Source organism: Excalfactoria chinensis, chromosome Z (genome assembly GCF_039878825.1).
Source record: "Excalfactoria chinensis isolate bCotChi1 chromosome Z, bCotChi1.hap2, whole genome shotgun sequence".
Classification (NCBI taxonomy): domain Eukaryota; kingdom Metazoa; phylum Chordata; class Aves; order Galliformes; family Phasianidae; genus Excalfactoria; species Excalfactoria chinensis.
The window spans coordinates 61,919,075-62,196,575 of record NC_092857.1 but is presented as its reverse complement, the minus strand read 5'-3'; the positions used below and the strand labels follow the sequence as shown (position 1 = coordinate 62,196,575).

General features: G+C 38.7%; 2 protein-coding genes across 4 annotated transcripts; both read right to left on the bottom strand.

Annotated features, from left to right (window-relative positions):
* Positions 1 to 34,050: 34,050 nt before the first annotated feature.
* Positions 34,051 to 36,831, bottom strand: LOC140264572 (uncharacterized). Its single transcript, XM_072360427.1, has 3 exons — positions 36,793 to 36,831; positions 35,594 to 36,601; positions 34,051 to 35,256 (listed from the first exon to the last, which is right to left on the bottom strand). The coding sequence occupies exons 1-3, from the start codon at positions 36,829 to 36,831 to the stop codon at positions 34,729 to 34,731; spliced, it is 1,575 nt and encodes a 524-aa protein (XP_072216528.1). The 3' UTR covers positions 34,051 to 34,728.
* A 52,493-nt stretch (positions 36,832 to 89,324) lies between these two features.
* PRR16 (proline rich 16) lies at positions 89,325 to 251,841 on the bottom strand. Of its 3 annotated transcripts, XM_072359554.1 has the most exons (4): positions 251,522 to 251,813; positions 150,503 to 151,839; positions 108,945 to 109,856; positions 89,325 to 89,408 (listed from the first exon to the last, which is right to left on the bottom strand). In XM_072359554.1, exons 1-2 carry the CDS (start codon positions 251,681 to 251,683, stop codon positions 151,096 to 151,098), a joined length of 906 nt encoding a protein of 301 aa, XP_072215655.1. In that variant the 5' UTR covers positions 251,684 to 251,813; the 3' UTR covers positions 89,325 to 89,408; positions 108,945 to 109,856; positions 150,503 to 151,095. The 3 variants fall into 3 exon arrangements, with proteins under 3 accessions (XP_072215655.1, XP_072215656.1, XP_072215654.1); XM_072359555.1 differs by lacking the exon at positions 89,325 to 89,408 and having other exon boundaries at positions 108,019 to 109,856; positions 150,957 to 151,839; positions 251,522 to 251,841; XM_072359553.1 differs by lacking the exon at positions 89,325 to 89,408 and having other exon boundaries at positions 108,019 to 109,856.
* Positions 251,842 to 277,501: the final 25,660 nt, after the last annotated feature.

Sequence of the window (277,501 nt, the reverse complement as noted above, 5' to 3'; positions counted from 1 at the left end):
GGGAGACTTTTTCTAAGGGCATGCAGTGAAAGGACGAGGGGCAATGGCTTTAAACTGGAAGAGGGTGGATTCAGAATAGATATATAGATATATAGAATAGGTAATAGCAGCTCCCTCGCTTAAAATAACTCCTAGTTTGAGGAAGACTTTCAAAGAATTGGTACACGTTGTAACCAATTCCTTTGTAGTAGGTAATTGTTATATAACAAAAAAATAATGTACCGTTACTGACAGAAGCGATAGATGCGATGTACCTCATTGCTCTGTGCACAGTTTTAATGGTTCTTGCCCTTGTCTTGTCTCCATATAGCACATTCAAAAGACGTTGATCCTACACTGAAGCTGTTGGCCATATTCATCACTATGCGTTATTCATTTTCTAAAAGTAAAGGTCAGAACTGCAAAGTGTTGGCTTGTATTAAGGGAGATTTCAGAAGTGGTTGCAGTTAATTACTTCTTATGTCCGTGTCCTCCTGGGCATCTTCACATGGATGTATTCCACATGTGAGAGAAATATTTGCCAGGGCAATTTTTATTAATAGCAATTGGCAGAACTTTCCTCATTAAATCTCAATAGTTGAATTGCCTTGAGCCTCAGCTAATTCATGCTTCTGAATCACAGCATTGTATACAACATAATTTAGCATCTATTGCCTCTGGTCATGCTTCTTTAGATCGTAGTTTTTTAATCAAATGTGAAACCTTCCATGAATGTCATCCCTGTCTTGGAGTAACCTTGACCTTACTGTTTCTTTATAGCAAAATGGAGTATTCCACTGCCACTTGTAGGGACAACACTGAGGAGGCATCTGCCCTGACAGTTTACACAACAGCGTTTCCCTCTGACACTTGAAATGATAGAAGCTGGAAAATCATTTGGCTGTGCCCTCTGGTCTAATTTAGCTCAGTTCCATGAATGTCAACTAAACTAGGCTGAATGAGAGTTAGCAGAAAAGCTTTCTTAATAAAATCAGCATCTTTCTAAATGAAACAAAAAGACTTAATGAAAGCCTTGTCACGTGCATGATGTACTCCTCCTTCTCACCTGTGTTTGTGCTCTGACCTTCTGTCAGTGCCTGGTTACTTCCATTGCTAATGAAAGGAAGCCTCACAGGGAGCACTGAAAAGTGACAGACATCAGCAAGATTAAACTTTGATTTATTCCCGTCTCTGTACGTATCCTTCAGTGTTAGCGACTCTTCCAGGTGCTCAGTCAGAGATATGTGCAAATATTTCCTACTGACCTAATCTGTACTTATCCAACTGCGGAACTTCACCTGATACCGTCTTTTCATCAAACATTTTAAACACAGCGGGGGGAGGATTTACTACGTCTTATTATGAAATAATAATAACTCACAGCTGGAAAATGGAAAGGTACCATAGTCTCAGGGGGATCACTGTCTCCGAGGATTCAGCATATTTAATATAGTATGAAAATGAATGAAATGAAAGCTTTGTGTAAAGCTACTGCTGAGGTCTCACACTTTCATGCTGGAGCAGCAGTTTGCAGGTCTGTTATTCAGTACAACCAACAGCCCTGGAGAATATATATATATATATAAAAAGTTAATTAAATGTTAAAGGAAATTAAGAGCTTTCTCTGTAAAATTTAGAGACCTTTTTTTTTTTTTTTTTCAGCTCCTTCAGAAACCCATTTGTTCTCCATTAGTTTGCTTAATATCATGCTTCTATCACTTCTTTTTCTGTTTTTGCTTGTAGTTAATATGACTCTAAAAGTGCAGTAGGAGGGTCATTAAAGTGTCTTAACAGTCTTGAAAACATCTTAAAAGCAAGGCTTCTTCTGCTGAGGTAAAGTCACACTAATGACAGGATACAAAGGTAAGTAACAACCTGCAACTGCCCACATCCTCCTCCTTCCCAAAATTATGTTGTTACTTATTTATGTGAAATTATAATGATGAAGAGAATAAGAGTAATAAGAGGTAAAATGTGTGTTGCAGCTCAGCTTTCTGGTATGTGCTGTGCTGCAAAGTGAGGGAGGTTTGGAGCCTCAAAACCTGCTGAGCAAATGCAACTTCTGCAGAGACTGCATTTGCCTTAAATGTTTTCCTTTGGATGATTCTTGAGTAAAAAAAAAACATACTCTGCCCTGGACCTTCTCATGAAGCTGTAACCCTTCTTTCTAAGAGCAGCCATTTCCCTTTAAAGCACATCATCTCTCTCAATGCTCTGTTGTACAGTAACTAACGTAGAATTTGTTGGGGGAAAGAAACTGCCATAGTAGGCAAAAATGGTGCAAATTCAACCTTCAAATCTTCCAGGCTTCTGGAAGGCATCAAAGATAACTTTGTGAGCCAAGTCGTAGACAGCCCCACTGGAGAGGATGCAATACAGGACCTGTTGCTCACTACAGCAAGTGATCTGAGTGGTGACATCAGGGTTGGAAGCTGCCTGGGCTGAAGTGACATCTGCACTGCCTGTAATACCGGAGTTCCATCTTGAGAGATATGGGACAGACAGAGAGTAAAATCGGGACACTAAACCTTTGGAAAGCCAACTTCCAGCTCCTTGGGGAGTTTGTCAACAAAACCACCTGGGAAACTGCCCTCACAGACAAGGGAGGAGAGCAGGGCTGGCAGATCTTTATGGAAGCTTTCCTTAGTGCATGAGGGCTCTCCACCTGCTGGTGCAGGAAGTCAGGAAAGGGAGGGCAGAAAAAGGCATGGCTGAACTGGGACCTGCTGATCTAAATAGAGAGCAAGGAGGAAATGCACAGGTAGTGGAAGCAGGGTCATCTGTCCTGGAGGTAGCAAAGGGATGCTGCCAGGCTGTGTAGGAATGTGGTCAGGCAAGTCAAGGTCCAGCTAGAGCTGGACTTGGCAAGGGGTGCAAAGAAGAACAAGAAGGGCTTCTACAGGTGTATCAATCAGAAAGCAATGATAACTCTGGTTAAATGCTCCACGGTTTTTGTTTCTTCCTAAAATTGTAAGTGCATCCTAAGAGAAGTAATTAGCAGTAATTTATACTTAAATATTAGTTTAATTCTTCATATGCATATAAATTCTATTTTACTTTCAAATGCGTTGTTCTTCATAAGCGTATCTGGAGCCAAGTCCTGATGGTCATGAAATGAAGAGACTCCAAGCATCATATGAACAGGATGCAATTGCAGCTGGGCACTGTGCTGGGTGTAACAGCAGTACTCCCAGTTAGAGCAGTTATCCACAAGATGGTGTGCTAACATTGACTACCAACTTCCATCTTTCAGGCAGGCAGAAGCAGGGAAAAATGAGAGAAAACGAAGTATGTATTACATTCAAATTTACACCAGTATCTTCTGGACAATGCAGGGCAGATGTCTTGCACAGTGTGTTGCTGTGTCATCCTTAACATCTGTTTATGTGGCCGGTTGTTGACTTCTGATAGAGAATCTATAATAGCTATTGCAAAATATATATTTTAAATCCTGGAGCACCCACTGACCAGGTGCCACAGATAAACCTTATTTTATCACTGATACCAAGAGAGCCTTAGGCAGCTGACAGGTGATAACCAGGTTGTTTGTAATTCTTCTGCCTGGATACCTGTGTAGGATTTGGCAGCGTGCAGAAATGACCAACCCTGTCATATTCCTGGTCTTTTAATGATCCATTAGTGTTCACTGCAGCACTGTGTGGCCGTTACAGAAGCTCACTTTTCTACCGTTTCATCAGAGCTTGTTCAGACTGTAGGACTGTGTGCAAGATTTCTTAACTCCTGCAAATAAAATTACCATACTAGTTATAATTGTTCTTGAGGACATCTTCAGAAGTCTGGGTTTTAAGATCAGTGGAAGTGTTGGAGGTGTCAGGTGTTAGATAAGCCCCTGGTTGTAAGTCTTGCTTGCTTGACAGAACAAAAAGGATACGGACTTTGTCAAACAGGATGCAAAGATAGCTCTAATTGGGAAAAAACAACTCTGAATTTAGATTACAGGGTAATTCTGTTTCCAGGAAATGTTAGGGGTCAAGAACATAAGCTCTGCCTTGATTTCTTTGTGCTTCAAAGAGAAGCACTAGGCAATAGGATGGGGATAAGATATTGGGATATTTTAAACAAAAAGCTAGATATTATTGCATTTAATGACTGAGAGAGCAACGAGCACTTGACCACTGTGTTTTCTTTCCTTGCATGGTGAAATACATCTCTCAAGAAATGAATATTTCTGTTCTAAAACCTACTAAGTCAGTGAGGCTGCTCTCACCCAACCATCTTGGTTGTTGTTTTTTATTCAAGAATCGCAAAGTTTCAATTAGAAGACATTGGTCAATCAAAGAAAGAACAGAAACATGATGTTGTGATCTGGGCATGTGCAGCATGTATAATGCATTTATGGGTGTTTTGCTTGTTGGTGACCCACAAACTACTGTGAATTGAAATAATTGTGGAAATTTATGATAAGCTTTCTTCTGTTCATTTGATTGATGTAAATCCTGGAAGCTCAGAGCAAATAACTCATTAAGTGGAAGAGAAATTCTGAAGTTCTTCAGCTTTCCTCTGTGTTGTCACTCAGTAATTACAGTAAATTACAATATTTGGGTGATGATAGGTTTTATAATGAACACTTACAAAAGCAAACAAACTCTAATCCCTCAACAGATACTTCCACGCTTTTGAAATATACTAGCCTTAACTCATACTAGGGTGAATAGCATGGCCATACAAATAACACAGAATAGATGCTTGTGACGTCTTCTGTTGTTTATTAGGCAGCATAGCCTAGGGTAGCATTGGAATATTAACTTGGAATATCTTGATTGCTGAGGTTAGCTCCTTTGGAGCCATCCTGGTCACAACCACAGCGACTGATTGCACGGTCCAGGGGGGTTCAGTCAGTTCTATCCTGGGAACCCAGAGCTAACACAGCAGCCCAGCAGCTCTCATGAGCTCACACACAGCATACAGCAGCAGCAGTGCGGTAGTTTGTGTGGCCTGCTGCTACTTGGGGAAGTGAGGATTGAGCATGTAGGAGATCTGCACTAGAGGGGAAGGCACCAGGGAGATACCCCCCAGAAAGTGATGGATTCCATGTCCTGTCACTGTTGGTTGGAGAGGGAGGACCTGAGAAATGGGGAGAGTTGGAAGACAGACCCAGTTTGGCATCATGGGCTCAGGTGTCCCCAAGTAAGAGATTTGAGGCACTGTAAATTGAAGGGAAGTGAGTAAGGATGCGTGAGGGAAGCTTTGCCTAAGATGTTGCCAAGAGTGAGGTGGTCAACTCTGTGTCTTCAGACTGCCTCTGCTAAGTCAGACAGAAAGGTTATTGTTGTAGGTGATTCCCTCCTCATGGGAATGGAGGACCCCATATGCAGGCCGGACCGAACTCATACAGAGGTGTGCTGTCTCCCTGGGGTCTGGGTCAAGGACATAACTAGAAAACTCACAGATGTGGTTCATCCCTATGATTACTGCCAATTGCTGATAGATCAGGCAGGAAGCAATGAAATAGCTCAGAGAAGCCTGCAAACTACCAAAAAAGACTTAAGGTGGTTGGTGGAGGGAGTGGGCACATGCTTGAGATGTTGATATTGTCAATTATTTTCACTCGTATTTTCAGTTGGAACACCAACAAAATAAGCCTTCATTATGGACAGCATCCAGAGAAAGTAACGTACTCAATTTCAGTGTTTTCTAGTTGTAGTAGGTTTAGATGGAGTAACCAGGGCACCAAGTTACCAATTGCTGTTTATAGACATTTTGTTACGTGCTTTGGGACTACAAACAAGGGAGTGAGTCATTTCCTCAGAAAACTGTTCCTATCTCATTTCCTCGTTTCATTTCACTAGGGTAACACAACTGTTATTTGAACAATGAAATATATCTTTGTTTTAAGAAAGTTTCTGGCAGTGGTCATATTAAACTGCTTAAAGGACTCTGATCCCGCGGCAGCAAAGAATTGTGGCAGAGCAGGTAAAATAATGTATTTCTTTGCCAGTCACAGGAGTCCACGAGGATTGCTGCGCACATGTGTGTGTGATTTACACGCAGCTGAGAGCCTGGCTCAGCTCCAGAGGAGTCCAGCTATATGAGGACTGAGCGGGGATTATGCCATTTGCCATGTTTGGTATCCAGCTGCGTTTGCAAAAGAGTAAATCATCACTGACTGCAGGAGTCAGAATCTGTAAGGTAAATCAGCGCAGAACAAGGTCTCCTAGAGCACTGCTGCTTAAATGCTGCTTCAAAAGCTCTTATGCATCACTTTCCTCACTCTCGAATACACACTTAAGTCTCCAAACCTACCCATCCTGGTCAAGGACTTCCATTTTCTTCATGGAAATATTTGATACTGATAAAGGACTGCTCACAATACAACCCAAGCAATTTTGCTTATAACTTACAGGGAAGAAGACCACAGTATTAACTGCTGACTCTTTTTATGTAGAAATTAGCCATAAACCATTTGTTGGCAATAAGTGCTTGTAGAGTTGGCTTTAATAGTCATTTAAATAATAATAAAGTACCATTAACATGAGATACACTAATGAAAACTGTAGTGTTTTTACATTAAGACATATATTTTTGTTCATCTTTCTGAGTAAGGGACTTCTGTGGTATTCCTATGCCTTTTAATATATCACTCTTTCCCAATTCCAGGCTTTTTAATACTCAGCTTGCAAATTGTGCATTATTTAGGGAAATTAGTTGAGTTTCTTGCCCTCTGAGGCTCTCTTTTGTTCCTGATCTGCTTATTGGCTCTCTAAGCAGAAACTGGAAATGTTCAGTGCTATGCAGAGCTATTTTATGGGAATTTAAAGGCTTTTAGCAGATTGTGTTCAAATTACATGCAGTAATTATCAAATACCAATTAGAGAGAAAAAAGTCATTAGTTTTGTTCTGTAGGTAATTTGAAATTAACAGACAAATCTCACTTAAGAAGTGTCCTTGTTTCAGCTGAAGCAGTAGTAGCACACTGCTGTTTTGTTGTTGCTGACACAGGAAGAACCCCTGCCTTTGTGGTGTGGCAACAGTGGCTACATATATATATATATATATGCAGCTATCATTGCATCTTTGCTTCCATTCTTCTCTCTTAGCTAATAGCTTTTATCACATATCTCATATTTGCAAGAATAAGTATGTAGAGATTTTCATGGGCACAAGAATCTTAGTATTAAGGTGTTCCATTTCCAGTGCTCCACAGGGACTGGTGCTTACAGACTGCACATTTTACAGTGACACCAAGTATAAGCAAGGTGTAATATTGATTGGCTGGTTAAATGGGCTAATATCTGTAGTAACACTGGCTCAGAAAGTGCTCTAGCAAGTTACTCTGTAAAATGGATTTGCCTGTTTTTGTTGCTACCTGAAGGGCTGGTGACATGTCCTTATCTCCAGGTATAAGCTGGAACACCTAGGGGTAAAGAAGCTGGGATCTGATGAATTCAGTGAATGGGATAATGTACATGGAAAATTTTCTAGACTATCAACTCCCAGAGGGCTGTAACAGCCTTGCACACAGATGAGGTGTCTTATGAAGATTGCTCTTTACAAGACTGCACCAGAAGCGCCGCCAATCTGGGACAATATTCCTTAACTCCACAATAATATGAATTATGACAAACAATGATCTCAGTTGTCTAAAAAATGCCTCAGAACTTCTGCTGAAGGCTTTGTATGCTTTGCGTATAGAAAAGACTTGAAGATGTTCGAGTCAATAGGTAAAGCGTCTAGATGTTTTTGTGATGAAAGGCCTGAAATAGATGATGATTCCATGATTCTTCTATGATTCATTCTATTCCATGATTCTGTGAAACAAAATCATGCTCTCTTTTCACTTGGATGTATGAGAGTTGAGTTAGTAGAAGGAAAGAATGGGCTAAACAATGATTCGTCTTATTTTGGGATAACAAATAATTAACACCAATTTTCATCAAGAAATTAGAATCTTGTTTAGTTAATGTAAGAATTAATCACTAGGTATCCAGCTAGATTCCAGTTTTCTCAGTATGCCATAATCCAACCAGTCCCCTTTTCTAGAAGTTGTGCTTTGTCCCATTTTTACTATGTACGTCTCGCTATGTGCAGTGGATAATATTGTCTGTGTATTGCAGGAGATTCACAGCAGTTCCTTCAGACCACACAGCTCTGTGCATGATAGAGTGCAACAGCAGCTGGGTGAGACGTTGGTATAAACAAGAGGGGGAAGTGTAAAACTTGACCAAGGATATTGACATCCACAGTAACTGCAGTGGGAACAGTCAGCATGGACCTGCTGGATACGCATTTTTGCCAGGTGCGGTTTTGTACAAGTGTTCCCAGATCTCGTCAGCTTTTCTTTAATCTCACATTTACCTTCTATCACAAGGCAAATACCGGGCTGTGTCGGAGCTCTCTTCGTATTTCTCAGTTCTTGTCAGCAATAGTTCACCTCTGAAAAACCACCTATTAAGCCTCTGGGTACACGGATCATCCAAGAAAGCACAACCTCTCTGGACAACCTGTTCCAGTGAATCACCACTCTCACAGAAAAGAATTTCTTCCTAATATTGAGTCTAAATCTACCCTCTTCCAGTGTAAAACCATTTCCCCTTATCCTGTAGCTACATGCCCTTATAAAACATCCCCCCCCCAGCTTTCTGGTAGGCCTCTTCACTGGGTGGTGAGGTTCATTTAGAGATCAGCTTTGGTTCACAGTCTATTGCTCAGGCCTTAGTACCTCAGTTGGTCCTTTGACCTATAGATGAATCGCAATTTTCATAATATCTCATCTGATAATACAACATTAGATTTAGGTATTAGGCATAAAGGCATCACCTTTGGTTCTTCAGTTACCTTCTCCTCATCAGGAATTTGCATTCCTCTTAAAACACGTCTTATTAGTTGCACAAAACAGGGGATTAGGCATGGAAGAAAATTAAAATGGTGGCTTGTACAAAGGAGAAAATAAAGCTCCTGCTTGAGCGTTTGGCAGCCGGGAAAATAAATCCAGTTCCCAACCATCTCATGTTCAGGTACATGAGCTAACTTTCTCATCTCTTTTGTTACTGGTTTTACCACTTTCCCATTGCCATCAATTAGTAAACATCAACTAGATGCATTCAGTTTTCCTGCTGGGGAATGAGGTCAACCAGGGGACAGGCCTGAGTAAAGAACTGCTAAGGTAAGAACAGCCGAAGCAGCTGAAGCAGAACCATGGAATGGGGATATGAAGGAGCTCTTTGCCAGATGTCCCAATAATGGGAGTAGGAAGGGTCGTGTGTGTGTGTGGTTGCATAGTGGGTGTATGGGATGTGCATGCGTGGAAGCCATGCTGATATGTATGTGGTGTGACACAGCAGTAAACTGTGGGAAGAGTCCATGGCATCCATGGCTGTCTCTCTCCCCCCTGGATTATTGAGGTCATTTTTTTTTTTTAATCACCATATAATTTAATTCCCAACTTATTTTTCTGTATTTGTGGTAACAAGAAGAACACTGTGCTAATATACCCGACATAACATATCCCTGACTATTTTGGGGATAACCTTTGGTAGGTATGTTGTCCACATATCTAGTGATGGCTTTTTAGGACTTATGTGTTATTAGAAAAAGGACCTTCTCCTATTGTTTGAGGTTGGTTCTTCATAATATAACTTATTTCTGGGTCCCATGGGTCTGCGTACTGCTCCCAAATGACAATTAAGGCAATAAGCATAACTCCAGGTTCCTACATCCTACAGCAGGGGGTTGGACCGAGGTGATCTCTACGGTTTCTTCCAACCCAAACCATTCTGTGATTCTACAGTGTTATGAGTCTATGAATCCAAACTTGACACTAAAAACATTTTAAGAATCCCCAGGGATCAGACTGACCCGATACTCCCCGACGGTGCAAATACACCATCCAGGAAAGCAGAAGTTGCTTTGGTCTTTGCTTAAACAGCTCAGTTATATCATTTACTTCATGCTGAGTATAATCCTCTATCACATCACTTCTCACTGTCTGTCCATTAGCATCTAATTCCATTTTTCACCTCAATGCTCGCTTCACATCTACAGTTCATCTGGGGACCCAACCTCATCAGAATCCATAGAATCCCAAACATCTCCATCCCAGTTACTGGGACTGCACTATACACTTGCTTCTGCAATTACTAAATGCACTTTCCTATGACCCAGGGGTCCCCTCCTTTTCTTATACTTGCTCAGCCTGTGCTGCAGCTTTTTCAGCTACAGTCTGATAAATGTCCAACTTTCTGGCAAGCAATAGATTTTGACCCTGTAACATTACAGTTTGGTTCCACAGATCACACAGGCATAGGACTTCAGTATAAACGTAACATGCACAGATATTTACCTGTGTATACGTATTTATAGAAACCTGCACACATATGTTACTTAACACCTTTATCTAACTAAATAATTCAGGCAGAAATCCCTTGTCAAACAATTAGTCTTCAAAGACTAGAAGATCTGTGTGCTGACAATATCACTCAGCAAATCATCAGCTCAGAGGTGTTTATGCAGTTTTATGTTACGAAAGACCTTCTGAAGTTTATGCAGTTAGTTTATTTCAGTTAATATCATATCACAAGCAGAAAAGTCCATTTTTCAGCACCTGTAATATAGAGAATTGTGATCACGAGGCCCAATCTTGCCAAGATTTAGGAATGTTTTATATGAATAACAAAAGATCTTTCAAACATGTAAGCGCCCCAAATCATTAGTACGATTTCTTTAGAAATATGAAGTTATCTCCATTTTAGATATTTATGGCATAAATAACTCTCTTTGAGTCAGTGAGAACTGTTTATCAGTGTCCAATTTGCCAGTCTTGTTACCGTGTTTTAAAGAAACAATCCACTCAAAAAGGATCTTTTATTTACCTTGATTTTACTGAATTTTTCCCTTGAAGTCCATAACAGTAATCGGTAAGTGATCTCCCTGTCCTTATATTATAAGGGCTTTTTCCCTCATAATTTCTCCTCCCTGACCTGATGAGAAGGGGGAGTGAAAGACTAGTGTGGAGTTTATGTGCCCTCCTGTATAGATCTACCATAATTACCCTTTCCCTGCAGCTCAGCCCTCTGCTTTTTTCTCAAGCAGCCCAAGCTGAGATGCTGATGCAGCAGCTACTAAAACTTGAAGGATCAGAAAGCAAGCCTCTTCTGCCCAGGGCTCTGTGACAGGCTGATGGAGAGATAGGCTGACTGGTTTTAGACCTGATAAGTGGAAGAAGGGCCTCTGGGGTTGTAATATCCCTTGCTGCCCCGGTGTTTGCGTACTTCTGCTTATGATGCAGAAAGTGTTGACTGGTCCTGCTGAGGTTTGGAACTGCAGGCACCTGAACTTCAGCTGTGTGTTCCTTTAGTCAGTGGATGCTGTTTTTGCAGAGAACTAAAAAATTGCTTATGTATGTGCCAGTTCTCAGATGATGTCTTATCATCTGACTTGCAACTCTTGTTGCAAGGAGGTTCTAATGGCAAATAGGTGTAAACTCACATGTACAGCTTTTATAATTTTACATGCAAAGTCACTCCTTCAGGAGGAAGCAGTCTCCTGGGTATTTAAAACTGTGACTAAAATAAAGAGATAAACTATTTATTTGAATCAAGTGTTTACATTCGGTGCATGACTAAGAAAAACACAAATGAGCAAAAATCCTCCAAACAAACACCAGAACACTATTTAATAGATGAGGTAGTGGCTTAGCTTCTAAGGAGGCTGTCAGTCTATACTCCTAATCTGGCTTCACAGTGAAAGCTGGTCTGCTGTCTTCTGCTCAAGTTTGTCAGCTGCTGCACTGATGCTGCTGGGCATGGGCTTATACCAGTGTGCCTGCTGGCAGAAGATAAATTAGGGAGGATGACAGCTGAGGATTGTGACAGTCTCTGCCTGTAAAGGGATATTTTAAATTGTCATTTGATTGTAACTCAATTCTGAATTAAGAGCAAGAACTTGCCTCAGGCTGCTGGTGCACTTCCTGGGCCGTGTACTGACCAACCATGTCTTATTACAGAATAAAGCAGGAGAATCTCCTCTTACCTCTATGTTTAGATTAGATCTGGTTTTATGGCATGCTTTGCATTGATATGCTGCGGTCTTTTCTCCTGGACATGAAAGTGACTGGTCTCTAATCATTTGTTTCAGTTCATCCTGTTTGTTTCTATGAAGTACGTAAATATACCAAGTCCACAAACTGTTATGTGTGTTTTTAACTTGGGATTGATTGAGAGCTTTCACAAAATGTTTTTGAGAGTGTTTTGGGGAAAAATCATGTGACAAAGGTAACTTGGCAGATTTATAAACCAGTAATTGGAAACCAATGGACTGTAAGCTGTGGGCTGAAAATGTAATAAACGACCTAGTCTAGAGGGCTAAAGGATTATTTGCTAGTAGTATAAAAAATCAGTGCTGCAGTAATTAAATTAAACCTGCAAAGCATTCTAAGCAATATTTCTGAATTGTAGAATTGCAGGTAGAAGTAAGAGGTCTTGACAATTATATATTACATTATTGAATCAACCATAGGTTATGTCCTATAGAAATAACAGAATCACAGACTCAAAGAGTCATAGGGGTTGGAAGGGACTGCTAGGGATTGTTTAGTGCAGATCCCTGCTGAAGCATCCTGGTGGATTTTGAATATCTCTACAGAAGGAGACCTCACTGGGCAGCCTGTTCTAGTGCTGCTGTACCCTCAAAGTAAAGAAGTTTTTCCTCTTCTTCATGTAGAATATGCTGTATTACACTTTATGACTCTTGTTCTCTTGCTGGGTACTACTGAGAAAATCCATTTGATTCCTGCTCTTCAGATATTTCAATGCACTGATAAGGTCTCCTCTCACTTGTCTCCAGGAAGAAGAGTCACAGGTTTCTCAGCCTTCCCTCGTAAGGGTTCCAGGTTTCTGTTCATCTTTCTAACCCTCTGCAGGACTCTCTCTAGAAGATCCCTGTCCTTGAACTGAGGAGCTCAGCACTGGACACACAGTCTTCCAGATCTGGATTGACGAGGAAAGAGTAGTTAGTTGTGGGAGGATAACCTCCCTGGGCCTGCTGGCCATGTTCTTTTAATGCACTTTGGGATACCATTGGTGTTCTTGGTCACAAGGACATACTGCCTGCTTGTGGCTGACCTGTTATCCACCAGAGCACCCAGGTGCTTTTGCTCACAGCTCCTTTCCAACAGGTCAGCCTGTAACCTGTACTAATGGTTATCCCTCCTTGTGGGTAGGACTCAACACCTGCCCTTGTTCATCCTCACTAAGATCCTTTCTGTCCAACTCTCCAGCCTGTCCAGCTCTCACTGAATGGCAGTACAGCCTTCTGGTGTGTCAGTCAGTCCTCTGAACTTCCCATCATCATCAGTCTTCCTGACTTTGTATTCCATTCCTTCATCCAAGTCATAGATGAAGATACTGAACAAAAACAAACCCAGCACATGTCCTTGGGGAACACAGCTAGCTACAGGCCTCCAACTCAACTCTCCACTGCTGTTCACACCCTCTGAGCTCTGACAGTTAGGAAATTCTCAGTCCATCTCTTGGTACACTCATCTGTACCATACTTCACAAGCATGCCTATGAGGATGTTATGTGAGCCAGTGTCAAAAGCTTTGCTAAAGTCAAGGTAGGCAAACATACACTGCTCTCTCCTCATCTGCTCAGCCAGTCATGCTATCATACTAGTCTGGTCAAACATGATTTCCCTTTGGTGAATCCATGTTGACTATTCTTGATAACTTTCTCTTCCACTTGCTTTGAGATAACATCCAGACTGGTATGTTCTTTTTAGGGATGGAAGTGAGACTGACTGGCCTGAAGTTTCTTGAGTCCTCCTCCTTCCCATTTTAGAAGGCTGGAGTGATGATGGCCTTCCTCCAGTCCTCAGGCACCTCTCCAGTTCTCCATGATTCAAAGATTCTAGTGGTTCAGCAGTCACTTCTGTCAGCTCCCTCAGAACTGACATCCCATCAGGGATCCGTGGATTTGCATGCATTGAGTTTGCCTAGACAATCTTTGACCAGATCCTCTTTGACGAAGATCTCCAGACTGCCTCTTACCTCCAGGATCTATGATTCCAGAGGAGCAGTCTAAGCAGTGAAAACTCAATCAAAGAAGTCATTCATTAGCTCCACCTTCTCCACACTTACCAAAGCACCTGCCTCATATAGTGTGCTCTAGTCTTCATTTTCCTCGGTCTTCCTTTTGCTGCTGATACACTTACAGAAGCCTTTCTTCTTGTACTTGACATCCCTTTCCAGATCTCATTCCAGTGTGGGCCTTTGCTTTTCTTGTTGCATCCCTGCAGACCTTGACAATGTTCCTGTATTCCTCCAAAGTGGCCAGACCCCCTTTTTCTCATTCCATAGACTTTCTTCATCCATTTGAGTTTTTCAGTCGGCTCCTTACTCACACATGCAGGTCTCCTGCCACCTTTGCCTAATTACTTACTCTTAGGGATGCACTGATCCTGAACTTGGAAGAAATGGTGCTTGAATGTCAACCAGTTCTTTTGGTCACCCTTACATTCCAGCGCTGTAATTTGCAGGTGTCCAAAAAATCTGCCAAAATCCAAACCTCTTCTTGTCATGCAAATGTCATGCCGACTCCAAAGTGAATGTGTGCTATGTTGCCTTAAAGTTTAGCTGGACTCAATCATTTTGTCACTTGGTAGCACCGAAGCTGAAAACACACATACACACAAACACTGCTATTTAAAAGTCAAATTTACATAACTAAAATAGTCTAAAAAAATCATAAATTGTATCTGGCTGCTGATTTTCTGTAGCAATATGCAGCTAATAGTAAATAAATACTCTCCACTGTCTATGGGTTGTGAGGGAGGAGTTGCTCTAATGAACAGTGTCAATTGAAGATGCACTCAGTCCATACAGGCAAAGGGAGTGCTGGAGCAAACTCCACTTTCTCCAGTCTTTGTTCCTGATTTTATAGATCTTGTTTAAAATAGTAGGCCCATGGTCCCTCTGGCCCCTGACAAATGGGAGCGGAAAAAGGAAAAGGGGTGGGGAGATGGGAGCTGGGCTCAGGGAAACAAACAGAGAAGCAGCAACGATCTAAGGAGGAAAACTTATTTTACTAATTACAATCTAATCAAAATTGAGGCTAATATATCAAGTAAAATAAAAGAGAACGAGAGAGAGAGGTTTCTGAACACCAAGAAGCCTACTTTGAAACTGAAGGCGCCATGGCTTGGAAGCACACCCACACCCGCTGCCAGGCAGTGAGAGAGGGAGCCTGTGTCACTTCCATGTCATGTTTCCCTCTCCAACCATGAGGTCTTCTGGGGCACATAATTCTTCTCTGTGCTCCACATGATGTTATGATGTGGAACACCAATAGAAAAATTACAAAACCATGACATAAAGCCTCAGGAACAATTTATGTTTTAAGTCCAAAACGTGTTTGATTCAACTCTACAGTCAAATAACTATTTTAAATTCATCTGTGTAGACTGAGAGACTTGACACCCTCCACCTTCTTGAGGTGAGGCTGTGCACTATCTTCGTAGCAATCTTCTCAGGAAGTTCAGATGACGTGAAATTTACTCTTCAGTCTTCCATCATACAGTAGCTGAGTTCACAGTAGAGCTGTTATCATCTGTGGACTTTCTGAGTAATTCTAGATATACTCAATTCAAGTCAGGTGGACGACGTTACACTTAGGCAGAGCTAAAACGGAAAATAGGTATATTTTCATCCTGGTTCATGATGAAAGGATTCTAATTAGTTAAAGTGTAGCTGGAATATCTGAAATGCTGGAATATTCAAATCTTAAGTTTGCATCCAAATTAGGAAAAGCATCTGACAGTAAATGTTCGTCAGGTGGTGCTGGCTTTTTGAAAACTTGTTTCCTGTACTGCATGAGGACAGTTAGCTGCCTCAAATAATGTGTGATACCACCCAATCCAGTTGCTTCACATCAAATGTTATAAAATCTGACAGGAAAGCTTTCCCTCAAGAAAACGCAAGCTCAGATAGGTGTCTTGTTATCCAGTGCTCACTCAACATTTCTTCTCTTGAAATAAGCCAAAAGGCACCTTAATTTATGGCACCTGAGACTTAAGTATTTTCTCTAACCCAAAATTATTTAGCTGTTTCCATTTCCCTGCATGTAGCACTGATTGTTGGCAAGCAAATCCATTTATCAGCAGACATTCAGACGGAACTGAAGGAAGGTTTTTCAATTACCTTCCTTTTTACTGATGTGGCAGCCATCCAACAAAAATTACTTTAAATTTATGCTTGCAGCATAGCATTTCAACATCCTCTGCTTGTGAATGTGATCAGCACTGAGTGGGGAATGGAAGAGTGAAGCAGAAAAAGTCTAGACTTCTGGCAATACCTCAGCTCTTATGAAGCACGCTTGCATTCATTTCAAGCTATGGGAAAATTTATGGCCCATGAAGGTCATCATATTCATGGCTTGTGGAGGAAGCCAGGCTATTAGTGAAATACAGTTCTCTGGATAACTTACCTAAGCTATTCCTTTACTGATGGAAATTCACTGAAGTACATATGATTTGAAGATCTCCAAAGGGTTAGAGATGGGGGAGCAGCAGAGACAAAACAGCTCTACCTTTACAGGGAATAAGATGAAGCTAGCATGCAAGGTTTTCAATATTTTCTAGTGCTAGCAATTTCCTTTCCATTCATTTCATATTTCTAGAATATATTGATTTTCTACATTCAGTAATGACATTGACACGAACACCAGCAACTGGTAAAGGTGAGTTTTGAGATTAGTGCTATGCAGTCTCTCTATCATGCTTGAGCAGCCACTGCAAGGAATTGCTTTCTAAAGCGAGTCCTTCTGCCCACAGAGAACAAATGAATGGAGCAGCAGAGAGTTCAATGAGACTGCAAATTTTTCTCTGGTTGGTCAATAGGAAGTTAATTATCATAGCTTAACTCAGTTCAATGAACTTAACTTTTATTGGAGATGAGATCTTTAGATTTAGAATTATGAAGTGTTTAGTGCCAATAAATCTTTATTGTGCAGGCCACAACTATGCTTCTTGTATGAGGTTAGTATACCGATTAGCTGAGCATACATAGTCAAGTAATAACTGTTAGAGATGTTTGCAATCTCAGTGTATGTTAATCAAATTTAATTGGCCCTTGTTATATCACATGAACTGAACTGGCTTTACAAATTGCTACTGACTGTCTTACCAAACAGGTCTGATTTGCACGCAGTAGCTCAATTTTCTTCTGAAACAGTGCTTGTTTCCTTGCCTATTTTCTGTACATTTTTAAAGCCTGTAATTCCTGGATTCCTTTTTGTACCTCAAAGTATTCAAAGACAGTCCAAATAAGTGAATCATTAATTAATTTCTTTGTTCTTCTTATCGCTTTTCCCATTGCACAAAGCATTAAAAGCAATGAAGTGTTGAGCAACTTACTTTTTAAAAGATCGTTTAATTCACTAAACATAAAATTCTGTGATTAGATGGTCAAATTCACTGTTACGTGATTTAGTTATTGAATAATTCAGTTCAGCTTTGACAACAGCAAAGGTCCTTCCAACAGTAATAAAATACAGAGTTAATATGAAATAGGCAAGATGAAGAGGGTAATTAATTAAAAAATATATGTTTTGATTCTTGGAAATCTGGAGCTGGACGCCAGGGAAATACTGGTACTCATCAACACAGCTGGTGGAACTGAGCCCATGGCTGTCAAACACGGGCACTGAGCACAGCCCCTGGCCTGGAGAATGAGACTTCCCAGTATAGCAGCTGTAAATTTCTTACAGTGTGTGGGGATGAGAGAAGAGTACATTAGGTGCTGTGATATAAGAACTTTTGACAGGGAAAATGATTTTTTGGTGTCCCAAAATGCTTAAATTTCTGTGTGTAACTGTCACAGGCATTCTTGGGATTTTACTGGATTGCTCTTTTCTTTATGGTACAAGATACTGGTATCAAACTCAATTTAGTTCAATCTAACTCAGATTAGCTTTTGGCTTCAATTAGTAAATGATGTAAATAGGAACTATTTACTAAATGGGTATAGCTGTCTGATCCTTCCAGTCAGGAGAAATGCCTTTCAGATTTGATGTGTATAATATCCTGAACAGATGTTGCTGGTTTGGGCACTGTTCTCCAAAGTGCCACATACACATGTGTGACCTGATATCAAGTGTATTGTGTACGTTGTTTTTTTCTAAGTCATTGGTGTATATAGGCAGTGAGGTAAAACTTTTCTTCCCTGGTTGAAAAGCATAATATATAGTAAGTTTGTTAGAAGATGTGATAACTTTATAAACTAACTATGGAACATGATAGATATTTTAGTCTAGTTTTTATTTATTTATTTATTTATTTATTGTAGTTCTATATGACATTTTCAAGAAACTTGAATATTCGGGTAATGAAATCAGAACTTGTGATGCACACTTAAGCAGTTATATCTATAAACTTCTGTTATATCCTACATTTCTTTATTGAACTTTCATATTAAACACTAGATTTATGAAGTGTTAAAATGGAGTTTTAACCACTGGACAAATATTTCCCTTCGAAATTCAACTGCAAACCTCAAGCCTTAGGAGATGTTATATCTTTAATTTGTTTAACACTTAGAAAACCTTATACTAAGTGGTACCTATATCTATTTATGTAGCTGGCACAGTAGTATTGTGGAATATATTGAAAAACTTCAGTGAGTTTAAGAAAATACAAAATCCCTATTAGAGTTGTGACTGAGGAAAGAAAATAGCACAGAATTCCTGTGCTACACATGATAAATCTTTTAAAGCTTTCCAAAATGCAGCAAAGCGTACCTTTTCAACAGGACAAATTAATTGAAGAAAGCTCAGCCAAAAATGAAGTACGTGGAAGAAAAAACAAGAAAACACTGTGTTTTCTACTCAGAAATATTATGTCACATTCTGTTTCCATTCAGTATGCTTCCTATGGCAAACACATTTCCAGTGATTTCTGAAGCAGCTCTCCCCATATATATTATACACCAGCTTAACTGCATGCTAAACATCAGGATTTTACAGAAGACTCCTTCAAAGTGTTTTGTTTGCTTGAATTTACAATTGTGCATAATCAGATGTTCATCTCTCTGTAAAGAAAAAGCAGGAGGTGTGTCTCAGCGGGAACCTCTAACAATAAACATGGAACAATTAATGAGATGGTATAGCTCATTCCAAACAAATGAAAGTAGTGACAGATGAAAAAGCAATGCGTTTTCTTTCTTTTTTATTCTTTTTATGGATGCATTTGAAATATGTTCCCTCTTTAGAAGACTGTGAGTACCTTGCTGAAAGGCACGCTCGAGGAAAGCATGGTCTAGCTACAAGAATCTGTCTAAGATTAAAATTATTAGAATGTTCTCTGAAGGCCATTAGATTTTATTACTGGGTGGTAAGTGAAATTAACTTGATGGAAGTGGAAGATTTTGTTATTAATGTTTTTACTTATTTATTTATTTATTTATTTATTTTTTTAATATCTTTTTGAGAATTCTTCTCGCATTTTAATAAGAAGATTAATTGACAAGCTCCATAAAGCCATAGCAGAGACAGGCCAATTTTGATACAGTGAAAACCCAAGCTGTTATAGATTTTACATGTTAGAACCAACATACACAAAACAACTTTTTTTCCCAGAGCTCTGGGAAATAATAACCTTCCTCTATGAAACACCATTTAATGATTGAGCAGCTGGCAAAATTTTCTATAGTGCCTTCAGCTTTGCTGTCTTTAACTGGAACTTCAGACAGAGCAGAGTTCAGTGCTGTGGTGGTATTTGGTATAGTTTCTAATGCAAATTATGCAGTGAGAACAATTTCTTTGGTTTATTCTGCCTCTTTTTCGTAACTAAATTCTGTCTGGTCCCAGACAGTTCACTCTACTTTTCTTAAAGAGTGTGAAACATTCTGGGTCTCGAAAGAATTTCTTATTTCAGTTAATACTCTGTAATGCTAAGAACTCACATTCAAACTCTGCTCTGTTCTCAGACGATACTAGCAATGTATTTATTAGTTTGCAAAACCATTAAACTGTATAAGAATGGTTGCTGTTCCTCCTCAGCCTTCTTTGTGACACACTTCGCCTAATGAAACCTACTTTAAAAACCGACTTTAGAATTCCATCACAGAGATTAAAATACCTTGAAAGAAGACCCTGGGGTAATGTTCTCCAAGTATGGAATGTGATGTCGGGACATCACAGAGAACATAAAGATCACCAAAGGTGTCAGTTAAAGTAGAGGAACAAGGCACTCAGCTCTTCTCCAGAGTATACTCTGTTTTATATTTTAATGCATTTAGCTATTAAGCAAATGAAGAAAAGCTTGAAAGGAGGTGCAATTATATAATTACTGTCCGTTTGAATTTTTATGGAGGTTGAAAACTCGCTTCAAAGTGGTGCTGTGAAGATTACTTTTTTATGGCTAAGGTGAACAACCTGGATAAAGTTCTGAAATAGCCTGATGTCTACGAACACGATGTCTTAAATTTTCATGTGAATTTCACTTTAATAACCTTTATTTTAATAACCCTCTGGAGATAATTTGCACTTTGGAAAAACGTTATTCTGACTGGTGAACAATTTTCACACAGGAAAGCTAAGGTTACACAAATACACCGTTTCATGATTCACACACTTCACTGGAATGTTAGTATTCATACAACATTAGCTCACTGCCAAAATATGGTTCAGGAAACTATATAGTGAGGTGTTAAGCATCTTCTTCATTTCAGCAGGTAATAACTTACACATCAGCAGGTTGCATTTCTGACTTATTATAAACAAGCTTATCAAAGCATACAAGAAGGAAGATGCCATAACATTAAAGTCTGTCTTCTGAAAAATGAATGCAACCTATGCCTTGCACTTTAATAACTTGCAGAGTAGTTTAAGGGAATCTTGTGAATCATCTCCTCTGAAGTGTAGATTCTGCTACTCTTCTTAATAAAGCATAGTATTTAGAATCGTAGAATGGTAGAATCGCTAAGGTTGGATAAGACCTCCAAGATCATCCAGTCCAACTTTCCACCTATCACCAATACTTCCCCACTAAGCCATGTTCCTCCACTTCCACAATGTACAGTATGAAGTGTATTGTGAACAAATTACTTCTGAAGGCAACATCAATTACACTTTTTGTTGCATTATTCCAAGCTTAAATTACTACTCACAAACTACCAGAAACTGCCCATGCAGTATCAACTTCTGCTCTAAAATAATGTGACTGAATACGTAGATCACGCATGAAGCAATGAGAGTGCACTTAAAGCTCTTGTCATTCCAAAGACTTCCTGACAAATCTTTGATTTTTAGTGTTTATCTGCAAATCCTGTGATAAAAAACCATTGTGTTCTCCCATTGTTACTGTACTAACAATGCACTTATTAATAAAAATAGATAACAGCCCTTCAAATATGATGCTAGTTTTCGCACAAAACTATTTTAGGAGGGTGGCAAGTTAGGCAGGGTAGGCTTGCCATGCTCCTAAAGCAAGTATGCTGATGCAGCCATGTCCTAATTGTAACTAATCACATGACTTGGGCTAAAACTTTAATTGAAATTCACCCAAGACAATTTCTCTGGAAAAAAAATCACTATCAAAGCTGAAGTACTCATGTGGCTACGTAGTGAACCATGTAGATTGAGTAACAAGTTGTGCTGAAATCTGTAGTGATGGTAGTGATGGTAAGTCTTCAAAAACAGATGTTGGAAAAAGGACTCTGTTGAGAGAGCAAGACTGCTCGATTAGGAGCTCAAATAATGACTGAGATCAGAAGATGCTTTTCATGGATACAAAAAGCCAAAAACCAAGTCTAGTCCCCCTTTTCCTACCTTCCCTTCCTTCACCTCCTCCTACTCCTCCAAAAAAAGGTAACATTAAGTGCCAGATTATGCTAATTTTTTTTCTATGTATTTAAATCTCCATGTATTTAAACCTGAAAGACTGAATAGTTTCATCTATGGTCAGGTCAATCTCCAATTAAATCTTATGCCCAACATAATTTGGCTTGAAAACTGATGTCAGCTTAAATTTATATCACATCAGTGCACTCTGCATAATTCAGTTCTAATAGATACAGTGATATCTTCCAAAATTTAAATGTGCATCACTTTAGACATAAGGAAAAACTTTTTTTAGACTTAAGGAAATCTTTTTTCTCCCAGAGAGTGGTCAGGCACTGGAATGGCTGCCCAGGGAGGTGGTGCAGTCGCCATCCCTGAAGTGTTCAAGAGGCGTCTGGATGAGGAACTACGAGATCTGGTTTAGTGGCTGGTGGTAGCAACAGTGATGGTAAGATGGTTGGACTGGATGATCTTGTAGATACTTTCCAACCTGTGATTCTATGACTCTTCCAGAACAAGCAGAAGAAAAGCCAGGAAATGCTAAAAGCTGAGTCTTGCAGATGGAAAAAGAGGAGGAAATGGTAGCATCTGGAAATAAATCTCACTGATCTCTCTGAAGTATGGAGGGTGATAGAAGAACAGATTTTCATCCTTTTTCTTAATGCAATGTTTAGATGCCACCAGAGTGAACGCTTCTCTGCTACTGCTCTGTGGAGCTACTGCTCCATTGTTGTTTGCTTGTTCAGTGAGCAGACTGCCTCATTTTCCACAGCTGAGATTGTGCAGAAAACAACCAGCTCAGTGGGACTGAAATGGTAATTGGAGTGCTACCAAGCTCTGAATGCTTAATTTCAAACAGTGAAATCCCATTCACCTTGATTTTTCTAGTGCAATATCTTAATTGACAAGACCACAGAAAATCTACTGTGTGCTATTTACTAGAAGATCAGGTATTCTGGTCACATTTCCTGTGCATAAACAGCTTTAATTCTTTGGTGCAGCCAATATTTATCAGGGTTGATCTTCTTTTAAATGCCCACTTCCTGACAGCAGTTCATACTGGAGAGTCTGTAAATGCGTTACTTGGAGAATAATAATGACTCAGCCTGCCTACCCCAGACCAGGGTCCCATCTGGCTGTTGCTTCTCCACACTGAAAGTCACACTGGCAGGATTTAGCTTGGTGCATTTGCAAAGAAAGCTCCTTCAAGCTGCAGACCCTTCATTCCGGATTAAGCATTCAGATGGAAGTTAACAGAGGAGTATTTGCTACGCTTTAATGTAGCAACCTCTAATTTCAGATTCTCTCTCCTCCGGCCACACTCATAAACCAGCCACGCAAAAATCTCGCTCTGAAGTCTGCCCTCTCAACCTGAACGTAATGCTAACACAATGAAAGGAGATGCTGAAGGCTGTTTGCTTTCCGTTTTGTATTCTGTTTTGTTTTTCGTATGAAACTAGTATAGGAATTGCCTAATTTCAGCAACTACTCCATGTGTATTTGATCATTAAAGCACTTAGGATCATAGATATGATATATATATATCATGATACTGATATGAGAACTGAACTTGGCCACTAAGGTAAAGGACAACAGTAGGTATTCCTATAAATACACCAAAAGCAAGAGGAGGGCTAGTGAGAATCTTTGTCCCTTGGAGGATGCTGAGGGCAACGTGGTGACCAAGGAACAGGATAAGGCTGAGGAACAGGTCCTGGACCTGGAAAGGACCTTTGAAGGTCACCCAGTCCACCTCCCCTGCAATGAACAGGGACAGCCACAGCTCCATCAGGTGCTCTGAGCCCTGTCCAGCCTGACCCTGAGTGTCTCCAGGGATGAGGCTTCCACCACCTTTCTGGCAACCTGTGCCAATGTCTAACCGCCCTTCTCATAAAAAACTGCAGTCTAAATCTCTCTTCATGTCTGAAACCATCTCCCCTTGTCCTGTCACAAGAGACTCTCTGTCTTGAGAGTCTGCTCAAGAGTCTGCCTCCTTCTTTCTTATATTCCCTACCCCTCAGGCACTGAAAGGCTGCTGTCACGTCTCTGCAGAGACAGAACTTCCCATGTTTCAGTTTGTGCCCAGTGACTCTTGTCCTCATTTGGGCAATCAGACACACATTTGGACAATTCAGAAGAGAGCTTGTCAGTTTCCTTTGCACCATCCCCCCAAGCAGCTCATACGTACATGATTATTACTGAATTATTTCTCAAATTCCAAATGTTGACATGCTTATTATTGTAAAGCAAAGCAAATCAGACCAAACCTAAGACTCCACAGCTCTTCCTTCCTACTGGCAGCTGAAGGAGAACAGATTCAAAGCTCTGTATTTAAAACTCTGTTCGACAAAGCTGCAGATTATTCTAAACATGACTGCTCCACCTGCACAGGTACATCATGTCACGTCATGCATATCTTTCAGTGCCCAAGTGGTTGGGAGCAGTGTGAAATACAAGCCACGTTCCAGACAGCCATGCACAGCTGTCACACCACAAAACGAAGAGAGTCCCGATCAGTTCATCCACACGATGAACTCCATCCAGAGTAGAAAAATGTTTTGGTTTTTTTTCCATAGCTGAGAATTTGCTCTCTCAAATAGTATTATTGTGCTCTTTGTATCTCTTGCTCTTTCCATGGAAATAAATATAAATACAAAATGCACTGTTGCTTGAAACTGGTGATCATTTCGTTCTAGCAGAGCTGCAGGAGATGAGCAGTACTAAGACTGAAATTATAAGCGTGACCTTGACTGATTGCATCCATTTTCCATGCTTTGCTATGATCCAGCAACATCAGACAAATTGTTTCTAGCCAGGTGTGAGAGTCCTTCTTTGTTTTCTGTCTCAAAGCTTGCTTCCTGAGGTGCTTCTTGTGATAAGACTCTCACTGATTTATGGAGGAGGCAAGTGATGGGTGCTACTGTGTGACAATCAGCATCACCTTGTGGCCATTTGAGATCACCCTCCTTCAGAGCTGTTCACCTCCAGAAAAGAGTGCTCAGGAGTGTTTACTGGTGGAAGATCTGGCCTGGGACTAAATAGCTCCGGCTTGGTATGGGAAAACTGGGGAATGACAACATCATGTCCTGTGGAAAACAGGATGCAGGTGGGCATCCCTGCTCCCTCTTTTCTTCTGGCAAGGCCTGGAAGATGGGAACAAAGGAGTTTCTGCTGAGACGCCAGAGCCAGAAGTTTCCACTCCAAGGAGAGCTGACTCAACTACTTTGGATTCAAGCTGTAACTCCAAAGAGAGCTGACTCGACCACTTTGGACTTACAAATAAGTTGGTACTACCATTGGAAATTATTGTTGTGGTCACCGTCATCCTCAAGGGAACAACGCCTGATGACCCACCACTACTGAAGGTCAGTGACTGAACTACAAACCTCGCTGAATCCATGGTGGTGACTATCTCCCTCTTGCTTCCTATAAAGACTCCTTGCTTCTATTTCCTATCTTTATTATCGCCTGCCTTCCCTCCCCCATCACCCTACACCATAATAGCGTCCGTCCTCCCCTTCTCCAAGAACCCATAGAACCAAGAACCCTTCTGCAAGAACCCCATATCAAAGCAGCTCATCTGTAATCAGTTTTTGATCTGTATAGCAGATCACACACACTTTTGGAAATTGCATGAATATTCACATGTTGAATGTGTATAACGTGCTCATATGTGTGCATGCTAGGAGCAGCGATCCCCCAAGCACCCAGTACTGCAATAAAGAAATGTTGGCTTTCTAACACGGCATTTGGAGTAGCAAGTTTAATTCATGGATTTTGGTGACAAAATGAACATTCATAAGACCAGATGGCTAAGGAATGCAACGCGCTTATTTCAAGCAATGCCATTTCGTCAGTTCAGATGCACTAATAAAGAATTCCCAGACATGAGGCAATACTTCTGTTAAACAGTTATTTCCTTGGTATTTCTACTCAACACCACAATACGGTGAGCTGCAAGACATGCAGATATATGAGGGGCGATACAATAGTAAAGCTGATGAGTGCAGGGAGCCTTTTTGTCATTACTGCTTCCTGCCTTAATTACACCATTGAATAGTGGTATAATTCAAGTGAATGATGATATTATATTTACACTTCAGTTGTTATGAAGAACTTGAAAACTCTTATGAGGATAATGCAACCTGGATTAAACTCATTATCTGCCGTATTAACCCAGTGACCTTAGGTTTGGTATTAAATGCATACAGTGGAAGGTTGCTTTGCTCTTTCATTGTAGATCAGTGTAGGTATTTTGTGGTTTTTGTTTTGTGGTATTTATTCTGTGTTTTTGTTGTTGTTGTTGTTGTTTGTTTGTTTGTTTATTAGTAGGACTTATTTGTATACCAGCAGGTCTTGGTAGTGTTTTAGATGCAAATCTAAAAACAGTTGTTAATATGCTAGCTTCCCCCACAGAACTGTAATTTGTGGAAAGCAGAAGAATGCACTGTCTGAAAGCTGCTTAGCAATTGGGGATCAGGATGATCACTGAATATATTACCACCAGAACTCTCATGGTAAGGTGCGCACTCAGCCTTGGCATAGGGCAGAATACTTACACACTGTGGAATACTTAGATGCCAGAGGTTTTTGGAAAATTGGCCTCATTTTGGGCAAATGTTTACACACAGCCAAAAATGCTAAACACCTTCAGAGACATGCATATATCTTAGAAGCTATTTAAGTGGATGTGATTTTAATAATTGTATGTCATTATAGGTCAGTGAGACTCACCTCTGTGCCTGGGAAGATCATGGAGCAGATTTTCCTAGAAGCTATGTTAAGGCAAACACAAGACAAAGAGGTGATTCAAGACAGCCAGCATGCCCTAACCAAGGGCAGATCTTTCCTGACCAATCTGGTGGCCATCTGTGGTGGAGTGATGGCTTTGGTGGATGGGGGAAAGGTGATGAATTTCATCTACCTGGACTTCTGCAAAGCCTCTGACATGGTCCCTCACCACATCCTTCTCTCTAAACTGTAGAGGTATGAATTTGAAGGATGGACTGTTCAGTGGATTAGGAGTTGGCTGGCTGGACACAACCAAAGGGTTTGTGATCAATGGTTCTGTGTCAGGGTGGAGGCTGGTCACAAGCAGTGTCCCCCAGGGCTTGGTCTTGGGACCAGTGCTCTTCAACATCTTCGTCAATGACAGATGATGGCATCGAGCACACCCTCAGCAAGTTTGTGGATCACACCAAGCTGGGCCCGGCAGGCATTCAAGGCCAGGCTGGACGTGGCTCTGGGCAGCCTGGTCTTGTGGTTGGTGACCCTGCACATAGCAGGGGTATGAAACTAGATGAGCATTGTTGGTCCTTTTCAATCCAGGTCATTCTGTGATTCTGTGGTGATTTAAAGGAAATCTTTTGAAAAGGGACCTATACTTTTAATCTGTGCATCTTTCACTTTCAAGAATACAGTTGATGTTGATTATTAAAACTGAAAATTACTTTTTTTTTTTTTCTTTTCCTTGTTTTCCCTTGAACTAAAAATAGATGTGTTCATTTCACGTTGCTATTTGTTGGGCTGCAAAGACGTCATACTGTCTGTTCAGGTTAATTAGTCATGTGACCATTCCTGTTAGAAGAACTATTCATAGTGATGTGTAGGAGTAAGTTACAGTTGGAAAATGTCATGCACATGTTAGAACTTGCAGCATTTATCTTAAAATATGCCTATATTGCAAAGAATTCTATAAAACATATGTTATAAATACTGTGGATCAGATTACACTGCATCAAAATCTAAGTAATAATAATACTTACTGTATGTTGTGAGAAATAGGTTGCTTTTAAATTTACGTTATGTGTTTTCTTCTAACTCCTTGATAAAATTCCTCACTGCCTTCAATTTTTAGCCAAAGTAGTGTTTGAGCTTGTGATGTATTCCTGAATGGCACGGCTTCCTTTAATATTTTTATTTTTAGATATTAAAGGAGAATTTGGTCATTATTTCATAATAAGATAATCTTGATTTGACACCAGATGTCTCAAAATGCAAACGTAAGAATGTAAGAATTCAAGATACAAATCTTGTTTGTAAGCATGTGTTTTTATTTCTCACTATTTAAACATCTCCAGGCGCAAATAATTGAGAGCTCGTTCATGGTATGAAATAATAGATATCTCCATTCAAGGTTAGGGATCATCCTCTTTGCCACGTGTACATTTTAAAAGAGGAGCTGCATCTGTAAGCAATTGTAGCTACACACGATGAGCTTTTCTTAAAGACAGGCAGAAAATTTGGTATGCACTGGAAAAAAATGCAGTCCCTTTTTGGCTACTGTACTTTTCCCTGAGATAAACAAATATTGCATCATTCTGTAGGATGAACCAGATAGACAGAATTTGGCACTGGCTCCCCAGGGCAGTGGTTGGGGTTCTGAGCTGACGAAATTCAAAGAGCATTTGGACAGTGCACTTAGACACAGGGTTTGACTTACAGGAGGTCCTGCATGGAATCAGGGGGTGGACTCCATGATCCTTGTGGTCCTTTCCAAACTGAGATATTCTATGATTCTATAATACCTACATTCCCAAGTTCTGTGCACAGTGCTCAGATGCTTAACTGAAAGTTTAGATTCCACGAATCAGTGAAGTATTTATGTTACTTTGTCACTGCAGCTCTGACTTACTCAGTTTGCCAGATGGATCTTTTATCCAATGACTTTAAAAAAAAAATCAAACGATTTACTTGAGTCTTCCATTCTGATACAGCTTTCTGGAGCAAATAAGCAGTTGCAAAACAACATCCCCACAATCCTCTCCCTCCCCCCACCCCCTCCAGGTATTTTTTTCTTTGTACTATGATTACATGCCATTATATTGTCATTCTCATTCTATCATTATCTAGACAGTTGACTGCCACTAAATTTTGTGTGGTGAGCTGGGGAACATCAGAGCTTTACTGATTTCTACATATTTTTATGGAGAAATGTCGAGAGATTACAGGGACATAATAATGTGTTTCCAAATGAATAACAAAACACTGATGTTTTTCAGAAGACCAGCAACTGTAGAGGGCTAAGTGGCCTAGCTAACAAAAGAGTGCATTGAATAATTGCCTAGATTGAATGAACTGCAGTGTACTTGCTGTGTTTATTCTGGATAATTGCAGGATTTGCTGACTGATTTTTGGCATCCTATGAGAAGAAATTACAGCATTTACATTCTGATTAAATCTACTCTTTTTTTTTTTTTTTTCTTTATTTTTTCCCCTCTCTGGTAACATTCCAGCAATTCTCTCTTCTGGAGAACCTAGATGTGGGGAAAATACATACAAATGCATATAAAAAAATTAATGAAAATTTACTTGCGTTCCTCTTTTTAGTAATTAGTATAAAATTCTTCCCAGCCTCACATTTTTGCTATGATACCAAGGTATCAAAGATTCGGAACGACTTGATAGCTCTGTTTTTTTAATAAAATAGAGTGAAAAATCTGTAATTAGGGATCAGAAGATCAGAAGTCGAGGTCTTCTCCACCATTAATCTTTATCCAGGATTTTGGAGTAACCCTTGTGATCATTCATCCACAGAAGACACATGACTATGTAGCCTTCAAATTGTACGGACAGAGAAAGTGCACATTACAACCTAGTAGAAGGGCTGCGTGTTTTTAGGTTTGATCTGGGGACAGGCAAAAAGAAGTATCTGCTTACATGCAATCCCATCAGATTTCTAGCATCGCAAACTGATTACTGGATGAGGCTAATTAAAGAGGTCTATTTTTCCATAACATTTAGTTATGATCTGGGGGAAAGGGACTACTTTTTTTTCTGATATCTATGGCACACTCAAGTATGCAAACATCTAGACAGTAAATCATCTCTTAAAGCTGTTTCTTTCCCATGTAATTTCAGGCGCAATAGCAGTGAATCTCTGCCTTCTGGTTAAGATCTTTATAATCCTGTTTCCACGGCTGACAGAAGATCAGGTTTTATCAGCAGATGATACAAGATTAACCTGATAATGTTCTCAGCTCTCTGAAGATGTGTGTGAGATGAGAAGGATTCTTGGATACAATTTTGTTGGCATCCCCTCAGTCTAATAGTTTATCTTTGCTTTCATGTTAATCACAGCAGGACTAGAAATATCCGTAATGAAATAGATCAAAACATGAAACCGAAAGTAAGATTTCTGGAAGTAAATACAATGAATGAGATGTCCATTTCACTGGCAAATATAATAAATAGTACTGGTCTCGATACCAGCAGCTGAGGAGCACCACTTGTCACTTGTCTCCACCTGGAAATTGATTTATTTACCTCAACTCTTTGCTTGTGGCCACCTAACCAATACCTTACCCACTGATTGATCTGTCTAGTCGCAGAAACGTAAAATTAAACTGCTTAGAAGAGGAGACTGATAAAGGAGGCAGGATAATCCTTCCTCTCAGTTCACTGTTGGCTGTGACGATATTCATATTGCCTAGATGCTCTCAGCCACATTTGCTGACTATCCACACTGCTGGCTTGACACAGATCCAGAGAGCCTTCAGTGTGAGTATATGGAAGATTTCACTTCCTGGACTAGAATGCAAACTTATATCTCCTTCTGGCTATCTGTGGAGCTTTTCTTGCAGAGAAGACTACTGAAAAGATAAATCAGTAATTCAGTGCTTGAGAAACTGTCTGTGAACTCTTTGCTGGTGGAGAACGTCGGCTTCTAAATCACAAACGTTGTGCAGTAATAGAGCGTGAAGTAGTGGGAGCATGTCTTTCAGGATATACATATTGACCGTGTAATTTTCTAGCAAGAATTCTGCTCAAAATGAAAAACACTTCCCTGCTTGTGTAGCCTTACCTATTTTCAGTAACACTGGCTGTTTTATTTAAGAGTTAGCGAATGGAATCAAAGGGAAAATGGACACGTTTTTGAGAAATGTAATGGCTAATCTTCTTGGCAGCACTTATTAAGACTAAAAGGTGTTTAAGCTTGGAGGCATCTAAACACCACTCAGCTGTTCACTCACTCCCTCTTCCCAAGGGGGATGAGGGAGAGAACTGAAAACAAAATAGAACTTGTGTGTTGAGGTGTTTACTAAGACAAAAGAGGAAAGAGTCTCCCCTGGGGCTTTCTGCCAGAGGCTCCAAGTGGGGCCATTTACCCTAACTGCAATGTGGAACACGTTTTTTTTTCATCTTGTCCTGTCCAGGCTGTCCCAAGGGCTACTGTATGAAATATCCTGTTTAGTTTGTTCAACAGCTGTTGTTGCTCAGAACTCCGTGTGAAATCTTTCTTCTTCCAGGTCACTTGATAGAGAAGGTTCACAATCAGACTAAGAAAGCTTATGTTTCCCTTTTGTTAGTTGGTGGAGAGGTGGCAGTTATTTTCTTGATCCACTGGAATCTGACGGCATACATCTTGTCATTTAATTCTTAAGAGCTTGATGTCCTGTCCAAGTTCCTCGATCCTACTTTACTTCCTGGCAAAACTAGCTTTTAGAGAGATCTGAATCACCTTCTTCCCTTTCTCAAAACCTTCTGCTGCTGTGTTGCCCACACGGTGATGCTGTCAACGTACTGCAGGTGTTCAGGAGCTTCCCACTGTTGCAGCACACTCTGGATCAGCCCATGACAAATCACAGTGCTGTGTTTCCACCCCTGGGGCAGTCAATTCCAGGTGTACTGGATGCCTCTCCAAGTAAAAAGCAAACCGTGTCCTGCTCTCTGTTATGAGAGGGACAGAGGAAAATGCGATGCCAGTAGTGGCGTATCACTTGGCCACATTTCATTCAAGTTTGTACTGGAGTTTCAGCACAGCAGTGCTTAGCAGTGGTGTGACTTTATTCAGGCCACGACAGTCCACATTGACTGGACTTTCACACTGCCATACAGGACTTTCTGAAGGGTGGGCAAGTCTTGCTCGTTACTCCTTGTCTCCCCAGGTGAATGATCAGCATACAGATGGGAATCAGGGAGTTGTGGTTGGAGTGATATTGCTGGCGGTGCACTGTTGTGGTAGCGATTGCCGCCTGCTGTTCTGCTCTTAACAAACCCACAGCAGAAGGAACCTCTAAGAGACCAGGCAAGATAGACAGCTGCTTTTTGTCTTCCATTTCCAAGGCAGCTGCAGCAAAAGCCCATCTGTACCATTTTGGTTCCTTAAAGTACCCTCTTCGGAGATCATCTATGACAGTGATGCACAGAACATCCGGGCCAGTCACAGTGGGGTGGTTTTGCCACTTACAACTATCCAGTCCTGGGGCAAATCCCTGGGGGACAGTCATAAATAGTTCTTTAAATAAAACCTGAAACACCTTCAGTAGGCGTAGCAATAGGAACACATTGGTTTGTATGCTTTTGTTTGTCTCCCTCTTAGCCTGGCTCCCCAAGGAGAGAAAGTAAGAAGTGAAAATATCAATAGTTGCCATGATTTCCAAAGTATGAAGATGACTGTAACATCAAATACAAATACCAGATCAGTTTCCTAACAAATGTTATACCATACAGGAAAACGATAACCTTAATCCAGCTCATGGAAATGAAGAACAGTGCAATAGAGATCATGTGTAGCAAGTAAAAAAAAAAAAACAAGAAAAAAATCTTAAAAAATCTAAAAGACCTCCAAAAATAGAAAAAATAACGTTGTGACCAGAAACAACTGAATTTCTATAACACTTATAACAGGTTTGTATTAACTTACTTTGGTCAGATCTGTTGTTATCTCAAAGGTTTTGGACCTCATGTTGGCACCAAAAACACTGTCCTGATTTAACCTGGTAGTGCCATAAAGGCAGTGGTGCTTCCCCAATGAGTGGCCCAGGAGGCACAGACCTGGTTGTTTTCCCATTGCTTAGCAAACCACTGACATGTTAATGCTATTTCGCTCAAATCAAGACAAACTTACTTATTTATGAGGCTGGTAGGGGCAGGCTGGGGTCTTTATTTTTGGGGCCTGGTACATTTTTGATCCTAGCATAAGAACCTTAAGAATGAGTACGGTTTTATGTTAAAAAAATCAGTTCTGGTGTCCTAGGAATCCTTAACACTAACAATTTATATTCTGTATAATGCAGGTACTAGCATACTAGTAGCAGTGAACTAATCAGACACCCCGTTTTACTAACTGTGATGTGTGTCCCATCTGCACACGTCAGTCATACAAAACCATACTGTAATTCAGCCCTGTGATTATACTGCCAGGCACTTCAGTCAGTTCATAGTTCTTTTCTTCTCTTTGCAAGTGTCCATCAAAATAAACGGTCACAGATAAACTTATTTTGTAATTTGGTTGGTGTCACTATTCCACATCAGAACATCATGTGGGATAATGGGAGTCAAGGAGATACGTTTTTTCCTTTTTTTTTCCTTTTCTGTGGACTGCCTTCAATGGGCATGTGGGGAGGGGGCGGCACCGGAGGGGAGGTCAGGAAGGCGACGGGGTTTCGCCCGGTTCCCTGCAAGGGGACAGCGTGGTGGGAACTTCCCGTGTCCCGCAGCCCGTCGGTGAGATTGGGACTTGGTTTTCTCCTTGTTGAAACTCTCTCGTTGTTGTTTATTGTCATTGGGTTCATTAAACTGCCGTTCGTTCTCAGATCGTTCCTTTTTTTCCATTTTTCCCTCCTAGACCCATTCACAATCTCCCTTCCCCGCTCTCAGATCGCACATGGCCCAGCCGAGGTTTTTTTGTTTGTTTGTTTTTGGTTTTTTCTTGGATTATTAAATATAAGCTAAGAAAACAATTAGGAATGCAGAAATTCTTGTACCTGCCAGGTTACTCTGGCAAGCAGTTTAATAAAACTGGAGCTAAGAGTTCAACAGTATTGACTGATTAAAAATTGTAAGTCTGGCTTTAACACAAACTGGGAAAAACAATGTTGTACCACCCAAATAGGAATCGGCAGCAATACTCAGATTCAATCCTTTGAAATCCAGTGATGAGGATAAGCCACGTGTTGCTGTTACAAAAATGCCGACGCTTTTGGAAAAGGCAAAAAGTTGATCACATGAGACGGAACAATTAAATTTAGTAATAATTTTATTGTATTTTGGAAACAGAAATCAGAGGAACAGAGGAAGCAAAGTGTATTATCTGTGCTGTAGAGAATACAAACTGCTTCTTCAATTCCTGATTCAAAAGCCGGATTTAGCCAAATTAGGAATCCCTGAACTGAATGGTCATCTGAATGCTAGGTGAGGAGCAATTTGTACACACACAGGAAAGCCAAGCTTCTCCTCAAGCACAGATCCCTTTCTTCTTATCTCACTAAACACAAAGGTGATGAAATGATGCAGTGATGAAGAAGGAAGAGCTGCTTGGCAGAAGTGGTACCTGAGATGATAAACAGATGTGTAGAACAGGAGATCTGCATGGGTGTTGGATCATGAGAAATGCTTTTCTGCATCATGAGAACGGCCTCTCGCATGACTTGATAGAAGCTGAAGGACGGAGGCTTGAGTGGATGTAAGCTCAAGAACAGAGAGCAGAGGAGGCCGTGGAGCTGCTTGCCTCCAGCATCAGAGTGACGAGGGTGTTTCATTTGCAGCCCTGAGAGAGACTGAAGGGACATGCAGGGCTGGCCCACTGGTTGGCAGAGGCTGTCTCAACCTGTCAGACTTCACCCAACTGAGCACAGTCCAGTCTCTGTCTTGTTTTTTTTGTGCCTGGTGCAAAATGCTTGTGCCTTGCTCACCTCACGCTGAGGGCACACCGCCACGCCAGAAGCTGAAGGCTTGTCTTCTGCTTCCCCATAGGGGGCTCCAGACACAGTCATTGCAACGTTGGCTACTTCGGCATATTCCTTTGCTCAGGGGCATCTTCCCACCAGTCCCGCAGAACAAAGCCTTCAGTGTCCCAAGACAGAGCATCCTCTGGCGACAAGGAGGGGCTAGGATCAAAGTGCCCCTCACGCCTGGCACCTGCAGACACAGCAGAAGCTGGAATCCAGGACTGTGCCTCCCCGGATGGTGTGCTTACCGGGCCTTTAGCAGCCTCTGCCACAGGGCTGTCTTCCCCCTACTCGTCCTCGTCCATCAGGCTATTGCAGGTGGAGCAGCAAAGACAGTAGGACATCGTGTCCCCTGTCATGCCAGACAATGTCCCTTCTTCGTCATCCTTGTTATCCAGCATGTCCTGAGGAGTGCCAGCTGCTCTGGCACCATCTTCTGCTGCCTGCTCTGCCTCCAGGGAATGTGATGCAGGGGCGCTGACAGCATCTCCGGTGCCCTCCTGAGCACTGGGAGCTGGTGGTGTCTGATCTGTGGGGCTGCTCCCCGCCTGGGGGGTCAGCACCTGGGCTGCTTGTGCTGCTGTTTCCTCAGTGCTGGTGGCTGCACGTTGCCTTGTACTTGTTGGTTTCTGGCAAGGTCCGGTGGCTATGGGATGCCTTCTGTGTGCCAAGTTGTAGAACTTGCGTGTGGCATGTGCAGGCTTGAGAGGGGGTTCAGGGACATACATGGATGGTCCACAAGTTGGCTGAGGCTGACTCCCCTCCCCTGAAACGTCACTGTGGGTGAATGTGTCCTCGAGCTCCAGCCCATCCACCTGAGAGAGAAGCAGAGCAGAAACTGAGTTAGTAGCCGCCTTTCCCTGCTCAACCCACTTGTCCCTGCTGACAGGGCAAGGCCCTGCACGGAGCCTGAAGGGAGCACTCGGTTCAATGATTGCTGCAGCCCTGTTCCCTCGTGCCAAGCTGCCAGAGAGCTGCTCACTGTGATGCGCCCTCATGCCCCAGTTGTCGCCTGCAACAGCCCCTGACACACTCCGGCAGCTGCCTGGCCATGGTAGGGATCAACCTGCCACACTTCCCTGCAGTGAGCATGATCCTGACCCTGCCCCCACTTACTTCACACCTGCTGCCCACCACCTGCATCTTGCTCACCTCGTGCTGAAGGTTTTCAGGCTCTGGAGATGCTGGAGGCAGGGCCTCTGCCCCAGGAAATGATGTGCTCACAGGCTCCTTGCCTGCCACTGCCACATGGTCTCTCTCAGCGGTGTCTTTCCCTTCTTCCTGCTCATCTGTCTCAACAGCACTGCAGGTGGAACAGCAAAGACAGTAGGGCAGGAACCTGCCCCCTCTCCTGGCGGAGCAGGCCCTCTCTTTGCTGTCCTCGGCATCCAGTATGGCCTCAGAAGTGCCAGCACCTTCGGCACCGTCATCTGCTGCCTGCTCTGCTGCCAGGTAGCGTGATGTAGAGACCCTGTCAGCCTGAGAATCAACAGCACCTTCGGCACCGTCATCTGCTGCCTTCTCTGCTGCCAGGGAGTGTGATGTAGAGACCCTGTCAGCCTGAGAAGTGCCAGCACCTTCGGCACCATCGTCTGCTGCCTGCTCTGCTGCCAGGGAGCGTGATGTAGAGACCCTGTCAGCATCTCCGGTGCCCTCCTGAGCGCTGGCAGCAGGTTGCTTCTCATCCTCGGGGTCTTTCTCAGCCTCAGGGACCAGCACCTGGGTTGTTGCTAACGGTGTTCTCACAGTGCTGGTGGATGCACGTTGCCCAGGCCCTGCTGGTTTCATCCAGGGCCCTGGTCGTGAGGCTCCCAGACGCATCCAGTAGGTCAAATCGAGGCACTTGCGTGTCCTCTCTGCAGGCTTGAGGGGGAGTGCAGGGACAGACAGATCTGCCTGCCAGCCCTCAAGGCCTGGGACAGCCACTCTGCTGGTGGCAGCTCCCACAGCACCTGCTCTGCCTCTCGGAAAACTCCCGGAGGCTACTGGTGGCAGTGTGGGCAACCTGGGAACTTGTCCCCCAGCGGTGGCTGCGTTCCGGGGCGCAGCCGTCAGTGGCACCGCCCGCAGTGGGAGAGGCGGCAAAGCTGACAGAGTCCGTCTCCCTTCTCCAGAGCCATTGCCGCGGGGCAGTCCCTGCCCGAGCTCCGGTCTGTCCGCCTGTAAGAGAAGCCGGGGGGAAACCCGAAGTTAGCGGGCTCCTTTCCTCTCACGCCGCACCGGTCCCTGTCGGAACGGCCCCGCTGCAGCCGGCTCATCCTGCTGGGAGCGGTCCCCGCCAGCAGCTGCCACCTGCTGGTTGGCCGCTCCCCGCACTCGGAAGACCTTCCCGTTTCCCTTGGGCTCCCTACCTGTGCACGGCGGCTCCCAGAGCCTCGTGCTCTCGCCATGTGGGGCAGTGTTGGCAGAAGGATCCCACGGACGACCGAATCCTGGCTCCGGCTGCCTGGCAGCACAGCTTGCTGCGGCCTGCGGCCCACCTGTGTAGGGAGAAGAAGGCCTGGGATGCAGGTGGCCGCATTACCACCAGCGTCCCTGGCGAAGCCCCCGTGCGGAGGCCGCTCCTGGACACGGACGGCCTCGGTGCTTCGGGTGCCGTGGCATCCCTCTCCCTCCCAGCACATCCCGCACCTGGCGCTGTTCCCGCACGCTCGGCAGGCCTTTCTCGGCCTGGGAGCGGGCCTTCTGGTCCTGCTCCTTCGCCATCTCTGTATCCGCTCCCGGAGACAAAGCTACAGGCACCCAGGGAAGCTGCTACCTCCTCACGGAGCTGCTCGCCTGAGAGTGAGCAGCACGGGGACTCCGGCCCCTGAAGGCACCGACACGCCGCCATGTCACAATGGCCTTTGGGTGTGGCTGCCCGTGCATCACAAAGTCCCGGCAGTTGCCATGGAGACCCCACACGCCTCCTGGCAGCCCCCACATGGTCAGCATCTCCACGCATCCCTTCTCACACCGTCACAGAATCTCTGGGGTGTAAGTATGGTGCAGAGTAAAGAGACTCTTCTGCAGAGTGCTGGGATTATAGGGTTTGGAAGGGACTCTGGAGGTCCAATGGTCCTGCTAAAGCAAATAGGTTACACGGGAAAGCTGGGTTTTGAATAACTGCAGGGAGAGAGACTCCACACTCTGGGCAGCCTGCCCCTTTATGTACCTTCTGTGTTTGACAAGGAAAGGAATTCTTTATGTTGCCATGTAATGTGATCAAGAAGAATAACTCCTCTTTCACTCAGTAGAGCAAGCAGGTGTTTTTTGTATAATTCCCGGAGTCTTGCCATCTTTTTTAGGTGAGCCATTACTGACTTGCCAAGGGAAACGAAAAGCCTGCATAAAAGGTGCCTAAAAAGATTTGTTTGGTAAGAAAAAATACAAAATACTTCTTTAGTAAAGTAAATGCAGACCGCAGGTGTGTGTTAACCTATAGCCCTGCTGATCTTAATTGACAGTGCAAATCAAGGGAAGACTTTTAAGTCAGTGAGATTCCCTGTTAGCTTTCAGACCAGAAAAACACATAAGCAAGTCTATGTTATATGATTTTACTACTTACCTGAAGTAAACTTTGGCAGGTATAAGGCTAAAATATATTTTATATTTCAGATTTTTTATTTTATTTTATTTTTAAATTATATTTATTTATTTATTTATTTTTTAGGCTGTATAGAAAAGTTTATGGTTAGGAGCGAAAAGTACCCCAAGGTAGAAAAAAGAAGTACAACTTTGGTACTTCTGCTTTCATGGTTCAGGTAGACTAAAAGTAAATAGAACACAATACTTTACATGCTTTAAGTTCTCTATTGCTAGCATAAATACTTACATTTGAAAGTCTAATTTTAGCGCTCTTTCACAAACCAATAGCTCATTCAAACACATCTTTGATTAACCACATGGGTAGGATTAGCAGAAAGGGTTTGTTTTCAATTAATTGGCTGATCATAAAGGGGTATGGCTGGCCAAAGTTCATTTTGGGAAATGATAGGAATTGTTGATCTGACATGCTTGATTTATTTTAAATCTAAATATTACTGAAGATTTGTGACAAAGAATCTGTCTCATCAGAACTCTGCAATTAACAGAGCAAAAAGAACAAAAGTTATGAAGTTTTTATTCTCCATTTCATGTATTACAAATATTACCCTTATTACAGTACATAATAAAACTTGTGATTACTCTGTGAATCTCTCTTTTTAGTGTTTTTACCTTATGTAATGTACAATAAAAGGCAGCTTGCACATCACTGTAATATTTCCTTTCAAATAAAAATGATCATATGTATCACTTATACCAGAAATCAATCCATCAACTAATCAGATCCCCCAAACCAAAAACTCTGTGTTTGATTCTGTCATTGTTCAGATTTTCCTTTGGACTGCCTTGGAACATAAGGGAAAACTTATCAGAAAGCAGAATTTGTAATTTAATTCCCACCAAATTAACTCTGAAGGCAGTTTTCAGAGCTAACAAAGAAAGATTTATTTGAAAGGAAATTAGACAGGAAATTGAAAACAAAGCCATAAATGAATTTATTGTTGTTAGAATAGTCACATTAGACTGGTCTGAGGTTTGATAACATCAAATCAGGGATGTCACACTTAGAAAATCTGACCTACTACATATGGAGGTGTTCTAATACTAATTAGAAGATGTTATCTGAAAGCATACCAATATTATCATCCATAAGGATAATGTAATATCATGATATTCATTATTGCCTTATTTTTTTTAGGAATAGACCTTTAACATTAAAAAGATGTGTAAAATATACATATTTTTTCCCTAGGAAATCATACTGCGCTTACACCCCATAGTTGCTATCTTTTTTACTTTTAACTGTTAAAGAAAAACTAAAGTGTTCTGAATACTCAGAACATTTTCCTTTTCATGAATAGAAATGGGAGAGCAATTTGAAATCTTGGGTGTAAGACAAATGATTAAATATGCATTGTATTATTATTAAAAACTTTGTAGCTTATTATTTTTTATATTTAGTGCTGCCACTTGCCAGAGGCAGCCTTCTTTCATTTAGATATATTTGAAATATATCTAAGTATATCTATAAGCTTGCATATACGATTTTCAGATATGAGATGATATGAGATTTCTGTACAACATATTCCCCTTTTAGCTGTGTTTCTGAACTTGTCTTTTGTCCTGTTGTAATATCTGAGCAATTAATGCAAACCTTTTTCCGTATTTTGCGTGATGACAAATTTCTTGCAATTTTCTGAACTGTTTTTCACTGTACAGAATGCAAATCATTTAGTTTAAAACTGCCAAGAACACTTCACATTTAAGTGATGTCATGTGTAACAGTTCTGCTCAGGCCCAACTGCTACTGTTCTTCTCAATTTCTTTCTTTCATTACAACCCCTCTTTCTATATACTTTCTGAGCTCTGTCAATTAATTTGTCCAGGTCCCTTACTTTAATTCCTTTAATGTGTATATTATTGGGAGAAAATAAAGACATTCTTGCTTGGACTGGCAAGACCTTCAGAGGTAATGGAGGTACATGGAGGGAGTTCAGCAGACAAGGAGGGAGAAAACAGAAATATTGTAACTGTTCATGCCAGACAGACCCTCTTGACATGATCCTGAGATGTCTAGCTTGTACACCTGGCATGGGTGTGAGCAGATGCCATGAAGACCATTGGCAAGTCCCACCTAATCTGAGGTGATTTGAAGATCATGGCAAGGAACCATGGGTTCCTGCGTGACCAAGGAGCAAATAGTGAACACGGAGGAGTAGATGGTGGATTGTCAAATCATGGAACCTATCAAATGTGTCAACTCGCATAACCTACGTGTATATGCTTTTCCCATGTTGCATGTTTTTAAGCTCAACTTTCTTGGAACTTTTCTGAATTTTTTTTTTTTTTAATTTTTTATTTTTTTATTTTTTCAACTTTTCAGAAAGCATACAAATCCCACAGCACCTTTAAACCCAAGATAGATCACTGGGTCATATTACCACATGACCATAGCCACAAAACTAAACCTTAATTTAAAAAATATTGTGTATCAGTTTTGATATCTTAATATAGAAATGGTCAGTCCATGGAGCAGGAGTGAGTATTAACTCTTAATTCCTCATGTTTTAAATGATGTTATGGTGTGGAATAGTGATAACAAAATTATAAAACTACGACAGTTCTGCGTGGAGCCAGAGGTTGAGCTTGATGATACTGTGGGTCCTTCAGTTTGGGATATTTTATGAGGCTATTTTACTATAAAAAATAAACAGTTTGTTTTAGGTCATCACAAGCACAGATCTGTTTAAAAAGAATTCAGTATGAGATTGTTATAAAATTTCTCTTTGGGGAGGTCACCACTTATAATTTATACTTCTTTACTGATACTCCCTTTTGGATTCCAGTTTACACTATGCACATGTAACATTAAAACAATTTATACTGGCAAGGAAACCTTAGACAACAATCTCAATGAAATGTTATTATTTAGTGTTGTTCGTATTCTGCTACACTCTAGTAAACTATTGCAAAGATATTCAATGTAGTTATCATAACCGTGAAAGTAGAGGAACTGATCACTCCAGGTCCTCTTTGAGGATGTCATCTTGCTTCAGCTTCATTTTACAGTAGAACATACGATGTTTTAAGGGAAACATTCTGCTTAGGACTCTTTATTTAGAACTATGTTTGTAAGACAACAGCAGGCTAATAATGAGTACCATATACAGTTGCTTACTTGCTCATAAATTTGAGGCTGCTGTATGTCCCAGATTTCTATTCATTTGGTCTGTTTCCTGTGTGAGGATTTCTGTGAGTGCAGAGAGGTAGGGAAATCGGAGGTTTATTTTCAGAGCTTGGATCTGAGTAGGATACTGAACATCTTCTAATTCTGATTGCATGAGAAGTGCTTTAGTATGGCCCATCTATTCTGCATGATGATGTTGATCTGTGCAGGAGCAAGGAGCCTTGTAGAGGCCAGATCAGGCTAAATTACTAAGCATGTGGTATAGCAGTTCATCCAGCCTTCCTGAAGAAAAAGGTAAGATCCTCATGTGAGTTCAAGTATGGTTAGGATTTTAAGTCAGAAGTCTAGTAGTTGGCTAACGCCTTGACAAAAAAGTAAATAGAACAAATCAAGGCCACTTTGGAACAATACCTGCAGAAGAGTTGTTGCAAAGAATTTGTGTGATGTTTGTGGAGCTACTAAACAGATGAGTGGTATATAGATTGTTCCAATCAGCTTGAAAAGAAGCAACACAATTAAGACAAGATCAGTGTGTACCTGTAATAGTGAACATTTGTGTAATGATTCACTTATTACTATATATTGAAAAGCATGAAAAACATGCAAGTATCATATTTACTAAAGCAGCATGACACAAATAAGTGCCTTTGAAAGCATTTAGTGCATAAAAGAAAAAGAACTATTTTTCACCTTTAAATTTCTACTTTTCTGTTCGAAGTTAATTACTTGTAAGAATAAAGTGTGAGCAAATTGTTAGGTTTAAGTTCTGTTTTATCCAAAACATCTCTTGGACATGGGAAATGAGAAAATAGATAGGTTTGTTGATTTTGGTTTCATTTTGCAAGCCCAGTTTTCAGTTAAAACAACTCATGAATCCATGAATGTCTTATCTCTATAGACATTCAGAACCTACCTGGATACTTCATTGGGCAACCTGCTTTAGTATGGAGTTCATCTGGATGATTCCCAGAGGTCCTTTCCAACCCCATCAATTCTGTGAATTCCTATCTTATCATTTTTCTTCTCTTTTCTATATTTAGATAGAATAAACTCACAAGACAAAAAGTTTCATTTCAGGAAAAGTTGCAATTTGTATAGATATCTAACATTCCTCAGTGCTGTAGGAAAGTGGGGCAGCAGCTGTGCAAGCAGACTGCAAGAGAGGGCACAGCTCTCCCAGCAAGGGGCAGTGCCTCAGTTCTGGACAGGCAGGCGGTGGCAGTGGACAGATCTTTGGTGTGGGAGACCTTGATTAGCAGGAACAGTTAATAAAATAAACAACCTTTCTCTAGCATCCCATGCAGGGACAGCTGGAATCATTCATTACTCAGAGGTCAGTTTGCTGCTAATTACTATATTAATACAGACCTTGGTTTGTGTTAGAAACAGCAAGCTTTGCTTCCTGCTGGTAACACTGGCGCTGTATTTGTTGGCGGATTAGTCCATGTAACAGCTGAACCAAATGCTTGCAAATTCTAATCACTTTAAATGTTTCCCCAAGACATTCCAGTGTCTGAGGTGATAGGCTTTTCTTTGTTTGCTTTTCTGTTTTGTTTGTTTGTTTGTATGTTTGTTTGTTTGTTTTTCCTCCAAACTCTGTAATTCAAGAATAAATCCCAACTTTTGGCCTCTTGGTACCATTATAAAGCAGTTAATTACCCACTTATGGAAAACAATCAATTTTTCTCACTTTGCATTCAGAAGGTGTTTTTGTTTTTGTTTTTGTTTTTTCTCTCCAGTTTCTAAACCTGTTGAATTTTTCTGCACTTCTTTGACATCATACATATTTCTTGTCAAAATATTAGCTGAGAAACTGTTGGCTTTCTTCTGCTCAAATCATAAGAAATTTACATTAAACGTGAGTAGCAATAATTTAAAGCATCTCCTATTGCAATTAGATCTCATTACATTCTGTCTTCATTAAGAGCTGCTTAAATGAAGAGCCTACAAAGTTGTTTTATTTAAAACAGAATAAATTTTTCATCTTCCCACTGAAATATTATCATTGAGTGGGGGAAAACAAACACTATTATTAGCATTCTAGAATGAACAGTAAATTCACGTTGGCTCAAGTACACTTCTTTCAGAGGAGCTTTTAAGTAGAATCTTTGCTTCTGCTCTGAGTCTTTAGAGAGTCAAACTGTTATATTCCACCTGTGATGACAAAACCAGGAAATGCCTAACATTACATTGTCCTTCTTGCCCTTTTTCAAGGTTGGTGTGACATTGGCTGTCCTTCTGTCTTCAGGGACCTCTCCCATTTCCCAAGACCGTTTGAAGATGATACAGAATGGTTCAGCAAACACTTCTGCTAGCTCTCTCAGCACATGTAGATGCACCTCTCTGGGGCTCTGAGATTCGCATGAGTTGATTTTGGCAAGATTATCTCTGATCAGATCCACCTGGACCAAGAGGAGGTCTTCCATTGCCCAAACTCTCTCTCTTACTTCCAGGGTTTGTGATCCTCAAGGAACAGTCTAAATAGTAGAGACTGAAGCAAAGAAGTCATTCAGTATCTCTGCTTTTTTCTGTGCCCCCTCCTACCAGGACGCCCACCACATTCAGTATGTGACTATGTTTTCCCTAGTCCTCCTTTTACTACTCATGTACATAATAAAAGCCTTTCTTGTTATCCCTAACCTCCTCTGCCAAATTTAGTTCCAAGTGGGCCTTAGCCTTCCTTATTGCATCTGTACAGGTCCTGACCATGTTTCTATATTCTTCCCAGGTGGACAGGCCCATTTTCCACATTTCATGGACCTTTCCCATTATATATATCTATGAGCTCCTTGTTCATCCATGCTGGTCTTCCACCTTTCCCTGTTTTCATACTCTTAGGGATGTACCGATTTTGAACTTGTAAGAAAAGATGTTTAAGTGTTGACCAGCTCTCTTGGTACCCTTTGCCTTTCAATGCTCAAGCCCATAGGATATGGATAAGTATCTCCTTAAAGAAGTCAAAGTTACCTCTTCTGAAGCCCAGGGAAGCAATTGTACTTATTGCTTTGCTTCTTCCACAAAAGGTTCTGAATTCCACCATCTCATGATTGCTGCATCCCAAGCTGCTCTGAGCCTTCACAGCCCCAACCAGGACTTCCTGGTTAGTCCAAGCAGCACACCTCTCCTTGTTGGCACCTCCATCACCTGCGTCAGAAAGTTAACTTCCATGCATTGCAGGAACCTCCTAGACCTTGTGTTCCTGGCTCTGTTGTCTACCCAACAAATATACAGCTGTTCCTAGCAGTATTCTGTCTCCTAGCTATTAAAATGTTATTTCTGCCAAGATATATAACTCTGTTTAATGAAAAAGTTCTGGAACAGTTTCTCAGGAAGCAATGAATGGAGAAACAAAATGAAGGTGGACAAATTTTGTTCAGGAAACTTTCCCCCATCTATTATTGCAAAGAGAGTAGCATGTGTATTTGGAACAATCTAGTTCTAGTCTCTATATGTAGGGTGCTCCAAAGGTAATGCCACCTAATTATTTCCATGAAAAATAAAACAGACAAAAAGACTGCAACAATGCTGTTTGATAGAGAAAATTTCCAGCTACAAGGCAATATCTTTCAACATAGTCAGCACCATTAGTTATACATTTTCACCAGCAATGACCAAGAGCCTTTATATTGCGCTTGTAAAAATCTGCACCAGTGTAGGTGACTATTTCAGATTGCTACGATGACATTGCTGCAAGGAAAATGTTGCCCATGCAGTACATCTTTCATCATCCCAAACAGATGGAGGTCAGAATCCTGACTGTATGGTGGGTGTGGAAGGACAGTCCATCCAACATTGGCAATGTGCTGACTCATTGCTGACTCTGTACATTTTGGCCGTCACCTTAGTCAGCATCATGATGTAGGGATCAGAGTTGATGCTTAGTCCAGGTGTCAGGAAACCCAGAAGGATCGTTCCTTTCCTGTTCCAAAACAGGTGCACATCTGATGGCTGCATCTTGAACCTCATATTAGTTCAATTGAGTCTCATGTTGATGCTGTATAATATGGGGAATTTGTTTTGCTATCTATTTCTAATAAAGCCAAATATGTCTTCCTGCAGAAACACCAGTGCAGGTATCAGGCTGTATATGAAAACAGAATTATCCTCTTTAAAAATAAATATTTTAACAAGCAAGCCCATTTAAAAAACCATTTACTAGTAGGAGTTCTTCCACAAATGGCTTGCCTTTAAACAGTAAACAGAAACATAAATAGGCCACAATGAAGTGCATATAAAACATTGTCTACACTAGTCATAAGATGCAGAGGAGAAAGGCAGAGAAAGTCAGACACACGGTGCTTAAAACCGGCTTGACATTGGAATAAGATGCTCCAGCTATACTTCTATTCAGCAGAATAACATGCCTCAAGAATCTGGCTTTAATTGTCTTCTGTGTGCTAATTTGTAACAAGTACAGGAGAAAAAAATTTGGATAATGCTCTACTGGGTCTTTGATGTAAATTATGTCTCTTGATGACTGAATTTTGTCCAACTATTAATTTATGATTAAATTATGAATGAGATGTAACTCAGTTGCTGTTTCCCTCTTGCTCTTGGTACAGCAGTAAATTACATCACATCTTTTACATCCAGCTCCACATTCACTGCTAGGTCATTTGTACTTGTTCTTTTGCAGAGCGTGTGTTGACTGGATCTACCCTTATTAACAAAGGAACAGTGTTTTTACAGTAATAGAAATAACTTTTACAATGTCAATAATAGAAATAACTCCGTGTTGAATCCTCACATAGCAGTCTGTATAGCAAATATATTAAATTACCATTCACTGCATAGCTGGAATAATTTTTCCATATTGGTAAATACAATTACCGTTTAAATAGAATTTAAGTAATCTTACATTCTCATTTCTCATCTCATTTACTTTCAAACTGTCTTTCACTAATGTCTAATAGAGAGCACCAGAGTTCGGAAGTACATTATTCAGTTTCATTTTAACATAGTAAGAATACACTACTTATGTCCATTCACTATCGAATAAAATGAAATATTTGCATTCCTTTTGTAAATGTACTGTGCACTGTAAGATAAGCTAACCTCTAAATCACTTCTGGTATCCCAGGAGTATGAATATTCAGAAGTGTTTATAAATCTTATACAAGGTATTAACCTACCAGGGGACTAATTCTGCTAAAAATAATGGTGCTGATCGCACTGCTGTTTTATTTTATTATTCAGTTAATGCAGTCCAGCTATTTCATGGATTTCTGAGTGTCAAAGGGCAACTATATTCCAGAGAATGTGGAGAGCTTGTGTTCTTACGCTGCTGTGCTCAAAAGGAGAAACTATAGCGAGATGCTATATGAAATATTTATTGTTTTCTGGCCATCAGATGTTAAATATAAAGCCATCTTGACTCTGATATACATTCACAGGCCTGATGAAAAGACCTGGCCTATCTTTGAAGGTATTAAACATTTTTATGTTTTTATTTTATTTTCTCCCCCTACCCTTTAGAAGATGTCAGATGAGGGAATGGCATCTTGGAGTATAACCATACGTACACATACCAATGTAAAACCTCCACAGCTTCTTCACAAAGTGACAGATTTGTGATCTCAGACAGAGGCTTCACATTCTCTTTTGCATGCTGTATTCTTCTGCATGAACCCTCATGCCATTATGCTCTGTGGAACACGGTGACATAGTAGTTTATTGCATCTAGCATTGGAAAGCATGTGTACTTCATGCAACCTGAGAAATGAAGCAGAAATTCCTTTGCAACAATTAAGATTATGAATTTCATTATTGAACTGTGTGGCCATTATCATAAATTCTCCTAATAAAGCAATTATTTGATTTTTGGTACCTCACTTCATGAAAGTTTGCAATAACACTTCAGGCTAGAGAATTTTTGCTTCATTTTCTCAGCTCAGGATTTGAGTTACAAAGGGAGTAAATTATTTAAGCTCTACTAGTCATTACATCACTCCTGTTAGACTTTCTGTCACTAAGATAGGCAGGTATCTGTAATACTCTTACCATGGAACAGTGAATTAAACAATCCACATCTTTCTTGTTTGCTAGGAAAATGCTAAAAATCCTTAAAGCAAATGGAAATCATTACCCTTCATGTGATTTTACTTATGGCTTCAATATAAGACACACTTTAACAAAACAGACACAGAGATTTTGGTAAGGAGAAAGAAAGGAAGGAAATTTAAATTTTGTCCTCAAGGCAGTTTTTCTGCTTTTACATTTATTCTTGCTTTACTGACTGGCTGAGACAAAATGGAGTTGCATCTCTTAAATATTTGAGGCTCTGCTCTCCCCTTATCAATGATAAATTTGAACTGAGAAACATTTATTTTATGTCAGAAAGTCACTGGGAATAGGATAAAGGATGCACTGTGCTTTTCACATTCAATCATGGGAGGGCACTGCAGCTGCAGCTGTGGAATATGCTCAGCATTGTTTTCTGTATACATTACAACAGCGTTTGTAAATTAATTCAAGTAAGTGATTTGGCAAGTAAAACAAGGGATGTGCCAGCAGTTTTATGCTATGCTATTTTGGTTTTAAAATATTTTTGTGGAAGAAACATAGTACATTTTGATCCAGAGTTTGTCATGGCTAATGTATATAAAAAAACCACAACAACCTGCTATCTTTGAATTTATTTAAAATAGACCTGTCAAATCCTGCTTGTGAGAGGAGGGGAGAGCTGACCAGATTCTCAAACACCCCTGGTTAGATTAAGGTAAGACAGTGCACAGAGGACTGCATGTAATTTTCAGTTTTAATGAGAATCTGCATACTACTGTTATTCCCCATGTATTAATACTCAAACACTTGAAATCTGTCGTAAACTCTGCAGCTGAACTATACAACTTTCAGAGACCAAAACCTGTCTTGCAATTACTTAAGAACTTTACAAGAAAAATAGACCAAAACGAGAAAAGGAGAGAAAGGGACAAAGAATGAGAAAGGCAGAGAGATGAAAAGAAAGAAAAAAAAAAAAAGAAGAAGATTGATCACTGCTCTGCTTCAATGAGATAAGTTCTAGCCCAGGACCCATGAGAGCTGTAGAATAAATAGGGATGGGGGGTGTGAGTGTTCATCTAGAGGTTGTAGTATAGGACCAGCAAACAGCATTCCTATTACTGGGGGCTGGAACTTGATAATCTGGGGCTTGGAACTTGATGATCCTTGGGGTTCCTTCTAACCCAAGTCATTCTATGATTCTGTTATGTTTCCAGGCTGGACAGAGGCATCATCCCAAGGTCATAAGCCAGTGAGCCTGCAATAACAAGTTTGCCAGAAATATCTTTATAATGAAAAACTTATTGTGGGCAATATAGGCCAGTTTGTTAGTAAAGCAAGACTATGTTTTCACAGACTCTTGTACCTCACTGATAACGACCTCTGCATTTGCTATGGAGCGGTGGGGGGTGCTTATATTACAAGTGTCTGAGGCATAGCAGGCACACCCTAGAAAGTCAGAAAATGTAATTTGCTGGTTCTTTACAAGACCATCCTCACTAAAAGCTTAAAATAGAATGCTTCATCAGCAGGAAACATTAGAATCACCTCCTACTCTGGTAGAACCCATATTCTTCTAAATTTTTCAATACACAGTTTGGAATTCTGCTACTTTGGATACGCAGTACTTTGCTTCTATTTTCTGCCTGTATTTTTCATCTAGAGGATTCATATTTTTTATTTCCAGCACTGGGGAATAGTTTTCATTCTAACTGACAGTAACTGCAAAAAAATTGGTTTATATGTCATACATCCATTAACAGATTAACACTATCACCTGTTTTTACATATCATAGAATTTGGTAAAAGAAATTTGTCTCATTAAGTCTTTTAATTGTTTTGGTTATTTCTGTTGTTTCTAGGCAAATTTTCCACACTACTCTGAAACAAAGCAAAACCAACAGTAATTAAAAAAGCCCTCTATTAAGGGCTATATTAAGATGTTAGAAAGCTGTGTTGGTATTACTCTGATGATGATGGAAGAAGCTTTTCAAAGGGAAGGTTTCATGGCTCCTATTATAGTTCAGCACTTGCACAACAGATTTAGAGAGCTGGAGATGACTTTTTTTTCTCTTAAAGAGCTTTCATCACTTTAGTTCTTAAAATGTTCATAAAGTTTCGTGAGTCACTGTTTAAAATTTGGTCTTTGGTATAAATAAGATTTGATGGAGCTTGAAGAAGTAACTGATTTAAAGTTTGTGTCTGAGGTTTCAAGCTGTTATTTGAATGTGACTGAGCCAAGAAGAGCTGTCAAGCATACTGCTCTCTGGAAGCCTATGTCAGGGGCAAGGCAGGCAGACACTGGATTGATTAGAGCATAGAGATGACTTGTTCAAGAGTAACTGCGTGTTTGTCAAGAAAACAGGAAGCTAATTTCCTAATTAAATTAAAATTAATTAAAAAAAATGTAAATACTGAAGCGATGTAGCCATTTTTATCTGAGAAAACTACTGACTGAAAGCTAGCCAACATACTTGCTTACAAAAAACTCAGACCTAGGAAAATACAGACTTGTCATTTCAAGCTAAATCCCTGGAACTGTTAAGGAGAAGATTGACATTTAAGGAAGAAAGGTATTATGAGCCATAGTTAGCATCAGTTCATGAAGGGAAAGTCCTGTCTTAGTGATCTGATCTCCTTCTGTAGTAAGTTCACTCGGTGGATGAAATGATGGCAGCAGATGTGATTATTCTGGTTTTGATACCATTCCTAGCAATATTCTTCTGAATCAACTGGCCATCTGTGAGACAAATAGGTTCATGCTACAGCAGGTGATGGACCTGCTGAACAGCCAAGCTCAAATGGTTGCAGGGAATGCAGACACATCTGGCTGGTCAGTAGCATGTTCTCTGGGGTTCAGTTCTGTTCAATATTTCTATCAATGATCTGGAGGCAGGATTGGAATGCATTCTAGACAGGTATTGTGTTACATTTTGTTGCCATATGACAGGTGGCAGCAGAGGGCCAAAGTGGCATCTGACGTGGAAGCGAATGTGAAGCAAAAGTTTGTCATTGAATCCTTCCATGTAGAAAAAATTGAACCCACTGATATTCCTTGACATTTGTCGAACTTTTATGGACTTTCAGCAGTGGCAACTATGACATGTAGGTCAAGCCATATTCTGGATGGCCATGCAAATGTTTGAGTGCAGAATGCAGGCTCTTTTTCATTGCTGGTGAAAATGCATAGCTAGTGCTTGTGACTGTGTTGAAAAAAATGCGTTTCATAGTGGAGAATTTTCTTGGTTAAAATGGCACTATTGTGTTCTTTGTATCTGTTGTAGTTCCCATGGAAATATGAGGCATTACTTTCGGATCACCCTATCAGATTGATGGAAAAAAGTCCTTTATAATCAAGTTAATTTTCTTGACAATTAAGATGAATTACTATAAATTGAATTATGTAAGTATTTAATAGGAATAATAAAATATATGAAATAATAGGTTACCCAAGAACCATGGCAACATATGAAGTGCAAGGCAGTATATCTTAAATATATGTATTTAATTTACTGGACTAGATTATATAGCATCGTACATTTAAATACTAATATATTTATAAGCATGCAGCTGTGTTAATAAAAACCTGTCTTACAATTTAAATCCACTGAATATCATTTATTTATTTATTTATTTAAATTAGGTACTTACTCATAAGAGGAATAAAATGGTAAAATACTTATTGAATTTCTCTCCATACTTCCAGTCAACTTCACTTGCAGGATGTGCTAATAAGAATACAACTAACCTGAAGCAGGATTTTTCCACATGTTTCTCTTGCTGATAAGATATTCTGTGGCTTAAGGTTAATTTACAAACTAATTTTTATAAATATCCTGGAAATCAGTAGATAACTGTCTGAGAGAAATAAAACTGGGATACAAAAGAATCACAAAACCTTTAGAAACATGTATCCATTCAAAGTTAGCTCTAAAAACACTAATTCATGCCCATTATTCTGGCACTAACAGATAAAGCATTACTTCCCATTTCTTTTGCCTTCACTATTCAAAACCAAAACAAAAGAAAAAAAAAAAAACAAAAACCAAACAAGAACAACCAACTCAAACCAGAACAGATTGCAGAAGGCATGCAGATCATTAAATGAAGACAGGAGTAGGTGTGGTTCCCTGTGTCCCTGTGTGGAACTATGGCCTCTTACCAATGAAAGGAACCTTTACATCAATCCCCTTGGCAGACATCTGTGTTCAATGTGGGCAGCTTTTACAGAAGCCAAGGAACATGTCTTTGTGGAACATCAGCCAAGGAGTAACTGCTTTTCCTTAGCTATTTCCGCACCGTGACCAATGAAGTGGGTACAGATATGTGGCTGCAACAGTATGTACCAATACCTGTATATCTTCTGAGCCTGTGTAACCAGATTATTAGCTCAAATCAATTGGTTTTATTTAGAGTTAGGGAAACACACAAGGAGAAAAAAATCTCAGTATCCTAAAAGTCCTGAATGTGTTGCTTACTACCACAATGCCCCTTCTTTAACATACCTTGCTCCTCATTACATTCATCTTGACATTCGAAACAGTAGCCTTCTCTTCCAACAGAGGAAATGGGTAAACTGATGATTGTTATCCTTAGGGGCAGCACATACATGGTCACTGGGCTGATCAGCCTACTGACTGTAGCAGCCAGGTCTATGTGAGAGGAATCCATCCTTGTATCTTCAAGAGATGAGAGAGAAAAAAAAAAAAAAAAAAAAAAGAAAAAGAAAAAAAAGAATAGTGTTTATTTTATGAAGCCATAGGGTAAATTATTGGTAGCTGTAAGCTTTGGGAGGTGACCTTCCTGAGAAGTGACCAGGAGCTGCTCTCGTATCAGATACAACCAGTTCCAGCTGGCTCCAGAACACGCAGTTGGCCAAAGATTTGCCAATGAGCAGTTCTGCTGACTGGTGAGCAGCTGTAAGGAGTGAGAAAAGCAGTTCTGCAGCCACCAAGGTTAGTCCAGAAGGAGGGCAGGAGGTGCTCCAGGCACTGTATCAGAGGTTCCTTTGCAGCCAATGGAGAGTACAGCAGTAAAGCAGGCTGTCTCTCCAAAGCCCATGCTGTACGTCAGAGAAGATTCACACACTACAGACCATGGAGGACCCCAAAGCACAAGGGGTGGATATGCTCTGAAGGAACATGCAGCTTGTGAATGGCATTCATCAAAGCATGTTGTCTGATGGGAAATGGGGCTGTTGGGAAATCCAAGTTTGTTCTTTAAGAACTGCAGCCCTTAGGAAGAATACCATGCTGGAAAACGGCAAAAGAGTGTGGAAGGGCAGCAGAGAGGTACTGACTGGTACCCTCTGTTGTCCATCTCTAGTAAGTCTCAGTAGCTGGGATGGGGATTCAAGATAGAAGAGCTGGGAATGAAGGAGTAAAACTGATCCTGGGAAGCAGTGGCTAGGGAGTCAGAGGTGGTAGGAGAGATGAATATTTCTAAATTTTGGCTATTTTTTCCTTGCTGTCTTTGTGTCATTTATTTATTTATTTTAACTGACAGTGAATTAATCTTCCACCAGTAAAATCCGTTCTAGCTATGGCTGTGGAAGGTGAGTAGTCTTCCTGTTTTTATCTTGACCTATGAGTATTTTTTTCTACTTCTTCTGCTTAGGAGTGGGAGTGAAAGACCACTGTGTTTCAGTTACCTGAATGTGGGTGAAAGAAGGAGGATAGGTGAGAGAAAGAGCTTATCTCACACTGAGACTTTATCTGGGAAGGCACACACACTATTCTGAAGTAACCATCATCTTCTGAGACTGCAGCAATTGAACTTCCAGGATAACAGAGTATGACAGCTCCCCAAAGTCCTATTTTTTCCCATAGAAGAGCAGAGAAGTTACAGGTCGGATATGGGATTGCTCAGTGGTCTCCAAAACTTCTGTTAGCACAGGCATACAGAGAGGGTATTTTATAAGCATCCCCTCTGTTCACTTTACCTGCACTCAACACAAAGCTGCAGTAGTATTTACCCTCCTAAGGCACACGAAGATCAAGTGCTACAGATCTGAACACCCTTGTTGCCTGTAATGTGAGTTTATCTGAACCCTCAATAAAAGAAATAAATGCCATTTATTTTATTCCTCATCCAAAAAATGAATTCTCTAAAGCACTTCATATATAAATCTTTGAGTATGTTTCTTTGAAGAAATATATATTAAGAAATATCAAAAACATCTTTGAAGACTGAGTTGTACTGAAATTAAGCACCATTATTCTTGTCTCAATGACTTTGTCTCCATGCATTGTTTCAGTACGTTACTGAAGAAAGACAGCTGTAGTTTTAAAGGCGCTTTTATTGATTTCACATTCATTTATTGATATATATATATATTATTATTTTAACCTCAAATTTCATTACATTCTGTGAAGTTTATAATCTCATAAAGCTAACTTTCTGGGGTGAATCCTATGCTAACAAAGCTTTCTGGGCAGATTGATAAAGATAGATTGTGACATCTGTACTGGCTTTTCCATCTATGGCATCTTGTTGGAAGAATGGTCAGACTCAATGATCTTAGTGGTGTTTTCCAACATGAATGATTCTATGATTCTAAGGTTCAGAAAAGGGTTTCTATTAGCTTCGACAAAATAAATTTCAAGTTCTTTTCATAAAAACAATGATGCATTATATATGACAGTTTTGGAAGGAGCAGATACAAAGGAAAAAAATCCTTTTTGCAACAAAAAGGCAATATTTGAAAAGTAAACGAAATGAAGCTTGCCAACAGTGAGAAAATATGAGGGCTGCTCAGAAAGTAATACCTCCTAGTTGGAAACCCTGCCCATTGCAGAAGGGCTGTAACTAGAAGATTGTTCAAGTCCCCTTCCAATCCAAGCCATTCTATGATTCTGCTTTTTTCTGTTGGCCCACAGTGTCAGAGGAGGATGTTGGTGGCATGGCAGTAGTGGTTGACTGTTCCTGACAGTATTCTATTATGTTTTGCCTGCATGCACAGTCTGACAAAATGGCTTTTGACATGAAAGTCAGCATGAAGCAAAGGTGTGAAACTGAATCCCTCCATGTTCAGCCGAAGATAGAAGGGAATGTGTGGCCGCTAGAGTAACTAAGAGGGACAAAATGAGCAGTTCTTCCTCCTTTCCTCAGGTTATCCTCAAAACATAAATTGATTTCCTATTCTTATTCTTGTGTTGCTTATGAAATTTTTGGGTCCTCAGGTGTCTGGTAAAGCTCTAGTTTCAGTGTTAAGATTACAGGTCACAGCTACAGAAACATTAAAAAAAAAAAAAAAAGAAAAAAAGAAAAAAAAAGAAAGAAAAGAGAGAGATAGAAACCTCTAACAGTGAACATATTTTAATGAAACCTACTAAGTAAATCTCATAAAAGACAAGCTCTGTTCAGACTGTGGGTTGGAATTGTTAGAAGCTCTGAAAATTAATTACTGTTATGTTTTGTGACTTTCCCTGAGAGATGAGCCTCCTGTTTTTCTCCTGTTGTCCTTGTATAGAATCCAGTTGGCATGCGACAGAAGAGTGCATTAGCAATAAAAGTTAAAAATGAGAACTGCAGTGCTTACCCTAAGGGTTGGTATAGCAAGTTTAGCTTCTTACACCTTCCTCCCTTCTCAGATTTCAGATGCTTTTTTCTTTTGCTCTGTTCCATTAAGTCCTCACTCCTGTTCATAGTAATTGACTCTGGCCAAATTCGTTTTCCGTGCAACTCCCACCTGGCAGAGTTGATGAGGCAGTTTCTTATACTGATGGGAACTCTTTCGCCATGCCTAGTACACACAAGAAAAGGGAAGTAATCTCTGCAGTTCAGCACCACAGGATGCGTGAGCAATGATGTGACATCAACCATGTTGTGATATTCTGAGATTTTACTCAGCAGCAAAACTAGAATAGGATGTTAAGACAGGAGAAAGGAGTATAACTAGGTTTTATATCAATTACATATATAACTGACAACTCATATTGTAGTCATATGCTAAGCAGCTCTAAAGAAAAAGAGCTCACAAAATTGCACTTGACACATTAAAAGATTATTTTTATAGTGTCAGTACATTTGAAAGTTTAATACTGCGGTTCAGCATCACCCCTGGTCAAGCGAGGATGTGTACATTTTTGCCAGTGGTAAAATGAAATTTAATAAGTATTTTATTTAAAAACCTGTCAAAAATATAGCAGTTGCCAAACAAATGCTATCCAAATTTAAGGGCATTTCAGAGATGAATGAAATCTTACCCTAACTATTTCTTCACGTACCAGACCTAAGATCCTGGCACTGAAGTCTGCAGTAGAAGTCAAAACTCAGTGAACGCTGTAAACACAATGAAAAGTTGATTCTCTTGGTCATCAGGAGAGGAAACAAATAGACCATTTTATCCTTATGTTCTCTTTAGGATGATTTTCATATGGTTAACATTATGTCGAACATCAGTTGTTTAAATGAATGATTTTTACAATTATTTGTAAGGAGACTTTGGCCAGTAAACACAAGCACTTATGTAGTAGCAATGTATTTTGTGAATAGATCATAAATAGCAAGGAAAGCTCCATTTTGTAAAGTAATTGCCCTCCCTAAATTGGGGTAGATCCAGTCACAAGTCCTGGCAGCTATTCTCTACTATCAGAATGAAAAACCTAACATTCTCAATCTGGACATAAATGATGGCTGACTTTGGGACTGTAGTTATAGAATTGGATTTTCATTCACATATGTGGAATGTATTTCAGTAATGTTTAAAAGCTGAACAGTGTATAAATCAAACCATCTTTAAATGACTACAAAAATTTGTTATTAAGCAAATGCGTAAAGTCCCAATAACTAATCATTGATTTCCTTATCTGAAGCCAAAACAGTGTTCTAAATCTACATTCTCAGTATTTGTATTTGCACTACACATTGTTATGTACTATCATTTTGCAATATAAAGTGAAAAGTAAATTACACTTTGATCTTTTCTTTATCCATCATTGTCAGCATGATACTAGCTAATGTACTAAATGTAGGAGATAGACTAGAGAAATAATTATGCACTTAATATGAATGAAGAGCTGTTGGGGAATCTATAATAGTAACACTCAAGAAGTAGGCGTTTAAAAAGCTAATTAAGATAGATGATCTTTATTTAGTAATAGAAGAGATGATTATAACAATTTCCCATTCTGAATGGAAAACACCTCATCTCAAAATCTACTAATATCATCTTTACTTCACACACGTCATCAGATTGGATAGAATTTTCATCATCATTCTAGCATAGCTAAATGTTAGAGTTAAAAGGTTAGAGTAGGCATGCATTTTCTCAAAGTATTAACTAAGTCTAAACATATGGCTTTTCATTGTGTGTTTGAGATTATTGCTTATAACTGATATGCCCAGTTAGGAAGAAATTCTGGATTGATTGTATGCCCTCAAGGTAAGACTGTCATATTCCAGGGCTTACTGCTTTTGACATCAGGATGCACTAGACAAGAAGAAGGTGGTGGTATCCTTTTAAAAGACATTTGGAACTACACTGACATTACAAAACATGTAGTTTGCTTTGTATCAGCAACTTTGTTGCGAAAAAAAGAGTGCTTCACTCACAGACACTGATCTGGATAAATAAAACTCCATGGTATAGTACTCCTTGGCTGTCAAATAATACAAAATAATTATGTCCTCAAAGCAATAAAAGATAGTAAAGCACTTCATTTATTAAAACAATTTTCCTCAGTGGTGAAAGACACTGTCTCAATAATTATATAATATGGGAGGGGAAATGAGTACACCAATACTACAAAATACTACACCAATACTACAAAATACTACACCAATACTACAAAATAATTTCTCCTTATACTGATCATGCTCACCAAAAAAGAGAAAAAAGAAAAAAAAAAAAGTCAAAATCTATATATTTTAATCACATGTATTACTAACATTTTTAAATTTTAAATTTAAGCTTATATCCAGCAGTATACAGTCTTTGTACTACATACATGAGTGGCATCATTCATTTAAATGAATGAGAAAGTAAGCAGTTAATAAGAAATTTTTGAGCAAGTGAAGTTTAGCTACATAGTTCAAGTTTGGCATGTGAGCATAAAGATTTTTTCTCCCCTTATCATCCTCTTCAAACTCCAACCTTGGATTCCAGTCTTTATAAATTTATAGAACTTTATTAACTCCATCTGACAGTGTCAAAAATAGCAGAAAATCAACTGAAATATTTGCAGTATTTCAGAAGATTGCCTTCTTGAAAAGTGTACTGGAAGATACTCAAATAAAAATGCAGTTCATTGACCCTGGCAATGACAAGGTGCACAGGTCGTTTCATTGCACTGTGATTTGGCCTGTTGTGCTGATCAAAAAGACCTCAATGCTGTTCAGTATTCTCGAGGGCAAGAGAAAGTATTTGAATCTAATTCAACTCATCTACAGACAGTGTGACTAAACCAGAGAGCCAGTACATTTGCCCATAAAGTCAAGATGCAGCAATAGAAAGATAAGCTAGCTAATTTGGTAACATTTCTCCAATGGGAAAGAGAATAGGAGCAGGCAGCTTGAAGCTGAAAATTTGGGATCGCTATGGAAAAGGTCATTGACAAAATGATTGGAAAAGAGGTACAAGTCCTCAGATTCTGGAGAAAACTCACCTCAGGCGTGAAGGAATGTACATTCCCTTCAAGGAAGATGTATGACACCTTAGCAAGTGGACCACCATAGAGGCATCCAGCAACTAAGAGAACTAGCTATGCTGAAGGTGAGTTACAGTGACCTGAACTTCTGTTTATACTGTTTACAGACAGTGTGACTAAACCAGAGAGCCAGTACATTTGCCCATAAAGTCAAAATAACAGAGTGTATGGATGCCTGAGCTGAAAGTGTATTTTCTTACTATTTTTGCTTGCAGTTTCTGGAAATTTCAGGAAATCATGTGCTTAGGACGTTGTTAAAACACTGCATATTTCAGTGCTCACAACTTCTCTAAATCCAGGTTCTTGCCTGTGGCTTGTATATTTTATCTTACATGTATGGCTTTATGCAGCACAACTCTGTTCTCCAGTTCATGAGATATGGAAGACAGACCACCATAATTCAAAGGCTTCATGCTTTTAGAAGCCCACAGATAAACACTTCTGGGGATTATTTCATCAACATGAAAAAAATATCTAGAAAAGAATTTAAGCAAAGTACATAATCTTTAAAAATATTGTGACCAGAAGACAGTTTCAATATGGGAAATAATATAGTATTATTTCCCATAATATATATTATTCCCATAATAGTATGGGAAATCTTTTGTCAAAATTCAAGCTGTCAAGATAAATCCAGACCACAGCACTCAATCTGCCTTTCACTTATTTCATAGGAAGATCGTCTGCATATTCACTTTCCATTTTCATAAGGATCCACTTCTTTACTTTTCTGCCCATAATCCATATTAATCCCTGCCTGTCTATGAGTGAACAGTTATAAAAAAAGTATCCCAATAGCTTAACAGAGGCATGATATAGCAAAAGTCACAAAAAGGTTCAGAATAAAGGGATGAAATTCTCAAGTCCTTGTCTATGAAAGCCAAGGACGTAGATTGTTATCATATGGTTCTCTGGTCTCTTGCTATTTGTAAAAGTCATTTTTTAATTAATTACTTTATTTATTTATTTAACCAATTTTAGTGTAATACTGTATCTGTATCCTCTTCATGGAAGCTACATCTGGAATCTGTCCTGTGATGTTTGTAGACTTTAAGACCCTAGAAGTCCGCAGCTGGGCCAATTACCGAAATAACACCAAGAGGGTGAGCGGTAAAATGGCGATTTCTTAAAGCAAACACACACTTATATAACCTACGCCCTTCGTGTACGCCTCTCTTGTACGCGTCATCGATCCTTCCAGAAATTAGGGAGGGCCTGTCGCGTGACAGCCCGAAATCCCCGTATTTCGCCTAATACAACAGATGTTCTCTTACCATCTAGACCAAGCCAGGGAAATGCTAGGTAGAGAGTCTGTTCCTTGGTCACACAGATGTTTCTTACACTTAGCAGCAGAACCAACAAATCTTGGCCCAGATGGCTGCTCTATCTTCACTGAGTCAGGTAGATACTTCGCAGGAAAATTTTGAACCCCTAAGTGTTAGAGGAATATTAGTCTAATCACAATATCACTGAGTCAGTGATACCTTCATAACAGTGTGGATACTTCTCAATGCTTTCCAACATTCAGAGAAGAGTACAAGATCTGGGGAGTAAGGAATAGAAAAAAATATGTATTTTATTTTCAGGAAGAGTTTGCTAACCCTCACAAATGTTTAAATAAAATAATAAAAACTTAATGGACTTCAAGAGAAAAAAATTTGGATGCCTCGTACTGAGAGCAAATTCACTGACATACATTTATATTAATCGGAATGGGAGCTGATACCAAGGATACAACTTGTGTGTATCCACACACAAGGCCTCTGCCAAACGACAAGGAATTGCTTCCTCCTGCACACACACCCTTCTCCATTGGTTGTTTCCTGGGCAATTTTGAAGATGATATCCAGTGAATCTTCAACTTGTCAACTAAAGAATTTAGAATAGCTTTTCCATCTATTTACTTTTTCTAGTAAAAAATATTCATGCTGTTAACACAGATGAACATGAAGTTGCTTGCAAAGCACTGGTCTACTGAAAGTGCCTTACTTCTCACAGGGTGACTTCATATTTTTAAAAAAAGTCATGAATTTATTGTGCATCTCACCCCAGCTGGTGACAGCTGTAGTGTGACAGGGATCACTGGAATGATGAAGTCAGAGGAACAATACAAGACAATTTATCAAGCTTTCTAACAACAACTAATCAACAAGGCAGAATTAGGCAGCTTTCTAACAATAATAAATAAGTAGTATGGATAAAGGTACTTGGTGAGGTGTTATTTCCTTGTTATTTGTCCTATGGCAAATGTAGGCAATGGCTACTAAAGAAAAGCAAGTAAAAGATCAAGTGGAAGGAGAGAAAGAAAGTGTGAAATTTCACCCCTTCTTGGATCCGGTTTTGTCTTGAGTCTGGGTTCTTGATCTATAGGTGCTGATGTTGTTGAGTTAAATATGTATGTTTACTGTTAGATAATCTAGTTGATCCAAGACTTTCCTTGAGTTGTAGACACTTGTATCTAGAAGATTAGGGAGTTTTCAACACAGGTCTCTGGTTGTTGTGTATCCCCCTCCTAGGTTTTCCATAAGTATTCCGTATCATGACATCATACAAGGAACTGATGGAACTGGGACAGCCAATAAGAGACAAAATGGCATACTGACATAAGGATGTCCATTCTTTTGCTCCATACTGTTGAGTTTGCAACACTGCTAGGAGGCACACTCTTCCCCATTTGTTTGACTTATTAATCATGACTCCTTTTATATTGTATTATCTCACATTTGGTTTTCATGTTTAGTACAACAGTTCTCTTTTTATCTCAGTCTAGAAGTAAGTCCTCCTTCTCACATCTCCATGGCTTTCCACAGGAGAGGCGTTGGGGGGGAGTTCTGTTGTGCAGCAAAATAAAATTCAATTATCATCTTTCCCAGTTAGGGTGAGCAGTGTAGAGCAGAGCCTGTCAGTTCATCACCAAAGCTTATTTTCGAAGTTCTAAAAGATTTGCACCAAAGGCTGTATTAAACATACGCTGCATTTCTCACATCATGTTAAGCACTTCTGCAAAAACAACATCCTTATGGTATTGTAACAGCTGAAATGTCTAAGTTGGAAGTATTCCTTGTGATAACTACTGTTATCACTTGTAGAGATTTAGCCTGGCATAAGGCTGAATGTTCTGAAGTGCACAGTTTTTGCTCACTACCCACATTCCCAGTGGGATGGGGAAAGAGAATTTGAAAAAATAAGTAGAACTCGTGGATTGAGATGAAACTATTTACTAAGGAAAAAGAAAAAAGAAAAAAAAAAGATAACATTATTGACAATATTTTTATGTATATATATGAATGTACACAAGTAATGCGCAAGCAATTACCACCCCTTGACTGATGCACAGCTTACCTCCAGAGATTGGAAGAGGGTGAGATGAACCCCCACCCCCTTCAGAACTTCAGAATATGGTTTGGAATATCACAGAATCACAGAATGACCCGGGTTGGAAGGGACCTCAAGGATCATGAAGTTCCAACCCCCCTACCTGGCAGGGCCACCAAACTTCCACGTTTACTAGATCAGGTTGCCCAGGGCCCCATCCAACCTGGCCTTGAACACCTCCAGGGTTGGGGCATCCACAATGTCCCTGGGCAGCCTGTTCCAGGACCTCACCACTATCCTAGTAAAGAACTTCCCCCTAACATCCAACCTAAATCTTCTCTCTTTCAACTTAAAACTGTTTCCCCTTGTCCTACTATTTTCGGTCCTTTCAAAGACTTTACACCCCTCCTGATTATAGGTACCCTGATATCTATTTGTCTATTTTAAGGCATCTGTCCTGATGCTGTCCCCTACCAGCTTGTGCCTCCCCAGCCTTTTGTTAGGATGAGCAGAGTAACTGGAGCAGCATTGGCTCTGTACAACACTGCTTAGCAAGAACTGTAAACACTGGGATCTTATCAACATTGTTTTTCTTGTAAAACTAAAACATAGAATCACACCAGACGCCCATAAGAAAACAACTGCATGCCAGCTGAAATGAATATGTGACCCCGTATGAAAATCTGTTTGTTAGTTATACTGATTATGCTGCTTGTTTTTCATTCTTCTCAGCCCTCTCGGGATGGTATATTTTCAGTATGGAGTAGATATTTCTTATCAACACAAAACAAATGTTGTATTCTGGCAATACTTCCACGTATAAGAGGACTTTCTACACTTCTTTACTACTGCTTATTACATCTGTTCGTTGCCTCTTTGTCTTTTGGTTTTTATCCCCTTCATCACAGCACAACACGAGCACTTTCAGTTCCTTCAAGTGTGTGCTTGCTGGAAATCTTAATGAGAGGAATGAAATATCCTCTCCCCGCTTCGGTACTTCCCTTCACTTGTTCAATTTCATTCTTCCTGTGAGATTCTATGCACACAGATGGAGCACACTGCACAAAGACTATAGTGCTAATTCTACCCGTAGTTTTGAAACTGCTTAGAAATTAGATGAGAATGCAAACTTGTAAACTCCAGGAATAATAATAAAAAAAGTAAACTAGAAGAATGACAAAACACCATCCTATAAGACTGCGCCTCTGCTGTCATCTGTCACATGGCAACAGAGGGTGGTGATGCACTGGAACAGGTTGCCCAAAGAGGTTGTGGATGCCCCATCCCTGGAGTTATTAAAGGCCAGGCTGGATGTGGCTCTGGGCAGCCTGGCCTGGTGGTTGGCGATCCTGCATATAGCAGGGGGCTGAAACCAGATGATCGTTATGGTCCTTTACAACCCAGGCCATTCTGTGATTCTATGATTAGTGAAAAGGTTTAATCACTACTGCCATACCCACCAACATCCACCTCTGAATATTCTGAATATTGTGATGCTTGCAAAGCTAACGTAACAAAGCTTAACAAACTTGCAAAGACTCAACTCCTTTGTCACTGACAATCTTGTCCCTGTCCATCCGTAGTCCTGGTTTCCTTCTCCTCTGGTAATCTCCAGAAGAAAATAAGTTGAGACAGAAAACAAACAAACAAACAAACAACAACAACAAAAAACAAAAACAGAAAAAAAGAAAAAAAGGAATAGGAGAATGCTTTTTAACACATTCATCTTGGGAAACATCTGTATTGCTTAAATAGATGTTAATAACCAACAGCAAAAGAAGAACTGTATGAGATGAATTTCTCATCGTTACGACATTTCAATAAAATTTCTTCTTTGGTATATTAAATATGGAAGGAACCCGTATAATCATAGCTCTTCAATCTAGTTCATCATCTACCTTTACTGACAAACAGTGTGTTGAGCTTCTCAGCAAGAACCTTGAGCTTTAGTATTGTTCCAACTTAATTCTTCTTCTGTACAGATATAAGAAAATATGACAAGTTATCTAGCATGAGATTAAAGCATACTTGTTATGCTTTCTTACACTGTATCACAGGTTTCATTCTGAGATTACAAATCTTTTCTTCCCTTATCCAAACTTTAAAAATATATACACTTCTAGAACTCTTAAATGTTAACTACATTTCACTTGTTTGACAAAAATGAGTCATTTAAGAAGCTAAAGTACCTGTTTTTCAGGGTCACATTCAATCCACTCTTATTCTATATAGCATCATACTTGATTTTGTTGTTACCAATGTCATTTATAAATCATAATGGGCTTGATTAAATCCTAAAATCTTATACATAGATCTTTGCATTATTTTATTTAAAGTTACAGACATTCAGTCTGACCAGAGTAAGATCTATGAGAGCACCATGGATATTACACAGAGCATGTTAACCTCGAATGTACCCATGACAGCAAAAACTGGCCCTTAATCAAATGCAGAAACGAAGGAAAGGGGAAAAATTCACAAATAGACAATACATATAGAATCAATGATAAATCATTTAAATGAATTTAACTAGATTTTTGGAGTAGTTGTACTTTTTACTCATAAAAATTCTATAAGGCTTATGTGGAAGGAAAATACATTTCAGCATCTTATGCTAACTGATAACTTATGCAGGTTTATACTTTGGGGTAATTAGTCTAGAATATGATTATCAAAAGAATACATTATCTCTTTTAATAATTCCAGCATGTGAATTCCCAAATAATTAATTATTCTCCTTTTTTTTTTTTTTTTTTTTTTTTTTTTTTTTTTCCCCTTTCTTCTGATCTTTTTGCTTTCTATGTAATTACCTTCAGTCTGGTGAATGTTAACAGGTACTTCTACGATCTACTGTTTGTCGCAGAAAATGGAACATAAGAAGGTCTCTGAAAGCAAGATTGACATATGTAAGGGCAGACATCTTGAGCCATGTGATGATAATGATGAGTTCTCAGTTTCTCCTTCAATTGCCAGAATGCTAGTGGAGAGGTATAAGAGGCTAAAGCTCTGGCATACCCTATCTACTCACAGTACCATGCCCAGACAGCTTCTGTGGAAGAACTAAGAAGGCAGATAGTTTTACATGAAGATAGACCAATGACAGCAATCCACAATGGGGTGGGATATATTCGCACTCTCAGACCCCGTGAACAAGCTCTCTCCATCTGTCTTCTGCCATCACCATAATTATCTGGCCCTGCATGGAGGTGAGATAAAGAGATAAACTGGGAGGAAATTAAACCTGTCGTCAGCACTGAATTGTTTTCTGATGGTTTCGCTTATTGGAATAGCTCAACTGGATGCCACAAGCTGCTGAAAAAATTAGGAAAGCACACCTCCCTGCATGGTCAGCGAAACCTTCCTGTAGCTGGTGTACGAACCTGCATTCCAAGGAAGCAGCAAACTACAAAACATGCAGGACTGACTTATTCTTGTAAGATTTCACTTGCGCAGCAGTGCTGCCAGCACATCTCAGCGTGGTCTTTCTGACCAATCTATCCATGCCTTCCCAAAGCTTATCACAGGCAGGCTCACTATCACTCCCCTTCACCTAGTCTAGCTACCGTTTCAAGTCTCCCTCATCTTGAGCTGGAGAGTTTAAAAGATAACATAAATAAAGAAAAACAAAGAAAAAAGTGGGGCATTAACAGTTCCTCCATTTTTTTTTTTTTCCTTTCTGTTTTCTATTAAAAATGACCATATAAATAAAAGATATTGTTGTCTGGAGTGTTAGGTCTGACATTAAAACTGTGTTTGTAAGAAATCATGACAATCTCTTTCAGCTAACAAAAAATGTTAATGATAAGATATTTAAAATGCTCTCATAGTAACACCCATTAACAAATCACACATCTATATCACATAAATGCTAATAAATATAAAATGACCTGTGATCATAACAGTCTGTGTTCTTTTTTTTCTGCTGTAACTTAGGACTTCATGTGACAATGAATTTGAGCAAGCTATTATCAGTTTCAAAATAATACTTAGATATTCTTTCTATGGGGAAAATAAATGTATCAAGGAAGAAGAATTACAAAGCCCAGATCTGTGTGTGCACACAGAAGCAATGGAAAAATCTGCATCATTGCCATTCATACCTCTGATCAGTCTCAAGTCACTGCAGACTGACAATGACAGCACATATCATAGTGAATGACAGTGATATGGAAACGGTGAGAGGCAAAGCAGTCTGTTAAGGGAATTTTTTTTTCCTCACAGTACTAATTTTACATTTATTTGTATTTTTATGTGAATTGGCACCTCATTTCTTTTCTGATGTGTTTTGCATCACATAAAAAAGCAAACAAACAACAAAACAAAAATGAAAGCAAAAAACCAACACAAACAAAACCAAACAAAAACCAACCAGGAGTGACAAAAACACACAAATATGGGAGTGAAGGCAAAGGACAGCTTTCTGCAGTGACATTTGGAGAGCAACACAGCATAGAACAAAATGCTAGGAATTAATTTATGTTGAGATTTGGTGCTCTTCCAGAGTCTTTTCTTCGTTAAATCCTCTCAATGGTGTGTTAATGAGCTCAGTGTTGTTGGTTCTGTGAAGTAGCATTTAAATTCCCTCAAGGAGCTCAACACAGATAACGCAGACAAGTTTTTCTATCCCATCTGTATCAGTAGAGTGCTTGCTGTACTGCTTATAAAATGCCTAACCAGAATTTTTTATCTCTTTCAAAACAAAGGTATCTTTAAAAAAAAATGATTATCAAGCGTACTTTGGGCATCATAACATAGTGATGTATATAAGTGGTTAGTAAAAATAGAGACCTCAAAGAAAAACTGATGTCCATCTTACTCCCCCATCAACAAGTTGGAGAAGAACGTCTGGTAAGTTTCTTAAGAGATTTGGGACCAGAGAGAAGCACAGAAAGCAGCATAGTAGTTCAGGCACTGAAGTAATAGCAAGGAAGTTTAGAAATGCCAGCTTTCAAAACTATTTCTAAGCTTGTTTTCTTATGAATTAGTACAGTAAGAATTTAAATTCAGACATTGACTATGTTACTATGTCCTGTTCAGACATTCTAATTACTAGGGCAGAAAGTCAAGGAGAAGCCACACACGTCTTCTATTACTGACAAATTCTGTGCTAAGTGCCAAGTGCTAAATTTTGCTTTCATTCAAACTGAAGCTGCAGTTTAGTGGTTAGGATAACGACTTGGTACTGAGCCCCTCATATCAAGAGTAGCTCTAAGCCCATGACAAGACTTGAAGTGTATGGGCTACCCCCCTTGAAACTGTAGATCTGTTAGATATTTCCATTTAGATACTGAAAATGAAATATCTTGGCCCTGCTTGATTCCTTAATATTGTAATCAAGATCATGGCATATATAAAAGCTGTGAGAAAATCTATTACTCACCTCAACAAGGAGGACAATATTATCTCTGTAAACTTTCTAAAATAAAATAGTGTTGTGTAAATACTGGGTAATAAACTTTACAGATCTAAATTTAAGAAGGATATGCTCTCATTTGGAAATCAGACAGATACGTGAATAAATCTGTTAACTTTAATTTTGTACCTGTTATGTCATTCATATTGTGCTTTAAACCATAGGCATGGTTCATAGATGAGATATGCTTTGGATGAGGAAAAGAGAGAAAGAGCAAAGGTTTAATATCTAGAGTTCTCTCTTCTTGAAAATTCACATGATAGTGATTTAACCCTTTTCCCAAGGCAGTGTGAGTATCTCTATTGCTAAAGGGACAGATATCACTAAACTTCATGACATTTTTCACCACTTCTCTCTTCTGACAAACACAGAATCCTGTTTTGTCTTAGGAAAAGAAATAAAAAGATTGATGTCAGTTAAATTTCTTTAATAATTGCAGCCTCTAAGAAAGCAGACAATAACAACAGTTTTCAGGTAGTGGGCTTGGCTGAAGTAGGATGAAAAATGAAGTATGGTCATCTCTCAGTTGAGCTGTCCATACTCAATCCTTTCCATGATAAGATAAAGATTTCCAATAGTGGATATGATGACACAGAAGAAAATGTAAAAGTCTGCTTTGCCTGCAGGCCAACTGTACTGTAGTTTTCTTGCTTGTACTCCATCAAGTGACCAAGCTGGGTTGTTTTATAGGCCTGTACAGGGACCCCTAGAGATAGAGTCCAAACACCCTCCAGAGCAGGCTGCCTACAGCAGACTGTACTGGTAGGAAACCTCGTCTGGTTTCTTCATGCTCATGTGATAAGTTCTCTATCTTACCCAGAGTGTGATTCACGAACCTCACACTTGTTAATAGTACAGAATGCAAGGAGATTCCTGCTGATTTTGGGAATTCATCTGGATGCAGTCATTTGGACCGTCTCATTACAGGCTGCTGTCTAGGTAAGTGTAACATCAGATGCTAGCTCTTGGCTGCATCCGCTGTAGTAAATTTGCTGGACAGGCAGACTGAGAGGTTGCTTAAACTGTGCTTTCTGGAAACTACTCAAAAACCAGTTCCCTTGTGAACAGCAGCAGCAGCTATCCATTCAGAAGTGATATGCTGGTCTGAATGCTGCACATTTATCCCATTATTTGCAGTTCAAATGAGGAATACAATATCTCAGCGTAACAATTCTGTTGATATCAAACTGAACCAGTAGATTATCACATGTAAAATGCCTACAAGAAGAACTGGAAATTCTCTCATAGTCTTGGTTTCAGGACAAATTGGAAAGGAGCAGTTGTAACCCTCTTTAGGATTCTACAGCAGTTATCCGGTGTCTGAGATAGGATACTGAATAGATAGACCTTGCCTATCAGCCCTCAAGTCATCGTGTGGTTGGCACAAGTGTTTCTATCTACCATGTGCAGCAAGGCATTTTTAGAAGCTGAGAATCAGAATAATCATCTCTTATGGAAATGTCAGAATGTAAACCAGCAATAACAATAACATGTATTTTGTGTCAAATCACTTTGAGTTTTAGTTAGTTTTGCATTTGTTTTATATTATCAGTGAAATGTGAGGTATCACTTCATTGAAGCCCAACATGTTAAATTTCTCTTCTTGTTTTGTCACATCCTTTCCCTCACTGAGTTTTAAAATATATTTGCTCTGTTAACTCCTGCAGTACACTTTCTGCAAAGCCATCAGCTGACACACTGCACACTGGACTCACAAGAGCAATGAGATTGGAAGGTAGTTACTCAGGTGGAAGGGATACTACAGTGACAAATCCCACATCACTATTTGGAGTTAAGTGATTTCACCAGTCATTGCTTCTGTCAGTCAGGGCAAGATGTCTGACTTCTCAACTCTAAATTTAAGGGAAAACTGTTGTGAAATACAGTTTTAGAGCTGAGAGAAGATACAGAAAATAAGCCATGTCAATCCTGTGTCCATCACATAGTTATTGCTTTGTCTTTTGGTGATGCTGTTTAGGCAGCTGGGATGTTCCTTTGCCACAGAGGAATGTATTTTCACAGTATTTAGAAACTTACTAACTGAAACAGTCAGTTAAAAAAAAAAAAAAAAGCTGAAATAATAGAAAATGAAATAGTATACCACATACAAGAGCAGAGGTATTCATGACCAATGACAATAATTGTTTATTTCAGAACTGAGGAATTTAGACAGTAAGTTCAGCAGCTTATCATAAATGTGGCTGAGCTGTAAATGTCCTCCATAATATCTAAGCCACGTCATCCAGTTGGACAAAACTGATTTTTAAATTGAATAAAATGGTCATAAGCTGCTGTTTCATAATCTGTCAATGAGAACTGACAGTGCAGTATTAAGAAGGGAAGGAGAGCTAGAAGACTTCCAGCTCTGAAGGAAGAAGGCAGATAACTATTCTACATGGACCTAGTTTACAACCTTTTTTTCAGTCATGCATAACTCCATGTGAAAAATGTTGAGAAAGAAGTGAAAGTATTCACTGGTATGACACTTTTCTCCTCAAAACATAATGTGCTGAAAGGATATATGTATCTACAAGCATGCAACTAGAAATGTTAGTCTGTTGGCTATTGCACATCAAGTCTCTTTTCATTCTTCCACATTGTCCATCACCAAGACTCTAGACATAATAGGTATGAGAATATTCATTAAGTAGTTTTCCTTTTCAGGGGAAGTGAAATCTTGAAGTAGGTTTGTACTACGTGAAATGAATTGTATTTGTTAAAGGAGTGGTATTAGTATCCCTGAAGACCTTCTCCAGCCTAACTACTAGAGAGAACACTTCTCATTCTCAGCATTTTACTGATACGTTTGAGCTTCTCTAACAAGAAGTGAATGTTGTTTGGGTGTTTTATGGTCAGGTTTTGTCTGAATTCTCCAGCATGAAGGACATAGAACAAATACAGAGCACAAGTAAGGCTAAAAAGAAAACACAAATGTCTCTGCAAATTTCCCTCTTGCACACTATTTTATTCATGTATCAAGAACAGAGATTGCAGAGTTGACAGTCTGTCCATTTTGATGATTCTGTGTTCTGTCCTGTTGTTCTGCTGCCTGATGAGAAACATGCAAACTTCATAAAGAATGGAGGTTAACTTTAATTTATTTCACAGATGTTTGCTTTAATAGACCATTCCTTTTTCTAATGTCTGAAGGTTTATCAATACCGCTTAAGTGAGGTTTCCAAAAAATAGAAAATGCCTTTTATTTTGAATAATGTTTTGTGAACAATTCCTGTCAGTTTTTGAAGTGTATTTCTTCACAAATTATATCAATCTGTGCGTAATCCTTCCAGGAACCCCAATGTGCCAGATACTTTTAAATGATTCACTGCATCATGAAACAATAATGTATGAATTTATCTTGTCCATTATAAAGTTTATTATGGAAATGTATCACAAAATCTTTCAATGATCACAAATAGAAGAGAGTATAACAGCCCTTTATAAGTAATAATGTAGAAATTGTTTTTTTTTCTAAAGTATAATTCTGTAATATCTGGAAGCCTCAGAAAACACGTGAGTGTTTTTACACACGTAGGCAGCTGTATGTAACAGCATCCCTCAGAAAATTCAGAGCCTCCTCAGCTGTCTTTCTTAAAAGCTTAAATTCAGAATATGGTATATCCTTGCCCTGGAAGTTACTGCCCTTTTCCTACCTGTTTTCACCATGTGTTAAAATAACATACAGAAAACTACTAGCTTTTCCTGTTCTTTTCATTCTGTTTAATTACGAGCTTTCTTTAAGTGAAACAGTGTGTCAGACTGCAGTTGAATTTGCACACCATTTTCACAATAGCCTTCTCACTTAAGCTTTCAGGCCAAGCTGTCAGGAAAAAAGCAAACAATCAGTCGATCAAAAAAACATAAAGCACCCTCAGGCTTTAATTTGAATGAAAGAACCTATGCAAAAGGAGAAAAGTATGTTTTTTTGTTTTTTTTTTTTTTTTTTAATTTTTGATTAAGTATGGTTTGGTTTGTTTGCTTTTGTTTGAAAATAGTTTTGTCTCTAGAAACTAAGCATTGTTGTTGGACAGGAGTTTTTTAAAGGAATATGCGATCCTTTCTTTTTCAGCATAGAGCAGTATGTTGCCCAGGTTACACTGAACAGGTTGCCCGGAGAGGTGGTGAAAGCCCTGTCCTTGGAGACAGGCAGGGTCAGACAGGATCAGGCTTTGAGCCTCTGATTGAGCTGTAGGTATTCCTGTTAACTGCAGAGGAGTTGGACTGGATGACCTTTAATGGTCCCTTCCAACTCAAAATGATTGTATGATTCTTTGTCATTGGACAAAACAGACAAAAGCCAACACATATCCTGGACTACTGCCATAATCTATTTCTCCAGTACACGTCAAGCAGCAGACACTGGATAATGATCTGTGTTGGTAGAATTTTAAGCAGCAAAATTAACGTTCATTCCTATTTAGATCTTAATCAAAAGAAAATCAAACAGAAGAATCTATGGATTTTGCATTGTTTACTAAAAGTAAATTCCAACTTAGACCCAGCAAATATGTATTTTTATGGTTTTAATACAGGAAAAAGAACCTCACAAAACAGGTTTTCTGGTGATCTTCTATTGTAACTATTGGTAACCAATTCATTCCTTGTAGGAATTAGAAATTATCCACATGGCCAGCAGGGCAAGGGAGGTGGTCCTGTCCGTTTAGTCTCTGTTGGCAAGACCTGACCTGATGTACTGCATTTAGGTATGGAGTCCTCAGTACAGGAGAGATGTACATGTGTTGGAGTGTGTCCAGAGGAAGGTCACAAACATGATCCAAGGGATAGAACACCTCTCCTGCAGGGAAGGGCTGAGAGCTAATGCTGTTCAGTCCCATTTACCATTATTTGTTACAGCTGATATGAAACCACAGGTTGGGGCTGTCTCCAAGTGATACTCAGATTTAAAAAGCTCTCTCTCTATAAAGAGAGAAAAAATGACACGATAACTTCATGTCATATATTTGTATATATACGTATATGTTTGTACATTATTCTTCTATTACATTTGAAAGATAATTACAATATGACAAGCAGTTTGTATACAGTTTACAGTGATACAGTAGAAATATTGCAAAAGCTTCCCTTTTCATGCTTGAAACATAAAAAGGGACCATGAGCTTCAAAAGCTTTAAAAAAACAATGCAGTCTTCTGGGCTAACTATAGAAAGTTCAGGATCCATTCCCCATCACAATACCTTTGTTATAAATATTGAAGTGGTAGATAAGAAAATTATTTTTCCCTCACTGTTTTTGTAAGGATGTGATGAGATATTTGCAAAGAGAAAAACAGTGCCTAGGACAAATGAGGGAAAAAATAGAAATATATGTGAATTTGTTAAAGAAGATAACTGCAGACTATTTCAGTGGTTTTACTCTAAGGTGAAAATGTGGCAAAGGAGATTAGATATAAAAGGAAATTGATCTCGCAGAACTTGAGGATTAATAGCTAGGATTTTTATCAGCCAGGAGAAACCACATAAGTTTCAAAATGCCATAAAAAATATAGAATCTGTAGCCCCATCTACTGACAGTCCTGAGAATGTTTCTTAGCAGTAAGCCATAACCATATAAGGGTCAGATAAAAGTGAGAGAAATGTGGCATTTTGGCCCTAATGTGTTACTAACATCAGCGGTACCATTTACCTCTTTATTACTTACATGAAGGATTCACTGGTATCCACCTACTCTGTCAGCAGGCAAGCAAACTAAGTGAGGACAATTGCTACACAGCCTCCCTACAGGAAAGAACAGCAGAACTCAGGAGTCCAAACTCCAGACACCCTGAAGGATTTTACAGCAGCACTACCATCACCTACAGCAATTGCAAACTGCTCAAATACAGCACTTACAGCAATAGGAAAATAATTGACACCATACATTTCTAAGTCTTGGGCAATTTTCAGGTTGTTCATCTCAGCTTCATCCCTAGAGAATAAGGTGATGATTACACTTGTGTCCAATCCTTCGGTCCTAACTGACAGTATATTTCCCATTTCAATAAGAACAGCCACTCTAGTTCTTTGTACTTTCTTTAATTTCACTGTCTTACTCTCAACAGAAAAGGGATAATAAAAACACCATCTCTACAGAAGACAAAGCTGAGTCACATAGTGCAACCTCTACTAAAATTCAAGTCTGGTCTTATCCTTGTGGGTTACTTTTGCCACTCCAACATTATAAGGATTATTAACATTATCAGATAGGGAGCTAGGAGATATGGTTTAGGGGTTTTCTGTAGGTATGGTAAAGGGAGAACGGTTGGACTAGATGATCTTATAGGTCCTTTCCAACCTTGTGATTCTATGATGATGATTCTATGATGATGAGATTCTGCAAATGGGGAGAAGAAACCAGTTGTGCTAGTACTGAATGCAGATCATAGAATCATAGAATCATAGAATTACTCAGGTTGGAAAAGACCTTGAAGATCATCAAGTTCAACCGCAGCTTAACCAGTAGCCTATCTCTTAAAAAACAACCACAATGATGGTGAAACATTCTGACACAGAAGAGAGAGAAAAAAAGCACAGATTTGTAACTGCCTTTCCACATCACTCCTTATAGCAGGGAAGGTGGAAAAAGAAAGCATGCTTAAGAACCAGCAGAGATGCGTTACTGAATTGGAAGGCGATCCGAGCTAAAACAGATCACAGAGACCAGTGACAGCAGCAAAAGTCTACTAGCAGGTTTCCTTTTTTCAGCTAAATCGAAAGGGTCTCTCTCTGTGATGACAGAATAGGACAGAGATCATAAAAAGTAAAGTAAATCTAAAGTAAATTAGATTTTGAAACCAGTGACTAGAAATCTTAGAACACTGGTCAATAAATAGAAGAAGACAGAGAAATGAATAGGATTGTACTTATGTGGCAGTCAGTCTTAATTCTATCTATGCAACGTTTGGTCATATTCATGATTCTGAGCCACCTTTTGAGAATGTCACAGATTATGTGACTTTGTGAGGGTTGATTCAGTGCATTATAGAATAAGCATCCTTATTCCAAAATCCCATGGGAGATTGCAGCACTCCATCTTCTTGCTCACTGAGATTATACATGGTTCAGTGATGTTAAGAAAATATATAACTTCATTTTTTTTTTCTTTTTCTTATTTAACTCATTCAATTTTATGTATTTTTTTTTTTTTTAAAAAAAAAAAAAAAAAAAAAAAGGTGAAAGAATTAAATACAAAAATATTTTACCTTTGCCAGAAGTGGCAGCTGAGATGTGAGAAACCTGTGTGATGTCACTGGTCCAATCAGTACTTAGTACTTAAAAAAGAACACACTGACAGTGACTAAAGAGACTGAGTAATTAATTCCCAAATAATATCTAGTCTGATGCTTACAGTCCTACCTGAGCAGGCATAGATATGGGATAAATACAGTCTTCCATATGGTGACCAGGTCTCTTAATCCATTGGAGAAGTTAGCATTCCTCCTTGATTTATTTTCAGACTAATGCCTAAGCATGGACCACTCTATTTTGTTTTGCATTTGTTAAAATTTTCTTGCTATATTGCATTGTTTTGAGAATTACTGAAAATTTCCCCTGCATTGCAGAGCACATCTTATCTACAGTCGTGTTTTTTTTTTTTTTTTTTTTTAAGACTAGAAACTTAATTGTGACAGCTTAGAAACAAATGAACTTCTCTACGCCCCCCAGTTTTTGGTTTGCATTCACAGATCCATCCATATAAACTGTCCCAGAGATCATATGAGTTATTAAATATTGTCTGCATACCTGGGATGGCTTGGGTGTCTGGATGAGGGCATGCAGACTATGTCCTTTCACCTTGCTGCTGAGAAGTACTATGTGCAAATTGAGTCCCTTTGTTCTCTTCCTTGCTTGAAGCAGATCTGCATACAAATCGAAAAGAAAAAGACTTGATTATGTATGAAACTTGTTCATGACATTCAAAATTACTCTGATATACTTTCTTCCTTTGAGAAAATTTAACATTTTAAAATAGGTATATCAAAGTGACTAGGGCAACAAGGAGAAAGAAAATGAGATGGTGTTTAAGGGAAAGTGTAAAGTAAAATGCCATTCCCTAGATGTAGAAGCTATTCGGAAACATAACTTTAAATAAAAAAACGAGGAGGCATTAACAACAGGTCATGTGTGGAAAGAAGCCAGAAGGTCAGGAGAAGTAATAACCAAACACATACACAATGATTCCTAGTTCTAAGATCACAAAGGATATGAGAATTACTCATGTTCTCAAGAGAATTAGTGAAAGTACAGAGAACGATCAGTACAAAGGATGCTTACAGTGATTCCAGTGGATAAAAGTTACTTTGCAAGTAAATGATATGGGCTTTAAAGCAAAGTAAGTTTATCATATTATATATCATTTATGAACTGTCAAAATGATGGCATAAGCCTTAATCCTTAATATAATTAAAAAATATTTTAAATTTTGGTTTCTAGTGATATTTTTAGAGTTTCCAGGACAACAGGCTATCTTTTTTCCCTTTGTTTCAGCAAGGAAATCCCCAAGCCTTTATATATTTTTAGGAGCTGAAGTATAAGATAATAAATGGATGGTTAGCTGAATACATAGCAGGTCAGATATAACTAAACACAATCACTGAGATCTTGGCAATTACTCAGCCAGTGAATTTAACATTTTTTTTAATACAATACCACAATATTTTGCACTTTGTTGGAAATAGATGTCCTGTCCATAAATTACCTGTATTAAATAAATTAAAAAATAAAATAAAATTAAAAAATGGGATTTTCTAAAGTATACTGGAGGTTACTCCAGCATGAAAAAAGAGATACTTTTCCTTCACAGGGACAAGATACTATGAAAAGCATTCAAGGTCTTAATAAATAAATACATCACCTACAACCTTTATGTCATTTCTATTTTTCAACATTAGCTGTGCATTTTCGCTAAGGATAAATGAGAGCCTGTATGCTGTGCTTGTAAACATCTGTATGGTCATGCAGATCATGGCTGATCTTGCATGTTGCTGTTACCACTGATGAAACACACCATCCACCACCTCACTCTGCTGACATCCACTGTTTTGTCTCAATAGTCATTCAGAAAGCACTGATGAATGTTCACTGGGGGAAACATTTTCCTCAACTACAAATATATATATATATGCATGTACGTATATTAAACACACACACGCACACATGTATATGTATATGATGCAAACTGGCTACAAACATTAAAATCCAAAATCTCTATCTTAATTCAGTTTCTCCAGTGTCTGGCATGATGCTCTGTTTTGGCTGTGTGAGAAAAACAATGCTGGTAACACATAGACGTTTATTGCTGCTGCTAAGCAGTGTTATACAGAGGCAATATCATTCACAGCAAGTGGCCCACGAAGATGGGAGGGAACAGAATTGGGACAGCTGACTTAAAGTGTCAGAAGGGATGTTCCATACCAATTGACATCATATGAAAGGAGATCTGAAAGGGGTGGGGGTTCATCTCTTCCTCTTCTGCTGCTTAGGGGCAAGCTGGGCATTGGTCAGGGGGTGGCAAGCAATTAATTATGCATCACTTGTTATATACCTATATATGTCATAATTATTACTCTTTATCTTTGTAAATAGTTTTATCTCAACTCACAAGTTCTACATTTTCTTCCTGATCCTCTCTCTCCCTCATCCCACTGGGAAATGGGGGAGTAAGCAAATAACTATTTGGTCCTGAGCCACATGCTGGGTTAAACCAAACAATGTCTCATGAGATTTTGGGTAGAATTGTTGAAATTGTTCTCTGATATAATGATGACACTAAAATGCATTTTGCCTGTATTTTTAAGAGAGAATTTAAAGAAAAATAGCTTTTTCTTTTTCCAGGTAACCAGGAATTATTTTGTAAAAGTTTTTAATATATCTTGGTCTTGAGAAATTTGTCCTCTCATATCCTATGATTGTCTCTGTAATATTTTCATGTACCAATAGAGGAAGAAATCGCAGGTTCAACACAGTCTGTTCAACATCCCAGATCAGTTCATCTGGACAAATCAACAAATTCCTTTTTACCCAGCTGAGATCACCTACAGCATGTTCTTGAGGTTTATCTGAGCTCCAGATGTAAATGAATATTAGAGTTTTAAGATGCCCATGTATTGAAATAAATCACATCTATTGCCTACTTGACTTAAAACAGCAGCAGTAACTACAAGCGCCTGCTTGTACAAATGAGCAAAACTTCAGTCTAGGTAATGTAACATTAAAAAAAAAAATTACTTTTATATTTAAGACTTTTCTGTCTGTTCTCCTGTGCTCACTTTTTATTTTAAACTATGTCTGCTCTTGATGCATTATTTACACACAGGGAATTGCTCTCCAGATCTCATTCTTGCACCTGCCATAGCTATAGCTATTTGTATAACTGGTGTAAAAATGGGCCAACATGTTTAAAGCAACTAGAATTACTGCAACAAAAGGAAAAAACATGAGTAACTCAGAACCGTGTGTTGGATTATTGACTATGTCTGTGTCTATTCTGTGAAACAACTGTACTGTCTCCGACACAAATGCAAGCAAAATAAAGGAAACATTAATTTCTTTAGAGTTTAATTTTGCTACAGAAGAAGGCAGTACATGACATCTGAAAGTGGTTAATTTGTTCACATTTCACTGTTTCACTCATATTACAAAATCCAGTGGTTTGTTTTTCAACTGCCAACTAATTAACCCTGCCAGATAGATAAATGATTTATTGATCTTTCAGCAATCTATGTCAGTGGCCATTTATTCAGTTTTTATGGTTATAGATAATATATCCTTTTCAATACAATTTTTATCTGGCTTCAGAAAACCTTCTAGTGTACTAGAATAACAACTATTTGCCCATGTAATTAAAAAGCTTCCCAACTGTTATCTGTGACTCTTAACTCTTATGACTGAAAAATTCTGCCCATAATTTTAAGTAATTTTGTTAGTTCTTTTCAAAACTAATTCCTGTTTCATCCCATGCATTTTTTCTCTGTGTATCTGTGTAATTATTTTCCCTTCCTGAATACAAAGTAAGCATGATTATTGATCACTATAAAACAGGCAGCTTTCAGTTTAGTGAATAAACAATCTTTCTCAAGTTGCTATGATTTTTAACAGACTGCACTGTATACAGTAATTTATTGTTAGGCATAATCTAGAACTTTGAGAATCTTTAATAATGATTTCTCCTTGCCTACCTGAAACCTGCAACATATTCCTCTTTAAGATGAAGTTCCTTATAAAAGTACAATCGCCTAAAGAAACTGAAGACCAGATCTAGATTGAAATAGTCAATATTTCATATCCAGGAAGCTTTAAACCAAGCACTTGACATTTCTTGCCACTTGAACTCATATAGTTTCAAGAATAATTGATCTTAACATTGTCAATAAAGCTGAAAAATACATGTTATAAGATGACTGCATTCCTACTGCCTATGTTCTCTATTCTATCTATATAGAGAAATGAGAAGAAATTCCAACATAAAAGTGATGTTCAAGTGTTTAGACTTGTCAGTTATACTGCATTTACTTTCAGTGGAGAGAACATCCTCTGCCACATGTATTTATATCTGTACATACACACACATACCAGTATAGAACAAGTTGTTGATTTATTCCCTCCATTTGTGAATATTCCAGTTTCCATACTAAAATACTCTCTAAAACGATATTTCAGCATGTCTCAAGCTGTATCATCAATTCATTACCATAGTGGAGTACTTACTAGAGGTGACTTATTGAGATGTCTACCTTTGAGAGACAGTAAACTCCCAGGGTGGAACACCGTGAATAATCTATTCTGTGATAGTTCCATGAGAAACATGACCTGCTACCTTAGCTGCCACTAAACAACAGGGGAGCTTGGTATGCTGACTCTAAGGAAAAAACAGCATAGAGAGTGGAATTGAGAGGAGGCTCTGTGGCCAGTGTCTGTGATAATTCCAGAAGGATGTGGGCTTGGTGATATTATGGAACTGATCATCTGCCTTGCTGTTGCCCTGGACCAGCTATTTTCCACCTTGCTGTCAAAAACATGCTCTAACTTTATAAAACAAAGGTATGTTTGACTAGAGTGCTTGGATTCTACCTAGAAGTAAGAAAATAGTTAAAAATGGCTTAAGGGAGGAGGAATGGGAGGGAGGATATTATTGCTAACTTCTGGGACCAGTCAATAGGCTGACCCTCTCTTTCCACCCCTTCTCCCCCCCCCCATTCCCCTCCCGCCCTTCCCCCACACAGGAATGCCTATAAGGTAAGACTCATACACAATTGCATGATTTAATGCAGTTGTGGTCAGCCATATTATTAATGCTCGTGGTTAACCTCAGACAGTGCATTTATCACCAGAAATCCCAAATGTTCTGTATTCCCGTTGCTTTAGTAAATGACACTACTGATTAATCTAGCTGCAAGAGCTCTCAGTGGCTGCAGCCAAAAACCTTAAGGGCAGTTGTGAAAGCTCATTCAAACATAACTAGATGAATTGTACAATGCATAACTTGTGAATCCTTTATCATGATAGTTTGTATATTGGATGTGACTGGACTTACGGCACCGAACTGGGCATCACTCAGAATCTATGCTCAGCTACTCCCAGCCCCTCTGGTATCCGAGGACAAGCTTGAATGAATGCAAAGGGATTTTTTTCCTGCCAAACTTCTCTGCAGTTTTTATGTGACAAATATATACTGCTTGATTCCATTCTAGCTAGTAAAAATATCTATAACAAAATCATCTGGACTTTCAACTTCTATACCCTTCTAAACAAATTGTTTTGAAATGTCCTTTAAGGTGTACTTAGCAGTGCGTGGAGTGAGATAATGGAGATTTCTTAGACAGCTTCGAATAATTGAATATTCTTTTTGTGAGGAGACAAACAAGCCTACTGTTTACTGCCAAATTCTCTAGATTTTTCTTTTTTTCTGAATGTACAGTGACTGTTGACATTTAGTTTTCTCAAACTAAAGTGTGAGTAGATAATAATATATAACATACAAGGTAAATACTGAATGTAAATAATAAGGAATATTTTTAACCCTGTTTTGACAAAAAAAAAAAAAAGAGGAAAAAGTAATGAAATATTACATTTGTTTCCAAAAATAATTACTAAATAATTGTGAAATCCATGATGCTATCATCAACATTTGCATCTGTTTATTCTGATAAGTACCAATTTAGTATAGAAGTCTCCTATTTAATACATAAAATTCTGTACTGTTTTGAAAAGTCATATTTTTCCATTTATTTCTTCTTTTTTAAGCTCATGAGATATGAAGGATAGTTAAATTATCAACAAAGGAAGCAGGTTGTATTTCTGTGAGTACAGTGCATGTCATATTCTTAATGCATATTCAATTTCTTCCCTGCAATATACTTTATTGCTAACATATCTCAATTTAATTTTCAAGTATTGAAGGTTTTCTTTTTATACTTTCCTTCTCTCTTTTCCATAAATACAAATGCCAAAGGGACAACACAAAATGCTAATAGTTGGAATTAATGATGGATCAACAGTGGAGCTGAATTTAAAAACAGAAGACATTAGGTTTGAGTTTGGTAGAAAGTACTGTTTTACTTGAAACAATTTAGTGGGCTACCTTAATACTTAATTAATACATACCTTAATACTTTCACATGCTTGTGAAGTCTGAGATAAAGAAACCATTGAGCATTCAGCTTTCTCCATATCCCTCATGACGAGGTCTCCAGTTTCCTTCTGGAAAGGGTCCACATCTTCTTTAGCCTTCCTTTTATGACTGATATACCTGTGGGAATACAAGAAAGACTATTCAGAGAAGCTGTGGAGCAAGATAAACAGCCTGAGAAAACATTGCTGAGACCCAAGGACATATCCAGAAAAAGAGAAAAAAAAAAGTCATGTAGGCTATGTGAAAGCCACATGATGATGACTGACTGGAGGAAGAGTGCATGGCCAGGAATGACTTACCACTCTGACTGGGTAAGTGCCTGTTTGCACAGTTAAGGAATGTTTCTGGAATGTTTCGTTGACAAGTAAAGGTGGATGGGAAAGTTATAAGAGAAAAGTTGTGAATGTATATAAGGGATGTTAGAACCTGTAAGAAACTATTTGGATCATTCACCTACGAGTTTGTGTTTCAGATGCTGCATATACCTGTAGAATTTCTTCTCGGTCCCCTTTATGTCCCCAGCTAGATTTAATTCTATCCAAGTTTTAGCTTTCCTAACCTGAATCCTGTCTGCTCAGATACCTTTGTAGTCTTCCCAGGTAACCTGTTTCTGCTTCCACTCCCTATCAACTTTCTTTTAGTGCTGAAGTCCAGGAGCAACTTAATCCACTGAGGCCTCTTGGCATTCCTGTCTGCCTTCCTTTTTCTCAGTATGCACTGCTTTGGGGCTTGGAGGAAATGATCCTTGAATACTGACCAACTTTCTTGGGCCCCTACTTCATCCACGGCTTTATCCCATGTCATCTGGGCAAGCAGTTCCCTGAAGAGTTCAAAGTCTCTCCTCAAGTCCAGAGAAGCAATCTTGCTGTGCACCCACTTTGATGCCATAAGAATATTGAGCTCCATAATTTGACGGTCACTGTAGCCAAATCTGTCCTTGACCTTCATGTTACTCTCTATCCCCTCCTTGTTGATGACCACAAAGTCCAGCATATCATCTTTTCTCCTGGATTCCTGTATCCCTTGGTAGAGGAAGATATCATCAACACATTGCAGGAACTTTTTCAATTTCTGGTGCACTGCTGTGTTGTCCCTCCAACAGATAATGGAGTGGTTGAAGTACCCCATTAGGACTGTGTTTTGTAAATGTGAAGCTGCTCTAATATGTTTATAGAGGGCCTCATCTACTCGATCTTCCTTGTTGGGCAGCTTGAGGCAAACCCCCACTATGATGTCTTCTTCCTCTACTTTCCCCTTATCCCTAGCCCATAAGTTCTCTGTCAGCTTCCCATCTATTCCCAGGTGGAGCTCCATAGATTCTAATTGGTTGCTGATGTAGAGGTCACTATCCACATTCTGTTTCCACATTCCAGTTGTGAGAGCCATCCCACCATGTCTCAGTGATGCCAATGACATCACAGCCCTGTAGGCACGGGCAAGCCTTTAACTCTTCTTGCTTGTTCCCCATGCACTGTGCATTAGTGTACAGGCATTAGAGTTGGGCTCTTATTGAGGCTGATTTACCATTTGATCCTTTATCTTGCACTTCAGGTACTGCCTTCCTGGCTTGTGACCAACTCTTAGCCCAGGGCACCCATTACCACCATCAGCCTCAAAATGCGCAGATGCTTCTTCCTTCATCATCTCTGGGTGGAGGCACAGGTCATGTCCAGGATAGGTAGGGCATACCCCCCTGCCAGAACTGCAGCCTTATGTTGGCACTTAGTGCACACTGTTCTGCCTTGAGAGTCAGTGGGAATGAGCACCCCTTGCAGCTGGCAGAACCTCAGTGGCCTGCCATGTGAGCTACTGCTCCAGCTGCTGCAGCATGCGACAGGTGATGTCCACACTCTGTTTGCCCACCCTGAGCCATTTTTTAAGGGTGTGAGTATAGCCTCCATTTACCCTGACAACGCCCTCGCCGTATCAGCCACTCTAATGAGAACTACCCATTGCTGTAGGGTCACTCCGCTTTCTTGCTGTTTCCCTGGCAAAAGTAAACCCCTGAAAGACCTTTCTACCTTGGAATCAGTTGCTCTGTTCTGGACAGACTAGCTTTCTTGATGACTGATTTATATCAAAATATATATTAAAACTAAACTACTTAATATATAATTAAAAAAAATAATAAACAGTAAATGAAAATGAATGAATGAATGAAGTTAATGATATGAAGCATAGTAGACCTATTTTATTTATTTATTTATTTATTTAGGATGAAAGAATTTGGTTTATGGCTTGAAATTTTTTTGCAATTACTTCATAGTAACTAGTGACAAAAATATGCCCTTGCTTTTTGATTCTTCCCTTCCCCTTTATTTTCTTCAATACAGACATGAAAGTTGTTTTGCAATATTTCCCAACAATAGAGTATACGGGTGGTTTGATCTGTTGTTCATGGGGTTTTTTTTCATCCCCAGGATGAATCTGTATAACTTTCACTGGTGGAGATTCAGTGTCCTCTTCATTGCTCCAGTCCTGCACTGTCCTCCAAGTAAAGAATTTTGTTCTGGTATACAAATTAACCCTTCCAGATTGAAATTAGTAGCAATAATCCCTTTTAATGTCATCTTCCTCTATTGAGGAATGTGCCTCAAGTATTTGTAATCTGTTCCTAGCCTCAGCTTTGCCAAATTGAATAACCCCTGTTAATTCAATCTCTCTTTGAAGGTGATGTATAGTAAATCACCTTTGAGATTTGCCCCTGGCCTCAGACCACACTTGATGTCATCTCCAGTGTCAGCCACTATTCCTAATACGATGCTGTCCATAAAGTCACAGGGAGTGTCTTCCACCTCATCACCCAGTTCACTACTGAAAACACTGAGCCGTACAGGTTCTGTCATGGACCTCTGGGGACTGACCCTTTAACTGGCTGCCAACAAGTTTGGGAACAACAGAACCGATGATTAGGACCAGTTGAGCCTGGCAGACAAGCTACATTTCAGCCTACCATCAATCCATTTCACAATTCCCTGATTTCTTAGTTTTCAGATGAGAATGCTTTGGGACGTGGGAACAAAAGTCTTTCTAATGGTAATGTATGCCCTCCTGCCTCCATAATCAATCAGTGAAAGCAATCAGACTTGTCAAATATGATGTGCACTTAGTAAAACCTTGCTGAGTGCAATTCCTGATTGCATTCTTGTCCTTTGCATGTCTGAATAAGTATTATAATAAAGTGTAAGCCTGTTGTCTGACTGACAAGCTTATAGCCTCTAGGTGTTCGATTCCTGATTTGATCGCCTGTCACTGCCTTAATTGACTGTTTTCAAACTTATTAATCTAAATGGAAATCTGACGACAGTGGCATTTATAGAGCAGATTATTAAGAAGATACAAACCAGACAGTATATAATGGAAAGGGAGATGAACTGAAGAAAGTATTTGAGATCGACCTGCAAGAGAAGGAGCAACAGACACAAAGCTCTGAGTCACCTGACATAATGGCAGACTACCAATGGCTGATCAGTTTGCCACTAGCTGTAGTTTATAATTATTGCTTATTCCAGTAGTTATTATTTCTCATTATACCTCCACCAGTTTATCTAACAGCATTAATGAAATCTTTCTTTCTAAACAATCTAGCAGTTCAGTCTGACCACTAGATAGAAAACATCCTGAACAGGGGAAACTTGAGCATCATTATTGCAATGGGTTTTCAGAGTAGAGAAAGGCAGAGGCAAACAAAAATATTTGTGGGATTGTTCAGTAGTTTGAATTTTTTTACTGCCTTTAGCTATTTGCAAAAGTCCATAATCTCATCTTAAAAGCAACTTTTAAGGTTGCTTTTCCTTCCGAGTTCCTCAAACTTAACCAGATGCAAGGAATTGCATTTACATTGTAAATTCTGACTGATCATCACAAAGCTCAACGTTGCACCTGCAAAATAAATAAATAAATAAATAAACAAACAAATAAATTACAACAACAATAATAATAAAAGAACAAAATCTTTCAGAAAAAGCAGAATTATTACAAAGGTTTTCTTCAATCCTATTCCTCTCAAAATGAATTTGTCTTAACACAGAAATACCGTCAGTATGCAATCTACATTCTTTAAGCTGTGAATTTACTGAAAGCTATTTTGAGGGGATTCTAAGTCATAGCAGCAGCTTTATGGGACAGAATAAATGGAAGAAAGTAATTCATATTAGATAACCAGCAAAACTAGGGTTGGAAGTAGAAGGAATATTTTCTTGCTAGCAGAGGAGTCAGGTTTTTATAAGAAAGATGACAGCTCCTTCATATTTGAAGAATATTTAAGAAATATCTGGCCGCTTAGAAACGATCAAAGGAAAGCATCTTCAGGCATTTCTCACATCATGCATGGCTGTCCAGAAGATATTCATAACAAAAAGAATTTCTAGTCTATTCAGAGAGAATAATTTCTCCCAGACACTTATATTATAAAAAGGACCCTGCAAGAATATTTGCTATATAAATCATGAGCATCAAAATCATGCCAAATGAGAGAAAAAAAATACAGTCATAATTGGAAACCCTGACTCTTACACGCACTTCAGTGTTTACAGGCCAGTATATGAATAACATGATTCTGAAAAGAAATTCTTGATCATCTTACAGTCATTTATTCCGAAGTCATGCAATGAAAAGTAACTGAGTCACCGCATTTTGGCATGAGGCACCCCATTTCACTAGACTAGGAAAAAAATCAGTGGTCTTTTTAATAACGTTTAAAATATGATCTGAAAAGGTAGAAAGTTGTCTTGCAGTTAAATATGTATACAAGCAGACTGATTCGAGTAACAGATGCACCACAGATTTAATTAAAATATAGGAAAAGATAGGAAAGAACAAATAGAAAGAACTCATAGGAAAGAAAAAGATTTATTTTTTTTCACACATTATCATTGAAACTTGAAGATTTCTTGTTAGCTTTATACCTTGTAGGAGATTTTATCTGAGGGCCCAAAGCAGTCATCACAATAGAATATATCTCTGTGTAGGAGTAATAAAAAAGGATTTCTGCTATGAAGTTGTATCAGAAATGCTGTGGAAGGCTTTGGAAAGAGGGTTAATTGTGCCTACTCCAAGTGACATCAGAGCCAACAGTTTTATCTATGTGTAATTGTGAACAAGTAGCTTAGAAGAGTTCAGGCAAGTAAAACATACCTTTTCATCGTAAGATTTTCTCATTAATAGTCCTTTATAAAATGTATATTATGGATCTCTCAGCAAGAAAGAAGACAATGCAATTGAAAAGGTGTGACACTACATAGGTGTATCATTAACTGCACCTTGAATGTTGTTATTCCCATTTCAAAAACCATATAGAAGAATGTGAGTAGGTTCAGAGGAGGACTCTAGGGATGATCAAATTTGTTGAGCAACTTTCATATGAAAAATAGTAAATAACCAAAGAAAGCAGACAACCAAGAATATGGCTGGCAAAATTTAACAGGGAACTACTGATCTCTGCTTCTTCCTTTATAAGACCAGAGGACATTAAATTGCACTAACAGAGAAAGGTTTCAATACAAATTAACAAAGGTACGTAATGCACAATTCAGCTATAGAACTTTCTTAGAGGAGATCACGGAAGATAAAATTTTACATGGGTTCCCAAATCCCTTCATGCCTTCTGGCACTGGCCACAATTCCTATGTAACTGTAACTCTGATGAAATTAGGTTGTATTGCTACCCTTCTTGCTCACAATCTAGAAATTGGGGTATAATTTGCTCCCATTTATTTAAAAGGTGTAGGTTAAAAATATTTGGTTTGTATGCTTAGTGAGAGGCTATCAAACCTTGGAGGCTGGTAACTTTTGGGATGAAGACATGTTTTGGTATTATATGAGCAAAATACACTAATGGCATTTTGTAAACAAAAATGAGAGTCTTCTGGTCCAAGAGAGTCAGATAAGCAGTTTGGCACTACCAGGTTCTCATCCCAGCACCATTATTCTGTCTGTACATCAGTTCTGATGTTGTTGACTCCTAAAGCTGCCCGGGAAACTACAGTAAATCACAGAACTTGGCTGCAGAATCTCTGCTCTGCTGCACCCTCCACACCATTTAGTGGCATACAGGCTGCACTCTGCTTCTGTACCCTTGTGAGTGATCTGCACTTTAATTTCCAGTGAACAATGCTATACCTTAAGTAATTATTCTGCAAGTAGAACGTGTACTTTAAATAGTAAGTTCTGTGTGCATAAATCCCCAATTTTTATTTGAAATGTGCCTCTAAGGAACCTCTGGCCTTTCTTGTGTGGTTCAGTAACTGTAAAAGTCTACAGCCAGCCTCAGGGCTTCTCCGAAGAGCTTTTATTCAGACAATGGGGTTGTGGAATGGAGTAGGTGTATTACTGAAATGTAGACAGCAGTGACCCACTTCTCTTTGCTTTACTTTGCCACACCAATTTATTTTAACCAATTGGCACTGGGTGCCTTGATTTTCCCTATGTGGTTCACTTAATGTCTTCTAATAAACTTCTTAAAGTGGGAACACTGAATCAGCTTCAAACAAGAAGATGAAAAGGGCCTGATTAAGCAGAACAAGATATCACCAGGATTCTTAACTCCTCATCAGTATCTGCACAGACCTGGGAGATCAATTCCTTTCTGCTCAGGCTTCTCCAGACCTGTTCTGGAGGAGACCTAGTTCTGGTTTAACCCAGCAGGCAGCCAAGCCCCACACAGCTACTTGTTCATCCTGGCACTGTGGGATGAGGGAAAGGATTGGAAATAAAATAAAACTTGTGAGGTGGTTTGATAAGTGAACAGTACGGTGTTAATTTTCACTTTGCTTGGCAAATAGTGCACTGGCAAACTGATCAGTTTACAGTATTTTCCCTTATTTTTTACAGTTTCCTGCTCTGTAAAGAGGAATTTCATCTGCATGTTCTGTAGTCTGAGGAGCAGACATTTTTACCTTACTGGAAAGATGAATGTCCAGAGAGATCTGAATCAAATTTCAGGAGATTAAACAAAGATTATAAATATGTTACATCTATTAAAAGTACTGTGGTCTTTTAACTTATTAAAAAACTAAATCCCAATAAATGAACTAGAATGCAATAGATTTTCTCTTGTGTAGCTCTACTTTTTAACTGATTCTGAAAATAATAGCAGTTCCTTTCCTTCCCCTCTCTCTCTCTCTCTGTCTCTCTAAGGCACAGTGTAAAAATAGATCCAGATGAACGATATGACATTACAAGTCAAATCTTTGCCAATTGATATATGGGTTTTTATATTGTATGGACAGACAGTAAGATGAAAGAGGAGCATGCAGGCTGTTTGGTTCTGTAGTTGACTTGTGTATCATACCAATGACTAGCCTTTATAACACTTGGATTATTTGATTTATTTTTGGAATACATATCATCACACCCAATGCAGTTTTGAAAGTTCACAGGAGATGCATATAATTAGTGCATTAGAAATTTCTGCACTGCACAGCTATTAAGGTTTCATAAGTATTTCTTCACTCTCCCTGCCCCTCTACACCTCTCCTATTCTGTCAAAGTAAGACAGAGGACCCATTCAAACTTTTCACACAATTCTCACAAGAGCAAATAAACTGGAAAACTTTATAGACTAACAGGGAGGCCAAGGTTTGAGTCTGTAATATTTCCACTTTTACCTCTGTTATCATTGAAGCTATGTAAGTCTCGTGAATTAATATTCTCAGTGCTCTTGCTTGTCTCATGCATCTTCTATAAAAAGAGAATTTCAGTTTCTGCACCAGCTTTACCGTGGGCATTTTCAGACAAGTCTTTGCTAGTAAGTTAATCAGCTTGTGTTTACTTAAACTTGAAAAAGAAAAAAGGAAAAACAACAAAGCCAGCAGAGGAGCAACTCTTGATGAACTGGAGCACGAATCTCGGTAGGAAAGGTTTTGCTGGCTGCTACTCATAGTGAGTAAGGTGATGGTGATGACTGATTGCTACTGTCACAAAGTGTAATCGGGTTATCTAGATTTATCCGTGATAGAGGCTGCTGCCCCTAGAAGGGGAGAAATGAACAAAAACAACGGCAGCAATCTAAGGAAAGAAATTATTTTACTAAATACGAGACACAATATGATACAATATAACTACAACTACTATATCAAACAAGGCAGAGAAAAAGAAAGAGAGAGAAAGAGTCCCGGAGAACCGGGGGCCTACTGCAATCTCTAGGCGACAGGCTGGAACGTTGCGGATAGAGCGAGACGGCAGGGATGGAGCGCTCCAAAGCGATAGACAGGGCGAAAAGAGGGACGTTCCAGCCTGGGAGCGAGATTATATGTGTGTCCTCCTCCTCTGGTGATTCATCTCTGGCCGCGTTGTCCCCTGGGATATGTAGTTTCCTCCAGGGCTGAGTACTCGGGATGCTGCCATTCCACAGATCTGGAGCATGAACCTTCCACACTTCCGCATACCCTCTGTTACACTTCCACATACCCTCTGTTACACTTCCACATACCCTCTGTTACACTTCCACATACCCTCTGTTACACTTTCTTATACCACCAAAACAGTTCATACCGCACATGATGTCATGATGTAGAATATTGACAGCACAAAACCATGACACAAAGGAAAAACCTGCATTGCTGAAAAAAATGGAAAGTGTGTATATAAATAGTGTATAAAGCATATGGTGGAAGATGACAGCAACAGCCAGAAAAACATAATTTTATCTACTTTTTGGGGTCCATTTAGAATATTTTAGAGTTGTCTCAATTTGGTGAATAATTAAAAAAGTTATTTTGATGTTCCCAATCAACCTGGGGTAGTAAATGTACTACAAAACAATAAACAAATATTTATTCTAATTCTAAACCAAGTCAGTGTTATTTGGAAGTAACTCTTAGTCAAGAAAAAGCAGTTCTGTTTGAAGGAGGTAGCTCTTCATGTATGTCTCTGTTTCCTGCTTGTCAGATCATAGGCATTTAATTAGAAATTAAATTACCTCTAATCCTAGTCGATTAGTCAAAACTACGAAACAAACTGTACTGGAATGGTAAACAATTATTACATGGCTCCATAGAGTGTAGCCATTCTTCAGCAGTTTATAAATAGTAAAAAACTGTAAATTCTGAATATAAATAAACTTTAAGGTTTAAATGAAGGCAAGTCTTCGTGTTTATTTCCAGTTTCTGTTACAGTCTCTAAGCTTGTTTGTTAGTATCTCTATGTTGCAGGCTGAGTAACGGACCACTTTCTGTTGGTTCAGTGCTTGATCCTGAAGAATTCAGACTCTCAAATCCACATAGATCAAAGTAATGCCATTCCAGATCAGACCTAGACACAGGAAGCACACATGAGCGTAAGAATTACATCTTAACTAATAATCCCCAGGTCTCAACAGGGCTGTAAAAATGCTCCGTGCATGGACTCAAACCAGATTACCTCTGACAGCTCTGTGCTTCTGCTTTATATTGTGCACTTCTCAGGCTAGGGTGATGAAGCCCATGCTCCACAAAGTCCTCACTGACACTGTTGTTGTCACTAGGCTTAGTAAATCTGCCTCCCTTATTTTGGTTTTGAGGACTTTTCAGTGTCCCACATCAATCACAAGGAAGAAACCATTTCAACTTGTCTTTGTAGCCAAATTGTAACTTAGCAATTTCTCCCGTTAAGCTTTGTATTACCCTCCCCTCATCTTTTAAGGAACCAGAGTTACTATTTTTCTATGGGCAGTATAGTATATCTTAAGGCATTTTTCACACTAGTACATATAGGCTTGCTGACTGTGTCTGTGCAGCACAGGCAGTAGTTTGTAAGCTGAAGCTCAGCTGTGCTTTGAGAGCCTAAGCAAACTGCTATGGAGAAATGTCCTTCTGTATTTATGCTCTGCTTCTTGTTTTGCTGGAAGTGACACTTTACAATGTACATTTTCCTTCTGGCACTTCTATTTCATGCTGCACAGTTTTATTTTCTTACAGAGCAGTGAGAGATACAAAGCATTCATTTATTCAGATTCTGAGTTGGTTCAATACCATTAATCAAAGGATTCTCAGTTAAACACAGTTTTTCAGCAAATTATCTCAGGAACAAGTATTCTCTAGAGCACTGTTGGCATCTAATTTGGTACAAACCAGCAATTCTCTGACTTCAAAATTTGTATTATATTTCTTTTATCTAATAGAGTTTTCTGGAGCTGTAAAGATTTTGAAATAGCACTGTTTTCCTCAACACACTGGTATTGCACCACTGTGATTAAATACCTTCAAACATTTAATAAAGCAAAGATGTGACAAGACAACATTCATCATCTTCCCCTTTTCTCTCCCTTTTGGAACTAGCTCTGTTATCTTATCCCTGGCTACTGTGTTGGTAGCTACTTGAAGTCTAGGGGCTATATGTCCCTGTTTGTTTTGTTGGAATGCTTTTCTATGCCTCATACATTGCTGTCACTTATCATGATGGCAGCAATAGCAGAACATGGCCTATTTCATTTTGATGTGCCACTGCACTTCAGTCTGAATTCAGAAAATACAGCTCATTTTCTTTGGGATTATGGATTTCCCTATCAGATAAATGTAGCCTGAAAATCCAGAAAGATTTGTGGAAACTCGTGTTTATTATGAATACACTTGCTAGGGAAAAAAAAAATCAGATTTAATCATGCCCTGTGATTAAAACAAAAACACAACCCAACTAGATCAGTCTAGCCCTGTGGATAGTTCTAGTAGCACTGTGAATAATTCTCAGTAGCATTAAGAACTACTCAAAGTACAATTTAGGATAAGTTGAGGCAGGATTCTTTCTGTAACTCATTATCTCCATACTGATTTCAAATACTCATTACATTAAAATACAGTTAAAATAAAGAAAAATTACTATATACATTATTTTGAGTCTTTATTCCTCTTTCCAATCATACCTAGCTTGTGATATTTTTATACAACAAATGCCTGAAACTTAAAGAGATTTTATTAGCATTTTTTTTTTTTAATGTTAACTGACTTCATGCAACTTTTCTAAAGAAGTAGAGATAGGCAATGACAAAAACTGATAAGGGCGTTTTGACTGGAGAGCTAAGTCTCCTTCATTTTCATTTGAGTATGTTGTTGTTTTGACTGGGAGATATGCAAGTTTGAGAAAAGCACAGTGCTGTCACACTGCTTTGCATCTTTTTGGCATTTTATACATTTTTCTTATAGGACAAAAGAATTTGATTCACTTGCCAGAATTTTCTCTAGTTACTTCTAATGTGAAAACAAGTGATTTCAGAGAATAAAAGGAAGCCAGATACAAAAATTAATTAAAAATTACAAAAAGTTAATTAATTAAAAATATGAGCACTGAAAATAACACTGTGACATTCTGCTAGTTTAATTTTCTTTGAGATGCACCATTCAAATTATAGTTACATTGCAGCCTGTAAAGCTTGGATGTCAGTGGACTAGCAAAGAGGTTGCTTCCCAGCTGGCGAATCCAGCAATGCTTTGTTTTTTAAGGACACCTGTCCTTTTTCTCCTTCCCCCCACCTTGCTCCCCAGCCTACCTGGAAAAGTAGCTGTTGTACACACAGCATCTCAGGTACTACTCAGGACAGAGCAGCAATACAACTGTAGCATTTTGTGCAAATGTGACATTCTGAGGCCCCTACAGACCCCAGAAACTTCACACCATTGGGCCCTTGCCCAGCTTTGGCTGATGGCAATCAAGAGTTCAAAAAATGAGGCATGTGGGTGGCTAATGCAATTCCATCAGCCTTTTTTTTTCAGCAGGGAGCCAGATACGATGACACAACCAGAGTGTAAAGATCTACAGAAATAAGTGGTGTAGTTTACAGAACCAGTAAAAGCTGATTCTGTAAAAACCTACTTAAAACAATAGATGAAGATTTATTTTATTTTTCCTCAAGCTTTCAAGAAAAAGTAATAATTATGGTTCCTTAAAGCTACCCAGATTCATATGTCATTTATATGACATGACATTTATATGACTACTATTTTTCTGAATTACTAGCAGTTGCTGTTCAATCAATTGTCTTCAAGGTGGAGATTTAACAGATGGTTTAGATTTTGTCTAAGTAAGCTCACATGGCTGGCTGCTATATGGAAAACTATCCAAAACCTGAAATGCACATGATGATAAATGTAAATCATTCAGTAAATCAGTCTTGAACAATTCCTGTTTTGCTTGGCTTGCTGAAAAGCACAGAAGTAATAACAAAGAGCCATGACCAGCAACCTGACTTGCCTTGATGACGTCACCTGCCAGGTTAAACCACAACAAGGGATCATTTCTTTCAGATACCTGAAAAATAGTATCTTCTATACAATCTCTACCTATCTATCTATTCTTCTGAAGAAACAGAGCAAGTGAGCAGCATGGTGGAGCTTAGCTGTCTAACAGTGTGATACCACAGGTAAATAGTCACTCAAAATGCCAACATATATAATTCGTTGAAGATGACACATAGGCAGTGGCATGCTACTTAGTGGTGCTACGTGACTGGAGGGCTATTGAGTTCGTTTTGAACAGCTGAAGTCAAATTACCTTTACAGCTGCCAAAAAATATCGAACACTGATTAGAAGAGTAAAGTAAGGGAATATTTAGTGATAAAAACCAACCAGCTCCCCTCCCCCCCAAAAAAAAACCAACCCCAGCCCCTACAAAATCCCCAAACACAACCAAACAGCAAAACTAAGGCTAGAATGCTAGAGGGGTTTTCCTTTGTCATACTGTTTCCTTCTCCATTTTTATCAAAGTACCTGAGATTCCTCATTTACCCTGTTATAAGACAGGTGGATTTGTACCTCCCAAATAGATATGTCTTCTTGAGCTGCACTATGGTTTATAGTATAATTTTATTTGCAGGTAAAGAAAACAGTAGCTATCAAAGTAACTGTCTTTCAAAATCAACAGTCTAGACTGACATGCCTCTGATATTCTCTTACTTGCCATGTAAAAATGAAGCCTCAGAGTTATATTACAAAAATAATAAAACACAAGAGTAATAAAATATGGCATCTAGCTCTTGTCACAGGAAAGATGAATACAAGAAAGCAATTAGTCTTGATTTATTTCTGAATAGTAATGGCAAAGCCATCTCCATAAATGAATTTCAATATATATTGCCTTGAGTATATACACAGCCTGATTGAGCTGTAGCCAGCAGTCTAGTTACTCAAGAATACAAACATATTTAGGCCCAGTACAAAACTAAACAGAGTAATAATCACATTTCTTTCTCTGTTTGTTTTCAGTTTTTTTGTGTGTGCTTTGTTTCTTTGGAATTAGTGTTTGAGAAAAGTTCTTAGTGTGCAAACATGCCTGTATTCCCCTCCTGCCTCATCATTGGCATTCTGAATGAAATTCTCTCATTAGTTTTCCCATTTGACCATACATCAGTGCTGCCTAAGGCAGCCTTCATAGTCTGTTCCTGAGTGCTGTCACAGCCCTTCCATTTAGTTTCTTCTTATGTGCAAGGGCATTATATGCAGAGTGTATGAAGGCATAACCTTTTATACTTGCCTTCATTTTAGACAGACTTATTTGTTCTCCTAAATCTACCTTCAGTGAAGGCTGTTAGCAAACTGGCCCTGATAATGTTACCCTGAGCTAAAATAAAGCTCAAATTTTTCTCAGTGGATGCGCAGTGATGACTTTGAGCCTTCATGATTTTCATTTGAGTACTTATTTCCACAGGAGAAGACGGAAAAAGCAGCAAACCAGACATATAAGAGCTATTTGCCTGCTTTCTGTGAAATTCCTGTGCTCTGGGCAGTCAGCCCACTGTAATTCCAGCTACTCATTGCAGGTATGTGCAATGTGCATACTTTCTGAGAAGACCTGTCTTCCTCAGCATCAGTCTGCTTTGGTAATAAGTATGTTTCACAAAGCAAGACAACGTTTATTACACTGCACACTCCTGAAGTGCTTGATGAAGTAGCAGTTTGCCTTTTGAGAGCAGAATCAAGGTGTTAGGTGGGACATTCTATGGAGTCAGTAAGACTCATTTTGTGCAAAGAAGGAAAAAAGGAAGGCTAGGTTTCTTCATCATGGAGAGAGGCAAAACTGTTCTGAGTTTTCTTTGCAATAATACATGTCCATGTTGTTCTCAATATAAATAAGTATTCAGGAGAGTGCTTCTGTTTTCAAGAAAACGTTTGAGTGTAGGCAACCATTCCTTCCATGAGGATGTTGTGAGGCACCTGCAGGGCACTCACTTGGCAAATGTTCATGATAATAATGCCTCAGCTGATAAGAGAAGAATATAAGTGTAAGAAATGTGCAAGAACTGGATGCTCAAAACCAAGTCTGCTAACTGGGAAAACAGCCAGATGATAAGAGACTACAGGCACAAAGGAGGCAACCTGAAAAGAAATATCAGTGTCTGTTTACGAGGGTGGATAGTGATAGGACAAAGGGGAATGGTTTTAAACTGAGACAAGGGAGGTTTAGGTTAGATATTAGGAGGAAGTTTTCCACCCAGAGGGTGGTGACGCACTGGAACAGGTTGCCCAAGGAGGCTGTGGATGCCCCATCACTGCAGGCATTCAAGGCCAGGCTGGACGTGGCTCTGGGCAGCCTGGTCTGGTGGTTGGTGACCCTGCACACAGCAGGGGTGTTGAAATCAGATGAGCATGTGGTCCTTTTCAACCCAGGACATTCTACCATTCTATTAAGTATAAGAAAAGCATGAAAGTTTACAACCTAAAGGACTTGGGAATAGCAGTCAAGAAAACCACACCTGGTCCTTCCATGTCCTTTGCCACAGCAGAACAACATCCCTGGGAGGTGGTAGTTGCTCCTAGGGACACTCCACTGGTGGGTGAATATGGATGCATGTGGCACATTCTCCACAGCTGTGTGTTAGCAGGTAGCAGTAACAGGCAGGTGTGCTTTCACCTGGGGCACCCACAACTACAACAGTTTCTTTTTCTGTCCATGAATTCTGCTCACCCTCTATACAAAAATAACTGCAGATAAAGTATTTCTATTGGATTACTCCTCACTGTCTATTCTTGTTTCTGTAGCCTCATTCTGAAACACTGATCTTCCATATACTGTCTTCATCCACTAAGATGTGTTTCTCAGATTAAACAAAGGAGGTCTCTTTATAAGGCTGTGGAGGAGTACAGTGTTCCATAAATGCTGTCTGGGTTGAAACCAGAATATGGGGACAGCCGAGTGTGTTGTTAACTCAAGTTATGGCAAATCAATTTATGCATTTTGATACACTGGCTAAACACAGTCCTGTGAGCAGTGAAAATATGTGTAGGGAGGGGCAATCTGACAAAATGATTCCTGATATGGAAGTGAACATGAGCCAAAGGTTTAGAATTGAATTCCTCTATATGGAAAAAATGACACCCGTTGACTTTCATCAATGCTTGGGGCATGTTGATGGTGACCAAATAGCAGATGTCATCACAGAGAGGTGGTAGGTGGTGTCTTTCAGCAATGGCAACAGTGGCAGTGGTCACCTCCTCTGGTACAGAAGTTTTTGACTTCCTGTTCATTGCTGGCAAATGTGCATAACTAATAGTGGTGAATATGTTCATAGAATCAGAGAATGGCTTGGGTTGGAAAGGATCTTAAAGGTCATCTAGTTCCAACTCCTGCCATAGACAGGGTCACTGTTATTGAAAAACAGTATCGTGTAGCTGAGAATGTGTTCTATTAAATCTGTATTGGTTGTAGTTTCCACAGAAATAAATAAAAAGAAGGCATTACTTTTGGTGGAGTCTACATATATACAACCCCAGACAATCCGTCTTCACTCAGTGCAGCCCAGGCAAGTCAAGAGATTGGACATCCATGATCTAGGACTTTCACTGTTTATGCATAATCATTAGGTATCAGAAGATTATGTTTACCAGTAGGGAATCAGGATCTTCCTTAACTTGAATGTGCATACAACTATGATGCTTTAAAATAGATTCAAAATTCAGTTTCAGTCCACATGCTGCAGGATTTATGTTAGGGTTGTGTTTAACTGTTGTAGGCACAACACTTGTCCCTGTAGAGGCTCTCTGAATACCTGGACAGAATCACTCACATTGTCTCTGCAGGAGATGAAATTAATTGTAGTGATTTGATTGTAGCTGTAAAAGTATCACACATCATATGAGACAGCTGCTGTACAGCAACCTTCTTTACAAAGACTGAGACATGGAAAACAGTGACCTTGCAGCAAAATTAATCCAGATGTTCTGTGGTAACTTCCCAGAAGTTCCAAAGAAATTTTTCAATTGTGAAGATGCAAATCAATGTCAGTATTAACAAAAGACCTAAAAAAACAGTACTGGTGCTTTGGGGCTCACCAAGCTGCCATTATTTTCCTGTGCTTTTTTAAGGCTAAGTGGAGACCTTTGGGTGGCTCAGGGCTATGAAAGTCTGTGGGGAAAAAAACAGATTATGTCCACTCAAGCAAGTAAGTTCTCAGTACCCATACTTAATCTATAGAATGTTACAGTACTTTCTTCATACTATCATTTTGCCATTATAGTAAAAGATGCTCTCTATGTATACAAAAAATAAATTTTTGTTTTTGTCACATTTGCCACGTACAACACTTTAACTGTGCTTTATCATTGCTGCAAATATCTTTGAGTGGTTAGAGTATGTCGTTAGCTCACTAACCACACTCCTCCAAAAAGCATCACTGACACTGAAATAACTGCTGTGGGTTCAAAGGAATTAAAATCTAAGGACTCAGTGCTTCCCATTTATACTGACTCAATTCTAACTGATGTTAAACATATTCAGTCCTCAGATGATTGCAATCCATGCACAAACATTCTCTGAGAGGTACTTATTTTTGGAACTGCAATCTGATCAAGTCCCAGTAAACATCACTGGCTTTATTTCCAGGTTGGATATTGAAAGTAGACAAAGAAAAAAAAAAATGTTTGTATAACCTGAAGCAATATTGTCCTAACGTTTATACACCACAACATTATTGATTCATTAATGTTGCCCGAGGGGTGCTCCTGACTGCAGTATGTATCATGCCTAATGCTTGATTCCAATACTTGTTGTCATTCAGCAAGATATTAAACAAAATGAATTGCCCTCGGCAGTATGATAATGAAGATAAATGTCAAAAATGCTTAATTCAATACTAGAAAACCCAGCATCTAAACATGCAAACTCTGTGCCAGTAATCTTAATGTGACTTGGATATTATGTTATCTAAAACTTTCCACATTACGGCTATATTTTTCAGCTTTAAGTCTATATAAATACATGCCTACACAGCAAGATTAATTATCAGTCTGGGTGTTGGGTATGGCTGAGATGGAATTAACATTCCTCAGAACTCATATAGCACTTCAGACTTTTGAGTAGAAGAGTATCACAGTGGTGGTAACACACTGGTGAGTGGCATGGCTACAACTGAGCAGTGCTGGCGCAGCATCAAGGCTGTGACTCCCTCTGCATCCATGCATGGCTTTGGCTTTTCTCTCACTGAGTTATGTTTTCTCCCCCTATTTTGTCTAGGATGGGGAAGGGAAATAGCTTGTGGTGTGGCTGGTAGGCAGCTAAAAAGAAGCCTGCAACTAATAGTAGTAGTATGTTGTGGTGGCCAGCTCAAAATGTTGAAGAAGGTAATTTGAAATGGTTGAGGATATAAAACTTGTTTTGGCTTAAGGAGAAAATTAAGGAGAAAATGAACAAACAATACCAAAACCAACCAACCAAACAAAAAAAATGACAGAAAAAAATGAGAGAGAAAATCTGGGATCTGATTAGTACCAAACAGACAAGAACATGTGAGGATTAGTAGCTGGTCCAAGTGAGTTTTGTACCTGAGAAGCAGATAACATCCCAGAGAATGAAATGTTTCTGTTTATTTGTATCACAGAATTAAGAGGACTGCACATACTAAAATAAACGGTAGCTGGTAAATTCATAACATTTTAATCCATAGTAGGTGAAATTTCAAAACTGGTAACAAAAAATACTCCCCTCTGGTAAACTGATTGCTTCTGTGAAGACAAAGCAGTGCACGAATGCACAGCAGGATAACAGCAGATGCTGGCTATAGTCTTTTTTTCCGGTAGGTTTCTCCCTACATTCATGCAAAAACACACTTTTTATCAAAGACAAAAGCCCAGAGGGTACAAGAACAGAATATATTACCTCTTCCACTCATGTATTTGAAAACTCCCCATGTCTTTTATGTTTCTGCCTGGAGTCCCAATCTTTCTTTCCCTAGAGATATCATTAAGTTGCACTTCCTGTTTCAATCAAAATTTAAATATCATCCCTGAAGGGCTGCAGTGATGACCATTTTATACTAATGAGGCTCTGAAAAGTCTCTGCAGAGATTTTTTTTTGCATAGAAATACAATTAAATTACATCTTCTGACTAAATACATGTGTCTCTATCTTTCCTTTGTCAATAGGACTCCTCCATGAAGAAAAAGTATGATAGTTTCTAGGCTGGACTCTAGCAAGAAGACTTAGTAAATATTAATGCAGGCAAGTAGAGATGATAAGACGATAATAATATTTGTTCAAATGCAGTGCGTAATGATTATGGGAATTTGTGAAGTTGATATGTTCTATTTCTCTTGGTAAACATCTTCCTTTTAGCACCTGTGTGGTTTCAACAAGGCAGTTGTTTGTGGCATATACAACAGTAGGGTATTTGAGTGCTTTAGTCAGAAAAATGCTAAAGGATTTTTTTTCCTACCTCTTACAGACATCTGGTGTGAGACAGATTGCCTGTTCCTCTCACTGTTCATGCTTATTGAGTCTCTCCATAAATCACTAAATTATTCTAAGTATGACAATTCAATATTAGCCATAACTCATTTCTGCAACCTTCTTGAATCATAAGGTCTTCTGACAAATCTCATGTCTTACATTAAAGTAGGGTTCATTTTTATTTAACATTGAATGTCTAATTTAAATCACTCATACTAGTAGAAGGAGCTACACTTAAAAGAGAATCCAAACTCTCACATAGTACATCTCGAGTCATATTTGAGAAATATTTATGCTCAGCCATTTCTGTACTTACATTTCACCAAGTTCATGAGATCATGACAGGAATTAGCCAAGCTGCTTCTTTCTTAATTCAGGACCAATCTTACATCTATATATAATAATAATAATAATTAATAACTCATTTTGCTGTTGACTAGAACGAAAGGACAGTGATGGGGACAGAAGGTCTTCTTCTTAATTAAAGTAAATCCTTTTGCATTATGCTGGCAACAGAAAGTAGAATTAAAGTGAGAGCGAATTATTGTTATGCTCGGAGCAAGGCATACATGCTTATTATTTCCCTTCCAGATATCCAGATTAAGTAGAGATGATAACCAAAGTCCCAAGCAATTAAATTTTTTCTGTCCTTTATAATGATTTTGTCCACACAGATGATCATCTACTTTCCTATGTACATGGGCACGGCACAAATGAATTAAAGTAAATCCAGACAGTGTGTCTGAAGTGTTGCTTGCTTGCCTGTATGGCAGACTGCTATGATCTCAATTTTTTCAGAAGATTCATCAATATTTGATGTTTCCAAATTTCACATTCTTGTAAAATTTTCCACAGAATTTTGATTATGGCTTATATATATTTTATAAGATCTGACAACCAAATATTTTCTGCATAATTCACCCTGTGTCATCAGGTAGCTTCTTCAGTAATATTCATGTGTGCCATAATGAATACCGCACAGATCTCTGAAATCCTGACAAGAACACTGGTAGAGTAACTTTCAATTTACTCTTGGGTTTCCACTCACCTCCCTTTACCATGTTGCTTGCTCTCAGTTTATTATTATATTACTATTATTCAAATTTGCAGACTGATATTCCATTTGACAGCTTTCTTCCCCTGCCACCCCTGTAGGATGGTCACCTAGATCACAGCTCTGTGAAACAAACTCTGCTAAATCTTTCCAGACAGATGACTGTATGCTTAAAGACCTCTAAGGATGAAGACTGCAAAGCCTACTCCAGTTCTTTCTGTTTTAAGTTCTCTCTGCATATCCAGCTTGAACAGGTCCTGCTCACTTCCACGGCTATGCTGATTCCACTAGACTGAACTACTTGTCTTCATGGAATATGTTGGTAATGACTACTGAAAGAAGGTAGGCAGAAAGAAGAGGCAGGGCAGAGGAGAGGTGTGTGTTATGTAACAGAGATCCTTAACTGACCTGGTGTGAAATCAAGCAGGATTCTGTGAAGATGTTCATGGTCCTGATGCTGTGATAGATGTTGCAAACCACCTGGCCAAGATGATGATATTTCTGGGGCTATCTACGTTTAACTCTCCTGATCACAAGCATTGTCCATCTGAGGACATTAAGCATCTGATGTTGCTTAAAAAGTCTCTGGCAGAGCCTTTAGGGCAGTGGTGATAATTTGCTAATGCAAAATCTAGAGAAGCCCATTAGGAAATCATTCTACTACATCTGCTGTTCAGTGAGGAAGAAATGATAGTGCATGTGATTACAGATGGCACCTTGGGATGCACTGACCACAGGAAGACTGAGACTGAGGTTTGGGGAAAGGCTGAGGAGGTTAGTTATGGGCTTTGGACACTGGGCTTCAGGACAGCATAATGTGGCTTATTTGGAAAATTGCTGGGGTGTGGATCTTTTCAGAGTATTCTACCAGGGGTGCACAGAAGAGCTAGCTGAACTTTGAAGTAAACTTAGTTGGAGGTAAGGATCAATCTACCCCTACAAGCAGGAAGAAAAGGCATTTAAATCAATGGCCAACATAAGTAGGCAGAGAACCTAAAGAAATGCTAGAATATGTCATGCAAGAAGTGAAAAGAAGGGCAGGAGACAAAGGAAGACAATAAAAGTATTGCTCAGGCAGCTGAGAATGAATATCACAAACAACAAAAACCATTTAGAACTAAAACTAGGTAGGGATATAAAGTGTTAGCAATCAGAGTTCTTACAAGTATTCTAGCATCAAAAGGAAGCACACAGAAAATAAAAGCTGCTGAATAGGAGAGACAGTCGACTCACATAATACAGAAAGGATGGATTTATTTATTTATTTTTCACATTAGTCTTCACTGGCAAAACTTTTTAACTTCTGCACGTAGCAGTCTGGTTTTGAATAGAGCTAGAAAAGAAAGCAACAAGTTAGGGACAACTTAAAGAAGTTGCAACTGCTCCAGTATGGAGCATATTCACTGGAAGCTGCTGGAGGAGCTGGATGCCATTACTTCACTGTCACATTCCATCATCTGTAAAAATCTGCATAATCACAAGAAGTGCTCAACAAATGGAAAAAGACAACCATAATGTTTGTATCAGAAAGAAAGAGAGCTTAAGGGAACTCTGAACTAGGCAGCCCCACATAAGATAACAGAAAGATCATCGATGATTTTCAGTTGTAATTACTTTCCAAGCACTTGGAAGACCAAAAAGAGACCTGGAGCAATATGCACAGATTTGCCATTGGCAAATCATCATCCACCAGCCTAAACAACTTCCATGACAGAGGAGATCAGTACTGGGTTAACATTCAACATCATTGGATGTCTGGATGAGAATACGCAATGTAAACAACATACTTCTGGACAACACTTCACTAAAAGGATTTTAAATTCAAGTGGGATCTTGGGGAATGTATGGATTAACCAAGAAAAACTGCATGAAAACTGCAAGCACAAGGACCAGTATCTGTACCTGGAAGGGAACATGTGCAGACTGCCTGGCTCATCAGGCAGGAAGGTCTGGACTCTGATAGTTGATAGTGAATGCAAGCCTGTAGTATCCTCTTGCTTGCTGCTAGAGGAACTTTGCATAGGACTCAGCAGATGTCTACAATCATGGTAAGGGGTGTGAAGTGGTGGATGAGACAGGGTTGGATGAGATACAATTTTCAGTCTAGTGAAGTAGAAGCTATAGGCCATATTTGAAGTGCAGTTATAAAAAATAGCAGAGCTGAGCTCTTTGCAGGAATAGCAGACTGCTACAACATGTAGAAGACTATGCTAAGACGCTGACCTTGAATTGTGAGTTGGGTAAATCAAGTTGGATGTATGGAAAAATTTCTTCATTATGTGGGCAGTGCAGTAGAGGGCCATGATTTGCATAGAAGCTGTGGGCACTTCATCGGGGGGAGTTGTCAAGACAAAACTGAGTTTGATCTGCCATGCATTTAGTGATCTCACCTCCAAAGGGAAACTGATACTGAAGTCCCTTTCAAATAGCATTTTTTTCACCCCTCAGATTTTCTGTGGACATAGTTATGTCAACTTTCATGCCCCCTCCTCTTCTCAGAAAAATGCTTGAAGGGTTGAAGGCAGAATGGCATGCAGTTTATCCACAATCATTTAGTAATTTACCTCAGTTTCAAGAACCTAACATTGAATTCGACATTCCTGCTACTGTTCTCTGTGTCACAACTTAGTTCTTTTAGTTATGTGGGTCTTACAATGCACTTTCAAATTATTTATGACTGCACCTACCAGAAACAAATGGAATTCCACTACTTTTTTTCTTCTTATTTTTATAAAGATTTCACTTTTTACCCCTCTATATTTTAATGTCTATTTCTTCTCCTCTCTGTACGCAAAAAGGAGAAAGTGGAGACAATTAAAATCTTAATTACACCACTGGTCAGAAGCTGATGTCCTCCCTACAGTGAGAAAAGTAAAAACGATCCAGATGCTGTGGTGTTTCCATTCATTTCAATTCCACCCTAATCTAAACATCACCTTGTTCATTTCAAATATAAATCAACTCATAACCAGATATGTGGAAACACTTCTAATTCATTTCCCTGTTGCTACACATCAGCTTTTATTTTTTCTTGAAAACTCCGTTTAAACTGGCTACAACAAAGTCAGCACCTTTTTTTTTGTTTTTCCACAGAAATACAAACCATTTAGTTCTCCATGAGATAAAATTTGCGCAAACTACATTAAAGCAAGCCCATTAGAACAAAACCAAAATGCAATACCTGCTTCTCAAAGAAAGGAATGGGACATATGATCATTAGGTAACAAATGACAACTTCAGTTAGTTTTATAATGTCAGAGGCGACAACTGTGGTTAGGAAGAGCAAACTAGAGGCCTCCATTAGCAATATGAAAGGAGACAGACTTACACAGGATCTAGGAAAAAAAATGCATTTTTTTAAAAGATAAATTAAGAACAGTTTTAATGCCAACTATATTGTCTTATTTCAAAAGTATCACAACTTCAACAGTGACACAGAGTAGAATTTGATATTACACTCATTAAATTATAACAAATAGAACTGATCTGCACACTTTCTCAGATACAAAAGTTAAGAAAAAGTCTCTGGAAAAAAATTATATATTATTTCACAGCCTCTTAATTACTAGTGGGAAATCTCTGTAAATTGAGTAAAACAGTAATAGTTCAATGCAATTCTATTACATTACACACCAGTTAAACTTTACATTCTTTTGTCTTTTGGGAATAACTCTAAAAAATTAAAGTGCACGAGTAAAGCTTACACTGTAAGGAACAGATTTTCTTCTCTTTTCTTTCTTTTTTTTTTTTTTTTTTTTTTTTTTTTTTTTCCTCAACCGCTCTTGGCTAGAAATGCTTCTCCGTCGTACTCTTCTTAGCACTGATTGTTCACAGCTCATTACTGAGCCAGAAGCAGAATCATTCAATATATTAGCTCTTGATGACTGCCTTCCCTCTGCTTCACACAGACCTTTTAGCACATGCAGTGCAAAGTGCTAAGTGACAGATTTCTACACTTTCACTCCACATTACTTGAACAGTCCCTTCTTTCTCTTGATCCTGCAAACAGCCAACTTTGCTTGGTGCCCTAGCAGCACTTGACCCCTGATGCCACTCATGACTATTGCTTGCTGTCACTCCTCAGACAGAATCTACTCCTCCTACTTGATTATCACTGTGACTCATTCTTTGAAGCTCCTTGTATTTGATTACATTTTTCTAATCCCAGGTGAAGATAAAAACTGCACAAGGTATTAAAAAGTTAAATATCATGGCCAAGCATACACCTATAGATTGATGCAATGGTGCTCCCTTCCTTTCGTTACTTTCCTATTAATTCTCAACTGTATGCTTGTGTTTTTTGACTTCTTGTTAAGCACAGAACTAACATTTTCATAAAAGATTAATTGCAAAATACAAATTTAAGAGAAATGTGTTAAATACATTTTTCATATACATCACATTTTATGTGTACCTTCACTGAACTTCATTTGCCATTTTAGTAACCTGACATTTAGACCTCTCTTAACTTACCACATTAACTAACTTAGTATGATCAGCAAATTTTGAAATAACTATTTATTAGACTGTCAGCATGTCCACATGCTCAAAAACATTTTGAAAAGCGTGGATCCCAGTACGTGATCCATATGATTTCACTGATGGCCTCTTTCCACTGTGAAAACTCATATTATTTATTGTTCTAATCATTATTTATGATTGCAGGAAATTTCCTTTCAGTCAGCAGCACCGTTTTCTAAAGAGTGCTTAGCAGACTTTGGTGCTACTGAAATCCCTCTAGTTATTCAAATAATCTGTTACTATAGTTTCTACTGATTTGCCCAGTGCAGATTTTTTGTTCTGCACTCTTTCCTCAACCTCCCTCGAATTCACTTTAAAATTGGCAATATTATTTGCAGTCTCACATCTCTAGAGCTATCAAATTTTTAAGCAATGAATTTCACACACCACAGTTACTGCTTTAATTATTTCACCCAAGTACTTTCAAGCTCCATAAGTAGATACCACCTATTTTTTGACATTTTATTTACTGTGTTCTGTACTGGCTCCTAACAACTCAAAATGAGTTTCCTCATTGTGAAATATTTCTGTGCAGCAGTCTTCCCAAACTTTTCCACAGTGAGAGCCGAAGTAAAGCAATTTTGTGGCAATAATTTCTTCTAAATGCTTCTGTTTCCCTTGATTATCTTTTGAGATTACATACTCTGCCAGACTTCTGGCTGCTTGTAATTGAGGGAAAGGGTTTCTTGACTTCCGTATTTCTCAAAACTGTTTTTTTTTTGCTAACAGATCTCTTATGTATCTTGCAATTATTTTGACATGCCTTGCTGTGGATATTATTTTCATATTTACTGTCCTTTCCATTTTCTTCTTCAGTCTCCAGCTTTCTGAAGAACACTTTTCTTGCTTCAGCAGCCTCTGATAGCATGCTGTCTAGACAAAGAAGCTACTTTCTGTCCATTCTCAATCCTTTCTCACTAAGCAGGATTTATTTGTTCTGCACCCTCAATTCGGTATTTTAAACTGTCCCACCTGTCCCATCTGCCATGACATAACTCTTGGCAATTCCTTCCAGATTCTTCCTGAGCAGGAGATCCCATTTCAACATGACTCTGCTTTTGAAAGTTACCCACAAGTACTGGGAGATTTGCTGGCTTCTGCAGTCCCATGAAGATACTGAATCTAGATAGAGATTCAGCTAAATCACATGCACCTAACTGCTGACGCTTCTTTCACCAGATCCTCAACTATCCAGTTCATAACAAAGTCAATAATGCAGTCTCTGCAGCTCTCTAAGGCAATTTTTTTTTCCTTAGTGTACTCTGTTTGTTAAACTCTGAAGATTAATTTTCTCTGAGTCAATCTTGTCCATCCAACTTGTCTCTACAGCTTCTCCCCAATGCATGTATCATCTCAAACCACATGCTCCACTTCATCTAATGCTGTTTTTCCACTCTTAGACTGACTTGTGATCTTGGTTTAAAAGTCAGTCCTTCTTTATTTCCTCCTGCATTCCCGATGTCCCTTTAGTTTCTTTTATAAGGATGAACCTCATCCTTACATCATTTTTGCCTTTACAGAAGAAAATATTCCCTCTCAGCTGCTCTGTACATCAGGGAAGAGGTCCTGGGCTGCTGCACCCATGTTGTCAGACACCTGCTGTTAAATAAATCACTGTTAAACTTACAAAAGGACAGTGGTAAATAAGTCAACATAAACTGTTGTTTCTTCTCCTATCCACTCCATAATTTCAGTCGCATTAAGGAAGAGGTTTGGACTTACTATGTCTTTCCAACATCCTTTACATTTTCCCTTGGGCAAAAGTTCTTGCTTCCTGTCCTTCTGCCACTGGCAATCACTGAACCCTTCTGCCCTCATTCCTCCTCACTGCTGCTTGGTTACTGGATGATATGTGGCAGGTATGCTCCCATACAGCCATTCCAGGCTGCCCCTGGGTCAGCCAGGTGACTACTACCTTCAGCAGGGGCACCCTACAGCTGCCTTCCTTCCCTCTCCAGGTACCACAGCTGCTGCAGTTTTCCTGAGGCACGGCATCATTGGAGAGCTTCCATGAGGATGAAACATATATCTTCTGTAGTAAAAAAGCTGTTCCCTGGTGGTATGCATGCCATGTGTCATCTGGGGAGACTGCCTTGATGGGAAGGATACTTCTGTGACATTCCGACTATCACCAGATTTATACACTCTTTGGTTTCTGCTTTACAAAATAGTTACTTTTAAGTATATCTCTGTCTTTCTCATGAAGCAAAACGATGATGGTTTTTGGGTTTAAAATAATTCAGCTGCTGAAATAATTAGATAATCTTCTCATCGTTATGAAGAAATACCTCAATGGTAGCCATTTGCAAAAGCTTTCTGAAATACTAATAGCATTTTATTTTACTCTTTTGAACTATTACCTCAGGGGAGCATCTGCATAGTGTGCAGGCATTGGCTCCATATGTGTTGCAATACTGAAGGGTTCATAATTTAATTTGCAAAGATCAAGAACTCTGGATTTGCTCCAGCATCTCTGATAGCAAAATAAAGACATAATATATACGCATGCATCTGCAAATGTGCTAAAATTTACTCTCCAGTAGGAAAATCCCAGTCAACAAGGAGCTGGAAACTACAGCATGAGACTGATGAAACACACCATTGGCAGCATCTAGCTGTATTTATTTCTCAGACTGGGCCTAAATTCTCTTCCATATATACTGCTTTTGCAATACATAGTGTAAAACCTGTCCTGGGACAAGGCCACTGTTTTGCCTTTCTGTTGCATTTTTCTGGGGAAAGTTTCAGGTGAATTTTGTACACTGAGATTTTCTCACCGGTGCTGGACTGGAATTCAGCAGAGCAGAAAAATATTAGCAAGTAGTTATTAATTATTTCATTACATTTTTTATTGGATTATTTTCAAATATAGATGAGTGCATTCTGTTAAAAAAAAGAAAAAATTAAAAAAAACAAAACAGCTTTTCCAAATGTTATCAGATAATAATGGAAGTGCTCAATTCTGTCCCTTCATGAAGCAACTGTCTGAAAAACAAAATACCACCACCATTCTTTCACAAATACAAAAGTTGCATTTATCAACTATACTGGTGGAAACTGACCGCTAGATTTCTTTAGAAAAAGGACTCCAACCATGAGATGATCCTAAGTTATGTGAAATGAGACATGCTGGTATTTCCTCAGTTACTTCATTTGATGATTTCAAGACAATCCATAATAAAAGCAATCTATGGCTTCATAGTCACAAGAAAAGTCTTTCTCAAATATACTTAATAAAACGAGCATCTCTTGCAGTAACAGGACTTGGGGCATTTACTTCAGGAGAGCTGGCATTCATCAGAGGGTAGGGCTGTGCATGCATGCACACAGACACACACACCTGTACACTACTTATCAGGGCAGAGCAATATATTTTAAAAATACCTGCCCATTACAAAGTTAGCCCATGGGGGTGGTAAAATGGCTTGAATATTCCTTTTTTTTTTAATTTTTTTAAACTTTTTTTTGTTCTTGAAATGACAGTTTTCTTTAAGTGGACAATTAATGGGTTCCAAAGAGCAATGGAAATTAAAAAAAAAAAAAAATAATAATTCAGCTTTATGAATCAGATTTTGGATTTAAAGTGAATGTTTAAAGTGCACTGGGATCAACATGCTTTACTGTGCTCTGAAAATCACACACAAGTTAATAGACTAAGAAAAAAGGAAAATATGTACTTTTATTCAAAACAGGTCTTGCACTGAAATGTTCAGTAACTTCATTACAAAAGACCACAGTACACAGAAACAATGACTGATAACTGTAAGCTGCAGATTGTTCTAAAGAACAACCCTGTTTACCGCAACTACTTAAAATGACCGTGATTAAGTGGCGTGGCCTTGCCAACATGCTAAAACAAACTAAGAAATAAACAAAGTAAAACCTAATGAAATCAAAAGACAATGACAACCGAAAACAGCTTCTGGATAAAGTGAGATACTTGGTAAAGGCTCTCTCTGTAATTTGGGGGACCACTCTTACTAGACTACATTTCTTTCATTTTTAAACACCCAAATATTCACTCGCTGAAACTTACTGATAATAAAAAATCTATCCCATTATATATCTATATTTCTTCATGTGGATATTAAAATAAACTATGTTCTGAAATTAAGAGTTAAAATACCTCCTTTTGTTTTCCATACATATTTGCCTGTATAAATATACTTCGTCATTTTACAAATTACAATATTTATATTAAAGCTTTCAGTCAGCAAACCATCACAGCTTTGCATGAACAAATAATTTCTGTGTTTTGGTTCTGCCTTAAAATCATTTTTGAAGATAATGAAAACCAGCCCAAATGAGTGACCGCTAACAATATAAACAAGACATTTATTTAGAAAAATAAACTGAAAATGCTGCTTGTCTGTTAGATTTCTCCATGAAGTATAGACAAATGGCTAGAAAATTTGTATGCCAAATACATATTACAAATGACTTTGTCTCTTTAACAGTAACTGGAACGGCAATGTCAGTGTTCAACACAGATTGGATGTATAATTGAATAGATTAAATTCCTTGCAACAATATGATAAAAAAAAGGACGCTATTAAAAAAGATTATATCCCCGTGTTAGACACACCTTATCATGTTGATGCTTTTTCATATATATACATATATATGTATATGTATATGTATATGTATGTATTTAAACCTAAGAAAGGACCACAGTCCTTTCAGTGAAGAGATCCCCATAATGAAAGAGCGCACAAAATGTTTTTCTTCAGTTATAACTTTTATATTCCACCTTTTGGAGCCCCGGCAAAATACAGCTCGCTGTGGTCAAAAATCTGGGGCCATCTGTGCAAATGGTGGCACACACCATTACCCTGAATGGAAGCGACAGTGCAAAAACTTGAAGTGCATTGAGATGCAATCTTTAACACCTGAACTTGTTCAAAGTTGGGTAGAGGACAGGAGACAGCATCCTTTTAAGCAGTTTAATGTCACCGATGCCCTGTTCCTGTATGGCTTTCAATATGTACAAGGAATGACAGAGGTCTTCTTTTGCCGTGGGCAATAAATTCCCCTGTTACAGTAAATGCATTTATATCCTATTATCACCTACGTGCTTCATTTCTCCTTTTGGCTACATATGAAAATATTTTTGGATGCTGGCTTGACCCACGAAAACCTCATCAATTGTTACTCTGGTTGCTCAGCACAGAACTCAGGCGCCAGGCTTAGAGAGATGTTTCTGAATTGGGGCGAGATCTTCAGTCCTCTATTTTTGCTCCCATTAAGTGGAATTTAAGGCTGTGGCTTTTGCCAGGACTCCGTTTGCAGCTGTCTGATCTGAGACAGAGGACTCAATGCAAATTGCACCCACGACTCATTGTGCTCTGACTTGAAGAACTTTCCCATGCTCCATGGAGGGTCGGGTTCCTGGTTACTTTTCAGATCTGGCCTGCAAGAAGTCACACTGATGAATCTAATATGCAAGAAATTAGCTGACGTGCCTCCAGGTATAGATATTCCTTTAAGCCTGAAGGTGCTGTGAAAAAGAAGAGGAGAACAAAGTTATAAAAATATGACTTTAAAATGATATAGTTAGTAGAAAACAAAATAGTTTTGAATGACTGTTCCACTTTCCAAGAGTTCAAAGGATTGTAATATTCTAAAACTTGACCTCCTACACTGTATTACTGATACAGGCCATATTTCTCTGCAGTGGTCAGTGGGCTTATCTTCACCTCTTTTCTTAGCATTACGTTTATTTATAGAACCTGAGAAAACCATCATTACCATCTTAGGTCCTGAATTATGTACGAGTGTTGAAGTGATGAATTTTCGATTATTTCCTTTCCTAATCTACCTAACACAACAATTCAATTTAACAGTATACCTAAGAGCTTAAAACCAAACCAGAACTACTGAGATTTTAATAAATGAGGAACAAAATATCATGCATTTGAGGAACTTTTAAGACTTCAAATCTAATTTAGTTTATGATTCTGGATTATATTTCTCATTTTCAAATAAAACAGAAATTGGAATTCAGCAGGAGATTATAACCTGACAGATAAGTTTCCTAATCACCAGAATACTATTCAGCATTTCAGGTCTTTCACAATCTCTTTTTGGGAAATGATTTTAATGCAAATAATGCACCAAAATTATCCTTGAGACAGTGAAAGAGAATAGTACTTCAATCTAGTGCTGAGGCTCAGTGCATTTACTTATAAGACAAGGCAAAGCAGCACAAAAAGTGGGGCCATGGGATACTTACCTGCTGATAGGTGAGGCAGTTACTTGGATTATTTTATGAACTCACATTGTCTGAGGGAAAGAATGAGAAATTCCTCTTCCACCTGTTGTGATTTACAGCTAGACCTACCCTACTGTGAGTGGAATGAAAATTACTTCTTTGCCATTACAAATGGGTTTTATAAACCTAGCTTTTCATTCACATATTGTCTGCTTCATTTTGATAAGGATGGGAAAAAAAGGTGAGGCAAAATAAGGTGAAGAAAGGCAAGAAAGAAAGGAAAGGAAATAGAATCTGAAGTTGTCATAAATTGAGGTTTATCCCCCCCACAATCAAAGCAAAATGTCAGTTAGTCAGAAATACTGTCTGGTTTGCAACACCAGTCCAATGTAGCCCAGCAATCTAATGACCACAGTATAATAAATTTATGAGAAAACTGACTTGGGGTGGCAGAATTTTTTTTCTAAACAATGTTGCTTTGGCTCACATTAAAAAGATGAGTATCTCAGGTATCTGTAAACAGTGTTTTTTTAATCGAAGAACTCTTCGTATCAATGGAAATGCATCTATCTTCAGCTATCCCAATTTCTTTCTTTAATTATATCTTGGTCTAATGATTTGTGTATGTTAATACCTCATAAAAATCACAAAGATAATGGTATTGCCTCAGAATTCAGTTTAACATGAAACAGGATGGATACTGTACAAAAAAGCATGCATGCAAAAGCAATACTAATAATCAAAAGAAATAAATGATGCAAATACTTCCTGTTCTCTTTCAGGAAAAAGTTCTTCCTGAAGCTTATTCTGAACACAATACAATGCTGAATACTTGTAGGTATGTAAAGCAATATGTATAGATATTTGCTTCTCTGGATTGCAGTTTATGAACTTATTTAGTAACATGCCCACAAGAACTGAATATTATAGCAAACATACCTTGATTCCTGCAGCATCTTTCTAATTCAGTCACCAACTCACACAAGACAATTCATCCCCAGTTGTTTGACCGAATGACATCTACCTAACTCTCACCAATACTCTACCAAAGAAGCAAAGTTTGCTTTTTGTTTTTTAATGATATCTTTGCTAAACTGAACAAACTACACTGTTATGAAAAATGTGATGCACATCTTTGACATAAATAAATAATAGATCCAAATTAGAAGATTAAGTGAAGAATTCAGAAGCTGGGCAATGCCTGCATTGAAAACAGAAAAAGCAGTTCCTCTTTCCACCCCAAGTGGATGAATGAAAGATTAATTAATTGCTACCCATCATCATGCATATGAAGAAGCGAGGCACAGAGAAAATAGGTCAGTTATTGAAGAAATATGTCCTGTTTTTTATTGATGTATTTTTGGTATTCTGACAGGGAGGCTCTACATTCAAACAACCACATTTAATTCATCATTACATAATGCCTTCGGCACAGTATGCCTCGTCAGTATTCTCATGATGCAAACAACCTAACTTTACAAAAGAGCAAGGGCTGAGGCAGCCTACAGGAGGCTGCTTTCTAACTTGAACCCATTCTTTGCTTTCTTTGGTTTAGCAGTCTTATTCTTGCATCTGCAGCTCCTATATTCAGTTTCAAAACCAGAAACTAAAAGAAATCACTGTAATTGTCTTCCTCACTTAGAACCAGACACTCATTCTTCTCCAGTATGTTATACTTCTATGCCCGTGTTACTTGAATAGTCTTTCTGTTTTCCATTGTTTGTCAGTATCTGCTGTTTTTCAGTGTTCTTGAAAACTGGAAAATCACAGATTAAAATTCATTCAAGAATTTATTCAATTTAAATTCAAGTTCAAATGAAATCCAGATAACTTATTCAATTTTAACTGAATAAACAAGTTCAAAGTAGAAAGATAATTAAGCTCAATTTATAATATTAATGAATTAAAAATGTGCTTTGATCCTGTAGTGGTTGGATAGAAATATGCCAAACAAGTGATAGAGAAGATATTTATCAAATTTTAACTGACAAGTGCAGTGGTGACTGCCAATGATGGCAGAAACTGCGGAGGTAAATGTGAATTTCTATGCTATGTCTAGTCCCTTTTTTTACGAAGAAGAAAAAAAATTAGGAATCAGCATCACATTCAGTCAAGAGGGAGAGAGAGACTTGATTAACACTAAGTTACATAAACCTCAAGTCATTCTCATCTAGACTAATTAAAACCTCCATTATTAGAGCTATTTTTGCACTAACAGTATGAATTGAACATATGCTGTTACCTTGCATAAGCATACTGGCAGTGTGAGCACCAGCCAATCTATTAGTTTCACTCATGTTTTGACAAGTATGAGAAAAAGCAATCACAGAGCAACAAACGCTCCTGAACTGCATGTATTTTCTAAATACTGGTAAATAGTAGCAGCATCTAGTTCAGCTTCTCAGTTACACCTGAAAGATATGGAAATATTTACATTCAGATATAGAATATTTCATCTATTTAAATTCAGTTTTTGTTTCAGGTCAGATGGTTTACTAGATCCTTCGAAAGAGGAAAGTATTATTGATATGGAACAGAATGTTTTTGTAGGCCCTTTCTTTGCTGCTGCCATCACAATCGAAAATATATATTGCCTGACCTTTAGAGTACTATATTAGGTATAAATTTAAGCAGTGGATTTCAGAAGACACACGTTTTTAGTCACAAGCCAGATAAAAGTGTCTGTGTTTTGTGATTACAGGAAAGCTGCCAAATGCAATAACAATGTTTTACCAAGTGTTTTACTCCCCTATCAATGTTTTAACTATATAAGCTAGTGTTGGCATGCTCTTTTTTTTTTTTTTTTCCCCATTTTATAGCCCTCTGTAGACATCCATGTCAGTAAAATCTTTAAAACATAAAAAATGCAGTATATTAACAATTCTACCACAACACTTCTTTGTAATTCTTCCTATTTTTTTTCTTCCCAGAAGCTTCAGAATACTGATTTCTGTGTGATAGAGCTATACTCCTACCATTTCAGCTTCTAAATAATTTGCTTACCAAACAGAAAACAAGAATTCCTAATTGCTGATTAAATTTTATTTTTCTCTCAAAGGTTTAAAAAAAAATTATAAATGGCATGCACGCAAATTTAAAACATCTGCAATTATTCATTTTCATTTTTTCCCTTTATTCTGACAGCATGTATTTGTTTTTACAGTAATATCATTCTTACTACCTTGCTAATCTTTCCTTACGTTACTTAGCTATCAAGTTCTGTTGCTCCATCTCTAGAGCTTTCTATAAAAGTAGCTTTATGTATAGTTTACAAATCTAGGCCTAAATAGAAATCTACAGACTGCATCACTAAGTATATGATGAAAGCATCTATTAAATGCACTCTTTGGATTGAACATATAATGCTTATTCAAGTGTTAATTAAAGTTTACTGTCTTTGTGTCTTTGCACAACAAAATGGCCATCAGAATATTGGCTTTGAGAGCTGCTGCAACTCAGCTCTCTCTATATAAAATACGTGAGGGCTACCCCAAAAGTAACATCTCCTACTTTATGACGTAGGCCCATGATATCAGAGGTGGCTGCTGGTGATATAGTAGTAGAAATTGAATCTCCCTACAAGTATTCTATTACATTTTGTTGCCATGGCAGCAGATGGCAGCAGAGCTGTAGTTGTCATCAAAATAAATAGCAGGCATTACTTTTGGAGCAAACTGTGTGTGTGTGTGTGTGAGTGCATGTGTGTGCATAAATATATGTATGCATATGTATACAGAAATGAAAAATTAATGGAAAAAGCACCATGCAATAAATGCAAGGAACATTGTTTTTGATGGTATACGAAACTAATTTCTGTGTGCTTCTTTTGAGCTACTGAACTAAATGCTGCACTGTTTTACTCAATCATGTCCCAGACATTTCAAATTAGAGAGAAGGAATCTGTGGGACTAAGCCTCCTTTTTTTTGATCCTCAACAGAGCTAAAATCTAGGCAACCAAAATTACGGTGTGATATCTTGACAATATAAAAGTCAGTATCCCACATCAGGGTAACCCATGAGTTCTGCCAAAACCCCAAAACATTCACAGAATCACAGAACCACAGAATCGTAGGGGTTGGAAGGGAGCTCCAGAGATCATGGAGTCCAACCCCCTGTCAAAGCAGGTTACCTACACCAGGTCGCACAGCTCGGCGTGCAGGTGGGTCTTGAATATCTCCAGAGAAGGAGACTACACAACCTCCTGGGCAGCCTGTTCCAGTGCTCCGTCACCCTCACCGTAAAGAAGTTCTTGCCCACATTTGACCACAACTTCCTCTGCTCCAGTTTCTGTCTGTTTCCCCTTGTCCTGTCTCCACACACTGCTGAAAAGAGTCTGGCCTCACCACTTTGCCCCCCACACCTTAGATATTTATAGACTGGATCAGGTCCTCTCTCAGGCTTCTTTTCTCAAGGCTAAACAGACCCAATTCATTTCACCTTTCTTCATAGGGGAGATGCTCCAGGCCCTTCACCATCTTTGTGGCCCTCTGCTGGACTCTTTCCAAGAGATTCCTGTATTTTCTGTACTGGGGAGCCCAGAACTGGACACAGTATTCCAGATGAAGCCTCACCAGGGCAGAGTAGAGGGGGAGGATCACCTCCCTTGACCTGCTGGCCATGCTCTTTTAAATGCACCCCATAATGCCATTGGCCTTATTAACTTCATTAACTTCAAAATGCTAGAATGGAAAAACTGGAAAACTGGAAAAAATCTTCTTCATATAGGTTGGGAAACCCTAGCAGCTTCATGCCGTGGTAAGAGGCCCTTTCACTAATAAGATAAGTATACATAAATTTTGCTAGAGAAGTAAGATTGTGTTTTCTTGCTCAATAAAAGAAGTAAATCAATACATTTTAAAATTCCCCAGAAGTACTAAAGATAGAACTAATTATGCCAAGGATGAATACACAGTTAGGAAGCCTATTTCTTCTTCCATTAGTTTTGGGTTTGTTGTAATATATCCTTCATGAGACAGCTGCTCTCAGAAGAGTTCTTGGAGTGTCTATTTCTCCATTTTCTGTGTTTTCTAGTACCCAGAACAGCTGTTTTCTCAAATCACTACATCTGGACTACATTTTGTCTTCCATTTGACTATTATACACTGAAAAATCAAGAACTAATCCAAGAGGAAATCAGCTTCTCCATGATAGCACATGATTTAAGATTTGAGCCATCCTTTCCAAGACGTGGGTATTCACAGATTTTATATACAGTTAGGATTCTGATGTAGACTTGCTTAAATAGCCAAAGGGAGGTGTACTTAAATGCCTGCTTATCAATGCCTTTAATAGAACGCATTCCTATATTTAGATATACACAAAAATATTTATGGATTTTTAAAAAAAATATATTTATGTATATTTTATATGTATTTATAATATATGCATACATGTATTAATTCTCTCCTTCTACTGACTAGGATTAACTACAGGACAGATACTGGAAAATATTCACCAGATTGCCAGCAGACTGCTGTTCACAAGGTCATATTCAACCCCATAGTTCAAGTGTGACAACAGCAGTAGATTAGCTACTGGGGTGAGTAGGCACTTAGCTTAGATTCATCTCTACAAGAGAGACAATAATGATACTATCAAAACAAAACTGAATGTATGGACAGTCACTGTAATGGTCTGTGATGGTACTTGAACACCAGGTGTGAAATGTTTATCTATGACATTTCTTAACTAAGAAAAACTTATTATTTGAACATTATTTACGAATTTGGAATTACAGATTTTGCTTTCACCTGTTCAGAAGGTAAATACTCCCAAACACTGAACCTACAAGAACAAACTGTGAGACGAGTTTTGATACCTCCTATTCACTCTCTTTACATTGAAGCAAACAAACTTGCTTTTAGCATCATCCATCCCATCAGAGGGGATCCTGCTCTGCATACAAAATGCAGAAAGGCAATTCCTTGTAGGAATCTGGAGAACAATATGATCCAGGAAATCCATCCATTCACTCTTTCTTCAGTTCTTTTGGATTAAAAATAGGCTTCTAAGCCTAACAGCTGGGTAACTTGTGTCACTATTTTAATCATTTTGCTCTTCTTTTTGCCCTCCTTTTCATGCTGATCAAAGTAAATTTCACTAATTAGCTTCAATGTGTATCTATGTCAAACGGAGGTAGAACAGAGATAAGGCAAAGAAAGAGACGTAGAAGATTGCTAAATTCCCAACAGAATTAACTTTCATTTTCTAATGATTAGTGAGAAATTAGCTAGTAACACAACTGAAGAACAGCCAATCTAGGTTTATCCAGCTAGCTTACCACAGGTGATACCAGCAAGCAAGTAATGAAATAAAAGTACTAAGCATGAAGTACCTTTTGCAAAGAGTTGCCAAAGAACTTCAGATCCAGTATATGTTGTTGAAAAGTTTCTATCAGTACAGTACCTATTTCATTAAGGATTAATCCTCATATACTACCATCATTGGCCCCCATTTATTGAAGGTGCCTTCATACATTCTAGCTGTTGGCAGACACTCAAAGATGTGGAAATTATGATAGGTTAAAGAGCAACTCCCTCCTTTTATGTGATAGTTTTTTGTTTGTTCCTTAAAAATTCATAGTTAATGTGTTATACTTTTAAGTCAGTCAAGAGAAAGTTGAGAGGGTTTTCTTTTCATTTTCAGAATTTAGAGGGTTTTTTGTTTTTGTTTTTTATAACTACATATCCTAAAGAAGCACAAATAGTTTGAAAACCATTATTCCCAGGATACATCTTCCAGTTGACAGGAATAACATTTCTTATTTAGCCCGGAGCTAGGAAGGATGGATTAGGGGACTGGCAGCTCTATGCTTCTTTATTTTTTTAAAAAAGGATGTAGCTGAAAGGAATCGTGTAGTACATAATGTAACTATCAGTATTTCTACTTTTTTTTTTTTTATTATTTTTTTTTTATTTTTTTGTGGTCATTTATTGATCTTGATTCTATTTCAAATTAATCAAGCAATACACCAGCTTTGCAGAATTATGCCTACTCCACAAGCAAACAAGACTCTAAACACATCAGAAGATCTGTAAATACCTTTCTCTGGATGTGCCCACTGAGGGTTGAAATACCTCTTGATTCTAGCTGTCAACAGGCTGCTTTCTAACACACTTTTTACAGGAAGTATTCTTTCCTTTGTCATTTGGCACAAACTTTTTTCTACAGAAAATTAAAAATAAATTTTGTTGCCAGAAAATGTGGAGATCACCAACACTGCGTTGCCTTTTTCCCCCAAAACATGCTGACATGACTAAAAGGTCACAGAAATTCTATGATATATCGCTTGGTCAATATACTCATATTCACATTCTTTTCTATAAAATGAAATAAGCTTGTGTCACGGTTCTCAAGAGTGGAGAATTCTGCTCTTAGCTGCTAAAGAGTAAGTGGCTCACAGCTGAATCTTGGGCAGAAATCCATCAGGGGAAGAAGGGCTGTGAGGCTCTGCAGCAATCAGGAGTGTGTAATGCAAATTTATGCACAGCACCAGCCATATTTAAATATTATGATATCTAAAAGGCAAATGTATCAGAGATGAACACAATTAATCTTTCCAGTAGGTGTCCAAAACGGTGCCATTAAATTTCAGTAATCCTACAAAGGAGATTTTAGAAATGTGTTATGTTGATGTGACATTTGAAACACAAAAGAAAATTTCATTTTTTTTTTGGAAGAAAAACAAAGGAAGAGAAGATTAACATTTCATTTCCTTGGTTTTACAGGTCTGCTATGGGTCACAGAATAGAATCATAGAATCATATAATTGCTTGGGTTGGAAAAGACCTTAAGGATGGATCATTGAGTCCAACCACAACCAAACCATACTACTCCAACTCCAACAACTCTCTGCTAAATCATGTCCAAGCACCACATTCAAACGCTTCTTAAATACATGCAGGGATGGTGACTCAACCACCTCCCTGGGGAGCCTATTCCAGTGCTTAACAACCCTTTCTGTAAAGAAATGTTTCCTGACAGCTAACCTAAACTTCCCCTGGCACAGCTTAAGGCTATTTCCCCTCATCCTGTCACCTGTAACTGCCTTTAAATTGAGACTTGACTGAAGCAATATTTTTTGAGAAATTTAAGGATAATTTTTTTTTTTTTGTTTTTGTTTTTTCCTAATTATTATCTGATGACATACAGTGTCATACACAACCAAACGGGACAGTCAAACATAAGATTAGCAACAAGGCTTATCTCTGCTATCTCTGCTTAGGCTTTGAGGAACTTTATTTCTCTCAGTCATCACCTAAGATATCTCTGATAAGCCTCAGCAGGAAAAGGGGATTATTTCACAGGCAACAGACTACCTGAGTTTCTGATCTCTTATCATAAGAAAAATTCAAAATCATTAAGCATCTCAGTTTTAAAACCTTTTTCATGTCCATCAGATATGCTCAAATTCTTGGCTCACAACATGAAATCATGAGATTTTTTAAAAAGTGGGTTTTTTGCATTTGCATTTGCAAATCTCACAAGTCTTGCCAGTACAGATTGGCTTGCACAGCAACCCTGGCTGGCTAGTCCTGATTCAATAGAAGAATCTGTGCTCATCTGGCTTTGGAGTGATTTGGTTGACAAAATAGATACTCTAGCCAATAATAGAAGCTCAAAATTCATACATACCAGTAAGCTCTGATGATGATCCTGCTGAGGCAAAGGTTACTAGCAAATATGCAGTACAGTGCTTTGCACATTAAGCAAAGGCCTCAAATACTCTGTTTGTATGGCCAGCAAAACACCACCAACTATAGGGCCAGTGATTATTTGAGCAGTTCTCAACAGAGGTTTGCCATTTTGATGGACTGCCTTGAAGTTAAAGACAAGAATAAAACTGGATATATGCATCTCAGTCATACATACAAGAAAGTCTGTAGCGAAAGCGTGATTTCATCAAGGGTGGTAATGGGATTTATAGATTGGAACTGTGCTTGAAATTGTGTGCCCACTGAATTGTCTAAGTTCCTTTCCAATGCTGTTTTCCAAGCCACAGTCCAAATCAAGGGAGTTTGCAGCACTGGAAATTGAGTTACAAATGGCCATTTGAAACATCTCTTCAAGCACTTCCTCATCTGCACAGAACAGAAAACCAAAATCAGTGTTAATTCTTTTTCAGGCAGCATGGGATTTCTATCTGCCTTGGTACGTAGCAAAGACTCTTGACTTTGGTTTCTATAATTAATGCATCCAGAACTGGCTTCCTCTTACTAAAGCAGTCAAAATTATTAGAAGTACTTAATGTTCATAAAAATTCCCTAATCTTTCAAAGTCTGCTTAACAAAGTTATAATAAAACAAACAAATAGAAAAAAAAACAAAAAAAAACCCAAACCAACAATATATTTGTTGTCTATTTTTACTTTTTTTTTTTTCTTTAAATCTATCCTATGGTTTAAAATATGTCCCTTAAACATTTCCTATGATTTTGTAACATTCAGGTTATGTATTTGAAACAAAGCAAATTCTCAGTTGCATAATCTCAAAGCCTAATGTCAACCTGTTTGCAGCCACAGCCTTGCATGGAGATGATCTCTACTCATAAGGGTCATTGGAAATCACAGCAGATGCTCTGGGAGGTGTTCATGTGCCCCCAGTGACTTCCATTACTCTTTTAAAGTAATGAAGAGGTAAGAAGGATAAGAGTGAGCAGCAATGCAACAAAACTGAAAATGACAGAAGACCACCAGAATCTCTGTTGGCCAATTGTACCAGAGCTAGAAAGTCTGGAAGACAGTAAGCTGTTACCTATTCATGAGAAAGAAAAATAAAAAAGCACAGAAAAGTAGATGCTTTTTGTCTATTCAGATATATATTCTTTTCCTGTATTCCTTCTTTTCTCTTAACAGTAAAACCTCCAAAAAATAAGCACAAATATTAGCTTAGACAAAACAATACACTAGCAGCAGTTTAAAGGATAATCTCACTTGTGTTGTGTTAGCCTTCAGGAGAAAGGAAATTATCGGACACACATGACTCTGTTGCATTAATAAAAAAAAATATGTGTCCCCTGTTAAGGACTCTGACAAAACAATGTACTTGGGAGCAAAGAGGAAATACAGCCCACTGAATCCATAATTTAGATAATGCCCTTGCAAATAGCTGACAAATCAGCAAATCAGCTCTGTCCAATCACAGCAAACAGACTTCTGTTTATTTTTATTTATTTATTTATTTATTTATTTATTTATTTATTTATTTATTTGAGTAAAAAACTGATTTTGGACTGCTGGAAAGGTGAAGTACTTTCTTTGGAATTCTTGTCCGATTAAAATGACAGTGAAACAGATTTCATTTCCCTTGCAAAGCCAACAGGAGTTGCTTTGGCAAGATGATACTGTCTTCTGAAGATAATGCCAAGGAATGTACTCATCATAATTTCTACTTTATTTAAAGTTATTTAAGAGCCTTTTAACTACTAATGCCTAAAAGAGGAATCAAGAGGAATCCAGAATTTTTCAGGTGAAGAAAACTGGAACAGCTTGCTTTTATTTCTCACTTCTCTTTATATTTTATACCCAAAAATGTGTTCTGGGACAATAACTAGGGATAATAAGTGGAATAATCTGTATCAGTAATTAAAAGTACTTGCTTACTGCTTACATAGAAATGCTTAACTTACAAAGTACATTTGCTAGATGAAAAACAAGGCACCAACACCTATGCATTACTAGAAGCAAATATATTACATTTACACTTGTAAACCATTTTACCTGTCTCACAGTGGTTTTCCAACATAAAAACAAAGAAGAAATACAAAAACTCTTTGTGCCGTTGGACACAAGGCAATCATAATTGAAGATGAGTATGGCTGAAAGCTCACTACTGTTGTAATAAAATCTTCATGTGTTACATCAAACCTGCAAGGAATGCAATGGACAAACAACCAGCTCATATCTCACTTCTGACAGGGGTTTTGCTACAGTGAAAGCCCCTTCTTTTTGAGTCAAGTCTTACCATCCTCCCAGCAACAAGCTATACCTGCTGAATGGCATTGGTAGATACATCCTTCCATATGTGAACATGATTTCTTTGAAAACAAAATGTTAGATTGTTTCAGGAGGTGTCTAAATATATTCCAGTACAGAGCAGAAGAAATGACTGTATTCAGCAGCATGAGCAGCAGGTAAATGAGTCATCATGTACACTTAAGAAAGTGAAGCTTTCCTATGACGGACAAGGAATAAAGATGGGGGAAGATGGATAGAGTCAAAGACTGCATTCCTTCATGGGTAGGGAAAAGCTAACTTCCAGTGTGGTACCCAAGAAATAAGGACAGAACTTGGACAATTTTCTGCCTTCTATTTAGGTGTTCAAACTAGAAATTAAGTGTTCAGATGCTGGCACAAAGCAAGACCAAAGTGTGTGGTCATGCTTGCAGAAGCAGCAGCTCACTGCATGGAACCCTGACAAGGAAGTCTTGGTAGAAGGCTTTGGCTGTGATGCCCCCAAACAAAGAGTGCTCTCAGCAGAGTCTTTGTAAATGTCAAGCAAGCTGAAGAGGACATGTGTTTTGTGGAGGCTGCAGACAAGGAGTTCAGACCATTCCCCAGGCATAGGACACTATGGATGAAATAAGAACAATGCCTTCTCACTGTGCTACTTTTTGCTTTTCCCAAACAGAAAAGAAGTTCCCAGAACATACTACTCTCTGGAAACACCTTCCTCTATCACTGTTTTGGGGAAGCCATGAGCAGAAACGGGACATGCTTCATTCTCAAGGAAATCATGGAATCATGGAATCATTAATGTTGGAAAAGGCCATATCAAGTCCAACCATCAGCCCATCCCTGGCACATCCACTAACCACAGTCCTCAGTGCCACATCCATTTGTCCATTGAGCACCTCCAGGGACAATGACTCTACCACCTACCTGACAGACCCTTCCAGCACCTCACCACTCTTAGCAGATTTTTTTTCCCTAATATCTAACCTGACTGAATGGGTTCAACATGCCTTAGGCAGAGGAAGCAACTTAATTTGGATTCCTCTTACACTTAGTAAAAGAGAGTGAAGGAAAGACAGTTGCAGACACTATCTCCTCCAGCAATTTGTAAATCTAGCACATCTGTCCCATGCTTTATTTATGAGTGAATGAAATAGAACATTTGGACTTGTGTCAGCTAGAGGAGCTGGTTGCTGAACTGAATGGGAGATTTCAGTTTTTTGTTTCAGCCGGAGAGATAACCAATCGTGTTTTAATTTCAGGATAAGTCAGAATATACTGGCCTTCCTTTCAGATTCACAATTAAACACTTTGGGCCCTGATGACTTCAGCTGTTGAAAATAATGCAGCCTAGTCACCCCCTCGGATGGTGACGGCAGTAGAAATGTGAAATTACTACCTTCCCTTTTCTTTTTCATGGTTTAGACTCCAAGTTTAGTGTTACTAGCTAGATTTGTCATATTTCTAATTTTATTAGAAACGTAGCAGCAGAGCTCCAGATAGCAACCAAAAGGCATGAAGCTTCTATCTTGCATGTGGGCTGAACTCTTAACTATACACTTTTTAATAAAGGGGATTATCTTGTATGCAAGGATTTTCTATAATAGAGATTAGCGGTGTATAATACTTTCCATGTACTGTCTTTCCTCCTTTATCACATGAATTGCTCCCCTAAACAGGAAAGTTCAATAAGGGCAAACTAAGTTAGCTGAAAGCTACAATAACTGATAAGAATACATCAGCAATAACAAAAATGTGATTTCTCTTCCAGAGGTTTTATTTCAAATACAAGTATTCTGCCATTCAGATAGAAATTCCTTAATAGATCTCTATGTAGAAGCAATTAGCAATGGCTTCATTTTATTGCAGCTGTCAAATCATATTAGTACAAAAACGGAGATGGTAATATCTCAGATTTTCTTTTTTTCCTTTAAAAAGCCAAATGGTTGAGCTAAATGCAAATAAATGAGGTATACTGTCTAATATTTAACCCAGCATTTAGTGAAGAAATGCTTGAGCAATTTAAATTTAATTATTTTAAAGTTATTTTCTATACTCCTAACAAGCATACTGAAATTAATTATAAGATTCACAGTAATTTCAAGAGGTACATTTTCTTTATCCTCGTATGTATTTATCACTTTATTTTCATTTCAATAAAACTAGCTGAATGCACAATTTAAAACTATATTGATGTATTTTGAAGCCTTCTTGGACTTCTATGATGGTGTGATGAAGACACTGGTGGACACTGAGCAACTGATGTCATCTACCTGGACTTGTGGAAGGCTTTTGGCATGCTCCCACTTTGCATCCTTATCTTAAAATTGGAGAGAGATGGATTTGAAGGCAAATTACTATGTGGATAAATGAATGATTTGATGGTCATAGCCAGAGTGTTGCTATCAATGGTTCTGAGACTATGTGGAGACCTGTCATGAGTGGTGTCCCCTAAGGGTCTGTCTTGGGAGCGGTGCTCTTCACCATCTTCATCAATGACACAGAAAGTGGAAACAAGTGTACTCTCAGCAAGTTTGCTGATAACACCAAGCTTAGTGGTACAGCTGGCAGAATACAAAAGAGGGATGCAATCCACTGGGACCTGGACATACTTGAAAAGTGGGCACACGAGAATCTAATGAGGTTTAACATGGACAAGTGCAAAGTATTGCACTTGGTTGGAGGCAATTCCAAATATGTGTACAGGCTGGGAGAAGAACTCATTGAGAGCAGCCGTTACAGGAAGGACTTGAGAATCCTGATGGACAAAATGCTTGGCATGAGCTACCAGTGTACTCTTGCAGACCAGAGGACAACTATATCCAGGGTGGCCAACAGATAGAGGGAGGTGACTGTCCTCCTGTACCCTGCCATTCTGGATTGAGGCACAATCTGGAGTACTGCGTCCAGGCCTGAGGCCCCCAGCACAGGGGTGATGCTGAGTTGCTGGAGCAGGTTCAGAGGAGTGACATGATCTAAGAGCTGGAGCATCACTCCTATGAAGAAAGGTTGAGAGAGTTGGGCTTAATTAGCTTGCCAGAAGAGAAGGCTCTGGGGAGACCTCGTTGCAGTCTTCCAGTACTTGAAGGGTACTTACAAGCCAAACAGAGGCTGACTCCTTATACAAACTGATAGTGATAGGGCAAGGGGAAATGGCTTAAAACTAAAAAGGGAGAGATTAGGTTAGATGTTTAAAGGATTTATTTAGATTGTGCTAAGGTGCTGGAAGAGTTCCCAGAGAGGCTGTTGATGTCCAATCTCTAAAAAACATTTAAGGCCAGGTTTGATAGGATCCTGGGCAGCTTGATATAGTGGCTGACAATCCTATGGCAGGGGAACTGGATCTCGATGATGGTCCTATCTAACCTGAGCCATTCTATGATTTTGTGATGATGATAAGGTAATAGGATGACAACATAAGACTTTCCAAATCAAACAGCAAAATGACTATACAAGGGCTGCTCCAGAACTAATGCCTTCTATTTTATTATGGTGGCCCATGATATCAGAGGTGGACGTTGGGATATGGCAGTAAAGGTTGAACCTTCAAACCAATATTCTGTTACATTTTTTTGCAATGTGACAGAGGGCAGTCTGAGAAATGGTGTCTGACATGTAAGTGCATATGAAGCAAAGGTGTGTCACTGAACTCCTCCATGCACAAAAAAAGTTGACCCTTTGACTTTCATTGCTGAATGTTTGTAGAGCAAACAGTGCATGTCAGCACAGTTGAGATGGTGGGTGGTGCGTTCCAGCAGTAACAAGAGGGACATGAAAAGCAACCCACATTCTGGATGGTCATGCAGATATATTCATGAGTGTGGAATGCAGGCTCTTCTCCATTGGTAAGAAAAATGGATGGCTAATGGTGGTGACTATGTCAAAAAATAGCTGGGTTTTTGCTCTATCAAATTGTGTTATTTTGTTCTTTAATCTGTGGCAGTTTCCATGGGAAGAAACAGGAGGCATTACTTTTGACCAGTCTACTGAAGTCCTTTCCCTTGCCTGTATCAAAATAGCTGCTAGTCACCTTGATAATTTTTATTAAATACCTTTATATTTAGATATTATGTCTTTTGAGTGCAACTGTAAATTTCAAGTAAATAAAATGCCAGCAGCATGTCTGAAGACAAGAATTCCTGTATTTGTACTGTTATAAAGATTACTTGTACATATCAACATGACTGTATTCCACTGTAAGTGCAATAACTTGTGAGACAAGCAATACAGCAGTGATGAAAATTTCTATATAAGATGCTCAATCATTTATGCTTTAATAAGAAGGATTTCCTTATGCAGTTCTTCTTAAGTAAAATTCATAGAATTTATAGATTTCATACAATTCATAGAATTTATAAAATTCTGACCTTATCAAGAGGGCTGAAGCTGGTTTGTACTCAAACCAATTCCCTGCATTTTAGACAGGTGTGTTTTAGAGATGCTATGCAATACAAGTACTGAATTTCCTCTGTCTGTATTTGAGGCACATGCAGGACAGGTAGCACCTCTCTTGTGGCTAGCTCCAAGATGAAAAGAAATAATTTACAACTATGTTATCTGTAATTTAAAGCCTGGAATAGTTTTGTCTTATGGCCTTATCTATAAGAAATCAAAATCATGGACTATCTGAAATTCTTACTTGCTATAGAATTAATTCACTCTCACAATTCAGCTTTACTCTTAAATTGACCCTCACTAGCACCCCAAACCACTGCTTTTACTATTTTTCACCTGACCCTGCCTGCTTGCGAAAACAAAAGCCTATGTGCTATACCCACTCCTACTGGTAAGCCTGCAATGAGAAAACTGTTGAATTATTTACAGTAGGTAGGATGTGTAAGCAGGATGGAGACATAGTTTGGCCACAACAGTAGTTAAAGGCAGTGATCCTCACCTAAGCACCATTCTTGCCTAAGCTCAGCATTTGATTCCAGTGAGCCACATCAGCAGAGATGTAATGAGATAACCACGAAAAAGGAAGTTGCCTCCAGAAAAGTGAAACTGAATGCACTTTAAAAAGTATACAGCAAAATTGTGTTATGCTGGAGAGGGGAAATATATAAAACTAGGGAAATGAAAATATAACAGAATACAGGACGAGAAAAACCCTGATGGGAGAAATCTTATTTTGTACATCTTTATAACCCATTAAGACTGAGCATATATTGATTATACAGATACACTGAATGTACAGATTTTGCCCAATCAAAATGATTATTACCAAATTCCAGATGTTGAATGGGAATTCACAATGTTGAATAATTTCCAAAGAACCAAATTCTTTACATGCTCTCATCTTAAATTCCCAAGATCCAAGACAGTATATAAAAATAAAATGATGCATCATTATGTTGTTCTAACTTTTACAGCCATTGATAAGATGACAGACACCTGGAAGGTATCTCTGCAATTCATGATCCATGAACACCCATTTAAATCAGACTGACAAATGTTCAAGAAAAAGTAACCACTGATGAGCTCTGCTCTGTCAAGATGAAGAATATAGCAAAAAAGGAGAAAAGGAAATATTTCACTTTTTAATTCCTAGACGTATCCTGGGTTTTCCAAGGCTTTGTAAAATTTCTGGTCTCAATAATGTACAAAATTTCTGGCTTATCTTAGAAAGGTCCTTCGGAATTCATCTAGTTGTAGCTTATGGACTACAAGTTAAATCTAGTTGCAGAGATGACAAGCACACAGCACAAAATTTAAAATTACTATCCTGAAAGTTCATATACTTAGTAGTGAACACTAGAGATTACAAGGTGCATTTCTCAACCTACATATGTTGGTTCTTTTTAATTTAATTTTGTTTTATTATTTTATTTTATTTTATTTTATTTTATTTTATTTTATTTTATTTTATTTTATTTTATTTTATTTTATTTTATTTTATTTTATTTTATTTTATTTTATTTTATTTATTGTAGATACTCAAATGCATTTGGCCTGACATTCAGAATTGACTGGGATTCAGCAACAAACGTTCTCCCATTGGATTTCCTTTAGAAGCACACCTTCTCCTGTTCATAACTGATCAAGATTGAGTCCAGCCCCAAAACTTGTCCTTTCCTTTTGAGATGCAACCAGAGGAGAAGGCAAGTAGAAGAGAGATGAAGGGAAAAGAGAAGGAAAAGATGGAAAAATGTCATTCTATTAGTGAAAAATGCAATGTGCATCATATGACTGGCCTTGAACTCCAGTCTTCTTTTTAGAAGAGCACTATGATCACCAATCACAAATGACTCTATAGTATGGGATTTTGCCTACTTGTTTTGCTGAATCTGTAAGTTTTTGGAGAAAATAACACATGAGTCACTGGGTAAGAAGGAGCATGACTGCAGCTAATGACTCACTGCAGGTGATGGAAGGATTCTGATGAAAGAGGATTATAAACAAAGAAATAAATATTGTACTAAAAGCTGACTTGCTCCTCATTTCTATCATGACACTCTGATACTCAAGAAGATTTTGACAGCCACCTTAGGGCACTAAGCACCCAAACTATAAGCAAAAATGTTCCATCAGGATCTGAAATAGAATGAATTTTCCAGGTGCATCCGAAAACCTCTTCATTACACTGAATATGTTTCAAATACCACAAGGTCTTTGAATTTATAAATAGAAAGTTTCAGTACCACAACTGGTACAAGGTAACGTATGGAAAAATCCACATTGTTTGAAGGGATAAGAATGAAAATGGATTTGAACAAACATCTCCTTCTGTAGCCTTGCAGGCTCACTCCACATTTGATCTCTCTGGTGGCTTTCTAGAATTCAACAACTTTCAAAAAGTAACTTATTTATTTATTTATTTTTTAAACACTTCCTCCTTGGAGTTCACCAAAGCAACATAGCTCTGCTTATTACAGATTTTCTACCCACATAGCTCAAATGTCATTCTTTGCAATGCCCTTCACTCTTGTCCTTGGAGGAACAATTGCTACTTGCTCTCTTATATTTGCATTACCTATGCAGTGCCCAAAAGTAAAATAAAAATAGACAGAATAACTGTACTAGCTTTCACATAGACACAAACAGTGCCCTAACTCAGTCACTGTAATTTATCCTATCAAAAATACACTGCACAACTCTGCAGGCTCATTACAGAATTAAGCCCAAATAATTCATAGCACTGCCTCCTCATTTTGAACTCTTCTTGACTGTTTTGATTGGTAATTTCAGCATTTGTAAGACACATGGAAGAAAAGCAGTTATTGTAACTCTCAGGAGGTCTTTGATTACAGCAATGCAAGGCAGCAAATTATCCTTTCCCTCTGGATCCTCTTGGATTTACTGAACCACAAATAACTAAACAGAAAGAACCATACTGTATCTGTAGCGGCAAGCAATAGAAAATGAGAGATATTCTTTACCTCGGGTTGCTCCTTGGATAAGTATTACAAGTAACAGAAACCTCAAAAAAAGATTCTGGCTTGGGGAAGCAATCAGAAATGAGATTTCATATCAGTAAAAGCATGCCAGTACAGTGTATGGGAATCGAGACTTGAGTCTTTACAATATTTCCATCTATTTGTGTTCATCTGTACATGCAAAGTGCCTGAGCTGCTGCCTAGTTATTTAATCACAATTCACCACCTTTCATCTAACCTGAACATTTTATGAACTGGCTTTGGGATTACCTTATGCACTCATGCTTTTCATTCTCTGCAAAGCTAATAAGAATGGAAAGTAAATGAATAATTTCAAGAAAAAAGTATCCTAAAGGATCTGTCATTACTTCAGAAATAAAATTACAATGATTTTGATCTGTGAAAAGAACGCATAGCATCTACATGCTGTTCTTTTGCCTGGGATACTCAAGACAGCGATATCTGCTGGTGGTACTGGAATGCAGAGTTAATATACATGCAGTAATTGTAAGTGCCCAGCATTTTGGAAAAATGCTGACTTGCTATAGAAAAAAATGGTCTAAAACGTCACCAGATAGAATGTGATGTTATGTGGCCACAAGTTTCCAACAAGGGCAGATACAGAACCCTTTTTTTTTCTGACACATGATATTTTGCTCAAACCTTGAATGCTGCTATGATGAAAGAATGCTCTATGAAAATCTTATTGGTAATCTGAAAATAAATGTTACTCATAAGCAAAAATATTCTGCTATAAAAGCATCTTTTTTTTTTTTTTTTTTTTTTTGGACCATGCAAAGTCTTAAGTAACAGCCATTTTTCAAAAGCCACATCCAATCAGTAACTCATCACATTACCGATGCTATGAATTCAGTGGTACAGTATATTGCCAATTAATCCTGGAGCAACATAATTCACATTTGTAAACTTATGCACTAAGAAATGCAAAGAAATGCACGACTATTCTCAAAGATATTAGTATGTGAAAACTCAAGGAGTATTATAGTATAACACTGTAATACCACTAATTAAAACTAATGAAAATTCTGATGGTTATGCTCTCTGTTCAAACTATGAACAACAGTGACATATGGTACAAATTACAGTGATACAGATGATAGCAGTGTAGTGTTTTTATTTCTGTTGAGAAAAAAAAACCCGAAAGATTAGAAATGTATGCAGTGATGGGAGGACTGAAACAGTAGTGGAAAGAATTCAGTGAAGGGATAGATTCATACACTGAACAGTCGGAAAAAGAATTATGTTAAACGTGGCTTCAAACAACTCATTGTTAAGATAGACTGAAACGGACTACAAGTTTATCTTTACGAGGGAAATTCAGGCTCATAGGAAAGCACATAACCTCCTTGTCACTTTTCAAGCCATTCAAGAAAGCGAAGACCACACACTCCAGATCCACTGTACATAAGGGATTTCTAGTATAGGTTTCTGCCGGTAGCCAAATCTGAAACAGCTCATGGCTTACATATGCATCAATAACTACTGTTCACAGTACGCTAATCTCTGAGTATTAAGAAATAATTTACTGAAGAAGTAATACGTTTCTATGAAAAAAAAAGTTTTTTTTTTTAAGGTTGTTTTTATATGCTCTACTATTCATCTGAAAAGTAGAAAAAAAGAAAGAAGGAAGGTAAAAGTTTGAGTGTTTGTACAAAACTGCTGATCTAACTGATCTCCTGGGTGTAACAGCCCTCCTATTTTCTTCTGCTTTCTACAGATTAAAAGATTGTTCTGCTTTAGATTGATGGGAAAATGTGTCTATTGATAAAGGAGCTTAATAGAAACATTGCTTTTCCTTTTGTTCATGATAGAAAGCAACTGTTTACTTGGTGCCTTCTCTATCAATGTTAAAATGTTTGTACATGTTATGATTGCACTTATATTTTTACTGGAAGCACACTAAGTTGAAACACATGACATCAGTCCTTCTTTTTACTCATGCCTCTTTTCCACTCGCCCTCTGTGATTTGTCAAACCATGACTCACTATGCTATTTCCCTTCCTCCTTATTTAAAACTTCTCCTGCCTTTGGTAATGGTTTTAAAAATCATCAGATACTTTGGGCCTAGGCAAATAAAAAGCACAACAACCAATCAAAGCCAAACATCCACCAGCAGAAGGAATCATTGTACACATAAATGCAATACAGCACAAGTATGTTCTCTTTGTGATATTGCAATATTATTTCCTAGTGGTTCTAGTAGAAATTAAGATTTCCACAAAATTTACCCAGGAATACAAGGAAAAAAATCTGATTAGAGCAACGTACCTTGGAAGAATTTGGTAAATGCTGCAGAAAAAATAACAAAATAACCCTGTGAAATGCAAAATTATTCCTGGGACTTTTCAGTGTTAGTGTTTGGCACAGGAAGGATTCTAGATCCCCTTAGCATGTTCAGATTCAGGGATCCTTTGCGAAGAAAAGCCAGGAAGTAGAATTATGCTCCTAAAATTTATTTATTTATTTTTCATTTTTCATATGTGGATTTATATTCAGGTCTGTGTTTTGATAATAAAGGCTTTAACATATATGTATTTTTTAAGATGCCTGCCTGCCAGAAATTTTTCAGAGGATATATATGAATTTCATGTGTGAAATGGAATTAAACAAAAAATATCTACCAGTGTGCATAGCAAAGAAGTAGCAGCCTGTTGTGTTGTACCTGGGCAGGAGCTCAAAGCATTCAGATGGTCGCCCACCCGCAAGGTAAGTGAGAGAGCTTGGGACAAAACAGAATGCATGGGCTGAGATAACATCTATTTACTGAGACAGAAAGGGAAAATGGAATAAAAAATGCAATAGTAACTATACACGTGTGTATATAATACACAAGTATGTGGATACCAACATTGATAAGTCACTGCATTTTGGAGAACTGATGACAGAATTGCCATAATACTTTTGGTCAGGAAAGAGCAGCATGTCACCTTATGCAATAGCTGCCCAAAGCCAGAGCCAAGCAGAGCTCACCTCCACTTCCCAATCACTTCAAGGTGAAATACAGATGTGCCACACTCTGAATGTACTTTCACAAGATGTTTGCAAACTTCTGTTTCAAATATAGGAACTAGACTGCAGGCTTTAAGTTTTCTTTAAGCAGGAAAAGATTACTCCCTTTGAGAGTTCTGCTTAGGGAATCTTTCTGTTAAAACAGAAAATACAGTAAAAATCTTTAAATACTGGATTTCAAATGTTCTGAAAACCTCTTGAAATACATTACTTGAATGTAGCTAGTTTTAATTAATGTATTTATAATAAAAATATTTACAAATACACAACTATTTATTATATATTTTAAATATTTTATTCCTTACCATCCTCTTCCTCAGCTGTGCAGTTTGGTCCCCTTTTCCTAATTACCACATAAGCTCTTCCAGAGAAAGTCCATAAGAAATGCATGCATTTTCAAGAGACAATGGAATACCTGTTCTTAGCTACTGTGAGTTAACCTCCTTTAAATTTGTCTTCTTACAGTCCTAAGTACTCTTTCCTTTCTTCTGCCAGTGCTGGATTTGGTTACAGGTTTAAAGAGGTTGCCTTGAGCTACAGCTGTAACTATCTAACATAAAGACAACAGCTTGAAACCTACTGCAGTCTCTACAGCGGAAAGCATCTTCATGATGAAAGGCAGTCGTTAACCTCTATGTTCAAAGTGTGATTTAAAACAGCAGGGTATGAAGCTTCAAACACTGGGCATCACTTACAGCAGAGCAGAGTGAATATTACATGTTCAGGAACACAGAGCAGTATGTGGATTTGAAGTTGTGACTGTTATAAAATCAAACCATATTTTTAGAATGATTCATGGTGGGTCAATTGCAATTTCATTACTGTTGCACATTTAACTGCAGTGTGCAATACTGCAAGGGGAGAAACAAAGAAACAAACAAACCCACAAAATTCTGGATTTATTTATCAGTTCCAGCCTAGCCCAGTGCTTTCATTAAAAAAGAAAGCAAAATACTCCAATCAATTAAACTGAAATAAAGCAGATAATAATAATAACAACCGCACAAAATTTTCATCTGATTTATTCTACATGTTTCATCTATGTTTAAAGTATAGAATTTGTCACTTCCTGTGAATGTCCTCTACAAGCAAGAATCCATCTCGCAGAAGAAAACATTAATACTCTCATATTCCTTTCTCAAGAGCTATTTTATGATGGAAAAACATGATGGCAGTCTCAGAATACACTTCCAGAAATAAAGATTTCACTTTCTGGGAAGAGACACAAACAGTGGTAACAGACTGCTTAAAGCTCATAGGTGAGGAGGACCAGTTTTCTTCCATCTCATCAGTGTCAGGATAGCACGTCGGAAAAGCAACACAAATGATGCACACACAGAACATCTGGTATTTTTGGCTTTATTTCCTCTGGATGTGAAAAAGCAGCAGGCTTTCACTCCCAGCATATTCATAGCTTTGAGGAGTTCAAACCATGCATACTATTGCTCTGCATGTTGTCAGTTGTGCTATTTTAGTGATCGAAATGTAATTTTCTTTGTCTAATGAAAAGTAGAAATATCAGCTCAGGCAAATTACAGTGTTGCTTATCTGATATGTGGTTAGTGGCAGTAGCTTCAAAAGCCTGTTATGAAAGAGCGTCTTGAAATACTGTCCAAATGTCTAGGTTTCAACTTGTTAGGAATCTGTGATCCTAATTTATACACAGACCTGTCACAGAGTTTATACCCTTGATACACGTGGTACATTCATCCATCTGGTCACTGATACTACAAAAGAATCCTCATTCCCTGTATAAAATATCTGATGTATTTCTGTGACTGCTTGTCCTTCTGCTGGATTATTACAATAAGTTAAGTAGTAAGAAATTTGGATACAGTAAACGCAATTTTAAGTCTAGAGCCAGCTGCAAATTTCCACTTCCATTGCTCAAAATGTGAGCTGGGCATTGGTCAGGGAGTGGTGAGCAACTGCTTGTGCATCACTAATTATATGCATACATATACATATATTTGTTGTAACTGTTACCCATTTCCTTTTCTCTGTCTTACTAAATAGGTTTTATCTCAACTCATGAGTTCTATTTGGCTTTTTTTTTTTTTTTTTTTTTTTTTTTTTTGAGTCTCACCCTTGTCCCACTGGAAAAGGGGGAGTGAGTGAATGGCTGTGTGTTGCGCAGCTATTTGCTGGGTCATACCACAGCATCGCTGTAAGCAGCATATAATCTCAAGTATAATTGAAAATCTCAGTCCCACTTCTGATAATCCGATCTATTTTAAAAAGTAATTATTTATCCAAAATGTGCCAACATCACCAGCCAGAGAAGAAAGTCATTTTAATAAGTAAAAAAGAACTAGAAGTTTGCAGTGGTGTAACAGGTGACCAGTAGCTGGTGATCTAAGCTTGGTGACAAGTGATCAAGAGCTATTGGCAGCAATAACATCTGCCTATCCTGGCCTTGCTACCAAAGGATAAGTTATTGCAAGCATTGAGTACAATGGTTATGGACAGCATCACTTATTTGCCGGCTAGGATGAAAGAAAGCCCAGAAACCAATGTGAAAATAAGAAATAACTGAACAAGTCCTTATAACTTAATATCAAACCTCAAAATAGAACAGCAGTTGAATAGATAATAAGATCACTTAACCTTGCTTCTAGAAATACTGGTATCACAAAATCACAGAAACATGGAATCACAGAAGTTGGAAGAGACTTCTGGAGATCATCTAGTCCAACACACTGATAAAGCAGTTGTTGAGCCTGGCCTCATCCACTTTGTATAAATTTTTAAGTATTGATAAGTTATCCCCTTAGTCTCTTCTGCAGGCTGAACAGCCTCAGGCATCTTAAACTTTCCTCATAAGGGAAATGCTCTGGGCCTCTCAGCATCTTGGTGGTCTTCTGAGGGACTCTATCTAAAAGATCTGTTTTTCTTGAACCGGGGGGGCCAGAACTGGACATGGTACTCCAGGTATAGCCTCACCAGGGCAGAGTAGAGGGGATGAATAAACTCCCTTGAACTTCTTGCCACACTCTTTTTAATTCACCTCAGAATCTTACTGGTTTTCTTGTCCACAAAGACACACAACTGGCTCATGGTTAATCTCTTGTCTGCCAGGACACCTAGGTTCTTCACTGCACAGCTATGCAGATCATCCCCTAACTTGTGCTGATGCATGTGGCTACTCCTTCCCACATGGAGTACTCTGTAATTACCCTTGTTGAACCTCACAAGGTTTCTCTCTGCCCAACTCTTCAGCCTTGTCCAGATCTTGCCAAATGGCAGCGTAGCCTTCTGGTGCATCAGCCACTCTGTGTAGCTTTTTATCGTTAGGAAACTTGAGGGTGGATTCTGCCCCTTCATCCAGATCACCGATGAAAACATTGAACAAGAACAGAACCAATACTGCCTGTGGAACACCACTAGCTACAGGCCTCCAGATATACTCTGTGTTGGCCACAACTCTCTGAGCTCTGACAGTTATCCAGTTCTCAGTCCAACTCATTGTCTGCTCATTTATTCAACATTTTCTAATCTTTCCTATGAGGATTTTATGGGAGTCAGTGTCAAAAGCCTGGCTGAAGTCAATGTACAGAAAATCCACTACTCTTCCCCCATCTACCCAGTCAGTCATGACAACCATGAAGGCTACCAGATTGATCAAGCAGGATTTCCCATTGGTGAATCCATGCTGGCTGCTCCCAGTAACATTCTTTTCTTCCACATGATTGGAGATGACATCCAGAATAAAATTTTCCACCACCTTCCCAGGGATGATGGTGAGGCTGACTGGTCTGCACTGCTCCTGGTCCTCCTTTTTGACCTTTCTGAAGACTGGAGTGGCTTTCTTCCAGTCCTTAGGCACCTGTCTCATTTTCCATGGCCTTTCCGTAATGATAGTCATTACAGTCACTTCTGCCACAACCCTTGGCGGGCATGGGTGCATTGCACTGGGCCCTTAGGCTTGTATATGCTGAGTTTGCCTGGACAATCTGTGACCAAGGCAAAGTCTTCCTTTTTCCAGACTCTCCCTGTTAGTCTGCAGTTCCCAAGAGCAGTCTTAGTAGTAAAGACTGAAGCAAACATGGCGTTCAGAAATACTACCTTCTCAGTGTGCCCCAAACCAGGGCATATATTTCAGTCAGCAGCAGGTCCACACGTTCCATGATCTTCCTTTGCTGTTGACATACTTAAAGATGCCCTTCTTGTTATCTTTGACCTCTCTTGGCAGATTTAATTCCAAGTGGGTAGTGGCCTTCCTTGTATCCCCACAGGTTCCTAAATTCCTCCCAAGTGGCTTTTTTCATTTCCATATAAAATGAATGTATCTGTTCTTTAGAGTCTGCTCTATATCTCCGCAGCATCTGAGCACACAGTACAGATTCTATCTCAAGAAGCTCCTCCTTTATCTTTTAAGGTACACCTATGCTTTATACATACAGACATATCAGCATGCATGTGTGCACATGTGTGTAGGATCTCTTCTAGTAAGGATCTTTGCAACACATTTTTTCAGATTGCTTGTTGGAAGTTCCACATTACCACGTCACGCGTTAGACTCATACCTACGACTCAAAAGCTGGACACTTATCTGTATCATTCATCTCATTACCACAACTGCTGTAGCAACTACCAATACAAAATGTATTATTTATTGTAGTAATTGGTAGCTACACTTTAGAAATAATCCTATAACCTGCCTCTCAGCATTGAAAACTTATTTTGGCTCAGTACACTATTTAAGTAGTTAGATTCCCTGAAGTCCTGTAAGCACAACTGTCTTCAAACTGAAGTTACAGTAAGTACTTTTGTAATGACTTCCGTAAACTGAAGAACCTGGCACATGCTCAGTGCTGGAATTGTTGTAATTTGACTGATAGACAAGGCAAGACTTTAAGAAATATTAATAAATATGTTTCAATTCTGGCAATTTGCACCTGAGCAGGGCAGTGAATAGAAGGAACTATAAGGGACGTATGACTTCACCTGCATATATCTTTTTCATCTGAGGAAGCTATTAAGAGATACCAAATCTCTCTTACTCTCCACTCTCCCCTTGCATTAATTCTTGTTCCCTTGTGTTTTCCATCAACTGCTTTGCCCAGTAGCTACTTCATAAATACATGCTTCTAAAAATGCTTCCTGACATCTGTTTCCAATTCATCTTTTTTGAAGCCCCTTTCAGTCTCCATATCCTATCATCCCAGGCCAGATTCATCCTCGATATAACCACCAGCTCTATGAATAGTTTTGGCCTTGTCTATTCAGAAGGTTAATTTCTGTCATTCTGAAAATGACATTTCAATGCAATTTTCTCTTAACTGTCATTTTCTATATGATGCATAAGTATTTATTCTAAAATTTCTATTTTCTCTCAGGACGGACCACCTCTGTGCATTTTAACAAAGGTTACCTATTCCATGCTGCAATTAATTTATTTGAAGAAATGCTCTTAGGTTATATTAGTCAGAAAATTTCAGAAGAAAAACTTTCCAGTCAGCCACCTTGACCTACAGGCACTGTAGGCATCCAAACATTAAAAAACAACAAAACCCATAAAACCACAATCAAACTAAAGAAAAAAAAATACCAAATAACAAACCAACCAACAAGCAAACCAAGAGGCATGCACATCTAGGTGCAGAACTAGAGCAAATGATGTTCAAAAGAAAAACAACATACGATAAATACTTGATCATCTCATAAACAAATTAGCCTTCCAAAAGGAAGTGCTGCAAATAAAACACATATGAATCACCTATAAAATAGTCCAAACTGGGATGTGAGGCAGTGATGATGCCACCAGACTACTTTCTTGCTGAGCCTGACACTTCTTCAACCTTCACAGTCTCTTTGTTCTTCACTTCTACTGAAGACTCCATCTTTCCTTTGCACTGGGACTTCTTCCCTTTGTGGCTTCTTCATCTTACTTACCTCTCCATACTTCTCCACTTTTCAGCCCCGGAAAGTCGTGGCTTGAATTTAACAATGGTCATTTAGCCATTATGACATCTGCTTCTTTCAATGTGTTTCTGTGCTGTAAATCAAGTTTTAAAGCTTCTGGAAAGGCTAGGAAAAATTTTTCTGTTGCCTGCTGTGGCACTTCATTGCAGTGAGCAGCCCCTGAACAGCTCTAATGCTTGGCATTGTCTTAAGCCCAGACAACTGATATTTAATAACCTCTGACAGGTATTAAAGAGAGTCAAATCATAATTATAAAGTCTTATGTCTTAATAAAAGTAAAAAATAACAACAAAAACTTGTTCCTGCTCTGCACCGTTGTGTATAGATATGCACAGAAAGAAGTGCCTATAAATGTGATTATTTTAAATTTTTAATATCTGAAACAGTAACAAGCTCTTCTATTCAAGCTGAAGCCTTGGCTTTTATAAATGAATTATTGAAGTGGCATTCTAAAATGCTGGGGAAAACAGAGGCATGCCATAATAGCTAGGGAAAAGAAAACACATTTATAATTTCAATACTGTGCCAAAATACTTGCCACTGTACATGTTGAGGAAAGCTTCTAATGTAAAATGAATGTGGCACCTGTACTGTTGAGGCTGCCAAAACACTTTCTGACAGTAAGCAAAGATGATGAATAGTGAATAGGCAAAAATTCTTATTTTTTGATAACTCAAGTCACTTTAAACTCTTGGGTTTAGAAAGGTATGAATAAGTAATGAAAATGGGCAAAAAGTTCTCCAAAGAGGACAAACAAACTTTTCAATATTGCACACAACATGAAACAGATGGTTAGAGATAAACAAGTTACTGTAATAAGTGGCTCCAAACCAAGAAACCAAGCTGTAGAGTGCCCAGTTCCAGCCTGCAGCTCATGAGTTGCTGTGTACTCCCAGTAGTTGAGATCCTCTCTTCCTCAGGACCCCGCTGGGAGCAAAACATGAAATAAGTTCTTGTCCACACCCCCTCACACTGTCATTTACCACCAGTCTTTGACAAAGCAGCAAGGAAGGCTACATTCATTATTAATTCATGCACCCAAATATTAAGTCTACACTAATTAGCTACAGCAACAATATAATACTGTTCATAAACTCTGTAGCATCTTTTGCAGTGTGTAACAACTGCACTTGACTGCAACTCAGTTTTACTTTTCTTGCGCTTGGGAATTCCTCTGTAGATATTAAAAGAGAAAAGAAAAACACCAAAAAACAAAACAACCCTGTACAACAACAACAACAACAACAACAACAACAACAACAAAGCAAGTTTGACCTCAAATCCCTCCTTCTGAAAGCAAAAAAGCAGCTCTAATTTGGGAAAACCTTTGTTATTAATCCATAAATAAACCTGTATATTTCATTTCATAACCAAGCCAGAATTAGGTTGAAAGTTTCTGAAAAAAAAAAAATTTCCTTTGTACCTTCTACTTAGTCCCTTAAACAGTATTAACTGAATAGCATAACTGCATGAAATTAAAACATGAATAAACAGCCTGTTTGATTTCACTTGTAATATATTTGCAAACATACCCAGTATAAGCTGTTTCCCCAATGAACTGGAAATTATCCTACCCAAATAAGAACTTCTCGCTCATTCTGATGGAAGCATATAAGATTTACCAAAAGAAAACAAAAACAAATAACTGGAATCAGAAGTGGTCTGAAAACAGTATTAAGCATGGAATGTAGCTTGCTAGAATAGATTGTAGTTCACATATCAAGCACTGCCAGTGCTTATGAGATTTTATTCATGGTTTTACCTTGTCTTTTCTAATTACCCTTCAGCTTTCATTCTTTGGAACAGACCCAGAAAGCTCTATTTTCCTTAGCTTTAGTGGTATTTAAAGAAGGAAATGTTATGTAATTCAAGAACAGTGAAAGCTAGTCCAGTACAAGTTCCACTGTGGTTACTCAGTCCAGCTAAGTGTGGGGGTCTAGGAGCAATCAGGGTTCAACAGACTTTGTTCCAACAATGCCATACCTTTGGCAAAGGCCAAGAGCAAAGCAGTTCAACTGCCATGCCTTCCATTCCTGTGCACCAGTTACACAGTGCAAGTGTTGGGTGTGTGGCTCACAGCTAATCATGAGAGAACACACTGATGCAGCTGTGAGACCATCACACACAGGAAAACACAAACTCGTAATTCTAATCTGAGGGATCAGATTGCTTTCAAGTATAGACAGTGGGATCAGATCTATCGTTCATACTCTTCCCTGTCAGTATTGATAATAATCAATGATCTCCAAGGTCCCTTCCAACTCGCACGATACTATGATACTATGATATAGAGTATACAGGATGATATAGAGTGGTACAGGATTGGGTTATCTAATGCGCAATTCCCCATTGAACACAAAACAAGTACAACAGCTTCCTACCTCTTATTTTGAGTTCCAGAACCTTCTGATAGTATGTATAAAAATCTCTGCCTTGTATTTCTGACATTTGAAGGCTTCCACACAGAGATGAAATTCTCTTTGAAAATATGTCATACAAAATGCAGTTGCTGAAAGCTCATGAAGTATTCACTTGAACAAGATTTAAGACTCACTCCATGTCTGAGAGAGAAATAATTAATCTCTTGCATGTAAGGTTAATGAATGATAGCAATACAAACCTGTTAAAAGAGGTGCTACTATATGCAAATCATTTCCTAATACTTTCCCTGCCTCAGCCCTCGTATTCAAGTTGTTAGATCATCACTGAAGCTTGTTAGGATGGCATTATTCTTTCCAGAAATCAATGAGTCATTTGTAATTTCTTTACAACTTTAATTACTGCTTCCCCAGCCTTAAAAGAAGGGACTGAAAAACATGCCTTTGTACAGCTGGAGCCAAATATCACTATAAAGAAGAGGGATAAAATGAACAATGCTGGTAAAAAGCATTAACGCTACAAGATGTATAAGTTGAGCCTTAACCTTATATGAAGTTTTGCTTTTAAGATCTATTGTTCAGCTTCAACTTTTCCTTGTTTAATACAGCGGCACAATTCATACTCTACAGGCTCTTTCCTGCAAGAAGAAATGGCATATAGCTTTAATAGATTTACTCTCAAGTGTGAATGTGATCAGAATTGATTTCAGATTGGGCTAGATGTTAACTACTCAGAACAGCTGCTTTCTGTACTTTGCTCTCAATGCTGCTATAACTGGCTTGTTATAATTTAAAATTAAAGATAATAAAGCAAAATGTAAATATATGTCTTTTAATTCAAAGCCAATATCAGCTTCTGGCATTCAGATGTAGATGCTTCATTCGTATTCTTCTAGCGGCATCTCATCTCATCCTGCTGCTAGGACACAATATCCTTCTCCCCTGACATTTTCGTTTAAATTGAATGTTATTCAACATAGTCTAATTAAATATTTTTCTAATGAGAATATTGCTTTGTAATATTGTAAGAAAATGGCCCTGTAAGTAGGATTGTTTCTGCAAAATCCAGTTTCAGATGGTTTTCAAAAAGTACAGAGCTTGTCTCCAAACTGTTGTTGCAAGTCTGCAAGTTAGACACACTGTTGAAATACTGCTATTTTATTTAGAATTCAGCTCACCTCAGGAATAAAGATAAATGTTTGGTCTCTCAGGTATTCAGGATCATGATTCAGTTGTTTACGCAGATTTTAAATTCATATATTAAAAACTATGAATCAGCAGAGCTGATATTCACATGTTTATCACCAGGAGGTGTAATTGCTGAAGAGTTTTAGAGAAATCTTTCATAAAGTGATATTTTAATTTCTCAGTAGCATATTACGACTGAGGCTGCAAAAAGTTCAAGTACGGAAATGAATGCAACATCAGTGTTTGATCTGAGAAAGCCTTAGATGTCAACATTTAATTAAAGGGATCATTAGGTCTGTGTTTAATTTAATATGGATATAATCTTAATGCCCAAAAGGAAAGGCAAAAACAATAACAACAACAACAACAACAAAAAACATTTTTCTGCAGTTGTTGCTTTCCTGTCCATACATCACACCCTACTTTGCACCACCAGTCTTGCAAAAAAACATTTTCTCCCATATGCTTCAGTGCCTCATCAGCAAAATGTCTGTGGTTGATTCACTGTAGGGGCTGGCACAAAAATGAGCAGTGAAGGCAGGTTTGGACTGTTCTTAAGAAACAACGAAGGGTCAAATGCATAACCCACATCAGCACAGGGGATTGAGAGCATCTATCTACATTCACATCCATGGGCTGATTTTGAGCCCAGTATGCAGCTTAATAGGACCTCTGGCTGCCAAAAGGATTTGTCACTACAGTTGATATCCATTACAGATTTTACACAGATATCAGAAAGATGATTGGTTCTGAAGTAACTATTCTAAAAGGTAGAGGGTGTATCCATAAAGGGCCTGCGACTCCTTCAATTCAAGTCACTGCACAAGTAGAAGCAATTCATTAAGTCTGCTCTGAGTTCTGCCTGTTTATAATCCAAATTTTCCACAGCTTCTTGCAAGCTGAACTGATTTTTTTTTTTTTTCCCATCTCTCTTGCCAACTACAAGATTGCATTGCTGTAAACATCACAAAATTACATTTTTATTTGCTCTTTAATAAAAGCCGCCCCTGACTTTTTAATGGCTAAAAGGGAGCATTAACGTAAATTACTCTCTCTGTAGATCTTCAAAGTGAAGTATGGTGTCAGAATCTTTATTTTGAATATTTAGGATGAAAAGCACTGGCCACAGTGCCATGAATATTTTCTTCTGTGACAGAAACATCAAGCAAGCCTTCAAAATGGTAAGATAAAATATGAATTTGATCTATGACAATTTCAATTTGTTACAATCACAAATATCTAGTTTTAATCATATGCACAGAATTAAACTCGGTGACAGCTCTGTCAGTCAATGCATGCTAAAAGCAGGAAGGTAAGTTTTTTGCTCCCTTCTCCAGCTTTTGACTGTTGATTAGAGGTGTTTTCAGCCAAAATTGAGACTATCTGAATAATAGGCATTCTTATTGGCATAGATAATAAATTTAGCAATATTGATCAGCCTGACATTAAGATAAAGAGAGGCCAACATCATCCTCTTTCTGGTATGCATTTGTGGACCAAAAGAGATGAAAGGAGATAATGAAAGGTACAAAAGCCAAACCTTCAGATTACCTAAACACGTTATTATCCTGTTAATAGATGAATTATCCTGTTAATCCTGTTAGAATTAAACCCTGAACAAATGGCAAAGTTTGTGTCTTGTAAACTCAGACGCTACTCTGTTGTTAGTCAGATCTGCAGACACACCTGGATATACAAAGAATATTGAGATATAATGTCTCATGACTGAGACCCATCTCTATTGTTTTACAGTCCTCTTTTCCATTCTACTACAAGACAGTATTTCAAACATGTAACCATATTTTTTGTCTATTTGCTACGTATTATTAAATCTCATGTTTTCCATGCATTCATTACGTAGCCCTAAATTCATTCTGCAGCTAATAATAACAACAGCTAATTGTAAAAGTTCTATTACAGGCCACTTCACTGTTTGTGTTATTTCTCTACCTTCAGCCCTAGCAGAGGAACAGGCTTTTAAGGATACCACCCTTACTGCTCTGTAAGGGTGAACAGCAAAGTGACTTCTAATGCTTTATTTAGATCATGAGATAAATAGAGATGAATAATTTCAAAAACTTTCTTTTGTATGTAATATAATAAAGATAGCAGATTTACTTATGAACATTACTGTACTTTGAAACTTCTGGAAAAAAAGGAACAAATGTTCAAATAGAGGTCAGCTGTGCCATTTCCAGCTTCCAGAGAACTGCCTCACTCTGTTATTTCCAACTCTACTTGCACTTTACTCCGCGTTCCCACTGCGCTAAACTCAAGAACAAGCAGATCTCCACCTTAGCTAGCTAGCTAGCCAGCTAGACAGACACATAGATAGGTAGACATGTAGATCTGTCTGTTTCTTACAGATACTTAAAAGGTGATAATGATTTGGACACCTAAAAAAACAAAAACAAAAAAAAAAAACAAAACAAAAAATGAACAACAATAAATAAAAATTACATGTAAAGAATGTAAAGCAAAATCAGTCTTTCCAATAATTGATTCAGCTGGACTGGATTAACAGCACAGCATGAGGAAGCTGGTTCACACAGACATAGATAAAACTGGAAGCTAAGACTAGTTCATCTCCTTCATACACTTCATCACTACAAATCTATGTACTGCAAATGGGAAACATATTTTCCGCAGCAGCAATTACTAAGTAGCAGCATATATGTGCATCTTCACATGACTTTTTATGCAATCGCTTGAAATTCCCGTTCTGTAGTTTACTTGTATGAGTAAAAAATTGCTATCGTGGGAATTCTTCAGGTATTTCCTAAGAAATATTTGCAAATTCGGTGTTTACCAAGGTGGATGTCACTGTGGACCATTATTTTTTTTTTTTCATAAAGCAGAAGGAAACTGGATCATACTTACAGTGTACATGGATCTTCTGTAAAAGTGACGTCTTTTTTTTTTTTTTTTTTTTTTTTTTCTTCAGAGGTAATGAGCAAAGAAAACAACAGCAGAAGAGCAGAAGTAAACATCCATTAGTTCTTAATGACTGCTGAACTGAATGTTTTGACTCACGTGGGTTGGAGGCTCAAAAATAACTACACGAATTGGAACCACGTGATTAGATAGAACTGTGAATCCAAGAGAAAACAATTATCCATCACAATTTTAGCATACAGCAGTAACTCCTTGGTGATAGAAGACAATGTATTTGGTATTCCAATACAAAACCATACATTGTTTTTGAAAAAATAGATAAAAAATAGAAAACTTGAAAGTGATAAAGATTGATGAAGAATATACAAATGTCTTCTATTTTTCATGTGTTAATTGATTCAGGAAAGAGATGGACATGCATTATTACCTTTTCCTTAGCAACACTGAACTGGAAAGGAAATAAACACCTCCATTAGAAGTCCAACCTGTGCCTGAATTTTTCTTTCTTATGATTAAAATGAATTAAAGATTGAGTTTCAAGTAATGATAACCACACATAAAATCAAAGTCTAGGATCGGTGCAGTCATCATCATGCAGACACTGCTGAAGAACACATTTAAACATCCTTTCTTTTTCTTCATAATTTGCATTTTACTTTTTCTTCATATGTTAATTGCTTTTCTCCTCTTATTGCTTGCAAGATTGTGAAAGAGGTCAGCCACAAACTCGGGCAAGCAGCATCAAGGGATAAATCTGAGATCAGAAAACTCTTATAAAAATATAATTCCATATTATGAACATAATTTACAGCCAACTGTGAAACAGACTGCGCTCTGTTCCTCTGAGAGTCTTAGTACATAAATATTTCAGGATAACAGAAAAAAGAAAAAAATATATCCCTTAGCAAAGGAGAATAGACAGCAATTTCTGGAACCCCTGCACCATCATCTCTGCTCTTAGTCTTCCCCCAGTGAAGCAGCAGAAGTGTTTATCCAAAGCATTGTTGTTGAGTGGGTACTGGGTGCAGTTCATGACACTGAATTTCTTAGAGGATAAGACCTAATGTCTCTCTACATATTTCTTGATATATATATATATACATTCACCCCACAAAGGGTGCATAGTTATTCAATAATGAAAAGCAGCCCTAACAAAAATGAAACGTTCTCGCTGCTCTTGGCCATACCTGCATATGAGACCCTTGTATTGTTTTTATATCTTGACAGGAAACTGTTTATCACAGCAGTAAGAAAACTTCCTTGACATTTCCCAAAGATTCAGCATTGTAAAAGGAAGAGTCCAGCAGGAGCAGGGAAGTGACTGTCCCTCTGTGCTCAGCACTGGTGAGGCTGCACCCAAGCACTGTGTTCAGGTTTGTGCCCCTCACCATAAGAAAGAGATTGAAGGTCTTGAGTGTGTTCAGAGAAGGGCGATGAAGCTGTGATGGGACTGGGATTGTTTAGTCTGGAATAGGAGGCTCAGAGGAGATCTGATTGTTTCCCACACCCCCTTGAAAGGAGGCTGTGGTGAGGTAGGGTTCAGCCTCTTCTCCTGGGTAACAGCAATTGGATGAGAAGTAACAGCCTCAAGCTGCGCCAGGTTCAAGTTGGATATTTAGAAAAATTTCTTCTCAGAAAGAGTAGCAAACTCAGGCACTGGAAAAGAAAGTTCCCTTGGAAGTGGCAGGGTCACTGCCCTTGGAGGTTTCAAAGAAATATGGAGATGTAGCACTGAGGTTTAGTGGACATGATTGTGATGGGTTGGCAGTCAGACTTCATCTTAGAGGTCTCTTCCAACCATACTGATTCTGTGAAAACACAGAGCAAGCTAACACAGCCACTTCCCCTGCTGATAACAGCACTGGGATAAAACAGCCCATATGACATCTGTGTGTATGCTGCAGCTTCCTCACAAAACCTGACAGGCCCCACAGCACTGGGATTGCCACTCATGAACAACTGTGGAAGCACAAACGAAGCTGCAAATCTGCAGAGGCTGATGCGAGCAGCAGGACATTTGGCCATTTACCCCAGCAGCTTCTGCATCAGATAACAAGAGCACTAGCTGTATGTCAAATCCCTTCAGATCAGGAATGTCAGCAAATTGTAAAACTCTGAAGAGCTCCCCCCAGATGGACTGGTGCAGGTACTCTGTAAAACTTAATCTAGGGGAGAACCCTCTTTCCATATCTGGGCTTTTCTCCACCACAAAGCAGGCAGTAAAGTTAAATTACTGCTATTTCTTCCTGTTAAAACAAACAAGCTCAACAGAAGCACGTTATCACACAACTGCAGCTAAACAGAGACGAGGCTGAACTGCAGCCTGTATGCAGAGCAGTGCAGTGCATTGCAACGCCCTGTGTCAGCAATACCGGCACTTGCACAGTGACTGGCAGGTTGTGGTGCAACGTGCCACACGCTGCCCTAAAAATACTCCGTGGTTACACAGGAGGTGTCAAGCAGTCTTCTGAGCTGGTGTTCCAAATATTGTGCTCAGCACAGCTGACCGTGAGCACATCTTCCTCTGTATGCCTTTGTGGCTGTCTCATGTATGTAATCTTATCTCATTCTAAGCCTAATGCTTTAATTATCACTACTAGTTTGAAATACAGTAATACAATTCTCAACTATATCAGTGTTTGTTTGACCAGTGGTTAAATATTTTTCATATGCTCTCCAACCATGTGTGGAACACAACATGGACAAAAGCTGGGAATGAGAAATGCAGCCTCTGAAAAAATATGTGCCCAATATTCACGCCTACTTTAAGAGTACATCAGCAGAGAGAGGAAGCAATCACAGCATGACCATATCTCCACACATTAAATTACTGTTTGTGGTTTCACTGAAATAAAAGCCATCATTAGAACATGGTAACAAGAAGATCTGAGGATGTCCAGAGGGCATACACAACTCCCTCTGGTAAGTAAAGAATTTGCACCGTACTTGGCTTGTTTCAAAACCAATAATCAAGCCATGTGAAAGAAGTAATGAGCTGTACTCTCCTCTACTCTGTCTACTGCACATAACATTTCAAATTACATACTGATTTTATCACCAGGAAAGGAGGGTGAAGCTTTGGAGGCTTTTCTCGTTTCAATGGAAAACGATAAGCAAATCTGTGATGGAGATGGCAACAACTCCAGAAGACAGAGAGAGGACAGAAATGTTTATAAAGTAATGAACAGATCAGCAGTCTTTTTTTAAAGAGTCTTATCTGAGAGCCTTAAAATGGATTGCGACTTAATTTTAGTGTCCTGATGTTCCCTTCTTACTAAGCATCTCTATGGTAGCTGCTTGTTGATAAATGCTGTTATTACAAATTAAGCCATTTACACTGCTTATTTCCATTTCCCTAAGCTTACCACCGTAATTAAATTTATAGAAAACACTTTCTCCTTCTATTTGCCTCTGAGATGTCTAGATCCGGACAATTCTGAGTTCAAAATACCACCTGGGAATCAAAGCCGAGCAGCACTGTGAAACGGTGGTAAACATGGCATTAAAGATCTGAATACTGTTACTGGACTTTCAGTTCCTCAGTACATAAAACATAAATTTCAGTACAGAAATACAAGCCACTACCATCTCTGCAGAACATTAAATATCACCCCAAAGATATTGGCTTTAAGTTTCTAGGACATGAAGCTGCTGTCTGGCTCTGGTTGGTTTATTGTGTTTTCCTCAAGAGTGAAACACGATATGTTACAGGTGTTTAAAAATGGTTCACAGAGATTACATTCCTAATTTAAATGCAAGAACCACTTCCAGATGAATGAAGTATTTCATTATTTCTTAAGCTGTTTTAATCAGAGTTTTCCAGACAGTGCTGCACAAGTTAAAAGTTGATGCCCACGCTTTGCAAGATTACCCGCTTTAACCTGAATTTTATTCTGCCATGTTAATGTGATCAGATTGTTCTTCTGATAAAAATACCTCACAGTAGGACACAGGCCAGAGAGGTTCTCATTAGAAGAGAAGAACTGGTTCATCTCTGATAGCATGACGAACAAAAAACAGGCAACGTGTTGGTTCATTAAAGAAAGACTGGATTAGCAAACACTGCAAAAAACAACCAACCAACCAACCAAACAAAACCCACATTTTGAAGCTTTTTTTTTTTTTTTTTTTCCATTCTTTTCTTTTTTTTTTTTTTTCCCCTGACCAAAAGCGGCATTGCATTTGAAAAGCTGCACACACTGTTTAGCACGGTACCCTTTTTATTTTTTTCTGTTAAAATGCACAAATAAGGGTAGTAGTTTGCAAAAGGGTACGAAGGTGGCTTGGGGAAATAGAGAACAAAGAAGGGACAAGGTGAGAGATGGAACACGTAGTTGACCAAAACTGAACATGGAATACTTCACCTTAACTGGCAGAATACAAAAGCCGGTGCTGAAAATTAGCTGGCACTTAAGATTTCTATACCTGAGAAGTGTAATCAAAACAATGCAATGAAATGGACACTTGGATGTACATCAAGGCATATCCATACAGCACAGTACCTAATCTGGAGATACCAGTATTTTGTTTCTGATGAACACAGGGCATATCTTAAAGAAGAAATACTTGCATGGCCATCATACATCAGTCCATACTCTGAAACGCTGAGACAAATGAGGTAGGATGTGCAGCTTACTATCTCTCCTATCACTGTTTTGTTATTTTCCTAAATTTAATGTGACACAAATATTTTATATTAAACATGGAATGCTTGACTGAAATTATCCAATAAGTTCTTGTATGAGGTAGTTCTTTTAAAAGGGAAAGAGTTACTAAACTAACCAGATTAGGCATGTGCTCCCCATAGGACTGATAAAGGCATCACAACTGCCAAAGTTTTCAGAACAGAAACCATATCCATGCAATGCAAGTGCATGGATCAGTCCCCACACTGTTTTGATGACTTTAAATGCAATATTCCAATGTGCCAAGGAAGGCATGAGCTGAATCCGTGCAGCAGAACCCTCACCCAGGCAGGACAAGTCTCACACATGCACAGAACTGGTTGCTGCTTTCTCCTACCTGGGCTTCACTTGGCATCAGTTCCCATAAGAAAAAATGCTTGTCAAACAATGCAGAATTCAAAGTGTATCACAAAAAGCATGTGGGGAGCACTTGGCGAAGTCATGACGAAGCACTTGAGATAATGCTCTTGTTCTGCAACTTCTATACAAGTAATGTAACTAGCAGTGTCCGACCCTAGATAAATATCCACACAACACAAGATCCTTGCTCACTATAGAGCAAGGTTTCAACAGGTTTCAATCTGTTAACATTTTTGTAACGATTATTCCTAATATTTTGGTTTGAATACCATAAAAATACTATCAGCTGTATACAGGGAAACTGTATGCATGGCTTGTTGATGGGCTTTTAGTTTAAATTCTTATTCTTTTCATTCTAAATTCTTATTACTGCATTCAAATGGAAATATAAATAAAGAAAAAAAAAAAACCAACAAAAAAACAGCAAACACAAAAAACCCTCTTTTCTTTCATAATGCCCTAGAGAAGCCAACCTGGATCAAGGCATAGAGTATGTTTTATAATTCTGTGGAAAAAAAACATAGTGCTTTTATACAGCATCTGCTGTTGGGCCATCTGAGAGCTTAATTAGGTACAATTTTTGTACATAACAGATTTATAATCACATCTTCTTCACTGATCAGATGGGTTTTAACTTCAGGTACCAACAATTCTCTTTGTGAGAATAAAAGAACGTCCTTTCAGAAAATAATTTAAAACACTGAGGATTTTTTTTTTTTCATCTCATAAGGATATTAATTGGGTTCACCATCAAAATGTGATACCATGTAAAATATCTTGTTTTGCATGTTAATGCTTTGTAATTGGTATAGAGCTTTTCAACTTCAAAGCTCTTTAAATGAATTAAGTGGATGTCTCTGAAGACCTTAGGCAAAATTTTCTTTGCCTTCAAAAAGAGATTTGCACCAGACAAAAGCTTTGTAAAAAATGCAGGACTGTGCTGTGTTGCTTTAATCTACAGCAGACGCAAGCGAGATAAAATATTACCACTGCCCTGCAGATGGAAGCTGAGGAAACATAGCATAACTGAATGGGACGGTCTCTGCTCTCCTGAAAGCTCTGTCATTCTCCCTGGCTGTGGCACACTGAGCAAGTGAGAAACACATTGCGAGATCATTTTGCTTTGCAAAGACATGTGGACATACCTTTCAATTACTTCTTTACTCCCTCACCAAAGGTCAAGCTGCCTGAAAGTCCGGTGATTGCTTCCTATTGAATGGCTCCACACACAATGCCTTCACTCAAGCAATCAGGCACAGAAAAATGTCTTTGCTAGAATTCAGTCAAAAGTGTTATCTGCCACTCCACTCTGTTTTGTCAAATGGCATTTTAAAGCACAGTGGCTGGAAACAGAAAGCTTCCCAGAATTCAGCATCACTGCTTACTCCATTAAGTTGGACAGACGATAATCTAACAGGAATCAGCACTCTGTACTTTCAAACTGATCTTTCTTTCCACTTTCTTTTAAACAGTGCTGCAGATAGGAAACTGCAACAGAAATTTACAAACCGTGAGCTAAATCATGTGTATTTTTCAGCATCCTTTTCAGCCATGAAGGCATTTTATGGTGACCAAAAGGAAATTCTTCTCTTTACTTACCGTGTGATTTTTATGCCACTTCAACTGGATACACTGGGAGTAATACACTGGGTCTTTTTATTGCTCAAGTAGAAAGTGCTCTTTACCTATTTATGTTTATATATATGAAAAAAACAAAGTTTTTTTCAAGTGGCATACATCACACTGTTGTAGTGGTCGACTTCCTCAAGATGGTCTTCTGGGGTTTTGGTGCAGTTTGTGGAGGCACAGTAACAGGTCTCGGAGGAGGAAAGCTGTTACTGGAACTTATTCCCAGCCCTCCATTTTCTAGAGGAAACGGAGGCAGCGGAGGCGGTGGGGGTGGCAGAGGAGGGCACTGATGCGGCAGCGCTCCCAGAAGATGGGCAGGCTCACTATGCAAGTGCACCTCCCTGTTTTTAATGTTATACCGAACATCACAGTCTGGACAATAGCCATGATACTGCACTTTTTCACTAAATCGTACCCGTTCTCTTGCTCCTGCCTGAGGACACCGCTCTTTCTCAGGTCTATGCATTAGAGGTGGAATTGCAACATTGTCCAAATTACTGTTTGGTATACAGCACAAATCCCCATTTGGGATGCGGCTGGGCCCATTTCGCAGCAGGGTACCATTAGTTTTGACAGGGTTGGCCGAAGAAGGAGGCCTCACAGGCTTGTCACACTTGACAGGTGTCAGTCGTGGTGGGGGTGGAGGAGGATTTGGCTTCCGCAGCACGGTGAGGATAGCAGAGGGATGCACAGGGTTCTTGATGAGCGGAGTAGTGCCCCGCACCTTCACCTTCTCCAGGCTGGAAGCTGTTGTGCTGCTGGAGCTGCTGTTTAGAGTGTCCGTTTTGGAACTGTCTGTCATCTCATCCTCCAGCTGCAGGTCAGATGTCAACGTGTCGATCTGGTCAACGACCTACACAACAGCCAGAGCAAAAACAGTGAGAAAAGCGCGCCCCAGCAAAGACACAGAAATACAGAAGCACCCTCTTCAAGCAGTTTTGTCTTTCCTAGACCCTGAATGGACCATTTTTTAAGCTGTTCTTATTTTATTCTTTCTTTCTAAACATCCTAACAATAATAACAGTAAGGAGGGGTAGTTTGCTAGCTGAAGAACTGAATATGGAAGAAAGAAATCCCAAAACACTCCGGAATGAAATTCCATTTCTTTCCCTCTAGAGTTTACTTAGCATTATCACTGCTCATGAAGAGTAAACCTTCCAGTGCAAGAGGAGATTGGACTATTTAACTTTAGCTTATACATGGCACATTATGAAATGAATCTGATGCAGAGTATTTTTTTTAGCTCTGACCTTTCTCACAATCTAGATTTACATATGCATCCCTGTATCAGTGGTGTTATGTACCTACAGTCTTAAGCTTCATAAATTGTTTCCTGAATATTTATTTAACATAAATAACGTAATGATGTGCAACTATCCTCCCATATAAGACCGTGTTATCTGCTCTTATGAATTTTACTTACAGTCTGTTATCCTCTGAAGTAATCCTGAAATAGCATTTACTGCAGAAGAGAGGAAAAGTAGCTTTGTTTTCTAAGTTGCAAGCATTTATTAACTCATGTTTTATTCTATAACCTCCTCTACCACTTATTTTTCCATTTTGTTCACTTCTACTATGCATATCTCTTGTAGTCATTGAGATTCCTTCTTCTTATCTGTTTTATACAGGACACGCAACAGGTAACCAGAATTTGTCAAGTGACAGTCAAAAGCCCATCCTGAAAACTGCTTTTAACTCAATGCCTATTTGAATGATCAGTTTTAACCTAAACATAACTGTGGAATAGCATGATAACTAAGTATTTCCTCAAATGTTATAAATAAAATGATAACAGGAGCTGAAGTGCTATTAGTTAACTTCATTTCAATAACAAAAAGCTCATGCCATTGATTGGGGTCCCCATGGTGCATCTGTGGTGTTCTGGAGGTAGGGCCTAAGGCCACACACTTCTCATCATCCTATGATCCTCCTCATCTCTTTCAGTTTTTCATTTTTACATCCTGATATCATTAATTTTGTCATATTACTCGTGATTTCAAATTAAATCTATATTGGAGGAGTATAGCCATATTGTACATTAATAAATGGCAAAAGTTACTACTGGAGGCAGCAACTCCATTAGCTCAAGTCTGTGCTAACTTCTGTGCTCACATCAAAACTGTAAATAATTAATATAAATACCCAATAGAATGAAAGACCTTCACAGAGTCCTGGCTTTATGCTGCAACTACAAGCTGTGTATTTTTAAATCTGTAAAAATTTATATGCAGCAACTCACTCTGTAGAAAGTAGTGCACTATTTCTTCCCATGAAGAACAAAAACATCTTTGAAAAAAAATCCCATTTCTCTCCAAGAGATAGAATTCATTTATTCAAAATTCAAAGCCCAATGCCTTGTTTCATTTCATTTTCTATTTTAGCCAGATATGTATTTCACCAGATAATTGGGATTTAAAATGTTTGTCTAAAAGATGCAAGACATGGTGGAATTCTGGCTACCATCAGATCTCAGTCACCTCCTCCATATGTGACTCCCCTCAGAAATTTCAAAACAAGGGCAGATAAACTAAGTCTGTGCTAAGGCAATGTAAGAATCATAGGAAGGAAAAGAGCATACAGGACATCACGTCGGTTGACATGAAACAAGACATAGCAAACTTCTCAAAATGGAAGGAAAAACAACAGAAAACTCGTGTTCTGGGCAAAAAATTCAAGCAAGTTTCTTCAAGTTTAGTATGGATCTGTGTCAGTTTTATGTTCTGACTGTACGTGGCTAAGTATGCTACTGAATTTTATCCTGGAATAAATGTGGCTTTTTTGCTTGAGAATGAGTTGATGCAATGTAATCTCAAGAAAATTACTGGGAAGCTAAGAAATAAAACAGAATCACAAAAAAGCAACAGGAAAAGACTGAAAGGAAAGACATATCTGTAAGGATGCTCAACAAAGGAGCATTTTAAGGCTTTTACATGTGACCATAGATTGGCCTATATTACAGTATCAGATAATAAAAAGTGTTAGTATCTGGGTTTCTTTTGCAATTAGTTATTCCAACAGAACTTTTTGTCCCTCTGTTTTCTATAATGATACTCGCCTTGGAGAACAGGATCATAACCATACAGGATCACAGAAAACAAAATTGCTTATGTGAGGAAAAAGGCAGCTATGGGCTGCTGATATGGTTATTGCAGTTTTAGCTATCCAAGTTTCATGGAGATTATCTGGATAACAAAATGAGTCTATAGTGGCTTAAAATTCATACACAATTTTCAAAATGAAATTCCTAATAAAGATGAAATTAAAGTATCAGAATTTATTTTAATTATATTTTAACAACAAATATGCAACGTTCTAACAATTTTATTTCTTGTATGGTTGTAGAACCGGTCACAAACAACAGTTTCTTTGCTTTAGAGCCTCACATGTACAACACAGCACAAAATAAATGTACTCCATACAATGTAGCTCTAGAGAAACAGAAGCTAGTATTTATTATTTTGAAAAGGAGACAGTGAAGCTGCAATCCACTGTCGCTATGAGGATAGAGCTGTAATTATGCATCACATATATGTCATAAAATGGCATATCCCAGTGATGAGAACATTTGCATCCAAACTACCCTTCTGACAAGGCAAAACATTTTCTCAGAAGTAAGATGGTAGTATGGCCTTATGAACCATTTCTGGATTTAAATGACTGCAGAGTTTATCCCCTGCCCTCTGGACAACTGTACTGCAGACAAGGGAAATTTTCTGTCACATACTCTTTGCAAAACATAAGAATAGCACAAAATGGCTCTGACACAATGACACAGTTTACCTGTCCAAATTATTTACCACCACAGGTTGTGTTATTTTCTTTCTTTTTTTTTTTTTTTTTTTTTTTTTTTTTCATCCTAGAAGGAAAATTCAAATAAGGGGAAAAAGTAACAGATGTAGTAAAAAAATACAAGCTGAAAGAAAAATAGTCTCCATTTCACAACACACTTCCTATGGGAATCAGAGAGAAAATATTTAGAAACAAACAACAACAAAAAAAGCTGCTTCAGTTGTGCAGAATCTGTTTTTCATTCTGTGATAAAATAGAACGGGATTCAGCTGTGGGAGCATGGGGAGCCATCCTTTTCTACCCTGAAGGACTCCTCAGCCTTTAAGTGGATTTGATGTCCACGTTTGCCCTGCTGGTGATATCCTGAGGTCTCAAGCTTTGTATGGTCCCGAAATCCTGAATAAATAAGAACATCAGCTCAATCCTACCCACTTCATGTGTTCTTATTGGACAATTAGATACTCAGGGGCATCTGAATTGGATTTCTCTTGCTAACTCTACAAAATTAATTATTATTGAATGGCACCAAAATATTTTATCCCAAAATCTAAACTTTTAAACATGTCAAATTCTGCTTAATAGCACTGCCTTAGAAATACATAAGGGGTTTCAGGTTTTTGTCGTTGTTTTTAATGTTTATATCTTTAGCAAATAATCAGCAGAAAGATCATTTGCCTGGATGAAGCGAATTTAATGAACATTTGTCACATAACTGTGGAATGATTTGGAAGATACCTCATTGCCCATGCAGTTCTAAACCCTGTCATGGACAAAGCCACCAGGTTTGGATTACATACAGAAAACTAAAGAATGAGAATTAAATGAAGCCAAAAGGAAAATAACAGATCTGCAGTTAGATCTGAAATTTATGCTGAATTTTATGACTTTAAGCGAACCATCTGCTCAGTAAATGCTATTAATAGTATTAATCCATGATGAAAACCAAAAGAAATTTGTTAGAAGTTGATCAAAGAGGCTGTGCAGAAATTAACACGGTATTCCAGAGGGGACACAATTAAAATAAATACCTGTGCAGGAGCTGACAAGCAGCTATGGGAAAGAAGAAAAGCAAACTCTGCTTTATACTTACAGCTTGTCAGGTGGTAGTTACTAAGACCAGGAAATGAAGCAGGATCATTAGATTTGAAGACAACAGTGCCACATAAAATAATGATTGCACTGTGGAAGCATTTCAGAAATACAGCACACAGCTCAAAGAAGGTGCAATTAACCAGTGGATGAATACTGTAGATAGGAACCCTGAGTAAACCAACAGCATAAAGAAGGCTAAAGGAAGAAGGGACAGCCACTGGAAAGTTTATGTCACAAGGAGCTGCCATAGAGCATTTCAGTTAATGGCCAAAGTTCTAGGAGTGTTTGTGAGAAACAAAATGCTCATACTCATAATTTTTACAATTTTATATAAATTGTAAAATGTACAGTAAAATAATATGATTTTGGTGGTGGAGTCGCTGTCACTGTCAGTGTTCAAGCGGCGCCTGGATGAGGAGCTACGAGACCTGGTTTAGTGGCTTGCTGAAGCTATGGGAATGGGAGGATGGTTGAACTGGATGATCTGGTAGGTCCTTTCCAACCTTGTGATTCTGTGATTCCATGATTCTATGATAACAAAGAATGGGACTGCAGATTACCATTTAGAGAAAACATTCCTTTCAGTTGCCTCCCTCTTGGAGGGCCTAGAATTTCAAACTACTTAGAGAAATTCTGTACAGCAAACATCATTTTATGGAGAACATACCAGTCCTATGCAAGAAACTTTCACTCAAATGTTAAAAAGACAAGTAACTCCCCACCACCAAAAAATATCAGGGAAAAACTAAAAGACGCTGAACTCACACGGAATTTGTAGTGAAAAAATATCCAGCAGTGAACTCCCATCTGTTTAAGTTATTGAACTGTTATACTAAATTGTTCAAAAATATAGAGAGCATAAAGCATAAGTTTCCCACTGAGGCTAAACTGCATCCCCCATTTAAAGTAACTGAGAAGAATCTCATTCAAGAAAATGTCTTGAGATTACCATAGCAGCCAGATCAGCCCATTCTGGCCTAAAATTTCCATTTTTTGATTCATACTCACAAGTTTTGTTTGGCTGTTAACTCCTATAAGTGCTAAAGAACGGTTTTGGGTGAATATCCTAACATGATTGGACCAACACTCAAAACTCCAAACTTCTTACTCAGCGCCAGTGAATTAAGAACACTAAGTTAGTCATGTGTCTTTATGAGGCATTAAATCAGCAGCTGCACATTTGATTTTGCTAAGCCAGGTTTGGCTGCCAATAACAGATACTTTTCTACAGGCTTAGAGAGTTAGGACAGACAGTGGGTCTCCTGTTTCTCCAAGTAACATTGTTAGCGATCCAATCTCTATTAGATGACCAACCAGAGCCAGCCAAGCATCCTCCAACCGAACCTAAGTCCAAGAAAATAACATGATGACTTTTATTGGTAAGACCACTGAGAGGTACGCATGAGTAAAAGAGCGGAGACTTATGGAGACGGGGGAATGTCAGTCATTCTAGGGACTCATTGTAATAACCCAGCCTTTCCTTGGACTTCTAATGCATATGAAAGCAGCTTGCTCTTTAGTATGTGTTTTTCTTGCTGCCCAGTATGCAGGCTAGGTGGGAATATCCCCCCTGCATCTGGTGTGTGTGCAACTCGTATTAAACATACCTGCATTATAACTGTTCTGATTATAGAATGTGATTCCGCATGTCACCAGGATCTCATTACAGGAATCAAACTTGTTAATAAGAATAAAACATGACAAAGGAAGCTTATGGTTTCATTTAATTCCTAACCTTATATTTGAAGAGTCTATCTTCAATTAGTTACAAACACTTTTTGCAGTGCATCTCTCTGTGTGATTACGCAACATGCATACACAACTGTATATTTATCTCCTCAGAACTTTATTATCTCCTCTGAAGAAACATTCCACTGGGTTTGTTTCTCCTCTGATTTAAAGGCAGTTGAATGTTCAGTGAATACAAAAACCACAGCTGAATTCAGCCCACCACTGCAGATCACTTTACTGTTTTTCAAATCTTGGAAGCTGCAGACTGCTTTTCAGAAAGAAAAGTAATATACCCTTAAAGATTCATAAGATCAGAGGACTTCAAAATTATAGTTTTTTATAATGCATCCAGACTCCATTTTCAGATTTTTTTTTTGTACATTCTTCAATGCTTCATGTGGATTTATGAGTAGGATTTCTTTTTTAAATTTGACTTGCATGCTCACAGGCTAGAATCTAAAACAGAAGCTGCATAAGCAAAATGGTAACAGTACTTGTCTATGATATCACTTCTGGAAGAGTTGTAATCCATATATTATTATATAATACTACACTATAGCAATGTACAACTATGATATTTAAAATCTTCACCATTTTCATGTCTTTTCACATTTTCAAGCCTTGTAGAAAATGAATAAGTACAAACTGATAGTGGACTGAATTATAAACTAATACATGTTAAATTATTAGCCTTGCATAAGTTTTTATTTGCTTCCTTTGAGCTACAGAAGCGTACTGGTAAATAGAACTAAATTTAGTGATATTCTTTAATTACAAACAAGTGTAGGCAAGACGTTTTAATTCCTGAAACTATTTCAAAAACATGCACAACTTGACATGGATAATTATTAATGTACCAAGACTGTGTACATGGCAAAGTAGGAGAAGAAACTCCTAACTTACTGTTAACGTCCAGCTCTGTCAGGAGGAAGTCATTATAGATTTTTAAGTGTACAACTGGCCAACATTAAATATCAGTAGCTCTAATATCTTGTGATTTCATCTCTATTCCTACAAGAAATTGCTCACTTGCTGTAATTACTAAGGGAATCTGTAAGACAAGCTGTCATACTATTTACCTTAAAATCATCTTAGCTCATTATTTCCCATAGAGTTCCCTTTTTTGACAAAAACTGAATCTTCAGTATAACTAAGGATATACATGATGCATTTTTCTTTTTTTTCCTCCAGTAAATCTTTGCCTGGGTGACTTAAAAAAGCAGAAATCTGAATGCAAATAAAAGAGATATCTTTAATAACACTGAGAGTACCAGCATTCCCCTCTATTGTTTTAGCTATGTAACATCAGAAGAAGACTGCTCTCAAGTGCTTATAATTCCATCTTCAGCCATCCGTGTTCATATCTTTTGCATTTGCCACAACTAATGTCTCCCATCACCCCCTGTGAATACAACTTCAAGGCCAAGGGGGAACTGAACCAAAATTAGAATAGAAACATGTTTATAAAGCTGCATAGCAAAATAATTACGAATAGAAACCAGAAGAGCCATACATGCAGTGATGAATAGCCTTAGTACAATACTTAGTACAATACTTTGAAAAAATGACAAAAAAGCAGATGCCTAGGCTAAGACTACAGAAATAGAAAGCAACAAAGATATAATTTTTGCATGACCTTATCCCAGCCTCAAATTAACTTCAGTCTCAAGGAAGTCTTAACAGATTGATAGATCCTACCTTGAACACACCTACCTGTACTTGAACCATGTAAGCTCTTAGCATCCAGCATATTACACTTTGATTACAGGGACATTCCACCTATTCCTCTTTCTTCTTGAGGAAAATGCAGGGGTTTTATAGACAATGTGCTTCATGAACTTCTTTGCACAAAAATCCAAAAAATGGATATGCACGAATTCTCAATCTTGATTTTTTTTTTTTTTTCCACACATACTAAATACTTGACAAAAAAGTATCAAACACCAAACACCACATCAAATCTATAAATATATATGTTATACAAGGAAAAATAGATTCAATCATCTGTATTCACCCAGTGGTACTTCTTCAACCACCAGTATGTTATAGATGAAAATTTTTCCTGTGTATTCAGGAGTAACTTATTATCTGAAGCAGTACAAATAAATAACTGTGTTGGTTTATCCTAAGATATTCTAGCATACTGCTTGGAATTAGCCTAATACTTGAGCTAATTCACACTTCTGGGGAGACTGTAGCTCCAGCTTTCAGGGGACAAGTCTTAACAGCAGCATCACAGGCACTACCCCACCCCCACTGCAGCACCAGCAGAGGGCACAGTTAGCATCACACTCATATTGATTATTTATCTGAAGGACCCATACCCCTCTAAGCAAACTTACATGGATCCCACCTCTACAAATAACAAAAATATTAATAATTATTTACTAGGACAAAAAAGGAAATGGAAAATAGGAGCAACGGTAATTTTCATAGATACATTTACAAAACAAGCTATGAGCAACACAACTGCTCACTTCCCACTAACTTGCACCTGAGCAGTCCTCAGGCAGTAGCTACTATCTCCCCAGCCACAGTTTTGTAGTTTTCATATGATGTCATAAGGCATGGGCTATCTCTTTGACCAGTTTGGATTATCTGCCCCTGTTCTGCCAGCTGGCAGAAACTGACTCTGTGCAGTACTGCTCAATAACTACCAAACCATCAACGTGCCATCAACACTGTTTTTCTCCTTGAGCCAAAGGATAGCATCATACCAAGCACTGGAAGAAGATCAACTCTGTCCAAGCAGAAATCAGTATACCAACAGTGAAATATCCACACCTTCTTCTGTTTGGTAATACGAAATGGTAATTAATTTAAGAGAGTAAAGTGCATTAAACTTGTTTGTTTGTCAACAGTAGAGACACAGAGACAACACTCATCTTAAAACTGATAAGAGAATGCAGTGATTTTACACCCAGGCCAAACAACAAACTGCACAAGAAAGGAAGTCTGACTCCATGCTTCTTGCTATGCCTTAACTTTACTCCCCTCTCTTGTCTATGGTAAGTCATCACCCAGGTGGTGTATGCACACCAGATAAATTCATGTATTTAAATTACACTTAGGATAAGCATTTCAATGGGTAGCAGCGTTAAACACAGTTTTTGAAGATCAAGTTCCAAAAGCAGCGAGGCAACCTGGCACAGCTTGCTCTGAATATCCTCTAGAAAATAAAAGGGTTTTTAAGTGCTAGAGAAAGGAATGACAGCTACGTAGCAAAAAAAAAAAAAAAAAAAAAAAAAAAAAAAAAAAAAAAAAAAAAAAAAAAGACAAAGAAAAAGAAAAAGAAAAAAGAAAAAAAAAAGATTAAATTCATATGACTCACAATGAAAACTGCAAATTAATGGAAAATCAGTAATTTTCTCTATATTGTTGTACTGATGCTTTTTTTTTTATTATTCTTCTAGCTTCGGGTTGACAGCTCAGATAGTCTGCGTGACTATTTAAGCTCATGAAACAATGCTCTTTCTTATTCTGAGAGCACAACAATCTACCATATGTTTTATCTCTAAAAATGGCTAACACAAAACCATGATAAGGAGAGTGTCAAACTACTTTAATATTTGGTTTGAGTACATTTTTTCTCTGAATTGGAGGAATTATAAATTGCATTATTAAGGAAAAAATAATAAAAAGTTGCATGCCTCTGTTTTTATTCTTGAAGAAGAAAAACAAAAGAAAAAAAGGATGAAGCTGGATAAGAGTACATTCTTCACAGTGAATGTCTTCTGTTGAATATGAAGGATGCATAGAAAACCAGAGCTATGAGACTTCAGTGTGTCCTCTAGATCGAAATTATCTAAGTCAATCGGTTAGAAGGTGCTACTTACTAATTCTCTCTAAAAGCAGGTAGCAATTAAACATGGCTACACATTAACATAAACTAAGGAATGTTTGGACTGTGCATCCTCATTATGTCTAATGTTTTATAAATAAAAGTTTCAAAAACAACAGGAAATGTAGCACTACAAAATGTCACAGATTTTAGTCCCTATGTAACAGTCTTTGCTGTAAGCACTGGCACACAGTAATTACAAATACAGTGACTTGTCAACCATACATCACACTAATTTAAATGAATGCTAAATATTTCTCTAAGTTCATAATGCTTCTCTGATCTCATGCTGCTTCTCCAAGCAGCATGTAGAAGCTCCTTAAAGTACGAGCATTTCCAGGCTCTTACTGCTCACCATGGAGACTGAAAGGTCTCCTGTAGGATTAGAAAAATGTGTCCAATAGAACATATGCAACAGTTTCCTAGGTGCACTATTCAGAGACAATAATAACAGCTACTCAAAACAAACCAAGCCAAAACAGAAACTTGTAGTATTATATCTACAATAAAAGAATTCCAAACTTTGCCAGCTTTAAAAGCCCAGCACTTTACTGCCAGCGCCTCACCAGCAATAAATATCAGACATCCCCTTGTTCTAAAAATGAAAAGGATGTTCCCCAAGAACAGCCTCTATATCTTCTTGGAGAACATGTGTTATAGACTGGTGGGTTTTTTTGATTAAAGGATTTTATGAGTGAAAAACTGCTCTGAGCCTCGATGGCCTCCCCACTATAATATTTCACCAGAACTTCTGTGACAACTCCAAAGCCACATTTAAGAACAAACGCAATGTGTGATGAATTTACATTAATCTGGAAGCACTAATTCTAATCCTGTTTTACACTTATTAAAATACAGTTTCAACAGAGCAGAACCGAATTGGCAGATTCAGCTCAGTAGACGTATTTCCCACCAGTTCTTTTGGCTTAAACACTACCCAAACCTGCACAATTCAGTAACTTCCAATTCTAATTCAAAGTTTGGACACATACGAAGTTCAAAGATGATTTTAGATGAAATAATACCACCTTCTGCTTTTTAGAAAGGGAGAAAAACAAAACAACCAAAAAACTTAAAGCAGGAGGTTGAAACATTCTGTAATGTGGTTGCAGCAGCAGAAGCAGCTTCTGCTCAAGCAATAGGTTGAAGCACCTGGCATAATGAAAGCAATATTACTGGTGGTGATTACTAAGAAGCTGCATAACTCTTTTATCTGAGAGGTCCTGGAATGTGAGGTGGATAAGTTAGTTTCCTTGCTTTCCTGGTGAGCTGCTGGCACATCTGGAAGTAAATGTTCCGAGAGTGAGAGAGTGAGGGATATTTTAATACAGGACCTAGTGGAAGCTTTTTGGTTCTTCGATGGACTTTTCTCATTTGGATGTACTCAAAAGCATAAGTTGCAGGAGACTGCCCATGCTTAGTTTATGGTGCTAATAACTAATAGCACAGTTAATAAATAATAGCGAGAAATCAGCTGAACCCTACTACTAGAACTTGCTATGAACCATATAGGTGTGAAATGAATACTCAAAATGCCTTTGAATTATTATTTCTTTAATGTTGAATGATTTCAGATGATACTGCATATTGAGGTTTAACCCAGCAGGTGCTGAGCACTACAAACCATTTGCTCCCTCCCTCTCGTCCCATTAGGATGGGGGAGGGAACTGAAAAAACAAATAAACAAACAAAAAACCTACAAAATAGAACTCATGGGTTGAGATAAAACTATTTGCTAATATAGAAAGAAAAGTTATGAGCATATATATATATTTGTGTGCTATATATGTATATATATAACAAGTGATGCACAAGCAATTGCACACCACCGCAAGACCTTGCTTCCAAGCTGTGGTGGAGAGAGAGAGATGCATGCACACTCCCTTCAAACCTGCTGCTTGGTGTCATATGGCATGGAACATCTCTCTAGTGATGGGAAAAGAAACCCCTAAGAAATCCGTAGCCTAGGTTGAAGGAGATAATTGCTTCAGTGTGCCTGCCAAATCACAATACTATGGATGCTTTTTATAGGACATGACTAATACGTTTTTGCCCATATAAGATCATTAGCTCATGTTCTTGGCTCTATTACCTGGAGTTGCAGTTCTATTTCTGGTTAAATGTCAGGTAGGTTATCACACAGGAAAACAGAAACATTCTGCTTTTGCACAGTCTGGGAAGAAGAAAGCTCTGACAAAACCAAGGAGTCAAATCCAGCCTTACTTTACCTGTTTAAATATAAAGGGACTCCTGACATTTTATGCTAAAAATTAATATATCATGTTAGTTAATTCAAGTTCCTTTGGGATGAAAGCACAGACTAAGACACAACTACATTCAAAACACTCAGAAAACAAAGATGCCATTCAACTGCTTAAAATATCTCAAATATTAAGAAGACATGAGGGCCCACATTATAACAAACTTATGTTCTCAGCAGTGCTGAGAGAATAAACAAGATTTGGGCTTTCAAACGTTCTTATGGTCAAGGCATCACTCATTTGCTTGGCTGTTGCACTGAGAAACATGATGCTGTGTTTTCACTTCTTGTGGTCATGCCCCTTTCCTGCATACTTGATTCAGATGCCTCTGCATTTGAGGCATAGGGCTCTCATGGAGGTGGATACTTTTGTTGTTTTTGATGAAAGAAAAGTAATACTTATTGGACATATTCATTAAAAGCTGAAGGTGAAATGAAAGAGGTCAGTATCCTTCAGCAAGTGAGTAGTTTCAGTGCAGAGAACTGTAGTAGCACACTTTGACGACACATAAAGCAGAACGCCACCCCCAAGCAGATCTGACATACTGAGTGTGCTGTGGGCTGGGGAACAACCTCTGTCCCAGACATGCAGGACAGCAAGCTGCCATCAAGATTCAGCCCAACTAATGCAGATTTTCAACAAAGATAAGGTCAGTGATGCATACCTTGGCACAGTCTTATACTTAGCCTTCAAAGGCTTGTTCTGTTTCTTGGCTTTTCTGCTCAGCATTTCCAGTTGAGTTAGCATATTAGTGAGTAAGCTATGGAAGATGTATCTTAGAATTATGGAGAGTAATTACTTTTGCAGTGACCATGGCAATACAAGGAAAATCTGAACCAAGCCTCACGGAGAAGAAAATCGAAAAGCAACTTCACTTTTCCTGTATCCTCTTTTCACGTTATTTTTCTGGAACTTACAAGACAAATAGTTTTTCCTTTTTCTCTCACTCTTTTTTAATACACAATGTGCAAGTAGAACAACGTCTACTCAAGTTAATTAAACAACCCCTCAAGTACAAAATAATTTCTTTGATTGCCACCCACGTTACTAATCTTCCCTGAAGTGTCCTTATGTCCAGCCTCTACAATTTTCCATTCCTTTCTGATAACTGTAGCACTTGTGGGAAGAGGACTGAAATGTTTTGTACCTATTATGCTGAAGTGGTCCTTACATGTAAAGAGTGAGATTTTTTCCAGTGCTGTTGGCAGTATACAAAGAGAAGCGCTAGGAAGACAGATGAAATGCCTCTTTTTTTTGCCACTACTCACAAAGGTTGTACTGGTTTGGCTTGATTTCAAATAAAAATGGTGTCCTATTATTGAAAAGAACATGACAGAAGGCTGAGAAGATGTCACATACAACAGAACTGGGACCCGTACTAACGCTTTAGCATAAAACTCATTTGCTGTTGCTGTATATAACATAACCAAACAGCACTGAGCAAATCAGCAACATGTTTTCTGAGTTATTAGTGAAAAATTAGACAAATATGCATAAGCTTTGTGGCTGCTATTATTATTTTACTTTGACATACAATCTTAGTGCCCAGGTTTAGCTAAGCAAACATAAACTCTTTAGATAAGCAAACATAAACTCTTTAGCTAAGTAAACATAAACTGCAAAAGTATTTACTTGGGATTCAGACTCAGGCTTGCATACTATAGAGTATGTGCATATAGGTATATACATGTTCTTACTATATGTTATATAAAAAAAGTGTTACAAACTCTGAAAATCACAGTACTTGAGAAATAAAGCAATCTAGAAATGGTGAAAGAAAAACTAAGTTCTGCAAATATCTCTATATATTTAATTAAATGAGAGTTGCTGGTGTTCCTGGAACGTTAAGCCAGCATTCTTGCAAACACTGATCAGCATACCCATGGGCACTTCTTAGGGTCTTATACCATGCTGAAATTCAAGCATTGCTCAAATCTACTTAGATACTCAGGAATTAATTTAAATCACATGTCCTGTGTACCAGATTTCATTAGGAAAAAGATAAGATACATAGAGTCTAAATTGCTGTGACTCTCTTAAGCCATCACATTTCTGTACCCACTTCACTGTCCATTTGCAAGGTTACATACATTATACACTATGAATTCTCCAGTCCTGTATGCCCTTGTTTGATTTATCCGCTGGTGCCTATATCTCAAAAGACCCTGAGCTTTCTCTGGTACTCATAACTGTTCATAAACAAAAAGTACGAAAAACAAAGATCTCTTGACAATTTTTTTTTATTATTATTTTTTTTTTTTCACAAATTCTCCACAAAGTGAACTTCTTCAGTGTTTACTTCCGAACCAACGTAATCTCACCTACCTGAGAACACACAGCTCTTTCCAGAGCTGACATCAACTTCTAGAACTGAGTTTCAAGATGCATGGAGGCCCACATACTCACTGGCTGCACACCACAATGGAATCTCTGTCTTGAACTCAATTAGCTGTTCTTAAGTCATTATCACACAGTGGACTACAAGCATTTTTTCTGGTGTATGAAAATAAGGACCAGCATGGTATCTCAATGACGGGGAGAAACAAAAATAATCTGCACAAGCATGTCTTCATTAAAATCTGGATACTGCACTGAAATAAATAAAAAAATATATGCCTGTTGCATCCATGGACACAACCACAGTAGAGAGGTAGCAAAGCAAATGTAGCATAAGCTCAGCTTATTCAAAAGTTCACACTGGTGTGTGTTGCCTTATGCAATTCAAAAATCAAAATTTCTAGAACATCTGTCAGTGAAAAAGATAAACCCTGGACTTGGGACGGTTTAAGAAAAACATTGGAGTGCTATTTACAAATGGAGCAAAACATCTTCTGTTGTATTAAATATTAAAAAGCAGTTGATAACTGGGCACTAAAAAGCATTAATTGTTGCATTCTTCACTTGTAAGCAGATAGATGGATTTCATTACAGAAACTTGAAAAAAAAATTACACTTTTGATATGAAAATGATTGCAAAAAAAGGTGGAAGGTGTCCCACTGATGGAATCACTACCACTTGAAAGCATAACAATTATAGATGTGTGAGTCTAAGAATGACAACAGAGCATACTGTGGACCTGGACACGGTAGAATTAAAGAAGCATTAAGACAGATTTTGGCAAATTTTTTTGTCCCCCTCCCCCTCTTTTTAAATAAAAATTCAGCAGTAAGGATATCCCTACTCTAGTGAGTCAGTCAATATTCAGGTTGCAGTTATGCACAGACTGTCTAATTGCAGTTTATAAGCTTCCTAGAAAATTAGGATAAATTGACTGGTACCATAGAGACCTGACAGCTAAAATATTAAATCAGTTACCACTGCAACTCTAATATGATCTCAAAAGGATATGCGCATCAAAAAAGGATATGCGCATCACAGATGATGAAATATGGATTTTGTTCTCTTCTTAGCAATATCAATGCATTTTGTGTGTTTGTTTATTTTTATTTTATTTTATTTATTTTTTTTTTTTTCCACCTATATCCTGATTCTACATAAATAGCTAGGATCCTCACAGCCAACAAATACAATCTCAAATGCTGGCACAGTCACCTGAGAAAGATGAAGAGAACATGGAAAACATGATGGTGATATAAAAAATGCAGTATGAATGGGAATCTAGAAGCCAAGATGTGGAGATACACAACATGCTCACTCATACTGGTGGTTTTTATTGGTGGAGCATGAGGTGAGAACTGCAGAGCACAAGGTTTTACTTTTTTCTCAGTGGGCTGTAGTAAAGGATGAAGTGTAGCTGAAAACAAACAAACAAACGAACAAACAACAGCAACAACAAAGCCAATAAAAAACCAAAACCCAGTAATACAGTTCTTGCATTCTAACTAACTGTGGTGGTACAGCGACCTTTAATCATTATCTAAGTTCTGCCCTATGAAAACAAGATTGCACGAACACGTAAACTAGTAATTCCAGGCTGTGGAAATTAATCTTCTGAAAAGAAAGAGTTGAAGACAAGCTGCCATTATCAGATTCATACATGAACCAGGAGAGTCTACCTCTGAACATTCATACGTTTACATGCATGGCATGATGGTAAAAATGCACAGCTCAGAATGGTGACTGTTGAAAAACAGAGTTCTGTAGATGAGAATTGGCTCCATCAGTGTTATTGTGCTCCTTGTATCTGATGCAGTTTCCATGGAAATAAATAGGAGGCATTTCTTTCAGTGTGACCTACACATATTTAAGGAAGAAGGAGTAAATATTTTAGTTTTATTTCTGTCCAGATTTCTGTCTGGTTCAGCTCTTCTACTTGTTCAACTCCTCTTCTTATTAAAATGAAAGCTTTGAAAAATAAATACAAAAAGAAAAGAGGGAAAAAAACCAGACTGGATTTTCTAAACTCTTTAATAAACCCAGAATTACTCAATTTTACACATTCTAACAGAAGAGGAGGTAAAAATCAGTATTTGCAATATCAAAAGCTAGAAAAGAAATGATTTTCATTATGAAAAATGAAGACATACCAGTCTTCTCTTCAGGAGCTATGAAATATTTTGATCAAAGGAGCAACATTCAATGAAAATCAAATTAAATTCTATTTTCTGTTGATCCACGCTGCCTTGTCAGATCTTTTGAAATGTAGTACTTGGAGATATTGCAAGCCTCCATTATACTTTTATCACACAATTTTTAAAACCTTACTTAGTTGTTATTGACGAGTGAATAAAATTAAGCACATACTCTGTGAACGCAGTATCTGATATTTCACACAACTATTTGTCTTTCAGATCCTTAACTGTTATCTTAGGCCAAAGAATTTATCTGCAGTTATGGGTTTATACAAAATATTTAACAACTGAGCCAGAACAAAAGTAATACTATACTAGTTCAAAGCACATCTGACATTTTCATTGGACAGCCTTTAAAACAGCTATGCTGGATAAAAATCAGTTCATGAAAATACTATAATATAAATATTTTTTTTCCTTGAGCCATCATACCGTTAGCTGGCAAAAACTACCATGTTTGTAAAACATGGACACTTGCTGTCAGCTACCATTGCCAAGACTTCAATATTCCATATCGCAACACTGTGAAGTACCAAAGAAACTGCACCATTAATATTAGACTATCCATACAAATTTTCACATTCAGTAGCACAGTGCACGTGCATCATTCACAAAACAACTAAAAATCCAACAGCAATTCACATTTCCCAAAGCTTATTAAATCACTTGTTGTACCAAACTCAAAGAAATAGGATGACTGTCTGTGTTTCACAGCTACACAACAGCCATGGCCTTCAAAGTAGCCAGTGTATCATAAAATGGTAGATAATTCTTTTGCTTTCCAGTGGATACTAAGAAACACACACGTGAATGCATCTTTTTATTAAAGAGTTTAATGTACCTCCTTTTCTTGGATATCTGATACCCGGGAACACTGAAGTACACACCATGATTGGAGAAAAATGATATATAGTGATTATAATAATCTGAAATGAACGATACTATACAAATCAGTTAACAATACACTCATACAATCTCTCTCACACTTTTGGAAGCATATTACCAAAAGGATGATAGAGGAGACTTTGAACAGCAAAACTTCCACCTGACATACTCACCTTCAAATAAAACTTAATAACAAAAACAAACAAACAAACAAACAAAACCAATCCTCTTCAGGATTTTAGGAATCACAGAATAGTTTGGGTTGGAAGGGACCATAAAGATCACCTTGTTCCAACCCTCTGCTATAGGCAGGGACACCTCCCACTAGAACAGGTTGCTCACAACCCCATCCAGCCTGGCCTTGAAGGCTTCCAGGGAGGGACCATTCACAGCCTTGAATCCATTACTGTTAGAAGTGTAAAGAACTGTTTACTGCCTGAATTCAAAATGACTGCAAAATGGATCATGCAGCCCTCACAGACCGAAACATCCACCTGACCACACTCATTGCAGCTCTACCAGCACTACATACATCAGCCAAACGGCAGCCTGGAGAAGTATATGGCAGCCACATCTGAGTGCCATCCCCATGAGCCCTATGGCCGATGCAGCAACATCAGACACTGATTTTCAGACCAGTTGCTTGGATCATTAGCCTGACATAGAATTTTTTTCTGGCCTGACCACATTACCCAGGCTGTGACCTCTTCTGCCACCCAGACAGTGGAGTAAGAAGCACTGTGCCAGTGAAAGCAAATCCCTTGCAGCCACTAAGACAACAGTCATACGGAAAGCAGGAAACTTTTTCATAGCTTTGGAGGAACCTCAAAAAATCATTCATGTGAAATGACACGTAAGGCAAATTTTCCAGTCTCCAGGGTTCACACTGCATCAGCAGTATGTCCAAGCCTTTGCCCATAGCCCTGGAGGCCCCAGCTCTGGCCACCATCTTTCACATTCCATTAATTTCCTTTGGATACTCAGGAGGTACCTAACTGGTAACCCACTGTGCTTTCTCTTGCACGATAAATCTATCAGCTTTGGGAGATGTAACAGTGCTTTTTACATCTCCATAGCTCAAGCTTAGGATTTGTTCTGAGTGAGAACTCTGTAACGGCATTTTTTTACAAACTTTTAAAATCTTAAGAAAAGAATTCAGCTGCCTCACACTGAGTGAAGTGTTCACTTATGGGAAAGAAAACTGATAAGAATGTGGTTTGCACTGAAGAGTAGCAAGTAAATCGGCTGGTTTCATTTTTCTTTTTTAATTACCTAAAAAATAGTTTATTTCTAGATTTTGATGGCTAGTTATCCAAGAAATTCTACAAATTGCAGCTGTGTTTTAATCTGTTTATCATATGGAATAACTTTCTCCATAAGAAGAACAGAGGTATTTCCAATATATTGGTTTACTTGGTTTAGATTCAAGATTGCTTTCGATTTTCCTGCATCAGATATATTTGCTGTAAATACTACTTCTGATATAATTTTGTTTTGATTAACTACATGAACTTCATAGAAAGAAAAAAAAAAAAAAGACTGTTCATGCTGGTCATTGCTTGTAATTCTTTATCCTGCTGCATAACTTTATTTTCAAATTTACGTCAACTTTAATGAATATTAGTTACAATGTCACTGAAAGCGAAGGGCAAATGCATTTCCTGTAGACAGGAAAGACAGTTCTAGAAAGTTGCATCTGGGCTTAGACCATTTTTATTCACATTCAATAAGTGATTACACTGCCTATAAAAGAGTCACAGATTTAGGCAAGTGAAAATGTTTCTTTAGTCAATGTAGGTGTTTGCCCAGGTACTTCTCTTAGAGAATGACAGAAAAATGAACACTACAATATAGTACGTCTGCTTATAGAAGCGATAGCCTAATGCTATATATATATATTAGAAAATATTACAATGTCTCTGCAAAGCTTCTTACCCTTAAGAGAAGTTTTACATGAAGACTAGAGAGTGCTCAGAACTATGAGACTATTTCTTTTGATAAGGAGAGGCGTTAATACACTAATGAGTTTTTTAATACATATTAGTTGTCAAATGGGATCTGGGATGTGGCTGAAAACAAAAGGGATTATCCCATTCACATAAAATATTACAAGAACACATTCACTATTCATGTTTGAATTATCCAAATTGATAAAAAGAACTGGCAGTTTAGGGAAAAGAACCAGACCAGTTGTTAAAAATAAATAAGATTTATGCTGAATCCTGAACACACCTAAGCATCATCTCTTATGTATATGTATTCCATTGACATGCATACAGTGAGGTTAGCCAAGGAGAATATTTGTACAAAGTGTTGGAGATTAGGGTGTTTCCAAAATAAGCCTGATAAAGCATTAGCAAAATCTTATGTTGTAAAATACTACAAAGGAACATCACAAATGACTTAAAAAATCTGATTTTGTAGGCAGAGGTCAAAGTTCAGTGTTGATTATTTTATGATTACTTTTACTTTTACAGTAGCAGTATAAATTCCTGCAATTCCATGCTTAGATCAATTGAATTCACAGTCATTTATTCAGTTATTAATAGTTGTAATTATAAGTTACCAATTTACTCATGAAAGTTCATGAAAAGAAAATCCAGTTAATTAAAGAGTTAATCTTCAGACATACAAAGACTATTAGTACATAATCTCCCTTGAACACTCAAATTGCAAACGCCAGATAAAATTTCTCTGTTGCTCACAGGCAATATCTGATTATTGTTCACCACAGGAAGAAAAACCTCAGTCTAATCTTCTATTAATTCTTGGTATTACTACCCCTTTCAATCTAGATTAGCAGGCTGCAACACCACTCCGTTAAAAAACAACCAACTTCTCCACTCAGACATATCCCTGTGTACAACTGAAAAGCATGCTGTGGCAGAAGTTTGTTGTAGGAGTAATCTTTATAAATTATAATTTGCATTCTTTTTTCCCCCAATATATTTATTTTCTAGCCTTACATATTACAAAGAACATTACATATCTTGAATCTTCTGTACAACTACATCAAGCTGAAAGGTACAGATTTACCCATTTACATCTTTCCTCTCTTCCTTCCTTCTTCCTCTGCCAATTAAGAGGAGATGTTAGAAGTCCAGAAAGGAGGCTTTGACCACAAGATGAGCAAATCCCCAGACTGAGTAAGCGACCACGTTAACAAAGTTACTACTTCTTTTTCCATAATTAACTAAAAAAAATGAAGAAGTTTAGCAGCCAGATGAATTTAACTATTGGCAAGAGGAGACTACTGAATGAACTCCAAGTGTGCTGGATTTAAGTGCACATTTCTGGTCCTTTACTCCAAATTTTACTCCAAGTATCACATAGTGGAACTAGGAAAGGTAAACAGACAGGTAACAAACACAAAATGAACCCTTCGTGCACACACACACACATACACACTCACACAAAGAATAAAAACCTTAAACAGATAATGAGATTCTTCATCTGGGAAAAGCTGAAGGAAGGTATCTTCCTCCCTTCAAATGAAACTACTGCTCCCTAGAACCTTATAATGAGTGACAAGTCTTTTTCCTATTCACAGTCACCAAAGACGAGTCACGTGCATAACACAAAATGTGATTTCAGTACACAGCATACCTAGAATTCTTGTCTTGACTAAATCATTCACTGTTCTATCTGTGTTCAGCATGTTCTCCTCTTCCACTAAAGAAGACTCAGGAAAAAATAAAAAGTGACGTAGGATACTACAAGGAAACTATTAACTTAGTTCATTGAACTAAGTTTTGAACTATTAACTTAGTTTTTGAACTATTAACTTAGTTCATTACACTGTTCATTCCTGACTATCTTTCATCCTCTCACCCCTCTCCCCAGAAAGGAAGAATCCTAAGATATCAAGCAAAGCTGGGCTTTCAGGGTAATTAAGGACATAATCAAGGAAATATAACCCAGTGCTTGACCTGGTACTGGGAGTCCTTCCAATATGAATAAATGTAAAACCATGCAACAGTAGGAAAGAATAGCCATCACACAAGAAGAGATGCAACTGGGACAAATGGCAAACAAGAGTTTCTTTTCCATATGACACCCCTTTGATCTCATTCACAGAAATTAAAAAAAATAAAATAAAATACTGTCAAGAGATGAGAGAATATCAGAACACTTACTGATTGAATTGATGTGTCCAGCTGTCCCTATCAACAGCTCTCCTTTAGCACATGCGACCTAGAGACAGATGGCCATTAGCTTACAGAGCAAGGCATGTCTGGTTATAAATTTTAAATGTTGAAGCCGAAGAATAAAACATATTTGCATGAAATTAAAAATTACCAACTGATTCCCTGCTTCTGAGGTAAGACATAAGCAGCTCCTCAGGAAGAATGTGCCATTTCAGTTCACCTGAAGTATCAGCACATTCAGAAAACAATCTTAATCTATGAATACTGGAACAGGTTGCCCAAGGAGGCTGCGTATGCCCCATCCCTGGAGGCATGCCAGGCCAAGCTGGATGTGGCTCTGGGCAGCCTGGCGGTTGGCCACCCTGCACATAGCAGGGGATTGAAACTGGATGGTCATTGTGGTCATTTTAAACCTAGACCATTCTATGATCCCATGATTCTGTGATTCTACGATCCTACAAACACTCCAAAAAATACCATTCAGATACTTACAGTGCTTTATCATTGTGCCCTTCATTCATGTAAATTAAATCTGGCCTTGAGGGAATGCAATTATCCTGGGTTGACACAGAGAAGTGAACATACATTTATTTCTTTCACACACTTCCAATTGGCTGCCTTCAGAATAAGTGATTTCCTTGCACAAAACAGCTTTCCCTACTAGTTTTTTTTTTTTTTTCCCTCTCATTTTCGTAATTAAAAAGAGGAAGTTGAATGAAAAAAGCAGTGAAATAGGTGTTATATTCAAATAAACCAGTAAGTCGTTTAATACCGAATGCTAAACTTTAGAAGATACACTTCTGTACAAGCACCTCTCATAATATATCTGATAAGTTACTTAAATCTCTATGGCCTTTCCTTTCCAGTTTATTTTCTCTCCAAGGGAAATTTCTTTATACAGAAAAGGACATGAGAATAACTGAACACTGGAAATCTAAGCCCAAGGCACTGTGTTCATCTCACTTACACTTATTTAAAGAAGGAAAATATTTAAAAAATAAAATGTCCTTATTGAACTAAGACAAATTAATCTAATTTGAGAAACTTTAACCATGCATGGCATATCCTTTGCCTGCAATTTCCAAAGAATATACGATCCAGAGACTACTCTGTGCAGTGCTGTCCTCTATGCCAAGGCAATGCATACACAGAACCTTCAACCTCTGAAGATTCTTATCTTTGTGCAACTGCCACCCCAACGTTAATCTCAAACAGGGAAGCATCAGCAATTTTAACAAGAAAGAGGACTCTATCTGTTTCTATTTAAGAAATATGAAATTACTTCTTTTCCCATAAAGAACTAAACACCTGCAAGTGCATTACAAGCTATTGCTGCTACAAGGATAGGCAACAGCAGTGTGCCATTTCCCTTGTGGATTCAATTCCAAGAAACAATTCACTGCTACTGTTCCCTTAGTAATAACATTATTTTTGATGAAGCTCATGCACATAAAGCAATAAGGCAGAGGCCTTAGCTTTTGTTTGGAACAAATGTCAGGTTATAACAGTTGAACCAAGGAAAAGGTTTACTTAGAAATACCAAAAGGCAATGTTATATTACAGATGACTTTAAAAAGAAAACATAGGCAGAATCGTATACAAAACCACTTTTATGAATCCTCACTCTTCCTCATTTTGCACTTCCTATATCTAAAAATACATGCAGAAATACAGTAGGTATAAGTGCAAGAAAATATCTTTGGATTTTTAATTCACATTCAAAAGCCACAGATATCAAACTCCACAAATCTTACTGAATATAAATTCTTGCATATATTGCATTGTTTTCCCATAATCAGTGCTCTTTCCCATTTAAATGATAGTAACAGCAACACAGGGCCAATTTCAGTTATGTGAGGGAAGGCTTAAAGGTCAGATGTGCCTTTTTCTGCCTTATCACATTGTATGTGCTAAAATCAACAGCACACCTTCCAGAGAGGAGCTTACAGAAAGGCTTTATCTGGAAAGAGCAAAAATTTCATCATAGCCTTTCTATTTAGAATTTGTGACAGAAAGGATGTCGGTGCATTTCCTAATGCAGCTAAATGAAAAATAGCAATGCTTAATAGCAATGATGAGATGTCTTGGAAAGAGCATGGGAGCCCTGTATCAGTCCACTCCTCTATTTTAAATACTAGCTGACGTTACAGGAACTGAAGTCACAAGTCCTCAGAGGTCTATCCTGTGACCAACGATCTTAAACACCTTTATCAATGACACAGACAGTGGAACTGAGTGCACCCTCAGCAAGTTTCCGATGGTGCCAAACTGAGTGGCGCAGAACAAGATGTCATCCAGTGGGACCTGGATACATTCAAATGTCCTGAGCAGCCTGATCCAGTGCTTGGAAGCCCTGCTCATGGCTGATGGTTGGAACTGGATGGGCCTTAAGGACCCTTCCAGTGTAAGCCATTCTATTATTCTATGAATGGAGCAACAATTTGCACAGCTAAATGAGACTTCTGAAACATGACTAGAAATCTGGTGTTCCATGAAAAACAGTGAAATGCAAGTTGATGATATGAAGAGATAAATGCACTCTGAATTTGAATTAGATTTAATTTTCTCTCCTAGGTGTCTCTCATACATTTTCTGGAAGAGCAGTAATATCAAGCCTTTGTCTTACATTTGGTAGCTTCAAGCTACTCTCTCAGTTGAACAGCAGCAGTTCAATGAATACAATTTCTGTATTCTTTTTCCACTTTCCCATTGTGCAGCAGTGTGTAAGGAAAGTGTTCCCTCTGAAACTTTTGTTATGCATCCTTAGCAAGAGGAAAAAAAAGAGAATTAGTAATCTCAGCTGGTATTTGATGAAGCCTCTGAATAATTCCCCACAGCTAAGCGTAACAATTATTTTTACAATTACAAGTTGTTCCTTATTTTTGATGTTTCAGTTCAGTTTCAGTTCAGTTCAGTAGAGTAAATCAACTTCTGAGACAATATTACTCACCTGGATTTTAAATATCACAATTAAGTAATGCTATCATATGGGTGACTCTTATGGAAAAGGAAGAACAGGGTGCCTAGTACAGAAATTATCCCTGGATAAAATTCAAATTACAAATCAAATGAGAAAGACATATTAGCTATGTAGTTCATTGATATCTTATGTTGAAGAGAAAACTTTAAAATACTGCATTTCAATTCTTCTCTAGCATGTAGTTCCCTTCACTTTTAAGGGAAAATTGTAGAGAACCTACTTTAGCAGTAGGGTTGGATTCTCATTTCTTGAGGTCCATTCCAACTCCTGCAATCCTACAATTCTGTGAAGATAGACTAAAGAGCTTCTCAGGACTGTTGCCTCCCATCAGAGGCTGGCTATGCATTCAGGAACATGGATATCCACACAAAGGAAAATCAGACTAAACAGGAATGCAAAAACTGATAGTAAGAACTTCAACTATATTAAACACTGTAACTACAAAGGCCAGGAGTTTTTAGCTTGCACTAGAATCAACCATCTTTATTTGCCATTGTAAAATTACCCAATTAATTTTTCATGAATGGAAATAAAATGCCCCATGACTCTTTACTGAAAAGACATTTTTAATTTAAAATTTTCAAGTTATGTAAGTGAACACATGTATTTATAAATGAAGGCTGAAGGCAATTATTATTCCTTGATATGATTTATCATTTAGTATTATGTATTAGTTGACCTCCACAGAGAGGTCAGCTATTCCAGTTGCTGGAATTAAAGGCATGAAGTTCTAATCAAATAACATTAAACAACTTTAGTGTCTTTTCATAGCTGCAGGGTATCCTAACAAATGGATTTAGAAGACTAGAAATTAATTTCAGCCAGATGCCAGAGGAAAACAGGCTGTAATATAAATTCACATTATTTACTATTTGCTTATGTTTAAGTTTACATGAACTGGGAAGCATATTTTCAAGCCATAGTAGATCTCCCTGCATCACATAGCCACTAGGCTTCTATACTGGGGCTGAATATCAGATGTTTTCTCCTGTTTCAGCTGATGAGATGTCAAAAACTTTGCTTCTCCCGCTGCTGGCTTTTGGCTTGTTGTGCAGCAATGACCACTTGCTGGAGGCTTTTACTGTAGTTTCCATCTCCTTCCCCCAAACTTGAGATACTCTCTCAATGCTTAAGTACGTGCTCTAAGGCTCAGGCAGCAGTGGAAATACACGGTCTAGAAAAACACAGGACCTAAATGTAATTTCTTATCTCTGGTCCTATCTGTCCTGAAGTACATTTACAGATGCAGCTTTGATTCTTCCAAGCAGCTCATGACTCCCTATTCTTCTGGCTATTCTGCATGATTTATCTTTCAAATGAAGTCTCTATTTCTATTATCTCTCCCTCACTTTGTTCCATAGTCCGTGTACTTATGTTTCCCTCCACAAAAATGATGGAGCTCCTGTCCTCTTACTTTTATGAGGCAAGAGAAAACCCTCTCATCTTATTATCTTCTGCGTTATTCCTCTGGGATAGCAGATTTTACATTTGAAAACCTGCATTGCCAGCACCAGCAGTCAACACTGTGATGAACATCACACTTCTAATTGCACAGAAAATAAATAAAAATTAGCAGCTTTTTGTGAAAGCTACAAAACTTAAACTGAAGACAGAAAACCAACAACCAACACATCTAACCGAAGGTCACAGACTGACAGATGGAGAAAGTACCGAAATTGTAATGTAAACAAATTTTGCAAGTATGCATTCACAATTATTACAAACACACCACAAAAAAAGCAAGGTAAAAAAAAAAAGCAGTTAAAAAATGCAAAGTTAAGGAAGTGGGAGAGATTTCAGGTACAAGACCTCAAACATACACTTCATCTTTATTCAGACTAGTATGAAATACCAGCTCCAGTCACACAGAATCACACAGAATCACAGAATGACCCGGGTTGGAAGGGACCTCAAGGATCATGTAGTTCCAACCCCCCTGCCTAGCAGGGCCACCAAACATACGCCTTTACTAGATCAGGTTGCCCAGAGCCCCGTCCAACCTGGTCTTGAACACCTCCAAGGACGGGGCATCCACAACCTCCCTGGGCAGCCTGTTCCAGGACCTAACCACTCTCCTAGTAAAGAACTTCCCCCTAACATCCAACCTAAATCTTCCCTCTTTTAACTTAAAACCATTTCCCCTAGTCCTGCTATTATCAGCCCTTTCGAAGAGTTTGCTCCCCTCCTGGGAGTAAGTTCCCTTCAGGTATTGAAAGGCTGCAATGAGGTCACCCCGCAACCTTCTCTTCTCCAGGCTGAACAAACCCAACTCCCTCAGCCTGTCCTCATAGGGGAGGTGCTCCAGCCCCCTGATCATCTTCGTGGCCCTCCTCTGGACCCTTTCCAAAATCACCATATCTTTTTTGTACTGAGGGCTCCACACCTGGACACAGTACTCCAGATGGGGCCTCACAAGAGCAGAGTAGAGAGGGACAATCACCTCCCTATCCCTGCTGACCACCCCTCTCCTGATGGAGCCCAGGATCCCATTTGCCTTCCGGGCTGCCAGAGCGCACTGCTGGCTCATGTTAAGTTTCTCATCTATTAGGACCCCTAGGTCTTTCTCTGCCGAGCTGCTCTCAAGGACAACTCCTCCCAGCCTGTACAAGTGCCTGATGAAGTCCCTTATGAACCAGAGACAACAGGGAAGTTTTACCTTTATAGTGCCTGCTAAAGACGTGCACTGGTGGGCCATCTGGGCTGCGAGGTCAAGGGGATGAATTGGAGGCTATAGTGAACACCAAGGTGGGCACAAACCAGCATCATGCCTTTACATCAAAGAAATCCAACAGACAGAGATGGTGCTGCCAGTAAATCAGGAGGAAGAGATCCCTCCCCTCAGTGCATAGTTGATACCTGTGGATCCAGTCAGTGCTAGGCAGTCAGGAGAAAAATGCTGTGATTTTGGCTTGATTTCACTTTTTTTTTTTTTTTTTTTTAAATTTATTTTTATATATATATATATATTTTTTTTTTTAGTCATTAACCATTCCTGCAAAGTATTCTTATCAATGTGGCAGGAGATGCTGTCTGGTTGAACAGTAACTTGATAAAGATGAAATTCTAAGCAGTTCTTCTGCAAGAACAGAAAAATTTCAAACTAATTCTCCTAAGTGCTTTATTCTTCTAAATATAGTTTAAATGCTGTTATTAATACTGAATGTTCAAGAAGCAACACTGTCAAATGCAAGAGTAAGTTTTGATTGAAAATACTGTGCTGTTAAACTACTAGGAACAGTCGCATGCCATAAAAGGCACAGGCTTCCTTTACATATACTGCAGTAGGGTGGAAGTGACCAAGATGCACTGTTTCACACATGACCTTGATTAGCTATGATAACCACAAGAGGATACCCCATAAGCAGAGCTGGGAACAAAGTTGTGTTTCTTTTGTACTACAGAATGAGACAGAATCAGAAGGCCTTGAGAGGCTAAGGCATGGCTGGCAAAAAAAAATCATACTAAATTCTAATGGTGCCACCCAACAACAGTACTATAGCAGTGGCTTCTTCTCTGAACCAATGAGGTAAAATCACCAGTGGTATTTTATACAAATAGTATCTAAAAAAGTTTTAATCACATAATAAAACCAGATGAATTTCATGCCATTTTGTTCACATGTCCTTTAATTAGATATTCACTATTAAGTGCCACTGGAGGCAGGTTCTTGAGCTGGATATGGTCTTACTCACCATAACTGTTCTTATATAACAATTTAGAATATATCAAATTTGAATAAAATTAGAGTTTTGGAGAAAAATTCACTCAGTGCCAGCCATCACAAGAAGAACCCATGCTCTTCCACTATATATCACATCCTCTGGATTCAAAAAATGTTTAATGTTAATCAGAAAGGCTGATGTGCTCAACTACTCAGCATTTTTAATAATCATAAATTTAACTTTCTTTAACCAACCTGAACTGACAAAACTCCTGACTGACTGAAAGGAGTATTTTCTAAGGATTTACATTGCCTAGAATCTTTTTGATACTGGACTACATGTTTATCAGACCTAACTTAACTTCTGACTTTGCTTCTTAATTTTTAAAAATAATGCTGTGTGCAGTCATCTTCATCACAAGAGAAAGTTACTTTCATTTTTCATTTACTACTTTGCAGAATTCAGGAGACAAACAACCTGTAGTGGGACACAGAAATATCAGGAGGAGCCTAAATTCTTCGATAGATCTGACTCTCATATTCCTTCCTGCTTGGTTGAATAAAGGAAAACCAAAACAACAGAAACTTGAAATTTCTCTAACATTAGTGCTATACCATTTAGGTTAAAGATAAGATGCTGTGTACAGCAACTAGGGATCAGACTTTATGTCTTCATTTATTTCTGCTTATTTGGTCTGCCACAGAATATGGCTCTTAAGTACAACTAAGCGTTAATACGAAGATGATTATTTATTTCTCAGCTCTGTACATAGAAATTCCATGTATGTGTTCACATTTAGAGAAAAACATCTCTAGGAGTTTGGGAGTATTATTGTAGACTCACATTTTAGGATGATTAAAGCATCATCTTCAGCTGTATGCCTGTATTGTTATCCCTCAAAATGATCACAGTCTCTCAATATTAAAATTTAACTCTTCACCATTTCATTTCAAAAACAAAGAAACTCCTGCACTCTGGGATATATCCATGAGTTCTTAACACATGACCAATAGCTTTATTAGCAGATGACATGATAATACTGCTCAGGCGTACTTTTTCCCTCTCCATATAGTTTAATTTTTTCCTTACCAGAGATCATTCAACTGACTTCCAATGTGCTTGCTTTGAAAGATCATCTTGATAACTCTATCTGAAAATCTACAGCCACTAGAAAATAATCCGTCCTAATTCAAAATTACTAGACCAGTCCCTTTAGAAATAATGAAAGCATGTTCCATGGGCTGAATTAAATAGCCTCACCAAAACTGTTTCCTCATAACAACATGAAAAAGACATAAGAGCACAGAACTGAAAAGCAGTATCAGCCACTAAGTTTAACACCACAGATACCAGAAGATTTTACTGGAACTATCTTTGTTAAAGGATCTCCATCAAGAATCAATTAAAAATAAATTCTGAGTAAATTTTATTTTACTTTTATTACTTGTCAGTGATTGATTATTATGTACCTCAGATGTTTATCATTCTAATAATAGAAGGCTTCTTTAATATGTAAATATCCCTTGCTCTCTGGGTTCCTGCTCCAGTCTCATCATCTTGACTGAGATATACATACAGATGGAATTCCTTTTCTGGTGATTTCTGCTTCTCATTCCCAACTTTTTGCTGTGCATGTCTGAGAAAAGTCTGTCTGTACTTTGTCCACAAGCTCCCAGTAGGTCATCCTTGGCCACCTCTACCTTTCTCTTTGCAGTGCAGTTGCCCTTTGCAGTGCAGTCCCTCCTTACATCACATCACCTTCTGGGCCATGGCTATTTTTTCAGTGTCTTTATCATGAGTATCTGGGATACTCAGAACTGGACACAGGAATTCCAGATGTGCTCTTGTACATGCTGCAGCACTATGAGCCATTCCTAGCTTCAAAGATAGTTGTTATTGCTGATGAAAGTCCTGCTTGCCTTCAGATATTTGGCTGTGACTGTAACCCAACGTTAGAGTTTAAAAACAGTTATGACTAACATGTATTACTAGGAGTAATTTGACAGAGCAAGAGAGGAGACTGGGAGTTATGCCAGCTGTTGGTTCTGAGAAAAATAAATCACGTCTATAGGGGAGTGATAAATAAGAAGACTCTTCCTCAAGCATGCCTGCCAAACTGGATTTATCAAAGTAGGTTTGTCAAGGGGAAATTAAAAAAAAAGAGAGAATAAGAGCAGTAAGCACCAAGTGCTGGAGAATCTCTGTGATTTACGGAGGCAGACAGCATTACCCCTCCTCAGGAATAAGAGAGGCAACTGCAAAAACAATACTCTTATGGCTGCAAATTGTTTTCAGGAGCAGAGGCCTCAAAAAGCACTGCTGACCAAACAAAAGACCTTCAGAAGCATTATGAAGCCAGCAAGTTTTCCAAACACTCTGTTAAGGTTTTTTTGTCAGCAGTCCACGTCATAACATCACACAGTGCTCCAGAAGTTAAAGAGTAAATGCTGCAGTTCCGTGTATTGACGATATTTCTGGTCTCTTGGTTCCAGAAGACTTCATTTTTCCATTTCTATTTTCCAGTTGGAGGGAAAGATAGATCATGGGACTGTTCTCTTTGCCCTCTGCTCCTTGGCTGCTTCGCCTACAGCATTAGGGTGAGGACTTCGGTTTCACAAACTTTCATTTTATTTACTGTCTTCAATTCCAATCATGTTGTATTATGTTGTATTATCTCACATACTGCTACAGTATTTAGTAAACTAAGTTTTCCCTTTACAGTATTTAGTAAACTAAGTTTTCCATTAGGTTGTTGCTGCTGTTTTTCCCATCCAGTCCCACCTCTCTACCTTCCTCCCCAGGACATGGGTCCGTGGGTCCCTTTACCCTCCTAGTCATGGAACTAGGCTAAACCATGACATACTCAGCAGCTTTCATGGTTTTATTGGACATTGCTTGCAAAGCACTTTGCCATTATTTGTCAAGTATGACACGAAGGCCACATAGCTAAGAATTTCTGTAACTATTGAGTACTATCATGTACTATCAAGGATATGTGCTGAGTACTGTCAAGCATGTGACAGCCCTGTTACAAGGGGCAGAGTTCAGGTACTGTTTTAAGAAATGCTGCAGATGGCAAAGACTTAACTATCCAGCAAGAAATCTCAAGAAAAACAACCCATCTCTGCAAAGGCACAACGCAAAGAGTAATTCTCTCAGAGAGCTCTAAGCACAGACAGAAAATATTTTTTCACAGGGAAGAAATTCCTGGGTAGCAATGATGTGGTGACACAGCATTCAGGATTTTTTAGGAATACCATTTTTTGTTTTTGAAAATACCATTCTGTTTTAATACTATGGTTTTCTGGGTTCTACATGTTCTGGAGGCGTTCAGAAATTGAACTGTTCACAATTCCATCAGTGATACATAGATTATTTAAATATATATTGTTAATAGGCGATGTCATGTTCAGTATTTTACAGTATTTTTACAAGAGCAGTAGGCTTATTATTGGAATTTCAAGTACAGTTCTGTACAGTGATGGACAAAGTACTTATAACAGCATAACAATATCCATCTGTTCTTCTTTTAGTATCTAAAAATGTTCTTGAGGATTGAAATAAATCTTTTTCAAGACGCTAAACCTTGCTAAGTGCAGTCACTATTGGAAATTCTAAAACATTTAGTGCTGATCAACCTCACAGCAGTAACAACGTTAAGCTGTTAGCATTAAAAAAAAGAGAGAGGAAAGTTGGTGGAATAATCTTTTTCCTACATTTCAAATAGGAGTCCATGCGACTCACGGGCACCTCTTCCATTTACGAGCATTGGGATTTAAAAATAAAGAAGCAACAAAAAAATAAAATAAAAATCACAGCATATTCCAGTGCCTTTCATTATCTGCAAGTCTTTCAGTTTAAAACATTTAATTTTCACTTTAATCCATTCAATATTTACACTGTGTTAGTTTTAATGTTTCGGGTAGCACATTAGCTTCAGTATGTCCCATTAGAGCTAGTCTGACAATAAGGAAAAAGAAATTCAGACACATTTTATAAGGTCTCTAGCCATTCATATTCCCAGAAAGACCATATGAAACACAACATACGGCTTTTCAGATGAGTTCTATTAATGTAGCTTCACAGGATGCTGATAGCCAGCACGAAATTGGCTAGTTTCAGTAGGAAGTATAATGCAGCATGTCAACAACAATTTCTGAGTTAAAAATAAAAAATAAGTCAAATAAAACTCAAGCCAATATTGCCATCTAAAATTTATGTGAATGACATAGGAGGCAAAAACCTGAGGTTTTAGTTTGATTTGCTTCCATTTTGCACTAGAAACATGCATGACCCCTATTCTATTTATTCAGAGTCTCTCATAACGCTCTGATTCTGCCATGCCAATGTGATTCTGTAATTCAGTATCTCATCTGAAAAGCACATCCTTTGTTTGCAACTGATGTTAGCCACAATGTGAAATGCATAGCTTTCCATCTGTTTAGGCTTCCAAACTTCAGGTGACTAAAATATTTCCCCATTTCAGCCTTTGAAAGCCTCCCCTGGAAGATGTTAGTATAGGGGGAAAAAGTTTTTAACTGCTTTGGCACATTTATGGCTCAGCACCTCTGATTTAGCCTTTTCTCACATTCTCAGTTTACTGACATGGAAGATCTGAAGGAAAAGGCTTATGTCACGGTCACATAAAACCTGTAGGCCAGACTCAGAAGTTAACTTAAGAGGTATTGAACAATCTGACATCTCCACTTTAACCTTTAACCCTTTAATCCACCACTAAACCCACCACCCAGAGCCATCGGGCACAATCATACTGAAGTTTGAAATTGTGTTTTAGGATTCTTAGGTAAACTGTTACACATACTGTCAGATTTTAAGTGAAGTTTTGTCATGTTTACCATAAATGCTGGTTAACTAGCAGTGACAGAACGGAAAATAACAGAGAGAACATACAGGAATCCCTGAGGAAGGCCTAGAGCTACCAGTCCTTAACTTCAAAGATATTATTTAATTTGAGAGCAAAGCTTTTTATTACCTGAACTTCGATAAGGAAACACAACTGCTGCTTCTGCCTTCTGTCCCTGAAATAAACTGTATTCATAGGCAGTATCTCAGAAACTTAAACGCTATTTATCTAATCATTTGGAAGATGATTCAGTGTTACTGTCACATTCTGTTTGTTTTCTTTTAAATCTTCTCCAACATTATCCTTACATTAATATTTCAAACGAGTAGAATAAATCCTTTTAAAATACGTATATTTTGTTCCCATCCTGTTTCCTGCTTTCATTTAAGGAAACTGTGAGTCACAACAACAAAATCCTTAACACTGGTCTCTAAAAAGCTTCCGTAAGCCAGAACAAAAGAGCTCACTCTGTAAAAACTCATGACAAACACCTACAAGACATTCACAATTCATCCCATTGGAACAGGAAAGGGCCAAGAGACCTTAGTCTTTCCTCCACCACGAGGAGATCTACAGCAAACAATGTTTGTGCATTTCATTAATGACATTTTCTGTTTTACGTTCTTCAGACCAATACTACGGGCACTTTTTCCACATAAGGGAATCCATACATATAAAAGCCAGTTTAATTCTTGCGTGTTTCTGATTGTATAATTTGTCTAATAACATCAGCTGACCTGAATAAAATTGACACATCAAAATTCAGGGTTCTGAGCTGGACTTGCTTTCAGATATGGGAGGTGTTTTATTTTTAAGTGTTACCAACTGCCTTGTATAAATATGCCTGCCCCACTTACACTTGGGTTAAAATGTGACTCTTTTACAACAGCCTGGTTAGCTGATTCTTGAAAAACATGAAGAAACCGTCTGCCTGTTTCCCCTACCCCAAGCTCTTAAGCTCTTTCACATTATATTAGTAGATCTACTACTACAATGCAAATACAGTTTTAATGTACTGTTTGAGGGAAAGTTCTTTTATAATAACCGCCCTTCCAGGTCATTCATGCCCTATTTTACTGAAACACCGTTTCATTAGGAGGTTTTCAGAGAATGGTAATTTAAACAATATGCCTTATATACTTTAGGGCACTGTCCTTAATGGCCATACTCATTTAGGAAAGAAAATTCTGGTAAATTGTGAAAAAGGAAGAGAACCAAACAAAGGGAAGGCAGAGATACCATGGGACAAAAAAAATAATTCCATATAGGGGAAGGAGATCTAGGTCTCTTCACATGCAGAAATCCTAGTTATGAGCAAGGCAGCTGGGGGGAGGCAGAACGCACATCCTGGGAATTTGTTATCAGCACAAGGAAAATGAAATATATGATATATATTATGTATGCAATGGGTAAACAATTTTAAAAACAGACATACATACAAAAGATAGGAAAACAGATCCCTCACAGGGATTATATCCAAGTACATTCCAAAACAAGCCACTCTTTGATTCTGTGATATTGGTATACAAAATTATTAAGCCAAAGTTATACTGCATTAATTTAGGGTAAGAAGCTTACAAAATTTCTTAACTACACAGTAGGAATTTTCTGCTCAATCATCTCCCACCTCTAATCTTTCCAAGGTTTCTCCCTCTGCACAGAGGCATAGCAGCATCTGTACGCTTCAGTATAGAATGAGAAGTTAAGCCTACAATTACATAAGGCATGCTTAAGATTATTTAGACTAGAGACCTACTAATTTAATTTTGGTTTAACATACTTATGAAAATACTGTAGATGAAAATAAATAAGAAAAATAATATCAGGAAGATTAAGATGTTGGAAGTCAGCATGAATAAACACATAAACTCATCATCAGTATTTTTAATCCCTGTAGGATTGGACTCATTTGCAGTTTCAGAGAAACTAAAACATAAAAAAAAAAAAAGAAAAGAAAAGAAAAGAAAAGAAAAGAAGAAAAGAAAAGAAAAGAAAAGAAAAGAAAAGAAAAGAAAAGAAAAGAAAAGAAAAGAAAAGAAAAGAAAAGAAAAGAAAAGAAAAGAAAAGAAAAGAAAAGAAAAGAAAAGAAAAGAAAAGAAAAGAAAAGAAAAGAAAAGAAAAGAAAAGAAAAGAAAAGAAAAGAAATTTCACCAAGTCACAAAAATCATAAAGTCATATAATGGCTTGGGTTGAAAACAACTTTAAAGAGCATCCACTTCCAACCCTCCTGCCATGGGTTGGTTGACTCCACTAGCACAGACTGCCTGGGATCCCATCAAGCCTGATCTTGAACACCTCCAGGGATGGGGCACCCATGGCTCTGGGCTGCTGTGCCAGGGCATCACTTTCACACTCTGAGTAAAGACCTTCCTCTTAATAACTAATCTAAATCTCTTCTACTTCAAAACCATTCCCCCTTGACCTATAAAGCTTGAATTAAAAAAACAGAGACAGGCAAGCAAACATATTAATATATTAAGGCAATCATCATCTGTGGCTTGTAGCGTTAAGCCAAAGTTCCTCATGTCTAAGGTCCAGCAGACATGAACATCCGTGAGGTCTATGATTTGGTTTGCATTACTATTAGCCTTTTCTGAATCTCCAAAAGCTAGCTTGGAAGCTAGCAACCTACTCCCCATTCCCTGCTGTCTGGCTTTGAAGCATTTCTAATATCTCAGTTCTTTTATTCTTTATTGTGTTTTTGTCTTTCTCCCCTGCCTTCGAGCCAATATTAATAAGGGTTTTTTAGATCTACTTCTTTTTACTTCAAATATGCTTCTATACTTCCTGTTTCAATTAAAAACAACAAAAACAAAAACAAAACAAAACCAAAAAAAGACTTTAATGATGCACATCTGTGGCGTCTACTGTCTTTGAAGTTGGGTTGCACACTGGAAATGGCAAAAAGCCTTTTCTTATTACTCTACCTCTACCACATTTTTCAATCTCTTAACATTTGGCTTTCATACTAATTCAGAACTTCTCTGGCAGCTAAGAATTCTTTATCACTGTCACACAACACATTACTCATTGTATGTAATATGCATTGCACATGTTTCATAATGTTTCTCTGCAGCCTTTGTGACTGCAGTATTGCCACTGTTTCTCACTGACTTAGATTCTGAAAGGCCTTAGGACTTTGCCTGAGTATACCTTGGGTTGTTTCAGATGATTTGACTCTGCGAACAATTTTTTGTTGATTTTTGTTTTTTGTTTTTGTTTTTTTTCCACTGCCTATGTGCCTACCATCTATTTTGTTTTATTTTTAATAACATTTGCATAGTAATGTAGTAGAACCATAATTTTTATATAGCTGGTAGTAACAGGTTATACAGAAGTAAATACGACCCTGCGAGTACAGCACTACGAGTGCCATGTATAGATAAAAAAATAAATGAAAGTGCCTTGAAAGCACAGACACAGGATAAAATACCAAACTGAAAAATACTGATTGGTACTAAATGGTTAAGAGAGGGGGCACAGAATGACAATGGAGATTGCACAACCTAGCAATCAGCTATTGGCATTGCAAACGTGGGAACCAAATAAAACTTTTTTGAGGAATAGCAATGGGAACAAAGATCAGCTACCTAGAATGTGTAAATCCACCACAGACAGCAAATTCAGATGTACAATGAAGTTACAGATAAGAATAAGCCTGGCCTTGAGGGTACCAGAAGCATCCCTTAGACCTCAACAATATAATACTTCCCCTAGGAGAAAGGAAGAACAAACCTCAATATTCAGCATCACACTTCTCCTAGCACAGAGTGAGGGTGCTGTCATATTGCTGCACTCTCACCACTCAGCCAAGGCTAACCTTAGGAATCACCCACCCTCATTAGTGGGTGAGCATCAAAGAAAGAGACAAGTAGGGGGAAGGGTGACTGTAAAAATTTTTATTGATTTATTGATTGTGTTGGCCTGCTACAGAGCTCAGTATTATTTCTTCAGCTGTATACTCTGTTTTCCTTATTTTAATTGGGCTATCTGCAAAAATAACTGCTTTTAAGACCTTGTGTGAAGTCATTCCCTTGATATCAGGTTCCTAAATCTTTAAACTTGGGGAAAGATTGGTACTATTTCTGAAGGATGGAAATTGCTAAGGCTTTGAATTGAAATAGCAGCCATAATGGCAAGCTACTATATAAAATTTAACCACAATTCATACTGGCAGTTGCAAAAGTTAGAGCAAAAACAGTGTAAAATCTCAGTGAATATTGCTAAAATTATCCCCAAATTGTTTCACTCTGTGGCAAAAAATGAGGATCTGAATGAAAGTGAATGCTGAGGATGCTCATCACAGTGCTAAGTGCTAGCTTTTCAATGCCAAGTTTAAGGCTATCTTCTGTAAAAGGGCTTCACAAGTCATCTGACAGCTGAACAACTGAGAAGGATGCCCTTTAACAGCTAAGAAGAGCTCTGCAGTTACTGTCTAAACAGAGGTGTTACCCCTGGGAAAGGAAAAACTTACTTAAAAATGCATGCTATGGCAAACTGGCACTGCTACACTTTCCTGCTCTAAGTTACAACACAGCATGGAAAAGGCAGTGAGACTGTTTACTACTATACAACATGGAACCCTAGAATTGCTAGGGTTTAAATGGGCCTTGAAGATCATCTAGTTCCAACCCCTTACCATGGGCAAAGATACCACCCACCAGATCAGGCTGCTCAGGGACCCATCCAACCCAGCCTTGAACTACTCCTGAAGTAGGGCATCAACAGCTTCTCTGGGCAGCCTGTGTCAGAGCCTCGCCAGAACCCAACATCTAACTTAAATAACTCCTCTCTTAGTTTAAAACAGTTCTTTCTTGTCCTACTGCAGACATTCAATCCTGCTTTCCTTTCCCTACACCCTGCCCCATCTTATAAGTTCCCCTAAAGTACTGGAAGTCAACTCCTGAGTCTTCTCCAGGCTGAACAAGCCCAGCTGCCTCCATAGGTGTTGTGCTCAAGATTTATGAGCATCTTCATGTCCCTCTTTGGATCAGCTCCAACAGCTCCAAATCCTTCTCATGCTGGGGACCCCAGATCTGGATGCAGTACTCCAGATGGGACTTTTAAGGTAGAGCAGGAGGGAAAATCACCTTCCTGCCCAGGATACCTCTGTCAATAAAGCCCAGGATACTGATGGCCATCTGCCAACTGCACACGGCTGGCTTGCACCAAGCTTTTTGATCCACAAAACACACAGCACACATGAATCAGTAATAAACAGAAGGCTCATCCATTATGGCTAATACCCAACCAAACTTCACACAGTCCTACAGAATGAATATTCCCAGGAATGGCCCGGGATAGATGGGATAGATAGAATAATCATCTCAAGGGAACAGCTGAGGACTCAGACCATGTAGCAGATGGCTCCAAAGCAGCCTGCAAATACATCAGAACACAACTGAAGTCATCATTCTTTCACATCACACAAAGTCTCACAGTGATGAGATCTTCTGAAATCCAGTTTCCAATAGTGCCTTTTAGATGCCTCTAAAAGGTGGTCAAGTTCTGGCACACAATACCTATAAGGATAGGCAGTAGCAGATAGAGCTGCTTTAAATTAGTTTCAGACCATCAAAGAAAGGTAGAAGTCACAGTCCTGTAATGCAGAAGGAATCACTTACCCCTTTATGAGGATCAAGGCTCACCAAACACCAAACACTCAGCAGGAGTCAATCTCCAAGTAGAGATACTTCCCTTGTTGCTGCTAGCCCTTACATGAGGTCAGGGACAGATGGACCCTGGGTCACCCCTTCTGGTCACAGAGGTGATTTGCTTCCACATGTGCTTCCAGAGCTGGCTATGCCCCTTCACCAGGCATTCCATTACTGGTTCACGCTGTGAACTAATTGTTCCCGTACAATATCATATACAAAACATGCAAATTTACCCTCATTATACTACTATGGGCTGTCTAAGATAGCTCTCCCTTTAAGAAACAAAGAATAGTCCTACCGAGAAGGCTGGAAATATCCCCAAGAGAGTTAAAATAGGTCACTTTCATCCCTGTGTACATCTTGGCTGTAATTCAGAGTAGTTCTTGGGCAAGATCCTGCAACCTAGGAGTACACTGCCTATAAACATAAGCCAGTATGACAACTGTCAGTTGTCAAATCAGGCACATGCTCTACTGTGGGGAGTTAAAACACAGTGCAATAAGAATTATTTTTCATTACCATAGCTGCAGGACTCTAGGTATGTACAGGAAGCTGTGTTGCATTAAAGATACACACAGGCAGAAGCAGCAGTTTGTCACCAAGAGCAGAACATGCTCCCATGAAATTCCATAATTTATAGAAATACTGCTAATACTTTCCACCAACATCAGCAAGAACAGATGCTAAATGCTTTTATCACTGTCTATTTAAAGTTCCTGGACAAAACTGCACTTAAGAATAATTAAAATGATAAATTCCTACATCACACCTTTGAGGTCTTCCTCCCTGCAGTTACTGCTGCAGCTCACATGGACGTAGCCAATTCAGCTTCAAAGTAAAGTTGCTCACAAGGTCTCCATGGAAACACACAGCTTAGCTTTTGCTAACCATCTCTCTTGTTAATAAATCAGTTACATAAAACTTGGGTGGGTTTTGCACCTGCACTGCTCTCTGTGCTGGTATGGCTCCATTGCTTGCAGAGCCCAGACTAAAAGAAGTGCGAGCCAAAAAGGTTATTAGACATTTCCTAGAATAAAACAAAGAAAAAATATATGCTGTCACACTTTAAACCACAATGAAACATTTCATCAATGTCTTGCACGATGTTTTTTGATGATGCAATTGTAGCTCTGCTGTCCTGTGAAACAGGATCTGGACAGGGTAATCACTGGGCTGAGGCTGATGGAATGAAGTTCAACAAAACCAAGTGCCAGGTCCTGCACTTGGGCCACAACAACCCCTGGCAACAATACAGGCTTTGAATAGAGTGACTGGAAGCCTGAGTGGAGGAAATAAACCTGGAGGTGTTGATTCAAGCTCGGCTGAACATGAGCCAGCAGTGTGCCCAGGAGGCCAAGTAGGCCAATGGACCAATGGAGGTGGGATTGTTCAATCTGGAGAATAGGAGGCTCAGGGTAGACCTTTTTGCCTTTTACTGCCCCCTGAAAGGAGGTTGTGGAGAGGTGGGTTCAGCCTCTTTTCCCACATTAGCAACCGATAGGATGAGAATGAACAGCTTCAAGTTGAGCCAGGGGAGGTCCAGGTTGGATATGAGGAAAAATTTCTTCTCCAAAAGAATGGTGAGATGCTGGAATAGGCTGCCCAGGGAGGTGGTGGAGTCACCGGCCCTGGAAGTGTTCAGGAAACATACAGAGGTGGTAGTAAGGAACATTGTTTAGTGCGGTAATAGTGGTGGTAGGTGAATGGTTGCACTAATTGGTCGTGGAGGTCCTTTCCAACCTTGGCGATTCTTATGATTCTATGAAACTAGTGGGGAATGTAGATTCGATGCAAGAGGATTACCACACTGCGTGCTTCCCCCTGCTTGCAGATTATGTCAGAAATCGGTCTGAAATTGATCTACGCCTTCCAAGTTATTCAACTTGTTATTTCCAGAAAATAGTTCTTTATTCTGTAGCATAAATGCAGTAACCAGATGCTGCTGATGACTCAAACCTCATGTGCTATCAAACCACACTGTTATCTGCTTGCAGCTCCTGCAGCTTCAGCATTTTCAAGATTTTCCAGTCTCCCTTGCATACTCCAGAAACCATTGCCTAGTCCCAGGACAGTGTTTCAGCTTCATCTGGAGAATAAGGCCACATAAAAAGAAACTATGACATTTCACTGTCTACAGCTGTGCTACACTTGAAGAATAAAGGATGTATTTGCTCTCCTGCAGGCATGTCTTTGCTGTGGTTCCTCTCTGTATCATCTGCTTAACACTCATACTTCTCACATGAGCCAGCACGTCAGTCTCTCATAGAGGCTGGAAAAGTGTAAATGATAATCATTCAAGAGTGTTACTAATAGATATCACTTTCTGATATTTTGTACAGACAGAAGCCCTCTAGTAAAATAAAGCTTAATCTGTATACAGCAAGCTGCTTAATGTTATATTCCACAATTGATTTAGATTATAGCATTTCTCAGAAGGACTGCAAAAGTTAATCTGAAAATATTACTTGAAAAATACTGGTATAGTCCCTTTGGGAGACCATATGTGAGACAGATAGGTAGAAACACCTCCCATCTAAACAACAGTACCCAACTGGATGACCAGGTCATGTAAGGTAGATGTAATTTTCTGAGGAAAAGCTACATTTTCTTATCCTTCTTTCAAGTGTAGGCTTATTTATTTATTTATTTATTTATTTATTTATTTATTTATTTATTTATTTAAGATAACACAATGGAACCTTTAGTGAAAGAGCTGTTAGATCTGAAGACAATGAACATGACCCCAATTTATTCATTAGATGATTTTTATTAAAATTATTTGTCTTGAATTGCCCTTGAAGTTTCACATTCCTCCCTTACATGGAGAACTGTGATACAAAAATGTTAGCTTTTTTGTACATGACGAGCTGAATGCACCATAAGTAAGTACAACTTAGAAATCCTGAAGAATCTCCTGAATGGAAATTTGAAGACTGAAAACAAGAATAAGAACAATGATCAAATTTAACAGTCTGCTATTCTATTTTATTTTTCATAGTAATTGTTTTGTACGATAAGCAGCACTCATTATTTTATTGTCAAGATTTCTTGTCAGCGATAGTGCTCAGTTTCAGATCTGGATGGATAAAATCTGGATTTTTCTCTTTTTAAAAGATCAAATGCCATTTTGAAAAAGCCATCACAGGAGAAAACTTCAACAGTTCTTTCTAATTGCTTTAAAATTAATGTATGTATTTTTTGGTAAGTCTAACAGGTCATGTTATTTCTACCGTTCAAATGCAAGATAATAAAGACGCAAAGCTGACAAACTGGAGCCAGACTTAAATACCTGGCTGAGAGCCTAGAACTGTTCCACTTAATTGTAGCTTTTCAGATCTGACCATGAGAGTCCGCAGACCACAAATGCAAATTGTGTCACAGCAGAGGCTATCAGACAGATCTTACCAGGTACTGCCATCAAGTTTGTAAATGCACCAGCTTCCAATTTGTGTTAAAATAACTTGTAACACTATGCATCAATTTGGGTATGAACATATTCGTCCCACAGAAAGATATTTTCTATCTGGAAATCCTACATCCTATTTCTCTGGTTATATTTTCATGTAAGGATTGAAACAGTCACATGTAAACTAAAAGAAGATGGAAACAAGAAGGAAGACATCATCTCACACTAACACATTGCTGGACAGAAGAAGAGTGCTGTCCCAGCACTGACTTGCAGTAAGCCCATCAAGTGGGGAAATGTCATGCTGAAGCTTTTTCTTGAGCCATAGGCAGAACAGTGTGATCTGTTGGACCCAGCTTTAATCACTTATCCTTCTGAAAAAAACAAATGTGTAAGTGTGCAAGAGCTGAGCAGCATCTTCCATTCTTCACAGTAAATTCTGAAACAAAAGGCCACAAAAAGAAAACAAAAGATATAAAAAAGAGCTAGACTTTCTTTGCTAGATTTAATTGTGAGTAAAAAGAAAGAGCCAGTCAAAATACAAAAGGCTAATCACTCTGTCCAGAACAACTTATTCTTAGGAATAGGAATAATGTAATCTGACAAACCTGACTGAATTTTGAAATCAGTTCTGATTAAAGCAGGAGTCAGACTCAATAACCTTCTCTTTTCATTTCCTCCCAAAGATTAAAGCATAAAGACAATTATCTTCAACAAGCAAATTTCTATAATCTTAAAGAACTGATAAGCAGAATCTGATGGGGTGAATAAATTAAGGAAAAAAAAATAAAAATCTTTGTTTCCTAAATAATATAAAAGGTACAAGCGTAGTCTATACCAATTCAAGGGAACTAATTATGAAGGCACGTCAAATGAACTAGAACTCTTCCTTTATACAGATGGAACTCAAAAAGGAATTGTTAAGGAACGAACAATAGTTTAAGCGATTACATAAGTACGTAAATAATAGCAATAGAGTTGTGTGCACCAAATCACAGGAGCCAAAGATTTAAAAAAACAAAAATCAAATCACTAAGTGACGGATTGGATACAGTAAATAGAACAAAGGGAAATCTTAAGAACAGCAGTACATAGAAGATCAAGGAAATAGTAGGTCCACTGGCCAAGAAAAAACTTTTAAAAATGTGCAGCCTGAGAAAGTTAACAAGCTTCATTCTTAATAAATGAAGTTAAACAAGTAATTAAAACAACAAAGGAATAAGAAGCCACTTAATATTAGCTAGTCTGGATTCTTCTTGGCTTAACTGCAGCTCATCAAGTTATCCAGGTCTGATAAAAAGCTGTACCGGAATGTTCAAGGAATTCCCTGCACTAATGGCATAGACTTCTAATAACAGTTTTGAAACCTCACAGTGCATGGGGAAGAAAAGGATGAGCAGAATGCCTACTTTATAACAGTGCAGAACTGCAAAGTAGGGAATTACTGGAAACAATTCCTTAAAACTGATGGAAGAAACAGTCAAAACAACAACTTGCCAACACAGAAAGAAAACATCAGGGATATGAGTAATATCCAAGGCTGACTTGTCAGGAACAATTCAAGTCAAAAGAAATCTAGTTTTCTATTGTGTCAGGGCACAAGGTATAATGGATGGGTAAGGCACAAGGATGTAATAACTCCTGGCTTTTACCTCATATGTCATCCTTCTAAACCAGTTAGGAAAACACAATCTGCAGCAGATACTGCTGAATTTTATAATGCTTTTCTGCACATTTGCTTATTTGGGACAGAACTAGTAAAGGAACTTCTGTATTCCACATGTTGCAATGGACCCAGTGGTTTATTTACCAGGACTTGCTGGATTCTGACCCTGTAAGCCCCTGAGTTGCACTTTTGCTCCTCTTCCCATCCTCCCAGTTTGTTTTCACTGCAGTGCTCCCATGGCAAAGGCCGGAGACTGAAGCAAACGGTACAAGATGTGATGGAGGCTTTATGTCAGAAATACTTCTGCAATTCTAGTGCCTTCCTAAATTCCTCCCTCTCAACCCAGCTGTCCTTCAGGCTGAGGTCTAGGACAGAGACTGAATATCAGACAGTTCAAACAAAATACATCTTACAACCTACCAGCACTTCTGAAGCATACAGCCAAAGAGAGGTTAGCCTGCAGATACAGAGATCCCAGTATGCTAGCTAGCAAAACTCACTGGAACACAGTATCAAAGTAGCACATGGAAATGGTTCATTGTCAGACTGAAAAAACTGACCAAATGAGACTGGAAAGGTTAGTTGTCATGGTCTTCTGCCAAGCAGTATTTCCACTAATGACCTGCAATGGAAAAGGTTGCACATCCTTTTTAAATCTGCAGACTCTGGCAACTTGGGAAAACCACAGTTATTTCAAAGGAGAGGATCAGAATTCAAAACAACTACAGTAAGCTTGACAAGAGATCTGACATAGGATGTGAACCAACCACGTGCCGACTTTAGGTAAGAATAAAATGTGTTGGACAAATACAAGATGGGGAAGAGCCAGCTAAATCTTAGGAAAGGATCTTACATCCAAAGTAAATATAAGTCATCAGCGTTCACTGCTGTTTTCCAAATGTCTATGGAGATGAGACAGTAGGTGTCAGCACAGTGGGGCTGTGGGTGGTGTGCTTCAGAGCCATGATGATATCAGCAATGGTCACCTCTGCTGGTGCAGACTTTTACAAGTGCGGCATGCAGGCTTGCACTATCAAACAGTGTTGTTATGCTCTTATCAGTGCTTGAAGACATTAGAGCATTAACAGATATTTTCACCTACAGCCACGCTGTATCAAATAAAGATTTTTCCATGTATATTCAGCATTTGTGATACATAATAAGTCAGGCTAACTAAAAGAGTTCCCTTGGGTACCTTGATACTCAGTCTTTTGCAAAGATTACCCACCTACCCTGGTGGTCAGATTAAAGATTTGAGGTAATTTCTGTATTGATAGTAGGAAAGCTTTGCCTGCACATAGAATCACCTTACTTGTTGGAAATTTCAAGCCCCATTTTATCCTGACTTGGTGTCATACAAATCTCCATAATCTATTTTTATTTTTTTTTTCCTCCAATAGAAGACTTTGGAAGATTTACCGTAAAAAATAATTCAAAACTAACCAGAAGCAGCTGGCTGGATTTGGAGACCGTAAGAGATGGTGTAGCAGATGTGAAGCTGGAGAGATGGATAAAAAGAGCTTACTTAGGGGGTGACAGGATGTACAAGATCAGAGCAAGGACAGCAAAAAAGAAAAAAAAAAAGTTCACAAAGAAGAGATGGAAGAGCATTGCACATTGCATGCCCTGAGACAGTAAAACAAAGACTTTTTTGTTTTTTAATTGTAGGCTGTTGTTTCAATTTAAAACAGAAGATGGGATCCTTCCAGCATGGGAGGTTCATGGGCTGCTGTTCAGCCAGCTTACTCCCATCAGACAGATGGACCCCTTCAGTTCTGCTCTGTGGGACCCCCCACCCTGAGCTGACAGACCGCCCTGGGTTTGTTCTGTGGGTTGTTAGAATGAGAATTATTTGCAGAACAGTGGCATAGCTTACATTCACTTAGAGAGTTTTAAAAATTGCTATACAATTTCCTTTTCTCCAACAGTCAATGCATTTGATAACCATATGCTGTCTTCAGATTACTCTGTTTACTGTGAATCATTATTCCTGGTGACTAATTTTTTTAATTAACAAGATGCCAAAAGCAGTGAAAACTGAAGAGGTTTGGTCCTTCCATGCACTCTAATCAGTTCTAAACATTTTGTTATGTAAACCTGCTAGCAATTCTTTTTTTTTTCACTTGTTTGTTTTAAATCATAGAAAAATGAAATTAGCAGGGGGTGGGAAGGGTCAAAACGGAGGATCTATTAAAAATTTAGAAACACTGTCAATTAGTGATACTCTAACTGGAACAAGGAAGGAAAAATTTTTACTCCGGTTTAGAAAATGTGATAAGGCAAAATTTCAAGACTAAAATAGGATTGATTCAGAAAAGTCTCTCTTGAATTTCATTACCTCTGAAAGACCAAGAACTAGTATTGCCTTTCTGCCCAATACAAGACCAACACCATCTGAAGATATGCCCTAGAAATTTCACTGCCAATGTACTTCACCTCCTAACTGCAAAGAGGCTGATTCTGTTGTTACAGTGAATTTTTTTTTTGTCCTCTTTATTAAAACTGCTAAAAATGAACTTTTTTTTTTTTTTTTTTTTTTTTTTTTTTTTTTTTTTTTTTTTTTTTTTCCCCAAGAAAAGAATGAATTCTCAGATATAGCCACTAGCTTACGTTAAATAAATTAATTAGGATTCAGCTAGAGGTCATCCAAACTGGAATTTACAGCAAGATGAACATCGGCCAGCAATGAAAGTGAAAGGAATCCTGGAATGCATCAAAAGAAGTGTGGCCAGCAGGTTGAGGGACCCTTTGCTCTGTGTTGGTGAGGCCTCACCTGGAGCACTGCATCCAGATGTGGAGTCCTCAGTACAGGAGAGACACGGAGCTGTTGGAGAACGTCCAGAGGAGGGCCACAAAAATGATCCCAGGGATGGAACAGCTCTCCTGTGAGGACAGGCTGAGAACTGAGGCTGTGCTGGAGAAGTCAGTGAGGAGACCTGGGAGCATCCTGTCAGTATTTTAATGGGGTCCATAAGAAAGAAAGGGACAGGCTCTTTAGCAGGGTCTGTGGTGATAGGACAAGGGGAAATGGTTTCAAACTAAAGAAGGGGATTAGATTAGATATAAGAAAGGTTTTTCTGATAAGGGTGGTGAGATAGCGGCATGGGTTGATCAGATATGTGGTTGGATTCCCCATCCCTGGAGACACTCAAGGTAAGGCTGGATGAGGCTCTGAGCACCTGATGGGGCTGTAGGTGTCCCTGCTCACTGCAGGGGAGTTGGAGCAGGTAACCTTTAAGGGTTCCTTTGAACTGAAACAATTCTATGATTCACGCTAACAATAATTTATGCAGAATGACCAGTCACTGAATTTAATAAAATTATAATTTCTATTTAACCATCTTCTTTTTCTGCTGCATACATTTCTTTTCTACAGTTCTGTTTCTTATCAGAGTTATACGCTGCCTATTGCAGCAACACTGAAAAAGTAAAAAAGGGGAACAGAATATTTGAAAGCAGTTTTCAAAATTTTCTGCAGGATGTCCCTGCAAGATCATGTGCTCTACACACTGAAGAAGTGCAGAGAGTAATCATCTCAAACTGCTCCAATGAATTAACTCCATTAAGAAAATCTTCGTTAACTGTAAAGACAATAAAACATTGCACCAGATCAACTGGTAATTTTATATATAATCAAGATCGTTTGAGATCTTCATAGAGAACATGATTTTTATCCAGACTTTCAACACAAACTTGGCAAAAGGGCATCTATTAAATGTTCTTTCTGATTTCAGGATACAAAAGCTACATTATTTAGTTATCTGGGCAGAATAGATAGCAGAAAAGTCATTTTGGAGTAGCAAAATTTTGTTGTTGGTAGTTTTCCCCCCCACTTTTTGTTGTTTTTGGTTTTTAAAAAGCTGTCTTTGTTTGGGCTGGGATAGAGTTCTTCCTAGCAGCTGGTATTGTTCTATGCTCTGGATTTAGGATGATGCTTTTAACATACTGAGGTTTTAGTTATTGCTGAGCAGAGCTGCACAAAACCAAAGAAAGGGAGGTTAGGGAGTACAGGGAGCTGGGAGGGGGCAGAGCCAGGACAGCTGACCTAAGCTGGGCAGAGGGCTGTCCCATACCATACAGCAAAGCGAGATGGCCAGAGGGTGTTGGCCATTGCTCAGGGACTGCCTGAGCATCAGTTTGACAGGTATATGAGCAATTGCACTGTGCATCACTTGATTTATTTTTTTTTCTTGCTGTTGCTGATCGGTTTTCTTTCTTCTCTCTCTCTTTCTTTCTTTCCCTTTAAACTTTATTATTAACTTTCTTATTCTTTAACAATATAAAATATGCTTTAGCATTTCAACATCCCTTAACTTCTTCAGGCCTGCAGCTCACTCAAGCTGCATACATTATCACCAGAAACTATAGAGCAAATCAAATTCTTAAGCATTCTCCAGTTCGATTCTTTCAGACACTAATCCATAAAAGATGCAATAGACTGGATAGGTGTTTAGGTGGATAGCTGTCACCTTGTCTATTCATAGTATTCAGTAATGCGGATTATTCTCAACTGCATCCTATAATCCTTCAGACAGAAGGACACATTTTCTCATCTACCACAGTTTTCTACCTATTCTCTTTCCCAGTATTTCCAATAATCCTATCTGTAACCCCACTGTCACTGGGGTTTTTGCACTGTATGCTGCTAAGCAGCCCCCCAGCACTGGCTGGTGAACCCACCCTTCCCACCTCAGTGGACAGTGACAGCTTCAACAAGGAACAGCACAACTGTCTCTGCTAAGGCATTCAACATCAAGCATGAAGGCAAGCAGTCAGCATTAAAAATTACCTCCAGTAAAGAGTGGGAAGACCAAATGGAGGCTGCTGAAGCTTGCTAAGCTTTCCCTTGGCTGCAGCCTATCCATTCTTTCATCCTTTTGCTGTGTTCCAAAATACTTGTAAAGCCTCCCACCAGCAGAAAGCAATTATCACTGTTATTTTTAGATACCACCTCCCATACACTTCCTGACGTTTTCTGAAAAAAAGAAATTCTTCTTCTGTTTATGAAAGGAAGCACTCACACTAGGAAGGAGTTGGACATCCAGCTTCTGATCGGAGGCTGGATTAAAATACATGCAATATTAGAAGCATTTTCACTTCATCCATTTATCTCCCTTTGTCCTGAGTGCTGGTTGTTGCAGTCCCTATCTAGATGTGCCTCATTCTTCCACTGCAAGCATTAGGATTCACAGCTACAGCTTCCTATTTGCTTTGTGTAGGAGTGCAGATCATGGAGATCCAGAGGCTCCACACACATATACAAGCCCTGCTCCATCACATGGCATGACAAAAGCCATGGTAAAATTGCACTTCAGCTAGAAGAACACAAGTAAATTGTTTCTAAAACTCATAGAGCATGCACACTGAGAATGGGTCTCTTCATCTGTGACATCTTTGTTGGCTCTGTCCTTACCTACTGAAATAGTGTTACACACCTGTGAAGGCAATGGCCTGTAGGGACAAAACACCTTAAGGAACAATAAAATGAAAAAACAACTTTAAGGTTCCATTAAAAATTAAAGACAGTGGAGTTTGTTAGATGGACTTACCACCCAATAGCTCACTCAATTTTCTGCAAAAGTGAATAGTTAATAACAAACTCATTGTGAAAATTAACTGTGTCAACTTTTCACACCATGATCTGTGAAATCTTTTTTCTCTGTCTTCGTTAGTCAAATGGCACACACTACCAATGTTCTTGAAACAGAATCACACTAATCCAAAGCACTAAAGAAAAGCAAGAAAGATGAATTGTGATTTAGTGGATGCAGAGTACTAAATAGAGAGAGAAATACAGATCACTGCACGTAAATCTCTTCTCCTCCTTCTGTTAAACTGGAAATTCCAAAAGATTTATTTTGAAGGGTAGCCATCAAATATTGAGCAGCATCTTCCATTTAAATAAAACAAAACTATAAGTAATGTTTTCCCTGTAACATTTAAAGTAATAAAATCTGACTCACTGTGACCACTGGTATTAATTTTCACAAGAGAGCAAACATTTTTAATTTCTCACCTTTAAATCTTATTCAGTAAAGGCAAGTAGGATGCCACTAACTGTTTAAGAGACCAGACAGGGACAATTTGCTCAATCAGGTAGAAGTGAGGCAGTGACAGACAGCAATTTTCTCTCTTGGGATAAAAATAAAGAGCAGAACACTCCACTCCCATCTTGAGCAAACAGCTTTTCTCCTCAGCACACTTCCTTTCTCAGCCAAGCTTCCCTTCAGCTGTTTCAGCGTCCTTAGGTGTCTATCAGGAAGGGTGAATACTTTTGCTGATATAGAAAACTAACTTGGCAGTCCGTAAAGGTTCAGTTAGAGCTGCTCGCTCAGATGCATGCATTCACTATATGCACTTATTTTTGTAAATGCTCTAGGAAAAGCTTCAATGAGCACCAGTAAATGTCTTGATGCTTACATTCTCCTTTTCCTCTTGAACTTGCTCTTCATAATTTATAGTCTTACTACACTGTACCTAAACATGCTGACTAGAAAAACCTGGCAAGAAAATATGAAAAAAACCACTTTTTGAAAATGGTTGCAAAACACAATTAAGTCACTTTTTCCAAATGCTGTGCCTGCTGCCACACTCCAGCAATTGATAAGGATTAGGAGTTAACTAATCACTGTCTTTGTGAAAATTTCTAGTTTATTTTCTCTGGCTAGGGGGAAAGGGAAAGGATTCAATTTTATTTTATTATTATTATTTTTTTAAAGTATAAAACATAGTCTTTCCAGCAAATGCAAGAAGAATAAAAAAAAAGATTCTATTTCAACCATCATGAGTCCCAAGAGAAAGGGCATGTCTTTCTATTACACAAATGGTGGAAAGACTTCTGCTTCAATCATAATAAAGTTCAAAATATGAAACAGATGGCTCGAGTTTCCAGCACAGACTTGATTTAGCTATATATGTTGGCCATTCACTGGCAAAAGCGACACCTCAAAAATCAAAACTAAATAAGATAACCCAGTTTAAGAAAAAAGAAATTCCCAAGACAACAGATTTCTAACTTGCTGATCCAATTCACAATTTACGTTATCATCACCTCCTCCACACCATGACTGTGTCTGCCTGTCCTTTGCTGATGTCCTGTTTTCATGTCTCAGTTCATGAGCTCTGTTTTCTGCCCTTGTTCCCCTAAACCCAGGCTTGTTGCTGTAACTGCCCAATGGGGCTGCATTCTCTTCAGGGGGTAGAGGATTGGCATGACTGCTCAGAGAGGCTGTGGATGCACCCTCCCTGAAGGCATTCAAGGCCAGGTTGGTTGGGGCTTTGAGCAACCTGGTCTAGTATTAAATGTGCCATGCCTGTGGCAGTGGGGTTGGAGCTTGATGATTCTTGGGGTCCCTTCCAACCCAAGACATTCTATGATTCTATTACCCTGGTCAGTGACTCACATAATGGATTTGCACTCACTTTGCTCCTCTATGGGGAAGAGATTCAATGTAAGTGAAGGCCCACATAGTTTCATAAGATCTTCTCATAAAATTATTACATAGAGTAACTATTTCTTCTATTTAGAAAGAGCAGTCCCCAATTTCTTTGGTAGGCTGGATTTTACATCTACAGAAAAAACAAGAACTTAACCACATTTTCATATTTTTCTTTCATATTGTTTCCAATTCCATACTAAAGTTTTTCACGTCATACCAAACCCTCACTCAATTTCCAGCTTAGATTGCTTAAAAAGCTGAAAACTATCCTACAACTGTCACATAATTTACTGTGATTTCAACAGGAATTTTTCACAGGAATGATCTGAAAGATAAACCTAATTAAGATTAGAAGATGTATCTACCTTTCAAACTAACTATCTGAAGAATCAGATGAGATTACTAATCTCAGTTCAACATTCATAATTCATTATTAAAATACCACATGTTCATCTATTATTGAAAAACACTTAAATCTTGTACAGAGATCTGTCTACACATAGTAGAAACATAACATGAAGAAATGACTGGAAATACTAACAATGAAGCTGACCTCCTATCAACTGTCTCCCAAATATATTAGAATACATAAAATATAACACTCTCATGGCTCAGCTGTGGTATCAATATATCATTTTTCAAATTCCAAATTATTCTCATCCAGGCACTGTGACACCGTACTCTTTTATTCCACCATATTAAATAAATATGTAAATAAATAAGTCGATCGACTCACAGTCTCCTAGGAATAGGAATAACAGACTGGCAGAATTAACTAAATTGATTTGTTCTACTTTAATGCCATCTGTAACTGTACTAAGAGTATTGAATTGCCTCGAGAAAACAACAAACAAAAACAATCTATATTAAACTTCTTGTTCTTTTATCAAAACAGCAGCCAAGGCTTTCATCACTTTAAATAACAATGTTACATGTTTTATATAGATTCAAGCCTGCAAAAGCAAGTTAAGGGTTTTTGTTTGTTTGTTTTAGAATTTAGACATCATCCGTCTTATAACGTTATCAACAAAGTTAACCTTCTCTCAAAGCAAACTGCCCTTTCTTCAATAAATCAAAGTGATATTTTTATTCAGCTGGTGAATGATTAGGTGCCCTTCAATAACAATTTCCTACTTTGAACATTATGAGCTTAAATATGCAATATGCCAACTTTCAGCTTGTCCTCCCTGAAGCTAAAAAGATTAGTCTGTCTTTTATCCACAGGATGCGAGAGCGGATAAACTAATCACCATTATCAGTGAGTTCATGGAGTGAAGCAACAACCCAAACCTTAGCCCACCTTCGAAAACTCCCTAAACCTCTCCATTAAACAAAATGCAGCAATGATGTCATCTCTCACTTGCTGACACTCCACTTTTCCGCTTCTTGCCTGCCAACTAAGAGAATGAAAAATAATGGCCTTCCCCTAAATTACAGCATCGCTTCATCCCACTCTAGTGTGAGTACTATCTGATTTCTGAGCAAGTCACCAGATGTTGTTATCACATAACAGGGATTCTATCAGTCTTTTAATCCTCATAATTTATGACGCATAAATAACTATTTTCTCATTTTAGAAGAACGTGCTTATTTTTAACTGATGGTTTGAGATCAGGTTTCAGTCTGGTCAAAAAAAGAATCATGCAATAACTGTAGCAGCAACCTTATTTTGTGAAGCTCGCCCTTTTCTAAAGTTTCATGAGGACGCAGAGTTGACTATGGCTATGCATCTCTAATCCAGTTCAGCAGAACTCAGCTGAATCAAAATCCATTGTTTGAAAGATTCCTCCCACAAACTGTTTTGCCTGTATCTACCAGCATTTTCTGTTTGTATGGCTGTGACCTGTTGTTGTTTAACCTGGTGACTGAAGAACCAGCTAAGATTAAAACCTAGGACTGGTTGTTTTTGTGATATCTCTGCATCACAGAACATGAACAAAAGAGGAAGGGCATTCATTGCTATTCGGACGCATATTTCCCAGCTAAGATTAAAATCTTGATCCATCTGGGTTGCAGACTGAGGTTGATAAACTATTGGAAGAAGTGCAGTACCTCTAGAACAATCTGTAGAGCTAAAAATTTCAGAGCCTGAGCCTTATTTTGTTTTATATTTTAGACATGTTTCATATCCTATAAACATCAAGGCTCCTGAAATCAGGAAAAGAGTGAGTCTGTGTTTGGAGTTCATGAATTTTATTTCTGCTAACCTCCTTCCAATTATTCTCATCGCCTATTTGCTGGCAGTGACCAATCTGAAAGTGCAATCTAGATGGGTATAAACAGCAGTCAGCTAACACAGTATTGCATTACACGCTCTAAATCTTCTGCCAGTGATATTTGCCAGTTAGGAAACCCCTAAATCATCAACTTCCTTGTTTCTGAGAAGTATGACATCTGCTAGAGCATCTGTTCATACCAGGGCTCTAGTAACTAAGCCTGTGTAAGCTGAGGAGGTTCTCAAAGCAATGTTTGCATGTTGCTTAACACTTTCTCCTGGGAATTGAATCAGTTTTCTTATTGAAAATGATTTATTTTTTTTTAAGGTGAAAGAATGAAGTTCATGATTAAGGAAGTAGAGGTGGAACTGAATTACTTTTAGTTTTATTCATTTAGAATTAGTTTTATTCATGCATTTCTAGCTCTTTATATTTTACCTGGACATGCTAGCTTTGTTACAACTTCACTAGATTCTGAGTTGAACAGGGGAGTGGAGTCATCAGATAGGGATAGGACAAAGGGAAATGGTTTTAAGCTCAAGGGAAGAAGGTTTAGATTAGATGTCAGGGACATCTACACAGACACTTCACAGACAGAGTGGTGAGATACTGGAACAGACTGCCCAGAGACGCTGCGGATGCCCCATCCCTGGAGGTGTTCAAGGCCAGGTTGGATGGGGCCCTGGGCAACCTGGTCTAGTACCAGATCTGGAGGTTGGTGGCCCTGCATATGGCAGAGGGGGTTGGTGCTTGATGATCCTTGGTGTCTCTTCCAACTTGAGCATGTAACAGAAGTTGCCATTGAAATGCATAGAGTAGTACAGTCAAAAGTATTTAAAAATATTGTTCAGGCATGTAAGTAAATGTTGGTCCTAATGCTGACCCGCAGCAAAACTCATGAACAACCAGCTAGAGATAAAAAATGCAACTCTACACCACATAAGAAATCCCACAGATCTTTATACAGACACCTGAAGAAACTGAGATCTTAAGGTACTGTGAAGTCACATAACATGAGCAGAACACATGCAGTCCACAGTTTTGCATTTTATGAGTTCCTCTGGTGGTATGTAAACCACTCAAATGCCTACCTCTACTTCATAATTTATATCAAACAACTGCCTACCTACCCATAACTAGTGAATATATTACAGAGCTTTAGTCAAAACCTCCTACTATATATTCTCTAAATCTTTTTGTCTATTATATCAAACAATTTCTTAGGCTTTGCTAGCTATGACTGATGCTCTTCCAATTTCAGTCATTAAGTTTCTGGTTTTATGAGGATCACAGAAGAAAAAGGTTTGTTCAAAGTACATGAAAAAGATAAACTCACAAACAGATATTTCATAAATCCATTTGTTTTTAAGAATTTCTTTGTTTTTTATTAACTGCCCCAGGAACTCAAATTTTAAGATTGAAAATGTCTAAAAATTGCCCTAAAAGGCCATATACACTAGTGCGAGTTAAACATTCTCAAGTAACTCAGCAACTGCCTCAAACGGTAGCATTCAGTGCAATCAGTACTTTGAATATCTTTTGAATTTTGCATATGTAAGAGATGATGAGAGCAAGTATCAGCATTTAGATTTTTTCTCAAACAGCACCTATAATCAGATTCATAGAGCTGATATATTACCTAATTTAGCAGTGTGCTCTGGTAATTACAGGAGCATATGCTACATTTACATGGTTTTCATTTAAACTCATTTAAACTGTGTGATTTAGCTCCTGGCTTCTGTAAGGTTACAGGGATTACAAATACCAACATAAATAATGTTAAACTTCCTCACAACCTTTCCCTCACTTTGTTCTGTTTAGCTACTGCAACAGTCTGAGATTATCTTAATAGGTATTTGCTAATTATTTGCCATTCTGTTAATCAATTTAAAAGCTCTATGCATTGCAAAAGAGACTGTAATTAAACTTCTTAACAGATCACGTGCAGCTACTTAATGGTTATGAAATACCAAACAGGTAACTAATCTATGGTTTTGTTTGTTTGTTTGTTTGTTTTCACTTTGGTTACAGGCAATATCTTTTCAGTCACCCTGTAACTCTTCTCCATGTATGCAGGACTAAATCTTAGCAGAATTTGGCTAAGTAAAATCTGTCCGCAGACTACCAACATGATGATTCATCTATCAACATCCTTCTGAAGTACCAAGGCCTGAACAGCAGGCTTCAATCCCAAACTGACTTCTAAATGAATCTCACAACCCAGTGTTATAAATCATCACTATATGATCATTAGTGAAATATGTATCTCAGATAAAACATCTCATTAGCAAGAGATGCAGCTTAGATAAAGCATTATGAGAATGTATTCATCTTTCTTTGTTTAGAAGCACGGTGTCAAGACCTACTAGGACGCAAACTTCCTTGGTTCCTCCTGGAGCCCTGTCCAGTCTGAAGGTGGAATCCAAAGAGAGAATGTAACCAGATTTTTCTGCCTAATTGTCAGATAAATTTGTGTATACAATGACATAAAAGCTGGACTCTGTTGTAGAGACTCTGGAGTCCTCACCTGTGAGTGGATGCAATGCATAGGTGCTCCCAGTTGCTAAGAAAGGCTCTCTAAATGCTCACTGCAACTGGGGGTCCCCAGCAATTGAGGATCTGGATAATGGTAAAGTATGGAGGGCAACTGGTGATATATCTTAATCACTGTTGCTGTCCTTGTGTAGCAATGGTTAGGTGCATTGCCTTGTATTACTCTTGCTGTACCATTTCATTTATTATCTCATTGCTTTAAACTTAAGATAAATGCTCTGCTTTAACCTGGTGTCTGTGAGCTCTGTGCTGACCCCATCCACTGCCAACACCAATAAGCATCCTCATGGACTCTAAAATACAAAGATTTGTGAGGCAGCTTGTGTCAACTCATATTTATGATATCAGGTTGTGCCAACTGTTTTAACCAGGATCACCAACAAAAAGAGCACTGGAACTTCAAAATATGACTATGTTTCACTTTCTAAATGAAACATTTTCATAAGCAGTAATAAAACAGCGTGTTACAAATGCACTTATTACAACACTGTCCTCTGAAACTGAGTATAGATGGTCCACATGAAACACTGCTGCTTTAATATGTATAACAAATAATTTTAGGATTTAGCAGACTTCTTTTAATTTTAAGTCATTACAGATAGGGAAAGTACATGAAAACAACTCAGTTGAAGCATGTTCCAATTTATAGAAGAGAATTTTATCTTTTACTACACTAAAAGAGCAAACAACGTCAACAACACAACAAACACACACACAGAGAAAACAGTTCTTGATTTAAATACATTAAGTTTAAAAATACGGAAATAATTACATAGTATCTGAAAGCAATGCTTCCTATTTATATCCATGGAAAATATAAAAGCAGAATGCATAATGATACTATTTGTTTGAGCAAACTGTCAGCTACAAAACACTAGTTTTTAACATAGTCATCACTATTAGCTATGCATTTTCACCAGCAATGAAGAGCCTACATGCTGAACTCATAAACATCTGCTCCAGTAAAGGTAACTGTTTCACAGCTGCTGTGATGGCAGTCAGAAGGTACCAAATCGCAAACACACAGTGGGTGTGGTAGGACAGTGCAGCAAACAGTGGCAATGTGCCCTATGGTCTTCAAAGTGGTATGGGGACTGGTGTTATCACATTGCCAGAAAAAAGTCATCTTCTTCTTTGATCTGACTCTGGAATCTTCATCTTAGTCAATGTCATAACGTAGCAGTCAAAGTTGATGGTTTGTGTGAGTTCCAGGAAACACAGAAGGATCATGACTTTCCTGTTGAGGCACTAGCACAGCTTTGTGGATGTCCCATCCCTGGAATTGCTCAAGGCCAGACTGGATGGGGCTCTGGGCAGACTCATCTAGTGGGTAGCAACCCTTTCTGCAGCACAGGGATTGAAAATACATGATCTTTGTCGTCCTTGTCAACCTAAGCCTGTGACTCCTATCCCAAAAGACAGCTCACGTAACTTTCCCTGCTGAGAGCTGCATCTTAAACTTTTTATTTAATGGGTTATTCATGTCAGCACTCCACAGATTGCAGTTTTGACTCCAGCTTGTAGTAGTGACACCATATCTCATTACCAGTAATGATGCAATCCAGGGAACTGTCACTTTCAGCCTCATAGTGATTCAATAGGTCCTGAAAAACTCACATACAATGTTTTTTTCTGTCCTTTGTGAGCAGTCACACAATGTATCTAGTACATACTTTGCGATATTCCAATGTTGCCACCATTATTTCTAACATATTGAGGATTATATTCAGCCCTATACACAATTCTCTGATCATAATCCACTAATTCATGCAGGTGAGCTGATTGAGACGCTCCATTTCATGGTGCGAAAGCTGTGCATGACCAACCAGAAAATGGCTTTATCCAGAATGGAGCCTCTCTGCTGTAAATACAGCACTTTCTTTTCCCTATTATTTAAAATACATTGACTACAGAGTTGACTCCTAGCTCAGTGACTCCACATTGCTTACCTATTTCTAAGTGATGCTCGTGTCCATTGCTTTGGTCCTCTTTATGGGCCTACTACTGGGGGTGGTCAGTCTTTTCTAAGGTTGATTTTCTCAGACACTTTGAGATCAAAAGGACCCTTCTGGGATCAGTTTGATGCCTTTGTTAGAGGTGATTTTATGAGCATGTATGTATATACATACACAGTCTGTCCTAGTATTTATAAACATTAAATTTAATAAGTATAACCTATCATAAATGTACATGTCATAGTATTGATAATTTGTACATAGTTTGTACATAGTTTGTAATTCACAGTAAGTCTATTTATTGCCACAGGATTACTGATAAAGTTTTCAAACCCATAAAAAATCAATGTTTTTCAACTATTTAAGAACTGTGTATTACATCCACCTGAGCACCAAAAGATTTCAGAGACTCTTATGGAAATGGTGATCTTGAGTACTTACATTGTACTTAAGATGCATGATTTACACTGATGTTTTTCTTGACAAACAGCAATGCAGTGTTGGTAAATGACATACAATATTTATTTGAATCCAGTGCTCGGAGCAGCTGAAAAGTAAATATTCAGCACACCACTAGGAAAGACTACATTTCATCAACAGTTTAGATATGAAGGCTGAATCAATGGATGGTGAAAACCAGCAGAACCTCGAGCTGTATACACAGGAGGATGACCAGTACATCAACTCCTACAAAAGACTGCTTCTATTCAGCACAGGCTAGAATATATCTAATACTGTGCCCATTTTTGGGATTCTTAATGTGAAAGAGACATCAACAAACAAGAGCAGGCTCAGCAGAGAGCCTTGAGGTGACTGGGCTTATGTAATTGCTCTGGGTGGACAGGCCAGAGGACCAGGGTCTGCTGGGTCTAGTGAAGAAGCATCACAGGGACAACCCATGATCATCCCCCACTGCCCATGAAGGGCTGCTTTGTAGCTGAAGCCAGGCCCTTGTCTGCAGGGCACAGCTGGAGGATGGGAGCTAGAACAGAGAAGCCTTTCTACTGAAGCAGCGGTGAGCAAAGGATGTGCAGGCTCCTTTCTGCCCATACAGCCTGGTCCAGTCCCAGGGATGGCCCTGCCAGCAGAGCTCTGGGCACCAAGACTCTCTCTAGCTGCATTCTAGAGGAGTTAACCTACAAAAGTCATCCAGACTGGTCACCAGTTCAAGCACTTGGACACAGTCTGAGGCTGCAGCAGTGAGAGGCAGCACACAGAATTACCTTAGACTTGTCATCTCTGAAAAACTTCAAAGAGCCCAGGAAGAGCTTTCCCTGGCAAACCTGTCATACCACCACTATGAGACACTTGACTTACTGATGGCTCAATAGTAAAAACCCACATTTCTGCTTTCACTTTTAGAAGCTGCAATGCTTATAGCACAAACTCTCTAAATTGCATTCTGCTCACCATGCTTGATTGCAGCATTTTTTATGATACTCTGCTCTTAGACAAAGGCTTTGAACAACTTCAGACAAACAAAAGAGGAAAGACCTGTCCTTAAAAAGACCTCAAGCACTTTAAGATCTCCCTGGAGTCCTCAGTTTATGATGCAAATCCTAGAAATTGAAAAAATGAGTTGTTCAACAGCTAGTCACATGGGTTAATTACAGTAGTAACAAGACAGTCGTAATAAAAACTGCATCCTACTGACCAGCTGCAGCAGTAGCTGCTACGTAACAGGAGTGCACATAAATAACTCTATCCTGTAATAATTTCAGTTCTTTAGACAACAAAATAAAAAGGAGCCATTCATTTTCATAGGCATATAAAATCTGAATGTTTTATCCAAATCCTGATTATGTTTTTTCATTTGCTTGTAATCTTCACTTTCACATGCAGTAAATCGAACCATGCAATAACCGTCCTAATCTGTTTTACCTGATCCTATTAAGTCAGTTAATGTTTTCTCTTTGAAAAGCAGACTAAAATCAGACACGGTGTTCCAAAGGAATAATTTCTATCGTATTCCTTTCACATCTTAGTTTCATATCACCTCTTAATGAATCTAAGAATTCTGCTTGCATTGTCAACTCTTGTTGCTATATGTAGTTAATGCTCAGATCAAGCTGAGATGTTTTCACTGCAGGAAAGAGCGTCACTGCAAAGTACCGCAATTAAAACACTGATGCAATAAAATCATAGAATCACAGAATCATAGAATGGCCTGTGTTGAAAAGGACCTCAATGACCATCCAGTTTCAACCCCCCTGCTACCTGCAAGGTTGCCAGCCACCACACCAGGCTGCCCAGAGCCACATCCAGCCTGGCCTTGAATGCCTCCAGGGATGGGGCATCCACGGCCTTCTTGGGCAACCTGTTCCAGTGCGTCACCACCCTCTGTGTGAAAATCATCACCGGAAACATTCCATGCCCAGATGTGGAGTTGAATACATAAGGAAGAGCCTTTGTTGAATACCTCCTGCCGTGGAGGCAGGCTGTGTTTTACCCATTCTATAAAGCCTTGCCACTGCGGCATTGTAATAACACTCCAGTTTACTAAATAGTGTACCACCTCTGAAAACATGGTTTCCACCGATTTTAAATTAAAAAGAAAACAACAACAACAAAAAAATCACAACATTGATAGGAGACCAGAAAACACTTTCAGATTTTGCACATCTGTGACTACACAGATATTTGTCTGAGCTGAAGATTTCTCTTCCGCTCTTCACCTGAGGGATTATAGCCATTATTCTCTCTGCAACCTCAGAAGTCTGTAGTACACTCCTCTTTATAACACAATCTGCCAGCATCACAACAGACCCAACTGTATCCCATTTCTCTCTCCAAATCAGCACTGCTTACTTACACCTCAGATTACACCCAGTATGCCACAACATGCCCCACTCTGAAAAAATGGGGAAAAAAAAAGTTCTTAACAATTCTATTGACTGCAATGTTTAAGACAAATTAGTGCTGAGAGAATTTATAGAAAGCCTTTGTAGATGAGTGGAAGATTAAAAAATATGTAAATCAGAGGGGAACTCTACAAAAGGACTGATCTATTTTAAGTAATCCACTAAAAATATCTTCAGAAAGGCTGCTGACTACATGAAAGTCATCAAATATTCAACAGAACATAATACGGCAGTTAGGAGGGAAATATACAGTCAGTTGAATTATGATTACCTCTGGCGTGACGTTAATTAATTATCAAATAAACATCGGCACAACATTTTGCCTTTATTTTATTTTTTTCAAACATCAGCTTTAAAAGCTTATGACTTCTTAAAAGGTATCTTCCCTAGACTTCCATTTTTAACACCAGCTTTCATCCTTCTGGAACTCAGATTTTTTAAAGGTCATGACTCCCTATTATCAAATATAAATAGAATTATTATACTTTGCACAGCAAAAAGATACGGGAGCTAGCACTGGTGTGCTGGTAATCCTCAAAATATTTCACTTTCAAATACCTTCCTTTGTATCTAGCTTAAGCACAGACAGGTTGACAGTGGCCTCCTGACTTTCAGCTAAACTGAGATCAGTGCTTTACAAATTCTGTCACTCTTAACTGTTTTTTTAAGTGAAAAGCAACTGACAGAGCAAGCATTTTATTCACTCTTCTGAGACACTTGCATTAATGTGCATGGCAGAAACGCACTGACTGGTTCAACTTCAAGACCCTCAAGGTTTTCAGTCATGCAATACGTTCAAGAACAACCACTCAACAGGTGTCAGTATCTTGAACATCACATGCCGTGTGATATGCTTTCTTTTTCATGATGACCTTTAGGTGCTCAAGTTCTGCACAGTAAACTCAGTTATAAGCTTCAATATAATTATTAACAAAGTATTTTTTCAAGGTTCATTCTGACAGAAAGCTGAAAACTAACAAGCTTTGGAAATGCAGTGACTTCAGTCAACCTCATGCCTCACACATAAGCACGCACATGTGTTTGTATGGTATGAACAGACTTCAGCTGAATGAGTTTCATGTAAATGATTTTATACAGATCTAAAATTTGTCAATTAATTTGCTAAGACATTTATGCAGGCCAAGAGTTTCTGTAGCTATTTCGTTTGTTTCTGAAGCTATTTCGTTTGTTTCTGTAGCTATTTTGTTTGTTTCTGTAGCTATTTTGTTTGTTTCTGTAGCTATTTTGTTTGTTTCTGTAATGTCTTTGAGAGAACCTTATAAATACATACCCATTTAACTGGAAACCAATGGCATGTCTACCCATGTGGAGTAATGATATAAACTAGATATTCCATACAGTTTATATTGACGATTCTTTTCTGGGGCTTACTTTATGATTATTTTGCCATAACAAATGCAATTCATACTTTTCAGTGTTGCGAGTAAACATGGAAAAATAATCAACGACATAACTTAAGAAATCTGCTATTGGTAAATGAGGAAAGTTTGCTCTATAGTCTATAGTTATAACCACACCTGTGCTTGGTTGTGTAACTGCAGAGATACTGTGTCACCGCTGATGTCCTAGATACAAGCAGATGTATCTGCAAATGGACAGGATCTTTCTCACCCTTCAACTGGACACACAAAACACAAGCCACTAATGTAAGAAAGAGCATTATCTTGAGATAGGAAATGATATACTGTTTCATATCCTGAAGAAATCATGAAAAGTCATGGAATATATATAAATATTCCTCTAAATTGACACTTGTTTGTCAAAAGTGTCACTTAAAGACTAAATGAAGTAGCATCTATTTTAAGAATTATTTTAGTAAACGAAATTCAAAACAAAATAGTGGTTGAAGCAGGTCGTATAAATCCTTAGTATGTTTTTTTTAGGCTTGCCTGACATGACCCACTTTCTGCTCCTAAATCAATTTCATGCTCAGGCTGTGACATGGGTAATCCATTCAGATATCATCAGCATAGCCAAAAGGTATGAAGGGAACCACTTGGGAAAAGATAAGTTGTCAAATGCAAATTTAAACTAAGATAAGTGATTTCAGATCCATGGGAAATCAGATTGCAAACAAGAAGGTCACTAACAAAAAGAGTATCTGCTGAAGATGAAGAATAAATAAGGATTGCAAAATGTAACGCAGGTTTGTTTTCAATTCCTTTGTCTTCCACTGCTAAGAGTAATGATGCTCACAACACAAAACTTTACTAAAAGTTAAACTAACACCTGGCAAGAACAATTAACTGGAAAGAACTGCCATGGAGAAGGTAGGTCTGCCCATACATAAAAATTTCCATTCGTTTTCTTTTGTCACAAGGCATGGGTCTGGAACAAGCATCGTATGACCATGCATTGTGTGGCACACTCCCACCAGATGTATCATTTTTAGTGCTTTAATCTCAGTAAGATGTGCTTTAGTACAGTACACAGAATGTAAGGTATATTTCTTTTGTACCAAACACTGCAGCATCATGCTTACATCAGTGCTGCCAATGAGATTCAACCCACACAGCTGCTACACTGGATTGTCTGGATGTTGCAGAAGGCACCCAGAAGGCTGAAAAGTAAGGCAAAAAGTCCATGAATTGGAGCAGTATCTTTTAACTATACCTGCTCATGATCAGACTTGGTTTGACCTTGTTGCTGTGGCCCCTATGTCAAAGTTTACACACCCTGAGGCATCCAGCTTCTCTGGGTGTCCAGTGCCAAATAAGCCAATATGAAGTAAAATGGGAGATGAAACCAAATACAGTTACCAGGAAAACTTTAGCCTGTGGTTTGCTGCTGAGCAGGCTCACAGTTTAAGCAAAAAGATATACTCTCTCTTTTTAATTTTTTGGATCCATTGTAGAGCTGTAACATTCTCATGGGCTAAGGCTGTTTAATTCATGGAATTCTTACTACAATTTGCACATGCAGTGATGTGCAAGTTTTCCAGTTACCCTCTCACTTCCTTTCCCCCTTATGTTATTTAAGATGAAAAGATATCTTGAGCTACTAGAGAACAGGACTGCGAGGTCTGATGGCATTCAGTCCCAGCTTAGAACTAACAACAACAAAAATACCTGGATAAGCAGACTTCAAAGATAAGTTTCACATCAACAGAATGACATCTATCATGGTGCAACTTTAGTTTGTTAGCTTTGAATGCATTATATTTAATCTAATTTTAGCTTTGCAACAGTCAGTCTTTTCACTTCAAGAGGCATTCACATCTTGGAAAACAAATTAAGTTATGCTTGTTTGCCAAGCTTCCCACTGTCTTGCCTTATAAAAAACAAATGGGACTGAATATTTAAAAGGCTTGATACCTCATTTCTTTCAGAGAGACACTCCAAAAATGCTTTTGCATACAAGATTTTTCCACAGAGTATAACATGGCAAGTAAGACAAGAAGTATGAGCAGGGCAGTCGACACATTGGAGGGAGGGGAAGCCATCTAGTGGGACCTGGACAGGCTGGAGAAGTGGACCCATGAAAACCTAATGAGGTTCAATAATGCCAAGTGCAGGGTGCTGCACTTGGGTCAGGGCAGTCCCAGGAATTTCTACAGACTGGAGGAAGATCTCATTGAGAGCAGCCCTGCAGAGGAGTTGGGGGTCGTGGTGGACAAGAAGCTGGACATGAGCCAGCAGTGTGTGCTTGCAGCCCAGAAGGCCAACAACCCCTTAAAAAAGGGGGTGGCCAGCAGGGAGAGGGAGGTGATTGTCCCCCTCTACTAGGCTCTTATGAGGCCCCATCTGCAATACTGCATCCAGGCCTGGGCCCCCAGTACAGGAAGGATGTGGAGCTCTTGGAGGAGGCCCCTAAGATGATCAGAGGGCTGGAGCACCTCTCCTGTGAGGAAAGGTTGAGGGAACTGGGCTTGTTTAGCTTGGAGAAGGCGCTGGGGAGACCTCATTGTGGCCACCCAGTACTTGAAGGGAGCATATAAACAGGGGGGAGAACAGCTGCTTACAAGGGTGGGTACTTACAGGACAAGGGGGAATGGTTTTAAACTGAGACAGGGGAGGTTTAGGTTAGATATTAGGAGGAGTTTTTTCACACAGAGGGAGGTGACACACTGGAACAGGTTGCCCAAGGAGGCTGTGGATGTCCTGTCCCTGGAGGCACTCGAGGCTAGGCTGGATGTGGCTCTGGGCAGCCTGGTCTGGTGGTTGGTGACCTGCACATAGCAGGGGGGTTGAAAGTGGATGGTCATTGCGGTCCTTTTCAACCCAGGCCATTCTATGAAGTAAGAAAAAGCAGCAAAATTAATTTACAAATGTAACTGCTCTGTAAGAGGGATAATAAATACTGAAATCCATCTGCAAATTTTGTTCTGGAACAGAACCCTGAAAATGAAGTATTTAAATACTTTGTAAATGGAATTTTGTTTTTTCCCATTTATATTACCAAACCACTAAACCAAAACCACACAGTCTTTCCAGATGAAATAAGTAGTACTCTCCTTATTCACAGAGCTCATACTGTATTTAAAAAATAAAAAATAAAGGAGCAAGAAAGAAAATTAAGAAGCATACACCACTTTGGAAGCAGGATAGAAAAATAGTAGCTGAAAGCAAACTAGAAAATGAAGTAAGCAAGCTTAAACACTGAATGATACTTATGGTTGCCTCTTAATGAGAACATGCAAGGTCCTGTCTCTTACTAACAATACTTCCAATTAATTTCCAGTTTCCAAAATCAAAAACAAATAAAACAAAACAAAACAAAAATGAAAAAAAACCCTCCTGTCTTCTCTTCCTCCTAATTTAGAGAATAACAGTACCAGCAAAATCCAGGAATTAAACTTGCACACCCAAACAACAGGTTAGAAAGTTGGCATTACTTTACTGCAGCACGGAATGCACGGTGGATTTCTCATCCTGACATACACACACAAGCATTAGAACATACACATTATATGCAATCAGTTTGTGAATATTCATACAGTTTGCACAAAGTGCCCACCCAAAATCTAATATTATGCATGTGCTCTGTTAATATAGGGTTGTTGCAAGAGTCTTTGGTGGTTGTGAGGTCCCACCAGGAGGTATTATCCTTGCAAAAGATTGCATGCTAAATAGGCCAAGTCCCATATTTAGTCGAGAAATTATTTACAAAATACTGATTTCTGAATAACTTTCTAATTAACATTTGATCATGTTATGATGCCTGTATTATCAGCCCCAGCACAGTACAGTGTTCCTCCTCCAGGACTGTGGGATGCTGAGACTCTGCTTTTAAGCTCCAGACATTCTGTTTATCAAGGAAAAACAAACCTTCCCTAGACAGAATGTTACTTTGCTGAAGGCTCTGAATTAATTGCTGAAAGATCTTGGTTTTTTGCCAGGTATCACTGGAAGGGGCAATAATGAATTTCTTGGTGGTGCTGAATGAATGGCACTGTTGTCACAGACCTGCCCCCAGGACTTCCTACAAAACTCAACCTGCAAAACTGTGGAATCTTGTAGTCTGTGCAGTGCTAAATGCCACCTTAAAAATTCACTCTCACCTTTCACACCCATAATAGCAGTAATCTTTTGTTGTCCAGTGCAGTTGTAGGTTTGCTGTGCCTTAGGATGCCTTGTGCCAGATCAAACTGAAAACCAACAGTGGCTTGATTTTATCCATATCTATATTTTCTATGACAAGAGAAACAAAGGTCATCAGTGGTCATCAAACAAGGATCTGGGAGTGCACAGACCACCCTCACAAATGTGCAGTGATGAAATAGTGAGCAAATGAATGGAAGGGAATAAAATCATAGTGAAGGGAAGGACTAGCATTTAATTTATTCAGGTTTCCTAGTTTTATACCTTTTCAAGATTCTCTGAAATGAGATAGAAAATTTTGTTTTACAAAAATTACAGAATTTGTGGGGTTTTTTGTTTGTTTGTTTTAAATCAGGTTTTCCTTGCAAAATTTACGATAACAAATATGATTCATGAAAAACTCACTGAAAAAAATCTCAAATTTCTGAATTAATTCCTCACCATAAAACCCACGCAGCAATCAGGCATTAGCTCTAAATATTTATTAATATAAGGAAAAATAATTTCTTCTCAAAAATGATTGTTAATAGTTCTACTTAAGAAGCATATATCCATGCATCAAAAAAGGAAATAAAATTATGCACGGCTTGCTTTGAGAAATACTAAATGCCTCCCTAGAGCTTAATAGGCAGCTGAAGGTATTTAACATCTCTGAGAAAAGGGCAAGAAGGGAAGGAAATGAGGAAATAAGAGGAATATTAAGAAAATAAATATATTTTAATTATTGTTGCTATCATTCTTTTCTTCACTTTCTTAAAGTAGTGCTGAACACCACCAATACTCAGTAAGAATACTGAAGATTAAAGAGTAAGACATGCTAAGGAACACATGGCTACAGACAGATGTTCTTCGATTTATATCTGCTATCCTGCCTCTAGTAATATTTCTTATAGAAAAATATATGTGTAAACACATCTTCCTTCACTACCATCTCTCCCATATGTATCCTATATCAATGACAGATTTATCAACATCATCTGAGATCTTCATCATTTTTATTTTACTTCATTTGCTCCTTCACAGAGATGGCAGTGGGCATGGCATGGATGCCCAGGGCAGAGCTCAAGGAGCATTTGGGCAATGCTCTAAGACGTGGGGTTTGGATTTTGGGTGGTCCTGTGCAGATCCAGAAGTTGGACTCCACGATTCTTGTGGATCCCATCAGGGTATTCTGTGGTTCTAAAGGAAGAAGAAAAGGGAAGGGAAGGGAAGGGAAGGGAAGGGAAGGGAAGGGAAGGGAAGGGAAGGGAAGGGAAGGGAAGGGAAGGGAAGGGAAGGGAAGGGAAGGGAAGGGAAGGGAAGGGAAGGGAAGGGAAGGGAAGGGAAGGGAAGGGAAGGGAAGGGAAGGGAAGGGAAGGGAAGAGGAAAAGGAAAAGGGAAAGGGAAAGGGAACGGAGAGTACCACTTAAGAACCCAGCACTCCACGCTGCTAAGACAACATGCTACTTCAGGATCTATATGGACACCCACCTGTGCTGTAGGGAACTGCTTTAACGGTGCAGTTGGACTCAGTGACCTCTTGAGGCCCTGTCTCTTCCAACCGCTGCAATTCTGTGATTCTTGATTTGTGGCATTTCAGTAGAGCTGAGGGGGAAGTGGATTTTGGCTGATTAAAACAAAATTGTCATCATCAGCTTCTAATCCCTTTCTGCACTGGACTGAACTATGATCTTTTGCAATTTTTCAGGAAGATGCAAAGTGCAGGATACTCAGACAGGAATCAGAAGGGTCAGAATATTTCCATTGAGGCTCTCCAGTCAAGCCTACTTCAAGTATCAAGTCCATATTCCTAACACTTCAGACAAAGGATTAAAAAATTTTGTTTACCCTGTGCTGTAGGCAAGTCCCATGATCACTAAAGTATTCCGTATTTTGCATAACTACAAGATATTCAACCTCAGGCATAATCATATTTCTTGAAGGAGTGCTGAAATTTGTATATTATTCTCAAATGTGTTTTCAGAGGGGAAAGACTTTAGAGAAAAAACAAACAAACAAACAAAAAACACTAAAGAAAACCAAGGAGAATTCAAATAAGCGTAGCTCCAAGGTGATACTCTTTCACCAAGACTATGTGACTACCAGAGAAGTAACATTAATGCTTCCCCTGGCAGAGATAGCATCTCCAACCTTGGTGATTCTATGATTCCATACTTCTAGTTTCATTCAAAAGTGAAAAGGGAAACAATTTTTCTGAATATTCTTTCTCTGACAGTAATGATCTAAACCCCTGCACTCATGAAACTTCTGAGCCAGAAATTGGGTCACTGTATCTCCTTGAGACAGGAGGAAGTATTTCTGTGATTTAAAAATGGTTCGTTTCTGTACTCTCAAAAATTCTGATCCTTCTTTCCACGTAGTATCAGAAAAGCATCCATTCAAAACAAACAAACAAATAAACAAAGAACAATTCTCTTTTACTTAACAAACCAGGACACGTTTAAAGGTCACTGTCATAAATAACCAGAAAACACCTTGGTGTTTTCTTTATTCTCTTCCTCTCAAACAATACTCTCCTTCATTTTAATTACTCACCTAGCTCATATAAGTCTGGAAATATTTTACCTGTAGTACTTAATAAGGATACTTGCATAAGGATCTTTGCCTCAAGATAACCAATTTAACTGTGGTCTGTTTGTTTATTTATTTATTTTTAGAGAAAGAGAAGTAGAAAGTTTTTTAACCTTTAAATTTTTCAATGTATTTAGATTAAATTTAGTAAAAAGAAAATGTCAAACACATCACCATCAAATAAAGCAATGAACCACCTCAACATCTCAGCACACCAGAGGAAGAATCACCCATCTCTTCAAGAAAAAAATAAATGTGATCTAGAACTGTCAGTTATTTAAAATAATAATAATAGTAATAATAATAATAAGAAGATTGCACTGAATAAATTGGTGAAGTGCTCCCAAGAGATTGTATATTTCCTAAATAATCCTCGATTGATATGAAGGTGAAAAAGAAAACAAGAATGGAAATGGGGAAGTGCCAAACTTAAGAAGGTGGTTTAAATGAGTAAGATAATAGCATCTGGGACTGTTTATCCACATTGTCTGACAATAAATGACAGACTTGCAGATGGTGCCTAAACTGAAGCTTCAAACACTACTTACAACACTATCATAATTGCCAAACCACTCCAGAATGCTGAAAAATATTTCCCAAATGAATATTTTTTCTCCAATTGCAAGCTGGACAGAAAAAGGGAGGAAAAGAAATGTCAGCCACATGCTAACACATATTAACTCTGGATGAGTAGTGAGAGGTTTATGTCTCCAAAATCATTTGGGCCAGTAAGGCTGCCAAAGTTGTTTGCAAAGCTGCATTTGCATTTTAGTCACGTTCTTCTTTTCCCCATTTTAGTGTATATCCCCACCACAAGCTAGATAAAACCTTTGCGGGGGGGTGGGGGAAAGTCCACAAATATAATCTGGACAGAACCAAAACACAATCTGAAAAAGAACAACCGCATTTCAAAATAGCTGAAAAGCAAGTATTTTTGGATGACATATTTTTATTGTTTTATGCCTTTAATAGTGTTCTTAAAGGTATTTTTCTTCAGGAGTCACCAGCTTGACATGTTGATGCTTATTTCACAGAAACAAATTAAGCTGGCTGCAGGCATCCTGAGATGTCAGCAAGTGCTCAGAAAGGAACAAGTTCACAAGGGTGAAGAGTACCTGTCTGAACTTTCTGAGCAGTCAACTACAAACAAGCAGCAACACGGGCAAAATAAAACATATCTTCCAGCTTTGAAAATGACAAAACTTGACTACAATACTGTAAATAAAACAAAGCAGTGGGAATTTTCTATTTATTGATTTTTTTAAGTAAGATCTGACAATACACACTATGGGAAACTCCTCTCCAGGCTTCTAATAAACAAGAAAATCCACCCACACAACATCAGCATGCTATTTGTTTCGCTTCCTCAACATACATAACTTTGAGCTAGGATAATTTTCCACATCATTTATACGCAACTGCCTAAACTTTAGCCAAAATGTGTCCTATTCTATTTATATGGTCCAGTTAGATTTCTGGAGCTGACATGCAGCACCTGCAGTATGTAAGCCAAAGGACAGCAGTCTAAAAGCTATTCTTGGTATCTCTAAGTCTATTTAAAGCTTCAAGTCAACCCTGAACCATTTATAGCTATAGCTCCTTAAAAATGACAAGTAGCTAGAAGCTGTCACTAACAGAAAATATGCTTACAAAACAGGTAGTACATTTTCACTATGAACCATAGGTCTTTATGTGATGTTCATTTGAAATTATTTCAGAAAGGAATATAAAAGAGTATTAAGCCAAATTGTTTTAATTCCCTTAACTAGTAAATGACACATTTAAATTACAGCACAGAATGGAAACTAAATTGAAACGTACTTTAATATAGTCTCTTCTGGTAAGAGGTGTTGTAAGTTTCCTGCTCTTCTGCCTCAAAATGAATAACATATATTAAATTTTATAAGACTTATGCACTCTATCAGAAAGTTTATAATTAGATAATATTGGAGAATGATATAACAAAGACATTTTTCTTTTGATTCATTCTATTAGATTTCAAGCACAATGTATTATTAAAATACACTCTCACACACACACAGATTCTTTTCAAATATTCAGTACTCTCAGGTTATAATGATAGTAAATTTTTAGGGGATCACAGAATGGCTGAGGTTGCCCGAGACCTCTGGATCAAACTCATCTGGTCCAGAACCACTGCCTGTTTGCTGCACAGCATAGCTTGGGGCTGTCCCCAAGCTTGCTGAGGGTGCAGTCCACCCCACTGTCAGTGTCACTGATGAAGATATTAAAGAGCATTGAGCCCAGCACTGGCCCTGGGGCACACCACTTCTCACTTCTCCATCCACACACTGAGCCAGATTTACACTAAATCACTTTGTGTCTCTTTTGCAGCAGTTTGAATTTCCACTGGTAGATCTGGAGACTCGTGATTCTCTTCTCAATCCTGAACTGACAGTATCTTGCTAAAATAACATAATATTCAGTTTAAAGAGCTGCCATTACATTTCAGCCTAGTGTTAGTGGTCCTGAAGCATACAAGAATGTCACATTAGTTCTCTAATTTGTTTGTAAAGTTAAAATAGGAACCGAGCAAAATAATATTGAGAACTAAGGCACAGGCTTTGTTCAGAAACATGAAAATAGATTTCATCAGTTATGACTGCATTAAAATTCCTCTCCACAAACACTCTGAGTTGTTACAGTAACTTCAAAAATGTCTCCAATTTGTTTCCACTATGCTGAGTATTAAGCTAAACTCATTCTTATCAAATTAAAAAAGGTATTCCACTGTAGTTATTAGTCCTTACATCACTGTATTCTCACCTTGACATATAAGTTCTTAAGCAACCTCAGTAAGACTTCAGTGCTCCATAGTGTATTTACACCTTTAATGATCAAATGCCTCTATTCAAATATGGAAAACATTCAGATCTGTGCATTGCTTTTTTCTTTCATATGTACTTATTAGTTGGAAAAGAATAACCTTAAGAGCTGAAACATAGAATAGGAATTATTAGAAAAGCATGATTGACCACTGATACCATGGCAGAACTTGAAATCTGTAATGTTCAGCTGTTTTACTACTTACTGCTTTCTTCCCCTACTAGGAGACTAGCAACAAATGAAAAAAGGAGAGGAGAGGCAAGAGAGAGTTTAGGAGACAGAGAATGCCATTAATGTTTTCCCTGATCATTAGAAAGCAGCCTTCAAATCCAGGTCCTCATTGTAACACTTGCTACTTGCCAAGTTTCTATTAGCCAGTTTCTTTAAGTGGAAAGGGAATGAGAAAGAAAAAACTGTTCTTAAAAGTATGCTCCACCCTTTAACACAGGTCTTCTTGACATTAGCTGCCAGGAACTTGCTTTTATTTTCTCAGCTTTTTACTGATAACAAGTTATCTCATGATGAATCACATCAGCCTGCATCATTCATTCAGCAGACGTACTGAAAATCTGGAAAACAGTTTTGCCCCCAAAACTATAATCAGAGAAATAAAGAATTTAAAATACATTTCACAGTAAAGAAAATAATAATAATAATAATAAAATAAATCATGTCTGCTTGTTCCTGGAGAAAAAATATATACTACATTATTGACCAAATTACTTCCTGGGATAATTCTGGTTATTTACTGGTGCAGAGCATAATTAATTTCTGATGTTTGTCAAGAAGGAAATTTCAACATTTTTCTTCTTTTTGCCTTCAGATAAGGAGGACACACCTCAAAACTCATCTACAAAAGCAATAGATTTCACCAACCAATCAGTGCATAAACAGAAATAAAACATATTGCTCTGTGTACTGCATGCTTTAAAACATTCTGCCAGCTTTCTAATTAACACCCCACTACAGCCTACTCTAAAAGTATTGCTTTCAAAGCTTAACCAGAAACTGTGCCTAAAAAACCTGCACGCCGTTGGTGTAATAGATACATTTCAGCTTGGAGAACCACAATCAAACAGGAATAGGTTTAGAATAGGTAAGAGTGTAATAAAATCTTCAGGATCTACACCTGGAAGGGGAGAAGGCAAGTCAAGACAACCAAGGAAGCTTTTATCTCCAGAATCTTTAGATACTGTCCTATAAAACATGGTTATGATATGATCACAGGTCCATGCTCTTCACTTGACAGGTCTCATGAGGTCAACTCTGAGAACTTCATCCAGATGACACTGCCTTAAAACTCTTAATCCTGACAGACACTGTTAAGTTCACCTTCCTCCATGGGAAGTCTTTGCAAACTGTTGGAATTGCTCATTTGCAAAGCAGGGGGGCATCAGAGATCAGTACCCATAAAACTCAGAGCGTGGTATTAAATTAGAAGAGGAACTGAAAAGATTAGTGCAGAGAATTGCTGTCCGTTCTAACATATGTCACAAGGGAGTTTTGGTAAGCATGTAACAAATAAGGAGCTCAAACAAATCCTTCAAACCAAGAAGCCAGGCCCCAAGTCACAATACTTTAAATATTTGTTTGTTAGTTTTCTGCTCTTTATGCCATTTCAAGTATTGATCAGTAAGATAGTAGAGAGACTTCTATTGCAGTTTAACCAAACAGATAGAGCTGGGTTAACACTACAGAGCTACAATAATTCATGGCATGATATAAGGACAGCTCAATAAGAAAGGTTAATAAATAAATAAATAGGAAAAGGAAAACAAAACCACCAACAAAAATAACAATAAGAATAAGCAAATAAAGTGACTGATGCCCAACCAGACCTCAAGCAATGCATAGCAGACCCACCTCTGGCCAGCTCCCTCTATTTTTATTGCTCAGCATCATGATGTACCATATGGGCCATCATTTTGGCCAGCTGTCTGGGCTCTGTGCCCTCCCAGCTCCTTGTGCACCTTCAGCACCCCTGCTGGTGGGGCAGTACATGAAGAAAAAACAGTCCTTGGCTCTGGGCAGCTTTGCTCCGCCACAGCTAAGACACTGGTGTGTTATCAATGTTACTCTAATTCTCTATCTGAAACACAGAACCGTACCTGCTACTAGAAAGAAAAGTAACTCTATTCTAGCTGAAATACTTATAAGAAGTTTCTGTAATTCATAGTATTTTGGTAGGTGGATAATGGGGTTAAAAATGAACGATCTATGTGTGTCACTTGTCCACTAAGATTTCTGGCTTTGCTAGATAAGGCTGTGATTAAACAGAAGGACGTGAGCCTTCAGAACCATTTCTGTAGAGTTCTTGTCATACTGCAATCACTTGTACTCAGAGGCAAGTTCTGCTGCCACTGATAAATACTGGCTTCCAATTTTCAAGACAGAATGATCACTGATTGAGAAAGGGCCAAGAAGGTAGCTACTGCATATTCTATGTGTTTCACTCTGAAAGTAATGCCTCTGATTTATTTCCATGGAAACTATAACAAAGTGCACAATAACACTAGTTGATAAAGCAAATTCTCAGCTATGAAACACTGCTTTTCAACTTATTTACTACCCTTAGGCAGAGATAAACAAGAGTCTGCATGTCATGCTCATAGAAATCTGCATGGCCATCTGGGACAGGGCTTGTCTTTCATGTTGTTGTCACCACAGCTGAAAATCACCACCCAGTGCACCACTGTGCTCATGGCCACTGTTTGGTATCCATAAACCTTCAGCAAGTGTCAGTTAGTGTCAGCGTGTACCATTTTTTCCACATGGAGAAATTCAATCCCACACCTTTGTTCTAGATGCACTTCCAAGCCAGATGCCATTCTGTCAGATTGCCCCTCTGCTGTTATCTTCCACACAGCAACAACATGGAATGGAGTGCTGACAGAAGGGTTGAACCTATACTGACACGCCACAAACATCTGAATCACAGGACAACACAATAAAATTGGAGGCACCACTTTTGCAGAAGTCCGTGTGTAGCATTTGTTCACTGTGCAGTGCCTTCTGAGTCACACATCCTACTGAACAGTTTTCTTAGTAGGCCAAAGAAAAACCAGTTATGCTCTGACACTGCTGACTGCAAGGTGTGAAGACAGTTACCAGCAGCAGCTGTACACACTATTACAAACATCCTTTTCCCAGTCACTGAAGAAGAAAAACTCGCCTCATCTAGGATTTTCCAAAGTGCTGTTGCAATGAATTCTCATCTGCCATGTCTTTTCAAAAGAGGTTCCTCTTCGTATGCCTCCACTATAATTGCTTTTTCAAATAGCACTTCTTTTATGTTCCTACCTCAGACATCCACTGAGTGATTTCAGCCAACCTGGCAGCAGGAGAGGCAACAGAAAGGTTTCTGTAATTAACTCATATCAGTATATTTACAAGTAGGAATTTATAGGCTTTCTACAATCATATCTCAGAGAGTTCTGTATAAATTCATTCTCTTCCTGCTGTTTCCTGCAAAATATGTGAGAGGCTGTAGCTGAACTAGGCATGTTGAGTAAAATTGCTTTCATAGTATCATAGTATCATAGTATTGTGCGAGTTGGAAGGGACCTTAGAGATCATCGAGTCCAACTCCCGGGATTCGAGCCCTCTGTGTAGCAGAGCGGCACTTCTACCCCCTGCTCCACAGCGGGGGATTCGAACCCGGGCCCCCTGGTGTTGCAAACGGGAATTCTACCGCTGCGCCACCGGTAGAATTGTGCTTCCAATTAATACTCTCACCTTCTGTTGTCTGTCTTAACCTGACACTCACAGGCCACTGGGGAATGTTCTTCTTTAGTACCTCGTGCAATACAGCACAGAGAAATGAGTGAATAATACAAGTCATTTTGGATCACAAAACGTTCTGGAAGTAGCCTGTGAATTTCTTTATCTGGTTACTGACTGAGTCTATTCCACTTTCCAGCCTGAGGTGGTTTTTTTTTTGTTTGTTTGTTTGTTTTTTTGTTTTTGTTTTTTTTTGTTTGTTTTTTGTTTTTTTTTTTTTTTTTTTGTTTTTTTTTTTTTTTTTTAAGGTAGAAATGCAAATACTTGCACAAAATCTCGAAAGACTACGGTTGTTTCTGATGCAAAACTAGGCAGCTGTGTACAGACTCTCAGCTGTTGTTTTCAGTTGTTTTTCTTTCTCAACTAAAACATTTCATATAAAAAGCTCAATGAGGTTGAGTCAGGTTCAGTTCTTACCCCCATGCCAGTCCGTCCCTGCAGTACTCCAGGCGAGCACTTTCCCTGAGAACACATTGTAACACTCACCAAAAGATAAAGGCTTCAGTGAATACAAAAACGAAACAGTGTATTTGTTCAAAATAAAACACTTCGTGTGTATTTCTCTAGTGGAGGGGGCTCAGGGAGTTTCATATTAAGGTTTGTAATTGTAATTTCTCAACTATTTCTGAACTTTCATCATCATGCTCTGACTTTGCCTTAGTTGTAGCTTCCCCCCTTTTCCACTGCCCTAGGAATCTGTCCCTTTTGATGTTGATTTTAAGTGTTCTTTAAGATCAGACAAGTATCAAATTTGAACCAGGGAAAAAAAATAATAATAAAAATTATTTTTTTGAAAAAGTAATATGTTATCTTGGAAACAACTATGACATTAGTGATTTAATATTGGTCCTCTTCCTTTTATTTTCAGCTCTTTCCCTTTTAAGACTTTGAATATAATGTTGTTAAGGAACAAACCTCACAAAAAAGAAAAATTCGGCTACTCAGCACAATTTTCATTAGAAATGAAAAACAAACAAACAAATAAACAACAACAAAACCCAGCTTTATCTATTTTAAAGTCATCCACGGGACCTAAGTACTGGAATATGGTTACAGGTTTCCTTGGACAGGACTTTGCATTACCCCTCACTCCCTGTTCTCTGCTTCTCTGCATATCTCATGGTTTCCACTGAAATCAATTGGAGGCATTACTTTCAGAGTGACCTACATATTTGAAAATAAGGCAAAACTTTGCAAAGTACTAAATACAAGTCTACACTAATTTAAAAACAAACAAACAAACAAACAAACAAACAAAAAAAGAACAACAAAACCACAAGAAAAAAGAAAAAGAGAGAATGCAGACCCTCTATCAGCAGAAACCAATTCAACCAGTACATTTAGACTTTTTCTTCAGTTGCTCCTATGCTGGTTGGATCTAGTCAGCTACTGCAGACTTAGATTTAGGAACCTGTGCCAATCACTGAAACACTCCCCATGTCCTTACTTTAATTTTGCCTATAAAATTCCATGGGACAAAATGCAGTACTTAACATTTGAAATGAATAATTTCTCCTACGATCCATAAGCCATTTCATAACTTCATTTGAATTATGAATGAACTGCCTTTGAAACCAGCTCTAAGCAAATGACACAGTATAGAATTAAGACCCTTCTGTACATTTACCTTAGAACAGGATCATGCTTTCAGCACATCTGTCATAAAATCCTTTGTGTTCTAATGGTAAATATTATTGGATCTCTTAAGTAACCATGCAAGAGAATTTCCTACTATACTCTTTCCCCGTACACTGCAGGGGTAGGAGCATTACAGCAATGCCAGCAGATCTCATCACATGCAAGGGGTGTCTCTGACATGTAATGAAGTCTGTGAACCAACAGCTTAAAACTAAAAGAAGTTATTTGGACTGCATCAAGCTTCTGACAACAACCACGCACTCAGGATTTTGTTCTGAAGAATGAACGATGTGTATCAGCTGCCTCCAGTATTCCCTTAATGAATGAGCAGTTACAATACAGAAGGTGACTGAGGACAATCTCATTACTGCCACCTGCTATAGCCATTTAACCCACTTGCCAGAAATTAATGGGAGTGCTGGATTAAACTGTTAGATGTGCAGAGACATACAAGAACTGTGCATTGTCCTCACTGCCAGTCAAATTTATTGCATCTAACTGTTCTGATTGCTGTTGGTCACCTCCTCCTCCATTTTCCTTATGTACCCACTCTCAAAAAATGATACTTTTTAGATTTAATTTTCTTCCCAACAGTTTTGTACAGGCCTTCTAACATTTCACATAGATGATATTTTTGCTGTCCTCCATCTACACAAACTATTAAGAGAGTCCATCTTTCTTGAGAAGCTCCATCCCAGTGTTGCTTTTGCTTTCTCTCATCTGTCTGTGCTTGTAGCAATTACCACCAAACAGAAACAGTGACACATTTTAATACAAGCTGATTGAAGCTTCACTTTGGAAGATGCATCAGACATTGTAGCTGGCAATTGTGTTTAAAATCTAGAACAACAAGACTTTTTCATCATGAGTAAAACAGTCTTGGAGCTACCATTTTCAACTATTTGGGATATGTGAGAGAAAGCTGTGAAAAGTTCTATTGGGTAGCCTTGTAACTCTGACTCCTCAGTCCCCAAGCGGGAAACACAGTTGGAAAGAAATGGCTTGGGAAGGAAAGGAAATTTTGGCAAGAGGAAAAGGCTTTTGTTTGTTTGTTTGCTTTTTCTTGTTGTTGTTTCCCCCATTAAAAAGCATAAAGAAGGGTCAAAAGAAGTAGTAGAAAGCAACTAATGCAAGCCAACTAGTGGTTCTAGAGAATTCAATAAGCATGCACTACACTGTAAATACATTATCCTTATGTACACAAATACTAAAGAGATCTTTCCAATGGGTTCTCTAACTGACTGTCACTTCAACCAAGTTTAGCAGCTGCATATGTTTAAAATAAGTTTTAAATTGAAACTCAGGTTTCTAAGTGTGTAATCACTGTTGCATATCACGATGTAATTCATAGCGTCAGGTAAACAGATTTAATTTATTACATATAATACAACATTAAGAATGAAATCCATACATATAATACTTCAAATGCAAACATTCTCTCTCTGCCCCTCTTCTTTTTTTCCTGGTAGTTTCCAGGAAACACTTCAAGAACAAACTTATGAAAAAAATTTGTCCAAATTCTGGCAATCTTTCATATAGGACCAGATTTGTCAGAGGAGTGTTTTCAAGCAAAGCACAGGATGAAAGGGAATGTAGGACTCACACACCTCCAGAGATCATTCTCCAAAAAGGGAATGCCTGGGAGAGTTTGCCCCTGTTTGCCCACCAGAACATCCTCGCTGTTCCACATCTGTTATCTTAAGGACAATTTCATACCATATCAGTGTGTAGCCACCAGGATCCCTTGACCTCTTTTAAATCTGTACCAGCGTTCAGCCTAACTCTACCAGCACAGAAGACACAGCACATTAGCTTATGAAATGTTATTAAAAGTGAGTGTTACATTAAAATCACAGTGAACTGTTGCTCCCTCTTGACAGAACTGTGATATAAGGTGAAGCCAACCTTGTTTCAGCCCAACAGTAACGATCTTTTAAAATGATTTAAATTTTCTCATCTTAAGCAGATCTTATCCTTATTCCTCCTGCTCATACATGAATGTTTTCATTTTGAGCACAACATGACTGCAAAATTAGAGAATGAGAAACTGAAAAAGTAAATCCTGGCAGCCCTTTTTAATTAACACTAGCAATTTTAGTGCATTAAATCCTAGTATTCCTGTATACTTATTCATCACAGTCATCAAGCTTCATTTCAGTGGCTCAGAGTACAGCGGACAATCCCAACAGATATGTCAGATATGTAACAACTTGTAGAAGCAAGACACATTTGAATAAGACAAAGCAATACTGTTAATGTATTATTGGTAGAAACTATCCGCTCATTGAGAGAGCACATTCTAAATGGTCCCATTTAAAAAGCAGATAGTGATTGCATTTGGTAGCTTCCCACCATCTTGCATGTATTCTAATGCTACCATCTATTTGGAAGACAAATCTGATAGATGTTCTGACTGTAAACTTTCAAGCTCCTGAAAAGAAAAAAAAATTGCAGTAATTAACCATAAAAGAGCAGTGGAAATTTTTTTTTTCCATTGGTTCTATTAAAGTGTAATTAGTGCCCGTGCAACTGCCATAAAGCAGCAGTTAGCATTGTTGTGTCAGAGAACACTGGCACTTAATCTGGTTAGTGAAAACCTCTAATACACTAATGCTATCTGCCTATCTACCTATCTGAGGAAGTCACAAGGCCCCCATTAACACAATATATAGGCAGTTTACCATCTTCAGGGCAGTCATTTTTAAAACACTGGTGAGGTCACAAAACATATAGTCAAGCTCAGTGCACAGATGAGGAGCTGAGGTTAAGCTACCATGTTAGACAGCATTTCTTTTCCAAATCCTCTGTCAGGAGGAGTTTCCAGGTGCACTACATTTTAAATAAAACCTACATCCAGATCAACCAAGAAAAAACAATTAGCTTATGGGTTTCATTTCCAACATTAAATCCATTTTACACATTAAAATGATTTACAAAAAGTACCTGCTATAGTCATAAAGGCTGAACCAGGACTTGTTTTGGAATGCTTGCTCCAACAATTCCCAATTACAGCTGTATGTAAAACTAATTATCCTTTAGCTACTACAACTGCGGAGACTGTCTTTTTAACACCTGAACAGATGTATATTCAATAGAAGAGTAGCAACAGTGGAACAAGAAAGTCAAAACATTGATTGTCAGCACAACAAACCTCCAAAACTGCTTCAGTGATTATCTACAGGTGACTGGAAGTTCAGAAAGAAACCAGATTTAAAAAGAAAAGCCTAGTAGGACAAAGTGTCTGTATTAGTGCATGGTCGGGCACAGAGGAAGAAGAGATATCAGTTCACTCAAGTCATTATTATGCCAAATGCTTTAGAAGTCCAAGTTGAACTGCTTATGTGATGCAGAATAAAGAATAGACTGTTATCAACTTTTTCAGTTTCAACTGATGACTAAGGAATAGTCATGACCTGGTGATCAGTGTCACAGATTCTAGTCAAAAGCCAAGACAGTCATTAGCAGTCTACCCCAAGGGTCAACATGGGGTGTGATCCTGTTTAACATATCTATTAATGACCCAGAAGATGGAGCAGAACGTATCCTTATGAAGACTTCAAATGACACAAAAGAAGAAGTAGCAGCTGACACGCCAGAGGGGCTCACTATCATCCAGAGGGACCAGGAGGGGCTGGGGAAACAGGCCTGCTTCTGAGGAGAAAGAGCCCTAGGCACCAGGGAAGGCTGAGGGCTGCCCAGCTTGAAAGCAACTTGGAAGGAAAGGACCTGAGGACCCTGGTGGACACCAAGCTGAACACAGTTGTTTACTTGTTTTTGGCTGAGACAGTTTTTTTCCATAGGAAATATCCTCCTGACCTCTCAGGACTGGCCCAGGTCAGTCCCATATCAGAGCTAAAGCCCAAGGCTGCCTATTCTGGCAGCCACCACCTGTGTTCCCTGAGGCCTGCCTGGATCAGGCAGCTGGGGCCCTGCAGGGCATGCTCACAGCAGCAGATATCAGCAATGGGGGGACACATCCTCACTGTATGGCTGTTCATTTTACCTCCAAGACTTGGGACTTTCAAGAAGCAGACTTAGCAGTAAAGACTGAAGCAAAGAATGCATTCAGTAAGTCTGCCTTCTAAGTGTTTTCTGTTACTAAGGGCACTCACCAGCAGTGAACCTACATAGTTTTCCTTTTGCTATTGATACACTTAAAGAATCTCTTTTTATTATTAACCTCCTTTGACAGATTTAATTCCAAGAGGGCTTTAGCTTTCCATGTATTACCCTCGCGTGCTCTGACAGTGTTTCTATATTCCTTTCAAGCAGCCAGACCTTTTTTCTACATTCCATAAACCTACTTCTTCCATTTGAGTTTTACATGAGTTCCTAGCTTGTCCACACAGGTCTCCTGATGGGTTTGGTTGATTTCTTATTCTCAGGGATGCACCAATGTTGAGCTTGGAGGAAATGGCACTTCAGTGTCAACCAGTGCTCTTGAGCCCCCTTACCTTCTAATGCTTGAAGGACAAAGCTTGAAGTCCAGGGTTGCAACCCTACTTAATATTTTGTTTCTTCAACTCAGGATTCTGAACACCACTATGTCATGGTCACTGCATCCCAGGCTGCCCCAAGCCTTCACATCCACAACCAGTCCTTCTTTATTTCTAAGTACAAGGTCCAGAAGTACAACTCTCCTCACTGACTCCACCACCTGCATCAGAGAGTTATCATCAACTCTATGCAGGAACTTCCTGGACTGTGTGTGTCTAGCAGTGCTGCTTTTCCAACAAATATTAGAGTAGTTGAAGTGCTACATGAGAACCAGTGCCTGTGAGGCTACTTATAGCTGTGTGTTAGAAGGCTTCAACAACTTCCCTTACCTGATCAGGCAGCCTGTAGCAAACACCCACAATAGTGTCACTCGCATTGGCCTGCCCTTTAATTGTCACCCAAAAGCTCTCCGCTCATTCATCACTCATCCCTAGGTAAAGCTCAATACATTGTTCTCTCCCCAGAAGAGTACTCCACTGCGTTGCTTTGCTGTCCTGATCTGTCCTGCCTTTCCTCAATTGTACACAGTCATCCATGACAGTGTTCCAGTCATGTGAGCTGTCCCACCACATCTCCAAAATGACAAGGAGATCATGGCCTTGCAACTGCACACAGATATCTAGGTTTTTTTTTTAATTTCCCATGCTATGTGTGTTGGTATATAGGCACACCAGATAAGAAAATTGAGCATAAAATGCATGTTTCCCTAGAGGGATGCAAGGGGAACCCCCTTGCAATACACACTCTTGAGGTGTCTGGCCTTCTGGCTCTTGTCATGAGGGGCAGCTAAGGAACATTTATCACTGTTCTGGTTGGCCTGGATAATTTCCCGGTCATTTACAATGGCATGAGCATGGCCAATATGGATCCTGCCCTCAAGCCCTTCAGTTCAAAGCTTGTCTGGAAGCTCCTGGCAGTTCACACTGTGGTCTCTGATTTCAGGACCTCTCTCACAAACCACGATCCCCCATGGCACTGCAAAACTCACCTGAACTGGAGCTCAGCACCTCAGAATGAGAGAGAACAATATCCTTGATGGCTTTACTTAATTTAAATTCCAGTGAAAAAATATAACTGGTCTGTTTTCAAAGTGTTTTCAAAACCATTTCTTATGAAATGTCTGCAGTGTGCCCAGGATCAACCACAGTGAGGGAATAAAAGATTCCTTTTGAGTGTCAGAGTACCTTAAAAAGTTATCGTTGATCAAAGTTGATATGGGAAAAAGGACTGCATACTTCTTCAAGCGTATGACAAATTTTTTTAGTGGGTAGAATTTAGAATATCTTTGAGCAATAAGATAAAATAGGATTGAGATTTAAGCATCATCTCAACAGTACAAATCAGTTGATTTAGACCATTTAAAATCGATGTTCACAGTTACTTTAATTGATCATAATTGAAAATAAACTCATTAGACTCCACATACTCTGAAGTACCTTCAAATAACTAGCTGCATATATCAGATGCCTTTGTGATCAGAGAGCGTTATGTGAACACTAGAGGATCCTTCTACAAAAGATAGTACAGAACAAATTATGTGAACACAGAATAATGAAAATACAGTGCCAGAATGTCTTCCTGGACATACAGCCAGCTTTTTGGTGACATCTTCTCCTTTGATGCACACAGATTATGACTGTAGTTCAGCCAGAAATAGTTTGCAGATAGACACACTGTTCCCCTTCCCCACAACTTAGATAAGCTGTTTTAGAATCATAGAATCCTTCAGGTATGTATATATATGTGTGTGAAAATAAATTTGTTAAACACATATGATAATGATGTTTATCACCTGCTAACCCAACAGGAATTTAATCCTCCAATCAGAAAAGCCCTGAATATCATGCAGTGTAGAAGGCATGGGCTACTACACCAAGTAATTATAATGACACTGTATGACACAGCCACATACAGCAAGCATGAACTATCATCAAACATTCTCACTAAGGCAGGGTCTCACAGTAAGGGAATGCAACTGAAACTGCATCAAATCCAACAAAGAAACCATTTTGAAGATAAACTCCTTTTTATTTATTTATTTATTTATTTAAAATGTGTTTCATTTCCTGGTTTAAAAGCAAACCAAAAGGGAAAAGATAAATCTCATTTGAGACCATGCTGATAGCTGAGCCACGCAGATCAGTGTAAGACTATGAACCAGGGAACAAGAAAAATGACAGCCATAATATGTTGAACCTGACATGGCTGTTGGACCCATTACTTGAGGGTTTTGCATGTTCACAAATAGACAGGGAGACACTGAGATGCTGGGAGCCTTTTCACTCTGTTATCTAAATTAGATGAGTTGCCGGAAAACAAAAAAAAAAGGGAAAAAAAAATTACTACGTGTTATCTCAAGTTTTATAAAATAATCTCCCAATGGAGAAAAAAAACCCAACAACCCACAAGGGCTGCTCCGAAAGTAATGCCTCCTATTTTATGGTGTTAGCCCACAACTTCAGAGGTGAGGGCTGGTGGTATGGCAGTAGAGACTGAACCTTCAGCTGATGTACCATTCCATTTTGCTGCCATGTGACAGATGGCAGCTGCAGGGTAGTCTGACAGAATGATGTCTGACATGGAAGTGCATGCAAAACAAAGGTGTGGAATTTAATTTCTCCATGTGTTAAATATGGCACCCACTGGCACTCACGGATGCTTGGTGACTGAACTGTTGAGGTGAGGGCAATGGGTGGTGCATTTCAGCAGACTTCCATCAGCTTGGGATGATGTAAGGTGGACAGTGTGGGCAACATTTTCCTAGCAACAACACTGTCACAGCAGCTGTCAAACGATTCCATCACTTCCACTGGTGCAGACTTTCAGGAGTGTGGCATGCAGGCTCTTGCTGTTGAAAATGCACAGTTACTGCTGGTGATGGTGCTGAAAAACAGTGATTTGTAGTTAGCAATCTGCTTTATCAAATAGCATTATTTTGGTCTTTGTACCTATTGTAGTTTCCATAGGAAAAATAAAAATAAAATTGAAGACATTAATTTCAGAGCAACCTACATAGATGTACTTAAAATGAACTGAGATAAAGTGTAAGAAATACTATGTGATCTGCCTGCACCAGAATGATCCTACATTCAGTGACTGCTCTTAAATAAAATATAGACCACCATGGAAAGTCATGATGTTTTAGATAATATGATAAACTGAGTTTATGGCTCCAACTTCTTCTCACTGTTCTAACTGGAAAAAACAGTCAAGCAATGCCTTCTTTTTCCCCTCATCTGCCTTCTTTTCTGTCAGCATCCTTCTCTTTTCTGCCTTTTGTTCTTTCTACATTTTATCAGTCCTTCATTCCATCTCAGAAGTTCAAGCATCTCAGACACTTGGACTAAGAAGGAACAAAATTCACAAATAATTCTTCTTCCTACTCTTTATAGGCATGGTAATTTTCACTACATATTTTCAGGAATAAATCTTGGTAAGCAAGCAAGCACAAGCAACAGAGACCCAACAGCAGTCTGCAAATCAAGCTGATAATACTGTGTCAATGTGCATTCAGACATATGCGTGGAATAAAACCGCAGAACCTTAAGAGAACTGTTAAAATCTTGCTGAATTTAATGAAATGTTAACCTTCTTATTTAGGAAGAAGAACTGTTCTCTTTCAAAATTTCTTTCTCAAAAATGTACAGATTGCCATTTATTTTCCGATAACATAACGCAATGATTCAGCAGACCGCACAACTTGCCTTGCAAATACTTTCCACTTAGCCTGTGACTCTCTATGGGGCTTTTACAGTGTCATTATCCCTCAGATATGGTATAGAAATAACTAAGATAATTTGTTCTCTTTGATGTCCTTAAGAACAATCATTTTTTTTGAGAGAGAAATCTTTTTCTATGGAAAGAAGCAGGATGAGCTGCCCTAAAAGAAGAATTTCTTTAGAAAAACACCTTGTATATTATCTGCAACCACTCCACCAAAGGATGTACATGCATGAACAGAGAAAATTATACATGGCACATGCTCAGCTCACAAAAGAAAAGTTCTTTTCTCATTGTGATCCAAAGGGATCATTTTGTGGCCTTCCTCTGGATTCACTCACACAGCTCCGTGTCTCTCCCGTACTGAGGACTTCACATCTGGACGCAGTGCTCCAGGTGAGGCCTTGCCAGCACAGAGCAGAGGGGCAGGACCAGCTCCCTCACCCTGCTGGCCACGCTTCTTTGGATGCAGCCCAGGATATGGTTCAGTTACTGAGCTGCAAGGGCACACTGCTGGCTCATGTCCAGCTTCCCATCCACCAGTACACCCCCAGATCTTTTTGGCAGGATAGTACTCAATCCTTTCATCTCGCAGCTGGTACTGATACTGAGGGTTGCCACAATCCATGTTTAAGACCTTGCACTTGAATTTCCTGAAATTCATGAGATTCTCTTGTGCCTGTGGATGGAGTCTGTTTGGATCTCTCTGGGTGGCATCCCATCCCTCGGGCATGTCAGCTGCACCACACAACTTGGTGTCATCTGCAGGTGTGCTGAGGGTGCACTGATCAAAAGCAATGCAGTAGGGGGCACTCAGACAAACAGGAATTTCAAATGCAACACAATAATCAGAAGCAGAAATAAAGAAAAGGGTACAGCCAACGGGAAGGGACTTTTGTTATAAATCTTCTTTTAACCTCTACTATTACTAAAATTTTAACAAAATTTTATTGTCAGTGTTTGTTTGCCTATTTGAGGATTTTTATCCAGATTAAATAGTTTCATTCACAAAAAATACTGTTCTGTGGTTCCTAAACCTCTATTGTATTGCAGACTCCAAGAACATCGCCTTCATTGGAAGAAAACTTTAAAGGTCACACATTAGCTACTAATCCATACTAGAGGAAAGAAAGATGCTAATAAGGTCTTGTCCTCTGCTATACCAGTTCACCAAAGTATGAAACAAAGCTCTTCCAACAGCAATTACTCTGTGGTATTGCAAGACTGTAGTTACTCTACAGAAATTTAGTTCACAATTAAATCTATTGGAAACAGACATTTAAGACATTTAGTTACTATAAAATCTAAGAGTTACTTTTATTTAATCAATATGTAGTTGGAGAAAATTAACATTCCAGTAAAATGCTTTTTATGCCTAAGAAACCATACATAGAAAGAAAGCATATCAGATCTGCAATTCACAGTGATAACAATGCTTTATTTTACATCAATTAAATAAATTAAACTGAAAAGTACTGAACTACTGAAGCATTGAAGTACTGAGGTACTGAAGTACTGAATTATTGAAGTGCTTCTCCCAAGTGGGAGATAATGCTTCTCCTGGGAGAAGTATTATGCCTGTAAGAACCAACTAGTTATTACAATAAGAATTTGATTTTTAGAAAGCTAATCTCTCTTTCCCAATTCACAATAAGCCTTGCTACTTTTACAAGGGGTAACTATAAAAGAAATCATCTGAGAAGCTGTCACAAAGTACTATGATATTAATGACATACCAAAAGAAGTTACTGTCAGAAGAGGTGAAAACTAAACAGAAGCATGCTTCGTATTTACCAAATGAAACACAAGATCTTCAAAAATATTTTTTAAAAAAGGTAAAATCCATAAGTATATTGTTAGTTTATTATTAGTAAGTTTATTATTAACCATGCCTGACCTCAAAGCACAAAGCATCAGGATGATTTTTATATTTTTGCTAAAGAAAGAATTTTTCCAAGAGGTTATTTATTAGCTTTTGCTGTTAGCACGCTTCCTTGTCTAATGTCTGTTAAACAATCAGTCTCTGAAATAATTCTTACTCTAACGCAGTTGTAGGTTTGCAGCAGATTACCAAATTATGGAGGAAATAACTTCCCACATACGATTCATATTCTGCTGAAGTATTAAAAAAGCGGTATTCTTTCTTACTTTTTTATTATTATTTTTAAGAATCTTGAAGTTAAGATTCAAGATATTAGGTAAGTATGCATCTCCTAACAATGGTACGCTGCAGCCATTCTTAAGATGAGGGTTTACATTAGGTTTCTGTGTGCAAGATTTAGAATCTTGCAACTGATACTAGTCAACAGAAGACTTCAAAGAAGACTCTTTAGCTTTTAAAGGACTGATTTTCTTGAAGATTTTGAGAGATGTTTCCATCTGCTACCCAGCATGTAAATGTAAAATTGCTATCTACGTCTAGTTTTAATCAATCTCACACTACAATTCCTTGGTGAATAAAGAATTTCAACCTTAGATAAATAACTTGTAACCTTGCAATACTTATGTATTATTATCCTTACAAGTACTGTGGTTTTACCTTCTCCAGACATATAGAACATTCTGAACCCTTGAGTCAAACACCAACTTCTCACACATACTCTTGGAAAACCCTAGAATGACTGGCCCTTAAGCACAAAAGGCCAGTGTCTGAGTTAGTATTAGGTGGCACAGCTCTATCAAAGTCAAATTAAGTTTACTCAATGTAGACCACCGTAGGGACAGTGAGAAAAAGAAGTCCCTTAAGACAATCTGTAAAAAAGAAGACAGCATATGTACAGTCAGTTTTAAGTAAAAAGCTGTCACAGTGTACCGTGCAAGGCTCTTTTTTTCTAGCTTAAACTCCTCAGCACCTAAAGAACTCTGCTTTTTGCTGCACAAAGTACCCATCCCTCCAATTCTACTTTAAAAATTGCTCTGTGTAGTAATACAATAGCTTGGGGTTTGGGCACATGTAATTTTTTGCTGTGGGTTTTATTTTTTGTTTGTTTTCCTTTGTGCAGCTTTTTTGTCAAATACACCCTTCTTGTACACCCTCTTTTCTATTATAACAATCAAGCTAAATTAACATCACAGCTCAGACAAATACCTTGATGGTTACATAGTATCACACCACTAAAGACACTACTAGACTTAGATAGCTAGTGCAACTATTTACTGATATATTTTCAAACGATTTGCAACCCAACAATAGTAATAATAATAAAAAAAAAATCAACGAAATTTGTTAATAGTTGGAATCATATAAGAACTATCTGAAAAATAAAGCACCCAAATCACTTGTCAGCAGATAATTAAAAAAAAAAAAAAAAAACAAAACAAAAAAAAAACAAAAAAAAAAAAAAAAAAAAAAAAAAAAACAAGAAAACTAGCAATCCCAAAATCTCATTCTCTTGCCTCAACATAGTTCAGTCTAATCCAGACTCCCAATCTGGACAAAGTACCAAATTTCTGTAAGCCTTATAGGTCCGCTGTACCATCTGCACTTGGATTTCAAGAAACAGAAATTACTTCATTGGTTAAGGAAAATAAGTTTGTATGGTTTCCTGTGCTAAATGAAAGATACAAGCTACCAGACACCATGATCATACACAGGACATTTCTTTACCCAAATGCCATTGCTTCAATAAATCTTTAACTTCCCATAAAATAATTGTCATTCAAGCAATCAAAGACCAGTAAGACTCAACTGTACCAGTGGTACAGATATCATTACAGATTAAGCTCAGTAGCACTACAGCAGACTATAAACTCTTGTAAACTTAGCCCAGTCAAATTGCCTCTGAAACTATCAGTAAAAATATCAAGACAACACTCTAGTTGGAAACAGAAAATCATTTATTACACAGAGTACCACCATTGTGTTTTGAGGGAGGATGCAGTGAATTTTAAATATTCTGGAGGCTGAACTAGGAAGCTGGAAAATAACATTAGCTGACTACCATTCACTTCAAATTAGAAGTTTTTGCTTGTAGTAACAATCTAACAGCAGAGCTTTCTGTTGCTACACTTGATTGGAAATTGAGACAGAAGCAGGACTAAAACCACTTCGAGGTCCTGCACAGGATAATCTACTAGCATGCAAAGGAAGCATGATGAGAACCATTGTGTTACTATGACAAATGCTAAGGAGTCACCTGAAGTTTTTAAGACCAACCTTATGGTTTTGATATTCCTGAGCCTGTGTTCAAGAAGAGACAGACAAGCACGCTCATTTTTGACAGCCCACGTGTGTCACGTCCTGCCTATAAAGGACTAACGTGTAATTTTGATAGCTGGTGACAGTGACATGGATAAAGGGCAGAAGTTGCAGCAAGACCAGAAACTGCAGTGATGGGAAAGAGAAAAAGCGCTAGTTAAAGAAGTGTTCTCTGGAAATTGAAGGACCAATATGATGCACAGAATTTGAGAAATCAAACAAAAACTTCACATATGCAGAAGCTGGAGAAGAATGGCAAAAAATAATCTGAATGGTTCATATCATTTGAGTAATTACATTGGGTTTTCCAGAACAATTTAATCTAAAGGTGGGGAAAAGAACATATCACAGTCTCATGTAAAGATGTGACAGACTGGTATTCTTGTAAGAGCAGAAGGAGCTGCAGCCCTTAATTCCCTTCATCACTGCCTAATGATATTCACAGCAGACATACATATATGCATATATAGAGAATCACAGAACCATTAAAGTTCAAAAAGACCAATAAAATTATCAAGTCCAACCCTGAGTCCATAACCACCATGCCCACTAAACTCCACTAAACCACGTAACTCAGTGCCACATCTCTGTATTTCTTGAACACCTCTAGGGATGATGAATCCACCACTTCACTAGGCAGCCCATTCCAATGCTTGACCACTCTTTATGAGAAGAATTTTTTCCTAGTATCCAACCTGAATCTCCCCTGGTGCAGGTTGAGGCTATTCTCTCTCATTCTATCAGTAGTTACCTAGGAGAAAAGTTTGACCCCCACCTCACTACAGACTCCTTTTAAGTAGTTGTAGAGACGAACAACTTTTCCCAAGCCTCCTCTTCTCCATTAAACAATCCCAGTCCTCTCAGCTGTTCTCCATAACATCTGCGCTCCAGACCCTTCTACAGTTTTATTGCCCATTTCTGGACACACTCCAGGGCCTCTAAAGTCCCACAGTGATAAGCCCCAAACTGAATACAGTACTCAAAGTCTCGCCAATGCCAGGTACAAAGGGACGTTCACTATCCTAATTCTGTTGCAACAGTTCTGACCACACTATTTCCGATACAAGCCAGGATGCTTCAGTTCAGCAATCATCCTGTTCAGATCCCTCTGTAGGGTCTTCCTACCTTCAAGCAGATCAACACTTTCTTCCAACCTCGTGTCATCTGCAAACTTACAGCCCTCATTCAGATCATCAATAATGTTAATAAACAGGGACAACTCCAATACCAAGCCCGGGGAGAACACCACTAGAGACCATCCATGTTTAATTTCATTCACCACCATTCTCTTGGCCTGCCCATACAGGCAGTTTTTTACCCAGTGAGGAATACACCTGCCCAAGCCATGGGCTGCCAGCTTCTCTAGTAGAATACTGTGGGAGGCAGAGTTAAAGTCTTTGTTAAAGTCTAGACCGATTTCCTTCATCCAGCAGGCAGGTCACTTGGCCATAGGCAGAGATGATCATGTTGGTCTCTTGGTGTCTGCATCCACTGTATTCATACATGGGGTCATGCCACAGATTTGTTTATTTTTGGTTTCGAAAACAAGTAAAATGCAGATTCAAATCACAGATGATGGTAAGTGAATAATCATTTACTAAAGCAATTTAAATGAAGAAACAGAAAGTATGAATATCACCTTACTTTAAATTTTAACATCAACAAATGTTTATTAAGAGACGCTAATGATAACATAGCACTTTAATTCAATATATATCTAAGTATCTGACACCATATTTAGAGCACAAGACAGATGTGAACTCTCTAAAACAAGTCCAGCAAAACACTGGGAAGATGATCAAGTGGCTGGTGCATCCAGCAGCTGAGGCTTATTCCAATACATATAAATATCGAATTTCAGTGTATATAAACAGCTGATTGGAGGGAGCAAGAAGACAAAGTCTAACTCCTCCTCTAAACACATTGTTCCTCTGAAGGTGATTCAACACAGGCACAGGTTGCCCAGAGAGGTTGCAGTCTCCATTCATGGCAATATTCAACAGTTAAACAAAAAAGATCCGAAACAATCTGCTCTAATGGTCCCGAGATTGACTTGGGTGAGTTCTACACGTCCTCTTTCAACATCAACACTCTCCAATAAGAACTGAACTGTATTATTTTAGATGGACAATTACTATTTCATTAACATATACAATTATAAGAAATCAGAGAATGAATGCTGTGTTATTTTCACCCATTTCTAAAAAAAAAAAAAAAAAAAAAGCAAAACAAACAAACAAACAAACAAAACACAAGAACCTCAACAACAAAGCATGTGAAAAAAGAATTATTCTCTGTTTTTGTTATACTTCAGTAAAGAAAAAAACTGTCAATTTGTTTTTTTTTTGTTTTTTTTTGTTTTTTTTTTTCATAATAACTTTATACAGGCAGGACGCAGAGTGACATGAGTGCACACCAATCAGCTTTTATGGAGATGCAAGCTCAACATAATTTTATTAATGTTTTCAGTTTGGGTTTATTTCCTTAAGTTGCCTATTTTAATACACTTTCCAATAAAGTAATTTACAATAAGATATGTTATTAAATATCAAAACATGACTGCTTTCAATACTTCAAGCACTTACCTCACTTTCTGTAGTTCACTGGAAAGGACAAACCTTCCTCCTCATTGGGAAGCCTTTGCCCATATAAGTTCTAGAACCCTGTGCAGATAGTCTCACTTAACCAAATGATCAATTTCTGTCATTGTTTTAGTAAGTATAATGATTGTCTCGCTTACAACAAAAACTACTATAGTGCATGTAAGGAATGTTCTACTCTGCTTCTACCTTGTAGTAATTCACTGAAAGATCTGTGAACACACTGTGCTAAGGAGAAGAGCATAAACCATTGTGGATGAAAGACTAGGATAATTACTGCAGAGCTAGAAAAGAGCTGAGGAGAAAAAAAATAAAATGAAATGTGTTTCAACATTGGATGTTTTTTTTTCAGATTACTGAGGAAAAAAAAAAAAGGAAAAAAGAAAAAAATGAAATCTGGAAGAGATTCAACACCAGTGCCCTCAGTTTTCATGATGTGATGTGGCACATGCTGCACGAAACAATGGATGGATGAGTTTGTTAACCTTTAAAGACATAAGAATGTACTACTATTTTTGTGAAAGAAGCAACTGACAGTACTGCTTCTATAATTTCTTGTCACCACTGCAATCAGCTGCAGTACAATAATTTCAGACTCAACAGGAACGCCAATAGTTCAGCCACCCACCCGCCCCACCCCAAGCATCCAACATGTGAGCAGCATCCAGAAGGATGCTGCAGGATTTTCTCATCTCTTTCACAAGCAGCAGAATAAAACCAAGACTCATGTAAGTACAGTGTCATAGTTTTATGGATTAGTTATCAGTACTCCACGCCATAACATCAAGTAAAGCACTGGGAATTAGATGCTCCAGTTCCACAGACTGCTGATTTTCTGGGTACCTGGTTCTCAGAAGTACATATCCCAGAGGACTTTTCACTATTCTGTTTCAGTTTTCTGTTCAGAGAGAAAGAAAAAACTGTTCACAAGCCCTCTTTCCTTTTGCTGCTTACCTGCAGTGTGTGCTCCCTAGCCACCTTGCCCTCAACATTAGAGCAAGGCCTTTGGTTTTGGATACTCTTTCTCTCATTTTATTTGATTTATGAGCCTCAATTCTAATTATATTCTATTATATTATACTATCTTGCATTTCAGCATCTTATTTAGTAAATCAATTTTTCTCCTGAGATTGTTGCTGCTGTTTTGATTTTAGGCCATCTCCCTAACGTTTTTTCCCCTCTTTCCCATTCCCTGGGCTGTGGGTCCATGGGTCCTCCCACCCTATTAGTCATGGGGTCAAACTGGCCCACAAACCATTGACAAACAGATTAGACAGGTTGTATTATCTTCATGTTACCTGCTGCTGCCCCAGGTTATTAATGAGGAAAGCAGCGCATATGCAAAATAGATACCTTTGCTCTGTCTGTCTCACTAAAAGAATCCCCATGAATATTTCAGTATGTCAACACCCAAACATGATATGCATGAGTTACTTGTGAAGCTTCTCACCATTCAGTTCACTTTCCTTCCAAAGAACAGAGCTAGCATGGAGAGAACTATAAGCCACCAACATTCTGCAGTTCTAAATGAAATGAAAACTAGAAGAGGACAGTGATGTAGCTCACAAAGACACTGTGAATTAGGCACTAAGGGAAAGTACTTTTTAAACTCAATGACATGCACATTTCTCCCCCGCTTCCCCCATAGGGAGAATAAATTTGTTGAGTATGAAGTGACTGGGAGCAGTAACTTGGCTGTAAGCTCTTGACTCAGAACTGGGAAGAGTGTTCCAGAACTTCTTCCAGCGTGTGAGTAATGGGAACAGAAGTATTGTTTCATTTTCAGAGGCAAATGGCAAAAGTCTGCAAAATGTCAATGACAGTACTCAACCAAAACTATTTTTGCATCACACACACACACACACACATATATATATGGCAGCAACTGATTCCTCTGAATTCTGAACTTTTAATAAAAATGAAGAAGCCTGACATTAAATTCTGCTTCCCAAAAACTTGTTTTTGTTCATCCTGAAGTCAGTGTCAAAAGCCTGACTGCAACAGACCAGACTTCCTGCCTCAGTACTTATGTTTTCTGTATTGTGGTCAGTAGCGCACAGATTGGGTGAAGTTCACATTTCAGCACAAAGATACATGTTTTCACTGTGGTACTGTTTTTATTTGAAAACTGAATTTATATATGCTCTATTTAGCTCATGGTTGCACAATACCCATTACTATCAGGAGCTTAGTATTGCATAAAGGGAACGAAGTAGCTGACATGAGTGTTTAGGAAAACAAAACAGCTAGCACAAATTGACAGCATGCCCTCTGTCAAGCCTCTTGATATTAATAAGCAGTGCTCTATATTTATGCTGGTTATTCCTTTCATTGTATTACACAATAGCTTATTGGTAGCTTTGATTACAGACACAAAGCAACTTCACCTAGTGCCAAATCATCTTGTCAGGTCCTGGCAAGCTTAGAACACTTTTTAAGTTTGATAGTTACCTTTTAGCGCTATTAACTTTATTGATACTATTTACATAAGAATCTTATGTAAAAAAGCCTGCGCTCTTCTATTTTGTGTAACTGCAGAAATGCTTCACACACCACAAGAAAGGAAAGGAAAATTATGATTCATTTACCTGCAGTGAGTATTTATCGCCCTGTCTGGACCCCTGGGCAGATCACAGCAAAGCTGTGTGCAGTGCTTCCTTTACATAATGAATCTTACTCTGTACTTACAATAAACATTCAGGTAGGGTTCATGGCTGCATCTGTCACCAAAGACTACAATGAGAAATCAGAAAAAGAGTCTAATGCTGAAAATAAAAGCAAGATTTGGAATAGGCAGTGCCAAATGACAGAAGATGCCTTGGTCCTGGTCTATGAACCGGACCATAACCCCAGCTACAGACATGGAAATACTAAGAGAGCTTCAATATCTCCCATGGATGCCACCCCATACAGAGCACCTACCTACTGGAGCACTCCAAAAGGAACATTTAAGAGTGCCATCATCCAAAAACTGTATTTAAGAAGGCCATTTTCTGGATTTCTAATAGTAGGAAGAAACATAATTAACAACCCTTCAGCCTTCAGCTGCCACTACCCAGCAAAAGAACCGTGACAAAATGTGAACGAACGGCTGTTTACAAGGGTGGATAGCAACAGGTCTAGGGGGAATGGTTTTAAACTGAGACAGAGGATGTTAGGTTAGAGATTAGGAGGAATTTTTTCATTCAGATAGTGGTGACTCACTGGAACAGGTTGCCCAAGGAGGCTGTGGATGCCTCATCTCTGGAGGCATTCAAGGCCAGGGTGGATGTGGCTCTGAGCAGCCTGGTCTGGTGGTTGGCAACCCTGCATGTGGCAGGGGGTTTAAACTGGATGATCACTGTGATCTTTTTCAACCCAGGCCATTCTGTGATTCTATGATATCTGCAGAGATAGATTTGTAAAGCTGCTTATATTTCTGCCTGCACATCAGAGATATTGGGATAGCATTGACTGTCTCTGCTCTTATCCTCTTGTCAGATGCTCTCTTCAGCTTTCTAGATTCCCAAAGAACATGCAAGAACCTGAACAGCCTTACTGCCATTTAGATCATCAGCTGAAGCTAGAAAGGACTGGAAAACACTTGTCTAATATGCTCAATATAGGTGAGATATAGTACCACAGATCTTGCAGGAGGTGGCTATTACCCGTACCTCCAAAGACCTAAAAACATTATGACTGGCTTGATTATGGAAACAGGTCGTCTACCCCGTAACAAACTTTGTGTTTCTTCCTGGTTTTGTTTTTCATTTGTTAGTTCCATCATCATTTGGAAAACACTGTTAAGTCATGCCCAAGTTTTATATATCACACTTTTATGGCAAATAAAAGCAGCAGTTAAGCGAGGGAGGATTATTCATTCATTCCTTCAGCAAGACATTTTGGAAGGATTTAGAGCTGAGGAGGTAGCCTAAGAGAGACTGGAAATTTACTGATGCGTGTGCAATGCCTTTTCAGGCTTCTGCTTCTTCTGAACCTCCACTTTGGATTATCCTAAACACTGTCAATAGCTACACAGCTGCTTCCCTTTGATAAAAGTTTGGAGCACATTTAGCCAATTAAAAGCTATGCAAATGTTTCACATATAACTTCCAGAAATTTGCCCTGCATGATGAGTTTTTACTACAATTAGAAGTATTTATTGAAGTATTTAGGGAATAGTTCATTAATGTAAATAAAAAAGTACAAGGCTCCAGAAATGTCTAACATCATACAACATGAAAGCAACAAAGACTTAAAAATGAGGATCTCCATGCCCTGCCATCCAAGTACACAAGTGCACTCCTATGCACAGTGCTTCTCAAGTCAGTCAAGAGAACTAGGGCTACACTATATATTCTGCATTCAAAATACTTCATACTACCACGGTGCACCAGTTTCCCTTAGAGCCCATCCCCTCATAACAGAGGTAGTTGATGGATAAATTTTACTTGCAAAGCAACACTTAGTAACAATCATCTTCCTAAACCTACTGCAGAGAAAAAAAAGATCTTTTATCCAATACTCTGGAGAAGGTTTCACAACTTCATTTTGCAATAGCCTGGACTAAAGAACTATTCAGAGTTACTCAATCCTTTGGCAATCCTTTGATTTTTCTTTGGAATATTCATCAAATAATGACTACTCAAATCCATTCAGAATAGTAATCCCTTCCAGCACAGAGTCACATCTTGCTGTTGGTAAACAGAATTTTAACAAGAAGACACGAGTGGCTGAGTCTCTTGCTAAGCTGCATCCTAGGGAGGAGCAGAGGCCATAGGTGAACTGGAAGTCTGCACTTGGATCACGCCACCCAGCATGCCTCCCAGTCAGCCCTTCTTCAATCCCAGGCTCTGTGCTCCCCTTGGACCTAAGCAGACCAAAGGTAAGGGCAGAAGGAGGAGATGTTCTGCTTCCAAGATTGCTCCTGGCAAGTACGTGTTCTAACAGACATGATTTTGTCCTGTTTTTACAGAAAATGTACAAACTTCAGGCTCTGGGCTTATAGCCCATTTTCTCCTTAATTTCTCACTGCTTGCCTCTGTTTAAACACAAAAGCTTTTACAGCAGCCATCAGAGGAGGCTTTGGAACAGAGGATGGACACACAAAAAATTAACATAACTACAGGAAGATAAATGTAAGAACATGTAGCATTTAATGTGTCTAATAAGCCAAACCGTGAAAAAACTGTCCACTTAGAAGCAAGGAAACCACAATTTTTGATAGTATTTTTAATATAAAACTTTACAAAGGGAAGCTGAAGGATACTGTGAGAGGACATCCAGCCTGTCTCAATACCTAAGCTTCCATAATAAACACCATGTAGGAAACAAGTAAATTATTGGTAATTAAGAGTAACAAGGAGGTAGACACGGACAAAAACAAACAACAATATTCTCTAAGTGACAAATTTTCAGAATCGCAAGTAAACATTACCACAACTGAGCCAAAAAATAAAAGAAGACAAGGAAAAAAATAACCCTCATAACCTTCCCTTAATGCAGAATCTAAGTCTTTTTTATTGTAACAGTGATACAAACAGAATGTTCTCAGAAAGCTATACACCCAACGGAGGGAAACAAACAAGCAAACAAACATAGGAACAACAGAAAAAGGAGTACAAAAGCCTGATGGCAGCAAACAGACAACGAAGATAAAGAGTTGTCAAAACATTTTTGGAAAAACACAATCTGGAGTGAAATGGGAAAGCACAAACTTGCACCCCCAGGGTTAAAACCTGGCATGGTCCCACAAGAAGGAACCACTGAACAAGGACAGATATACTTCTGAGCATAATACACCAAAACTGACCAGTGTCCTGTGTGCTTTCATGAAACACCTGTCTGTGCATCCTACCATCCATGAGAAAGCATGATTAACTTATAAGATCAGTTATCTCACTTTCACATTAAAAGGTATCCATTGCAGATGAATCAAGGGGCCTTGTACAGATTTTAGTCCCTACTACAAAAGGCAAACAACATGAAGCGCTCATATTGGCAAACTCCTGTCAACCTTTCAAAACAAATTCCATGCAAAGCATATTTAACACAATTAAAATGTTGTAAAAAAGCAGGCAACTGCGTATCAACCCTCACTTGTCAGAGTATCAGATATATCATCTTTATAAAGTATTTAAAGAAAAACATTACTTGGGAACTCATGTGTGATTATGAACTCGTGTTCACCACCCTTTTAAAATACATGTATATATATATGTATTTTCTCTCAAAACATGTGCTTTTGCAATCTTATCACCTTTCAACGCACACACCACACTTCATAGGTGGAGTTACAGCACCGTTCTTCTACAGCTTCCTTTTCACATTTCACTTCTGTTTAGGAAAAGAAGTTCTACACAAGCCATTTCCCCACCAAGCAGAGGTACATCCCATTCCCTTCGACAAACACAGTCAGCCAGAGTAAAGCCGTTTGCTTAGAAAAAACATGCCACAGTAAATGACGACACATGACCTCCACCAACAGAGATCTTGTTTGCTCACTAGAGGAAAGCTGGGAGTATGCTGTGCGGAGAACGATTTACATTCACAGGACATCCTTTTCAGGTCCTGAAAAATGTGTTTCTGCACCAACGGGAGACAGTTTGCTCTATCAGTCTGTGAACGTTTGCAGAGCAGTCCTACAAGCAGTGTTTGCTTCCACTTTAAAACATCCAAACCACAGAAAAAGAAGCACAGACAGATGCATTTTAAGGAAGAGAGAAATTGTGTTTTCTTAAAATCTCGAGTTGTGAGTGTGATGCCCAGCAGCTATGAGCAGTGTGTTGATGCACACATCAACCTCATACAAAGCACTGGGTGAATTTCAGACTGCCTACGACAGCCGAAGCCTGTTGTATAAAACTTGTTGACAGTGTTGTTAAAATAGAAAACTAATATTTGATAGCAAAAGACATAGCCTCTTAAAAATGTCAAATCCAGGATTATAAAGCAATGCTCTGAGATCCTGGATTTGAACTCGGAACATAATCCAACCATCTGTCGACCAGTTGTGTTGCAAAATCAAGATAACAAACAGGAGTTTTTCTTCAGCTACAGCATTTCCCAGCTCCCGCAGTCACCGCGCTCCGCCTGCAGATTAACGGAACAGAGGTGACACCCGCCACTGGCAATAGGAAGACAGAAAAGGCAATCCTGCCCGGCCTCGGAGCAGCCTGGAGAGGCAGGTAGGCAGGCTCCGTCCGTCGCGCCGCTGCGCCAAGCCGGGAAGGGACGCGCGTCCGGACTGCGGGACCCCCGGCCCTCACCAGCTCCTGAGGGGGCGAGAGGCGGGGAGCCCCGAGAGAGCTGCCCGGCCGCCGAACCGCAGAGCGAACCCCTCGGCGGTTCCGGGCTCAATCCGCGCCACCCGTCCCGGAGCGCTGCGCGCCGCAGGCAGACGCAGCACCCCCCCGCCTCGGGGCACGGCCCCGCGTGCAGCCCGGCCACCAGTTGCTGGGACCACCGTGCCGAAGTGGTGGAAGGAGCGGAGGCGGCGGCAGAACCCCGATGGAAGCGGGGCACCCGGCCCACGGGCGGGGATGCTCGACCCGGGGGGCAGACCAGGGGCTGGCCACGAAGCTCTCCGCTCCCGGCGCTTCTCACCTCCTTAAGTTCCTTGGCCACGTCTTTCAGGTCCCCCAGGACTAATTCCAAATCCTCCACGATTATCTTAATCTGCTCCTTCACCTTCGCTTTGGAGGCTGCCGGCGGCCCCTCGGACGGCGACGAAGAAGAGGATGCGGTCCCCTTGGACTGGGCGGACATCCTTCGGGGCACCCCGGAGCAGCCAGGGGAGGGAGCGGGGCGGGGGGCGGGGGGGGTTACGCAGGTCAGGCGAGCCGCCCGGCCGCGTCCCTCCGCTTCCCAAAGCTGCCGCAGCCGCCGCCGCCGCCGCCGCCCGCCCGCCCGCGCATCGCGCTCCGCCGGGGGCGCCGCGTTGCGCCGCGCTCCGCCGGGCGGCCGCGCTGTGCAGCTGCCATCGGCTCCCGGGAGCGGCGCGGGGCTCAGCTGCAACCCGCCGCGCCTGCGCCTCGCCCCTCCCGCACCGCCTCCCGGCCCCGGCCCCGCTCGCTCCGCTCCGCGTCCGGAGAGGGAGCCGGGGGAGGAGCGCCTGCCGCGTCACCCCCGCCGCGTCTCCCCCGCCGCTCCCGGAGCGGGAGAGGCTGCCGGCTGCTCCGGAAGAGGCGCTCCTTTCCCCGTCGCTGCCCGGAGTGCGCGTCGCTGCATCAGCCGGCGGACGCGGGGCGCGGGGTGAGCGCTCCGGAACCGCTGGAGAAGAATGTCTGTGCGGAGCAGCGCCCCGCGGGGAAGCGCTTCTCGCGGCATCGTTCTCGTCCGAGTTATGGTGCGGAAAGTCCGCGCTTGGCTGTGCGGCCACGCTCCGCTGCTGTGGGTGGAGGCCGCTCTGGCTCCTGCTCGGTTGGACGATGCTGCTGTGAGGATGCTGTAAGGAGAGTATTTGTATATGCCACCCATTGGTAAAAGTTTCTCACAAGTCTGCTCCCGCCTCTGCTTGCTGCCCAGCAAACACGGGAAACGATGTCTTAATCGAGAAGTAAAGGTTTTTCATTTGATCGGATTGAAATAAAAATGCACGTGCGCCAGAAGCACTCGGTGGGATGCTACCCAACTCTGCCTGGCTCTAAGCGGGAGCCCGTGCTGAGTTTGAGCACACACTTTCTCCAGCAACATTTGGAGATGAGTCTGTAGGGCACGGGGAAGCAGCTGCCAGGAATCCCTCTCCCCGGTGGCTTTTCTTCTGACTGTGAACAGGTGGCACGTTTGGAGCTCTGCTGGGCACCTCTACCTCCCGCTGGCTGCGAGCTGCACGGGGAGGACACGCAGCCAAGTCCAGCTCTAGGACTGCCAGCCTGGCAGTTGCTGACTGGTGCTGCAAATGTGAATGAGGGTTTTGGCAACCTAGGATGTCTCAAGGTAACTAAAGCAGGGCAGCAGAAGCAGAAACCTCACCCAGAGCCCTGCGTCTGTGTGTGGTATAAAGTCTCATGTGGTGGCAAACAGTTTGCCTCTGGAGAGGGTGTGTGGGATTGGGATATGAACAGACAGGCTGACAGCATGCTTTGTCTTTACATGTAGTTATCTTTCCACTTTTTACCACTACAAAACCTGCAGCGTTCGGCTGAAATCACTTGCTAGTGAGGATATACATATATATATTTTTTTCTTTGGTGCCTCTCAGAACTTTCAAACAATTTCAAGGAGGCCATTTTCCAGAAGAGCCCATGTCCTTTCTCTTGGCTTTCCACGCATCTCTTGACAGCTTATTTTCATCTCACTATAGCAGAAGCTCTTCTAACACTGATATTTAAAAGCATCCCTGCTGGTTATTTTTGCTTAGCAGTTTCTGTATGAGCAACAGCATCATATGATTTTTGAAGACAGCAAAGTAATGCAGTCTGAATCCCCAGGCGAGTCACCACCAAACCAAGAAGAAAGCAGTACACAAGTTGTTGAATAAGTTTGAAGTATTAATGTGTTTGGCTGCTATTCATGAGTGACATTGTTTGAACAGGTTTAAATAAAATAGGTGAATCCATGTAGAAACCAGCACACGACCAATTTCTAATTACTGGAAGCAGTCTATTTTCTGACAGAAATAAAGGATTCTGCATAACAGAATGCTGTGTAAACCCCTACGGAGCATAGCTTAAATACTTAAGGGATGATTTCTAATATATTTCTGTAGAAATCAACAACACTGTCACAAAATTACTGCTGGATTTCCTAAGATGGCCCTCTTAACTATTTTCTAGTCTAGAACAGTCATGATTAGTCCTGCTTCTCTAACAGTGACTTACTGGTTATATTCTTGGTGTAAAGTCCTGGCACTTCCTACTGCTAAATACTTTCATGAGAGAAAATTCATTTCTGTTCCATCTCCTTAGTTGAAGTCATGACAATGCTTTTCCCATACGTCTTAGATTCAGCTGGGATGGAATCATATACTCTAATGCCATTAAGTTATGAAGGGCCAAAAGCCATTTGTATTTCTGCAGTGATGGGGATCCAAAGATTTAAGAGGCTGAAGTGAGCCTAACCAGAACTGAGTGACAAAAGTACCGCATTGCGACCGGCCCCGAGGCTTTGTACATCCTCAGTGTAGATTATCTCCAGAGAGGGTACTACAAGGACTCAAAAGGATATTGATATCGATGGGTGTGCCTGGTCTCTCACAGGACCCTTCCGTTGTGGGACTGCAAATAGTAAAAGGACAGCAGGAGCCAACCACTACTACAATGATGTACCAGCAGCAGTATCATGCCACCTAGGACTCCCTAATTCCTATTCATCAGCTGATTCACCAACTGGAAAACCATGGAGTAATCAGCAAAACTCACTCACCCTTCAGTAGGCCCATGTGACGAGTGCAAAAGCCCAGTGGAGAGTGGAGGATAACAGCAGGCTTCAGTGCCTGACTGAAGTCACACCACTGCTAAGCAATGCTGTGCCAGACATGCTAGAAATTCAGTAGGAACTGGAGTCAAAAGCAGACAAGTGATATTCTAAACCTGGCATCACCAGTGCATTTTCCTCCCTCCCACTGGCAGCAGAGTGCAGGACACAGTTTGTTTTTATTTGGAGGGGTGTCCAGTACACCTGGAATTGACTGCCCCAGGGGTGGAAACACAGCACTGTGATTTGTCATGGGCTGATCCAGGGTGCACTGGAACAGTGGGAAGCTCCTGAACACCTGCAATACATTGACAACATCACTGTGTGGGCAACACAGCAGCAGAAGGTTTTGAGAAAGGGAATAAATTCAAATCCCTCTAAAAATTCATTTTGCTATAAACCAAAGCAAGTTCCATGGATTTGCACAGGAGATCCAGAGAAAATGGCAAGATGGGTGCCATCAGATCCTTATGGATGTGATCAATACAATACCTGCTATGTCTCAACCAAGTAGCAAAAAGGAAACACGAGCTTTCTTAGTTGCTATGGGTTTCTGGAGATATTCGAGTTACAGTCTGATTGTAAATCCTCTCTATCAAGTGACCTGGAAGAAGAATGATTTTACATATCACTGTAAAGAATTTCTTCCTAATATCCAGAGGGTAGATTTAGACCAGCTACTAGGAAGAAATTCATTACCGTGAGGGTGGTGAGACACTGGAACAGGTTGCACAGTGAAGTTGTGGATTCTTCCACCCCTGTGGGGGTAGTTATAGCAATGGAAGCCAAGGCCATTTACAGCAAAGATCCCAAGGAGCTGGGAAGGAATAGAATTAGACAGCTGACATAAACTTGCCAAAGGGATGTTCCATATCATATGAATCACAAGGAAGGAGTTTGGAAGGGGGTAGGAGTGCATCTCTCTCTCCTGCTGCTTAAGGGACAAGTGGGGCATTGGTAAAGGTAGTGAGCAATTGCTTGTGCATCATCTGTTATATACATTTATCTCACTCCATTTATCAGAGCAGGAGGGGAGATTTGATATACCTGAAGTGAGACTGAGACACGAGCAAGGTCAAATGTCATCCAAGCACCCCATGACTCAAAGGTTGCTTAAAATGGTGCAGTGGTGATCAATGGTAGTGAGAAAAGGAAAAAAAATATAATGATAATAAGCAGAAGGGCAAAGGAGGGGGAGGAGGAAATCAAATGTTCTATGCAATCATTACAGAAGATTTCTTGGGACTGATCACTAATGTTGCCCTGATCAGCTGGAATTCCCCAACAGTGGAAGAGGTTACAAAATACATGGAAGATACAATGCCTTGAATGAATGGATTGAAACATAGAATGAACATAAGAGATATAGTAGCACAAAACAGACAAAAATATTACACATTTTACCCAGGGGCCACCTGGAAGCCAGGAAAAAAAAGATCACAATCTGTGTTTTTCCAGGTTTGAATGGTAACATGGGCTATCTTCCGTATACATTTAGCTATTTGCAAAACAACATCACCACTGTTGTCTATCTTTAGTCAACAATTAAAGTTGTTCAGTTTGCCACAGACACCTCCTCCTTCAGCCAGGAGGGAGTCGAGAGCCCCGTGATGCTGAAATATTGCTGCTTGCGTCTGTGTGGCTTGATCTGCAAGGAGATCAGGGACATGAGCTATTTCAGCTCGTAATCTGGTAATGCAGTTCAGGTTATAAATGGGTTCTCAAGCACCTGTTCATTGGGGTTGCATGTAGCCAGCCCACAGTGTTTGATTATGTTCTGCAGTGGCCAGTTGTCTTTACTTTTGTTGCTAAGTTGGCCATTACCGCTTGTTATGGAGGTGTCAATGAACCACTGTAGTCCTATGAGATCATTATATACTTTGACACCTAATTCATCAGCACCTTTTCCCAGGGGCAAAAAGAACACTGCGTGGGTTATTCCCACACAGCATATCCCAGCCCAATTTGCTGGTAATTACTTATGTGCATAATGGCCAGAAATTCAACAGTGTCCCTTTAATGCTACTGGTCCATTTTCAAAAGGTCCATTCCATTTTGCAGCAGGTTAATTTACATGTTCCTTAGCATGTTTGTGTGTGGTGTTGAGAAATCCAAAAGGATGTCCTACCACATTATAGTTCTACCCTTTACCATTATCACTTTTTTCTCTGCAGTACTCACACCTCCAAGCCCCAGTGTGGAGTTTCCAGGTGTAATACATACCAACAGCTTCAGAGAACAGAGTGTTGTTTGTGTAGGAAGAAAAATTAGGAAATCCTTCCCTTGTTCCCAAATGATTATACCACCCTTGTTTATAATCAATGTGGTTTCCTTTCTCACAGCTCATTTTATGATAAACCCAAGTGCAATTGCTAGTCCCAACATGCATATGACCTGGCTGAGTTTGATTCAGACAATAAATTTCCTAGTGGGATATTGGTTTGGCCATGGGGATGTACTCTTATCTTCCCAGTGGGTGCTGCATTCAGTTCTGCTGTAGCTACTTGCCAGCCATTTAGGAGCAGCCAGGGCCATGTTTCAAGTCCCATGGGTCCTCCACAGTCCCAGTAGTTGCTGAGGTTGTGAATGTTTGCTGCTTGCTCAGACAGCTGGATAAAAGAGTTTTTTATATTAATCCTTTCATTCCCAAGTTCTTGAAGGGAATAACTGATAGTTCCAGGGGTTGTATCATATCATAGTATCATAGTATTGTGCGAGTTGGAAGGGACCTTAGAGATCATCGAGTCCAACTCCCGGGATTCGAGCCCTCTGTGTAGCAGAGCGGCACTTCTACCCCCTGCTCCACAGGGGGGATTCGAACCCGGGCCCCCTGGTGTTGCAGACGGGAATTCTACCGCTGCGCCACCGGGGCACACATGTTGTGACACATATGTTACACCAAAACAAAACTGACATTTTGCTCTACAAATGCAGCCCAAACTTTTGAATATTACAAAGATAATTACCAAAATATAAATGATTAAAATCAACTGTCCTCCTTTCTGCATTCATTCGGGGTCCCACAGAGGTCTTCTGTAAAATAAAAGTAGACACTGACTTATTCTCTTTGGGCTTCATCTGTGTGGTTAAAATGAGAGCTCAATCCAGCAAGTGCTGATTTTATATTCTTTTTCTCAGCATCTTTAGCCTTCCAAGTATATTTATTAAGGATTTTCGTTAAAGTTAGAGGAACAGGCCCCACATTAGGTCAGTTGATCAATTCAGGCTGACCAGAGAGATAAGAGGGTTTCTCCAGCTCATATGCATCTGGATTGAGAATAACGGACAAGAGTAATGGGGTCTTGGAACAGAAGGCATTAAATTGGAGACAACCATTAATTCCCCAGTGATCACTGATTCTTTTGACCACATCAGTGACATGGGTGGGCCAATTGGATTTTCTCAGTTTCAGAGATTTCTGAAGGAGGCCATTGGGTCATTCCACAATGCCATTAGCTTGAGGGTAGTATGGAGTGTGAAAGATGCAACAAATGCCTTCCTCTCTGGCCCACTCTTGTGGTACTCCTAAAATGTGAAATGTGAGCCATTGTCTGATTGGATGGAATTAGGTTTTGAAAGAATGCTATATGATTTATTTTGGGCCTTTACAGTTTTTCTCTTGTTGAGCAGATTCAGCTGGTAGTAGGTTGGAGGCTTCTTCCATCCCTACTAATGTGTACTGTTTGCTTTCAGATTTCTGGAATGGCCCAATGTAGTCAATCTGCTAACTTTCCTTCCCTTCATGGGAGAGGGGTCCTGTAAAGGATGTTTATCCAGACAGGCATGGCAATGGTCACAAGCAGAAATGCAAGTGTAGCTTTGTTCCCTGGTAATAGGCCAGCCATGGGCTTGGGCCTCATGGCAAAGATCAAGAGCTCTATCCATCTGTTTATCTATCTATCTATCTATCTATCTATCTATCTATCTATCTATCTATCTATCTATCTATCTATCTATCTATCATCTATCTATCTATCTATCATCATAATCATCATAATTATTATCCTTTTCCTTTTCTCTGTTGAAATTAATAGTTTTATCTCAACCCATGAGCTCTACTTCTTTTTTCCCGTTTCACTCCCCCATCCCGCTGGGAAGTCAGAGTTTGAGTGAATGACTGTGTGTTGCTGAGCCACTGGTTGGGTTAAACCACAGCACCATAATCATTTGGTTACCAAATTTCCTTAATCTCAAGATCGTGTTTGGAGACTTCTGAAACTTCTGAAGATGTAAATCATATCCACTTCTCCAATCTCCCATTTCTGTTGTGTCATTCTTCTAAGAACTATGCAGTCTTCTATACTGGCTGTCATTTTGTGCATCCAAAGCATATCACAGAAAAAAACAAACAAACAAACAAAAAAAACCCAACAGCAACACCCTATCATTCTGGGGTTCTGAGGTTCTTTTGTTGTCCCATTGGTCACAATAGTAATTTTTTTTTTTTTTTTTTTCCTTTTGAAAATGTGATAAGCTGTGTCTCAGTTAGCAAATAGGTGAGGTACCCAAACAAAGTTACTCAGTAGTCATAGTCACTTGATTTATTTTTATTCCATTTCTGTAAGTAAATAGAATTTATCTGTGTGCTTTTACTGTCTTCTTTTGGAAATCTTTCCTGCTGTATCTTCAGCAAATCTGAAGGGATTAATCAGGGAAAAAAAAAAAAAAAAAAAAAAAAAAAAAAAGACTAATCTCTTACTGGAAGCCTGACATCTGTAGGCTCATGAAAAGATGCAGAAGATACAGAAGAAACCTCCATGAAGTGCTTGCCTACCTGGGAGAAGCAGAGGAAGTATCATAGAACTTTCATGATCCATACGCCAAAATAACATTTTGCAAACGACAAGGGCTTCCTTGGCAACGTGTTTTACCTATTGAAGGTATTTATTTTGTGTTTCGTTCCAGCTATCAAATATAGAAGTAGAAAAACCTGTGTCAAGTAAAACATATATTCTGATTTATTTAAGATATTTTCACATTTTTCCAAACAAATTTAAAGAGCTTAACAGGCAAAGCTACCTTGCAGAATTAATGAGCTTTGAAAACAATTAAATGAAACCTTGATTTATTTTATATCCTCCTCCTGAATTTGTCTGTAAAGGAAACATTCCATGTAAATGACAGGAAAGCACTGAAGTATTAAATCTGTATTTTTCTTCCTAAATAGAATCACGAAAGAAAGCTTCAATTGCCTGAGGCTAGCACACTGGACAGGTACTAACATATTCATTGAAAGATTCTGAATTAGTCACTTGTTAAGCTATAGTGTGACAGGTTATACTACCCCATAGTAATATACTGCAGTACAAAGCCACTGATTCATGCTCCAAGCTCTTGTTGACAATAGTTTTTGATATGTTGTCTTTTCTGTCTTAAAAGAGTAGTGAGCTAGAGAGCTAATCTTTCCCTAACATGGGAAAATGGTACCCTATTTAACTTTATGCCTCCTACTTGTTTGTTTTCTTACACAGCCCTTTTACAATTATGCTGAAGAAGTCAGAGTGGCTGTTTTACACTCCAGACCATAATAGTTCATCTGAGTGGAGGCTGAAGGGCTGCCTTCAGTTAGAGAGTAAAAATTAAGTGTACTTTCCTTAAATGGAAAATCAGGATCACAAAGAACCTAAAGTGCACAGTCCTGAATTAAACCGGATTACTTACAAATAATAAATAGCAAACATAAGGAGAACTGGGATAAAAAGCAGTGGCTCTGCACCACTTTCTTACCTTACTCCTCTAACTGTTTTTCTTTTTAATATTGATTAAAAGTCAGATGTGCCATGTGTATAGCCTGAAACTTGTCATCCTGTGCTTCTAGCCAAGTGCTCAATCTACACATATTTCAAATTATGGATTTCCATATTTTAAAAGACATTAAAGGTCTGATTATTTATAGCCAAGAACTGTAAGATGGAGCTAAGTGCTTAAGAAGCAAAATGGACAGCTTGGAGTATGTGCTTCTCATCTTGACATAAATGGCATACAAATTTATGTTTGCAGTGTGTATGGGTGGCAATGTAAGTTACTTTCTTATGTGGCAAGTTCATTGTTGTGTGATGTTGTGGCAAAAACTGCAGAAGTATTTTGGACTAACATAAGGAATTATATGCAAGAGCTTCTCTATTAAATCTGAACAAAATGTCTCCCATGCATGACTCATGTTTGGTTCCATCAATTTGCTTGGAATGGAGTGTCACATTAGTTAATAAAGTCCAAAGACAAACCTGCATAAATGTCTCTGGACTGGAATACCAGCTCCCAAGATTTATTACCTCTTTGCAAGGAAGTAAGAAATATGACCCTGTTGGAAGATAAACTCCCTGAAACCAGTGCTCTTTGAAGTGCTAGTTTCCCATCAGGCTTCTCAGAGAGCTGTAAAACAATGACAGCAAGTGTACCATCCTTCGTCTGGAACATTCCCCAACACTACATTGTCGTGGGCTTCGTTCAGCCAAATTTCAGCCATTGTTGTTTCTCTGAAAATGTGAAAAACTACGAAAAGTATGCAAAAAAAGAGACTTAAATAGCTTAGTTCCTGAGAAGTAGTCTTTCTGTACCTAGATAAAGAAATAGATGATCTTATTTTAGATGTATGTATCTATTATATATGTGAATTCTTTTAATTCAATGAAGATCCATTCTTCAAAGTGAAATTAATTCAATTAATTTATATGGAGTAGGTAAAACTTGATAATAAACCCAAATTCAGTTGGGTTATGGTACATACAAGTGATGTGACAGTATGAGCTTCTTCTATGTTATATGAACGGTGATGATTTATATTATTCAAATCATATGTGGCTCATATCATTGCATAAATAATTATCTCAGCAAAGTTTTGATTTGACAGTAAGCCAGAGGAGAGGCAGAGACAAAATAATACAACTATTGATTTAATCTGTGTGAATAAGGCAACTGAACGGTATGCCTACATGTCCTTGAAGAATGCAGAAATGTATTTTATGTATTTTTTCTCACAATGAATGTTCAGTTCAATGTCCACTCTTTTGGTGGAGAGAACTATCAAAAATGTCTGACTTAATGTGAGTCAATACAGCGTTAGATGTGACAAAATATGAATACAAAATGGGTCAGGGGAAGGAATACATTATTATGCCACCTTTCTTGCTTGTATACACCCTAATGTTTTTAAAGTATGAGAAAGATGGAAGGTGATTTTTTTTCCTTTATTGAACACATTCTGTATAACGTTTTGGAAAGAATGTGGCTGAATTTGTCTCAACAACAATCCAGCAATCCTAGAGCATGTTAGTCATTTATTATACTTGTTTTTTCGAAATCAGTTACTGGAAGTTTTGTCCTTAATCTGATTTTACCAAGATGTTTTTGTCTGTGTTTGTTTCTTCTTACTGGCTAACTGTCAGCTGACAAATCTGTACCTTTTTCTCCCCTACAGACATACTGGTTGGTGTCAGATGCAAAGTATTTCCTGTTTGAGCAGTGTCCCTTTATTGCTGGCGTTCAGCTCAGTAGTACGTTATTGCAAACATCTGGAGCATGCAAAAAAAACAACACTGTCTGGCTTCTTTCCTAAGGTGCCTCAATCAGAACAGTCCAAGCAAGACAAATGGCAGATTAAATGAATAACTCAAACACAGAAGATCAAGTAGCAAGAATACAAAAGAAAAATTTGAAATTCTTTACTTGGCAAGCCAACAGAGGATCTACCCCATCTCTGCCTCAAAGGCAACACTAGCTACTGCGATTAAAAACTTTCATTTTTAATTTAATTTTTTTTCATATGCAGTAAAGCAAAGGTGAACATTCAGGCTTTCATTTTAGACTGGTCTACTTGCTGATGATGAATATATATCAATTTCTCACCTATTCCCCAAATTCAAATTATATTAAAAAAAATGTACTCCAAGCTAGGAGAGAGAAGCTAGCAGTGTAAATGGTAATGCTCCATTATTGTGATGAGCATAGAAGACTGGATTATGTGAGTGGCGTGTTGTCCCTTGAGGTAGTGACATACTGATTCAGCCTGTGCCTGGCTGATCAGGCCCATGACATGACAAATTCATGCACCAAGGGGCACCACCCAAAATTTTTCACACTATTGAAAAATATTCCCATACTCCTCAATTCAGTTACAAATGAAAAGATGTCATGTTTTCATTATTATTTGTTCTCTAATCATTACATGATGTTATTGTTGTCTGTTATTAATATGTCCATTGTTGCTTTTCCACTACTTTTCCTTTTTCTTTTTTTCCTTTTAAACAATACTTTCTATAAAATGATTGCCTTGTGCAGTCAGTCCTACAATCAATTTCTCTAGAATCAGTCAGATCACACCTAGCAGTCTGTTGGGTCCTATGGCCTATCTCTGAACTACAAATTATAGACTGATGCATCCTATTAGGTACAGTTTATTGAATATTTCTTTGCAAAGCAAGAACAATTATTTTGAAGGAAGCAGTATTTACAACAGTTATCCAAAGGTCTCATTCACTAGTCATTCAGAGTGGCCATACTTGACTACTTCAGCTCTGAATCTGTTCCACAGTTTGCAAATCTTAGTGGCTATGATACAAAGACTCAGAACTGCCCTTTGCCCTAGGAGAAACTTTTAGAGTCAAGTCACATGAGTGCATGATGCTACAACAGTCATTACCACTGGCCTGTTTTTAGCTACAGGTTCCCAAAAATAAAGATTCTATAGTCTATGTGCCCTTATTTCTAATCCCAGCTGAAAGACAAAGAAACAGCACAGATTTAATTCTTTCATAACCAGGGATATCTTCGGAATAGTTTTTCTTCTTTTTAGCAAGAAACAGGAGAACTGGGAAATGAAACCGCAGAAAGCAGTCCTACATTACATACATATGTATATTCATTTTTTTGCATCAAAAAATGCAAAGTTTGATTAGTATTGATTTCTTGCTCTGAAAGATCTTACACATAATAAATATTTTGAAAGCTATGAAAAAGCTTTCAAAAGTGTGAGTGAAATAACTAAAAAGAAATTCCCACATATGATTTACAATGTAAGAGATAGAAATCATGCTATGGTTTTATTAAAAAGTGTATTATTTGTGTATAGAAACAGCAAACTTGGGCTGTTCTGGTATCTAGAGATAAAGAAAACATGGTCAGTTGCCATTGGTTAAGTATTTAGAATCCAGATACCTAGGTATATTATCAGCTTATTTTCTAAGTATCTTACACTAATTCAGACTTCACCTAGAAGTAACATTTTAAAGGTTAGAAGACTTGACGAAAACATGTTCATCTATGCCTGATGTTTTCTCTTCTTTATTCTTCACCTTAAAATATTGCATCAGTAGTCAGCCTAATGAAATAAACCCCGTTTAGCATAACTTATCTTTTTAAGTTTGGAGTCTGCCAAGCTTATGAATATTTCAATTAAAAGAGGAATGTAAAAACAAAACCACAAAACAGAGCTACAAAGGACTCCAGAAACAGCTTATTAAAATTCTACTCACTTTTGCTGTTTGTTTGAAAGGTTGATTAAAATTTACATAAATATCTCAGAGTGATGACCTTCTACTTTGCTTTAACAATCCTAAACAGCCCATGTCATCTGATGAAATAATATTTCAGTGAAACACCTCAGCAAGTCTGTAGCTATCTAGATTTCTTGACTGACTTAGCCTACTGCTGAATGCCTCTCTTCTTTCTCTTTGAGGTTTAAATGAGATTTAATTAGAGTCTAAAACCCGACTCTTAAATTTTGTGAAATTATAACTTTCCTAAACTCACAGATAGATCCAAGTTTTACAGAAATGTCAAGACTGACTTCTTGCATTTGCGACTTTGGGATCCAAACTTTCAGTGGCTTCTTAATAGTTCGCTACCACATGAAGTAAATAATCCAGGTACTAAAAAGAGATTATTTTTAAAAGTCAGAATTTGTGTGCTTTGTTTTAGGATACAAAGTGTTATCAGAGCTCCCAGGGTTCATCAGTTGAAGCATCCTTTTAGCAGATGTGTGAATGGAGCACACTCAAACACTGATTTGTTTTCAGAGTATTCTCTCCCGAAGACAGAAATATTTTGACAAGTTGCACAATGGACTTAATCCAAATAATTTTGGGCTTTAGAGTGAGAAACAGAGATCTGTAACTCTTGCATTGCTAAGATTCTTGGCATTCACTTTCTGCCATGCCACTACTCAAGAACTGGGGGGAAACACATGTCCATTTCCAGGACTCTATCCAATGATTCTGAAATGTTGAAATTTTTAACAAAAATCTTCTTTTATGTGATGCCTTTTGAAGCAGGTAGACTTTCTGATTACTTAAGGTCTGGTGCTGCTACACAGAAGTTTATTGTATTTGAAATGATTTTTGCATGTCAAACATTCTAGGTCATTGCACTCACTCAGATAAGAAGTAGACAAGTATAATCTATTCTTAGACTATGTACTGATGCTAATATATACTGTATATTACTATATATATTATACTGTACTTATCTATATGCCTTTTATCAGAGGGAAATAAAAAATAAATAAAATAAAATAACCTGTTTTGTTAGCTTTCCTTTCTGCAATACTTCATACGCAAGAAGATACCAAGTCAAGAATCTCAAGGAATGGCACAAAAAGGGACTGTGCAGAATTTGTGTCCTTTTTGTGTATGCTTTGGGGTGAGTCAGCTTTGTTTTCCCACCACACTCTGTGGGGTTGGCAGTTCAGTGCCTGCTTACTTTTTATTTTAGAGCAGACACATGATAAGCCATGTGATTCAGATTATGAAGCCCTTGTATTACTGCTGATTTTACTTAGTAGTTGATAAAACATTTAGTATCACAGCTGCATCTTAAGCATCAGATTCCTCCCTGTTCCTATGACACCTAGGCACCAAAGAAGAGCTTGATACCTGTCTGTAAATTCAGAGCTGTAAATTAGTTCAAATGCCTCAGCAGAACAATTCCCTTAGGAAAGTTGGTTTGTTTGTTTTTTTTCCTCCTAGATGAAATTGTTTTCCGGAGCCTAAAAAGCAGATACTCAACATTCTCAGCTCAGAGTAGGAGGTAAACTGTTCACTGCTTGGGCTGACAATATGAGCCATAACAGGGTAGATGTGCCAGTTAAAAAATTAGTCAACAGTCCTATTTTTCATAAGTAAGTTTCTAATCCTATGTGGGACCTGGTTTATGTAACATACAACCTTTCACCTGGATATAACCACCAACATTCCCCTAACCAGAGGCCCAAATCAGAGCCCAGATTTTGCATTCCTATTAAGAAATGCTGAGTTGTAGGATTAAACTCACACAAGCTCTCAGTGGTGATTTTGCTGACACATAGAAACTGCAATTTGATACTTCCAGTTTCAAGAGAGCTCAAATATCCCCACCAAGGTACTGAAAATAACCCTCTGGACGTGTTAATGTGCCTTATCATACAGGTGAATGCCATGCAGTAATGAATCCAGTGGGACAGAAATGAGCATCAACTCTAGCACCTTTACTGTTTTTTGCAACTAACAGAGAAAATAAAGTGCGCTCCTTTATTGCTAAGTCTATGCTGACATACAGCCTATATTTTTTGTCATTTGTCAAGCATTTCAGATGTTATTATCACACTAATAGGTTTGAATGATAAGTATAATAGTTCCTAACAGAAGAAAAACTCTGTCAACACAATCAATATTCTGAAATATTTGTATGACACTCTTAATAGCAAGTAATAGGAATCATATGAGGACTTAAACAAATATACATCACTCATTAACTTTTGGCAAAGACCAGACTCATTTCCCTTCTGATACTTCTGTTTCTTCAGATAGAGAATGGTGGCTTTAGGGGAAAAACTGTTGGCTCAGATGTGTGACATGATGGAGTGTCCTGGCAGGTAAATGTTTGGAAGATGTGGAAATCACTTATGTATTTTATTCCAACTAATGTAACTTAACTCCTGCCACAGTCAAGACTTGAGAAGATTTACTCCGTACAAATTTTTCTTGCCTCACACACAGTGATATGTTTTTTAGCTCTTACATGTCTCCCAAGCTTATCTTATTCATCCATTTTTGAATGACTCGACTCTTAGATGGAATTTTCTTTCTTTATTAAGTTTAATAAGCCTTGAAGTTTTGTGTCCATGTAATAATCATTTTTGACACTTCTGGACATTAACTTCAGTTCAGAAGAGGTGACATATGAAGAAAAAATTAAGACTGATCACAGGTATGAATTTTAATCTACGTTAAAAATTGAATTCATACACCCACAATGACTAAGCTATAATCTTTAATGTCTTTATTGAATCAAATTATATACATTAAATCAAAATTACTGGCAACTTACTTAAATACTATTTCAAATATTGAATAATATTCAGAGAATAAGAACTAGTCCATTCCCTTATTTTTTCAGGCTATAGATCCACGCTATTACCACCTCCTTATGAATCTTGTATCCTATGACACACCTTTTTTTTTTCTCTGATTTTCTAGGAAATACAGGGGAAATGCTGAGCATCTCAATTTAGTTAGGAAGGCTTTAGGGTTTCCAACACACTGAGTGAGTTCTCTAATCACTCATAGCCAAACTGTGCAATCTCTCATCAACTGAAAAAAATCAGTTCTAATAGTCCTGTGTTGCTCTTATAAAGTGGCAGCATGGAATGACTTCTGATCATTCATCCATCATTCCTCCAGAAAATGGAACTCATCTTGTCCCTGTCCTTACTATTTCCTTCTCATTAGTCATAACCAGTTCTCAATTTATTTGTGCTTTTTCTTTGTGCAACACGAGAGCCCTCCCCATACCTCAGGAATCTTGGAGTTGTCATCACAGTGCTCAAACAGAGCTGAGAACATTTTAGATCCTCAGCTTCTCATCCTGTCATGCTGGTGAGTAGGGCTGAGGGGAGCAGAAGGAGATGGAAGAGAACAGCTGACCTAAACTGATCAAAGGGATATCCCTTACCACATGGCATCATGCAAAAAGAAAGCTTATAAAAAGGGGGGGTGGGGACTTCACTGGGTGGCCTGTCACTGTGGGGCGTTGTTGGGAGTTGGTAGGCAAGTTGTTGTTTTTCCTGGTCTTGCCTGTGTCCCACTGAGAAAGGGGGTAGTGACCAAGAGACTTTGTGGCACTGAGCTACCCACCAGGTTAAACCACAACAACCCAGAACAATGTTTTTTAACACACTTAGGAGCCTTCAGTTACTTTTTGCCAAGTGAAGGTTAAATCATATTTGCTGACCTACACCTGAGGTTCCACTTCATACTGAAATATGTATACTTTTCACGTGTATAATGTGTATAATATATTCACATCAAACATTGCTTACAGAATCAAAAGGCTTACTAAGCAGATTTTAAAAGATCACCTCAGATTTAGCAGTTAAGTATTAAACATTAAAAAATTATTCTAACATACAGAATACGTAAAACATTATTAGGTCTTTAAGGCGATGTTTAAGTAGCCATGTCATGCCATAAATATCACTTGGATTAATCTTGTTAATTATAGTAGAATTGAACACAACAGAATGGAACCGAATAGGTCAGTTGCAAGGAACATACGAAGTCATAACAACCAACTTCCTGATCACTGTAATAATCTTAACGCTCAGCTTCCTCTTCTCTGGATTGGACAACCCTAATGTCCTAAGTCTCTTTCCCCTTGACATGCCTTGCAGACCTGCCACTAGCTTTGTCACACTTCTCTGGACGCTTCCAAATCCTTTAATGTGAGCCCCAAATTGCACTCGATATTTGAGGTGAGACTGCACCACGATAAAATAATTCTAAATATAATTAGAGGATCACCTCCTTTGCCTGAAATCCACACTGTGTTTAAAGCTGCTGAGGATCCTGGCTGCCAAGGCACATGGCTAACTCACGCTGAGTCTGCTTCCACCAGCATTGCCAGCACCCTTTCTGCAGTGCTGCCCCCCAGCATCTCATCTGTATTTGTGTCCAGCACTACTTCATCCCAGGTTAATTCTTAAATTACTTAGGCAAAGTCCTTTATATTTGAAAATCAACAATCATTTGCTTTCTTAAGTTAAAATGTTTGATGCTGTATTATGAGGCATTTATTTTATTTGAAATGATCTTCGACATACTGAATATATTCCTTGTAAACATCTATTACCAGTGCAAATATTTAAACAAACAAGAACTTTATCCTCTTCTCACAAAACAGTGGGTTCCAAGTACTCCATCTTTCCTAAATCACACCCACAATGATTGAAACTATCTAATTTGGACAAAAGAACAGTGGAAAATTAACTTAAGAACACATTTGGCTTAACATATGTTTGCAATAAAACTTTTGTTTTAAATGACTTAATTAGAACTGTTTTCCATACTTACTGGAAACTGGCACAATAGCATCATCATTGCAACCACTAAAGTCAGGGAGGGAGAGAAAGGATTGGGAGTGGAAGGAGGAGAGCAAGCAATTTAAAATTATCTGACTTTAACAGTACCAGAAAAAGCAAAATCCCAGTTCTCAGCTCCAGTCACAAAGGTCTGTGTGTGATCACATATGTTTTCATTGTTTTCATAAGGGGAGACTTGCAATTACATTTTATGTAACCTGTTTCTTTCTTACTATGTTCTCAAAGTCTAACCTACACTATTCTACATATCATAGTAGCAACACACAGAACAAAGGGAAACCAAAGGCTGTCACTGACTTTGTTTTTCTTCCACAGCATTTTCTGCTTAGCACCTTTAGTTACTGAATATGTTCCCCAGAAATTCTTTTTATACATCATGGAAGCAAAGCTGATGGAGCATCATGGCACAACAACCACCAGTAGCGACACTAAGCAGAAATTTCTATGATGAAAATTCATTTATTTTGATATCTTCTGATGTCCCCGGGGAAGGTTTCTCCTTCTATCTGAGCTCTGAATCCCTGCTCTAACCTGCAAGCTCTTTGTTCACTAAGACAATGACTGTAAAAGCTTGCCAGGCGTAATTTTCTTTACACACAAGCATTATTCTAATGCTTCATGTCATCTACTCCTGCTCCAGGTAACTTTCCATTGTATCAGCATTGATCTGGCAACACCACAGATCTCAGCTTCTTCAGACAACCCCATTTAAATTTACACCTTGCATTACAGCTCTGTCATTTCTTTTAAAGTAACTCCAGAATATGATTACTATTTGACTCAGTTTGTGAACAAGAAAAATGCATTAGCCTTCTGCTTGCTTTTAGGTAGAGCAAAAGGGTACCTTTCATTAGCTAATACTCTGGCACTTGCAGCTGCCACCCTCCTAGATTATTATTAATGGTGTCTGTCAAGACTGTTCATTTCAAACAGTGTCATATATGCAGCATCTTGTACTATTTCTTTTTTTTTTTTAATGTTTATCGTCACAGTTCTTTGTGTTCCTCAGAAATCTAATACTGTGAACAGAATTTGGAAATTTAATCACGCTGATGAACAGAATTCCAAATAATGCATGGTACTTCCAGGTCTTCTAAACATAAGGGAAAATTCATGGCAACATCTACTATTGGGACTGTTTTAAAACATATCTACATATTTAAGAAGTATGTTTGTGTCTCAAGAGATTCGTATATATTGGGAAAACTAAATAACACTGCAGCAAACAAAAATTATAGGTACAAGTATCTTTTACAATTTCAAGAAGTACTCAGCGTGGCTGAGAAATGGAAAATATTCCTAAGTTTCATTTTAAAAAAACACAAAAACAAAACCTTGCAAGAAAAGAGAAATGGAAGCCATAAATTTCACTGTTGTTTTCCCAAACTGTCCCTTCAGTATCACACATTAAAAGCAGATTCTATCTCCTTCTCCCTTTCCAGTTTCACTATCTTCCAAGTTAGCTGACCATCAACTTGTTTGAAGACCTTCACAGTTTCTCAGCAATTAGTCAGGTAGCAGATTGAGAGCTGAGAAAACTCAGACTTGTTTATCAGTAAGAACAAATCCTCCATGCTTTCCTTGCTGCTAGGTATATGGATGGAGAAAAAGAGTGAAAAATTTCTTGGTAAGGCCTAGATTAAAAATGATCAAAAAATACACATCCAAATGTAATTTGTTTCGATTATACACTGGTGATGGTAAGTTTCATATTTTGGAGCATGATAAATCATAGAGTCATACAATGTCTTGGGTTGAGAAGGACCTTAAAGATGATCTAATTTCAACACCCTGCTGTAGGCAGGGTTGGCAAACATTAGATCAGGATGCCCCAGTCTAAAACCTTAAGTTTAGTATTAAGCTTATAAAACTTAGTTTTACCTTCTAACTTTAGGTTATGCAAACTTTCTGCATCATCAAAACAACTGCAATTCATAATTTGATTTGATTTTCCCTCTGAGTGTATCTTTGAGGATGCTCAGTGATATACGGAAGTCATAGCAATGTTTAGTCACATGTATTATTGCTACTGTTATAGTCCATGTCCTTGAAATGAAACAGAATAAAAAGTATTTGGAAGAGAAGAGCCATTATCAACCTCAGTCTGCTGCCCCTGTCTCCATGCTTTGTACAATATATTAAAACATATGAAGTGCATTTTGCACACTCCTTAGAATCAGCAATAAGTTCGAATCACAGATGGAGTGAAACAGAGAGCTCTTGTCTCTGTCTTACATACATATGTCTTTGCTCAAACAGAAATTATAGTAACCAAGTCTGTAGTGTGGCTTTTTCTTTCCCATCAACAGTCTTTAAAATTAAGCTCTTACATGCTATTGCGCTGTTCTTTCCTTCTTTCCCCTTTTAGCCCAAACTCCATTTTAAAAAGCCTTTCTAATGCTTTGGTTTCTACAGCCTCTAGAGAGAAAAGGAATTATATTTGAATTTAAGCAATGGAGAGAACTGATAGGATAAAATCTTATCTGAAAGGAGGACTCTCAGGAGAAAAATACTTACAAGGTAACAGCAACAACAGTGACAACAATAAAGCTTGTCAGATTTTCAGGGTAAGTTTTGGATTCTTACAAGGGAATGCCCGTTTTTTGTCTTCAAGGGACCTGTGCTTCCAAATCAACTATTTGTTTCTCCATTTCTGCTCTGGTGCAGAAAACACAATTCACTGTTTGATGGCTGAGTATGAAAAGGCAAACAGCAGCCGCCTGTTATGGAAAGATGATGTCAAACCTGAGCCTGAGTAATAGGGAAAATATAGAATGAGTAAGAAAAACAAACTTGTTTACCTGTCAGCAGGTTGTATACTCTGTTACAGTTTTTTTTCTTAGCAAATCTACTCATGCTGTTGCAAGCATTCCAAGCAATGGAGCTGGTAAAACACAAAACGTTCCGAAGATGCAATTATATTCATTTCAGTGTGCGTTTCAAGTCTGTGAATCTTTGGCAAGGCATTAGCTGGCAGGACACTCAGCAAATAGTCCAGCAGAATTAGTGAAAAATTGCATTAATAGCACTATTTGTACAATTAGAGATTAGACAGGCTGTTCTGATCCCCATTATCACATGCCAATATTGTAGTCTTTCCAAGTCTTTTATTTTTTACTTGATGCTGACCTAAGAGACAGCGTATTAGCATGCTGTCTTTGCATATGTGCTTGGTAAGTTTCAACAGCACAATGAACTGTATCTCCAGATGAGATTTCACTCACTGATATGAAGGATGTTTGTCTTTTCTCCTGGAGTTATATGCTGTCTTTCAGGCTCAGGGTTGTTAGAAAGGTAGAAGCATGACGTGATACTAACATCCTAGGTATATGGCAAGTAGAACAATAAAGTAACATAAATACTTTTATTCTCCTCTACTCATGACAGTTTGACACAGGGCATGCTTAAAGATGTGGATAGATTTCTAGCCACCTAAATCACAAAATAGTATTTTTAAATAATTACATAACAATGTATTTAGTGAGGACTCTGAAATCCAGTTCTTGAATCATTGCATGCTTTTTGTTCAATAATAATTATTTAGAATAGAAGAACCTCAAGGACCATCAAGCTCCAACCACCCTACTACAGGCTGGGCCACCAACCTCTGCATTTAATACCAGATCAGGTTGCCCAGGTCCCTATCCACCCCGTCCTCGAACACCTCCTGGGAAACCTCCTGGCACCCACAGACTCTCTGGGTGGCCTGTTTCAGCAAGAGATTAGTGGGAGTCTCTTACTGAAAGGATATGAGAGGGTTTTTTGGCAAAGCTATTGAGATGTAGAAACTGGAGAGAAAGGCTACAGAATATTTATATCTTTTCAGAATGGGCTCTGAGTAGTTTATCACTGGCTTTTAGTGAGGAAGCTCAGAGCCTCTAAAAGAGTGCTCTAGGAACCTCTTGCAGAAATGGATGATGAGATCCAAGTCATTTCTGACTGAGCATGGAAAAAGGAAAAAATTAGTTATGATCATATGTGATGCCTTTGAAAATACACTTAGCATCTCAGTCTGACGAGAGAAAAAATTAGGATCAAATATTCTACTGATGACTGAAGACTTTGTAGCAGAGATGTGGTGGTAGATTAGTTAATGATTATTATTATTGTCAGAGAAGGCAAGAAAAAGAAAAAAGGAGAGGATAGATCTAGATGAAGCTATTTTGGACATATGCTACAGCTATCCAGAACAAAATCTTTTGCCGATCTTGGAGAGATGTAAATAATTTTGGAGAAGAGTTAAAATCAAAACAGCTTTATTTTCTAGGCTGCTAGATTTTATTGAATTTTGCCTACATCATAAGGAAAGCATATAAAAAGCTGTAAATGTAAATCAAATTTTGTTTTCCTGATAATAGAATATCAGAAGTATACTTTCCAGACACTTTTCACATCAAGAAACATTGTTCAGGAGATGGTACTTTACACTAATGATTAGCCAGACTTCATTACCACAATGACTGATGAAACTGTTTTTTGACATGGAAAAACAATTGTAATTAAGCTGTCATCCAATTATTTTTCCTGATGCATATAGGAAGAAGTAACCCATGTTCTCCAAACTAAAATGCAACTGCTATCAAGAAAAAGTTGCCTCTGACTCTTTATTTAGCTTGTGTCTTCTTCATTCCTCGATGGGAAATTTTAGTCTTTGCTGCCCACAGAATGTAAATATGAAATATTTCAGTTCTGCAGTGAATCATATTCAGCACCTGTCTTCATCACTGATGATATGTTTCAGTTATCTGATTTACTTATGGCTAGCAACACCAGCACCAGGCAGAATGCAGAAGTTCATCTGAAGGACAGGATAAAACCAACCAACTGCAGGCTGAAGATGTTATTATAGCCCATATGCTGATGAAGGTTTTGCAAACTGCAAAATCCTATGAGACAAAGCATCTGAGACTATCTATCAGATAACATCAGAAGATCTCTTATGAAGGATATCTTTTTCTTCTGGTGGAAAATGCTTGCTTTGTTGAAAACAATATTTTTCACACTAACATCAAAGCTTTATTTGGAACCGTATAACATTTGGAGGAAAAAAAAAAACACATTGTATGTCTTTCTCCCTTACACTATATGAAGTCACTGCCAAATGATTAGTAACTGATTATGTACGGTAGCAGAGTCTTGCCATCTTAGATATGATAACACATTATCTTAGGAGTATTCAAATCAAGCATGGAGGAGAGCTATTAAAGAGAAAGGGATGGTGAAAGGTATAATGGTAGTTTCCCTCAGGTCAGACATGCAATCTGGCTTCATGTGGTGCTGAAGATCTTAAGATAAAAGTAAAAACATAATATTGGAGCTGTTACCAACAAATAGTTTGAGTACAACCACACAGACATGAGTAAGTTTATCTTATTTTATCCCCATGAGAAGTCAAAGGAATTCATATCATAGGAAAAACAACTAAAGACTGCTATATCATAAAGTTATCAGAATGGTTGAGGTCTCACATGTTTAGCTGCATCCCTTCATTTTGTTATGCTTAACTTTGCAGAAATCACTTAGCTGGAGGTGTATGCTGCATGAGCATGGTTTTGCACTGGCTCCCAGTGCTAGAAGGAGCCAGAGTTGTGTAATTCCCCATTTTAAACACAAGGAGCCAGATTCTGAGTGAGCATCAGTTCTGTAAACTCTCTTTAAAAACATACATCACAGGTTTAAAGTACCTTCAGATTAAACAACATGAGTGCTCATAAACAACCACCCTCATTACAGTGTTAGCATGCCTACCAGGCTGCAAGGCAGAAAGGAGAGCACAGTGCAGTCCAGGGCACAGAGCTGCACTGCTGTTCCATGTTCCATGAACTGCATTCTCAGAGCCTATTCTCCTGATGTATTTTGATGGTTATGTCTGCATTCTACTGTTAGCACAAGTTTCCTTCTCTTTCAAATCACTGTTAGAAGCAAAACATCACGCGTTAAATGTGATTCCTCTGCTGTGTCTATCAGAGGATTACCACTCAAAGTGATGGAATATGGAAGATAGAAATTCCTCACAGAGGAATAGCATTAGAGAATCCTTATCAATCAGTTGAATTCATTGACTAGACTTTTAGTTTAAAGATCCAGATGGTGAAAACATAAAAACAACTGGTTTTAATTTTTATTTTTAAAAAAGATCATTCTGTAAATACAGTATGATTCATTCTAATAAACTAAATGGAATTAGTTATCTATATTTTGAATTAGGGGGTTAGGACAGACTTAATTTGAAAGCCTCTCCTGTGGGTTGTATGATGTATATCATGGTTTAGTAGACTTAGATAAGGCATGATTACAAGGGTTCTTTGGGAAAGCTCCAAGTACTTTTGAAAGGGATCAAGAAGGCACCAAAGAGGATGTTTACAGAGAAAAAAGGAGAAAGGGTTTCAGCTATCACAGTAAAAGAAGGGAAAATGAGAATATGAAATAACATTTTTTATTTAGTAATATGACAAAATCAGCTTCCAGTTTCTAGGATCTACCAATGAACCACTTAGGAATAAGCAATTATTTCAGTCACACTGTTTGAGTGTTAAGAAATTTCATGGTTACTCATTTTCAAAAAACCTTGAAAACTGAAAATGGGAAAGTAAATCTGGAATACACATTTGTTGAATGAACTCATATGCCTCAGTTTCCAAGATTTGCAGGAACAGCAAAACATCTTGCTCTGTACTGGGAAAGATTTACAGAATCATAGAATTGTTTGAGTTGGAAAGGACTCCTGTACAATGAGCAAAGGCACCTAAAGCTCCAGCATATGCTCAGTGCCTGGTCCAGCCTGACCTTGAATGCCTCCAGGTACTGGGAATCCTCCACTTCTCTGGACAGCCTGTTCCAGGGCTTCTCTACTCTTATAGGAAAAATCTTCCCTATATCCAATGTAAATCTTCCCCCCTCCTTTAGTTTGATACCATTTCCTCTAGTCCTGTCACCACAGGCCCTGCTGAAGTGTCTGTCCTCTTCCTTCTTACTTCTCTACTGTAGATATTGAAAGGCTGCTCACAGGTCACCTCGCAGCCTTCTCTGCCTGAATGCACATCCACAACTCTCTCAGCCTGTCCTTGTATGAGAGCTGTTCCATCCCTGGGATCATTTTTGTGGCCCTCCTCTGGACGTGCTCCAACAGCTCTGTGTCTCTCCTGTACTTAAGGCTCCACATTTGGATGCAGTGCTCCAGGTGGAGCCTCACCAACACAAAGCAGAGGGGCAGCATCACCTCCCTTTCCCTGCTGGTCAAGCTTCTTTGGATGCAGCCCAGGGTATGGTTGACTGTCTGGGCTGCGAGGGCATGGCCCTGCCAAAAAGGACTTGGGAATACTGGTTGATAGAAGGCGGGACATGAGCCAGCTTCCCACAGGGTGCTGCACTTGGATAGGGGCAATCCCAGATATTTCTAAAAACTGGGGGAAGATTTCATTGAGAGCAGCCCTGCAGAGAAGGACTTGGGGGTCCTGGTGGAAGAGAATCTAGACATGAGCCAGCAGTGTGTGCCTGCAGCCTGGAAGGACAACTGTGTTCTGGGCTGCATTAAAAAATGGGTGGCCAGCAGGGAGAGGGCGGGGGTTGTCTCCCTCTACTCAGCTCTTATGAGGCCCCATCTGCAGTGCTGCATCCAGGCCTGGGGCCCCCAGTTCAGGAAGGACATGGAGCTCTTGGAGTAGGTCCAGAGGAGGGACACTGAGATGATCTGAGGGCTGCAGCACCCCTCCTATGAGGAAAGGTTGAGGGAACTTCAGGCTTGTTTAGCCTGAAGAAGAGAATGCTCCAGGGAGACCTCATTGCAGTCTTTCAGTACTTGAAGGAAGCATATAAACAGGAGGGGGAACAGCTGTTTATAAGGGTGGATAGTGATAGGAGAAAGGGGAATGGTCTTAAACTGAGATGGGAGGTTTAGTTTCGATATTAGGAGGAAGTTTTTCACCTGTACGGTGGTGACACACTGGAACAGGTTGCCCAAGGAGGCTGTGGATGCCCCTTCCCTGGAGGCATTCAAGGCCAGGCTGGATGTGGCTCTGGGCAGCCTGGGCTGGTGGTTGGCAACCCTGCACATGGCAGGGGGATGGAAACTGAATGGTCATTGTGGTCCTTTTCAACCCAGGCCGTTCTATGATTCTGTGATTCCTGGATTCTATGATTCCCATCCACTGGTACCCCCAACACCTTTTTGGCAAAGCTGTGTTCTGTCCTTACACCCCTTCTTGTACTGATAGTGGGGACTGCCACAACCCAGGTGCAAGACCTTGCACTTGGATTTATTGAACCTCATGAGGCTCTCTAGCACCCATTGGTTAAGCCTGTGTAGGTCTCTCTGAATGACATCCTATCCCTCAGGCATGTTGATCACATGCCACAGCTTGGTATCATTTGCAAACTAGCTGAAGGTGCACTTGATCCCACTGTCAATGTCACTGATGAGGAAATTAAGGAGCCCTGATACCCTTGAGGGACACCACTCATCACACATGTCCATCTGTGCATTGAGCTGTTGACCAACACTTTCTGGATACTACCTCAAAACTACTTCCTCATTCATTGAACAGACCACGTGTCACATCCATATGTGTCCAATTTGGAGAGAAGGATGTAATGGCACGCCAAGTTAAAGCCCTTACTGAAGTCCAGGTAGATGACATTCATGGCCTTTCTCTTGTTCACAGATGCAGTTACACTATCATAAAAAAACAAAAACAAAAACAAAAAACATAAAACACAAGGTTGGTCAGGTTGGACCTGCTCTTGGAGAGTCCATGCTGATTATCCCTCTCTTCCATGTGCCTAGGCCAGAATCTTTTTCCCACTTTGACCCAGGTGGGCCC

What these genes read in the sequence shown, in the direction of transcription:
- LOC140264572 (XM_072360427.1), bottom strand. Translation starts at nt 36,831, where the DNA reads ATGGCGAGAGCACGAGGCTCTGGGAGCCGCCGTGCACAG. An exon ending in CTGGGAGCCGCCGTGCACAG is followed by an intron (nt 36,602 to 36,792) that starts GTAGGGAGCCCA and finishes CTTCTCTTACAG; the next exon opens with GCGGACAGACCGGAGCTCGG. An exon ending in CTGAAAACCTTCAGCACGAG is followed by an intron (nt 35,257 to 35,593) that starts GTGAGCAAGATG and finishes CTTCTCTCTCAG; the next exon opens with GTGGATGGGCTGGAGCTCGA.
- PRR16 (XM_072359555.1), bottom strand. Translation starts at nt 251,683, where the DNA reads ATGTCCGCCCAGTCCAAGGGGACCGCATCCTCTTCTTCGTCGCCGTCC. An exon ending in TGGCCAAGGAACTTAAGGAG is followed by an intron (nt 151,840 to 251,521) that starts GTGAGAAGCGCC and finishes GCTGTTGTGTAG; the next exon opens with GTCGTTGACCAGATCGACAC.